The 288,358-nt window shown below is 33.1% G+C and overlaps 13 protein-coding genes, 1 long non-coding RNA gene and 1 other non-coding gene across 24 annotated transcripts; 3 read left to right on the top strand and 12 right to left on the bottom strand.

Annotated features, from left to right (window-relative positions):
* The first annotated feature begins 58,058 nt into the window (after nucleotides 1-58,058).
* LOC145314644 (uncharacterized) lies at nucleotides 58,059-65,791 on the top strand. 3 transcript variants are annotated; one of them, XM_080154642.1, is made up of 5 exons: nucleotides 58,275-58,378; nucleotides 64,264-64,369; nucleotides 64,772-64,876; nucleotides 65,169-65,213; nucleotides 65,477-65,791. In XM_080154642.1, exons 1-4 carry the CDS (start codon nucleotides 58,324-58,326, stop codon nucleotides 65,203-65,205), a joined length of 303 nt encoding a protein of 100 aa, XP_080010768.1. In that variant the 5' UTR covers nucleotides 58,275-58,323; the 3' UTR covers nucleotides 65,206-65,213; nucleotides 65,477-65,791. The 3 variants fall into 3 exon arrangements, with proteins under 3 accessions (XP_080010765.1, XP_080010766.1, XP_080010768.1); XM_080154639.1 differs by lacking the exon at nucleotides 65,169-65,213 and having other exon boundaries at nucleotides 58,059-58,378; XM_080154640.1 differs by lacking the exon at nucleotides 65,169-65,213 and having other exon boundaries at nucleotides 58,062-58,378; nucleotides 64,790-64,876.
* A 25,668-nt stretch (nucleotides 65,792-91,459) lies between these two features.
* Nucleotides 91,460-95,326, bottom strand: LOC145314627 (uncharacterized). Its single transcript, XM_080154616.1, has 5 exons — nucleotides 95,224-95,326; nucleotides 94,142-94,178; nucleotides 93,486-93,564; nucleotides 93,154-93,220; nucleotides 91,460-92,691 (listed from the first exon to the last, which is right to left on the bottom strand). The coding sequence occupies exons 1-5, from the start codon at nucleotides 95,308-95,310 to the stop codon at nucleotides 92,593-92,595; spliced, it is 369 nt and encodes a 122-aa protein (XP_080010742.1). The 5' UTR covers nucleotides 95,311-95,326; the 3' UTR covers nucleotides 91,460-92,592.
* Nucleotides 95,321-123,632, bottom strand: l(2)k01209 (uridine-cytidine kinase-like lethal (2) k01209). The gene is made up of 20 exons (XM_080154615.1): nucleotides 123,489-123,632; nucleotides 123,128-123,184; nucleotides 122,021-122,220; nucleotides 117,999-118,140; nucleotides 117,263-117,344; nucleotides 113,405-113,448; nucleotides 110,762-110,862; nucleotides 110,365-110,418; nucleotides 109,754-109,835; nucleotides 109,325-109,374; nucleotides 108,278-108,402; nucleotides 107,996-108,095; nucleotides 106,582-106,666; nucleotides 106,042-106,106; nucleotides 105,750-105,822; nucleotides 104,871-104,979; nucleotides 104,258-104,352; nucleotides 103,581-103,704; nucleotides 100,375-100,489; nucleotides 95,321-97,995 (listed from the first exon to the last, which is right to left on the bottom strand). Exons 1-20 carry the CDS (start codon nucleotides 123,525-123,527, stop codon nucleotides 97,878-97,880), a joined length of 1,860 nt encoding a protein of 619 aa, XP_080010741.1. The 5' UTR covers nucleotides 123,528-123,632; the 3' UTR covers nucleotides 95,321-97,877.
* Nucleotides 123,633-130,628: 6,996 nt separating this feature from the next.
* Nucleotides 130,629-136,548, top strand: Galt (Galactose-1-phosphate uridylyltransferase). The gene is made up of 10 exons (XM_080155329.1): nucleotides 130,629-130,737; nucleotides 131,172-131,241; nucleotides 131,507-131,646; nucleotides 132,084-132,227; nucleotides 132,291-132,461; nucleotides 132,759-132,881; nucleotides 133,029-133,156; nucleotides 133,244-133,338; nucleotides 133,543-133,610; nucleotides 136,116-136,548. Exons 1-10 carry the CDS (start codon nucleotides 130,658-130,660, stop codon nucleotides 136,150-136,152), a joined length of 1,056 nt encoding a protein of 351 aa, XP_080011455.1. The 5' UTR covers nucleotides 130,629-130,657; the 3' UTR covers nucleotides 136,153-136,548.
* A 5,999-nt stretch (nucleotides 136,549-142,547) lies between these two features.
* Nucleotides 142,548-172,598, bottom strand: waw (Translation factor waclaw). The gene is made up of 22 exons (XM_080154631.1): nucleotides 172,524-172,598; nucleotides 172,020-172,150; nucleotides 171,488-171,578; nucleotides 170,713-170,833; nucleotides 169,675-169,714; nucleotides 168,757-168,909; nucleotides 168,362-168,462; nucleotides 167,698-167,796; nucleotides 166,921-166,982; nucleotides 159,099-159,170; nucleotides 157,944-158,012; nucleotides 157,093-157,190; nucleotides 155,675-155,722; nucleotides 153,917-154,022; nucleotides 153,327-153,410; nucleotides 152,185-152,293; nucleotides 150,966-151,023; nucleotides 149,070-149,197; nucleotides 144,833-144,912; nucleotides 144,056-144,152; nucleotides 143,342-143,426; nucleotides 142,548-142,751 (listed from the first exon to the last, which is right to left on the bottom strand). Exons 1-22 carry the CDS (start codon nucleotides 172,566-172,568, stop codon nucleotides 142,655-142,657), a joined length of 1,974 nt encoding a protein of 657 aa, XP_080010757.1. The 5' UTR covers nucleotides 172,569-172,598; the 3' UTR covers nucleotides 142,548-142,654.
* On the bottom strand, nucleotides 154,396-154,587 carry LOC145315355 (U2 spliceosomal RNA). Its single transcript, XR_013878061.1, has one exon. It is a non-coding gene; the product is annotated as a U2 spliceosomal RNA (small nuclear RNA).
* On the bottom strand, nucleotides 172,589-179,125 carry LOC145314643 (uncharacterized). Of its 5 annotated transcripts, XR_013877831.1 has the most exons (7): nucleotides 179,006-179,125; nucleotides 178,431-178,537; nucleotides 176,796-176,996; nucleotides 176,315-176,377; nucleotides 175,381-175,457; nucleotides 173,982-175,000; nucleotides 172,589-173,857 (listed from the first exon to the last, which is right to left on the bottom strand). XR_013877831.1 is itself a non-coding variant. In XM_080154635.1 (6 exons), exons 1-6 carry the CDS (start codon nucleotides 179,064-179,066, stop codon nucleotides 174,394-174,396), a joined length of 1,116 nt encoding a protein of 371 aa, XP_080010761.1. In that variant the 5' UTR covers nucleotides 179,067-179,125; the 3' UTR covers nucleotides 172,589-174,393. The 5 variants fall into 5 exon arrangements, 4 of the variants coding, with proteins under 4 accessions (XP_080010761.1, XP_080010764.1, XP_080010763.1 ...); XM_080154635.1 differs by having other exon boundaries at nucleotides 172,589-175,000; XM_080154638.1 differs by lacking the exons at nucleotides 178,431-178,537; nucleotides 179,006-179,125 and adding an exon at nucleotides 178,155-178,245 and having other exon boundaries at nucleotides 172,589-175,000.
* On the bottom strand, nucleotides 179,115-217,754 carry Vps8 (vacuolar protein sorting 8). Its single transcript, XM_080154630.1, has 39 exons — nucleotides 217,628-217,754; nucleotides 217,129-217,200; nucleotides 215,693-215,840; nucleotides 215,197-215,315; nucleotides 214,585-214,725; nucleotides 214,408-214,448; nucleotides 214,090-214,160; nucleotides 213,304-213,410; nucleotides 212,797-212,907; nucleotides 212,403-212,502; nucleotides 211,770-211,836; nucleotides 210,300-210,371; nucleotides 209,985-210,059; nucleotides 209,170-209,264; nucleotides 208,075-208,162; nucleotides 207,712-207,787; nucleotides 207,364-207,410; nucleotides 207,084-207,162; nucleotides 206,760-206,874; nucleotides 206,212-206,371; nucleotides 205,172-205,284; nucleotides 204,640-204,730; nucleotides 203,459-203,608; nucleotides 202,822-202,902; nucleotides 202,303-202,434; nucleotides 201,678-201,776; nucleotides 201,416-201,497; nucleotides 199,829-200,024; nucleotides 198,520-198,565; nucleotides 189,276-189,521; nucleotides 188,708-188,864; nucleotides 185,474-185,561; nucleotides 184,447-184,667; nucleotides 183,711-183,862; nucleotides 182,876-182,973; nucleotides 182,218-182,453; nucleotides 181,945-182,055; nucleotides 181,457-181,552; nucleotides 179,115-180,852 (listed from the first exon to the last, which is right to left on the bottom strand). The coding sequence occupies exons 1-39, from the start codon at nucleotides 217,740-217,742 to the stop codon at nucleotides 180,755-180,757; spliced, it is 4,392 nt and encodes a 1,463-aa protein (XP_080010756.1). The 5' UTR covers nucleotides 217,743-217,754; the 3' UTR covers nucleotides 179,115-180,754.
* Nucleotides 217,755-217,757: 3 nt separating this feature from the next.
* LOC145314642 (pre-mRNA-splicing factor RBM22) lies at nucleotides 217,758-243,822 on the bottom strand. Of its 2 annotated transcripts, none has more exons than XM_080154633.1 (9): nucleotides 243,194-243,822; nucleotides 242,528-242,590; nucleotides 242,016-242,133; nucleotides 241,659-241,785; nucleotides 220,820-220,920; nucleotides 220,369-220,455; nucleotides 219,745-219,859; nucleotides 218,772-218,860; nucleotides 217,758-218,451 (listed from the first exon to the last, which is right to left on the bottom strand). In XM_080154633.1, the coding sequence occupies exons 1-9, from the start codon at nucleotides 243,331-243,333 to the stop codon at nucleotides 218,056-218,058; spliced, it is 1,236 nt and encodes a 411-aa protein (XP_080010759.1). In that variant the 5' UTR covers nucleotides 243,334-243,822; the 3' UTR covers nucleotides 217,758-218,055. The 2 variants fall into 2 exon arrangements, with proteins under 2 accessions (XP_080010759.1, XP_080010760.1); XM_080154634.1 differs by lacking the exon at nucleotides 243,194-243,822 and adding an exon at nucleotides 243,053-243,119.
* A 282-nt stretch (nucleotides 243,823-244,104) lies between these two features.
* LOC145314639 (uncharacterized) lies at nucleotides 244,105-247,487 on the bottom strand. The gene is made up of 7 exons (XM_080154629.1): nucleotides 247,397-247,487; nucleotides 246,865-246,960; nucleotides 246,493-246,594; nucleotides 245,782-245,858; nucleotides 245,454-245,519; nucleotides 245,026-245,099; nucleotides 244,105-244,776 (listed from the first exon to the last, which is right to left on the bottom strand). The coding sequence occupies exons 1-7, from the start codon at nucleotides 247,410-247,412 to the stop codon at nucleotides 244,713-244,715; spliced, it is 495 nt and encodes a 164-aa protein (XP_080010755.1). The 5' UTR covers nucleotides 247,413-247,487; the 3' UTR covers nucleotides 244,105-244,712.
* Nucleotides 247,488-247,919: 432 nt separating this feature from the next.
* Nucleotides 247,920-252,411, bottom strand: LOC145314958 (uncharacterized). Its single transcript, XR_013877893.1, has 4 exons — nucleotides 252,302-252,411; nucleotides 252,028-252,105; nucleotides 248,643-248,712; nucleotides 247,920-248,058 (listed from the first exon to the last, which is right to left on the bottom strand). It is a non-coding gene; the product is annotated as an uncharacterized LOC145314958 (long non-coding RNA).
* A 28-nt stretch (nucleotides 252,412-252,439) lies between these two features.
* LOC145314957 (uncharacterized) lies at nucleotides 252,440-254,788 on the bottom strand. The gene is made up of 4 exons (XM_080155032.1): nucleotides 253,608-254,788; nucleotides 253,145-253,357; nucleotides 252,688-252,794; nucleotides 252,440-252,444 (listed from the first exon to the last, which is right to left on the bottom strand). The coding sequence occupies exons 1-4, from the start codon at nucleotides 254,636-254,638 to the stop codon at nucleotides 252,440-252,442; spliced, it is 1,356 nt and encodes a 451-aa protein (XP_080011158.1). The 5' UTR covers nucleotides 254,639-254,788.
* A 540-nt stretch (nucleotides 254,789-255,328) lies between these two features.
* On the bottom strand, nucleotides 255,329-256,211 carry LOC145314956 (uncharacterized). The gene is made up of 3 exons (XM_080155031.1): nucleotides 255,914-256,211; nucleotides 255,561-255,666; nucleotides 255,329-255,392 (listed from the first exon to the last, which is right to left on the bottom strand). Exons 1-3 carry the CDS (start codon nucleotides 256,155-256,157, stop codon nucleotides 255,329-255,331), a joined length of 414 nt encoding a protein of 137 aa, XP_080011157.1. The 5' UTR covers nucleotides 256,158-256,211.
* Nucleotides 256,212-258,021: 1,810 nt separating this feature from the next.
* LOC145314636 (uncharacterized) lies at nucleotides 258,022-272,248 on the top strand. The gene is made up of 8 exons (XM_080154628.1): nucleotides 258,022-258,160; nucleotides 262,383-262,457; nucleotides 263,405-263,507; nucleotides 263,989-264,054; nucleotides 269,375-269,424; nucleotides 269,663-269,719; nucleotides 270,283-270,351; nucleotides 271,715-272,248. The coding sequence occupies exons 1-8, from the start codon at nucleotides 258,024-258,026 to the stop codon at nucleotides 271,779-271,781; spliced, it is 624 nt and encodes a 207-aa protein (XP_080010754.1). The 5' UTR covers nucleotides 258,022-258,023; the 3' UTR covers nucleotides 271,782-272,248.
* A 1,410-nt stretch (nucleotides 272,249-273,658) lies between these two features.
* Nucleotides 273,659-287,199, bottom strand: wds (WD repeat-containing protein wds). 3 transcript variants are annotated; one of them, XR_013877830.1, is made up of 11 exons: nucleotides 287,035-287,199; nucleotides 285,073-285,173; nucleotides 283,010-283,081; nucleotides 279,618-279,757; nucleotides 278,722-278,852; nucleotides 277,563-277,665; nucleotides 277,028-277,119; nucleotides 276,284-276,415; nucleotides 275,663-275,877; nucleotides 274,606-274,668; nucleotides 273,659-273,837 (listed from the first exon to the last, which is right to left on the bottom strand). XR_013877830.1 is itself a non-coding variant. In XM_080154627.1 (10 exons), the coding sequence occupies exons 1-9, from the start codon at nucleotides 287,048-287,050 to the stop codon at nucleotides 275,681-275,683; spliced, it is 984 nt and encodes a 327-aa protein (XP_080010753.1). In that variant the 5' UTR covers nucleotides 287,051-287,199; the 3' UTR covers nucleotides 273,659-274,668; nucleotides 275,663-275,680. The 3 variants fall into 3 exon arrangements, 2 of the variants coding, with proteins under 2 accessions (XP_080010753.1, XP_080010752.1); XM_080154627.1 differs by having other exon boundaries at nucleotides 273,659-274,668; XM_080154626.1 differs by lacking the exons at nucleotides 273,659-273,837; nucleotides 274,606-274,668 and having other exon boundaries at nucleotides 275,185-275,877.
* Nucleotides 287,200-288,358: the final 1,159 nt, after the last annotated feature.

Genomic DNA, 288,358 nt, shown 5'->3' with positions numbered 1-288,358 from the left:
TTTTAACCCTATTTTATTTTGCATTATGATATCAAATATTTATAGATTTTTAATAGCAGATATTCTCTACATTATGAAAATTACAGTGGCGTGTAAAAGGGTGGTCTACACACCCCCATAAAGAAAATAGTTGGGGAGGTGAATAGCCCCACTAGGTCTTAAACCCTTGATGACACCCCTTTTGGAGTTTTAATTACACCCAACTTACAACTTACTCGTTTATTTTTAAGAAGAATGAAGGGTGTATCAAAAAGAGGGACACACCCTCTGACAAAAACCTGTCCAAGCTACTTAAAATGGAATAGACTGCCCTCAAGGTGTAACGGGTATGGATGTTGAAATTGTTCTATCGACCTCAAACCTTGTAAGTCTACATAATAATGTCTAATTTACTAAGAATTTAACTGATGTGTTTTAAAGGCAGAGGAACTGTAAATTAGTTGATTAAGTCTGTATTAACTATCTATTAACTATTTGGAAGAATATAAAAAATATAAACTACTTCTAATTACTATTTTCTGCTTAATGTAGCTACGATCCTTATGGATATAATCATCGTTGTTAAGTATATTTTGCATTTAAAAATACATTATTTAAATATAAATATATAAATTATATATGTAAGGAGATACATATATTTTAAAATAAACAGAAAGTAAGCGAAGCGTGCATATGAAGCTTGGAATTCGGGTTCTATCCTTTAAAATATTGTGGGTCAGGTAACCCCATAATTATTTAGGTTAGGTAGTGATGTAATTATCCGATTGATCTGATTTTTGGAATACTGATTCCTAGGACACTAAAGTACAATGTTATAAGCGAAGCATCTCTATAATTCAGTCCTAAAAATGTCAGTGTGTCCTCAGATGTTATCCTGTATTTATGCAGTTTTCAAAAAAATATACCTAAAATTTTGTTTCGACTTTTATACATTTATATTCTGATCATTTAGTTTATACAACAAGATATATAACTAACCAACTAATGAAATATCTATCTATCTTTCTCACTATCTATATAACTATATAACTAACTATTTATCTAAATATTAATCTATTTTTCTTATAATTTAAAACCCCTCAAATTAGAAGATATATATTTCCTTTTTTCTATCTATTTATCTATTTTCTCTATCTTTTTCTTATTTTAAAGTATATAAACAGGGGTGTGGGTGTGAACATTCAAAATTGAAAAAAGGGGACAATTCCTACAAAGCAAAAATTCCACCTCTCCACCCCCCCCCCCCCTCCCCCTCCAACACATCAATAAATCATAAAAAATGCAGGAGACTTACCAAAAATTGGACATTAATTTTATACCAAAAAATCTAATAATAGGATAAGTTTTCTCAATAATAAAAGAGAATGTTTTCATATGGTTATTATTAGAATAGTGTTATTTGGTAGATATTGAGCTGTAAATTGTATTGGTACCCAAAATATTATTAACACGACCTTACATTTTTGGCTTAAAAACTTTGGGTACCAAATTCTTAATTGGGTTGTGAATGAGTGTCTAATGTTTTCCACCAACAATTATAATCTACAGAAGTGGTTATTAAGGTTATACATCAATTTATTGTCCATTGTATTATCTCCTAAAATTCTAAATTATCTACCTAAGCAATTATTTTCTATTTATCAGAATATCTATATCTATCTTTTAATAAATCGGTGAAATATTTGTATATATCAAAAATATATATATGAAGCCAATTTAGTAGATTGTCGTGTTTTTCAGCTACCTTCTAAGTACCAATTATCATCGATGGGTGTCCGTACAATAGCGTTGATATTTTTTTGTAGCGCAACCACTCTATTGCTTACTGCCTTTCCGTCACAATGGTCGCTAATAAACGCAATATATTGGACTTTAAACTTTCCCGAAGTTTTATTAATACGATCTCTCATTAGCTGGCTTAAATTATCTAGACGTTTATTAAATCATGATTGGTTGGTTCAAACTTGTAGCGTCCAAACTTTTCAACCAAAACTTTTAACCTGAATAAAGGCTAATTTTTTTATAGGACCAGTAGCTATATACACTGATTAGTAGAGCCCAATAGGTTCAGCGGTTACCAAGATCTTAAGCTTCAGACGGACAGACACCGTTATACTTTGTACTATATATATCAATATGTTCTGGCTAAAAAAAAAATATTAAATTTTTACATTTTTTAAATAAACATAACAATCATAATTTCAAATAAAGAAGTGGGGGGGGGGGGGTAGTTAATTTTAGTAAATAAAATATTAATATAGATAATCAAAACACAAATTATTAACACAAAAACACACATACACAAACATATACTTTACAATTCAGGAATAAAGTAAATGGTAATAAAATCATTTTGTCCTATGTGGCTTTTTTATCTATCGTAAATTATAGAAATAAAAAAATGTCAAAAAATAGCATCATACTTTTTACACAATTTACATATACATTTATTTAAGTATTTGTAAAAAAATAGCTATATTTACAATTACAATATAATTAGCCATCAAAAATATGACAGAAAAATTTCATATAGAAAATTTCTTTTTAATTATACAAGGGGGGCGAAATATATTTATTTTTGGTAGCAAAGATACTCAGTTTTAAACCTTCTAGTACTTCCATTATATCGACATAAAAACTATATTGTATGGCGTCAAACTTCTTCAAAATTAAGCTATCCTTAGTTTAAAATTATAATAATCAAATAAATCATAAATAAATCCGTATTTTCTCTAACTTTTCGACCCCTTTGAGCCTAAAAGGCAGAAATGAATTCTATGATATTTTATTATAATATCCGCGGAAAACTGAAATTAAGGTGTTGCGATAATATTTATTTATCGCATCGTTTTATAGACAGCATTCCGTGGATATTAAAATGAAAATATATAAGATTAAAACAAATTTTGTACTAATATTTTTTGAAAATTGTCTGTAATACGATGCTATACAATATTTTCGGGTATGGCTGAGAACCAGAGGATATTAATTGGTTTTAAATGACTATACTATGGCTGTATTAGCTTTAGTTGGCTGCTATACTATAGATGTTGTTATTCTTGTAGATTTTCAATATTTCTTCTATATTATTAAATGTATCAATTATAGTATTGATACAATTAGTTTAATAAACAATTATTTCTAATAGTGATATTTTAGGCTTTAAAAAGTATTTCGAAAAATAAATGAAAGTATAAGGGCAGCCAAAATTGGTGTAAAATAGTTTTCCTTAAGGTTCCTTTGGGGACTGCCATTTACACATCCGGCAAAAGTACAATAGATGTATTTTCGCCAATGCAAGTTTTAAAAGTACATGGATATATTTATGACAAATTGAATTTTAGCTTTATAAATGACACAAATATTGAAACTCTTGGCAAACTTACATCTAAAATATTATTTGTAAAGTTTTTTTTTATATACATATGGGGTCGGCCTGTCTTCAATACAACGGATAGCTCTGATTATCTATTCAGACATGTTAGAATTGTCCTATCGACTTTAAATTTTGGTTGGCGATGTATGAAAAAGTTAGGTATAATTTAAATTTTATAATCTTTACTACAAAGTTCATATTTTCGAAATAATATTAAATCATCACTCTACGTTTGTCAATGTTAGATTGTCTGTTTGATTTGTTGAGCTTCGTTTTTATGGATATTGTCATCCTTGTTTATAATTTTGTTTCAATTATAAAAATGTATATATGATATATTTGGATATATTGACAGGGGAAAATCAATCAGGTTAATATGGACCTCATTTATTGGTTAGTTCGATCATCCAGTAGAAGTGGATTGGTTAAAGAGGTGGATTGAAGATGTCATTATTTTAGCCAGCTGTTAGCAACACTTTATCAGAGTACATGAAAATCTGGTGCAACATCCAAGTATTAATATATAGATTATTATAAAATTATTGACAGTTTGGTGAAGATATTTAATTAAAACACCCAAATTCAATTAACTGTAAGGTATTATTATTGTAAATCAATTTATAAATATGAATTTTAGAGCGAAGATTCTCTATAATTAGGGTTTTTACGTCGATACAACAAAGCTAATTTACAATTTAATAAAAGAAGAATATTACATTCTTATACTAAGTTTATAAATCACAAATTAAATTTACAAAAGGAGAGGCAAAAATTTTTTTATAGGCGTAAGTTTATTTGTATTTTATAATTCATTTTCCAGTATGGCTTCAAAACCGATTAATATCCTCTGGATTATAACCTCAGCCATACTGAAAAACCATGCATATCATCGTATTACAGACAATTTTCCACGAATATAAAAACTAAAATCATTAGTTAAATTACAGTTTTGTTAGCACAAGCCTTCGGCCCCTCGGGGATAACAAAACTGGTATCAATCTTATAATTTTTTATTTCATGGCCGCGGAAAGCTGTCTTTATTACGAAGTGATAAATAACCTTTTTTACTAAATCAATATTAATACTCAGGAATAAGGTATAACCAACAAGCAAAATAAATCTAAAATAATATTTGGGGGGCAAATGGAGAGGTCGTCAATTTTACGATGTGTTGCCCCCCAACGACAGCTGAAAAACACGTATAGGTTTCGTGATTTTCTTCCGAATTAATTTCGTTATTGGTATGAGCTGATTAATACTAATTTCTTATACTTTTCTTTAACTTTTCACTTGTAGACACTACTTAAATATATAGACTAAATTACATATTATAGTAAAGAATTTAGAAAGAACTCTGTAAAATAGACCTATACTCTACAGTTTCTTTGTGTACATCCCCCATGATGATAAACAGAATTACTTCTGCAGATTACGATCTTTGGTTAGAATGTATGAACTCAACTAGTTTGGAACCAACCAATCAAAACTCAACAAAGACACACAAAGCTTTTGAGCCAACGAATACGATAACGAGTTTAAAAGCTTTGGGTACTAGTGTAATTTATAGTCCAATGTCCCCTCTTTCCCGATTATATCACTGTCTTGTTCTTATTCTAAACTAATTTTAGTTATCCCTTCTGTAGATTACAATTAGTGGTTGAAACGTTTGGAAACACAACTTTATGAACAAACCATTCAAAATTCGATAAAAGTCCCCAAAGTTGTTGATCCTACGATAAGAAAACGTTAAAATATTGGGGACTAGAATAATAAAAAGCTCCATATCCCCTCACTCACTGCTCTCAACTACACTGTAATAATTTCAAATTCTTCACTACACATATAAAGAAAGAGTAATAAAAATCATATGTTAATGCTACATATAATACAACATATTTCTACTACAACTAAAATGTAAAAATATGTGTAGGTAGAGGGTAAAAAACATATTTTCTTTTAAACAGGTGCAGACAAAAAATCATCTGTAATAAACGAAAAAGTATATTGTGTATAAAAATGGATAATATTTATTATATGACGTTGTAATAATTATTTCATCGCATCGTATTATAGACAGCTTTCCGTGGGTATAAAAATAAAAACAGTGTTGTTATTTATAAACTGGTATTATTTTTTTTATTATTTGTGAAAAATTTTCTGTAAAACGATGCTATACATGATTTTTCAGAATGGCTGAGAAACGGTTCTAATCCACCGCATATTAATTGGTTTCGAACCCATACTTGAATAAATATTCAAATAGAAATATCTATTTAAGGTACATACAAGAAAAATTTACAAAAACATTTAAAAGAAGATGCCTAAATATTCCTTGCTCTAAACATCTTAAAGAAGGTTAATTTTGTACTTGAAGAAGCAAAGCTCTTCTTTTATTAGTTACATCCTTATAATACACTAGCATGTGCAGAAAATAGCCTAAAACCAAAATCCCCAAAAAGGAGAAGTCAATCAGATCAGACAGAAACCTACTATTGTATATACTTAAATTAAATTCATAACACAACTTATTTTTTTTCTCATTTTATTTATGAAATGCAATAATTTCCCTAATATAATGGGTTGTATTAATGGAAGAACTTGATTAATAAAACTTTTGGGACCAGTATAATTTACAATAAAACGTCTCCTCTAATCCCGAGTGTAATCAAACGGATATAAGAACTATTAGAGTAGCTTTGCTACAATCATGGATGTAGAAAATACGTGGATATATTAAGACAGGAGAAAAATTGTCGTCAAATTATGCTGCAATATCCCCTCGCTTTTATTGGGCCATTTATCCAGTAGGAGGGGAGAAGATGGGCTAAAGGAGAAGGATTGGGGAGATCGTTATTATAGCCCGCTCCAGAGTTCACTTTATTACAGAACATAAAAAAAAATTTGGTGTAAGATCCAAGTAATAATAAATCTATTGCTATAATTAATATGATTGTAATTAATATACTATTCAGGGATCTAAAGGGATAAGACAATGGCCTATAAATTTATGTACATCCCTAATGATGATACACAAAAATACCCCTTTTGAATATTACAATTAGTAGTTGAAACACTCAACTTAATAAACAAACCAAACAAAATTCACTAAAAGTCCCCAAAGTTGTTGGGCCAATGAATAAGAAAACGTTACAAAATAGGAACTAGTGAAATAAAACAACCCAATGTCCCCTCACTCCTTGAGATATAACTAATTATCTATATTAATAATTGTAAAACAGATTTTTGTTCCAGTTTTCAAAATAATGTATTTTTTGTTTTATATTCATTTATGTAAAATTTAAAAGTTAGCAGTCTTGTATAATAGTTTTTTTTTATCGCATCGTATTATAGACAGCTTTCCGCGGATATTAATACGAAAAATATAAGATTAAAACCAGTTTTTTTTACCATGAGAGGCCGTGGGCCCGGGCTAACAAAACTGGTATATATTTTATAATTCTTCATCTAAATAATGTTTATGGAGTATTATCTGTAATACGATATACATTAGTTTTCAGTATGTATGCGAACCAGCGGAAATTAATCAGTTTCGAAGCCATACTTGAATAATATTTTTTTTTACTTTAAAAACTCTAAATAAGTCTTTTAATCTGAAAAAAAACACTTTTATTGTTTATTTAAAAGATTTTTTTATATCAACCACGAAAAAATAAAAATCTACGGCGTTCAAATTCCTACATATAAGCAATTATAATGTAATTTAAAGCCATATTAATAAATCACTATGTAAAAAAACATTCATAAAATACAGGAAAGCGATTTTTAATTATTTAAGGAAGGAAACGTGTTCTCTTTTAATATTTTGACGGATTGCAGCGTAGCTACTCTTTAACGATCTATAGTATGTCCGTCCGTGGTCATATTCAGTGATTTATTGACATCCTACACTTCAACGCTATTCTCATAATTTTACAATTTTTATTTTAATTACATTGCTTTAAGGATGCAGCTTATATTGCCTATTAATAAATATAGACGTCATACAATACAAATAACCAATGATAGGCCAGTATACATTTCACCATTGGTCTATTACAATGTATAATGGCCTATCATTGGTCATTTGTATTGTATGACGTCATTTTTTATTAGGCATTATAAGCAACTTCTGCTTTGAGCTTTGAATATTTAAAGTCCCCTTTGGGGATATATTTGCAAATATGGGTAGGGGAAATCCCTCTGCATATAGAGATGGGGGGGGGGGGTAAATCCCCGAAAATGTTGACCAATAAAGAAGCAGAACACACACACATGAGCTTATCTCTACAAACAAATATTTCAGGGTGTTTTTACATTGTACACAAGAATTTTTAGTTTTAGTTAATAAACTTCAAATAGATGGGAAATAGTTTTATAGATAGATAGAAAGACTGTTGTTAATATGCATATAATGAAAGATTAACATAAATAACATTGATTTGAGCTGTGGATGTTAAAAGTCCCCTTGGATATTTATTTCAGGGATCTAAAGGTATAATACAATGGCCGATAAATTGATTACCATCCCCAATGACCATACACAAAATTAACCTTTCTCTAAGTTCAAATTATAGAAACGTTTGTACACTCAACTTAATGAAACAACAAATCAAAATTCACTAAAGTCCCCAAAGTCGTTAAGCCAACAAATAAGAAATGAATAAAACTTTGGGGACTAGTATAATAGACAGCATATTTTCCGATTTATTTGCAAATATGGGTAGGAGGAAACCTCTCCTCAAATAGGGCTAGAAGACAAAAAGAAGAATAAACTTTGTAGGTGGAGGGGGGGGGGGTAAATCCCCGAAAATGTTGACCAATTAAAAAGCAGAACACACATGAGCTTATCTCTACTACAAACAAATATTTAGGGTGTTTTTACATTGTACACAATACATTTTAGTTCAGATTTTATGTTTGATTTTAGAGATAGATTGATTGGTGGGTAGATGATTATCAGTTAGCGAGGAGGGGAACACATTATTTTGTTCGTAGACTTAAAAACTTTGGGTACTTTTATTAAATCTTGATTTATTTGTTTAAACCAGCATCATCCAAATATTTTAGTTTTAATATACAGAAGAGTAATAGATAGATGGACATATGTATAGACAGATAGATGGACACAGTGACAGAAAGATGGATAGATAAGTATATAGATGGACGGATACAAAAATTTATAGATAGACTGTCATTAATATGGATAGATAGAAATATTAACATATGGATAAAAGATAGAAAAAAAGAAACTTTTTGCCGTTTTGTAAGGACATTAGACTTAAAGATTATTTTAGAGGCGTGGCTATGCAAAGTTAATTTTAGAGAGAGAGAGATAGAGAGATAGAGAGAGAGATAGATAGATAGATAGATAGAGAGAGAGAGAGAGAGAGAGAGAGAGATAAAAAAGAGAAAGAAATGAGGTGGAAATGGAGGGGATGGAGGGGATGGAGGGGGGGTAATCCGAGCCATATATGTAAATATTTGAAATGGTGGGCTATGATTGGTTAGGTTCTTATATAGTTCCCCGCGGGGGTTCTCCTCGAAAATTGAATTTTATTTACATTATATTAGAGAGGGAAAGGCCATGTAAAGATAAATTGAACAGAACTCAAATATTTTATCTATATTTACAAGCTACAAAATCAGAATTTAACTTATGGTGATTGGAGAGGTGAGAAGATTAGATCTATCATTGGCAAGCTTTAAGGATTGCTTCTTAGTTGGTAGTATTTGATCTTAATAAAACAATTTTTCCTCCTACTTTTGCATCTAATTTTGAGTCAAAATGTTTTGTTTTTTTTGGATTAAAATTTACAATTTTAAGCTGTATTTGTTATGATGAAATAAATCTATTAAAATTGTTTCAGCAATTTTATAAATCTTATTTTTACTCAATCTACCTATTACCGTGTATATCTATCGATCTATCTATACATCTTCTAATTCAGGAACTTAAAGGGATAAAACAATGATGATACATTAGATTACAATTAGTGGTTGAATCGTTTGGACACTTTACTAGATAAACCATCCAATCAAAATTCAATGAAAAGCCCCCAAGGTTGTTGAGACAACTAATAAGAAAACGTTATTATAAGACTTTGGGGACTGGTGTTGTATAAAAAACAGCCCAATGTCCCCTCCCTCCCGGCTACTAATTACTCTTAAGACATATAAAATGATTTGAAAATTTAAAATTTGAAAAGTTAGAGAAGGCATGAAACAAAATTATATTCTACGCCTGGTTGATTCTTAACCACAGTGGGTTAAAATCGGACAAATCAGGTCAAAAATGTTATTCACAGTGGGTTAAAAATCCAAAAAAGTTGAAAAATAAATTTCCCAGTGGGTTAAAATTTAACAAAATTATTATTTTAACTTTTTGAACAAAATTATATTCTACGCCTGGTTGATTCTTAACCACAATGGGTTAAAATAGGACAAAATATAATATAATACAGGTTCACAGTGGGTTAACATAGGACAGAACAGAAGATAAAACAGGTTCACAGTGAACAAAAACCTGACAAAAAAAAATGCTTCTTAACCCAAGTGGGTTGTAACAGGACAAAATAAGCAAATAATGTCATTCATATCGGGTTATTTTAACACCATTAGCGTCTTTGAAATAGAAAGATACTTGTATTTTTTCGTGTAGATTCTCCTATACAAGGAACATATTAGCAGTGAAATTAGGGTCGGTCCGTCCGTCACGGATAGCTTTTTTCGTTAATTTAGGCATGTTAGAATTGTTCTATCGATTTCAAATATTGCATGGTGATTCCTTTAGTAGTTAAGTACGATGTAGAAAGCGTAGCAACTCTATAATCATTACTAAAATGTCCGTACGTCCATTTTAAACATGTTGATTTTTTTACTTTTTTAACAACAAATTTTTATGTGATCTAATCATCCAATTGATCTGATTTTTGGTATAGTGATTCCTGGGACAACAAAGTATAATGTTTTAAGCGAAGCAACTCTATAATCAAGTCCTAAAAATGTAAGTATGTCCATAAACATTATTCTGTATAAAGCAGTTTTTCAACAAATTTACTTACAATTTTGCTTCGCCTCTTATACATTTATATTCTGATTATTCAGTTCTGACACTATATAGGTGTTAATGTCCGTTTGTCCTACCGTTTCAGTGCTTCGCTTTTATGAATGTTGTCATCCTTGTTAAGGTACGTCTGTATGTAAAGGGACATTTGGCTCTTTCACATACTCTTACATATTATATGTGTTAGAATTGTTTTGTACACTTGTAATCTAAGATTTTATTTATTTATTCTCCTTAACTAACTGCCTTCTTAATCTATCCATCTATCTTTCTCCTTAACAAACTACCTTCTTAATCTATCCATCTATCTTTCTCCTTAACAAACTACCTTCTTAATCTATCCATCTATCTTTCTCCTTAACTAACTGCCTTCTTAAGCCTTCTTAATCTATCCATCTATCTATCTTCATCCATTCATTTACAATAAAGATTACAATTTGCTCACAGAAATTGCACATATACACACACACACACATAAACACTACCAAAAAAATGGACTTAATATTCAGTGAGGGAGGGGTCGTTTGGCTGTTTATTACACTAGTCCCCAAAGTTTTATAATGACATTTTCTTATTCATTCCCTTAACAACTTTGGGGACTTTTATAACATTTTGAATGGTTGGTACATTAAGTGAGTGTCTTAACGTTTCAACCACTAAATGTAATCTACAGAAGGGGAAATATTGTATATGATAATTAGGGATGTATCTCATCATTATATCGGCAATTGTCTTATCCCTTTATATTCCTACATAATATTACTGAATATTTAAAAAAAACTTATAAATTTAATTGAATATATAAAAGACTTTTTTAAAAGTTTGCGAGTTTTATAGATTCGATTCTTTTAATGTTTGTTTTAATAAAGATCTTGTAACCGGTCGTATTAATCAGTTTTTTAAAGACTTTTTGGTGGGGAATTTAGAACACTTTTCCATAAACATTAAATCCAAGCAAAAAGCAAAGAAAAAAAATGAATTTTGTTCATCTGAGTGGAACTTTAAAAAGTTTGAAAAAATTGTGAAAAATTACATTTTTTTCATCACAATTTACAAATAAATCATGTACAAAGTTTCACAAGTTGTGCGCCTGACAGCGCAGCTGCTTCGTAATTAACATTGTCCGGCTGTCTGTACGTCTCTTTTTTATTCATCTCTACTTAAGGTGCATAAGACATTGTGTAGCTGTGTTTTAATTGCCCTTGGAAAATGGGGATAAATGTTACAGCTTTTGGCCTATCTATTCTATTGATGTCATAGTAGAGGGAAAGATAATGGGGTGAAAACCCCTCTAGAAAAGAGATAGAGTATAGGGTATTTCCTGGCTCCAATTGAATAGGTAGGCCAAAAGCAGTGACATTTGTCCCCATTTTGCTAGGGCATTATAGACAGCTACAACTTTTTCTTGAAAGATTTTATTTGAAGTTCATAATTTAAAAGAAATCTGTCTGCTTAAATATTTTTGGAACAATTCTAATAATAAAGTAACCGGATGTATATCTGTTTGTCTGTATGTTTGTACCTAAGGATCACGCTAACCTCTGAACCGATTGGGTTCTCCTTAACAGGGTAGCTTCTCATAGATCCTGGGAAGGTTTATAATTATTTTTGGGGAGGAAACCAGCAACCTCCGAAGAGAAATCGCCCCTAGAAAAAAATTACCCCTTTAAAAAAAAGTTTTTAACTAAAATAAAAAATGTGATTTGGAGGGAAAGTGTGTCGTCCCCCCTGCCAAAAAAGATGTAGTTTAAAGATATATTGCGAGGGGTAATGTAAACCCCACAAACTGGTAGTCCATCGTGACAAAAGTCAACCACCCTCATTTTAGAACATTTTCTTTATACCTTTTCATCAAAAAAAAACATCTTAAATGATACTTATTTTCTGCATTAAGTTTTAAAAAAGTTTTTCAAATGTCTTGTTTTTTTTTGTCTATTAGGTGTCTTATAAATGTGATTTTAATATTTAATGTCATGGCTCCGCCACATTGGTCATATGTAGATATAATTGTTCTTGTTGATATATAGAAATTACTATTTTGGCTTGTAACAAGTTTATATACCAGAAAATAAACTAATAAAATAAACAAGGATGACAATATTAATAATATCAAAGCTTAAGAATTAAAATGGCTCGGGTTAACAAAACTGGTATTAGTTTTATGATTTATATTTTAATCTTCGTGGAAAATTTCTGTAAAAGGATGCTATACATGATTTTTTAGTATAGCTGAGAATCAGTTCTAATCCAGCGGATGTTATTGGTAATCGGTTTCGAAGACAATAACATTTTATCGACATTCTCATCAGTAATTTGAGCCAATGTGATCTTTAGGTCCCCATAAAGTGCAACATTACTATTAGAAACCTACATCTACAATGTAATTTCATGAAATGGCTATGGCCTTATGTTTATGTAACAGATAAATTTTAATGTGAAGCTTCAAATCAATAGGACAATTCTATATTTCATATGACACACTATTCTAATATAAGAAAAGCCGTGCATCCAATGAAATTATAAAATTAATTGTGTTAGGTTTTTTTTCATTAGAGCAGAAAATACAAGTAGTTTTTTTTTAAATTGGTGATTTTGCAAAAATAAGTTTTTATTGGTTTTGAAGTATATAATTTTAATAGTTTTCCCTATAATTTATATAACTTTACTTTAGTATGAAATACGCAACTTGGCTTAACAATTTTGGGGACTTTTAACCAATAAATCTATAGTATAGATGTATATACAGATAACTACCTCCCTTCCTTTGTCAATGACCATATTCGTCTGCTACCAAATTGCTTTCTGCTACTTGGCTAAGTTAATACACACCACACCATTAGTTAATTTTCAATGACCCAATAGAGATTCGACACACAAGGACAGTGCGATGGGGAGAAACAGTTATTAAACCCTTTCCCCCTCTAGTGTTTTACACTAATTTTTAACCTATGATTCTAATTTAAACAAGGGTTAATTTGTTTATCATCATTGAAGACATACATCATTTCTAATCCATTAAGATTCCTGGATTATTCCAAACTGTTTATGGTAATGGATTGCGCCTGTTTATCAGACAAGACATATCCATTCTTACTATTAACCACACACGATGGATATTGTTTAAAAGGTCGTGATACTTGATTAAAAACATACCTAAAATATAAAAACAGAATAAACATTCAGTTTATTAAATTTAACAAAATCAAAACATCACGAAACCTAACTACATTAGTACCAATTTTGTATTATTCTCAACTAAAGTTCAAAAGCTCTGCCTATTAATTTTAGTATTTAAATACAGTTGAAATGTTAGGAATACAGAAATAGGACATTGATTGAACATCTAATAATCTAATTCTTTGAAGATGGAAATTTAGACATATGAAACTTATGAAACAGTTGCTTTGCTTAATAATAATATTAGATAAATGTGCAAAAAATTGTGGACATACATACATATGAAATATATAGGGTAGCTTCGCTAATTGATAATAATAATATTATATAAATGTGCAAAAAAGTGTAAAGAAATGTAGACTTCTTTGCTATAACTGATGCAAAATTTGGACATACATATATATGAAACTTATACAGTAGCTTTGCTAAATAAAAATATTAGATAAATGTGCAAAAAAAGTGTTTAGATGTATAGAATTGTCTAGTGTATCTGTGGGAAATAATGGACATACATACATATGAAACTTATAGAGTAGCCTTGCTAAATAATAATATTAGATAAATGTGCAAAAAATGTTTTAAAGTGTAGATTTTCTACTGTATCTGTGGGAAAATGTGGACATACATACATATGAAACATATAGGGTAGCTTCGCTAATTAATAATAATAATATTATATAAATGTGCAAAAAAGTGTAAAGAAATGTAGACTTCTTTGCTATAACTGAAGCAAAATTTGGACATACATATTACATACATATGAAACTTATACAGTAGCTTTGCTAAATAATAATATTAGATAATGTGAAAAAAAGGTGTTTAGAAAATGTGTAGACTTTTCTACTTTATCTGAAGGAAATTTAGGACATACATACATATGAAACTTATAAAGTAGCTTTGCTAAATAATAATAATATTATTATATAAATGTGCAAAAAAGTGTAAAGAAATGTAGACTTTTCTGCTGTTTGGAGGAAATCATGGACAAACATACATATGAAACTTATAGAGTAGCTTTGCTAAATAATGATATTAGATAAATGTGCAAAAAAGGTGTTTAGATGTGTAGACGTTTTTAGTGTTTCTGTGGGCAATTATGGACATACATACATATTAAACTTGTAGAGTAGCTTTGCTAAATAAAAATATTAGATAAATGTGCAAAAAAGGTGTTTAGATGTGTAGACTTTTCTACTGTATCAGTGGGCAACATTAAAAACTAATTTATTTTCCACACTTGGTTACATTCTAACCACTGCTCCGTGGAACACGATTTTCAAAATTATAAAAGACTCTGGAATACACGGGCGTAACATAGGGGTGTCAACATCCCTCTTGGATAAAAATTAGAAAAACTATGCATATTATTGACTGAGTAAGTATTGTTAAAAATAAATATTTTTCAACAAAAAAAATACATTAATAAAGTTTAATTCTTTAATAAACATCTAACCTCCCAAAAAACACTCAAACTTCTCAGAGACCTCTATATCTATTTTTGAAAGTGGGTTATTATGGCCTAACCTACAGGGTCATTCAAGAGAAATGATTTTTTTAAAAACATAATCATGCATAGAAAATAAAACAATTATGTAAAATCCTTTATATATTTGGAAAACCTATTATGAGACATTTATGTTTCAAATATTTGAAAATGATTATTTCAACAAATTATGTCCTAAAAACCGGTTTTTCCAAAGGCCTTTATTTCGAAGATTTATTGATTTAAAGGTTGGAAAAAAATGTGCACCTTTTTGAAATTCAAATTGCGAAGCTTGTGTTAATAGTAGAAAAATGTTATGCATATCGTTAGAATCGTCATAAGCTCTATTTTTTTAACATATGAAAACCTTTCCAGTGCTACGCATGGTATATGAGCTACGAGGTAAAATGTTCCAATTTCTTAAAACTTTTTAACCCTTTTCTCAAATTTTTCAACGTAGCTCCTAAACTATAGAAAGCACAAAAACGGGTCTTATATTTTCAAAAATTACAGCTTATGACGATTCCAACGATATGCGCAACATTTTTCTACTATTAACACAAGCCAAGCAATTTGAATTTTAAAAATTTGTGTACTTTTTGCACACCCTTTAAATTAATAAATCTTCAAAAAAAAGGCCTTTGGAAAAACCAGTTTTTAGGACATAATTTGTTGAAATAATCATTTTCAAATATTTGAAACATAAATGTCTCATAATGGGTTTTCCAAATATATAAAGGATTTTACATAATTGTTTTATTTTCTATGCATAAATAAGTTTTTAAAAAAATCATTTCTCTTGAATGACCCTGTATATTATAACCAAATTCAATAATTTTTGGAAATTTGTTAGAATAAATCAAATTTAAAAGTAAAAATAGTGATATCTAATAAAAACTTACACAACAAGATAACTTGATAAGTTTTAGTAATCAAATTTTTATTTGCTCTGGGTTTTCTTCTAGATTTCAAACTCTTGTTTCAAGAAGACGTGAATCTGATTAGTGAGAGAGAGATAGAGAGAGGGAGTGAGGCAAACAGGGTATGTGCGAGGGAGATGAAAAGAGAGGAAGTCAATAAGAGAAATCGAGAGAGATATAGTTATGAAAAAGAAAGAAAGAAAGAAAGAGAAAGAGAGAGAGAGAGAGAGAGAGATGACTTCCTGTCCTAATCAGTTTTTACAAACCTTTTTCCCCTTCCCTCTTTCTGTCTCTCTCTCACATTTTTATTCTCTCCCCACTATTTCGGTTTTGGTCTAAATTGCAAATTGCAAATTAATTGGTTAAGACCCCCTACCCCTTCCAACTGTACGTCTTTCTGAGTGAATTATGCTTTTTAAGGGTGAAATTGTTATTGGAAGCGCAGCTTTTTATTAATTAGATTCTTCTTTTGCTTTTATATGATTATATAGCTGTTAGAACTTCTACATAAAGTTTGTGCAATAAAAATAAGAAAAAGATGCCTAAGGAATGCAGGGATGGGTCAACGGAGAACAGATTATTCTTAATCATGTTTATGGATACTGTCATCCTTGTTTTGAAATAGTTGTTACTAATACTATGTACTTATGATGTATGAGAAATTGCATGTGTGTTTGTGATTGTATGTTTATTTTTAAAGGCAAAGCTTTTCTATAATTAGTGTCGGTCCGTCAGTCCGTACGTCCGTCCGTAACGGATAGCTTTTTTTATTAATTTAGGCATGTTAGAATTGTCCTATCGATTTCAAACTTTGCATGGTGATTTCTGTAGTAGTTAGATACGATTTAGAAAGCGTAGCAACTCTATAATCATTACCAGAATGTCCATACGTCCATTTTAAACATGTTGATTTTTAAATTTTTTTAACAACTAATTTTTATATGATCTAATAATCCGATTGATCTGATTTTTGGTATACTGATTCCTGGGACAACAAAGTACAATATTATAAGCGAAGCAACTCTATAATCAAGTCCTAAAAATGTAAGTATGTCATACATACATTTATATTCTGATTATTCAGTTCTGACACTATACAAGTGTTAGTGTCCGTTTGTCCTACCGTTTCAGTGCTTCGCTTTTATGGATGTTGTCATCCTTGTTTGTATATGTTTTGTATTTAAGTTGACCAATTTATCTACCAATGACATTTCCCTCATGATCCCTTTTAATTTTGTATTGTCCGTGTGTTTATCATTAAACGAAACAATTCTAAATTTGTCTCTCTTGTTAAAAGCGAAGCTTTTCTATAATTAGGGTCGGTCCGTCCGTACGTCCGTCCTAGACAGATAGCTTTTATTCGTTAATTTAGGCATGTTAGAAATGTCCTATCGATTTCAAACTTTGCATGGTGATTCCTGTAGTGGTTTGGTATGATTTAGAAAGCGTAGCAACTCTATAATCATTACCAAAATTTCCGTATATCCATTTTAAACATGTTGATTTTTTACTTTTTTGACAACAAATTTTTGTATGTTAAAATAATCCGATTCTTCTGATTTTTTGAAAACTGATTCATATAACAACAAGGTACAATGTTATAAGCGAAGCATCTCTATAAACAAGTCCGAAAAATGTAAGTATGTCCTTAAACAGTATCATCTATTTATGCAGTTTTACTTACAATGTTGTTTGTACTGATGCATTAATATTCTGCTAATTCTAAAGTGTTCATGTCCGTTTGTCCTACCGTTTCAGTGCTTCGCTTTTATGGATGCTGTCATCCTTGTTAATCTAAATCTACATATATAGAAAATTAGGTAAAAAATAACATTGGCATTTGTCAGTATGTAGATTAAATTATTCTACCAAAGCTACAGCTTCCAAAGGCATAATTTCACAACTAATCGTCAATTATCCTATCCCTGTACTAGAGTTTGAATTTATTGTGCTTATTTTGTACAAAAGATTCACGATATAAAGCAACCATGTAAATTACTTTTTTCCGTTCACTGGAAAAAAAGTTTTACTTTGGAAATCCGCTTTTAAATAATAAATCTAAATAATATTAAATGGTATACTTGTTCGGACGTATAGATCGCTGTATATATGGATGGGTTAGTGATAAAAGTTTACATAGTATGTCATAAAAAAAATAAAAAGTAATTTAGCCTTTTTTAGAGTGAATTGTTTTAAAATTCACTTTTTATGATATGTAGTTTTTTAGTAGGTTAAAATTTACAGAAAGGAATAACAACTCTCTAAATCTTCTTGGGCCATGATTTTGAATATTCGAATGGGGAGAGAAAATAGCTTTAAACTCTTTCTAAGACTAACCTAAAGCCTTAGGTTCAGTGATTAGGGAGATATTAGCCAACTAAAAACTTTTTTATTTTGTATAATATGACTTTTTCCAAATCTTTTTTTTCTAAATACATATCCTTTTTAACTTTTTTAAATAACAGAAAATCAATAAAAAATTCAAACTTATTTCATACAAAATTTAGCTTAAAACTTCCATATATGTTTTAAAATTGCATATTTAGGTAGATCATGTTTGTCCGAACTTCATAGTAAAATTGAAATTGCGCGGCTTGTGTTAATAGTAGAAAAATACTACGCATTCCGTTAGAACCGATAAGAAGTCTTTTTTTTAGGAAATATAAAAACGATTCCTGTGCTACGCATAGTTTAGGAGCTACGTGTCAAAATGTCCCAACTGACTTAAAACTTTACTTGCAAGTAAATTTTTGGACATTTTACCATCTGGCTCCTAGATTATTTGTAGCACAGGAACCGTTTTTGTATTTCCAAAAAATACAGTTCATAGCGGTTCTAACGGTATGCGTAACATTTTTTCTACTATTAACATAAGCCGCGCAATTTGAAATTAAAAATGTAGGCACCTTTTTTTGCAAAATATCTTCTCTAATTTTTAGTTCTATTTTAATTTTACTCCCAAGTCAAGTTTTACATCAGTTGGGACATTTTAACACGTAGCTCCTTAACTATACTTAGCAGAGGAATCGTTCTTATATTTCCAAAAAATAGACTTCTTAGCGGTTCTAACGGTATGCGTAACATTTTTCTACTATTAGCACAAGCCGCGCAATTTCAATTTTAAAAATGTCCCCATTTTTTTGCACACCCTTTATATTACGTAAACATAAAAATTGGCGGATGAAAAATGTAGCATGGAATCAATGTTAATTGGTGTTTGCCTTACTTACTACCTATGGTTATAATTGTTTTTGTTTTGTATTTTACAGGGAGGGATAAGACTATTGATGATAATATAATATACATCCCCAATGATGAGAAACAAAATTAGATTAAATTCTTTGGTTAAAAAGTTTTGACACTAAGACACTAACCTATTTACATATTTATAATTAACAACATTTCTCGTATTCATTCGAATCCGGTGGATAGGAACCGGTTCTCGTCCATACGAAAAAACTATGTCTAGCATCGTATTATATCCAGCTTTCTACGAATATAAAAATGTACAATCATAAGATTAAAACCAGTTTTTTAGCCCGTGCCTTCGACACCTCGGGGCTAAAAAAACAGTGTTTAATCTTATATTGTACATTCTATATCCGCGGAAACCTGTTTATAATACGATGCGAAAGTTAAAATTTGTATATACTCAGCTAAAAAGTAGTTTGTCTGCCTAAAGGTCTGACATTGACAGGGCCGGGGGAGAGAGGGGAAAATGCATTGCATTGATGTTGAAAAAAGTATCCCTTCTGTAGAGTTAAATTATTGGTTCAATGCTAGTTTCAACCAAACAATGAACCCTTTTATAAAAGTACTCAAAGTTTTAAGTCAAGAAAAAATAAAGTATGTGTATATAAAACTTTAGGTACCATACCAATGAACATACGGACCTGCAAATTATAGAGTAGCTGCGCTACTAAAAAAAATTCAAAAGCAGATGCTTTTGATAATTCCTTTTTTTTTGGTTAAAAGCTTTTAAAAATATAATAATTAAAAACGGGGCTATAGCACTTACACATCCAGCAAATTTACAGTTGATGTATTTTTGGCAAAATGTTTTCTTCTTTTTTCTCATGCCATAAATACATCCAACACTGGCAAAAATACATCCAATATTTTTATACATATGTCAAAAATACATCTGACACCGGCATTTACACATCCATACTTTTTTTTATTATATGTCATAAATACATCCAACACTGGCAAATGTACAGTTTACTTTATAAGAAAATTTATTGACAATTAATTAGATTTTGTACAGTATGTATAGGTTTTTAATTTTATGCCAAATTTTAGTTACTCTCCCCCTATTTACTTCCCTCTTTCTCAAGATGCTCCCTACAAAACATCAATACTTCTTTCCTTTTCAGTTATAACAACTTCGAATATATTGAATTATTGTTCTTTATTAGGTTTAGCTTTAAGCATTTTAAGTTTAAACATATCAAGTTATGCTTTACTACATTATAAGTTCTTAGTTTCATTAAATTACAATTCAGTTAAATAAGACAAAAATCTTTGAGTATAGAAATAACTAAAGATAAAATAACAGGTTTAATTGTTTCAATAAATAAAATACAAACATTCGATAAAATAAATCTTAATTAAAATGTAGTAGATATGACTAAGTCTTGTATATTTTCTAGAAAAAATTATAAAATAGGGTTGTAAGATTTAGGTAAGGTAAGGTGTAAGAAAGGGATAAATAGTTTGGAAAACAAAAGTTTCTATTATGTTCAGAGGAATATATAATAAATTAAAATATAACTATGCAGTATATTTTAAACAAAAGGATTGATATTCATTGAATGTACATTATGCTTTTAAATAATCAGACCTACATAGCTGTTGCTTAAATTTAGTTTAGATTATTTAAGTAATTTAATATTTAATATAGTTTATGGATCTTGGACTTTTGGGAAAGATTTGGGTAAAATTAATGTACTTGTCTTATTCCTATATCCCTGCTTATTTAGATTAGATTAAAAATGATGTGCTTTTTGAATGAGCATTAATACACCCTTTCCCCTATTACTCCCTCTAATATTTTCTCCCATCCCCAAATTTTCTATAAATTTAAACTATCTTAATTCTCTTAATTTAGAATTTACTCTTTAGTTTACAACTTTATCCATCTTTGTACATATTTTATTTACTGGTTGATTTATAAACTGTTCATTTGTATTTAAAAAAAAGGATATATTATAGTTTAAATCTTTATAATGCTTTTTATTTTAACCTGAGAAATATATTATAACTCAAATAATATACAAGTGTGTAGTTTTCTTATTATGTATATTAAATTTCTATGGATGTATAAATGCCAGTGTTGGATGTATTTATGACATATAATTGAAAAGTATGGATGTGTAAATGCCAGTGTCGGATGTATTTTTGACATATGTATAAAAACATTGGATGTATTTTTGCCAGTGTTGGATGTATTTATGGCATGAGAATCGATTTTACTGTCATTTATACAGTAAAAATTCAGTTTGTCATAAATACATCCAGTGCACTGGCGAAAACACATCCACTGTAAATTTGCTGGATGTGTAAATGGCAGTCCCCCATTAAAAACTCATCTACTATGTACTTAGGTTTTTAGTAAATTAGCAATTAGCAAAGTCTAGGGCAGGGATAGATACTCTTAAAAACCATGGAGGATCATTTTGATTGGTTGGTTCATTAAGTTGAGTGTCCACAAGTTGAATTAATATTTGGTTTTCAAGAAATCTATGTTTCGTTCAATTTAGTAAATAGAAACATTTGTATAATTCTTGAAAACTTATTTAAACTCATATGTGCATAAACTATGCTGTACAAGATTGGACCATGAATTAGCCTATGATCCTTTATATGCAGCCGTTAGTAGCGTAGCTACTCTATACCTCTCTTGTACCTTCTGATGTATGTCTTATAATCCTTATACTAAAGTAACAGGATGTTTGTGTGTCTGTCTGTGTGTTTGTTTGTACCGAAGGATCTCGCTAACCGCGATGTCATGGCAGGGGGGTATACGCCCCACATCTACGCCCACCCCCGTGGGATCAGCGCCTGCCGAACCAAAGCTCCAGAAGGAGCAGATGAATTACAGTTCAATGCCAGAGTTCTGCCATCTTTTTAATACACTCGACAAGGAAGTATGCTAGCTGGAAGCTGCTTCTGCTATTGCTTTTCATCGCCGGAACCGAGCAGAACCCTGGACCCTGGACCCCCCCCCCTCCTTCTCCTACCCCACCTCCTCAAACACAACAGCAACAACACACCAACAACGAACTTAAACTGAACCTATGTCAAATCAACATCAATGGCATCAAGAGCAAGAACACAGAACTGATGCACCTAATGACAACTGAAAACATTCATGTTGCCATGGTGCAAGAGACCAAATTGACAGATAAATCGAAAGATTTTTCAACACCTGGATACACTCTGGTAAGAGAAGATAGGAAGAGAGACAAGGGCGGAGGCCTAGCCTTCCTTGTCAAAGACACCATCCCCATCCACACCAACAACATCCCCAACAACATCAAAACTCATCAAGATGTTGAACTCCAGAGTATATCCATAGTAGGGATCAAAGAAAACATCACTTTAAACAACGTTTACATCCCTCCAGTATCTAGCTGTCAAAATGGTCCCAATCTTCCACTCCAGGATATCCTCTCCTTTACTGCTGGCAACAAACACACCATCACAGGCGGCGACTTCAACGCCCACCATGCCAACTGGTTCTCCAAAGGAGAGGAGGATGCCAGAAGAAGAAAACTGGCTGACGAGATCTCTGACTCAGACCTAGGTATTCTGAATGAAGATCTAGACACGAGAGTCACCAGCCAGAATCTAAGCTCCCCTGACATCACATTGGCAACACCATCAATACTGCCATATACATCCTGGACAGTGAAATCCAGTCTAAATTCTGACCATCTACCGTTAATAATCAAGCTAAAGGCAGACATAAACACCTCCAAGTCTGCCGACAAAGTTTACATTAACTTTGCCAAAGCTGATTGGACTGGTTTCACCTCTTTTGCTGAGAAAAAGTTTTCCAGACTCCCAACCCCCACCTCATCCATCAGGGGAGAGAAGGCATTCAGGAAAATCATGAATGCTGCGGCCAAAAAGTTCATTCCTAAAGGTCGTATTGTTAATGTTCACCACAACATCCCCTCAAGCACCGTCAATAAAATCAATGAACGAGACAGGCTCCGGGTGCAACAACCTGATAGTGAACGTTACCAACTTCTCAACAAGGAAATAAGAAATGAGATCAACGAACACCGAAAATCACAATGGCAAGAACATCTTGAAAAATGTGAAGCAGGATCTCAGAAGTACTGGAAAACAATAAAAGGCATCTGTCAACCTCAAAAAACGCCTACCAACACTGCCATCAAATTCAATGGTAGGATCATCTCAGCAAATGGGAAGATTGTAAACCTCCTCAATCGACAATACACACCATCAGCCCCCAAAAGACCATCAAAACAATTCCGTCAGACCATCAGACACATAAAACGGAAGAAGGCTGACAAGGTGTACAACTATACCCCCCAACAGGTCAAAGAGGCAATTAAAACCTCTAAGAACTCCAAGGCAAGTGGACCTGATGGTATTTCTCCCATCATGCTCAAACACCTTGGAGACAAGGGTATAGAATATCTTGCCACACTCATTAACATCGCCATCAACACATCCATCATTCCATCCATCTGGAAAGTAGGCAAGATCATCCCGCTTCTCAAGCCGGGAAAGTCGATTGATGAAGGTAAATCCTATCGGCCGATCTCTCTCCTGTCTCCAGCTGCTAAAATTCTGGAAAAACTCATCCTCCCAGAAGTCTCAGCAGCTGTAGACCTGCAGGATCATCAACATGGCTTCAGAAAGCACAGATCAACAGTGAGCGCTCTTCAGGAAGTTAACCACCACATCGCAAGCAACCTCAACAGGAAGAAACCCTGTCACCGCACCATCCTTGTTGCCATTGACCTCTCCAAAGCATTTGACACTGTTGACCACGAGCTTCTTCTGAAAGATATCCTGCACCTCGAGTTGTCCGACACCCTCATCAAGTTTCTCTGCAGCTACCTCCGAGGCAGACAGCAATATACTGTCTTCCGCAACTGCAAGAGTAAATACAGGGTTGTCAGACAAGGAGTACCTCAGGGAGGAGTACTGTCACCACTCCTTTTCAACCTCTACATGAGAACCCTACCAGCACCACCCGGTAACATCAAACTAATATCCTATGCTGATGACTGCCAGGTACTCAACTCGGGGCTGACTATTGACAAAATTTGTCATGAAATCAACCCCTACCTTGACCAACTAGTCAACTGGTTCAAGGAACGCAGTCTGGAAATCTCTCCAGAGAAATCCACGGCAACCATCTTCACAACCTTTAGCAATGAAGTAAGCACGACCCTACCCATCATCATCAAGGGCAAAGATGTGCCGACTGTCAAGCACCCTAAGATCCTTGGAGTCACCTTCGACCCGATGCTCAACTTCGGGCAGCACGCCATCGCCACCAAGAAGAACGTGACCCAGCGCAACAACGTGCTGAAGTGCTTGTCAGGGACTGACTGGGGTAAGTCAAAGGAGACGATTGTAAACACTTACAAGGCCATAGGAAGATCAGTTCTAAACTATGGGGCACCGGTTTGGACACCATCTCTGAGCGCAACGAATTGGAGCGAGTTGCAAAGAGCACAGAACAACGCTCTGAGAGTAGCAACTGGTTGCATCAAGCTGACTCAGGTCAGCCACCTTCACCAAGAAACTAATCTTCTCCCGGTGAAGGAACACAACGAAATGCTTACCAACCAGTACCTACTCTCCATGCACCGCCCAATTCATCCTAATCACCACCTGCTGCATAAACCATCCATGCCCAGGAACATGAGGAACACCATCATCAACCACCTCCCTCATGTGGAACCCTACCTCAGAGATGGTCCACCGGTCGAACAGAACTACAAGAAGAGACTAAAGAAGATCCATGACGATGCTCACAGAGACTGCAGAAATAAGTATCCTGTAAATAAAGTTTTAAATACACGACCCCCTGCAATTAATATTCAGGAAGAAAAAACACTTTCAAGACAGACGAGGAGCACACTAGCCCAATTAAGATCAGGATACAGCTATTTTCTGCAGTCAACAATTTCAAGATTTGACACTTCAAAGAGCATACGATGCCCAGATTGTAACATAGCGGACCACACAACTGAGCATCTTTTTAACTGTACTTTCAAACCCACTATTTTATCACCAACTGACCTCTGGACGCAGCCCAAAAAGAGCGCAGAATTTCTTGGACTATTGTAACTAAATTTATCTGCTTCCTGACCTGGCTACAAACAAAAACAACCGCTGAACCGATCGGATTCTCCTTAACAGGGTAGCTTCTCATAGGTCCCGGGAAGGTTTATAACTATTTTCTTGGGGGGTTGGACACCCCCAACCCGCCCAAAAACTGAAACCCCCCCCCCCCCGAAATTTTTTTTTAACTTTTTCTTTTAAAATCTAAAATAAGAAATTGGGTTATTAAATTCGACTCTCTCCGGCTCAAGTGCCCCTAGAGGCCTCTAGGGGGCGTAGTCGCTAGTACTATATAAGGAAAAAGAAGGTCACGTAATTGATTTGATTTGGTTTTGATTTTAAAAAGTCAATTTTTCAGCGAAGCTTATGAATGATCCATAAATGTTTTTTTTGTGAATGAGGGTGGGGGGTGGATAATTTACTTACCCTCCCCTTACGATATACTTGAATATGATCTTGTTATAATTATGGGAACTAAAGACCTTGTGATCTCAGGGAAACAGATAAAAAATATTAAAACCAAGAACGATTTTGTAAACAAGTAGCGAAGCAAGAAGAAATAATTAAATTCCATTAGTTTTTTTCCTATTTATCTAAAGATCTTGAATTTTTGGTGGTTTTAGACTATTTTTCTGACCTACAACTAACAGGGGTTCATATGATAGGTTAGAAAAATCGACCAAAACTTTATAATAACGTTGTCTTGTTCGTTGGTTTTACAACTTGGGAGACTTTTATTGAATTTTGATTGGCTGATTCATTCAGTTGAGTATCCAAACTTTTAAACCACTCCTTGTAAATTACAGAAGGGGTAATTTTGTGTATCGTCATTGAAGATGTACACCATTGTTTTATTCCTGGTTTTAATATATTTTTCCATGAAAATCCTCCCTGTCCAAACTAAAATATTAAAATATCAACCAAATAAGTTAATGTTATTTTAATAATGACAAATTAGGGGGAAATTTTCCTTAATTTTTATTAAAAATGCATGTGTATGATATTATTATAATTGGCGTTTATTTTTAAAATTGATGTTTATGATATGTTAAACAAGAACATTTATGTCCATTGATAACGCAGAAATAACACCCCATGTGGTGTTTGTCATGGTAGACCTTTTTTTGGTATGGGGGGGGGGGGCATTTTTAAGTATCTTGTCCCAAGAAAATAGCTTAAAACCATGGTATGACTAAGTAGAATATTATCTGATAAGTAGTTGCTGAGATCTTAAGTTTGGATAGATAGACAACTAAACAAAAACTGAAAGACAGAAAGACGGATTGACGTACAGAAGGACAGAAAGACATACAGAAAGACAGACAGACAGACATACAGATAAACAGACTGACAGATGGACAGACTTTTAGATGGACAGACTGACAGATGGACAGACTTTTAGATGGACAGACTTTTAGATGGACAGACTGACAGATGGACAGACTGACAGATGGACAGACTTTTAGATGGACAGACTGACAGATGAACAGACTGACAGATAAACAGACTGACAGATAGACAGATGGACAGACTGACAGATAGACAGATAGACAGATAGACAGATAGACAGACTGACAGATAGAAAGACAGACAAAAAGACTGAAAAACTGACAGACAGATGGACAGAGAGAGACAGACAAACTCTGCATTATATATTGTTTAGATAAATAAGTAATTGAAATATTGTAATTTTTGCAAGTATTGTAAATAAATCTCTAAATATGACTTATTCGTTAAATATTTAATCAAATATCAAGCAATATAATTTATAGTTTCTTAAATTAGTTAATACACAAGGAACAAAATCTATAGTATTGTGACATTTTGACGTAAAGACATTAGACATTAGCTGCGCTCCTGACTAAGAAATCTTCATTTTACGTTCGGTCAGTCAAAGTAAATTATAGAGTAGTTGCGATATTCTCAGGGATCTAAAGGGATAAGATAATGTCCGATAGATTAATATGCATCCCCAATGAGGATTTACAAAATTACCCCTTCTGTAGATTACAATTAGTGGTTGAAACGACTGGACACTCAACATAATTAACCAATTAATAAAATTCAATAAAAGTCCCAAAGTTGCTATATAATTCAACGTGTAAGAAAACGTAATTGTAAAACTTTGGGGACTAGTGCAACAAACAACCCAATGTCTCCTCCCTCCCTGGATATTCTTTAGTCAAAATGAATTAACCTAACAACTAAGGAAGTTAGCTTGAAATATTTTGTTTCTAATCTTTTTATCATTTCACATCTAGTCCCTTAATTAGCATTTTTTCAAACTTATTTTTTAGCTCTTATGTCCTTTTTTTTAGTACCCTTATATTATTTCTAGCTTAATTTTATTTTTATTTCTCTTCTATTTATATCAATGAATCTAGAATACGTAGATATTAGACATTAAAAATTGTCGTCAATTTATGTTGCTAACATGGAAACTCATTTATTTGTCAGTTCGTTCATCCATTTTCTTTCTCTCTTTTACTATGACTGATATATTCTTGATTAAAATATCCCTGTATATAAATCTTTTATTTTTCCCTTTTCCCTTTTGCTTCTTATTTTTGTATACATAAAAAGCAACAAACAAACAAAAATGACTGGTAGAAAAAAGGTTATTTTTATCCATATATGAGAAATAACAACATAGTTAAAAAAGTAACAATGGTAACTTTGTACATAGGAAGCGCAGCAAAAACAAAAAAGAAGAAAATTTATTTTAAACTGGTTTTAATCCAGCGGATACTAATTGGTTTCGAACCAATTCTGGAATAGTTATTTCTCGTATCGTATTATAAACGGCTTTCCGCGGATATAGAATGTACAATTATGAGATTAAAACTAGTTTTTTTAGCCCCGGGGTGCCGATGGCACGGGCTAAAAAAACTGGTTTTAATCTTATTATTGTGCATTTTTATATTCGTAGAAAGCTGGATATAATACGATGCTAGACATAGTTTTTTCGTATGGATGAGAACCGGTTCCTATCCACCGGATTCGAATGAATACGAGAAAAAATATTCCTATACCTAATCAACCCCTTAATCACCCCGGAAAAACATCCCCTAATTTCCCTATATATCTGTTGTTAGGGTGTTCTCTATATTCCTAAATTTCAAACTTTGAAAGAAATTCTTATGGTTTTTCCCAATTCTATTTATATTGTTTTATAATTTTAGTAAAACTTATTATTCAGAGGGAGTGTAGTTTTTATTCAGGGGCGATGATGGAGGTACCCTTCCCTAAAAAAGTTATATACCTTTCCAAGGGCAATATAAAGGTCTAATTTAAATTAGAACCATAATAATCCAGCGGTTACCGAGATTTTAAGGTACACACTCAGAGGCAAACATATTATTTTTAGGTTTTTTTTAACTTTCTGCTGAAATGTTTGAATACCTTCTATGACGGGCTAAATATCATGGACACCCTGACAGATAATACACATAATTATGCCCAACCAATATACTTAACAGACACACAGGAAAGGTACAGACGGACAGACTGACAGACGGGCAAATATTAAAATTGAAATGTGCTTCCGTTTATATAAATTTCTCATTGATTTTCTCTCTCTAGGCAGGGATAGTTCATCTGAATAATAATTATTTTGCTTAAAACATAAGGGATCTTTAGGGATAAGACAATTGACGATAAATTTGATTTATATTTCAACAATGATGATAAACAAAATTAACCCCTTTAATATATTATTTAAATAGTTAAAATTTAATTATATATGATGCTTTTTTGTTTAAGGAATCTCCATACACCAAAAACAGCCATCTATCTTAATTAGGGACCAAGAAAATCATGTTTTTCCTTGTATATTTCAGACAGTGGGACATACAGACTAACAAATAAGATAGTAGGTTAGCTAAAAAAAAGTATTTATCAATCGCATCGTATAATAGACATTTTTCCGTGGATATTAAAATGAAAAATTTAAAGATTAAAATAAGTTTTTCCCCGAGGGGCCGGAAACCCGTGCTAACAAAACTGTTACTAATATTATGATTTTATTTTACAATTCGTTTAAAATTGTCTGTAATATGATGCTGTACATGATTTTTCAGTATGACATAAAACCTGTTCTAATCCAGTGGTTTCGAAGCCATACTGGAAAAGACATTACTAAAATGAAAATGTTGAAAAAGTTGTTTGTAAGTAATAAAAAGCAAAATTAGACAGGGTGTAAGGGGAGGGAGGGGACATTGAGCTGTTTATTACACTAGTCCCCAAAGTTAATAATAACGTTTTCAACTACTTTAGGGACTATTATTGAATTTGATTGGTTAGTCCATTAGAATGAGTGTCCAAACGTTTCAACCACTAATTGTAATCTACAGAAGGGCTAATTTTGTGTATCATCATTAGGGATATTCATCAATTTATCGGCCATTGTCTTATCCCTTTAGATCCCTGAAAATTAGACCATTCTTGGAGGTCAAAAATATAATGCTTGACTTTTTAGTAATTGCAGAGTTGATGCAGGACAATTATGACCATATGTAGCGCAGCAATAACAAGATAATAATGGGTATGACGTACAACTTTAGGATGTCTGTCTGAATATCTGTAGCGATTGATCTCGCAAACTAATGAAATTATTTGTGTTTCGTTCACAATGAAGTTTCTAATAGTCTCAAGGATGGTTTTTAACTATTTTGGAGAGTGGGTCCACCAAAAAATCCCCTATCCATATTTTTTTTAACTAAAAAAGTAGAAGGTCGCCCCCCCCCCCCCATTCCTCAAATGCTTTTAGATGTTAGTATAATTTATAAATATTAAATTTTACTTCTTACCAGATAAGGGTTATGACATCAAATGGTCTAGAAGATGAAATTAAACATACCTAAAACAAAAAAGAAAGTTTAATTTATCATTAAAATTTAAAATATATCATTTAAAGTAGTAAGGATTTTTTTCTTAAATAAAAAGATGTTCTTCTATAAGAAAGCTTCATTCAGGCAATGCGATGGTTTTAGGCTATTTTCATTTTTCTTTATGAAATCACGCGACGTTTGAGTAATCAGACCATCAGAAACTTGAAGAGTTTATTCGCTTCGAAATATTACAGTACAAGTTACAGAAAAATAGATAGATAGATAATTAGACAGATATTTAGGTAGAAAGATAGATATAAACAGAAAAATAGATAGACAGATAGATAGATAAAGAGGTAAATAGATAGATAGAAAGGTAGATAGATAGATAGAAAGGTAGATAGATAGATAGATAGGTAGATAAATAGATAGAGAGGTAGATAAATAGATAGAAAGAAAGATAGATCGATAGATAGATAGTTAAATAGATAGATAGATAGATAATTAGACAGATAGATATATAGATAGACAGATAGAGAGATAGATAGATAGATAGATATAGCTGTAGAAGAAAATAAAAGGAAGTGAAAAGAGCATTTACATATATACTCCATGAATACAGGGATAGGCTATTCGTCTTGGCTCCTAAATTCCAGGGGTCTAAGGGGAAAAGACAATAGCTGATTAATTGATGTACATTCCAAATGATTATCCCAAAATTGCCCCTCTGTAGATTGGAAACTTCACTTAAAGAACCAACCAATCAAAATTCAATAAAATCCCCAAAGTTGTTAAGCCAACGAATAAGAAAACATTATTATAAAACTTTTGGAACTAGTGTAATAAACTGCCCAATGCCCCCTTCCACCCTCCTAAAATTAAAAAGAATACAGTAACAGCAAATATGACCTATTTAATTAGTATTGAAGCTCTTCTAAAGTTCCAAATCTTCATCCGTCCGTAATGATAACTTAACTTTCTCGGCTTCTATATGAGCTAGGCGTCTAAAATCTAATGTAAAATTTCCCCTGGATCTACTTTTTTGCTCTTCAGTTAATTAGTCATTGTTTTTCAAACAAACAAAATTTGGGGGGATGTTAATTTTTATTCCATTTACTTATCTCTCTATTCTTATTTACAAACACATATTATAAACCTCTCACAAATTATCTATATGGGGGGGGGGAGGGGGATGTCTGGTTAGGGACATATAATTGCATCCTATACCCCCCTTACCCCCCTGTATATAAACATCCCTGAAAATAAAATTTCCCATACTTTTGTTTATTCCCATACATACTTAATATGGGAGAAAATTTATTTAACCACCAAAAACAATGATAGGGCTTCTGAAGATAATATAACTCACTCCCATCTTAACCATTAATTTCTTTTAGATTACTATTACAGCATGACATTTACAATTAGATACTTTTTTCATTAATAAATAATTGAGAAACAATTTCTGGTAGTATTTTATTAGTTTAAGGTTTCCAACCGATAGGTCGATTATAACATGCATAATTTTACTTTTAAAACCATGGGAAAAATTGTGACCCTTAAAGATATAATTTACTAGATGCTTCGCCCCTAGAGGCCTCCATGAGGCCCTCCCCCAATAAAGTTATAAACCTTCCAAAGACCTAAGAGAAGCTATATTGTAAGGGAGTCCCATATCGGTTCAGCGGTTAGCGAGATCCTACGGTACACACAGTTAGACATCCTGATAGTTTTATACAAGGATAATGGTTTATATATGCATTGGAATGAAGATAAACTTTTATTTTCGTATCTATGGACAATATTCACAAAACTAAGGAAAAAATCTCTCTTTGTGGTTGTTTAGAACCAGTTTTGTTCCGCAAAAAAATTCTGGCCTCATATAAAAATTTCATTTTATTTTGATCTAAATTTTAAGTTTAGTTTATAAAATGAATGCTTTTTATTAAAAACCTTAGCGTTATAAAATAGTAATTAAATTTTAACCAATTTTGTAATTTTATTTCCTTTGCTCGGGTTAATAATTAAAACACGATTTTTAAAAAATTATATAAAAAAATATTTTTTAGGAATTTTATAAGCGAAATAACCTTTTTCTTGGTTTTTAAGATACTAGCTTAAGACCTAAGACCTAAATCTAAAAGTAAAATAGCCTTAAACCATCTTTGGACCTACATGAAGCTTCCCTAAAATGAAAAATCGAATTGGTTCAAAATTTATTGAAAATTTAAGCTTTAGAAAGGAAACCTTACAGCTTTATACAATAGGAAACCTATTCTCTCTCTCTCTCACCTCTAATTCTTTTTTTATCTATTTCTTTAAAAATAGGCATGGATTTTATGGTGCAATTATGGCTATTATTTATTACGAAGCAAGGGTGATTTACAAAGAAAATCTAGAGAAAATTTGTTTCTTTATAAAAACAACTAGCGGCTTCGCCCCTAGCCTCTAGGGGCTTTGCCCCAAGAGGTGATAAGAAAAAAAATTATGGCAAAAATCGTAAAGGACCATGGAAATCTCCTTCAAAAAAAAAAAAAAAAAAAAAAATGGGGGGGGGATTTTTTGGTTTTTGGGGGGGTTGGGGGTGTCCCACCCCCCAAGAAAATAGCTTAAAACCACCACAGGACCAATAGGTAGATACCCTGAAGAGTAGAATCCGATCGGTTCAGTGGTTACCGAGATCTTAAGGGACAGACAGACAGACAGACAGACGGACAGACGGACAGACGGACAGACGGACAGACGGACAGACAGACATCGTTCTACTTTGTATTATAGATAGATATAATAAATCTAACTGGTCCTTAAAAAGGGATTCCTAGTAGACAAACACCTCTGTTTATTTGCATTCAAGTAATACAAGCGATTAAATTTTTCGAGGATATAATTTATAGAAAGCTAACTTTATTCTAAGGAATTTAAACTTATGTTAGGTTTTGTGATGTGCTTCTCATTATACAAGGAAATAAATTTGTACACGATTTAATTTACCCAAGAGAAGCTTTATCTTAAGAAATGTGACTTTTAATATAGCTGACTTATTAAGCCCTTCTTCCAAAATCTGTACACAATTTCAACCAATACCATGGCCGGCCTGTTCTGATACTGTTATTCTATTGGCTGATAAAGAGAGTACATCTCTAATTTTAATTACAAAAACAACAGATCTATTGTATAGATGTATATACAGTACATACAGACAACTGTCTCCCTTCCTTTTTCAAAGACCTCTTTCTGCTACTTGGCTGTGTTAATATTTGCGACACCATTGGTTGATTTTCAATGACCCAATAGAAAGGTTGCACAAGGTGGTTGCGATGGGGAGATACAGTTATTTAACCCATTCTCCCTCTAGTGTTTAACTCTAATATAAAAACGAATTGAAATAATATGAAGCAAATTATTAAAAACATTTCTGTTTGAAAAGAAATAATAATTAATATTTCAAAATCAAAACATTTTCATTTTTGTTATTTAAAATAATTGCAGAAGTTAAACAGAAAAAAAAACTCTTTTGTACTCATTTTAAATTTGTATGTTTTTGATTTGTAATAGTTATTTATCGCATCGTATTATAGACAGCTTTCCACGGATAATAAAATTAAAGTTATAATATTAAAACCAGTTTTATTAGCCTTGAGGGGCCGAAGACCCAAGCTAACATAAATGCTATTAATCTTAGGATTTATTTTAATGTTCGTGGAAAATTGTTTGTAATACTATGCTGTACATGATTTTTTAGTCTGGCTGAGAACCAGTTCTAATCCAGCGGATATTAATCTGTTTACTGGGGAAAAAATAATGAATAAGTCTTCTAAATTTTAAATTCTATTCCTTAGAATATTTCGAAAAATGTACTGTCTTTTTAATACAAAAATAATCGTACAGTCCTTTTAAGTCATGTGAACCTTTATGCCTAGTAGCTTCATTTTGTCGAGTAGATTTTACAAAAAGTGGCAAAATTATTGATTTAGCTGTTAAGTACAGAATTGGTTTAAATAACAACAAAATATTCTGTATCAAGTTGTGAAGTATAATAATATTTTGTTATAAAATAAATTAGAAATAAGCTGTAATTTGTATGCTTTTTTTCTTCTTTTGTAGTCTTGGTTATTGTTAGGTTAATTTATATTAGGTTATAGGGTTAGGGTACTGCAGGGTTAATACCATCAGGGTCTGGGTCCCCCCAGGAAAAAATGACCACCCTTATTTTTATTTAAAAGTTAGAGGGGGTTTCTGTACTTGATAGGCACATAAAATTTATTTTTATAAATGCAAAGCTACTCTACAACTAAGTTTTCAACCTTAACAAACACACCTTGATTTTACTCTTCTCTAACCACAGGTTGCTCCCCCCCCCCCTTAACGAGAAAATACCCCTCCTCCTAATATAAAATAACATTTAACCCCCCCCCCCCCCCTCCCCCAATACACACACCTCCGTTGTTTCTACTTTATTTCAACCACATTAACTGCTGCTACCGTACCATAGGTAAATTCAGCGCGTTTAGGACAAAGGATCAACTTTGTATCACCGATACCCTAGAAAAAGAATTTACACATAGCAAAAAAACACAACTAAAATCAAAATTGAGTGTCGACACCCTCTATCCTATAATATAAAGTAGTAAGGTGTTTTTTTTGTCTGAAGCAAATTATTTAGCTAACCGCTGAACCGACACAGTTCTCCTTTACAGTATAGATGTCCTGAGAATGTTTATAGCTATTTTATGGGAGGCTAACACCAACCCCAAATCTTTTTTTACTTTTTCTTTTTGAAACTTAAACAAAAAATGAAGGGGGGTAGGGTCGATTCAAGCCCTCATAACCTCAAGAGGCCACTATAGGCATAGTCGCTAGTAGGCACATAAAGTATGTTATAAAACAAGGATGACAACATCCATAAAAGCGAAGCACTGAAACGGTAGGACAAACGGACATTAACACTTCTATAGTGTCAGAACTGAATAATCAGAATATAAATGTATAAGATGTCGAAGCAAAATTACAAGCAAATTAGTTGAAAAACTGCTTGATACAGGATAATGTTTATGAACATACTTACATTTTTAGGACTTCATTATAGAGTTGCTTCACTTATGATATTGTTCTTTGTTGTCCCAGGAATCAATATACAAAAAATCAGATCAAACGGATAATTAGATCACATAATAATTTGTTGTTAAAAAAGTAGAAAAATCAACATGTTTAAAATGAACGTACGGACATTCTGGTAATGATTATAGATTTGCTACGCTTTCTAAATCGTACCTAACTACTACAGGAATCACCATGCAAAGTTTGGAATCGATAGGACAATTCTAACCTATTTAAATTAACGAAAAAAGCTATCTCTTTGTGACGGACGGAGGGACGTACGGACGGACCGACCCTAATTATAGAAAAGCTTCGCTTTAAAAAAAATATGTGGCAATGAATTTCTGTATTTATCGAAAAGTCTGTCGGTCTGTTTATCTGTAGCTATCCTAATGTCTCCGCTCCAGGTGCATGTCCGTTGTTGTCCATTATAGACAGGAAACAACGGATAGAACATTACCCCTCCCCAACACCCTCACCCCGTCAGGGGGGTGAACAATCCCCCCCCCCCCACCCCACCTTCCACACCTATAAACCAGCAGCGCCCCTTTATCACGCCCCCTTACTATAACAACCAACTTCCCTTCAAATTTTGACTACTGAAAGTCAACCACCTCCCCCCCCCCTCCCACCAACACCACAAATTTTTCGGGGGGGGGGGGGAGGTGGAGAAAATATTGATGGGAACCATATTAGACAAGCAAGCTCCCCCCCCCCCTTAATGAAAGTGCCCCTCTTAAATCAGACATATACTTTTCATTCTAATATGAGAGAAAAATGAAAAATTAGAGAAAAGTTTAGAAATACAATTTAAGAAATTTAAATTTTTCTCTTCTCCTATCTTTTTATTTATTTCTTATAAAATTAGAGTTTAATATTGATAACGTAAGAAAGAATTTGAACGATAGAGAGAAAGACAGTGATAGAAAATGGATAGTATATATATATAGTAAATAGAAAGATGAACATATTTGATAAATAGATCGATAGATATTAGATAAATAAAAAGATAGGTAGATATATTATCGACAGATAGATAGAAAAAGAAAACATTTCCATGTTGATTGATAGATAGTAATCAAATGTATTATATTGGTTGGTATGATGGTTAGACAGATAAAAAAAAATATTGCTTTCTTGTATAGATAGATAAAAAGATATCTAATATAAAAAAGATAGCTAGAAAGATAGATTTAAAATCTACAATATTGGCTAGTGTGTTGGATAGATAATACAGACAGATAATTTACAAGACATTAATAAATAGAAAAATATCTAATGTAAAATATTGATCGGTACAGATAGATAGATAATAGATATCTAATATAAAAAAATTGTTGATAAATATCTGACCTAGATAGACAGTAGGAAATCTAATATAAAAAATTGATCGGTATACAGATAGATGGATAGAGATATGGACAACCTAATAGTTAGATATTTATATAGATAGAAAGATATATAATATAAAATATTGGTTGGTGTGTTAGATAGATAGATATGGCCATATACATTGATAGATAGCTAGATATAAATATTGTTTGGTATCTTATATAGATAGATAGAAAGATAGATAGCTAGATAGAAAGATATCTCTTTAAAAATATTGGTTGGTGTGTTGGTTTCTCGGCTCTTCTCTCATAGATATAGATAGAGTGCTAGATAGCTAGATAGATATATAGCTAGATAGATAGATAGAAAGATATCTGGTATAAAATATTGGTTGGTGTGTTGGTTTCTCAGCTCTACTCTCATAGATATAGATAGAGTGCTAGATAGATAGATAGGTAGCTAGATAGCTAGATAGATAGTTAGATAGAAAGATATCTCCTATAAAATATTTTTTGGTGTGTTACATAGATATGGCCATATATGTACATAGATAGATAGCTAGAGATATCTAGATAGAAAGATATCTGGTATAAAATATTGGTTGGTGTGTTGGTTTCTCGGCTCGTCTCTTATAAATATAGATAGAGTGCTAGATAGATAGATAGATAGATAGATAGATAGATAGATAGATAGATAGATAGATAGATAGATAGAGATAGATAGATATTTAGATAGATAGATAGATAGATAGCAAGATAGAAAGATATCTCGTATAAAATATTGGTTGGTGTGTTGGTTTCTCAGTTGTCTCTCATAGATATAGATAGAGTGCTAGATAGATAGAGATAGATAGATAGATAGATAGATAGCTTGATAGATAGCTAGATAGCAAGATAGCTAGATAGATAGATAGATAGATAGACAGATAGCTAGATAGAAAGATATCTCGTATAAAATATTGGTTAATGTTTTGGTTTCTCGGCTCGTCTCTCATAGATATAGATAGATAGATAGAGATAGATAGATATTTAAATAGATAGAAAGATATCTCGTATAAAATATTGGTTGGTGTGTTGGTTTCGGCTCTTCTCTCATAAATATAGATAGAGTGCTAGATAGATAGATAGATAGATAGATAGATAGATAGATAGATAGATAGATAGATAGATAGATAGATAGATAGATAGATAGATAGATAGATAGATAGATAGATAGATAGATAGATAGATAGATAGATAGATAGATAGATAGATAGATAGATAGATAGATAGATAGATAGATAGATAGATAGATAGATAGATAGATAGATAGATAGATAGATAGATAGATAGATAGATAGATAGATAGATAGATAGATAGATAGATAGATAGATAGATAGATAGATAGATAGATAGATAGATAGATAGATAGATAGATAGATAGATAGATAGATAGATAGATAGATAGATAGATAGATAGATAGATAGATAGATAGATAGATAGAGATAGATAGATAGAGATAGATAGGCAGATAGCTAGATATCTAGATAGAAAGATATCTCGTATAAAATATTGGTTGGTGTGTTGGTTTCTCGGCTCTTCTCTCATAGATATAGATAGAGTGCTAGATAGATAGATAGCTAGATATGTAGATAGCTAGATAGATAGATAGAATGATATTTCGTATAAAATATTGGTTGGTGTGTTGGTTTCTCGGCTCGTCTCTCATGAACGCACACCAAGCGGAACAGAAACAAAAAGTGTTCCCACACATTCGCATAAATTATATTTTAGCAAAAATTAGATTACATGGTGAGACAAGTGAAATAATGTTCATAACTCTAAAAAGCTTACAATATTATACAATAGCGTCTACACCTAAATTGTCAATTTTAGTTTATAGAAAGAAAATTAATTGGGTTGGGGGGGAGGGTAATTTTTTTTTCTTTCTAGGGGCAATTTCTCTAGAAAGAGTGGTGGTACCCTCTCCCAAAATAGTTTTTAAAAACTTCCTAGGACCTATGAGAAGCTACACTGTAAAGGTGAATTATATCAGTTTAGCAGTTGGCGAGATCCTTTGTAACAAACAGATAGACAGAAACACATCCTGCTATTTTATGAGAGGATTAAAAACATTAACATTTTAGTCGGTTTTGTCAATAAATAAACTAAAGGACAGTCTTTAATCATATGAAATCTTTCCTACCGAAAAGGTTTAAGCCTGAAATACAGAGAAATCTCAATGGCATGATGCTAATCTTTAAACTATTGGAAGTAAAATAAGAATTTATCCGTAGTTAGATGTCTTCTGTTTTGTGTTATATATGATCTATGAAACAAACTTCATCGCCAAGTCATTGCTTTTCAGGTAAATTTGTATTGGTCCTGAAAAAGTTTTAGGCTATTTTCTGAACTCTCCTTTTTTTTGTAAAAACACCCATCTCATGCTATACTCTCTTATTTCTTCTTTTTTCTGTATTTCCTTTTTCTTCACCCCCGCCCCCCCCCCCTTTCCAACTTACATTAGCACTCAAATAAGCTTCTAGCCATGGTTTTTTTTTTGCCAAATTTAATTTTAAGAACAATTTTAGCCCAAGTTAATAATAGTAAAGTTCAAATCTTTCCTAATCAATTAAATCCCAATCTATATTTCATTAAAGGTAGTTCTAATTATCCTGTACAATATTTATATTTGTCATTTAAATCAAGGAAAATGAGTATTTTTTTTTTACTTATTTTAGGTTAGGTTGATTAAGGGTTACGAAAGCCTTAATGGGATATGAGTAACCCCGCAGGCTAAGAGTTAAAGCTATTAACGATAACATACAAAGAAGCGAAAATTTCAAAATAAGCTATAGAATTGTGAACTTTTTGAAGTAAATATTTTTAGATTTTTTGTTAACTTTGGCTGATTTAACAATAAATAGACATAATAAATAAATAAAGAAGAAAAAACTTTAATTATAATGTATAAACACCAAACTATCTATCTATCCAAGTCCAACAACTGAAGATTTTTGAACTCTATAAAATTTTGAGAGAAAAAAGTGCAATGCAGTTTGTCAAAAAAATTTCAAAATTTCTCTTTGAATGATTTATCATTGAAAAAGTGTGTTCAGTTGTTTTTGTCAGGGGGGTGGGGACAAGGGATTATACATTATACTGGTATCCAAAGTCTCATTCGTCGGCTAAAAACTTTGAGGACTTTTATTAAATGACGATTGGTTGGATCAAACCTGTAGTGTTCAAAATCTACAGAAGTGGTAATTTTGTATATCATCATTTGGGGTATACAACGTTTTTTTGTACATTTTTCCCTGCTATTTACGTCGATAAAATTTCCACTATTAAGGCCTATTACTAAAAATCTACATTCCATGTAATTATATTGTAAAGTAGTAAGGATTTTGCTTTGTACGTTAAGATCTCGCCAACATTTGAACAGATTGAGTTCTCCATTTTAGAGAAGCTTTATATAGATCCCGGGTTGATTTAAGAGTAGTTTTATTAGGACCAGACATGGTTTTACGCTATTTTTCTTCATTCCCTCTTTCAATACCGAGCCCCTAGATTCTAATGGTGCAGCTGCTAGCCATATCTACAAAGGTGGGATGTTTGATCTGAAAAAAATCTTTTTTTCCTTAAATTTTGACATATCCTAACAATGTCTTTCTTATTTCTTTATAGTTACAATCAAAGCATAAAAATGCACATTTATTTGAAGTAAAATAATCCCGTTTGTGTAAATAATAACGATTTCAACTTACAGAACTTTTTTCTGATTTTCTTTAATAATCCCATAATCGCTGGTGCATGCTAAAAGTACGTTTGAATTTTAAAGTAAACGTAAAATGACATGTTAATTTACCTAAAGTTAAGCATTAAGTACGAGCACATAGGGAGGGAGGGGACATTGGACTGTTTATTACACTAGTCCTCAAACTTTTATAAAAACGTTTTCATATTCGTTGGCTCAACAACGTTTTCAATTTATTTTGATTGGTTGGCTAAATAAGTTGGGTTTCCAAAGTTTCGCCACATATTGTTATCTACAGAAGGGGTAATTTTGTGTATTATCATTGGGGATTGAGAAAATAAAACTAGCTCATATTTAGCGGCCCTTGAGCGAGGAGTGGGAGGGTTTGTGAGTGGCACCCCCTCAGATTTCTATGTGATTCAACACATTATTGCAAAAATTGTAGAACGCAAATAATGATCAACCAAATAAATGATTTATTAGTTGGAAAAGGTTTAAATTATGTACTAGTTAAATTGCAGGGAAGAAGGGTTGAGTAGACAGAAAATAAAATTATCTTCTTTCTAAGACATTTGGTGTACTATAGCCCCAATTATAATAAACAAAGTAACCCTTCTTTTAAATATAATTATTGGAAAAAAAGTTTTGACACTTCTATATTTATTAACCAATTCAGATTTAATTATAGTTTTAAATATAATTTTAATTATTTGGGTACCATTATAATTTACAGTCCAATGTCCCCTCCCTCCCTGTATTTTCAAGTAAAAATTTGCTAAATAATTTACTGCTTAAGTTGGTATAAATTGCATTGAAATAAATCAAATTTCCATACTATTGATTTAATTTCAATTTATATAGCATTTCATTTTTGTCTATAAGTATTAAGTAAGCTATTAATAAAATAAAATTTTGAAAACTCGAATGGAACTTTTAGTAAAACTACACCCCTCTTACTGTCTTAAATAAACCCATCTACACCCCCTTCGATTGTTTATAAATCTTTTTATTTAGGTTCCATATTGTCATCCATTACTTTTTTTCTGATTTTTTAACTTAATGACTAATCATATCATGATATTTAAAAACTTTAGAATTGTAAAAAATCTAATATAAATCATAAATCTACATTATATTTGTAATAAATGCAGTAATGGGAAAATTAATCAATAAATTCCTCAATATTTTCAAGCTACAAGTATATTTATAAAATCATCCTGTTTTGGCCTTATTTATAACCCTATTCTCAAAATGACATTTTGATTAAATTGTTAATATGTTGATATATTAACAGAATATAACTACCAAGGATCGGGATATTAATTATTACCCAATAAATGAATAAGTAAAGATGTAATTTTTCGTCTGCTAGCAAATTGATTTTTTGCTATTTTGTAGCAACTTGGCTGTGTTAATATTTCCGACGCAATTGGCTGATATTCAAAAACCAAATTGAAAGCCGGTACAGGGTCCCCATAAAGCTTGTGCCCCCTTTATTATTTTACTTAAATTCCTATCCCAATATTCCTGATTTAAAATATGATTTACAAGTCAAAAATAATGTGTAAATCATTGCAACAAAAAAATATTGAAACCATTAAAACCAAATATTTAAACAAATATAAACCAAACAAGGAAGATCTTACATAAGAGGGTAGTAGACTTTTATTTATTTATTTCGTTTATTGCTACTGTTTCGATGATAATTTCTTTTTTTTAATTATTGGTTGAAAAGTTTGGACACATTAGTTTGGAACCAACCAATCAAACCTCAGTAAAAGTATCATAGTCATTGAGCCAAAGAGTAAAATTACGTGAGTGTAATTTACAGTCGAATGACCCCTTCCATTATTACAATAGAAAATATCTAATAACCAATTTGAGTTCAATGCTTTTGAGTGATTAAAAAAATGCACGGTTACCCCTCTTTATAGGACTTCTCTATGGAAAAGAAACAAATAAAAGTAGACTATAAATCATTTAGTTTTTGATTAATACTGTTTTGACATAAATTTAATCTACTTCGTGAAAAGCGAAGCTTTTCTACAGTTATGTCGTTGCTTATTATTGGCATGATGATTCCTGTAACATTATGGCACAATTTAGAAAGCCAGTACGTCAATTTTGACCTTTTTGCTTTTGAGATCAAATTTCATGTGATATATTTATCTAATTCCATTAACCTGTGGAAAATTGATTCCTAGGACAATTAGACAAAAATACGTTGTTACAAAATGGATATAAGATATCAGTGGATATATTGACAGGGGAAAATTTGTCGTCTATTTAGCTTGCTAATGTGGAACTCATTTAATGGTTAGTTCGTTCATCCATTAGAAGAGGAGGGAATATTGGGGATATTGTTATTTAAGCCAGCTGCGAGCATCACTTTATCAAAGTACATGAAAATCTGGTGCAACATCCAAATAATAATATATCGAATGTTGTTAATCAATATTTGTTGATGTTAGTTTGTCTAATCATCGCTTCGCTTTTATGGATTTTGTCATCCTTGTTTTTAAAAGCGAAGCTTTTCTTTAGTTAGTGATTGTCCGTCCGTAATGGTTAGCACTTTTCGTTAATTTATGCATGTTAGAAGTGTCCTATTGCATGATGACAAAAATTAGGTGCGATTTAGGAAGCGTAGTAACTCTATAAGCGATTGTCCTTCCTTCTGATTTTAGAGCTTTACTTTTTTGGATATTTTCATCCTTATTTTCTCTATAAAGTAATTAGTTGTACATCTAATATTCATACTTCCAGATAATTATATGTCAAGCAAATAAAACGGGAAAAAACTGATTTATTGTTTGCTTTGTCGAGAAAATAAGAGAAAAAAAGAATTTATATATTTTATTTCGGTGTACTTTAAAAGTTTTTAATTTTCAGGATGTTTTAGGCTATTTTTCTGCCCATCCCTTACCCTTTGGTCCTGGATACAGACCCCTAGATGCTATATGAGCAGCCGCTAGTATCTCATATTAAGATTGAAGATTATGTCCTTAGCATTAACCCTTGATGTTTTCTATTCTAACCAAACCAAAAAATGCTTCAAGAACTCTATGTACATTAAAAACCATATCTTAATATATGAAGTAATAAGATTTTTTTGTCTTAAGCTTTGAATACCGGAAAATGATGGTCTGTATTGGTTGCAATTTTTTAGAGAAGATTAATAAATTGTCTTAGTCTATATTCCTAACATCCCCCACCCTGCATTAGAGAGGTTAGAGGCGAAGAATGTAGCATGAAATTTTTGTGTCCTTATATTATAGATTTCTTAGTTTTATATTACAGTTTTAAAAAATATTTTCAGTAATCTTAATCAGTTTATAAACAGACAAATATATTTTCTAGTAGCAACGCTGCTAAAACATAAACCTTTGACATGCCATGACCCAATTAAAGCCACACTGTAAGCAGGGATTAAGAGATAGGACAATGGTCAATTTATAAGTGGTTGATAATTGTATTGACATAACTTTATTAAAGCAGGTAAGTTACCGCATCGGACATACTAGATTTGAAACAGTCTAGTTTTTAAATTTTTATTAGATATTTCTCGTATTCATTCGAATCCGGTATATAGGAACCGGTTCTCATCCATACGAAAAAACTATGTCTAGCATCGTATTATATCCAGCTTTCTACGAATATAATAATGTACAATCATAAGATTAAAACCAGTTTTTTTTAGCCGGTGCCCTCGGCACCTCGGGTTTAAAAAAACTGGTTTTAATCTTATAATTGTACATTCTATATCCGCGGAAAGCTGTTTATAATACGATGCGAGAAATAACTATTATCGCATCATATTATAGACAGCTTTCCGCGGATGTTAAAATAAAAAATTATGATATTAAAGTACAAAATATTTGTAAAACTAAACCATATTTTCATGTTCTCTAGTACAGTGAAACTTGCAGCAGGCTATAATAACGATTTTCCATTTCCTCTCCCCTTACTCAAACCCTCCCCAACAAACTGACCAATAAATGATGTACATGTTAGCAACTAAAATTGTCGACAATTTTTTTCCCTGTCATAATATCCACGTATTTTCTACATTTATTGTTATCTACTGCAATAATATTCAAGTTATCTCTTCCAGCCCCAATAGTCAAATTGATAAATTTATTTTATTAAATCCACAAACTTATCCCTGTATATCCCTGAACTATAAGTATATATTAAATACATATCTGACCATTCTAAAATCCATTATCATTAAATATTAAAAACAATATAAGTTATTAGCAACAAAAAAGGAACAAAAATTCTAAAACAAAATTTAAAGGTGTTATAACATATATATTTCCTGTATATTTTTAATAGACAGTTGTCCGCAAATATGTTAATAAAATTAGATGTCCATTTTAAGGATTTATGAATACTATTGACCTAACTGAGGTTAATTTCCATAAAACCATGAAAAATATGACTATAGAACCGGTTTGATTCCGCCAGAAAATAAATGTATTCTGAGCTGTTAACAAAATAAAACTTTTAAAAAAGTATCAAGGGCTGATTTAAAAATTAGGTAGACCGCTATTAAGTTGAAATTTTCACAATAATTTGATAGCTTGAAAAATACATGGTAAAAACAAACTTTGTTTAAGATTATCAGAGTTCTTAAAATTTTCCTTTTGTCATTTTTTTTGAAAAAAAAATATTAATATCCAAAATAAAATCAATGAAAAGTACATTAAGCAATTTTCTCTACTTCATACATATGAGTTTTATACATTTTGATCAGTAAAACTAAATAGGTTTTTGAAAAAAAAGATAATTTTATTTTGATTTGTAAACAAACATAACAATTTGAAATAGTACTTCTATATATAAATTTTCATAATCTTTTGGAATAATAGTATAATAAAAAAAATACAATAAAGCAGGGGTCTTAAGGGATAAGACACTGGCCGATAAACTGATGTACAATTACATCCCCAATGTTGATACACAAATTTACCCCTGCTGTAGAATACAATAAGTGGTTGAACCAAACAATCAAATTGATTCAATTCCCCAAAGTTGTTAATTGTTATAAAACTTTGGGGACCAGTGTAATAAACAGTCCATTGTCCCCTCTCTCTTTGACAATGATTAAGATTTATAAATAAAAATTCAATTATCTTCTCTTCTTCTTCTGTTTTTGACTCTCTAGCATGATGAAGGTTCCAAAAAGAATCTATTGTTTTAGCTTTTATTAGGTTATGTTTAAGTTTTCAATTGATTCTTTTTAGACATAAATTGTTTTCAGTGCTCAAAGACCATTAATGACCTTTTAATAGTACACACTAATGGCTTTAGCTTAAATATGAACTACAAATTCATATTTCATACAACAAAACATTTTTTGCGCCAGTTTTATGGCCAAGGCATTTCCCGTTTCCCCCTCTTCTAAGGCTTATAGCCAATAATCACTAAAATGTTAATTGATTGATTGAAGATAAGGATTTGACTTAGTGAATGGGACGGGGAATCCACGGTGTTTAAATTATTTAGCCCGTGAATTCTTCCAGTGCCATCAACCAAACCAAACATTCGTAATTCAGGTCGTCATCCTTCTTTTCCCGCCATTTTATTTGGCGCCATTTTTTTCCCGCTTGCAAATATTCGCCATTTTGTTTTTGCTAGCATATGTTCTGTCACTAACAATTCACTTTTAATCACTTAAATCACTTTTTCAAATATATATTATAGTTATTATTTTAATAAAAATAAAATGGTGTGTTTGAAATGCTGAGATGAACTGGAAACAACAACATAATGGTTACAACATCCTTCCTGTGCCACCACCACAGCTCAAATTCCAACAGCCACATCAAATCTACCACACTTTCTACCCACAGGGATAGGACAATGTACGGAAAATTAATTTTCTATAATTATGCTTGACAAAATTTACAAAGCTAGAGCAATTTTCCTCCAAAATTATTTTCAGCTACCAAAGGCATAACTTTAGTTATACTTATAAGGGGATATTATTTATAGTACATTGTCCTATCCCTGTATTCCTTGCTGTCCTATCTTATCTATCTATCCAACGTATAGATAAGAGAAAGAAAAGTAAATACAATATTGAACCAAATTAAATTGTCAAGAAGTGACATTAATTTTCTTCATTTGATACTATACTAGGCTTTTTATAAACATTAATTTTAAAATTGGGTTTATTTTGTATTGAATATAATTAAAATGTATGAAGCTTTGTTTTAAAATGCATAATTTCCAGAAAAAAATAAGATTTTAATGATAAATTTCTATAATCAATTGATAATGCAATGAAAATTTAAATGATATAAACTGAACAGGGCTAAAAGAACATGGACAAAAAAATTCTCCTTTTTCTTTTCTATGAAAAATCTTTTTAGTTATTGTTAAATAATTGGGGAATAAATGGGGTTAAGATTGATTTTATTGCCATTGTCATTTACCTCCCTGCGCTAAAGAAGAGTTAAAAACTTGTTCCATTAGCGGATGAATCTGAGATCTATGTTTCTAATCTTATTTAATCTCCCGTTGAGCCACAGATAATCCATTTTTTTCAATAGGATTATAGTAAAACAAGGTTATCAAAACAAATATTACATTAAAAATCAATAAAAATAATTAGTTGTCAACTCCGCATTAAAAATTAAAGAAAAAAAATCAAAGTCGGTAACTCTTTAATTAAAAATTTTCCCGCCTTTTTTTCTGAATATGTATGATCAACTGTTAAAACAAATATGGCGGACAAATAATTTGAATTGCACACCGTGAATTGGATTGTAATTTGGGGGTAATCAAACTTATATTACAGATCAATAGACAGGCTACATACACATTATATTGATATACAAACTATATATTATAAAGATATATAGATATACAGATGGGGAAATAAACATCAAATTATATCACAATAAATATTTACAATGCATGTGGCTTTTACAATAATAACGGATAGAATGGTCAGAACTTTTTAAAACTTAGAAATAATCAACATTTTAGTTAATTTTTTTTAAATTGGACAAAAGAAAACGTAAATATTAAGCGAACTAACACTTATAGCAAACTCTTAAAATATTACTCTATGTTTAAAACATCTTAAAAGTTGTTCTCTTTAAACTATTACTCTATGCTTAAAAGCAGATGCTATATGTAAAAGTAGTAATATGGTCTCGAGTAATAACTCTTACTATATAATTACTCTCAAACATAGGCGTTATATTTTCAACATATACACCCCCCCCCCCCCCCCCTTAAAACAATATATAATGTATCTATCTATCTATTTTGCCCCTCTCAAATATAAGAGCAAGGTCAATTCATGAAATGAAATGTTTGGCTTTAATGTTCTACCATTACTAATGCTGTTTCTAGGTAAAAATTTTTAACAGTTTTTCAAATTTTAAATGTTTAAGCTAAGCCATTCTTTTAAAACCAATTTTTGCATTGAGAGTCATAAAAGTAAAAAATGAAACGGCATATAGTGTCAAATAAAAAATGACGTTATACTATACAAATGACCAATGAGAGGCCTGTTTACAATTTACCATTGACCAATTACAATGTATACTGGCCTATCATTGGTCATTTGTATTTATGACGTCATCTTTTATTGGACACTATACACTGTTTCATAAAAAAAAAGTTTAAAAACTAAATTAAAATGCTGAGCTTAAATGTTTATTTTTTGATGAAGCTTAATTCTGAATGTCTCTTTTATTAAATAAAGGACAAATGATGTTTAGACTGTTTTTTTTAGAAAGTTGTATTTTATGCTCTAGAAAGAAGTAGATTGATCATAAAGTTTGGTTTTAGGTAGGCATACTTTGTTGAGATATAAGTACTACAACTTGAAGATATTATAAATACCTAAGTACTTTACTTATAGTTCTTATAAAAAATGAAAACTAAAAGCATGTAAACCCTCTTCTACCTAACCTCTATTGGCATTGTGTCCCTGCATGGTTCTCTCCACATGAACAGAGAGGGAGAGGACAATTGTGCTTAAATTAATTTGCACCCCATTCTTCCCCCAAAAACTATAAGCTTGCACTTGCACAATTTTACAAAACTTGGGAGGAAGATTATTTAATTGTCCTTTCCCTGTATCCCTGCCATGTATAGCAGTGCGGGGATGATGATTTGCTAGTTTTATATTGCAACTTTTCAAAAGGTACAAGATCAATCCTTAAATTTGTTTAATTTTATTGTAAATTGCTTCTAAACATAATTCAAATATTTATCTCTTTTGTCCTTATAAGCTAATATTTAACAACTAAATCTGCTTTTTGCTTTTTAATTTTCTATAGCCTAATTGTTAACACTGTAAACAAACGAGATACAAATGCAAAACTTTTAAGTATCGAGCTGAACATGAGAGATAAGATTGTGGAGACGTGAAACTGAGGTTTTTCACTACTGGACAAAAAAGCTTTGCTTTTCATACTGCGAAAGAGAGAGAGAAAATAGAGAAAGAATCATCCTGCCTAATTTAAACAGGGCCTCTTAAAATTAATTTTATATATATTTTTTTGCTTTTATATATCTCTTAGATATTGTGTCTTTTGGATATCTTTTAAGGATGGAATGGATATTGCACATTACACTAGTCCCCAAAGTTTTATAATAAATTTTACTTAATCGTTTGCTGAACAACTTTGGAGACCCGTACTAAATTTTGATTGGTTGTTTCATTAAGTTGAGTGTCTAAACGTTTTAACTTCTAATTGTATCTACAAAAGGGTAATTGTGTGTATCATCATTGAGAATGTACATCACTTTATCTGCCATTGTCTTATTCCTTTAGATTCCTGCTATCTTTGCACCATAGAAATTTTGGCTTTAATTTTTCAACAATTATTTTTTTTCTTATTCCAAAAAATTAAAGCATAATACTGTAGAATAATTTTCAGTAAATAATAAATTTTGTCTCAATGATAATTTTTAAAGAAAATACTGTCCTTTTGATTCCTTATTAACCCGTAAACATCATGGGTTTCTAAAAAGCTTTTCAATCAACACTTTAAATGAATTCAAAGGGCTTTTTGAGGTCCAAAAAGCTATAGAGTTTGTTTTTAAAGAAAGGATAGACAAAAATAAATAAAAGTGTTTAGGATAGGTCCGTGAAAGATAAAAGTAGAAATTATGTTTCTTGAAAACATCATTCAATTTAAAGAATTGATGGGGCTTCAGCTATATGTACCCTTGCCCACTTGGCGGAGACCCTGTCCCGATTTTATATTAGGTCTTTGAAATCAGCTAATAGCGTCGGAAATATAAACACAGCTGAACAGAATAGAACAGAAAACAATTTGCAAGGAGACGAAAAGGGTCTCCACCACATGGGCCAGGTAGTTGTCTGGATTATACATCTATACTTAGAGGAAAATCAATAAAACTTTTATTTATATATCCTTATACACCTAATCTATTGAGCATTAAGCCTTAAATTGTACAATAATGTGCAGGCAGCCTAACTTATGATAAATGATTTTTATTATTAAAGATTATTATTGTACAAGTAATAATTACTCTCAAAAAGTAAGATCCCTTTAGAAGGCTTTAGATTAACATAACCACCCCACCACCCCCCCCCCTAAATTTAAAGTTCAAACTGTTTTCTAGACTTTGGGGACCTTTGTGCAGCCTAAACAAACAAACAAACTTTGGGGCCCTAAACTACAGTTACTAGTACTAAACGGTTTTGCTAAAATGAAAAAATTAAGGGGGGGGGGTGATTTTGCACCACTTTGCATATTAAGGGATACTACCAATACTTTATTGTCTTTAAGTAATAATTAGGCTAGCAATTACCAGGGAGGGAGGGAACAATAGCAGATAAATTAATCTGTACTTTTATAGTAAAAATGGAAGAAATTAAAACATAAGAGTTTGGGGGAAATATTGATTTATTTTCCAATGTCCTATCTTAATTTCCATGATATTAATTAAATATTGGCATTGTAATTATGATTTTTATGTTATTATTCGTGGAAAATTGTCTTTAATACGATGCTTAACTTTCATTCCAGCTATATTATAAAGTTTAAATTTCTTTAAGATATAATTTTTTGAGCTATATAAATTATTTTAAAAAATATAGATTCAAAATTAGTACATGGGTTTGATTGAAATAGAACGATTTCATCAAAAATTTTAATTAAAAAGGACAATTATATCCATATGTAGCGAAGTACAATATACTGAAAATAATAGCAAACTGTTATACAGTGTAATCTAACAATATAATATAAGTGTTAAGAATTCCTTAATGTACAACTACTTAGAAACAAAACCTAATTATAAAGTAGCTGCGAACATTTGAAATAAAAATAATTTATACCTCACTTATGAAGAAATAAATCCATTGATCTGTAGAAGGTGGGTTGTCTGATGGTTGTTAATAGTTGTTATAACAACACAATAATCGTACAACATCACATTGTAAATATTATTTGGACATGGTGCTAGGAGAAAAGTTTTTGTAAAACTGCTTTACTCGCCGCTGGTTCAAATTTTACTATGAATTCCAACAGGTGGTGTCCGTAACGCCACCAACCATAAAAATAAAAGTAGATGGGGGTGAGGGGGGGGCGAGGTGGTAATGGGGGGTGAAAATTACATATGTTGCGCGAACAACTATACAGATAATGTCTGTCTGTGTGTCGGCACTGCACACACACACACGCGCACGCACGCACGCACGTCCGTGCCCTGGGACGGTTAACACTGTTGTGAGCATGGTTTAATAAACTTTCCATATTGACTTCGGGAGATATCAACTCCTCACTCCCATCATATATACCGCTAAGTGGACCAGTAAAACAACTAAATATTAATAATTTTTATAACAACAAACTATAATACAGTAAATTTAGTGCATTAACAAGGAAAAATTAACCACAACAAGCGCAGCAACAACAAAAACTGGCTATTTTAAAGATAAAAAGTAGAAAATTCAAGCAAAAAAGCGAGTTAAAGAAGAAAATTAGACTACAATACAGTAATAAGATTAAAATCTTAGACAAAATTTAGTTATTTTGGTACACAAATTAGAATTTTAGCTTATATTATACGAATTTTTTTGTGGGTTTTGTGTAAACACTGAACTAGAGTAAAGTAGTAGCTACGACTGATAAACCACTTCCCTCCCCTCCCCATCTCTTCTCAACTTCTTCCCATCCCCTGCCCTCAATAACATAGGTGTCTACTCACTCCTTTTCTACCCTTCCCCTCTCAACCACTCCTTTTGAATTTCTCCGTTCTTGCTATCCCCTAGCTATCTATCTATCTATTTATTTATGTATCTGTCTATCTGTGCGGCTACCGCCTTCTTCCTCTATAATTCTCATGAGTGGGACCAACTGTTTCCTTTTTACCCCACCCCCTCCTTTTTCTTATATCTCCCCCCCCCCCTTCCTCTTTTTTCCCACAACCATTGGTTAAGAGTGCAGGTGGTCCGTCCGTCAGTCTGTCCGTCGGTTTGTCGGTCGGTGTGCGTTTGTCCGGGCCGGTACGGCACTGCATAGGCAGTGGTTAGCGGCTGTTACCGAGCCGCGTCAAATGTTACAATACTAATTATCTTAAAAACGTGGTTTTCTTTCCATAAACTAAGTAAAAATATCAAAAACAATATTTTTTAAAGTTTTATAAAGTAACTTTCCTCTAAAATTAAGTCAATAAAAAATTGATTTTTTAATTTTAATAAAAAAAAACTTTGGGGACTGCAACCACCCTGTGAAGCACTTCCGCTGTTTCAGTTGTTTTGGCAAAAATTTGAAATATTATTATGACTACGGAGCGTCTAAACCAGGAAGGGAGGGAGCATTGCAGGCTGTTTATCATACTAGTACCCAAAGTTTTTAAATAACGTTTTCTTATCGTTCACTTAACAACTTTGGGCTTTTTTATTTTTAATGGTTGGTTCATTAGGTTGAGTGTCCAAACGTATCAACCAATAACTGTAATTTTGTTTATCATCATTGGGGATGTATGCCAATTTATCGGCCATTGTCTTATCCCTTCAGATTCCTGGTTTGTCTAACCACCTTACACACACACAGAAATTTTGGTCTAAACATTTTAACTATAAAACACCATATTTTACTATTTTCCGTCGTTTTTCCCATCATGAAATAAATAAAATTTATATTCATAATAGCTGGAATCACAAATAACAGGATGTCTGTCTGTCTGTACCGAAGGATATCCCTAACCGCTGGACCGATATGGTTCTCCTTTTTCTCATTATAAAAACTAATGAAATTCCTTTTGCATAATATCTGGAATCACAGAAAAAAACGATATGTTTACCTAAATCCTTATGTAAAACTGACAGGATCTTTGTGTGTGTGTCTGTCTGTACTGAAGGATCTTGCTGACCCGATATGGTTTTCCTTTTTCTCATTATGAAACTAATGAAATAATTCATTTTCATAATATCTGGAATCACAGAAAAAACGATATGTTTACCTAAATTCTTATGTAAAACTAACAGGATCTTTGTGTGTGTGTGTCTGTCTGCACCGAAGAATCTTGCAGACCCGATATGGTTCTCCTTTAAAATGTAGCTTCTCATAGGTCCTAGAAAGGTTTATAACTAAATTTAGGGGGAGGGTACTACAACTTTAAGAAGAGAAATCGCACCCTAGAAAAATATAACCCCCCAAATAACTAAAATTGAAAATGGAGGGGGTAGTAACTTTCAATTCACACCTAAAGTGCCTATAGAGGACCTAGGGGCGTATTTATATCCTTATAATAAAGTAAAAGGATGTTTGTCTGTCTCTGTGTCTGTTTGTACCGAATGATCTCGCTAACCGCTGAACCGATCGTGTTCTCCTTTACAGGGTAGGTTCTCATAGGTCCTGGGAAGGTTTATAACTATTTTCTTTGGGGGTGGGACACCCCTAACCCACCCAAAAAATGAAAATCCCCCCCCCCCCGAAAAAAAACTTTTTTTACTTTTTTTTTTATTTCTAAAATAAGAAATTGGGTTATTAAATTCGACTCTCTCCTCCTCAAGTGCCCCTAGAGGCCTCTTGGGGGCGTAGCCACTAGTAAGAAAATATAATAGATTAAAATCCAAAGTAAAAAAAATCTAAACATTTTTTTTTGTTAAAATTTATTAACTTTGACCGAGTACTCCTTTTTTTCTCACAAAAAAATGTGAATTCATATAAACACGATTATAATTCTTTGAAATTTATGACTTTCATTATTTTAATGTTTTTTGCTTTAATAAAAAAGCGTCGAAATTAATTGTATAGCAGAATTTTTCCCCCCTATAACATAAAGTATTAAGGTTTTACTTTTTTAGTCTAAAGCTTAATATCTCGGAAATTACTTGTCTGCAGGGGTTGGACTTTTTGGGAAGTGTTATAAATGTCTTAAGCTGGTTTTATGCTACTTTCCTGACACTCCTCACCTGGAGAATCTAGCAGTTTTTGAGATTTTTATGGACATAGAAAATGTAAAATGTTGTCGTTTATGAGATATTAATGGTCTACATCCACCGAATGAACAAGAACATCTTATTAAATATTTAACTGACATAGTATGGGAAATTATCTTATCATAATGAATATAGTATATATGTGGATGTATTACTATTGACAGAGGAAAATTAGTCGTCAATTTAGGTTGCCAATTTATTGGTCAGTTCGTTTATCCAGTAGTAGAGGAGAGGATGGGGTAAAGGGGGGGGGATTGGGGTATCATTTTTCTAGCCAGCTGCAAGTATCACTATATTAGAGTACATGAAAATCTGGTGCAACATCCAAGTAATAATATATGGATTGTTATCATAATTGAGTTACTTAGCCTAATCTTTTAGTTAATCTTGTATCTTTTGGTTCACAAGTATATCACAATACAGGGTGCCCCAAATAAATTATTAAATATACAAGTTTAGATGTATAATCCAAACTACTTACCCCAAGTGATGGAGACACTTCTTGTCTGCAGTAAAAGACATTAATAATGACACTTTGCCTTCTATTATTGCTAATTTTTAGCTATCTATAACTCATTTTGTAGATTGTGTCATATTAAAGATACTAAAATTCAAGCTCCTGAATCTGTTACAACAAAGAAAAATAAAGAGGGAGTGCCTTGAATTGTTAAAAGGCATATTTTATTACAAAGTTCCAAACTAAGATATTGAAATCAAAGGTTTGACTATTTATTTGATGAATGCAAATTTCAAAACATCTAGACATAATCTGAGATTTTATAGTATCGCCCTGTAAAGGAAATACTTATGAGTCAGATATTAGAATCTTATTTTTCAATAAAAATTTTATCTAGATCGACCCTGACCTTTTTCATTGGGATGCTACTCTATAAATTTAGTGTATATGTAGGTGTGTCGGTAGTGCAATTTTAAATTAAATGTTATCTGCTTGTTTATAAAAAAAATCCGATTGGCCCTACAACAATTTATTTCTAGCATGGTATTATAGTCGCCGCAAATAGGAAAATCCTTAAAATAACGTAACAGAAGGTGTGTTTGTATGTTTGTAACGAAGGATCTCGCTAACCGCTAAACTGATCGGGTTCTCCTTATCATAGCTCATCATAGGTCCCGGGAAGGTTAATAACTATTTTGGTTGGAGGGTACACCCACGCTCCCAAGAGAAACCACAAAAAAATCGAAAATCGTAGAGACTTGAACATAGACAAATTATTTCTCAAATTAGATATTTGCAATAAAAAAACATTTAAAGTGCCACCAGAGCCCTCTAGGGGCGTAGCCGCTAATTATAAATCATAGAATAAATACCTGTTCTGTTAGCCACTTTTATCGTGGACAATTGTCAAAAATACCTTGCAATAAATATATATGCAAATTATTTTTGGCAGCTGCAGAAATGCTCTATAACCTCGCCCGCTACTATTTGTACTTAGGGAGGGAGGGGATATTGGACTGTAAATTAAACTGGTACCCAAAGTTTTATTAAAAAAGGTCTCTTATTATTTGTCTTAATAAAATTTATGGGGGGATACAAACCACTTTTCTCCCGATAATTTTAATCTACAGAAGGGGCAATTTTGTTTATCATTTTTAAGGATGTACACCAATTGATCATCAATTGTCTTATCCCCTAAGATCCATGGAAGAAATGCATCTTAGTGGTCACTTATACTATACTGGATATAGGATATAATTATACGTGGATATATTGACAAGGGAAAATTTAACGTGAACATAGATTGCTAATATGGACCTCATTTATTGGTCAGATCGTTCATCCAGAATTAGTGGAGGGGATAGGGTAAAGGGAGTGGATTTGGGTATATTATCTAGCTGCGAGCATCACTTTATCAGAGTACATGAAAATCTGGTGCAACATCCAAGTAATAATATATTGCATCTTAGCAGTGACTGTTGATGACTGATACTCAATGGATATAAAATATACCGTGGATATATTGACAAGGGAAAATTTGTCGGCAATTTAGATTGCTAATATACACCTCATTTATTGGTCAGATCGTTCATCCAGTAGTAGTTTATGTGGGGTGTCGTTATTTCAGCTAGCTGCGAGTATCAATTTATCAGAGTACATGAAAATCTGGTGCAACATCCAAGTAATAATATATTGCATCTTAGCAGTGACTGTTGGTGACTTATACTCAATGGATATAGGATATACGTGGATATATTGACAGGGCAAAATTTGTCGGCAATTTAGATTGTAATATGGATATCATTTAAAGGTCAGATCGTTCAACCAGTAGTAGTGGATGTGAGGTATCGTTATTTCAGCAAGCTGCGAGTATCAATTTATGAAAGTACATGAAAATCTGGTGCAACATCCAAGTAATAATATATCCAATAATGCATCTAAGTTGTAGTGACTGTTGGTGACTTATACTCAAATTTTCCCAGGCCAGTCGGCAAATTAAAATGTGTTTAGGGGTGCAGGGATGAGGAGTCTTAAGGGATAAGACAATGGACAATGAATCAATATATTATTCCAATTATGATAAACAAAATTACCCCTTTTGTAGTTTAAACTCATTGGTACCAAAAAAAACAATATATAGTTAAAAAAAAATACGAGTTAAAGATAACATGTTCTAATAAAACTTTGGGTACCAGTATAATTTACAGTCCAATATCCCCTTCCTCTCAGGATAGGGATAAAATATAGTAATATTTTTCATCCTTGAAGATTTTAAATGATAATTAAAAATGTTCCAAAGATGTCATTCATAGAATTTTTGTCTTTTCTGTTCCACCATTACTATTTTTAGAAAATTAATTCCTTTCTTAGATATTAAGGAGGGTGGGGGATAATTGTGAGAGGGGCAGGAAATCGGTAACCACGCCCTTTTTCTGGTGACCAACACCTAGTAGACCGAGAATGTGCACAAGTTTAAAAAGTACAAATGCAAATTTTGCTTCTAAAAGTTTAATTAATGTTTGGTTTTAAGACTATGTATATTTATAATGTGTATATTATGCTATTATATTAAGTAGTAAGGTTTTTTTGTCTGAAGCTTAAGATTTCAATAACTACAAAATTAATTTTGTTTTCGTATTTTGTATGAGCTTTACATTGTTCCTGTTAAGAATTTAGACTTTTTCATTTTCAGATTCAAGTCTTTAGATGGTTTAAAGCTATTTTTCTGGTCTATCTCTGCCACTTCAAAGCTAACAGATATTATAGGGTCTATTCGCTAGTACAATTTAGAAATATTTATAAAACTCGAGAATAACTTATTAAAAAGTATGGAATGTACAAATTCTAACCCTACATTACCCCTCATTTTCTTTCTATCAATTTTCTTGTATTCTATAACCTTAATTGTAATGATATAGGTAAAGGGAAGAATAATGTAACTGAGTAGAAAAAGTTTTCCATGTGTTTCTCATCTTGTAAATTGATCATAAAAAATGTAATAAAGAAGAAAAACAGGGAAAAATAGTTTTTTTTTAAATGAAGCAATATCCCTATTAATGAATACTTTTCTTGGCAGCCTTTCATCTTAATAATTAACTTACACCTTGCAGGCGCAGCTGCGTTTTACCCGCTTCTGAAATAGTTCAAGAATTAGTGGCTGCGCCTCAGCATCTAGGGAAGAAAACATAACAATTCTAATCTAAAATAAAAAAAAAAATTATGTATATTTGAAGATTCTCTAGAATAGAGCTCTCTATAGGATCAATGGCTAGTAAGAACTTAACAAACTTAACTTTACTTCTTTTTATTTTTCTTAATTTCTAATTCTTTTATTTTCATCATGGTTTAAACATCTGACAAAAGTTATCCAGATACACCAAAGTAAGACCTAAATGTGTACCCTTACTAACGGATATACAGGAAAAGGTACAAAAAAAACTTTTTAAAAATTATTATTATCCAGAGTAGCTGGACAAAGTGTCTCAAAAAATCAGCCTTTTGACGTCATAAAAATAAGGGAGATGAGAGGAGAAGTGGGAAAGGAAAACCCATAAAAAAGAGATGGATAATCACTCATTTTTATGACGTCACGTGGCTGATTTTTGAGACACTTTGTCCTCTACAAGGTACATTTTAAAAAACCTTAAGATATATGAACCCATCCTCTGTAGAATATGTCCTCTCGTATCACTAGATAATCTCCGTCAACGGTGAAAATTAAATCTTTCGGAGATTTTTAAGGAGAGAAACAGAGAGAGGTACGAATCTAAGAGTATATAAAGAGAAGTTTTGAAAATAAGAATTCACTTTGTGTTAGATTTTCTTTAAATTTTTTACATAATTATAAAATTTAGAGGTCTTGAGAATAAATCATCAGCAGAATCTAAGAAAATAATGTAATAAAACGAAATTTTATGGAATTTTTTCATCAGTTAATAAGGGGACTTGTCTTGTTCCTCCACCCCAATAGTTTAAAACCTGCCTAGGACATTTATTTAGACGTTCATTAGGTCTTATTGGACATACATTATTTACTAAATTAAATTCAGAATACTAAATAAAAACTAGAATGCGTGTCTTAGCTTTAGCATTGGTCAACTTCATCGCCTTGTCAGCTGCTTACGGTAAGTTTTCTGTTTTTTTTTGTTATCAAATAAAAATTGATATCGCTGTCATTATGGGCTCTATTCATCTAGGGCTCTATATTTGAATAGATATGGAAGGGCAGAAAAATTGCCTATAACCATACCCAGACTTTTTCTATAAAGATGAAATAGACTATAACCAGGACCTATAGGAATCGTCACTGTAAAGGTGGACCATATCGGTTCTGCAGTAACCGAGATCCTTCGCTACAGACAAAAAAGCTTACTTCTTTATATAAAAGGATATCAACATACTTTTTCCAAACAATCTTTTTTACATTAATTAATAATTATGTCAACTATGTGGTTTATTTCTTAAACTGGCAGTTGATGACATTAAACATAACGGTCATCCTCATAATACTATGTCTACATACCTTAATGCAAAATAGTACAATTGTATGTTAATACAAAGATTCTAAGTTTAGCATGTATTGTCAAATAATATTTACAAAGAATTGGTAAGTTTTGTTAACAGGATCTAAAGTGATAAGAAAATGGCCGATAAATTGATGTACATTCCCAATGATGATACACAAAATTACCCCTTCTTTAGATTTAAATCAGAGTGGGTGAAACGTTAGAAAACTCGACTTAATGAATCAACCAATCAAATTTAGGGGCGTCGTAGCTCAGTGGTAACGCACTGAGTTACGGTGATGAGAGTTCGAGTTCAAGTCCCCATGGGGCAACTCGAATTCTCAGTTGAACATATTCACACAACTTCCCCTGGTTGTGTAAGAAGGGGATTATTGAGTAAGTTTGGATACTCAATAGTCAAGTACATAATATCAGTACTACCCTTATCCCAAGCTCCTCTGCGGAGAGCGTCATTCATTACGGTGACTTAATTTGGGACACCTGCCATACTCGGCGAGGGTGAGGTAATAAAGAGTAGCTCCCTTGAGACAGCGGGTCAAGTCATAATGTACTTGGGCGTGGAGCTTGATAGCCCCAGTGGCTATACAAAAGTGTCTCGTCCTTCTCCATGACTACTTAGGTCCAAACACTAAGAAACTATGGCTACACACACACACACCAATCAAATTTCACCGAAGTCAACAAAGTTATTAAGCTAATGAATAAGAAAGCGTTATTGTAAAACTTTGGGGACTAGTGTAATAAACAGCCCTTTGTCCCCTACCTCTCTCTGATAATATTTACAAATACTTGGAAAGTCTAGTTGATCTATTAAAAACACATTATAATATGTTTATCAAACTAACAATTTTCAAACAATTAAATTAGTATCAAAAATGTATAATAGTCAGGAGAATAAAATCATTTCTCTTTACGTTGAAGATAACTTAATATTAAACTTTATTACTGTTTAAAGGCCTGATGAATAACTGGAAAACCTGCAATTTCACGACCTTTGTCTTAAAGTTAAAAATATAAACATCAAGCTCTTGACATAACAGCCGGATACAAATAGTTATTATTATTATAGATAGCTTTCCGCGGATATTATAATAAAAAAGAATAAGATTAAAAACCAGTTTTGTTAGACGAGATGTCAAAGGCCCGGGCTAACAAATCTGGTATTAATTTTACGTTTTTTTATTTTAATATTTGTGGAAAATTGTCTGTATTACGATGCTATAAATAGTTTTTCAGAATGGCCTAGAACCGGTTTTAATCCAGCGGATATTAATCGGTTTCGAAGCCATACTGGAAAAAAACACTAATAGATTTATATTCTTTATATTCACCTGCCCAACTGTTTTAGATGAATCAATCAAACATAAAAACGTCCGTTTATTTTGACTTTTTATGTCCGCCAACTTGGCAGATCACGCACCTGATATGCACAGGCGGCAGGCAGGGAGGGGACATTGGGCTGTTTATTACACTTGTCCACAAAGTTTTATATTAAAGTTTTCTCATTCGTTGGCTTAACAACTTCAAGGGGACTTTTATCGGATTTTGATTGGATGATTAATTAAGTTGAGTGTCCGTATGTTTCAACCTATAATTGTAATCTACAGAAGAGGTAATTTGTGTAGCCTTATAGAGGATTTATATCAATTTATCTACCATTGTCTTATACCTGATGTGCAGAGGAGGCAGGCACAATAATAATTTCTATGTCACATTTCATTTCACTCAGAAAATGGTGAAAATTATTTCATGGCTGTCAAACTTGAGATTATGCTTTTGATATAGAATATATGTGGGAATTATGACAGGGGAGAAATTGTCGCCAATTTAGTATTCTATCATGTACATCATTTATTGGTCAATTCGTTCATCCAGTGGAACGGAAAGGATGGGGGAATCGTTATTTTAGTCAGCTACAAGTTTCACTTTATTAGAGTAAATAATAATCTTGTTGAAGATCCAAGTGATAAAAAATTCATTGCTTTTTGATTCAACAATTACCCCACTAGATTCAAGGGACCTTTTACCCCAAAAAGATGGGGGAAACTACTCTCCTTCAAATATATAATTTTTTGATGGTAGGGAAGGGGCATTCATTTCTCATAAAAAGATATCACTCCCCAAATGGTTAAAAATCTTAAAAAGTTCCAAAGTAAAGGATGAGATTTATGTAATAGAATAAAGTTTTCTTTGTCAAAACAAATCTAGTAATAAACTATGCATTACCCACCTTAAAATAAATGAAAAAAATCCGCTTTGATATAAATATTAGAAATATTTATAAAGACAAGGGTAAAAAGTGCATAATAACAATAAACTTTGACTTACCCTTAATTGAAGAGGAAAATCAATGTTTAATTTAAATTATTGGCAACCTGTACCTCCATATTTGCCAAAATGCTGCCAAAACAGATGATTACCAAAATAGAGAAACTTAATAATTTTAGACTGGTAGATTTTTTTCAATAAAAACTTACAGTATAATATTAAATGATCCAGAAAATAATTGAAATTAAAAGAGATACTTCAATAGTTAGACTTATCTACAAAAATAATCATTTTTTAAATAGTCATTAAGAAAGAAAAAAACTTGCATCCTTTGCGAGGCAATATTTCTTTTTTAGTAGTTTCTTTCTCATTAAAAGTTTAATCACTTAAAGACAACTAGCTGATTTGACCCTAGCCTCTAGGGGAGGGCGGTGTAGTCCAGGAAAAAAACATAAAACCACCTCATAAGTAAACCCATTCAGATCAGCAATTTTCGAGATCTTTTGCTTCAGACAAAAAAAACCTTTCTACTTTATATTATAGAATACCTTAAGACACTCATTCTAAAAAAAGCTTACATTTAAAAAATTAAGGAACAGAGAATCCTATTAATAAATGTTCTGGATTTGTTAGAAAAATAATTGTATTTTCATTGCAAAACAATCATAATTTATAAACTAACATAAACATTAAGAATTATTTTACAATTAATGAATAAATTGATGTTTTGAAAGATAAAAGTAAATTAGGACAAAATAATTTTATATCTTTGAAGTGTTTTAGGATTATTTGAAAAGATTTTACGATTTCTAAGTATATTAACATTAGATAAAACATCTAAGATTATATGATAAAAGTAAAACAAGAAGTTTGAATGGAAGCAAAATATTAAAGGAAGCCTGCAAGGAATACCACGCTTTAACTGCTGAAAGACTGCCACAAGTAGACCAAATACCCAAAATTTGAAGCCTTCAGCTTCTATAACAAAAAAGTTCTAGGCATTTTAAACTGACATTTTATGCACAATGAAAATTTTGAAAGAATTTGAATGCTAATGTTAGAAATTTTGAAATTAAACTACGTGGCCTAGAAACAAAATTATAAGCTTATTTTTGTCATAAATTTAGATTGCCAGTAACTAATCATATATTTACAATAAAAATACCCATTTTTATAGTCAAAATCATTAAAAAAAATTAAGTTTAACTTGCGTTCTACCGAGTGTACTGTAGCCAATCAGAAGGCTGAATCAGCTTAGCAACGAATCACAGCTGAGCTTGCAGAAGTTTCCCCCTTTGTTTCCGCTATGATTTTTGTTTAAAATGCAATTTAAATTGAATTTTTTTCATAGATTTTGACTATAAAATGTGGTGTTTTTATTGTAAAAATGTAATCAGTTACAGGCAATCTAAATTTCTGACAAAGATAAGGTTATAATTTTGTGTCTAGGCGACGTGATTTAATATTGTTTTTTTCTTTTATGAGCATCGGAAATCTTTCAAAATTTCCATTGTATATAAAATGCTTTTTTGAAATGCCTAGAACTTTTTTGTTATTAAAGCTGAAGGCTTTAAATTTGGGGTATTGGGTCTACTTGTGGCAGTCTTTCAGCAGTTTAAGCGTGGTATTTCTTGCAGGCGTCCTTTAAGTAGCTTTGAGCATCTGAAAAGTATTCATAACAGGATGGCCACATTGTAACATGTCTTTTTGTTAATCCTGAACTTTTTATATGATAGCATGATAGCCGTTTAAGGGTGGGGGTAAAGGGGCGTTTACCCCCCCCCCCCCCTCCATCAAACTATAAAACCTTTCATTTTACTCTTTAAAAATACATTAGATTACTCCCTTAAACCTTTGAAACCTCTCATTTTACCCCCCTCAAAATATGAAAACTTAAACATTCCTGATTTCTATCAAATTGTGGTGCTGCATATTTTCTAACAGATTCTTAAAACCCATATATTACAGGGTGCACCACATATCCTCGGACTTTTTCTAAATTGTAAACAAATGAACATAAAATCGTCAATTTTAAAGATTTTATTAAATTTTAAAAACTGGGAAGCAAACTAGGTATATGACTATTAGATCATTGATTAAAATCGCCGCCAGCATCAATCACCGCCTTTACCCGCCTCCTCAACCGCCGGCAGGCCCAGGTCAAAATGTACCTGTCCAAGATGGCGAAGTTCTCCTTGATAGTGGCAATGGGGGAGGTCTTTGTGGCATGGGCACGTCTATTGGTGCATGCTTCAAAGTAGCCCTAGGCCCAAAAGTCCATTGAATTAAGATCGGGCTGCTGGAAGGCCCCATTTCCTTAGGAATGTGAGTAACCGCAGGATCCTAATTCACCCAACTTTCAAGCTACCATTTGACACGGAGGCCTTTATTTAGACCACAGTTGCGCTAGAACGACGTTCTATGCCTTTTTAGAAATGGTGTGAAGATTCAAATAGGTTTATCAGTGCAATCCATAGTCTAAAATGAGTTATTAAGTTCCATATGGGTCTCTAAAGTCGAGATATTTACACGATTTTTGACGTTTTTGACAACTCTAAATCTGTCACGTTTCACTTTGCCGGAGTACTACAGCCAAGCCATTTTAGATAGAGAGCTCTAGTCTTTTCTAGTGTCTTACTTATGTATCTAACAGTATCCCCAGCAAGTTACATAACTCTACCTCATCTACAGATGGGCTGAGGTCCGATTTATTTGGCCCTAGTCGAGAATCCAGATTATACCACCGGCGCAACTCAAATCTGCCTTGTTGAACATAAGCGAGGCCAGCTCGGAGTACGAGCCCATCTTCATCCAAAGATATTTTGTGCTTAAAGGTCATTACCTAAGCTTTTTATAGTGGGGTCAAACGTCCTGATTGATCAAGTAGTTTTGAAGCTATGGCCATTTAAAGTCCGAGGATATGTGGCGCACCCTGTATACTGTAACAGATCAAATAATAAATGTATGAGTATTAAGAAAAAATCTATAACCCAGACAACATCCTGGCCTAAGTGGTCGGGACTTTTTTAGCAAATTGCTTTTTGCTCTTCTATAGCAACTTGGCTGTGTAAATATTTATGATGCTAGTGGCTGATATTCAATGACCCAATTGCAAGTTTGCACAGGGTCTTTGGTGGGTAGTTACAGTTAGCTAATGTCCCCTTTATTTTTTTACTTTAATAATTAAATGGCAATGGTTTTCATATGTTTTTCAGGGGACCAGGTAGATGGTTCTGGCAAGCTGGAGGATCCTCTGGGCTTCCTGTTCCAGAAGAGAGGCATGCCCTCTATGGCTGATCTAGAGGCTGCTGAAAATTCCATGTAAGATTTAGCGATTACCTTGCTACATTATCCTTGTTTGCTACTATCTAGATTTACTTTTAAAGGATTTAGAAAGAATTTAGCTTATAATATTCTAGATTTTTCTATAAATATTAGTGATTATTTGCAATATTTAATGAGAAAAACAGACAATACTTTTTTAGAGAATTTGTAAATAATTTATCCGGTCATGAGAAGCATTTAACATATTTTAAAGTATTTTTTTATGAAAATATAAATTAAGTTGTTAAACATCATCATACTATAAATTGCAGTTTTCTGGATCTGTTCAGAAACAGTTAAAATTGATATTTGACCAAGCTTTAAAAAGTGCAGGAGAGTTTTAAGCCAAATTTGAAGATCTTGTGATTTTTATGACCTGAGCCATCCTATACTATTTAGGTCCCTCTCTCTGTACAGCTGTGAGGTCCAGAAGAGTGTTCTTGCGAGGCTCAGAGATCTTGTCATCATGTCCATCTCACAAGTCAAGACCTGCATGGCACAAAGGTAATATTGCATGATTTGATCGTATAATAGAAATATTAATCATAACCTACCTTCCTAATAATTAAGCAATTTTTCATCGAATACTACTTTATCACATTCTTTAAGCCTACAATTCTTAAATCATATTCTATTTCTGTTCCTGTTGAAAGAGCTTGGTGTAGAAAATTTTCTCTGATTACTTTTCTGTGGCATAAAGTCAGTGCAATTTTTAAACTGTGCTTAATCCAGAAAAAAAACTTTAAAACATTAATCGTAAACAAAATATTCATATCATTATCATGCAATTATAAAGGAGTGAACTACTTCAACTTCTTGCAATGAACTTCTAATCTGATAAGTAGGTCTTTATTTAGTAGCGGGTTTCATCGTATTATCACAGTAGCTTTTCTCCTATTTCTAGCGAGGGGGCTCTAACCCAGCGGGGCCAATTTGCTGACCCTGTGGGGCAATCATTAACATTTACCTAACCTAACCTAAAACTGTTTATCAAAAGCTACTGTGAAATATGATGAAACCAGTTAATAGTTTACTTTCCATGATTCAATTTCTTTACTAATCACTCGATGCATTTAATCCTTCAATAATTGTTTAATTTTTCAGAGATGCTGAGAAGAAGAGCAACAAATATGCATACTTTGTCAAATCATCTGACACCCCTGTCAAGTCAATTAGAGAGTTTGATAACAGGCTCCTTACCATCTAAATATCATTTATATAAAATTGGGAATGTGGCATGATCTATATCATGAAACATCCCCCTAAATATAAAGTTAGGAATGTGGCATGATCTATATCATGAAACATCCCTCTAAACATAAAGTTGGGAATGTGGCATGATCTATATCATGAAACATCCCCCTAAACATAAAGTTGGGAATGTGCCAAGATCTACATCATGAAACATCCCCCTAAACATAAAGTTGGGAATGTGGCATGATCTATATCATGAAACATCCCCCTAAATATAAAGTTAAGAATGTGGCATGATCTATATCATGAAACATCCCTCTAAACATAAAGTTGGGAATGTGGCATGATCTACATGATGAAACATCCCCCTAAACAACAAAAAAGTGAAGTTTATATTATTTTAAACATCAGATTGAATGGCTGTTTTTAAATCTTTATTGTTATATCAGAAATTGAATATAATTTTAAACATATTTATATCTATTTTGTAGAAAGAAAAACTTGAATATTATTTTTTAATTTAGAAATGAATATTTTGAATATCTAATCACCCTAATTGGTCATGGCTTTTGTATCATCTACTGTTGCAATTTTAATAAATTTTTGATTTTGCTGATTTTCTGTATTTACATATTTTTATATAATAAATGCTCAATGTATTATTCATTTATTATAACTACGAATCTTTTCTAAATTAGGGGTTGTCTCAAATTGCAGGATGATTCTTTGATTCTTTAGGTACAATCTTGAGAGCATTGCAACTCTATAAACATTATCTGAATGTTACTACATATCTGTTTTGAAATTTCACATCGGATTTTAACATAGTATAACTATTAATATGAATTTTGCTCACTAGAGGAATGGGACTGGAATTCTATTTCCCCTGACATTTATCGATCAGTTCGTTCATCCAGTAGGAGGGGAGGGGATGGGGGAAATGTTATTTTAGCCCACTGCAAGTTTTATTTTTTAGAGTACATGATAGTCTGGTGTAAGATCAAAGTAACAATAAATCCATTTTTCCAGATTCAAACACTAACATTCTGAATGGCGGAAAAGATGAAGGCAAATAATTAAGTTAAAACTAAAAATTATGAATTATCTCAATTACTAAAAACATGAAGTAAAAAGATGAACTCAAGCATTAAACATAATTAATTCTTAAATTTTATCATATTTAGAAAAACAGACATGTTTAATAAATAATCGGACCAATATTAAAGTAATAGAGGGGACACGAGATATATTTAACTCTACCCACGGGGTGGGGACCCTGTGTCGACTTTCAATTTGGTCTTATATCAGCCAATAACGTCGGGTATATAAACATGGCTAAGTTGCCAAAAAAAAGAGCAGAAAGCAATTTGCTAGCAGACGAAAAAGGTCCACACCACTTGGGCCAGGTAGTTGTCTGGGTTACACATCTATACTTATATATTTATTGGACTAAATAAAAGCTAAGATATGTATTGGCAGGGAAGTTTTGTGGTAGTTTTGTTAGCTTAACAAATTTTCTATTGCCTACGCGGTAATAGGAAGACTAGGGGAATGCCATCGTCCATTAACAGGCGCAAATCAAAATAATTTACATTTATAACTTAAGTTTATATTTATCTACCATATTTCAAGGTATAACAAACAGACAAACATCCAAATTTAGTAATCAGATAATCTATCCCTACTCCTATTATTTCTAAAATTTTAAAATATTAGAAAACCAATTTTTGTTTATGTTGGTTTCCTTTACACATTATAATAAAAATATTCAGGGAAAGAGGGATAGGATAATGTTTATATTGGTTTCCTTTACACATTATAATAAAAATATGCAGGGAAAGAGGGATAGGATAATGTTTATATTGGTTTCCTTTACACATTATAATAAAAATATGCATGGAAAGAGGGATAGGATAATGTTTATATTGGTTTCCTTTACACATTATAATAAAAATATGCAGGGAAAGAGGGATAGGATAATGTTTATATTGGTTTCCTTTACACATTATAATAAAAATATGCAGGGAAAGAGGGATAGGATAATGTTTATATTGGTTTCCTTTACACATTATAATAAAAATATGCATGGAAAGAGGGATAGGATAATGTTTATATTGGTTTCCTTTACACATTATAATAAAAATATGCAGGGAGAGAGGGATAGGATAATGTTTATATTGGTTTCCTTTACACATTATAATAAAAATATGCAGGGATAGAGGGATAGGATAATGTTTATATTGGTTTCCTTTACACATTATAATAAAAATATGCAGGGATAGAGGGATAGGATAATGTTTATATTGGTTTCCTTTACACATTATAATAAAAATATGCAGGGATAGAGGGATAGGATAATGTTTATATTGGTTTCCTTTACATATTATAATAAAAATATGCAGGGATAGAAGGATAGGATAATGTTGGTTTCCTTTACATATTATAATAAAAATATGCAGGGATAGATCGATAGGATAATGTTTATATTGGTTTCCTTTACATATTATAATAAAAATATGCAGGGATAGAGGGATAGGATAATGTTTATATTGGTTTCCTTTACACATTATAATAAAAATATGCAGGGATAGAGGGGGATAAGATAATGGACTATAATCAAACATCAGGGGGTAAAGGGGGTGGATGGGGTGTATCGTTATTGTAGCCAGTTACGAGTTTTACTTTATTACAGTAAATGAAAATCTGGTGTAAGATCCAAGTAATAATATATCTTTTTCCTAAATGTTAATATAGCTAATAGCTTGTAAATATTTGGGAAAGAAAGGGTTGAAGATTAATTTCATATCCATTATCCTTTCCCGCCCTGAAAAAATACATTTCTTCTACACATAATTGAAGAAGAAGCTTAAAGTGTTTCAACAAAAAAAAGCTGAAAATAATATAGCCAAAAATACATGAACTATTGATTGCTTATTTTTCTATCATTTTTACAATAATCTAATATTCTACATTAGTCTTTTAAAATTTTCATTTAAACATGTTTTCCCCTCTTTCTTGTGCTCGTTACTTATTTACTTATACTAGCGTTTGCGGCTCTTGCATAGAGGTAGGAAGGGGACAGAAAAATACTCTAAAAATAAATAGCCTAAAGCCGTTGTGAAGCTTCCCCCATAATGAGCACTCCACCAGCTCAATTGAATAGTGACTTATCCCCTTATATCTAGGGAATACTGTTTCAAATTGTTGGTGAATGGATAGAAAATAGCCAAAAACCGTGTAAGACTCTAAATAGAATTGTATAGCATCTAACCATCTTCGAAATTTTGAGAAGCTTTCCTAAACTCGATCGGTTCAGTGGTTAACAAGGACAATTCTACTAGCAGCTGCGCTATATAAGAGCTTTGAATCTAAAGGGTAAGAATGGGACAAAAAAGTAAAATAAAACCTTCTAAGCCTTAAAAACAAAATAAAACAGTCTAAAGCCTTCCAAGGACCTATGTGAAGCTTCCCTAAGAAAAGAACTCAATTTGTGAAGTAGTTATAGAAATCTTAATCCTCAGACATAAAAAAACTGGAGCATAGAAAGAAAACGAAGTAGTGGGTTTTGTCGTAATTTCAAAGTAGCTTTTCTCCTATTTCTAGCCTCTGTAGAGGGCTCTAACCCCTTTGAGGCAATCATTAACATTAACATTTAGCTAACCTATAATAACCTACCCAAAACTATTGTTTAAATACGACGAAAGTCGCTGGTTCGATTTCTTTCCATGATCCAAAAAATCTTTTTATAAAACATTACTAATTTATCTATTACTAATTTATCTACATAATTGTAAAAACACTATGTTTACCCCTTATAACAACTTTTAAAAAGCCGTGTCCAAATTTCTACCACCTTTCTTCCGGTTTCCGCAGGCCCCGGCCCCGCAAAGCCGGAACAATGGATATATAATACGTGAATAAATTTGTCGTCAATTTAGGATGCTAATATGAATCATATTTATTGGTAAGTTCGTTCATCCAGTAGGAGGGTAGGTTTGAGATATTGTTATTTTAGTCAGCTTTATTAGAGTACATGAAAATCTGGTGCAACATCCCAGTAATAATATATCTCTTGCCTGAACGAACACTGCACATGCCAATTTGGTTTCTAAAATTAATTACTATGTATGTCCGCTATCCCTGTAGAACTAGGCAGTTTTACATTGACATTTAATTCTAAAGTTACACGTCGACTTCTCACCGGTTCTCAACTTAAAAATCATGTATAGCATCGTATTATAGACAATTTTCCACGAATATTAAGATAAAAATCATAAGATTATTACCTGTTCTGTTGACCCGGGCCTTCGGGGCCAACACAACTGGTTTTAATCCTAGTTTTTTTCTAAATGTCCACGTAAAGCTGTCAATAATACGACGCGATAAATAACTATAATAAACCAGTCGATTTTAAATGGTCGATATGCAGCTTTAATGATTTATGTTGACATACTTTTTTTGACATAATAACTAAAAGAATTCTTGTGTTGATATAATGACAGCACTAAAGTTTAACAGAGACATCTTAAATTTGATCATAACCAGAAAGTTTCCTGTCTTCAATAATTATTAGTTTCAACCTTTGAAAACATTTATTCTTGCTAAAATATCTCTTTGAGTAGCAAGGCTACTCTAAAATTAACATTGTGGGTCCGTCCGTTATAGGAAAATGTGAGTTTTTTTGGCTGCTATTCAAGATAGCCAGCTGAAATTTTAGGTGAAGATACCTTGTACCCAACTTTACATGAAAGGATTTGTCAGATTTTTTCAAATGCAAGTAATTTTGAATTTATCCCCAGTATGGCTGCAAATCCGATTTATATCCACTGGATTAAAACCGGTTATCAGCCACACTGAAAAATATATATAGCCTTGTATTACAGACAATTTTCTACGAAAATTAAAATAAAAATCATAATATGATAACAAAACTGGTTTTTATCTTATAATTTTTAATTTTAATGTCCACGGAAAGCTGTCTATAATACGATGAGATAAATAACTATCCCATAACCTATTAAAAAACCTCTGTCAAAACAATTTTTATAAATTTTATTTTTTTATTTGTGTCCACTTAAGTCGCACCTGGCTTTACTGTGGCAAATTTTAAATTACTGTCCAATTTTGTTTCATATTTTTCCAGGGAGGGAGGGAACATTGGAATGAAAATAACTCTGGGAACTTTTATCAAATCTTATTTGCTTGGTTTTGACTAAGTTTGTCCAAACTTTTAGACTCATAATTTTTTCTTACATAGGGGGTAATTTCGTAATTCAAAATTGGGAGTGTAAAAAGTTATATCATCCATTGTCTTATCCTTAAGATCCCTGATTTCTTTCTTTACATAGGACAGGTTCTGCAAATACATATAATTATTAGCAAACAATTTGCTACTTTTTTTGCCCATTTTATCTTTTTACGAGAAATTAAACAGTCCACCCCCCCCCCCCCTATTCTATTCCAGTTGTGTGTCTTAAAATATCTCGAATATTAGATATTTATTTATTTATTTTTATGACACACATAACAAATAATAATAATAACAGAATTTTAATACAGGTATTAAATATTCATTTACAAACAATAAAATTGAATATGAATAAAAATTAAGGACAGATCAATTAGATAATAATTATGTACAGTGTCAAAGGACTAAACAATCTCGTGAATTCATAATGGTCCAGAGAAGATTTAAACCTATTTTACAATTCGGGGAGGGTTGGAACATTACCCCCCTCAACGAGAATAAAATACACCCCCACCCCTCCAAAAAAAAGCTAGGGGAAATACCTCTACTTTTTTTTAATAGAAAGAAAATTTTGGCGTTTTTTTTCTTAAAGGAAATGAAAATGCTAATTTCAGTTGATGAAGGTATATATAGTATATACATATAATCAGGGATCTAAAGAGATAAGACAATGGCCTATAAGTTTATGTATATCCCCAATGATGATACACAAAATTACCCCTTCTTTAGATTACAATAAGTGATTGAAACGTTTAAAAAAAACAATCAAAACTAAATAAAAGTCTCCAGAGTTGGTAAGCCAACGAATAAGAAAGCGTTATTATAAAACTTTGGGGACTATTGTAATAAACAGTCTAATACCCTTTCCCTCCCTGCATATAATACATGTTGATAATATTCATACATTAACTGAAAATTATAATTGATAATAATTACTTCCTTCCTCGGTTTCTCCAGTGGTTTTCTCAACTTTTTGATTGGTCATATAAACAGGGACGTCCAAGCTTTTCATTTTGAGGGGGGAATATTAGGGGTTTCAAATACTTCATGGGGGTAATCTAATGTATTTTTTAAAAATTTAGGGTGGTAACCTTGGCTAATTTGCATAATAAAACATACATTCAGCTACTTTAAAATGTAAGGTCCAAATTATAAAATTATTTTTTAATAGTCAAGCCACTCTATAATTTACTTTGTCCATGACACTCTGGTGGAAATGTAATTTTCTAGGCTGCTATTTGAGGTAGACAACTGATTCTTTTATGTGAATATACCCCTTACCAAAAAGCATTCATTATAAAACTTATTCGGTTCGTTAGTATATCAGTCATGCTGCGAAAGACATTTATATAAATGATATAAAGGTCCCGTGATTTTCTATTATTATTTTATTTATTGAAGAAATGACCCAAATTTATCAAAAAAATCAAGGTAATACTAAAAGCACTACCCAAAAAAAGCTCGAAGAGGTTGTAAAAAAGCTCTAAAAGTAATTTCCTTCTTATCAAAGGTCAATAAACTGATTTTTTTTGTTTTTTATTTACAGGGTGCATGAAAATTTCTAAAGTCATTTTTAATGGTTTCAGAAATTAGAAAGAAAAAACTTTTTCAAATTAAAACTATAAATAAATGCAATAAGATAATTTAATAGTCATATTTTTTAACCAAAAAGATGATCTTTGCCAAGTTATTTATAGGCACTGTTTTGATTAATTTTGAATTTAAAAGGTTTTAAAAGTTACTTTTCACTCACCCAGTATTAAAATGGTACATATTAACAATCGTTGAATTTAACCAAATCAAGAAATTAAATTCTAAATTGGGATCATGGAAAGAAAACGAAGTAGCGGGTTTCGTCGTATTTTCACAGTAGCTTTTCTCCTATTTCTAGCCCCTGCGGTGGGCTTTAACCCTGCGGAGCCAATTTTTTTACTCTTATGACAATCATTAACATTTGCCTAACCTATCAAAAGTTATTGTGAAAATATGACGAAACCCGCTACTTCGTTTTCTTTTCATGATCCAAATTCCAATATTTAAATCTAAGTTTTCTAATTTCAATAATCAAATATTGATCTAAGCGTGAAAGTTACTTTTTAAACACCCTGTATTGAAATGGCATAAGACACATTATTGAAATAATTGTTTTATTCAACCAAATCAACTAGTTTTATGCCAAATTGTTATATCTAATTATTCTCATTTCGATAACAGACATCAAAATTAGAGTACCCTGTCCCGATTTTGTATTGGGTCTTTAATAGCTATTTCTCGTATCGTATTATAAACGGCTTTCCGCGGATATAGAATGTACAATTATAAGATTAAAACTAGTTTTTTTAGCCGGTGCCTTCGGCACATTGTACATTTCTATATTCGTAGAAAACTGGATATAATACGATGCTAGACATAGTTTTTTTGTATGTATGAGAACCGGTTACTATCCACCGGATTCGAATGAATACGAGAAAATAAATTAATAGAGTCGGAGATATAAGCAAAGCCGAGTCCCTACAGAAGAACAGAATGCAATTTGCAATTTATCATAATATACACCGTGTATATTCCTCTACATTCATTACTCTATTGTTAAAACAATTGAAATATATCTATGGCATTATAATCATGGTAATAATAACTATTTAAGCTGGTTTTAAGGGTTGTTTAATACATTAAGATAACAGTATGTTTTCATCCTTACCAAGGCCTTTATTGTAGTGTAATATCTCTAAAACAGAATGTCCCTAAAACCCCCTGATTCCAATAATTGACAACTGTCCAAATTTTACATTCATTTAACAATCACAAAGTTTTCTCAGGGATCTGAAGGGATAAGACAATGTCAGATAAATTTATGTACATCCTCATTGATGATTTTAAATTATTTTAAAGTTAGTATGTTTTTCAACCTATTTTAAAAAAATTACACTATTCTAAGACATGAAGATATATTTCGATTTTAGCAATCATTTTCAATTCATTTTAAATTCATTAAAAAAATTACACTATTCTAAGACATGAAGATATATTTCGATTTTAGCAATCATTTTCAATTCATATTAAATTACCCCCTTCTGTAGATTACAATTAGTAGTTGAAACGTTTGAAAAACTCAACAAACTAATCAAAATTTGATTAAAGTTCCTAAAGTTGTTAAGCAAACGAATAGGAAAACGTTATAATAAAACTTTGGGGACTAGTGTAATAAACAGCCCAATGTCCTCTTCCTCTGTGAAGTTTCATTTGTTTGTGTGTTTATCATTTCAGGAAATTAGGGACTGCACGTTCTCTCATTCGCTGGCTTAAAAACTTTGGGTACTTTTATTAAATCTTGATTTGTTTTTTTCAAACTAGCAGTGCCAAAATTTTTCAACCAATTATTAAATTCAACAGATGGGCAGTTTTGTTTATCACCATTGGTTTGTACATCAATTTATACTCCATTGTCTTATCCCTTAAGATCCCTGAGTTAAAGATATGAGGACAAGTACTAAGCTTCCCTGTATTCCCTGAGTGTAAATTCAAATAATTGGTTGTCAATATGCTAGCATGTAACCACTGTGTGTCTCCAGGGATTTGAAACCCCTAGAAATTTTTTTGTTCTAAAAATTATTTTCCAAAGCAAAGCAACTTTACAAGTCAACTAAGTACTGTATTTTTTCTATTTTCGCCCTTCCGCTTTATTATGTTTAATGTCACATTTTTTCAGTAATAATATTTTCCCTTTACTTTTCTTTCATTCCCTATCTTCTTTTATTTGTAAGGTTTTAAACCCCATACCTTAGGGTACACAATTTAGTTTTCGACTACTTGCTCTTTAGAGTATACAAAACACATTTTAAAACAATTTCCATGCAATATGGTTTGAAACAGATTCGCTATACTGAAATAATTTATAACATTGTATTACAGACAATTTTCCACGTGTAAAATTAGATGAAAGTCATAAATTAATGCTAGTTTTGTTAGGGTCCTCGGGGCTAACGAAATTGGTTTGAATCTTATAATTCAAGCTTCCTATAATACGATGCTTTAAATATTTTTCTCATACCATATCCCTGGCAGTGCAATGTAACAGTGTGGAAAAGAAAGCACATATTAACCACAAAAAAAAATGTTGTACTTGCCAAACCATGGCAGGTGGTGGGGTTCACTTCTCTCTCTGTTCATACCACCGGTCTTTATACCAGGGATCTAGGGATAGATATATATTTAAAAATACATAAATAGTTACATAAATGTAAGAAATTATGAATTTCATATATTTATTCAGGCATTAGAAATTGTATCAGTATATTTGCCCATTAAATGGATGATAGATAGACAGATATCGCTATAAAAATGAAAGTTTAAAAAAATAGATTTAAAGGATTATTTCTAATATTTTGGAAGATTTTTTGTTCATAATAATTTTTGTAAAAAAATTTTAGATAAAAAATGAATAGTTAGATAGATAAATGGTTAGATAAATTGATAGATAGATATTAAAACAAAGATTTTGGGTAGATGGTAGATAGATAGATAAGTTAGAGTACTGCCATTTCGACATCTTAAAAAGCACAGTGGATGTATTTTCGCCAATGCAATTGAAAACATATGGATGCATTTATGGCAAACTGAATTTGGATAGTTTTTTATTTGACAAAAATAATAAAATCCTAGATATATAATAGATAGATAGATGAATCTGAGAAATTCTTACCTACTCTTTAACCCTAAATTTTAAAAACAAATAATCCGAAGTAGGAGGAGTAATTTACTCCAGTCTATATCTAAATTAATAAGTGGGTGGAGTTGTAAAGGTGCTAATTTTCATAGTTCTAAATAAACAAGGATGACAACATCCATAAGTAGCGAAGCACAAAAATCATAGATGAGAATACGTACAAGTAGATTTAAAGGGTATTTAATAAAACCAAGAATAGATTTATTGGATAAAATAAACACGAAACCTTGTTTTATTTTGTATGATGACGATGGTCAAAGTAAATTACATTAAAGATGCACATAACAATGGGGAAAATTATTTTGATCCTGATATCCCAAAAAAGTTGGATAAAAAAACAAAGATATGAGGAAATATGTAAAACATAAAAAATAGCCAAAAACCTGATAAAAGGCAATCTGGCCGCTATGGTCGTTTTCTTAAAACGACAGAAAATAAAATTTTTATATCCTTAACTTAAAAAATTTGGAAAATCGGACCATATACACTGAAGATATGGAGAAAAATGTGAAAAATATAAAACTAGCCTAAAACCTGATAAAAAGGCAGTCTGGCCTTCATCGTTGTTTTCTTTAAACGACGGGAAATTTAATTTTGATATCTATAACTAAAAAAATTTTGAAAATCGGACCATAAACACTGAAGATATGGAGAAAAATGTGAAAAATATAAAAATAGCCTAAAACCTGCTAAAAAGCGGTCCGACCGCCAATGATGTTTTATAGTCAATTGTGCTCCTTAATGATGGGAATGTTGTCAAAAAATTTCAGCATTCTATCTTTTATAGGAGCTGAGTAAATCCCATTTCCCCCATAGCGTTACGGACTGACGGACTGACGGACGGACATAGTGAATTATAGAGTAGCTTCGCTACTAAAAATAATTAGTAGAGGGTCTTAATCCTTAATATTTGATTCGCTTTAACAAATTCAGCTGAATTCATTTTAAGAAATCGATAAATCTTAAAATACTTTCTTGTAATAAAAGTAGAAATTTATTAAATACATCTTTCTCATGATTTTAATAGAGATGCTATTCTATAATTAGGGCCCCTCCGTCGGTACATCCATAACGGATAGCTCTTTCTGTTTATTTAGGCAAGTATCCTATTGATTTCAAATATTTTTTTTAAATAAAATTCTGCTTATTGTTGTTCTATAAATAAGTGTTAATTTTCATCAAAACTTATAAGGGTATACACAAATATATATTTTTCATATGGTTTTATGGACAACAACCAAAATTAAAAAAAACAAGGAGTTAGGAAAATGGGTGAAAAATTATTCTCTCCTCTATTTTCCTATCTCTGTATCCCCAAGACTGCAGGAAAATGTCTTTTTTAATGACCCAATAAAATGGAAGCGCATTGTAATCATGGATTGGATCAAGGAGTATGGAGAATTGTGATTTCTTCAATTTTGTAGCTGTCTATAGTGCCCTAACAAAATGGGGATAGATGTCACCGCATTTGGCTTACGTGTTCTATTGACGTCATAGTAGAGGGAAAGAGAAAGTGAAGGGGGAAAGAACCCCCCTAGAAAAGAGATGGGGTATAGGGTATTTTATGACGTCAATAGAATAGGAAGTGGTGACATTTATCCCTATTTTGCTAGGGCACTATAGACAGCTACTCAATTTCTTATGTTAATGGATATAATATACACGTGGATAATGTGAGTGATTCTCGCATACCCTGATAAAATGTTTTTCCCTGCGAGTTTGTACCTCTATGTAGTAATATCTCTCCCTGCGGGGAAACATCTAACTTTTACTTTGCCTGACATAACCTAAAATTTTAGCTATAGCAATAGCTGATGAAATAAATCTTTTTTTGTACCGAAGCTGCCTTATACATATATGTATATTCCCCTTCAAGCAGCTTCGAAACTAAAGGACGTAATTGTCCTTGTTCAGAATAGACCTCTCTATCTTTAGCTGTACAATAAAACTAAAATTAAGATTACTCAAACATAAACAAGTATGACAACAGCCATAATTACCGAAGCACAAAAAATTAATGGATGGAAATACAGACAAGGAGATTTTTAAGAGCATTTGCTAACATCAAGAATCGTGAAACATTTCTCACAAAATCTATATATATTTTGTAGCATGATTAACAGACCGACGGACAAGGTAAATTACATATTGTTTGCTCACTGGTATAGGGAATCTTCACACAAAAAAGCAACCGACTATCATGAATAACAGCTGTGAAATCACATTTCTCCCATAGCATTATGGACTGACAGACTGACGGACAGGCAAAGTTAATTATAGAGTAGCTTCGCTACTAAAAAATCACAGGAAGACAAATCTATTTCCATAAAAATTTCCGCTTTTCAAGGGCGTACTAATGGAAACTGTAAGGTGGGGGGTTTGGGCGCTAACAGGGGAGGGGGGGGGACTGTACATCAAGAAAAATTTAGTTCATAATGAAAGCAGGCCAGAATTTATATTTCTTAAAGATACATTTTATCTGTATAATATGTACTATGAAGATTTTTCAACCAATGAGTATATTCAATTATCACACCTTATATTAGCTGCTAAAGATAGATCAATGAAAATCAGTAAAGAAGAAAAATTTTTAAATTGGAATGAAAATAATTTGTTTGCACACTCTCTGTTAGTAACTCAATTTACCTTTAAACTTCTTGAGAAAGCAGGCCTAGAAAACGATCTCATATCCAATTTCTCAAAATTCCTAACTGCATAAGTCATAATAGTATATTATTAAAATTACCATTTGTAAAACTATCTTGTTAACTTAACCCAAAATCTATAACCTTACTATTAATTTTTTCTTGTATATTGTTTCAAAATGAAATAAATATTTTAAATGTAAATGTAAAAAAGTAGCTCCGCAATGTATGAAAAAACTGCAATAAGTAAAACTAACAAAATAAATATAATGTTATAATTATTAAGATACAAGGACAAAATAAGTATAAGCAAGATTTTTAGTTTGTAGGTTATAATTTCGGTAACTACTAAACCGATGGAGTTCTCCATGTTAGGAGCTAAACAATAACATAGATCCTGTTTAAGCTGATTTATCTATAAATTTATTAATGGCTTTAAGTTATTTTTTTCAGAAACAGAGCTCTAGTTTCTTAATATTATCCTAGTATGTTTTTATACAAAATGAATGAGACCCTTATTTGCACCCTAAATTGACAACAAATTTTCCCCAGTCATTAAGTCCTTTAAATATCCATTTATTTAACTTATTTTCTGTTAGGAAAGAGAAATAATACTAAAATACAAAACTAAAATTTTTTTTTTTTGTTCTTAACTTTATTTTATTTCATATCATGTTTCTATAGAATGCTGACTGCCAATGTTACAAACCGACTAACCACTGTGTATAAGAAGGCTGCGATTATATTTTTAAAAACTCAGTGACCTTAAGGGATAAGACAATGTACAGCCCCAATTTTAATAAACAAAATTATCCCATTTGTAATTTAATTGGTGTTAAAGTTTGGACACTGCAAGAACCTGCCAACCAATCAGTATCAAGCATCCAAAGTTTTTAAGTAAATGTGTTTATAAATCTTTGGGGAACAGAGTATAATTTACAGTCTAATGTCCCCTCCCTGCCTGAGAAATTATAATACTCAGGGAGGGAGGGATAATACTCAGGGAGGTAGGGGACATTGGGCTCTTTATTACACTTGTCCCAAAAAGTTTTATGATAACGTTTTCTTGTTTGTTGGCTCAACAATTTTGGTGTCCAATCGTTTCAACCACTAATTGTAATCTACAGAAGGGGTAATTTTGTGTAACATTATTGGGAATATACATAAGTTTAACAGCGATTGTCGTATCCCTTTATGTCCCTGATAATACTACATGTTGTTGTTGAAACGAGGGAATAATCATAGTAAAATGTTAAAAATATTGCGGCAAAATTAATTGAAAATCAATGAATAAAAATCAGCATTGCAGGCTTTAATAATACTAATTTATTATTTACAATTATTCCCCCCCTCCCCCCTCACACACCTCTTTTTAATCAAAAGTGGGTTATTACTTAAAGTTTTACACAAGAATATAAGACAATAGACAATTGTACAACCTCAATGATGATAAACAAATTAACACTTTTTCAAAATAAAATTATTGGTTAAACAGTTTGAACACTGGTAGTTAAAACCAACAAAGTACTCAAAGTTTTTAAGCCAACAAATGATAGAACATGGCCTAATATCCCTTCTCAGTTTATATTTTTATATGATATTAGGATAATGGATAGAAACGAAGAAGCAGGTTTCGTCGTAGTTTCACAGTAGCTTTTCACCTGTTTTTAGCCCCTGCGGGGCTTGTTTCCTAGCCCTACGGAACACTCATTATCATTTATCTAATCTAACTTAAAATAACCTAACAAAAGCTACTGTGAAAATACGACAAAACCCCCTACTTCGTTTTCTTTCCATGATCCTAATCATAAAATATATTAATCCTTTATTCTTGATATATTATTATCAGCAGAGGTTTTATTGACTTTTAGATTTTAGATTTGAAAATATTTATCTCTTATCCCTGCTCTATTATGCAAGGAGGGAGGGGACATTGGGCTGTTTATTATAATAGTCCCCAAAGTTTTATAAAATCGTTTTCTAATTCTTTTCATAGGCTCAAGGACTTTTATTCATTGGTTCATGAAGTTGAGTGTCCTAACGTATCAATCACTAGTAGTAATATACAGATGGGATAATATTGTGTATAATCATTGGGGATGTACATCAATTTATCGGCCATTGTCTTATCCCTTTAGATCCCTGTCTATATTATGGTATAAACTATATAATTATTGACATCATAAAAACTTTAGTAAAAAAAGTTTCTCCACAGGAAATGAATCGATTAGAACTCAGTTTACCCTAATAAACTTTAGGAGATAGATAGATAGATAAGTAGACAGATAGATAGATAGGTAGGTAGATAAAGAGACAGATAGATAGATCGAAATATAGTTAAAGAGGTATGTAGATAAGGAGATAAATAGATAGGTATAAAGTAGGTAGATAAAGAGACAAAAAGATAGATACAGGGTGCACCACATAAATCCGGACTTTTTCTTATTTTTAAACAAATAAACATAAAATCGTCAATTTTAAAGATTTTTTTGAATTTTAAAAACTGGGAAGCAACCTAGGTATACGACTATTATATTGTTTAATAAAATCGCCGCCAGCCTCAATCACCGCCTCTACCCGCCCCCTGAACCGCCCGCCGACCTTGGTCACCATGTCCCTGTTCAAGCAGGCGAAGTTCTCCATGATAGGAGCAATGAGAAAGGTCTTTTTGGTATGGGCGCGTCTATTGGTTCATGTTTTAATGGCGCTCCAGGCCCAAAAGTCCATTGGATTAAGATCGGGGCTGCTTGGAGGCCACATCTCCATCAGGAGCGAGTAACAGCAGGATCCAAATTAACCTATCTTTAAAGCTACCCTTTGACACGGCGGCTCTCATTTGGGCCACAGTTAAGCTAGAACAACGTTTTATACCTTTTTAAAAATGGCACGAAGATTAAGATAGGGTTATCAGCGCAATACATAGTCTAAAACGAGTTTCAAGGTTCCATATGGGCCCCTGAAGTCAAGAACCGAGAAATTTTCAAGATTTTTGACGTTTTTGACATCTTAAAATCTACCACGATCCACTTTGTCGGAGTACTACAGCCAAGTCAGCTGGGATAGAGAGCTCTAGTCTTTTCTAGTGTTTTCACTAGGTATCTGATAGTATCTCCAGCAAGTTTCATTAGTCCATCTCACCTACAGATGGGCTGAGGTCAGATTTAGTAGGCCCAAGTCATAAATCCACGGTAATTTATCTGCACAATTCGAATCTGCCTTGTTGAACATATGCGCGGCCAGCTCGGCGTACACGTCCTCCATCGTCCAAAGATTTTTATGGGCAAAAAGGTCCTTACCTAAGCTTTTTATAGTGGGGTCAAACGTCCTGATTGGTCAAGTAGTTTTGGCGCTATGGCCGTTTAAAAAAAGTCCGGATTTATGTGGCGCACCCTGTACATCTTTAAAGATGTATGTAGATAAGTAGATAAATAGATAGAAAAATAGGTATATTGTCGGTAAAAAAAATATAGACAGATAGATAGATGATAGATAGATTCTTAGATAAAAATGTAAGTTTATAAATAGGTAGATAGATGCATAGATATAAAGAATGTTATGTAAGTAAATATATAGAAAGATAGGTATGTATAGATAGATAGATATAGACTGATAATAGATATTTAATGAAAGAAATATTCTTAGAAAGATAGATAGATGAAAAGATAGTTTAATAGTTAGGTTAATATATATAGAGATAGATAAAACAAAATATAGATTCTTCTCTTTAAAAAGTTTGCATAAAATTTTATTAAAAAATATGGATAAGTTGGATGATTATTTTTCATTTCATAAGTACATTTATGTACTTTAGTCTAAGTATTTATAAATATCTATATATTCACAAAAGTGTTGGCTAAAACTGCTTTGCAGTTGTACGGCTATGAATCAGAATTAAAGTATGAAGATAGAGGATAGGATTCAAACTTTAAAATAGATAACGTACAACATCCGCTCTAATGTTGTACGAAAAAAGGATGTATTGTTTGGCCGTATTGATCTATTAATTTATCCAAATACATTTCAGGTGACAGACAACCAGAACATATACGCAAATATGTACTCTATGAACAGATTCAACATTTCATTTACACTGCAAAACCATATATATCCATATACATAATATCTGTATAGGTAATCGATGCATTATTACTTGGATGTTGCACCAGATTTTTATTCACACATATAAAGAGATTCTCGCAGCTGGCTAAATTAACGATACACCCTCCCCTCCACCCCTTTTACTCTATCACCTCCGCTCCTACTGGATGATCGAACTGACCAATAAATGAAGCCCATATTGGAAAGCTAAATTGACGAAAAATTTTCTCCTGCCAATATATCCACGTATATCCTATATCCATTGTATGTATAGGTATTATATATCAGAAATTAGAATTGTTATTCATTCAAAAGCTGTGGAAATTGCTCTAGGGCACGAGAGATAGAAAGAGGGGGGGAAATACACACTAGGCATGTGATTTACTGGCATGGAAACAATTGCTCCAAACACAAATGCCAATTAATACAATAAACCAAAAACCAAACAACATTTTTGTAAAAATTTGATAGAAAAGATACATTTGTTATGTTGGCAAAAATTAGAATTCAGAGGTGGGTCTTAAAAAATTAGTTATTGCCAACCAGCGACCATACCTGGTGAGCTAAAAAAAAGTTTTTTTTAAAACCCACCTCAGGTTAGAATGACATTAAACCAAAAATGAAAGCTACATTATGCATAAGATTTACTAGCTTAAAAACAATTAGTCTATTAACAAAAATTGGAAAAAATACTCATATCCTTATGTAAAAGTAACAGGATGTCTTCAGTTTGTGTGTCTGTTTGCACTGAAGGATCTTTGTCTTGACACACAAACGGGTCTAAATTGCAACAGATTCATGCTGCATTATTCGTTGAGTTATTTCTGATACATAAAAATATTTAACATATGTATGTAGCATAAAGAATAGTAAGGATTAAGAAGTAACATTCGTGGGAATGAATTTTACCTGTAATCTACACCTGGCTTTGTAATATTACCGCTAGGCTAGAAAAACCCACCCCATTTTTCCCCCTCCGAGACTTCAATTTGCGGCAGATAACCTAACTATGCTGCCTTCCCCTTTTTGGAGGTAAATGATTCCCCATGGCTTGATTTCATGTATGATTAACATGTATTTGGAATTTTCCAGAAGTAGAATTTAATATTGATACCTTTGTCTCAATTGCCCAGTAAAAAATGAAAACAATTACTATTCTGATCTTGAGAGGACAACATTAATCAAAATTTGTAACTAGTGTGTGATAAAAAACAAGGTAATTTTTTTTCCAAATATTTATACTTTAAAGAATAATCTAGAACAAACCTACTTTGAACCAAAGTTTCTTTTGATTAAAGGGCACAATTTTTATAATTTTGAGATATAATTTGATTCATTGCTAAATAAAATTAAATTGCACGGATATATTCAGAGAATATACCTGTGATGCTTTGTATAAACTCATGCTTGTTTTATATATATAATATGAATTTATCATGTGAGTTGCTAGCTTATTAAAATTATGGACCAATGTGACTCTACAACTAAGATATGTAGGCAATCATAACTTAATTAATGTATTATAATGATTTATCAAATAATTATATTCTGATTGCAGTATTTCAGTTTAAAGGCTATTGCATTAATAAATTATGTATTACCTTAGAAATCATTTCCTTGTTTTTTGATTGATTAGATATTATCAGTTCAGTAAGTCACCTGAGCTATCAGAGCTCTGGATCCGACAATCTTACTCAACCTTGAAACGATTCTTCTTTACAGTGTAGCTTTTCATGTAATAGATAATTTCATTATTTTAGATTTTTAAATGTAATTCTGACAGTTATGACGGGGATAATGTAACAACTTCCTGGAATAGAAAATTGGAACAAAAGGGGGGGGGTTTTTAATGCAACCATCTCGTAATCAGTGAGCAAATGGCACTTAGAATTCGAATTTCGATCTAAACTTTTGCATGAGTAATCCTTGGTAGGTCTATTTTCCCTAAATCGAACAAAAAGTTGGAAAAGTAACGGCTGGCGGCTCAGCCGTTTAGCCATTTTTGCCTATTTTCAGGGTAAATTCATCATCAATTACGTAAGAATCATTTATTTAAAACATATTTTTGGTTTAATTCATGTTAAATAATAGCAATAAGCATTTTTGAAACTCCTAGTACCAACAGATACTGTCTAGAACCGTTTAATAGCGTTTTGGAGTGGCAACGAGAATAAGGTGGAGATAGGTTTCGTGAATAATTTGTACTATAGATATTCAAAAAATGGCAAAACTGCTGAGCCGCCAGCCGTTAGCCGTTACTTTTCCAACTTTTTGTTCAATTTAGGGAAAATAGACCTACCAAGGATTACTCATGCAAAATTTCAGATTTAAATTCAAATTCTAAGTGCCATTTGCTCACTGATTACGAGATGGTTGCATTAAACCCCCCCCCCCCCCCTTATTTAAATTGGGACAAATGTAGGAGAGCTAATGTAAAAACTCCCTAGGAGCATTAAACTATGATAAGGTATTGTAATTCAGTCAATTGTCATGCCACTAAAGTAACAGCCCAAAAATGAAAATTGGAATAAGATTAATGTAATTTGGACATTTGTAAGAGGACTAATGTAACAACTCCCTTGGAGAATTTAACTATAAGAAAGTGAGAATTTAGAGGGGGTGTGTTCCATTCATGGGGTGTGGGACAGGAAAACAATTATTTTTTTTCAAACTAGCTTCAATCTATATCTATATGTATTATATATGTGTGTGTACCCAGTTAAACTTGGAATCTTTGTGCTGACATATATATTAAGTATGTTTTTTATGAGTAGCTGGAAAAAGTGTCTAAAAAATCAACCATGTGACGTCATAAAAATAAGAGGGAGAAGTGGGAAAGAAAACCCCTAAAAAAGAGATGGATAATCCCTTATTTTTGTGACGTCACAAGGCTGATTTTTGAGACACTTTGTCCAGCTACTTTTTGTGATATACTTATACTGTCGATATCATGTCACCTACAACCACTTTTTATACATATAACTGTTAAAGTCGACAAAAACCCTTGAATTTGTATGTAGTCAATAGAACAATTTTGACGACACTAACTAACGATAAAAACTTCAATAATTCAACGTTCTTCTATATTGTGTTGATATAATAACAGCCGGAAAGTTTAATAGGGAAAATCTATCTGTTAGTATTGGAAGGAAGTTGGTTTATTTAAAGCAAATTTTAATCAAAATATGTCAATTTGTGGCGTTAGCATTTTTGATATTTTTGATTATTTTTCATAAAAAAAAGCTAAAAGTAGGTAAGCCTTTTAATACTTAAAGTCTCGGTCCATTCGTCCGTCCGTCCCTAATAAATGATTATGCTAAAATTCTCTATTTCAATCTATAATGATAATTCCAGCAACAGTTTAGTCAAAGCAAAGCAACTCTATAACTATTACCATAGAGTCCGTAGGTATATTTAAAACGTGTTAATTACGTTGAACCCTCAACTTATTGAGTAACCAAACCTTTTAACCAGTAATTATAATCTACAGAAGGGGAAATTTTATGTATCAGCAATTGTACATGTACATCAATTTATCGGCCACTGTCTTATCTATTTAGATCTCTGAGTGGCGTATGCATAACATTTAATTTCTATTGGCATAACAATGAAATATTTTAGTAATTATTAATCTGTTTATGCAATAATATACAAATTACTCTCAATATCATGTTATTATTACAAATCGCAGGGATGAAGGGTACATGGACTATTTATTACACTTTCCCAAGTCCCCAAAGTTTTATAAAAACGTTTTCCTTTTTGTTGGCTCAAAAACTTTGGAGACTTTTATTGAATTTTGAATGGTTGGTTCATTAAGCTGAGTGTCCAAATGTTTGAACCTTTAATTTTAATCTACATAAAGGAATTATGCACATCATCATTTGGGAAGTAAATTAATTTATTGGCCATTGTCTTTTCCCTTTCCCTGAGAAATATTCATGTTGTAAACGTATCCTATTATATAAAGTAGTAAGGTTTTTTGTATGAAAATTAAGATTTTAATAATAAAAAAAGCGATTGAGATTTGCATTTTAGGGAAGCTTCATATACGTCCTATCATGGCTATTGATTTAACGAAAACCAATTCTTGAGTTGTTTACATATGTTATATTTCTTTTTTATTGAAGCTAGTAGCTTTATATTTTAACAAGGACGACATCTAGAAAAGCGAAGATCTAAAATGGAAGGACAAACCAACATTAACACTTGTGAATAAGCAGAATATTGAAATCTTAACAAAATTGTAAATAAATTTGTTGCAAAACTGTTTAATTATATGATTCTGTTTGAGGACATACTTACATTTTTTGGACTTGATTATAAAGATGCTTCGCTTGTTTCATTGTACCTTGTTTTAATAGGAATCAGTATTCCAAAAATCAGATGAATCGGATAATTCTAACAGACAAAATAGTAAAAAAAAAATGTTTTAAATGGTTTTGGTAAAGATTATACAAGAATAGGTATAACCAACAAGCGAAAATAATCTGAAATAATATTTGGGGGGCGAATGGACAGGTCGTCAATTTTACGAAGTGTTGTCCCCCAATGACAGCTGAAAAAAACGTATAGGTTTCGTGATTTTTTTCCGAATTAATTTCATTGTTGATATAAGCTGAAGATTATAGAGTTTCTGCGCTTTCTAAGTCGTGCTTAACTGTTATAGGAATCATTATGCAAAGTTTAAAATCAATAGGACAATTTTGAATTGTTTAAATTAACGAAAATAACTAACAGTTACGCTACTAAAGGGACAATAGAAGTGAGTTATAGAGCACCCCAGCTTCTGATTATCAGTTGAAAATTCAAAAATATGGACTTAAATATTTTTTATAAAAATATTTTCACTATATTAGATTTCGTGATTTCTTTTACGTTTTTCGGTTACAAAAGTTGTTCGTTAGCATCTAGAATTCTAAGAATGAAGTATTTCTTAGTTCCCAAAGTTTTAAAGCAAACAAATAAAAACGTTATTATAAAACTTTGGGGACTAGTGTAATAAACAGCCCAATGTCCCCTCCCTCCCTTTATAATTTTAATCAAAAACTAACACGTTTGTCCTTGTTTTGCATAGCTTTCTATTTTGAGTGATTTATTCCATGTATTTTGTTTCATATAATTTAGACCTTAGCTACAAATTGATGTTTTTCTATGCTAGAATTTGTACCTTTCTGCGAATTTTTAGGGATAGCAAAAATTCTTACTATGTCTGTCTCAGCGTTTTGGAGCCGGAGCCGGGAGCAGCAACATTTTTTGCGGAGCCGGAGCCGTATTTTTGTTGAAAATGGCTCCGGCTCCAAATTAGCAAAAAATGATTTTTTAAAGTAATATTATAATTTGGCAACGGTCTATTTCAATATAATAAACTGAAAAACTAATGTTACTTAACAAATAGACACACATCCTTCTACTTTTATATAGCTTTAATCAAATAAAAGCAACATATTTTATATTATTTATTTTATTTTATCAAATTCAATAATGAACAAAAATTTATATATTAATTTTAAGTTAAGCGCCTGAGCCGCATCAAAATTAAACGGCTCCGACACGCTGGTCTGTCTGGAGGTAGATCCCATTAATTGCTAGATCTTTATAGGGGGGAGTATGTAATCCTTCCAAGATAATTGGCCTCTTTAAAAAGTATTAATCAATTCTCTTCGCCCTTAGTATCTACGGGCTTCTTACCAAGAAAAGGTTGGAGTTTGGTGCCCTCATCACCCCTTGACATTAGTACATTACAAAAGATTTTTTGGGAATAGTCCCTTTCGTAATATCGCCCTATAAGGGGCGATTCGTCGTATTTTAAAATTGGCTTTTTAAAGGTTATTTTAGGTTAGGTTAGGGGTTAGGTAATTGGCCCCGCAGGGTTAGAGCCCCCCACAGGGGCTAGAAATAGAAGAAAAGCTACTGTGAAAAATACGAAGAATCGCCCTATAAGGTGCGATGTTACAAAAGGGACTATAACCGATTTTTTTTTATTTGGAGGGAATTTATCTCATTTCTAAGGAGGTATGTCGTATCCCCTTTCAAAATGGCATAAATTAAGAAACAGACTAATATCTAGTTATTATAACTACACGGTGTTTCAAAAAAAACTGCGTTTTCCGGTTTTGAGAACCAACCAGAAGGAATATGAAAAAAAGGATAATAGGTCCATATTCTATGTAAAAATGTACATCAGATTTACTTAAGGTGTTTTTTGATATCTCTAAAAATGCGGCTGTACTGATTGGTACATGTAGGGGAAAAATGCTTGATGTTGAATATGAGATATCAATTAGATTGAAATAACTTGTATATTTTGCAACATATTGTTTCAAAAGTACAATATCAAAGTAGTAAAAGCTTAAATCAATGTCCCCATATGAATTTTTTTTACATATTTTCTTTTTTGGCTCCATGCAAAGACCTTTTTAGGTTCTTCAGAATTTAGTTTTTTCTATTTCTCTATGACAAAGTCATTTTTAGAAAAAAAATCTCTATTAATACTGTGTGCATTGACAAATAAAACAAGTCACTTTTTATTTCATTTCAATATCTTTAAAAATAAGCAAGTTATCATGGTTTGAAATTGTTCGTAAAAAGTGCGTTTTCATTAATTACTCATGTTTTATAAGATGATCTCTTATAATATTATAATCTGTCAATCAAATTAAGAGATTAAGAGATTAAGGGGGGAGGGGCGAGGAACGAATATGAACAATTTTAATACTAAGAATTAAAATCCAAGCAAAAAGAATATTGATTTTTTATTTAAAAAAAGGCATTTTAAATTAAGTTTTAAATGTAATTATTAGATTATTTTGAAGTTTATGTTATAATGTTGTTTTCAAGTAAAAAAAAGGATTAAATTCAACGTTATAGCATAAAATTGTTAAGAATACAATAATACACACACATTTCGAATTCTTTGGGCTCTAAAATGCGCTGTTGTTTTAAGAGATATTAAAAAACGCCTGTAACAAATTCGATGCATATTTTTATAGAGAATATGGACATGTAATTATTTTTTTGTACTCCTAATGGTTGTTTCCCAAATCTGGAAAACGCAGTTTTTTTTTAAACGCCCTGTATATCCTTAAATTTGCTATTTATTCCTTATTTATTGCAGTATCAAAGAAAAGTAAATTTTTGTGGCTATGGCCTAGTAGTGAATTATTAATAACATATATAAAAATTTTACTAGTTTCATATTTTTTTTAAAAACAATGACAATTTGAAGAATTTAATAAGGGTGGTTTAGGTGCTTGATTGGAACGGATATATAAAGAATTGGAACTTACAAATGATTTTTATGTTCTCTAATGAAGTGAAACTCGTAGCGGGCTAAAAAAAAACATTTCCTAGTCCCGTCCTACTGGATGGAGGAGCTGACCAATAAATGAGTCCCATGTTACCAAGCTCAAATGACATTTTATCCCCTGGCATAATATTCACGTATATTCCACATATATTTATTATAATCTAAGTGTCGCTACTCTGATAATGAAAATGCAACGGCATAAAAACGTACTATTTATAATTTTTTAAAATACAATTATACAATAAATACCCTTATAATCATAATTCTAATCAATTTTAAAAATTTTAGATAAATTCTTTAAAAATTGAAAACTTTAAAAGATGAGAAATGAAAAGTTTCCTAAAGTATAACTCCATGCATTTATTCAAATAAATAACAATATTTCCAGAATGGCTTAGAAACCAATTAATATCCACTGCACTGGGTTAGAATAGAACTGATTATCGGCCATACTGAAAAATCATGTGGAGCATCGTATTACAGACAATTTTCCACGAATATAAAAACAAAATCATAACATTAATATTCGTGAAAAAGTGTTTGTTATACAATGCTATACATGATTTTTAAGCTGATAACGGTTCAAATCCAGAAAATATTAATCGGTTTCGAACCCACACTGGAATTTATAATAACTGCAAGGATGACCAACATCCATAAAAGCGAAGCTCTGAAACGGTAGGACAAACTAACATTTATACTTGTAGTGTGTCAGAACTGAAAAATCAGAACATAAATGTATAAATGTCGAATCAAAATTTTAATTAAATTTGTTGAAACTGCAGAAATACAGGATAATGTTTAAGGACATACTTACGTTTTCAGGACTTAATTATGGAGATGCTTTGCTTATAACATTGTACTTTGTTGGCCTAGGAATCAGTATTCCAAAAATCAAAACAATCGGATGATTTTATCACATACAAATTTGTTGTTAAAAAAGTTAAAAAATCAATATATTTAAAATAGACATATGGACATTCTAGTAACGATTAAAGAGTTGCTACGATTTCTTAATCGTACCTAAATACTACAGGAATCATCATGCAAAGTTTGAAATCAATAGGTCAATTTTAACATGCCTAAATTAACGAAAAAAGCTATCCGTTACAGACGTACGGACGGACCCTAATTATAGAAAAGCTTCGCTTTTAAAAATCACCACCATTGCATTTTAATAAAGAAATAACAAAGATAAAAGGACATCCAAATGAGGAAACCTAATCATATATAGAAACAACGTTGACGAAGCCCGCTACTTCGTTTTCTTTCCATAATCCAATATCTTTACCCTTTGATTTGGAGGGGGGGGGGGGGGGGGGGGCTAGCATTCACGCAAAGATTTTAAAACTTTAATGAAACTCTACTTTTTTTTTACTACCTAATAGAAATATCCCTTTTCATAATTCCATAAAATGATATTAAAAGATTAAAAGTTTCAAGAAAGGATTGATAAGGAAAATATTTCATATTTTCTTTAAATTAAAGTTTGGAAAAATTATAAAAAGATTATTTGACGAAGACTAAACTAACTTACAAAATAAAATGGATATAGAACATACGTGGATATATTGACAGGGGAAAATTAGTTTTCAATTTTGCTTGCTAATATGGACCTTATTTGTTGGTCACTTCATTCATACAGTAAGAGGGGAGGGGATGGGGTTAAGGGGGTGGACGGGGTTATTGTTATTTTAGCCAACTGCGATCATCACTTTATCAGAATACATAAAAATCTGGTGCAACATCCAAGTAATAATATATCCATTCAAAATAACAAGGATGACAACATTCATCAAAGCAAAGTTCAACAAACAGACGGACAAACGAACATTAGCAAGCATTAAAATAAACAATAAAAAAAATTAATTTCTAAATGTACTTTATTTTACAAAAATAGTTGGATAATATTTTGTTATATTTATATCACATTACATTTAAATAATACATATTTTACAACACATTTAAGGAATTTAATACTTTTTAATTTTAAGTTTAATTTAATGGAATCACCGCTTTAAATGTTCTTACGTCGCGTCGTCTGTCTGATAATAGTCACATATGTAAACCTCCCCAAATGATGATATACTAAGTTTTCCCTTCTGTTGTTACAAATTATTGGTTTAAAATGTTTGGACACTGCTAGTATAGAACCAATATTTTTAATAGAGAGGAACCCAAAGTTTTCAAGTCAACAAATAAAATATCATGATTTTAGTAATTTAGTGTAATTTATAGTCCAATGTCCCCTCCCTCCCAACACATTTGGCAAAAGCACAGCTCTAGAGCTTGTCAGGATGGTCTTTAATTTGTTGCATGAGCGCTGACAATAAGGCAGGAGTAGTCAGTATGATGTCAGCTGTGCACAGCTCTAGAACTTGTCAGGATGGTCTTTGATTTGCTGCATGAGGGCTGACAGTATGGCAGGAGTGGTCAGCATGTAATCAGCTGTGCACCGCTCTAGAACTTGTCAGGATGGTCGTTAATTTGTTGCATGAGGGCTGACAATATGGCAGGAGTAGTCAGTATGATGTCAGCTGTGCACAGCTCTAGAACTTGTCAGGATGGTCTTTGATTTGCTGCATGAGGGCTGACAGTATGGCAGGAGTGGTCAGCATGTAATCAGCTGTGCACCGCTCTAGAACTTGTCAGGATGGTCTTTAATTTGTTGTATGAGGGCTGACAGTATGGCAGGAGTTGTCAGTATGTTATCAGCTGTGCACAGCTCTAGAACTTGTCAGGATGGTCTTTAATTTGCTGCATGAGGGCTGACAGTATGGCAGGAGTGGTCAGCATGTCGTCAGCTGTGCACAGCTCTAGAACTTGTCAGGGTGGTCTTTAATTTGTTGCATGAGGGCTGACAGTATGGCAGGAGGAGTTGTCAGCATGATGTCAGCTGTGCACAGCTCTAGAACTTGTCAGGGTGGTCTTTAATTTGTTGCATGAGGGCTGACAGTATGGCAGGAGGAGTTGTCAGCATGATGTCAGCTGTGCACAGCACTAGAACTTGTCAGGATGGTCTTTAATTTGCTGCATGAGGGCTGACAGTATGGCAGGAGTGGTCAGCATGTCGTCAGCTGTGCTGAAACTTACCCATACCTATAAAATTAAAAGATACATATATAAATAGATGCATGGATAGATAGATTAGAATAAAGAAAAAATAGTCCAGTATTATTTGAATTTTAGAGCTTTATTATTGAGACTACCTAATCAACATAGGAATCTCTTCTTTAAATATAAAATCTAGTTGTAACCAACAAATGAATTAATTCAAAAAAAATATTTGTAAAGATTTCGTGATTTTGTGAGGAAACACACTATAGTAAAGACGACCTATTTATCTGCCCTCCAAATACTATTTTAGATTTATTTCTCTTGTTGGCTATAACTTATTTCTGTATCAAATCAATTGGATCAAAGTTCGGTCGCTGCCAGTTTTACCAACAAATTTAGATTTAATAGAAGACTAAACAATCTTTTCTGTCCAGAAGTCCACAATGTTTTAAACTGATAGATCAACTCTAATACGCCCAAACAAATAACAAACTGATATCATACCTGTTTCTTTAGCCTGTGAGATAGTTTTTCAGAAAGATCTCTGGATTGATCTCCCCCTCCAAATATACTAAAACATAAAATATTTGATGTGGGACACCGGTCATATTCAAAATTAAGACACTTACATGAGACAAAGACAATTATTATTTAGATACCGAATTATAAATAAAACGCTGCCGAATGTAAATTGAGTCTGTATTTGAAAAATATGTTATCTTTAAGCTTACAAACCGCAGCCGTTTTAAAATCACATAGTTGAAATAATTCGCATCCTAAAAATATTCGGTTGCCAAACCGCTATTTGCTAAAATGTATAGCTAAAAAAAAATTACCAAGTGGCGGCTGCGCTACTGTTTCCAGACAGGCCAGGAATACCTACAGACAGGTTGTCCAACCTTCCATCAGCTTCGCCTGAAGGTTAGATTAGTCAATTAATATTAGGTGTTAATAGGAGTTAAATGGATTATGTTTGGCTGCTGGCTAACAGTCATGTGGGTAGATGGTTCGAGTCTATCAATATGCTGTGATGCTTTAAATCCCCTTTTGCCATATGATTCATTAAGGTATATTAAAGAAGGACACCTGACCTATTTAGGCAATGGTTAGGTAATAATGAGACAATAATACGACTCTAAAGAGGAATTATCCAAAATTACACTAGTAACTAAAGCTTTATAACCAAGTTGTCTTATACAATGGCTCAACAACTTTTATTGAATTTGATTGGTAGATTGAAAGCTAGAAGTGTCCAAACTTTTCAACTAATAGTTTAATCTATAGAAGGGATGTATATAAATTTATCGTCCAGTTTCTTAGCCCTTAAGGTCACCAAAGTCAACACAACAATTGATAGATAAATAGTAAAACACAATTTTTTTGTATTTATTTTCAAAATTACGAGAGAAGAAAAGAGATAATCTGTACGTAGGTACTTATTTCTAGATTAAAAGAAATTCAATAAAATTAAGAAGACTGATTTTAAGCTTACCTATCCAAATGTAGACTTGTCCACTTAATTGTAGAACCTAAACATACAATAAAAATATATTTAAACTTCGATTATTCCTCAATTTGGATTTATTTGTAGCAGGTAGTAATGTGTTTAATTTAAATAATTTTCAAAGTATTTTCTCGTATTCATTCGCATCCGGTGGATAGGAACCGGTTCTCATCCATAAAAATGTACAATCATAAGATTAAAACCAGTTTTTTTAGCCGGTGCCTTCGGCACCTCGGGGCTAAAAAAACTAGTTTTAATCTTATATTTGTACATTCTATATCCGCGGAAAGCTGTTTATAATACGATGCCAGAAATAACTATTCTTTTATTTCACATTTATCCTAAACAAAATTACCCCTATATTGTGGATTAAAATTAGTGGACACTCGACTCTAAAAACAAACGAATCAAAATTCCAAAAAGAAGTACCTAAGTATGTTAAGATGACGTTTAAGAAAACTTTATTATTATATTTGGCTAACACCGGATATCCGGCCCAACCCTAGTTATTATAAAACTTTGTGTTCGCTCCTTCCCTGGATAATATCCCTGCCTCCTATTATAGTAGTTATGGGCCCGTTACATTTGAATGATTGATTGATTAGCCATAGTTTCTTAGGGTTTGGGACTAAGTAGTCATGGAATAGGTTGAGACACTTTTGTCTAACCATTAGGGCTATCAAACTCCACGTTCAAGCACATTACGACTTGACCCGCTGTCTCATGAGAGCTACTCATTATTACCTCACCCTCGCCGGGTATGGCAGGTGTCCCAAATTAAGTCACCGTAATAAATGACGCTCTCCGCAGAGGAGCTTGGGATAAGGGTAGTTCTGATATCATGTACGTGACTATTGAGTATCCAAACTTATTCAATAGTCCCCTTCTAACAAAACCAGGGCCGGGGAAGTTGCATGATTATTATTGCGAATGAGAAATTCGAGTCAACACACGGAGAATTGAACTCGAACTCTCACCACCGTAGCTCAGTGTGTTACCACTGAGCCACGGCGCCCCTTGCCCGTTATCTTCATAATGAGCTGCTACCCCCTCAAAACACTTTTTCCTACCTGAAAGAGAATATTCTTATCAATAATCTGGGTGGTGAAAGAATAGTTTCCCAGGGAACATGGAACATCCTCCGTAGGCACAGGCATTGTCAATAAATCTGAAAAGAAACATTTTTCAACCATAAAATCGATATATTATTACTTGGAGGTTGCGTCAGATTTTCATGTACTCTTATAGTCGAGGGTCGCAGTTGCAAATAAAAATAAAGTTACCCCCCATCCACCGCCTTTACCCAATCCCCTTCTACTAGCTGAACAAACTGACCAATAAATGAGGTTCATAATATCAAGCTAACTGACGACAAGTTATCCCCTGTCAATATATCCACATATATCCTAAATCCATTAAAAATAAATACATCTTTTAACCAAAAACTACTTTTTTCATGAAAAAAATGTATTTACGTAAAAAAAAACAAGATATTTAACAATTAATTTACATAGGTAGTATATGAGATTTACTAAATTAGGTTAATAGCAGTTTTTTTATTATTTTGAAAAAGTGGACGTTTCATGAGATATTTCATACGAATATACAAACACAAACCAAGTATAATACAACATTTAATAAGTCACCACTCATGAAAGATCTACTTTTACCTTTTTTTAGCACAAATTATCAGTTTTAGATTTTATATCTATTCTTTCAATTAATATACGAAATAATTTTAAATATAAAAATGTTTTTTTTGATGATTTACAGAATGAATTTTTACTTAGATAATTTCTTTTTAATATTAATTAATATGAAATATGAAGTTGATTTTATAAAAAAAAGTAATTTTGTAATAGGGTTAATTATAATATTTTCAAATTATAAAATAATAACAAGAATAATAATGTCTGACGGCAGCTCAGCGATAACAAGCTAATAACATATATTGGATGATTAGACATTAAAGTAAAAGAATAGAGGGGTCATGAGCTTTATGTAACTCACCCCACGGGGCAGGGGCCTTGTCCCGATTTTGCATTGGGTCTAAAATATCAGCCAATAGCGTGAGAGATATAAACAAACACAAAAAAAACAATTTGCTAGCAGACGAATAGGGTCTCTGCCACTTGGGGCAGGTAGTTGTCTGGATTCTACATTCATTGAATATACAAATTTGGCTTATTTAATATAATTGAAATTTTTAAAATCCGTACACAAACAAGATGCAGTCATTTTACTTAACTGCTTGCTGACGGTCAGCTAACATGGGTCAGAATTGCACTTAAACGTACGTATAATTGATAATTAATAGAGTAGCTTCACTACAAAAAAAAACATTTCAAAGATAATTACGAAAATTCAGAACATAATTGAATAGAAGCATTTAATTTCTAAAATGCAAAAACGTAAAATATTATTTTATACATTTTTATAATATTTGACCAGCAACATAAATATAAAAAATATTTTTCATAGATTTTTTCATCCAGATTCGAACATTAGGAACTTTATTTGTATGATGCTAGAATTTTTAACTTTTTTGTCTTGAAAAAACTATTGATGAAAAGCTGAAGTCTTTTTTCGCTTCTTAATGATTATTCTATTTTATTAATTTTTTAAATGTTTCTTAATTCATATATTTACACTATACACACAATATTAAACATTTTTTTAATGTTTTAAATGGCACAACATATTTTAGTAAAAAGCATATTTTGAGAATAATATAATTAAAGAATTAGTTAATTATTACGAACATTTTGATTTTTCTTGATCTTAATATGTAGGCAACTTAAAAAACAACCAATTTTTTGTATTTTTTCCAGGGCTCGGCATCCGAGCGTAATCCTCAGTGAAATTGTTATTAAAAAAAATTCAACTGGATGCACAAACCTGTTCCTAACCAGACAATCCATCTTTTCGAAAAGTTTTATTTTTCACACAAGCGGATTTAAATTTAAGGCTTATGAATATGCACGACTGAGGCGCGGCTGCCGAGCCCCGATTCTTTCTAAGAGCAAACATAAATGTTTAAAAATGAGCTACTATACATTAGTAAATGCCCTCTCTTATAGAAATATTCATATTGTTATGGCAATTAAGTAAAAAATACAACTTTAGTAACATAATGTAAATGTCAAAGTTTGAAAAAAGATCAAATACATTTTCAAATAAAGATTTTTGTAAAATTCATTAATTAAACTTTTAATAAACCAAAATTGTTATAAAAAACTTTTTCAAATCAGAAGATAAAAGGAAACAAGAATTTGGAGGTTAAAAATATTGGTATGATCTCAAAAACTGCAAGCAATCACCACATTAAAAGTAGACTTAATAGTTAAGAAAACTAGAGAACTATATCAAAAAGTTTAGTTTTATCTATAGACGGAGAAAAAGAAAATTAATTGCACATCTATATACTCAAATCCTGGATTTAGTAAAAATCAGCGGAAAAAGCCATTTTTTTGCCCTATCTTTGAGATTATATGAATGAGATGTTAAGGTTTGATAATCTGATGAGAAATTTTTTCATTAACAGTCCCTTTAAGATACCAAAGAGAGATATTTAATGGGCGAATTATTTATTGTCCATTGTCGTCTACCTCGCTTTTGAATGGGATGTAATATGTGTTTCACTTGACGTTTAAGAGATTTTACCAACCAAAAAAAACAGAAATTAAACTCTAGAATAATTGTAACCAAGAGGGGTCTTCTCGCGTCATCCACTGAGCTTGGAGTTTGATGAAGACTTGCTGGATTTGCTGCTATCCTCTCCCCCGTTGCCAGCCCTGTTCTGCTTGAACCTGTTCGCTAGCTTAGGCTCCGTTCCAAAATATCTGAAATAATAATAGATTATAAATATGTGATATTCAGGGATTTAAAGGGATAAGACAATGAAGTATATTTTGATTGTAAACCCATAACAAACTGGCAATTTCTTAATTAGAATTATTCGTGGATAAATTTGGGCTTTGCTAGTATGTACAAGCCAATCATTTTAAGGCAGAAGTGGATTTTGCCATACTGGTTTTAATTTCATTAACGAGACAAAAGCTTCAAACAATTTTACTTGTTATAAAATCAAATATTTAATAATCTTACGGAACAATTTTACACAAAAATTATTATAACTAAACTAATTTATATTTAATTAAAAAGAATGATTGGTTTAATAATAGAACAAGGATAAGTTAATTCATAAGCAGTAAGAAGCAACAAGCTAGTAAAAATAAATTAAATTGTAAACAAAAGAAATTACTTGGTTATAACTGGTTAAAAGTAGGGTTGGGCCGGATATCCGGCCATTTTCAATATCCGGCCGGATACCGGATATTGAAACTATCCGGCCGGGTATCCGGCTCTATAATTTTTATACTTTACACCAAAAATCTCTGCTTTTTAAAATTTTAAATGGCTATAATTTTCTTATTATTGAAGCTAGAAGAACATTTTTCCTGAACAAGTTTAACTTTATGTAAATTTATATAAGATTTCTGAAGAAATTTTTTTTTGCTACATTAGTATCTGGTAATTTGGCCGGTTATCCGGCCGTATATCCGGTAATTTGGCCGGATAACCGGATATTTGCCGGATATCCGGCGTTAGCCGGATATCCGGCCGGTTACCGGATATCCGGCGTTTGAAATCAGCCGGATATCCGGTATCCGGCCAAAAAAGTATCCGGCCCAACCCTAGTTAAAAGTAATAACCAGGGATCTTAAGGAATAAGACAATGGATGATAATTTGATATACATCCCCAATAATGAAAACAAAATAAACCTCTGCTGCAAATTAAAACTATAAGTTGAAATGTTTGGAAAACTATGGAAGTTGGAACCAACCAATCAAAATTCAATAAAGTACCAAAAATTCGAGCCAACGAATAAGATAACGTGTCTATAAAACTTTGGGTACCAGTATAATTTACAGTCAAGTAAGTGTCCCCATCCTTCGATTTCTAAGTAATGGCCAATTATTGAACTTGTTTGAATATATTGTTGAGTTTGTTATCTTTAAGTGACTTTAGAATGCTAAAAACTGTACCTACTTTACGACCTTTCTAGGTCGTACAGACGAACATACGACCACTCCTTATTTCGAGAGTAGCTACGCTACTCGTCATGTAGGTTCCTGGTAACAATAAAATAAAAGGATATGAAATAATATCTTCTTTTGCTCTTACTAGAAAAAATCGTCATTGTTGTTTTTGAATGGATATAGAATATATGGGACGGTATGACTGGGAAAATTGTCGTCAATTCGTTCATCCAGTAGTAGGTGAGGGGATGGAGTAAAGGGGGTGAATAGGGGGAGGGGGATCGTTATTGTAGCCAACAACAAGTTTCACTGTATCAGAGTACATGATAATCTGGTGTAAGATCCATTTATAATAAATTCATTTGTTTGATGACTAGGGGTTATCTAATTTTTTGTTTAATGTATTTTTAGTTTTGTTAATATAAAACGAGATATTGAATCGACCTCAGATTCAATATCTGAATATATTAGGTTATATTAATAGGATGATTAATAAACATTAGAAGAAAAAAACTGATTGTATTGAATTGTAAATTAGCTGTGCAACTTAAGAACATAATTACATAATGTACTTTATTTGATTTATTAACAAAATGTTACTTTTTGATATCACAAACATTTTAAAGTGGAAAATTTTCGTCTACATGTAATAAAGTATTAATTTATGAGACTTTCAATATTTAGAGGTTCCAATTAATGTATTTTAGACTTAAACAAAGTGTTTGGTAATATGCAAACGGCACTTACTTATCAGAATTATCTATCGATCTCGGAGGTTATAAGATCAAAAGATACATTTTTTCCAGCGATTTCTTTTGGGAGGGTGTTGTTAACTTCCCCAAAATAGTTATAAACCTTGCCGGGACCTATATCCTTTCACTTAAGGATAGGATTATTTTTTAGTATGGCTCAGAACTGGTTTTATTCTAGCGGAAATCAATCGGATGAATATCATTACTTGGATCTTAAACCAGATTTTCATGTTCTCTTATAAAGTGAAACTTGCAGCGGGCTAAAAAAACGACTTCCTCCTTCCACCCCATTTACATAATTCCCTCCCTTCCTTCTTGATGAACGAACTGACCAATAATATTATCAAGCTTAATTTACAACAATTTTTCCCCTGTCATAATATCCACGTATATTCTACATCCATTCATACTTGAATAATGCCTACCTGTCACCGAAGTTTCCAATGCCTGGCAGGACGTGGAACCTCTCATTGATCTCGGCATCTATGGCGCTGGTCACAATCTTTACGTTGGGGAACGCGTAGGCGATCGTGTGTACACCTGAACAGAAAGAAAATGTCATATTCAGTGATTTATTGAAAAAATTCAAATTATGTCATATGGTTTTAGGACAAACGCAGAAGTGACAAACGTCGAAGTGAACAAACTATTATATTATTAGGTTAAATAAGTATTTCGGGTATTGTCCCTTTCGTGGCAACGCCTCTTAAGGGGCGTTTCGTCGTATTTTCACATTAGTTTTTGTAGGTTATTTTAGGTTAGGTTAGGTTGGGTTAGGTGATTGCCCCGCAGGGTCAGACAATTGGATCTGCAGGGTTAGAGCCCCCCTCATGTGCTAGAAATAAGGGTAAAGCTACTGTAAAAATACGACGAAACGCCCCTTAAGAAACGTTGCCACAAAAAGGACTATACCATGTATTTCTATTAAGGTTAGGATAGGTTAAGATATGAATATAGAAATAAAGCATTTGAAAATCCTTTATAAGATGGTTTAAAATAAGTTAGATTAAGTTAAGTTTCCACTCCGACGTTTATCGTAAGACCTGTTTAAAAGTTTCTTTAGTCAAAAACAACAAAAAATTTCCAGTTTGGTATACTCGATTATTAGATTACTATATAAATCTCCCAAAATAAATTATTCCGTAAGGAAAATAATTAAATTCTAAGTTAAGAATCCTTGCAATCAACAAGAAAGCTAAAAATATTCCTTTTATGATAAAAAAGTCAATAATCCTTTATTCTTTATAAAAATAGAATATAATAGGCATTTTTTAAATATTTTAAATAAAAAAAGGACAAAATGGTTGTCAAAAGAGTTTTATTGAATAATGAATTTCTATTTTTGACTAAACAAGAATAGATTTTCCATTCAACAAGCTGATAAAAAGAACAGTCAACTGTAATACAGTTGAAACATGGAAATCATAGAATAATTTCCATTAAAAAATTAAGACAATGGATGTAGAATAAACGTGGATATTATTACAGGGGAAAATTGTCGTCAATTTTGGTTGTTATTTCCTGCGTCACTTAGGGGTCAGTTTTTTCATTCAGAAAGAGGGGGGAAGGGGATAAAGGGATCATTATTTTAGCCCGCTACAAGTTTCACTTTAATAAAGTACATGATAGTCTGGTGTAAGATCCAAGTAATGATAAATACATTATTAAGACTAAAACACAAGTCTTTTTGAAAACAGCTAGGTAAATAGACTGTAATTATCAAACTGAAAAGACGATCATTTGAACGGACAGACGTACGTACATATCAAGGCTAAAGAGTAGCTGCGCCTCCTAAACTGCTTTGTTGACCACTGCTGAGTGTTGAATTGAATTAATAAAATTGATGATAGAGCTTTCACAGTAATCCTAGTTTAATAACAAGGACAATAATGATGCAAATGGAGTAGAGCTATGACAGGTTGAGCTGACCCTGGTGCTAGCATACAAAAGTGTCTCGTCCTACTCCATGATCACTTAGGTCCAAACACTAAGAAACTATTGCTACACACACACACAAAGCTTTGACAGGTAAAATAAAAGGAAAATTAGGTAATTTTAAGGGAAAGGACAATGTAAGTAACACTATTTTATTTGGCTAATGAACGATGGAATATGTTTATAAAACTTTAAATGCTAGTATAATTTACAGTTCAATGTCATCTTTTTCCCTTAGAGATAAACAGTCAGCTGAGAATAGAAAAGAGAAGAAAAAAAATAAATCTTGGTTTAAATGTATAGAGATACCTAAAAGATGAATTATTGAGAGAAAAAAAGATAGAAAGAAGAAAAGAGAATAAAAAAGAATTAAGAAATAGAAAATGTGAAAGAAGAAAAAGTGAATTAAAAGAAGGAGAGAGAACATTTGAGATGAAACAGAAAATGAGAGGCAGTATAACTTATAAAGATACCACGCATCAAAAATAGCTGACTCAAACTAAATTTAATTTTAAAATTTTATTATTTATAAAATAAAATATTAGAACACAAGATCTTTTTTCAATGTGAAAGAGATCAGGAAAATGTTATATAAGAATATTGTCACCTACTGAGGGACTCCTTTGGGTTTAACAAAACTGGTTTTAATCCTATAATTTTTTATTCTAATATCCGCGGAAAGCTGTTTATAATACGATGCGATAAACAACTAATTTGAATCTTAGGCCTGAACACATCGAAAAAGTACATAATTAAAGTCCCTTTTCCCACCATACAACCCCCCCCCCCCCCCTCATTTACTATACACTGCACTAATGTGATAATAATTTCTTAATTACTACCGTCTTTTATCTAAGTAGTTGTAAAAATGTTATTGCTGCGCTACCTATGAACAAACTTGTCCTTTGTTAAAGTCTAAAATATATGATTTTTTTTGTACAATATGATTTCTTTTTAATATTTTCACCATTTTATAAGATTTAAAATATTCTCCTTTGTTAAATCCAAAAATATTTTTACTTTAAAAAAAAACTATTCATAGTAGCTAAAGTACTAGGTATATCAGTGTTTGTGACTGTCTGTCCATATGTCTGTACAATAACTTCCAATCACTGCACTTCCCTTAACTTCCCATCACTGAACTTACCTTAACTTCCCATCACTGAACTTTTCTTAACTTCCCATCACTGCACTAACCTTAACTTCCAATTACTGCACATATCTTAATTTCCCCATCACTGCACTTTTCTTAACTTCCTATCGCTGCACTTCCCATCACTGTACTTCCCTTTATTGTCCATCACTGCACTTTTCATAACTTCCAATCACTACACTTTTCTTAACTTCCCATCACTGAACTTTTCTTAACTTCCCATCACTGAACTTTTCTTAACTTTCCATCACTGAACTTTTCTTAACTTCCCATCACTGCATATCTCTTAACTTCCTATCACTGCACTTTCCTTAATTTTCAATCACTGCACTTTCCTAGACTACCTATCGCTGCAATTTCCTAAACTTACCATCAAGGCACTTCCCTTAACTTCCCATCACTGCACTTCCCTTAACTAATTCCTGCCCCTATATAACCCCTCCCTATCACCTACCCCTCAATATATTTGATTGTCCGAGTGTGTCCTATAAAATCTCTGTAACAGTATAAAAAACATTTTTAGATCAAATTCCAAATTCTCACCTGATTCTGCCATGAGAAGAGAGACCAGAATGATGTCCTCTTCCTTGACCTCGTGGTCCAACAGGACACGGATGGCCATCATGGCGGCTGCTCCGGTAGCCACGGTCGCATCCATCAGGATTACCTAAACAATCATACCATGTGTCATAACGAAGAAATTAAAAATATACCTAATTGATCTCCGAACTTTACAAATAAAATGAACAAATCAACAGGGGTGACACATGTCTTTGGTTGTAGTTTACTAATATTTCAACTACTGCCTATATCTAAGCATTGGTTGACAGATATTAGGCTGTTTGTTTTATACCCAGCCGTCACCCCCCCCCCCCCCCCCTCTCACGTCCTCAAGGATTTTCTAGCTTGTAATATAATCCAATATATATTCTACAGAATCTTTAGACTAGGGCAAAGAAGTTTGGAGTTTAAGCTTCCATGAGTCCTAATTTACTGAAGATAATCGCCCCCCCCCCCCCCTCCCTAAAATGGGGTTTTGACCGCTTACCTTATAATCCTTGATTTCCTTGGGTAACCTAAGGTAATGCAGCTCAGGTTCTCCAGAATCCCAGTTGGTTTGAATCAAGATCTTACTTTATAATCCTTGATTTCCTTGGGTAACCTAAGGTGATGCAGCTCAGGCTCTTCAGAATCCCAGTTGGTTTGAATCAAGATCTTACCTTATAATCCTTGATTTCCTTGGGTAACCTAAGGTAATGCAGCTCAGGCTCTCCAGAATCCCAGTTAGTTTGAATCAAGATCTTGCCAATTCTGAATTCATGGTTACCATTTTATTTTTTTAAAGACTTTTGAAGAAAAACATCAACTCAAGATTGTCAAATTGTGATATCCTAAATATATACGATTTTTTTTGTCCAAAGATCAATATCTCAATAATTTAAAAACTATTCTGGTTCTCTATTTTAGATAAGCTTCACATAGATCTCGTGTTGGTTTTAGGCTATTTTATTTTCAGATCTAAGTCTTGGAATAGTTTTAAGCTATTTTTCTAGCCTCTAGATGCCAGAGAGCGAGAGAACCATCAACTGAAGGAAAACTATTTTGTCTCAAGCTTTTTCACCAGTAAAAACTAAATATGTTTTTTAGATGATCAAATTTGACTGGCAGTAAAATAAGAAACAAAATTGTTCTTAATAAACTATAGAGCACAAAATTATTTCAGTGGTTACCGAGATCTTAAGGGACAGACAGACGGACAGACATCAAGCTACTTTGTATTATAGATAAATTATAGAGTACATAAACTTTGAAATAAATTGGAGCCATTCCTGATATCTTTACAGACATCTGATAGTGCCTGTTCCATAGTTTCCCCAGCACGGAGGATGCTCACCCCACATATACGCTGCACTGAACATTTCTTTCCTTCATATTTAATACCCTAAATAGAATAAACAATTCAAATATTTTATTACTAGGGTTGGCAATCCGTATCCGAATCCGGGATCCGCCCAATTTTTATTCGATTTTGGAATCCGAATCCGGAATCCGTTTTTAATAGCGGTTTCGGATTCTTAATTGGTAGGCTAAAATTAGCGTCTTGAGTGTTTTCTTTCAACTTCCGCTTTTTGAAGGCAAAGATTATCATAATTATATATAAAATTTGGTTCAATTCTCGGAAGTGAATTATAGAGAACACCAAGAACATTAATTATTAGGACATATGTAGCACTTAATTTTTTTTTAAAATCTTTTAAAATATTGCTAGAATTCGGAATCCGAATCCGGAATCCGCTTTTTTTGGCGGATTCTTGTAAGAATCCGAATCCGGTCCAAATATTTGACGGAATGCCATCCCTATTTATTATACAAGTAGGTAAAGTCTAACAAAAGATAAATCAATGTTTATCACAATCAGTCTCTCTTATTTTTTCAATGACAATGTCAATTGATTTTTCTTTTATTGTTATGTGAGAAGTATGGAAAAAACTGTACTCTTTGCAATATAATACAAAGAGTACCTACATATAAATATTCATTTGTATTGCATTTTATTCATAAAAAGGATAAACCTTACTCTTTGTAATAACATACAAAGAGTGCAAATAAATACTTCCTCTGTAGTGTATCTTATGTGTATGTCTCATACCGGGGTAAACATTAACTAAACTCTTTCCAAAATTATACAAAGAGTGCAAAACAGTATTTCACCTGTGGTGTATCTACTGTGTACGTCTCGTACGGGAGTAAGGATAAACTGTACTCTATCACAATTCGGATCAACCTAAAAAGTAAATTTAGGGGTTTATAACTTTTACAAAAATATTTTTCTTGATACTCCGCCCCCCTTTAACAAAATCTTAAATTTCTAGCTTCTGCGAGCCCTCTAAAAGTGAGTTACTTAACCAAATCTTACCATAATAGCAAAATAAAACTTCTACCTTTTAGCATAGAAAATGAACTTAAACCAGATTTTGCTATAATAGTAAAATAGTTATCCTACCTTTTAGCATAGAAAATGAACTCATCTCTTGGTGTGTCCTTATTTCTTACATAGGTGTGTAAGCCCTGCAAAATAAATATTTTATGTATTAAACTGAGAGGTTTTGTTTGCCTACGATTTTAATAAAAAGATATGAAAGCCTCGATTTTGATTATTAAGAGCTTATTACTGTTCGCTATTTATTCAACATCTGATGGCTAAATTAGATTTAGTGGGACTCTATTTGTGTATTTTAGACTACACCAAAGTGTTTGTTTGATTGCTAAAAATGTTTTCAAAAGCGGCAAAATTAAAACAGATTCTTATATAAAAGGCATTTAAAACAATTAATCTTTGGCTATCTTATTATATAAACTAACAAGGTTTTTTTTTAATGTCTTTATCTTAAAATTTCGAAAATAACCGAACCGATTGAGTTCTCTATTTTAGGAAAACTTTAAATAGATCCCTGGCTAGTTTAGGGCTTTTAAATTTTTAGATTTATGTCACGGAAAAGTTTTATGCTATTTTCATGGTCATGAAAAGGTGATTAATTGTTACCTGTATTTGTGGCGTTGTTGGCAACACTTTCAGAGTTCCTGGCAACGCATTTCCGTTTCCGTTGCCAACCTCGGCAAGCTTAGACCTTTACAGATAAAACATGTAAAAGGGAGGGATGTTTTGACACATTTGCGTAAACAGTGAGTATAGGCTTTGTCTTTGGACTGAGAGGATAGGTTATTAGGGAAAAAATCATTCTTATATGATAAATTTTCCCAAGTTTTAAGATTTTTTGGATAGGCCTCAAGGTTCAGGAGCTGCAGGCCTCAAGGTGGTCTCTGGTCAGGTAAAAACCCAAATCAAACTTTTTTTTCGAAGAGTTAAAGGTCAATTTAAATAACAAAATATGCATATTTTAAAATATTATTTACATATTTAAACAAAAAAGATGCATATTTTGTTTAATAAGTTGACATCTATCTCTTTTTAAAAAAAATATTTTTATTTTTACCCGTCCAGAGAGCAACTGGAGGCCTACAGCTCCTGAACCTGGAGGCAAGCTGCTCCTGAACCTGGAGTCCTATCCAAAAAATCTTAAAACTTGGGAAAATTTATCATATAAGAATGATTTTATCAAAAACCCATCCTCTCAATCAAAAGATAAAGCCTATACTCACTGTTTACGCAAATGTGTCAAAACTTCCCCCCCTCTTATTTTCCCGTATTGCTTTGAAACCGATCAATATCCGGTGAAATAGAACCTGTTCTCAGCCATACGGAAAAATTAAGTCTTACATCGTATTATATCCAATTTATTACGAATATATAAATGTTCATTCATAAGATTAAATCTAGTTTTTTTTAGCTCGTGCCTTCGGCATCTCAGAGCTGAAAAACTGGTTTTAATCTTATAATTGTACATTTTAAATCTGCGGAAAACTGTTTACAATACGATGCAATGAATTACTTTTATAAAACTAATAAGATTTTATAAATAATTTAATATATAGAATAGTTGTACTTTTTATCTGATCTTTAATATCTCAGAGTCAAATTACTTTAAAATTGAATGCTAAGTGTACTCAGTAAATTGATCTTATTTTAAAAATTACGCAGTACGTGTTCTGAAATTTGTTCTGTACTCTTATGTTAAGTAATTTTGGTGCGTTCCCTTAAAGTGATTGTTGAGCACTGAAACCCAACCACCCTATTTTGGAATTTAATTAAAAATAAGGAGGGCTTCCGTAGTTTTTATTCCCTTTACCTAACCCCTTCATAGGACCCTAACCCTGCAAGGCCTTTTCCTGCTGTAATCTAACCATGCGAGGCTACCCAGTATCCAGTACAACCTAACCTTCTCTAAGTAATAAGGAAATACTATCACCCCCCCCCCCTTTTTTTAAATAAGGATGATTGGGGGGGGGGGGGTGATTCAATGCACAACTTTGAAGGAAAAAAGAAAAAGTGAAAATACCTGAGTTTGAAACCCCTGGAGGCCAGCTGAGTTTGTACATGTTGGACGATCAAATTAATAGCAACCTCATTCTCACCTCCCCTTGGCACAATAATATCTGTAGACATCAGACATTTATGAATTTTCATCTTTAAAGTTTGAAAACTACATGGTTTAAAAAAATGATTTGTTCATATTATTTACCTAACCAAAAGCAAAACTGATTGATAAGCAGAAAAAAAAATTTGGCTTATCATTTTACATAACTATATGTGTTGAAAACCATAAACAATGTCTTTCCTGCATGTTGCATTGTTGGGGCAATGTACCGGTCGTACGCAGGTTTCACGTGGTTATTGTATTGTGCCATTACTCCGCCAATATCTCTGCCACGCTGTGTTATATCCCTTTTCAGCCGACGTGCTAACCTAAAATATAGTTTAAATTAATAGGTACTGCCAATAAATATTGCAATGTACCGGTCGTACGCAGGTTTCAAGTGGTTATTCTATTGGGCCAGTACACCGCTAATATATCTAACACGATGTGTTATATCCCTCTTCAGCCGACGTGCTAACCTATAATATATTTATTAGTAGGTAGTTACTGTCAGTACAAAGAATGTGGTAATGTACTGGTCGTACGCATGTTTCACATGGTTATTGTATTGTGCCATAACTCCACCAATATCTCTGGCACGTTGTGTTATATCCCTTTTCAGCCGACGTGCTAACCTATATTGTTATTTGAAATAATTTGTACGGTCAGTAAAAAGAATGGGGCAATGTACTGGTCGTGTACGCAGGTTTCACGTGGTTATTGTATTTTGCCATTACTCCGCCAATATCTCTGCCACGTTGTGTTATATCCCTTTTCAGCCGACGTGCTAACCTATAATATATTTTTTAGTAGTTACTGTCAGACTCAGTACAACGAATGTGGCAATGTACTGGTCGTACGCATGTTTTACGTGGTTATTTAATGTGCCCAATATCTCGTCCACATTATGTTACATCACGTGCTAACCTAAAATATAATTTAAGTACAAAGTATACAGGTACAGCAATGTACTAATCGTACACAGGTTTGCCAAGTTTAATCTACTTTGCTCTCTCCACGTTGTGTTATATCCCTTTTCAGAAGATGTGCTAGCCTATAATATTTTAATTTAAGGGTACTGTTTGTACAAATAATACAGCAACGTACAGATTACTCCGTTTTTCGCCATCACACTGTCAATGTTCCTGCAAACTTTTGGATTACTTTTTTCGTCTACATGAAGTTTTTATAATGTACTGTCCAAAAAAATGGACAGTGTGTACTAGCAGTACACAATTTAAAACAATTTACCTGACATCCGAGTCTGTTTCAACAAAGATCTTCATATCCAGCATATCCCTGGCAATTTGTCATGTGGTCATACAATTTAAAACAACCAATTCAAGACAATTATGACTAGAAATTTTAAAAGCAAAGATAAAAATCTTACTATTTACAACTGATTTATTACATGTATGTATGAAATAAAAAACAACTTTGAAAAGCATAATGTGAACATTTCAAACCAATAATATGGTCGAATTGTTCCTACACTGTGTTACAGTTGGTCCAATAAAGTTATTTTCTAAATTTTTTGTTCATTCTTATGTATTTTTTAACTTGTATACCTAGTAGGTCTAGATCAATATGATCTGAATTAAATTTTATAGGTAATACTTTAAGCATAGAGCTTTAATTGAAAGGAATATGATTTTAAGAAAATTCTATAATCACATTCCTAATTTTCTCGTCATGGAAGGCCAGGATACCCTCGAATACAATGACGTTGGCTCCATACATAGACACTGTCTTCATCTCGCGTCTAGAATTAAAATGTGAATCATACCAGTCTCCAAAGTTTTATATTCACTTTATTTCATTAGTCGGCAAAAAAATCTTTTATTAAAAATCAATAGGTAGGTTGGTTCCAAACTAGTAGTGTCCCAACTTTTCAACCAATAATTTGAACTACAAAAGGAGTAATTTTGTTTATCATCAATGGGCATGTATATCAATTTTTCGTTCATTGTCTTATCTTTTTAATATGATTCCCGGTAAAGCTTAACCTTTTCGGAGAAAGTTTCTAATGTTCACTAAAAACCAAGAAGGGAGGCGAAATGGGGCTTTTTATTATATACTAGTCCCCAAAGTCTTACATTAACATTTTCTAATTTGTTGGCTTAACAAACTTTGGGACTTTCTTTGAATTTTGATTGGTTGGTTCATTTAGTTGAGTGTCCAACCAAACGTTTAAATACTAATTGTAATTTAAATAAGGGGTAAAATCATCATTGGGGAAGTTCATGAAATTATCGGCCATTGTCTTATCCCCAACTTAAATTCTTACTAACCTGTGTGTAACAAAGTTGTAAATTGGCACTTCAACTTTCTTCATTTCTTTCAACCTAAAGATAAAGGAAGTGTCATTAAAGGGCCATACAAATAAAATTATAAATCATCAATTCTCATAAATTTCAAAAGAATTTGGGTTTTTCAAAATAGTAAAAAAATCAATAGGTATTGTGCTAGGTTTCGAACATTTAGCTAAGGAATTTTGTTTAAGATAAATGCAAGAATTCTTACTGTATAAATTCCAAAATTAGAAATTTCATGATAATTATACAATCATAAGACATTTTGTTTTTTATAGCTGGGGCTGTGCTAACATGAATTTATTGTCTATTGTCTTATCCCTTAAAATCCCTGATAAATATAGAACATGCACTCATTACGTGAATAAAAACTTACTTGTTAAGTGTTTGTACGAGTAGATCAAAGTCGAAGGCGTCAGGATGGTCAAAATTATATTCATTGATAGCAGCTTGTTCATGCTGCTTCTCATTTAGCACCTAGATACATAGATAGATAGATACATACATACATACATAGATAGTTTGTTGGATAGTAAGATAGACAGATAGATAGATATCATTATCATTGAAAACAGCTTGTTCATGCTGCTTCTCATTTAGCACCTAGATAGATAGATAGACACATAGATAGATAGTTTGATGGATAGAAAGATAGATATTATATTTATTGACAGCAGCTTGTTCATGCTACTTCTCATTTAGCACCTAGAGAGATAGATAGATATAAAGATTGATGGATAGAAAGATAGATATTATTTTCATTGACAGCAGCTTGTTCATGCTGCTTCTCATTTAGCACAGAAATAGATAGATATATATATATAGATAGTTTGATGGATAGAAAGATAGATAGATAGTTTGATGGATAGAAAGATAGATATTATATTAATTGACAACGGCTTGTTCATGCTGCTTCTCATTTAGCACCTGATAGATAGATAGATAGAAATAGAGTATGATGGATAGAAAGATAGATATTATATTAATTGACAACAGCTTGTTCATGCTGCTTCTCATTTAGCACCTGATAGATAGATAGATAGAAATAGAGTATGATGGATAGAAAGATAGATATTATATTAATTGACAACAGCTTGTTCATGCTGCTTCTCCTTTAGCACCTAGATAGATAGATAGATATTTAGTTTGATTGATAGAAAGATATATATTATATTCATTGACAGCAGCTTGTTCATGCTGTTTCTCACTTAGCACCTAGATAGATACATACACAGATATATTAGATAAGATAGATAGTAAGATAGACAGAAGGACAGACAGATAATATATTTATTCTAATTTAGCACCTAAATAGATAGATATATTAGATACATAGTTTAATGAATACAAATATAGACAAAAATGTAGATAGCTTGTTCATGTTGCTTCTCATTGGAGCACAAACCCTGCGGGGCTACCAAGTGCCCAATATAACCTAGCCAAACGTAATTAACAAGCAAAAGAAAAAATACCCCCCCCCCACCCTTTATCAAAAAATTAGAGGATCTAAAAAAATAATAGGTGTCTATCTCAAATAACAGCCGAGTAAATATAATTTCCACTCAAAAAATTTCCTATGGAAGCCATGTATAAAGAGAAGCTTCGCTACTAAAGAAATCTTTGTATTTATTATAGGTATTAGGAAGCCATTTAAACTAATATTTTGCAACAAAAATGAATATATTTATGAAACAGTGCAGTGCAAAAGCATCAGGCAGAAAGGGAACATTTGGATTTATATTACACTGGTACCCAAAATTTTAAAATAATGTTTTCTTATTCGTTGGCCTAACATCTTTGGGGACTTATTTTTTATTTTGATTGGGTTGATTCATAAGGTTGAGTATACAAACGTTGCGACCAGAACTTGTAATCTACTAAAGTGGAAATTTTGTGTATCATCATTAGGGATGTACATCAATCTTATTGTCTTATCCCTTTAGATCCCTGATAAACAATGAAAGGAACAATTGATCTCGATTAAAAGTTATTGAAACAAAATGTATTTTATGCAAATTAACAACATAATGAAGAAAAGCTATTAGTTTTGACTAGAAGAAAAGTTGAAGGCAAAATATTTTTTCTCGCGATTTCCTTCCTAGCATAAATCTGTTTATAAAATATGATAAAATATTACAGATCTTAATATCATCTTTGATCTTAAACTAATTCAACTTTTGCAAAATTTAACAAAAAAAACATTCCTATATGTAATGATTTTTATTATTATTTAATGAATATTTCTTGGTATTCTTTATCAATTAAGATATTAAGATATGAAAAATGATACCTATTACCCTTAACTGTAATATGATCTAATAATTGCTTTGATTAAGTATTATATTTCTTGCTATAGTACAAAAGTATTTTTTACAGTCAGGGAGGGAGGGGACAATGGGCAATTTATTACACTAGTTCTCAAAGTTTTAGAATAACGTTTTTGAATTCGTTGACTTAACAACTTTATAATTATTTTTCATTGGTCGATTCATTAAGTTGAGTGTCCAAACATTTCAACCAATAATTACTTCTACAGAAGATGGTATTATGTAAATCATCATTGGGGATGTAAATCAATTTATCGGCCATAGTCTTATCCTTTAAGACCTTGATAATTTACAGTATTCTGTTTGATAATTGTATACTTAAATCTCATTAAAACTAAGGAATGAAAGGACAAAAAAACGGTGGTTTCCCTTAAAGAGACTAGTCGAGCATATGACCAACCCTCTACAACCTTATCATGAAAAACTTCAAAATAAGGAGGGTGGTTTGCTTTAGGTCCAGTTAAACTATGTTTCATTTTATCCAGGGTGATCCCGCAGGTAAAGACCCCAAAGGTTTATAGCACCCGCAGGTTTTAGGTAAAGGAGAAAAAACTACCCATTTATTTGAAAATAAGGGGGAGGTGGGGCTTCTGTGCTCGCTCATCACTTTGAGGCAAAGCACCCAAATAAACTACAACTTTTCTAGAGATAATATGGAATCAAAACAAACAATAAAGATCAAAAAAATGTACCTTGTAGAAACTGTCCATTGAAAGAAGTGTAACCCATGGAACTCCTAAAATAAGTAAAAATAATTAGATCAAAAATTTTCTACATGAATGGTGAAAACGATAATTATACAACCCCTTTCTTTCCCATGATTCTTGAAATTAATTTATCTGCAATGTTCTATCTTTGTTCGTATAATGGAGCTTTTCTTCAATTATCGAAGGTTTAGCTGCTAAAATATTTGTCTAAGAACAATTTGTACAAACTCTCACCCCACCCCTCATAAAAGAAAAATTACTAAGATCAATTCAAAGCTTTCTTCAAAAGCACAATCTAATTACTAGGATATTTTATAGCTCTAAAGTAACAAATTCAATTACAATACAAACAGATATCACTAGCGACTAGCATCTAGGAACTATGTATTGAAAAAGTAGATAATTTTCCTAAAACAATTTTAAGGACTAAATATAACCATTAAATAGCCTAAAACCATCCAAGGACCTATGTAGGGCTTCCTTAAAATGTAGAACTCTATTGGTTCTGTAGTTATTGAAATCTTAAACTACAGATAAAAAAAACTTCTACGTTTATAATAGGAAAGATGTAAGATTTTATCAAATAATTTTCATAAAAAAAATTACACAAAATAAACGTGAATGCCTATGTTAAAATTAGAACAAACATTTTATTGCAATATTTTTGTGCAAAATTTTTGCACTTTCCATTTCTTTCGTCATCTATTCAATCTTTTTACCACTGACATTTTATAAAGTTACCAAAAAAAATCTATGTACATTTTTGTTTTAAAATGGTTTAAGGTTTTTTTCTCTCGAATATTCAGCATTAAAATTAATACCACTTTGAACTCTGGTAAGGGGGGGACATTAGGATGTTTATTACACTAGTCCCCAAAGTTTTATACTAGCAGTTTCTTATTAGTTGGCTTAACAACTTTGGGGACTTTTATTGAATTTTGATTTGTTGATTCATTAAGTTGAGTGTCCAAACGTTCAAATCACTAATTGTAATCTACAGAAGGGGAAAGTTTATTCAAAATAATTGGGGATATACATTACATAAATTTATTTGTTTTGTCCCTTTAGATCCTTGTTTAAAACCTGTAATTTTAAACTCTAATTCAATTGTTTTTTCTCCTTTAAGAAACTTACATATATAAAAAGATTAGCAATGAGAAATTTATAAGATGGATCACATTTGATACAGAAATTAAAATAGCTGTTTTTGGCAAACACTTTAGCAAAGCTGAAATGTGCAAAATAGTGCAAATTATTCTTTTTTTTTGTAAATAATAGTGTACAATATGATACCATCAAAAATAACAACAAAAAGACAATTGAATATTATAAACACAGACCATAAGTAGCACAACAACAAAAAAAACAATTAACAGCAATTTAGCTGTAAAAAATACTTTAAAGTAAAATGCAAAATTGTAAATAAAAATTTTTTATTTGTAAAGTGATAAGGTATTTAACTATATTGCAAAGAACAGGTATAATTTAACTGAAAAAAAAGTAAAGTGCATTTCGAATTATGGACAGATATCTGCCGATGGTAAAATAAAATGATTTAGACCAGTTTTGTTAGCTCCGAGGGGCCGAATGCCCAAGCTTGCAAAACTGGTATTATATCATGAATTTTATTTCAATATGCGTGGAAAATTTTCTGTAATACGATGCTATACTTGATTTTTCAGTATGGCTGAGAACTGGTTCTAATCCAGCGGACATTCAACTGTTTCAACTGCATTTATCAATAATTAAAGCAGCCCTTACCTAGTTCTGATATAATTTTGTTTGCGACAGTAGTTTTACCACTAGTGGAGCCATCACAGATACCAATAACAAATCTCCTTACCTAATTCTGATATAATTTTGTTATCTACAGTAGTTTTACCACTAGTGGAGCCATCACAGATACCAATAACAAATCTCCTTACCTAGTTCTGATATAATTTTGTTAGCTACAGTAGTTTTACCACTGGCGGAACCACCACAGATACCAATAACAAATCTCCTTACCTAATTCTGATATAATTTTGTTAGCAACAGTAGTTTTACCACTAGTGGAGCCACCACAGATACCAATAACAAATCTCCTTACCTAATTCTGATATAATTTTGTTAGCTACAGTAGTTTTACCACTAGTGGAGCCACCACAGATACCAATAACAAATATCCTTACCGGGTTCTGATATAATTTTGTTTGCGACAGTAGTTTTACCACTAGCGGAGCCACCACAGATACCAATAACAAATTTCCTTACCTAGTTCTGATATAATTTTGTTAGCTACAGTAGTTTTACCACTAGCAGAGCCACCACAAATACCAATAACAAAACTCCTTACCTAGTTCTGATATAATTTTGTTAGCTACAGTAGTTTTACCACTAGCGGAGCCACCACAGATACCAGTAACAAATCTCCTTACCTAGTTCTGATATAATTTTGTTAGCTACAGTAGTTTTACCACTAGTAGAGCCACCACATATACCAATAACATATCTCCTTACCTAATTCTGATATAATTTTGTTAGCTACAGTAGTTTTACCACTAGTAGAGCTTCCACATATACCAATAACATATCTCCTTACGTAGTTCTGATATAAGGGGGGGGGGGGTTAATGCAACCATCTCGTAATCAATGTATAAATGGCACTTAGAATTTGAATTTTGATCTAAAAATCATGTGAAATGATACAAAAACAACATTTTCAGATTTCTAGTACCAGCAACTACCGGCTAGAACCGTTTGAAAACATTTTCGAGCAGAAAATAGTATTATGTTGAGATAGGTTTCGTGATGATTTGCATTGAAAATAGCCCAAAAAATGGCTAAACTGCTGAGACGCCAGCTGTTAGCCGTTATTTTACCTAGTTCTGATATAATTTTGTTAGCTACAGTAGTTTTACCACTAGCAGAGCCACCACAGATACCAATAACAAATCTCCTTACCTAGTTCTGATATAATTTTGTTAGCTACAGTAGTTTTACCACTAGTGGAACCACCACAGATACAAATAACAAATCTCCTTACCTAATTCTGATATAATTTTGTTAGCTACAGTAGTTTTACCACTAGCGGAGCCACCACAGATACCAGTAACAAATCTCCTTACCTAGTTCTGATATAATTTTGTTAGCTACAGTAGTTTTACCACTAGCAGAGCCACCACAGATACCAATAACAAATCTCCTTACCTAGTTCTGATATAATTTTGTTAGCTACAGTAGTTTTACCACTAGTGGAACCACCACAGATACAAATAACAAATCTCCTTACCTAATTCTGATATAATTTTGTTAGCTACAGTAGTTTTACCACTAGCGTGGCCACCACAGATACCAGTAACAAATCTCCTTACCTAGTTCTGATATAATTTTGTTAGCTACAGTAGTTTTACCACTAGTGGAGCCACCACAGATACCAATAACAAATCTCCTTACCTAGTTCTGATATAATTTTGTTAGCTACAGTAGTTTTACCACTAGTGAAGCCACCACATATACCAGTAACAAATTTCCTTACCGGGTTCTGATATAATTTTGTTTGCGACAGTAGTTTTACCACTAGTGGAGCCACCACAGATACCAATAAAAAGCTCCTTACCCAGTTCTGATATAATTTTGTTAGCTACAGTAGTTTTACCACTAGTGGAGCCACCACAGATACCAATAAAAAGCTCCTTACCCAGTTCTGATATAATTTTGTTAGCTACAGTAGTTTTACCACTAGTGGAGCCACCACAGATACCAGTAACAAATCTCCTTACCTAGTTCTGATATAATTTTGTTAGCTACAGTAGTTTTACCACTAGTGGAGCCACCACAGATACCAATAACAAAGCTTCTTACCTAATTCTGATATAATTTTGTTAGCTACAGTAGTTTTACCACTAGCGGAGCCACCACAGATACCAATAACAAATGGTTCAACCTAAAAATAAGTATAATCGTATTATTTAAAGTTTTAAGTAGTAAGGTTTCTTTTTCTGAAGATTAAGATCTCAATTACTATTGAACTGATTGAGATCTTCTTTATGTGAAAGATTCATTTAGGTCCCAAGATGGTTTTAGGCTTTTTAGGGTAGTTTTATGCCCATCATAAACCCCATTTAATAAATATCACCTAGATACCAGGGGGGCAGCCGCTAGTAGATAATAAGTCAATAGATTTATAGACAGATAGAAACCTTTCTTTCATATATTATTTTCCCAGTGTAAGACCCAAGAAAGGTGAGAACCTTGGACTTTAAATTACACCGATATCCAAAGTTTTGAAGCTAAGTAATATTTTCTTCATTGGCTCAAAAACTTTGGGTACTTTGAATTGGGATTGGAGTTTAGTTGATAAGTTAGGTTAATGAAAATTAGATGGGTGTATAATAAACGACGTGCACAAAATTAGAAAAAAAATATTATAATAAGGTATAACCAACAAGCAAAATATATCTAAAATAATATTTTGTTGTTAGATAAAAGGTAGTCATTAATACCAAAACAAACCCACCACTAAAACAACTGAATCACGTAATGTTTTTTTAAAAATCAATTCAGATGTTGGTTACAGCTGGAGTAACCGGCCATTTACCTGCTGTCCTTCGCTGTTGTACCAAGGCGGCCTGCCGGCTGTGTAGATTGTTCGGCGGCTGGCCCGAATAATCGGCTCTCGCTCCGTACTGATGTCGGCGGACGTAGAGAAGGTTCGCTGCCGCTGTCGGGCCCCTGATACTCTAAACAGAAGAAATATATGGTTTCTTGTAAAATAAATAGCATCAACCCTGCCAGAGACTAGTATATTCGATTTTTTTTAGAATATTTGTTAGGTATATTTTTTTTATTATACACTTAAAACACTTAAAAATGATAACATACAGACAGACAAAAATGATTGTTTAGTTCACTATCAGCTAACATTAACTTTATCAGGAATCTAAAGGGATAAGACCATGGCTGTAACGTTGATGTATATCCTCAATGATTACCCCTTCTGTAGATTAAAATTAGTGGTTGAAACGTAAGAACACTCAAGTTAATGAATCAACCAATCAAAATTCACTAAGGTCCCCAAAGTTGTTGAGCCAATGTATAATAAAACTTTATTATAAAAGTTTTGGGTCTGGTATAAAAAACAACCCATTGTCCACTCTCTCACTGGGCGTTTTCTTAAGTTAACTTCAAATCGAATTTTATTTTCACATAAAGGACATGAGTATTAAAATATTATTTTGTACCTTAAAGGGAAAGTCCCCTCACTATTAAATAATATTCCAACTTCGTAGGACACATAGTCCTGTAAAGATGAGGACTGCATCCTAAAAGGGACACTAGACGCTTTTGTTTCATAAGAAAACTGATAAAAAGTATTTGGGCCTTTTCTAATAATCTAAATTTGTAACTAATATATTAAATTTTTTGATGATAAAACAATCTTTCTCCCAATAAGAGAACAAATATCTCTTGTTGAAATATTAGGAAGAAAGCAAATAAAAAAAATTCTGACATTAGAAATATGAATTAATATCATTATGGGGGGGGAGGCAGACTTTATCAACTAGAATTACAATAGCCTAAAACCACCATAGGACCTATATGCAGTCTCTCTTAAATGGAGAACAATATCGGTTCAGTAGTTATGCAAATCTTAAGCTACAGACAATAAAAAAAAACCTTACTTATAGCAATCCCATCCTATTATTCCTAAGCAATACAAAGGGAGGAGTAGGTTGCGCTAAAAATCCGTAAAAGTGTGAGTTTTAAGGCTTAAAAATAGTAGTAGAACGGTAATATTCACTAAATATGTGTTTTTTTTATTGAAAAGAACTATAGACAAATTTTTTTTTAAAGGTCAACATAAATTTTATCGTCCTAATACTATTTTTAACTTAAAACTCACAACCTTTATCTTTCATTGGTCATCCCCGAATTAGCAACTGCTCTTGTATTAATTTAATTATGAACCAAAGTGTGTCTAGTATCCCTTTATATAACTACTATCTTCACAAAAAGGAGTCAAACTATAACTAAAACTAGAGAGCATACTTTTTTTTGTTTATTCAATGATTTATGGAGTTATAAAATCCATTCTAATCAATATTAAACCTCTTTTCAATTTATTCAAGATTGTTTAAAAGAAAACAAATATTTTATGAAACAATCACAAATTGAAAATAATTTGAAGATTTTAAAACTTTTTAAGTATTATAAAGATGAAAAACAAAAATAACAATATCCATAAGTATCAAAAAATATATTAGCAGCCTATCTTAAATAACAGCCAAGAAAAAGTGGGGGGGAAGTTTTGACACATTTGCGTAAACAATGAGTATAGGCTTTATCTTTGGACTGAGAGGATAGGTTATCAGGGATAAAATCATTCTTATATGATAAATTTTCACAAGTTTTAAGATTTTTTGGATAGGACTCCAGGTTCAGGAGATTCAGGCTTCCAGGTGGTCATTGGACAGGTAAATATCAAAATCAGAATTTTTTTAGAGGTCATTTTATATAACTAAATATGCATATTTTTATAAATGTTATTTACATATTAGAAGAAAAAAGATTTATATTTTGCTTAATAAGTTGACCTCTATCCCTTAAAAAAATTAGATTTTTATTTTTACCTGTTAAGAGACCAACTGGGGGCCTGCAGCTCCAGGACCTGAAGGCCTGCAGCTCCTGAACCTGGAGGCCTATCCAAAAAATCTTAAAACTTGGGAAAATTCATCATATAAGAATGAATTTTTCTTTTATTACCCATCCTCTCAGTTCAAAGATAAAGCCTACACTCACTGTTTACGCAAATGTGTCAAAACTTCCCCCCTCTTACATTCTGATCCCATAGCTTTACGGATGAACAACCAGACGAAGTGAATCATAGGATAGCTTTTCCACTATAGATAAATTTAAAAATTGCTGGGTTTCCTGATTTTTCTTTCATGGTACTATCCCTTTCAGATTAAAGTGGTCCAGATTGACCTGAAAGAATTTTGAACCCTATGTTTGCTGACAATTAGAATTTATATAAATTAATTAAGCGTGTAAAGATTTAATTTCAGCAAAGTTCAATAAATCATGAATGTTAATTCAGCATTTATTGCATATATTATACCTATTTTTAAGGCAAAGTTTTTCTATGTTTAGGTTATGTTTGTCTGTCTGTCCGTAAGTTAGTAACGGTTAGCAACTCTTATCAAAATGTTGGGTAATGTTTGATTATTTTCTTGTTTGATTTATTAAGTTTAGCTTTTTTGAATATCGAAACTCTTGTTTTAAGTAATGCTTTAAAAAATTTACATTCTACAATTAGGAAAGATATAGGGATGGGTAATTGTAAACTATTCTAGAAACCAGGGTTGGCAATCCGTATCCGAATCCGGGATCCGGAATCCGCCCAATTTTTAGCCAATTTTGGAATCCGAATCCGAAATCCGTTTTATAATAGCGGATTTGGATTCTTAATTGGTGGGCTTAAATTAGCGTCTTGAGTTTTTTCTTTGAACTTCGCCTTTTTGAGGGCAAAGATTATCATCATTATATATAAAATCTTTTAAAATTTGGTTATATTCTCGGTAGTTAATTATAGAGAACACCAAGAACATTAATTTTTAGGACATATATAGCACATAAATTTTTTTAATTAAAAAAAAGCCTTTAAAAATATTGCTAGAATCCGGAATCCGCCAGAAATAAGAATCCGGAATCCGCGGGAATCCGTCTTTTTTTTTGGACGGATTCTTGTAAGAATCCGAATCCGGTCCAAAAATTTGACGGATTGCCATCCCTACTAGAAACCAAAGTTTTATTAACATGTTCTCTCATTCGTTGAATTAAATTTTTGTACTTTTAAATATCTTGATTGGTTGGTTCAAGCTTGTATTGTGCAAGCTTAAAGTAAAAGTTTGTTTTAAAGTGTTTATCTATTTAGAGTTCATAGTTTAATCCCTTAAATCCTTGTAAACACTAAAAAAAGTCTTATTACAAGTTATTACTTCATCAAGTGAATGAATATATGGCAAGATCTTTTGATTTTGTGACCTTTATCTTGAAGCAATTAGAGTGATTTGAACCGGTTTATAATCACTTGCTAATAAATAATGAGAGCCTGACATAGCTGCAGTAGAAAAAACTGTTAAAGGCCTCTTATGAAGTAGTGTTGTAGTAGTAAATTTTGAAAAATCTATCTATTTATAATTTTTATTTATAAAATGAATTAAAGCTTGTAGTATAAGGTTACTAATATAATCCCAAGCGTTATGAAATAGAATATTTACTTTCTTATATCATTTCATACAACTTCTTATAAGTAGATATTTTTAGATTTTATAATTATATTACGTTAAAATTCAAGCATTTTTATACGACCTTTTAAGAGGAGGAAGGCATTTGCTCGATGCCTGCAACCCCCCCCCCCCCCTCTAAATCACAAATATTTGAGGAGGGGATAGTTTAGAAGATGATTTTAGGCTTACGTGAACAGGGATGAGATACACCCTTATCTATGTTAAATATGCTTGAATGGGGCCTTACAACCCTTACAGAATCTAGTCTTGAAATGGCAAAGGTAAAGTAGATAGCTAGATATGGTTTAACGGGATGAGATTCGAGCCTTACCTATTATAAATATCTGGGGGTATAAGCCCTATGCTTGAATGGGGCCGCCCACCCCCGCATATTCTAGCCTTGTGGAGGGGCGAGGTGAGGCAGGCCGTTGGAGCACAGACGATGACGTCATCAACACAGTCCTCGTCTAACAGGGAGTCCATGGAGTCGGAGCACAGAGAGGCTGTCGACACGGAGTGACCGTTCTCCAACTTAATAAAAGACAAGGATGACAACATCCATAATAAGCGGAGCACAAACTTATCATGGTTGGGAATACAGACAAAGTGAGAGCAGATATTCAGTTCTCATAACACATAATATGCAAAAACCACGAAAACTTAAAAAAAAAAACGTTTACATCTTTTAAAGCATGACAAACTATGAGTATGTATAGATTAGATGCGCGGGTGGTCATAGGAATTATTCTTCACGGGCAGATAAATTTTAATTATAGAGTAACTATCCTAATAATAAGAAATCAAATTCAGCTCATTTACTTGAAAAAAAAATATGGATGAAACTTTTAATATGTTCCTGAACCCTACAGAGATAGTGCCATGATAGGGTTAGTTAGACTCCCCCAGGGAAACGGTTTATGAGTATACTAGCGGCTACGCCCTAGAGACCTCTAGGGGCACTTAAGGAGGGGAGAGTCGAATTTGATAATACAATTTATTATTTTTGATTTAAAAGAAAAAGTAGATAATTTTTTTGGGGGGGGGAAGAGGTATCCCCCCCCCTCATTTTTAATTTTAGATAAAAAATAATTTTTAAAAAATTTTATGGGGGGGGGGTAATTTTTTTCCATGGTTGATTTCTCTTGGGAGGGTTATGGTACCCTCCCCCAAAATAGTTATAAACCTTCCCGGGACCTATGAGAAGCTACCCTATTAAGGAGAACCCGATCGGTTCAGCGGTTACCAAGATTCTTTGGTACAAACAGACAAACAAACAGACAAAGATCCTTTTACTTTATTATAAGGACTACTGTTTCCTAATTGTCATTTTAAGAACATTAGAATGGCAGGTGTTCCCCTTTCAAGAAGATCGCCGTTTACCACCGAAATTGGGATCTAGCTCCCCCCTCTTTCTTATGATTTAATGAAGAAAACTTACTGTTTGTTTTTCAAGCTTATTGATGTTCGCATTATTGGCTTCTTCAACCCTCTGCTTCTGAAACAATTTTTTTCCATAAAATCTGATAAGCTCTTAAATTAGTGGTTAAAATGTTTGGACACTGAACTTAAAGAACCCAAAATTCAATAAAAGACCCCAACGTTATTAAGCCAACGAATACGACAACGTTATTATAAAACTAGAATAATAAACTGCCCAATGTACTCTACCTCAATGTATTAAAACTGAATAATATTACAACATTATCTACAATCATGAAACAACCACTTTATCTTAAATATAACTTTTTAAAGTCTTAAATCTAAAACCACCCTAAAGTTAAGACAGCAAAAAAGCTTACCAAATCCGAATTATCAGCTGAAGAGGGTTGGCCGCTCATTGGTGCTTTCTGTCAGAAAGCTAGCGCCAAAATCTCGTTGAACAGTTGTACTGCAGAATGTAGGGACACTCAATGACATAATTTTTTTCACCAGTCAAAAATATCATTAATGTTTTCTCATATTGAGAAACTATGGTACAATTCAAAGTCACAGTTCTCGCCAGGCTACAATTAAATCAAGATAAAAGTAAATGCTGAGCTCTGGGACTTATGTATGGTGAAATTAGACATAAAACCATAATGATTCCAGTTAAAACCAAAATATTTCAGCGGGATCTTTTTGAGAAAATTAGATTTGAAAATTTCAAGTTCAATTTTCACCCCCTAGGAGTTGCCGCATAATCATGACAAGAAAAGCAAAGATTATTTCTTTAAAATTTTGAACAAGTTTGCTTTTATAAAGTTCTTCATAAAACCACTCCTGAAGGGAGTTAATTAATGGTCATTTTTATCAGTTGCTTTGCTAAGGTCACGGAAATTCAGCCTTAAATAGAAGCAAATTTGTTCAAAATTTTAAATAAGCAATCTTTGCTTTTCTTGTCATGATTATACGGCAACTCCTAGGGGGTGAAAATTAAACCTGAAATTTTCAAATCTAATTTTTTTAAAAAGATCCCGCTGAAATATTTTGGTTTTACCTGGAATCATCATAGTTTTATGTCTAATTTCACCATACATAGGTCCCAGAGCTCGGCACTTGCTTTTGTCTTGATTCAATTGTAGCCTGGCGTGAGTTAGTTCTCACTGACATAAAAATGGAAGCATAATAAGTTTTCTTCAGGTACTATATCCCCACAAAAAAAACTGTAAAATGAAAGTCATAATAATAAGAAAACACATTAATAGCAGAAAAAAAACTGCAAAATTTGTACTTCATTCAAACTAAAAAAATCTTTAGTGATTTAAATAGTTATATTTATGTTCTACTAGGTACTTTTTCTTGTTTATTGGCGTTTTTTTGGTAAATATATAAGTCTATGAGTGTCCTTTTCCTTTCAGTTATAACTCAAGAAGCTAGCTTAAAAAACTTTGGGAATTCACCAGCCTTGTCTTCAGTTTCTTCAATAGATTTTAAATCACTGTTTAAGTTTGAACTTTGTTTATATTTGTTATCTGAAATAAGAATTGTAAATTACTAAATAGAATATATTTTATATATACTTATTTAACTTCTTTGCGTCACTATGCATTTTATGATCTAATAATTACTAGAAATCATATGTTTTTGTGGTTATACAACTGTTGTAGAATTAAAAGAAACATCATAGAATCAAAATATATATAAAAAAATATATTTTGCTTAGTAACATTATTGTTCTAAATACACAAGAGAACGCATCATTGTATCTATCTATCTCCCACGTGTTTTACCCAGAAAAATGGCGCGCAATTTTCGCGCGACGTGATTTTTATCCACTTCAAATAGTCTCCACAAAAAATACGCAATTTCTGTTTAAAAATAACTAGGTAAATCATATTAAATAGTATGTATTATTGTGTACACAAAATAAAACATGTATAAAAACGAGAATATTGTCTGTAAATAAAAAGTATAAGAGAAAGAGGGATAGATAGATAGATTGTATAACAGAGGCTGAGACAGTACATGGATAGAGGGAAGATAGATAGATAGCTGGCTGCCGGCAAGGGCCAGGTATTGTAACTGCAGTCACCTCTGGATCTAGAACTGTACTGTACACTAAAAACACCACACTGACACACACACACATACACCGGCTGAATATAGGATGTATATTAGTGAATAATTTTGCTTTCTATCCTACTTACTTTCTTCTCTTTATATCATTTTATATTAGATTATTCTTATTATTTGATTGTAATAAATGTTTTGTTATTGTAAAAACTGCTTTACAAGAAGGTTAGATATAAAATTTTAACATTTTTGTTGCTTAAGTATCTTAAAATGGTCATTTTAATACCTGAAAATTTAAGTATTACGTGAGTCATACAAATTGATAAATTATTCATATTTCTATTGAAATATTTTTAGGACAAAATTCATATTTCACCAGTAAGTAATAAAATTATATTATTTATTAAATAATCATATCTTTAAAAACTTTTCAATGAATATATTTGTTTTTAATTAGAGGATTTTCAGGGAGAGGGGAACATTGATTTGGTTATTTATTTCAATTAGTCCCCAAAGTTTTATAATTACGTTTTCTCGTATTCATTCGAATCCGGTAGATAGGAACCGGTTCTCATCCATACGAAAAAACTATGTCTAGCATCGTATTATATCCAGCTTTCTACGAATATAAAAATGTACAATCATAAGATTAAAACTAGTTTTTTTAGCCCCGAGGTGCCGAAGGCACCGGCTAAAAAATATTATAATGTATATATTATAATTGTACATTCTATATCCGCGGAAAGCCGTTTATAATACGATGCGAGAAATAACTATTCTTATTCGTTAGTTTAACAACTTTGGGGACTTTTATTGAATTTTGATTAGTTGGTTCAGTGTCCACACGTTTCAATTCCTTATTGTAATCTATCATTCAAATTTTACCAGCTTCCAAAGCCAGAGTTTTATTAATAGGCATTTAGATAAAAATTAAATTCTTGCCCTTTGTCCTTTACCCGTATCCCTGTATGTAAGATTTTTAGTATTTGCATGTCATGTTGAAATTCATCTAAAATTGCAGGGATTGGGCAATAGAACATAAATATCTATTCATAAAATAAAACAAGCATGAGTTAATAGGTAGATAACCCACAATAACAGTGAACTGCAATACAGTGTTAATATAGAAAATACTAGGGTTGGGCCGGATACTTTTTTGGCCGTATACCGGATATCCGGCTGATTTCAAATGCCGGATATCCGGCAAACACCGGATATCCGGCAAATATCCGGCCAAATTACCGGATATCCGGCCGGATAACCGGCCAAATTACCAGATATTAAAGTAGTAAAAAAAATTTCTTCAGAAATCTTATATAAATTTACATAAAGTTTAACTTATTCAGAAAAAATGTTCTTCTAGCTTCAATAATAAGAAAATTATAGCCATTTAAGATTTTAAAAAGCAGAGATTTTTGGTGTAAAGTATAAAAAATTATAGAGCCGGATATCCGGCCGGATAGTTTCAATATCCGGTATCCGGCCGGATATTGAAAATGGCCGGATATCCGGCCCAACCCTAGAAAATACCAATGTAATTTACAGTCTAATGGCATATCCCTCCTTGTGTAGGGTCCAGATCAACATTAATCTTAGACTGCGTAAATACTGTAGAGACTACATATACCCCAATTATAGAATAGCAAGTTATTATTGAATGCTTAAACCTAATTAATTTGTAGCTTTAAAAATCTTCTAAAACTTAATAGAAAATCCTCCAAAATTCCTGAAATAAGAAGCATTTTAGGTCAGTTACACGAATCTTTATTCAACGCGGCCTAAAAAAAGCTGAAGCCGGCTTGCAGCTCATTATTTGCTATCCAGTCTTTGTACATATGTACTTTCATTGATATTTAAGTAGCGAAGCTACTCTCTAATTAGTCTGTTCATTTGTAATTCAAGCATTTTTGTTAGAAAGTGAAATGGTTACTGTAGAAAACCTTTTTACATCTAGCTTTCATCAGTTAAAGTAAAAGTTTCTTACATGATTTTAAAAAGTCATTATGATTTAACTGGCAAAAAGTTAGTAGGGAATATATTGCCATGATTGAAAATTGCCATCCTTGTTTTAAGTATTTTTTCAGATATTTTTCTGTATATTGAAACTTCCTTTACATATTTTTGTAGTACATTGTTCAGTATCTTATGTACTTTTTAAAAAGGTTAATAATTTTAATTTAACAAGATGGCAATTTCCACACTCATTCGCTAGTTCTAAATATAAACTAATATAATTTTATTTTTTCTTTCATAATTCTTGAGATTTTAATATCATTAAATTTTGACAATATTTATTTCTTTAACTCAAGGTATGCAGCAAAGCATTTATGATTTAGATAAGTGAAAAATTTGCGTCAGAGCAAACAGAAAAAATGGAAATATTTAGTAATATTTAGTTTGCAAACATTATGGCGTCATTTTAGACCTTGAATTATTTTAAACAAGCATGAGAAATCTCTTCGTTGCTCAGCTTTGACAATTAAACAAATTGACTACTAGGAAGAATATAAAGAAAAAAGGGGGGGGAAAGCAAGGATCTAAAGGGATAATACACCAAAATTACCCCTTCTGTAGATTACAATTAGTGGTTGAAACGTTTAGAAACTAACTTCATGAACCAACCAATCAAAATACATTTAAGTTCCCGAAATTGTTATGACAAAACGTTATTATAAAATTATGGGGACTAGTGTAATAAAAAGCCAAATAACCCCTCCCTCCATTGAAAATAAGACCTAAATTGTTGTCCTGTATAACATCATTGATTCATAGAGATGTCAATCTTCTTAATTATCCAATGACTATATGACATTTTTTCTTTTTCGTATATAAAACTATAGAGATGCTATGCTCCTAAAAATATTCAATGACTAATACCCATAGCAAGAGTTCCTGGCTATTCAACTGCAAAAATTCCCCATAATATAATAATAGAAAGAACGGGGATGTGATATCACAACCGCTTAAAGTGTTTTGTATCAGGGATCTAAAGGGATAAGACAATGGCTGATAAATTAATGTACTCCCCCAATGATGATACACAAAATTACACCTTCTGGAGATTATACTTAGTGGTTGAAAAATTTGGACAATCATATAAGTGAAACAACAAATCTAAATTCAATTAAAGTCCCCAAAGTTGTCAAGCCAACGAATAAGTTATAAATAAACAGTCCAATGTCTCTCCCTGCCTGGGTTTATGTACTTAAATGACACAATAGCCTGTTCAATAATTGAACAGGCTAAGGGAACAAAGGTAAGGGGCAGATTGTGCTGTAATAATAATTGACATTTTGTGTGATGAATTTTGCAGAAGTGATGAAACACCTATAGAGTGATTCATTCATTCTCAATTTCATGCATTTGACCTGACTAATTGTAAGGACAAACTTTTAGAGATTTTACACCATTTGCATCTTCTCATTTTAATTAATTCTTTACATCATATATGCTTTTGGTATAAATCTTATAAATAAGCTTAATTAAATTCATACAAACATTGAAAAAGGGAAAAGTAGGTTGCGGGTAAAATCCGTAAAGGTTGTGAGTTTTAAGTTAAAAACAGTAGTAGAACGATAAAAATTTAGGTTAACTTTAAAAAAAACTTTGTTGTCTATAGTTCTTTTCAATAAGAAATACACATATTTAGTGAATAATATCGTTCTACTAATATTTCTAAGCCTTAAAATACACACTTTTACGGATTTTACCCGCAACCTACTTTTCCCTTTAAACTGATTAAAATCACTGAATATATGTCAATGTTCCCTACTTCTAATTTTAGATAGAAAGATTGAACTCTTTTTTATCTGTCCTTCTGTCTGTCAAGAAATGGATATATTGATATAGTAGCAATGCTGCTCTATGAATGAATCATGTCCGTTCCTACGTGTTTATCAAATGGATAAATTGACTCTCTTATTTATCAAAGGAGTTTGAAAGCTATCAATACTTTTGACTAAGTTATTTACAAAAAAAATATCATATTCAGCAAATGATTGACAACACCTGCCAAAATCTTTATCATCTTTTGTCATTTTCTTTACCCTTAAAATTTGTGATCCTATTATTGCTGCGCTTCTTGAGGTTTTAACTTTCCTTGGTTTTGAAACTAATGATTCACCAATCTTGAATTTTATGCATTCTTACCTAATTTGGAGGGTAAAAATATTATACAATAAATCAATCTTCCCCTATTAAAGTATTTAAAATTCTGCTATAAAAAAATTTGAAGTTTTTGGGGGAATGAAAGAGTTGTAGATTAATTGAACTGTCATCAGTTCATCCCTCCCTGAAAAACTATCCTAGATTTTTTGTCTGTTTTATTTAAAGTTCATTTTAGTGCATAAAAATTCACCTAACTCAAAAGAATAGATAAATTAAATTTGCCAAGATTATTTTTTCATACTTACAAAGCAACTTATCATAGTACATTAACAGCAAGAAAAAACATTTCATAAAATTAAGAACTTAAATCATAATCATTGAATAGACAAAGAGAGGGATAATATACACACATCAAAACTATTTTTTATCAACAAAGAATTGCATACATATTACAAAAATACTATTTTTAATCTCACAGAAAAGTTGGAGGCATAATAGTTTATCTCCAGTTACCCTATCCCTGTCCTTGAAATGATATGAAAGCTGTCCTTACTGTATACAAAGACAGAGAGAAATGCTTTCTCAATGTTTTGATTTATAAACTGGCTTTCTCAATGTTTTGATATTGTAAACAGCTGACTACATGGTTTTACTAGCAGACAGCTTCTCTGTTAGGGTGTGCATAAAAATCCACGAAAAAATACTTTAAAACCTTTAAAAAGAGTTTGCAATCATGCCTACACTAATAATCATATTCAGAACATTCAAACATAAAAACAATCTCTTTACAAATAAAAATTACTGCCCTCCTTAAAATAGATTGTTATACAAGACTATATTTTAAAAATCTATTATTGTCTGCATTGTATCAACACTTAATAAGTCCAGACAAGCGTCTAACTTTTAAAAAAAGTACTTTTATAATAGTATTACTTCTGTTGATAGTGAATAACATAACTTTTTATTATGTGTTAAGTTGTAGTTTTGTGGTTAAAGTTAAATGTTAAACATGTTTAAAAATTTTCATTATGATTTGTTGTTATAAAACAGAACAAACTATAATAATATTCAACTGATTCTTTTATGAAAAATGGGAACCTATCAGCCTTTAAAATTAATAATAACAGATTCTTTTAAATTTTGTATTATGTTCTTTACTGGGCACATTTAGACATTAAAAATAAGAAACTAAAAAAAACTATTTGCATTAATGATTTTAAGTAATATTTTAGCAGCAGAAAACTTTATGATAAAAATATTCTCTAAAGGCTATATTATTTACTAGAATAACGACTCCCAACAATCAAAACTATAGGTAGTCTCTGTAAAACATTAAGACAGTCATGTTCTGAATTTCAGATTTTTAAAGATGAGTTTTAACCCGGTTGATCATCAGCATGTTAGATGGAACCCTTTGAAAGGAGAATGGATTCTTGTCTCACCACATAGGTATATAATTGTAGTTAATTGAAATGCAATCCTTAAAAATGTGAGGTTTCTGTACAAAAATGCACATAGAATATATGAATACATTGACAGTGGAAAATTTGTTGTCAATTAAGGTTGCTAATGGGGACCCCATTTATTGGTCAGTTCGTTCATCCAAGGGTAGGGCATGGGGTATAGGAGGTGCGAGGGGTTTTTGTTATTTTAGCCAGCTGCAAGTATCACAAGTAGAATACATGAAAACATAATGCAACATCCAAGTTATAAAATATTGATTTTTACAAATCCGATTTGTCGTTATGACATTTCACCTTCAATTTTACAAATCTGGAAGTTATAATTTAAACTGTTAAACAGGGGACTATCACCAATTACAAACAGACAGTCAAACATGCATAAGATTCTGAGAATGGAGCTTGATCTTCAATATATTATAGAATGAAGAGACCTTGGTCAGGTCAAGTGGAAAAGTCAAACGAAGAGGAAAGACCTGAATTTGACCCTACGGTTAGTAACTATTTTTTTTACATCATCAATAACAAAACTTTCTTTATCTATCAATAAATTAATGACATTTACTTAGAACCTATTTAATTAATGAACCAACCAATCACATTTCATTAAAAGTCCCCAAAGTGTTCAACAAACGAATAGAAATAATTATTATAAAACTTTGGGGAATAGTGTAATAAACATTCTAATGTCCCCTCCCTCACTGCCAACTAACACTATGATATGTAATAGAGATTGCAAATGGTTTAATCATTTTCAGAATCCACTCTGTCCTGGAGTGACAAGACCTAGTGGCCAAACCAATCCTCAATATACCTCAACATTTATCTTTGACAATGATTTTCCAGCACTCCTGGAGGATGTACCTGAACCACCTGCCAGTGACAACCCACTTTTCAGGTATGTTTAATGGAATAGTTCTATGAAATGAAGTTTAGAAAAATGATTTCGAGCATAAGTTACAAGTATACCATCAAACATAAATTATTTTATATTACAAATAACAAACAAATAGACATCAATAAATTAGTAATCATGCTGTTTTTGTGAGAAAAAAAACCAGCTGTATAAGTTGCAAATATCACAAGAAAAAGATATTTAAGTCTTGATATTTTTAAAACTCCATGGTAGAAAATTGAAATTCTCTCAAATATATGCCCTATAAATCAGTTCAAGCCATTGAACAAGAAAAAATACGCAGTTCACTAAATTCAAGTTGAAATGCATTTCATGAAACTATCCCTCTGACATTACAAGAATTATGTATTATGTTCCAGTAACATTCTTTTCTTGTTTTTTTTTTTACAGACAATAAATGATGAATAACTTTGTTAAAGGTGTGGACAAGCCAAAGGAACCTGCAGAGTGATGTGCTTCAGCCCCAAATCTAATGTAACAGTACCCATCATGTCCATTGAGGAAATAAGACATGTCATTGATGCATGGGTGCAGGAACTTAATGATCTTGGACAAAAATACAAGTAAGAAATTGTTTTGTAACCTTTAAATATTTCAAAGAACTTTTCCAATACGTCAATTTTCAGGTGGGTGCAAATATTTGAGAACAAGGGTGCAGTAATGGGATGTTCCAACCCACACCCCCACTGCCAAATCTGGGCCTCCTCATTCATGCCCAATGAAGCAGCTGCCAAAGACAAGAACATGAAGGAATACTTTAACAAGATGGGTTCTAATCTTCTGATGGATTATGCCAAGTAAGAATTCATAAATTAAAATTGATTATAAGAATTCAATTTCTCATATTCATTCGAAACTGATAAATATCCCATGGATTAGAACCAGTTCTCATCTATACGTATTATATCCAGTTTTCTAGGAATATAAAAATTTACAATCATAAGATTAAAACCAGTTTTTTTAGCCTGTGCCTTCTGCATCTCAGGGCTAAAAAAACTGGTTTCAATATTATAATTGTACATTTTAAATCAGCGGAAAGCTTTTTATAATACAATACGAGAAATAACTATTATACCATTTATTTTAACTTTAAGACAGGAGGTAGAGAAGAATGAAAGAATAGTGGTACAAAATGGAGACTGGCTTGGACTTGTTCCCTACTGGGCAGTATGGCCTTATGAGACTATGATTATTCCAAAGTCAAGACATATCAAAAGGTAAAATCCAAATTATAGAATTATGGTAACTGTCAGCTACAATATAAACTCTATTTAAAAGATTTTTTTGATCTTTGTGTAAGTAAGATTGTTAATTTTTTCTTCCTTTTGAAAAGATTGATATTAAATTAATCAATATCCATTTAGAATGAGTGATCTGACAGATGAAGAAAAAACAAGTCTAGCAGACATAATGAAACAACTGACAACGAAATATGACAACCTCTTTGAATGCAGCTTTCCTTACTCTATGGGATTTCATGGAGCTCCTACAGGTTTTAAAATTAAAGATTACTTAATTTTGATACAATATTGATATTAATCACCTTCTCCCCATCTATGATACAATCAAAATACTCTAGGTCCTGGTCATGAGTCAGAGAACTGTGATCATTGGCAGTTTCATGCACTCTACTACCCTCCTCTACTTAGATCTGCTATGGTCAAAAAGTTTATGGTAAGAAAAATTAAATCAACTTGAACGACTAGGAAACATGTCATGTAATAATGTTATATTAAATATGTCATGTCTATTAAAAATTTGAGTCTTAAAGAAGAATTACTTTTAAAAAAGCTATTTAAGGTGGGTCAGACCATTTGCTCAATAAAAGTACATGATCAAATAATAATGATGATCTTAACAAAACTTGTTTCCTTTAAGGTTGGATATGAAATGCTGGCTAACTGTCAGAGAGATCTAACTGCTGAACAGGCGGCTGATAAGCTTAGGTATTAAATATTATAATGTGTAGCAACTTTATAAAATTAACTACCCTTTAGTACCTTTATTTAATTCAATTCCATTATATATGCATTCATTTAAAATATTTCTTTATAATAAAAATCATTACTTTTATGCCAGTAATCTCAATGAATCATTAAAAAATATTACTATTTTTAATCAATTTATTGTTGAATTTAGTTTCTTTAAGAAAAAAAATATTTAATTAAGGCAAATTTCTAGGAAATGATCTGAAAGGATCTATAGATATTTTCTTAATTAATGAACAATTAAAATATAAAGAAAATTATATCCTTTGACAATACTTTAGTGAAGAAGCTTCTCTACTATGTGTTCTGTCTGTCTAATTAAAATAAGTAGTAGGATATTTATGTGCTGTCATTGTGTTAATTACAGGGAGTAAGGGAGGGGACAATGGATTGAATATTCAATTTTTAAGAGTCTTAGACTTTGGTACTGGCTTAAAGGGAATGTGCAAGAATTCAGTAGTTTCTGACTGACTTTGGGTACTAGCGCATGAATGCCCTGTTAACTAGCTGAGTTAGTTTTGAATAAAGCAGACAGAAAAATTTGTCCTAAGATGACTGGTTTTAACAAATATTTTTCCCAAGAAAATGTCATTTCATGTATACAGGGGCGTCCAAGCTTTTTATTTTGGGGGGGGGTAAAATGGCGCACGAAGCTCGCCGCAAATTTTTTTTTACCCCCCCCAAACTTTTTACCCTGGGGGTAAAATTTGCTTGGGGGGTGTAATTACCCCCCCTGAAATCTGTTGGCAGGGGTAAATTTAGTTTACCCCCTCCAAAATTTACCCCTGGGGTAAAATTTTTGGGGGGGGTAATTTAAATTTTATTAAATATACAGTATCAAAAATGCGCGCGAAGCGCGCAAAATTTTTTTTTATTAGAGATTTTTTATTTTGGGGGCATAGAATAAGGAGGAATAGAAGTGAAAACCCTAAAAATTTCTGGGAAACTTGAAGGAATCTTTGACTTGCGCAGTAAAGACAATAATGCTTAAGTACAAATCACAATGACTAGTTGGACAAAATTTAAAAAATTTAATTTGTATCAAAGTCTAATAGATACTGTTAAATATTTGATTTAAGCCTTTGAAATTTAATTTCATATTGAGTTTTATATGATTTATCTTTGAATATATTGCTATCGTTTACAGTGGGTACTCTTTAGCCCTTTAAAATATTAGAATCATAGAATGAAAACTGACGCTGTAATACACACCTCACATGGAGGTGGTTCCAGCATTAGATGCTTGGTCGTTTTAGATAAAGATGAAAAGTTACTTTTAATGTTCACCTTGTTTTGATAAGTATGATTGACCACGTTTATAATTTTTAAGGGTCAGCTAAATGGGTACAACCCCTCCCCTCCCCTCCCCTACCTCAAGTTCATGTATGGATGTAGTTGCTAGTATGTATAATCAGCTGTTTGAAAACAGCATAGGAGCGAAACCTATCATATAAAGGCTGAGACCAATAATTTTGGTACATTTTTGAAAAGTAAGTTGCTTACTTTAATTAAAATTTTTAAGGCTTTGCACATAAAATTCGATTTTAATCCATTGTGAATAGGGAAGAGAAAGGTCGAGGCTTGGCTACAAGGCTTTTAGTAAATTATTGCAAAAGGAATTTATTTTGAATATTTTTTCAGAATAATTACTTAAATCATGTGATTTACTAACAGCCTTGTAGCCGTTTTAGTCTTTCAAATGTTCCAATTTAGATTCAGGCTAGCCAGGCAGAATCTTCTACCTGGATTCTATTCTATACTTTATCTTCTTTGTTTGGGGGGGGGTATTTACCCCCCCAAAATTGTTTGGGGGGGGTAAATACCCCGTCCTAAATGGTTGGGGGGTGCCTACGGCACCCCCAGGGTAGGGGTAAATTTTAAATAGGGGGGGGTAATCGCCCCATTACCCCCCCCCTTGGACGTCTATGCATGTATAGAAACTCTACTGTGATATTTATGTATTAAACGATCTAAGAACCCCTTGAATTTAGGTAGCAGTTAAAAATATATGAGAAGGGTTGACGAAGTTATAAGGATGATTTTCTAGTGATTAATTACAGAATGTTTACTACATTGTGATGTATTGGTAATCTAATTTTCAAATAAATGATTTTTTTCTTAGAACTAATTTTGTTCTCAATTATATTACCATGATCCCTAATATTATAATTTTGGTCAAATGTTTTGGATAAATCTGGTTTTCGTTGCTTTTCAGTGAAAACTCTTAAATTGAATTAATTGCCCATTGTCCGCTCTCTTACTCCCTGGTTAATTAAGATCTTTGAAATTGCTATTGAAATGTACGAAGTTTTAATTCTTAAAAGTAGCTTCATATTGAAAAGTATCAAATAATGATAAAAAGCAATAGTGATGTGATGTAAACTAGTGTAGCATAATAAAATATTTTTGGGAAAATTTTTTTCTTAACTATATCTGTATCATTCTTGTTTTAATTTATTTCAGGAATCTTCCAGATATCCATTACAAGCTCAAACAATAAAGAAATCTTCAGAGGAGTAAAATACTGAGATATTTTATCAAAAGAAAACTATATTGCCTACATCTATTCAATTAGGCATTAAGACAAATATATTCAGTTTAACATGTTTTTAAGTATTTTGAAATTGTTTTCAATATAACATGAATTGATCCTCTAATATTGTTAAACTATTAAAATAGTAATCAAATCATTTCTGATAAAATAATAGGACCAGGTAGTTTCATTTCTGAAATATATTACCTATTTCTGAACAATTTTTATAAGCAATAAATGAATACCTCCTAATTAATGTAAAGTCTATTGAATACTTAGTAAATTGTAAGTATATCTTATATTAACAGTGTTTAAAATGTATTTTTAAATGTTAAGTTTAAATGAATATATATTTTATAAAAACCTTTATTTTTTATTTTTAAAGAATCTAGCTGTGCTACAAATACCTACCTAACATATTAAAAAAAACTAAAAATTTCATGCAGGGGTGTAAATTTCTCAAACAAGTTAAATTGTTTTTCCTAATCTATACTACAAAAATAGTTCAATATATCCTTGTTCTTATTTTTTCAAGAAAATATATGCACCACTGAATTTGTGTAATAAATGTAATCTTACCAAAATTTTCTTGGATTCTATAAATCTCTTTTAAACAAAGTCTCTTTTCCTATATACTATCCAAAATAAAGGAGTAAATATTTCTTAACTAAAAAATCCTTTACTTAAAGATTTAAGTAAGCTATAACAATAAAATATTTTCATTATATAGTTGGACAATAAAAGTTCTAATAAAATTATTTCTAACTTTTGTAAGAATTTTCATTACAAACACTATTATCAAGATATTAGAAAATAAAGGAAATTTTAATGAAAAATAAGACAATTGTTCTAAAAACAATAAGATTTTTTTGTTTTCATAATAAATATAAAAGGTCTAGATCCCAAATCACTTAACTGGACCAATAGGAAAATAGTGTAGGATTAATCAGACCACATTATTGGTTAGGAAGTAAACACATTTTTGTATGAAAGGGGCAGGATTTTCAATTCATTCAAATAATAAGTCAGCTTTAAATAGTCAAATTTTTATCATAAAAATTTGTTTGGGAAATTTTATCATCCAAAAATTTCGCCGCTCCTATAATGTGATTGAACCATATAATGTAGTTAGATATTAACAAAAATATTCGTAGGTTACCTAGAAATTGAGTCTGATTGGCCATCTAGGGTTATAAAACTACCTATTAATTTCATAAAGGGTTTAAATATTGAAAAAGCAATGGTTGGTCAGCTGCTGGCTGAGGTCTGAAAAAAAAACTTTTCAAACTAAAGAAATTCATTTGTATGCTTTTGTTAACTACATAGCAGGTACTGAGAGGAAAAAAAGGTTGTAGTTTCACTGAACAAGGACAGTAGTCTTGCATAGTAACAGTGAGATCAATGTTTAACAATAATATCCAAGGGTTAAGGGAAAATAACCTAAAATCATTCCAAGACTCAAAATTATAAATAGTCTAAATCCATTCTAAGACCTATGTTCACTGAAAGAAGAACTTTACTACTTTATATAATAAAATAAGGATATCTGCAAAATTTTTCTAAAAAATTCTTTCTTTGGGTGCTTGTTGGTTTGATGGGTGAAGAGTTAATTTGCTCTCCCTTCTTGGATTTTACCATGTGAAACTATCCCCCCCCCCTTACACACATCTTTCATAGCCAATAGTAAAATAGTTTTGTAGGTCAAATAAAACTCAATTCATCTTGACAACCAAGTTTGTTACTATGCATGGTTAGCATATAAAATAACTAACAAAATAATCAGGTCAATAGCAAATTATTATGACAAGTTAAATCCTATATTAGGAAGGTTTTTCATTTTAAGATTTCATTAACCACTTAATAGATTAAATCCTAAATTTAGAGAAGCTTCATGTACTTCCTCAGATGGTCTAAGGCTATTTTTCTGCCCCCATTCCCCGGATACTACAGGTACAGCCATTAGTTAATTGTAAAACTTAAGCTAAATAACTCTAAAAGGTACTATTTAATTATGAAATGCTTTTCAGGTAAGCTTAACCCTTACAGATCGGGGGGGGGGGCTCAAAGAGCCCCCCCTCTAGTTTTTTCAATCTCATTTTTTTTGTAGGTAAGATGGAGAGCTGTAACTTCATGACTTTTTAAGTTTAGTAATTATACGTCGGCAAGAGTTGATTTTATTAGGATATCTGGTCTGTGTCGGTCGTAGTGTCCGGTCAAAGTCGGTTGGGTAGCAAAAAAAATTAGAAAAAATTCTAAATAAATCTTAATTTCTACATTATGACCTTTGTGTATAAGGTAGAAACCTAAAATTTTTTGGTGAATACTTAGATATCAATGACCATCTGAGAAAAGTGGTGTTATGACCGTTTGACCGCTCCCTGACCGACTTTATGACCGATTTTTGTCCGGCTTTTACAACAGACATATATCATGAATATCGTGGCTTCTATTACAGCTAGAGACCTATAATTTTTTTTGGTAAATCCTTGAGCAATAATAAACAGATAAAAATATTAATTTGAGCCGCCAATCGCCGTTTTACCGCCGTAACCGCCGAAAATGGCGGTTTCCGTTATTTGCCGTTTTTCGGTGATGATCAGAAAAAGTAATTTTTTTGTTATGAAAAATAAAAGTTCGTCCTAAAATTTGGTCATCCTAGCTGCAAAATTGGCCGCTCTACAGCTGTTTTAAAATTTAGCGGCTGGCCGCTAAAAAGCGGCTAAGGAGCGGTCTGACTGCTATGACTAGAAAACGTAATTTTCTCTAAAAATACACATGAACCACCAGAAAAAAATGTTACGTCTTTATCTGTACCAGGAGCCGAGATAGAGGGGGGGGCTCAAAGAGCCCCCCCCCCGATCTATTAAGGTGGGAATTGGGGCCCGATCTGTAAGGGTTAAGAATTGAATTATCAGATATTTTATTTATCAAAAAATCAAAAGTTTATTTTACACTACCAAGGGTTTGCTTTTTTACTTGATTGTATGGACAGTAAATAACATGCATTGATAAAAAGAAGAATTCTATCAACAACCTTTTCTTTCTCCCAAAACTTGATAACTCCCAAATGCAGATTTTTTCACATCTATAATACAAAGTAGAACGATGTTTGTTTGTCTGTCTGTCTGTTTGTTTGTAGCAAAGGATCTCGCTAACCGCTGAACCGATCGGGTTCTCCTTTACAGGGTAGCTTCTCATAGGTCCCGGGAAGGTTTATAACTTGTTTTTTGGGGGGTGGGACACCCCCAACCCCCCCTAAAAAATGAAAAATACCCCCCCAAAAAAAAAAAAATTTCTCCCCCCCCCCCCCAAAGAAAATTTTTCTTTTAAATCTAAAATACGAAAAATTGGTTTGATCAAACCTCTTGGGGCACAGCCCCTAGAGGCTAGGGGCGAAGCCGCTAGTAAGTATTAAAGGAAACATTATTTTTCTATTTCACTGTCCCATCCCTCTATCCCAGGGCAAAGTACATGAAAGCCCATAACGTACCATAACCTTAATGCGCAGTTTTAACATTTGAGAATGAGTCAGGATGTATAAATAGAAGATTTAATGGTTTTTAAAAGCAAAGCTTCTCTATAATTACGGTCAGTAGTCTGTCCGTCCGTAACGGTTAGCTCTTGTCGTTAATTCAGGCATGTTAGATTGTCCTAACGATTTCAAAAAACAAAAAGTGTTACAAGCAAAGCATCTCTACAATCAAATCCTAAAAACGTAAGATATCCTTAAACAGAATCCATATTCGCAGCAAATTTACTTACAATTTTTTCATATTTTACTTATTCAGTTCTGACACTCTCTACAAGTGTTAATGATCGAATCTTCGCGTTTTATGGATATTGTCATCCTTATTCCAAATAAGATAATCATAGTTTTTAAACGTTTGCGGTTGTATTACTTATGGACAAAATTGTATTTGTTACAGGTATCTTTCTATCCTCTCTTAATAAATGATATTAATTGCTAATTTAGAAGAGAAAATATGATTGAAATAAATGAATATGTATAAATTATAAAGAATCAAGGCCTTTTTAAAAACTAATTAAAATTCTTCCATTGATGCATGTATTATTTCCTTTCTTTAATTCAATAAGTTCTATGAAATCTTAATGAGCCTTCTTTAAATATTTAAACAATGATAACTTCTTGAAGAATTATCTATTACTAAAATTAACTTAATATAGTTTTTGGAAGATTGTCTGATTAAAATTGAAAGAATTTTTAACAAGTAAAATGACTAATTTACCCAAAACTACTGATAAATATGTTGAAATGGATGAATTGTCCACTCCCTCCCTGCAAGGCCCTAACATAATATTTTGGGGAGTGAAAGCAGATTTTCTTTTATCACTCTAATAAGTTATTGACCCCTTGAGGTACTAGACTATTGATATGTAGATTGCTCAAAAGTGTAATTTCGTCTACTTGTTGTAGAAGATCAAGTCTAGTGCCAAAATACATTAAAAATTGTGTCTACTGCTGCTTTGTCAGGCGCTTGGCGATAAAAAAAGAATATTGGTAGGAATGTTGGTCCCCAAAAAAGGTGTAACTTATTGCACAGTGAAGAAAAGAAAGATTCTACGTTAATCTATAACTGTATCAATTAAAGAAATTCTTGAACCATCACTGACTAAATCAAAGGGAGGGAGGGGACATTGGACTTCAAATCACACTGGTACCCAAAGTTTTATAACCGCGTTAGCTTATTTGTTTTGTGCTTTTATTTAATTTTAAACTAGTAGTGTCCAACAAATAGTTTTAATCTACAGAAGGGATAATTTTGCTTATCACAATTGGGGATGGATGTCAATTGTTACTGGTTAAGCTCAATTCTATATCAATAAAATTCAAAGGGGCATAAACTCTAGAATCACTCTAAAATGTTCACTGTTTAACCAAGGAGGGTTAAGTTTACTGCAGCAAAATTTACCAACAACTAACATTTTCACTTGCAACAACACTACGAAAAGCACTCTTTAATATAATGAAAATTGGGGGAAGATTATTTTATCTATTATTGTCTAATCCCTGTATCCTTGGCGTTACGAGAGTACACATGTTATCGGCACTAGCGACCTTGAGTGACTGAATGGTTCCACTAAGAAAAAAAATCAAGAAAATCTTCTAATGGTGTTCCTAAATACGCGCCAAATTATAAGCAAGTTTTTTGTTCTTTAAGGTCTAATGAACAGCCAGATTGGACTGTACAGTACACAGGTACCTAAAGTTTAATAAAAAACCAACTTATCTTATTAGCTGGCCCAAAATGTTTGATGGAATTTTGGGTCCAAACTTTTCAATCAATAATTGTAATATACAGAAGGGTATTTTGTTTATCATCATTGGGGTTGTAAATTAATTTATCGTCCATCGACCGTAGTTTACACAATCTTTGTCTAAAAGTCTAAAATAAAGAGTTGCTTCTGTATGTAAGAAATTGCAATAAAGTAGTCATTTTTGGTCTAAAGCTGGAGATCTAGGAAAATTTTCGTATTGATTGTAATTTTCATGGAATGTCTTGGAGTGGTTTAAAGCTATTTATTTTCCCTCCCCTTCAGGCTAGAGGAAAGTTACTATTAGGATTTGAAAGAAATACAAATAAAAGGCTATACAAAAATCTGATTTGTATGATATTGTTTTATCTTGAACGTATTCACACAAAAGTGTTAAAACTTCCCCAGTTGAATAAAGGGCCAAATATATTCATAAAAAATACAACTTCTACCTATGCAAAATAAAAAAATTTAAAAAGAAAGAAGAACTTTGAGAAATGATTACTAGACTAGGGTGAGGCAATTTGAAAGTAAAGGAGATATGCTCATGATAGAAGCTCAATAATAGAAAGATTTTCGAAATCTGCCAATAAAAATGTTGTAATATTAACCCCTGAAATTTTGAAAACATACCATTTATAATAAAAGCTAAACTTGTATATCTTAACTAATACTTGATAATATTATAAGGAAGTTAAGCCATTTATAAAAAAAATAATACAACTTATAAATAAATACGATAATTTCAGAGATCCTCAACGCTAAGACAATGGACAATAAAATCATTCACAAGTCCTCAATGATAAATAACAAAATTACCCCTTCTGTAGATAAAAATAACGGATTGAAAAGTTTGGAATGAGCCAATCAAAATTCAATTGAAGTACCAAAAGTTTTTGAGCCAATGAATTCGATAACGTGATAACAATCTTTGGGTACCAGTGTAATTTACAGTCCAAAGTCAACGGTTAAGCTGCCCTGTAAAGAAGCACCAAATTGTAACTGCTATATTTTACTCAAGGACATAAACAGACAGACACCCTAATACTTTTACGCCAGATAACATTTTTCATTTTTAAAACATCTTATTTATCTGAAAATAGCACCAAGAAAAAAATATTTTAATTCAAACTAAATTAATAACAAATATACAATAATTGAACTAAATAATACATAAATTAACTAAAAACAACTTTCATCTTTTTTTATTAGATAAAATATTAACAAAAGTATCTTTAGATATTTGAATATTTCCAAAACTTTTCATACGTTTCTTTCCCTCGGCCTGGAACCTGTTTTAAATACCTGTATAGTTTAATGGATTTATTATTACTTGGATCTTACACAAGTTATCATGTACTCTAATAAAGTGAAACTTGTAGCTAGCTAAAATAACGATCCCCCTATCAACCCCCTTTACCCCCATCCCAACCCCTCCTTCTGGATAAACGAACTGACCAATAAATCTTGTCTATGTAAGCAACCTAAATTGACGACAATTTTTCCCCTGTCATAATATCCACGTAAATTCTATATCCATTTATAGTTTGGTGTAATGTTGTCGGGTTCGAGTCATTCAAATGTGTCCCAAATCAATTACAGCGATCTTAAGAGATAAGATAATAGACGGTTTATTGTGTACCCACCCGATTATGATAACAAAATTACCCCTTTTTTAAATTGTACTTATTGCTTCAAAAGTTTGGACAATGTTAGTTTGAACCAACCAATTTAATATATGTTTGTTTTAGCTTGACATAAACATAATAGTCCTTAGCTGAATCTTTAAATCATTTTGATGGCGCGCCCCGATTTAGCGCACCATCAAAATAATTTAAAGATTCAGCTCTTGTTTTTACATTTAAACTATACGGATATTGACCTAAGAAGTTTCATTTTTCTGCTAATATCTCCACCGTAACACTTGGCTGTCACGTCCTTGCGTAGGGCAGCAAGGTTTTCACGGGCTAAAATAAATTAAGTGTTATATCTAGAATACTTAGAATACATATCTATAACAAAAATTCCAATGTTTTATGAAATCTATCTTCAAAATTGGGTGTATTACATATAGGTTTGTTTTAAGAGTTGCATTAATCTTGTAATTGCCCCCCCCACCCCTCGCCCCCGTCCTAGGAAGCTAAGCAGTAAGCATGGCTGTTTTAAAAATTCCTCAAATACCAATAGTAAACTATTGCCTTTGAAAATCTTAATTGTCTGTTATAATATTTGGCAAAAAAAAATATCTTCAAGAAACTAAATGGCAAACAATGGCGAGTTGTTACCTTTGCAATCCTATTATATATTTTTTGTCTATATTTCTTGTCGAAGGATCTTGCTAAAAGCTCAACCGATATGGTTCTCCTTTACAGTAAAGCTTCATAATGGTTCAGGGAAGGTTTTTAACTATTTTTGGGGAGGGTATTTCCACGCTTCGAATAAAAAAAATGAGCCCCATTTTTATTTCTACTTTTAAAAAAAACTAAAATTGAATATGAGGAGGGGTCAACTTTCCTCCTAGCACCTTGAGTGACATTCTAGGGGGCGAATCCGCCAGTAACAATGATAAAACTTAATTGCCAAATATGCAACTTACCTAAAATCTTAGAAGTACTGCCAACAGCTGCCTGAATGGCAATAGCAAACTGTTGTCTTGGCAATTCTTCTTTTAATCTGCTCACCAAATGCCTTCCCTAAAAGATATTTTGGCTATGAATTAAAATTCATTTAATTTTTAGGTTTTAATACAAAGGACATTTATGGACCTTAAGTCAAATAAATCAATTTATAGAATCATATTATTTGATCTTCCAATAAAGTGAAAGAATAGAGGGGGTATGATCAATATGAACTCTGCCCACAGGACGGGGAACCGTTCCCGAAGTATTGGGTCTTTGAAATCAGCTAATAGAATCGGAAATATAAACACAGCCTAGTTTCTACAAAAGAACAAGTAATTTGCTAGCAAATAAAAAAGGTCCCCACAACTGGAACCAGGTAGTTATTTTCTTTTACATCTATTATTTTATCTTCCGTTGCACTGTGGGCAAATAAACGAAAACAGGAATAAATCATTTTCAAGTATAGTTAAGTGTTTAATAAAGCAAAAATCCATTATTTTGGTCAAGGATCTCATTTTCACAGTTTTAAGAAACCTAAAAGGATTTTGAAGACTTGAAAAGTTACATTGTTTTTAGAAACATTGAAAGTTTTAAATTGAAATCGAATTTTTAGCATTTATTTCAATTTTTTTGCTTATTCAAAAATTGGTTCAAAATCACCAAAAAGGTCACGATAAGATTATTTTTTTTACCTCATTTGTATTTTTAAAGAAAGTAGGTAGTCTCATAGTATAAAAAAAAACATAACATACCTTTTGCTGTGCTTTACTAGCATGACATATACAGCTTAATTCTTCCATCGGTTTTCCATTTAACAGGATACTAATTTTAACTGAAAATAAATATAACATTAGTATGACTTTACGCCGATTCCTGTTACATTCAGGTACAATCTAGTCAAGTCAGAACTTAGTTTTTTTATACAAATTAAAACATAATAGAATCAATCTAGTAATAAAATTTTTAAAATAGTGATTCATAGATCAATTAAACATATTCAGTGTGGCCACAACCAAAAAAATACTGATACTGAAGAAAAAAAAAGAAATACTGAAAATACTGAATCCTAAAATAAGAAAAAAATACTGAAATACTGAACAAAAAAATACAAATACTGAATAAGTATTTTTCTATATGATTCCTCATTTCAAAATTTCATATATCATAGCTTTATTATTCGGGGGATATTTTGCCTCTTAGATTTTCTTGCACCAATTAAGCAGAAAATGACTGATAAATATTTAAATGATTACAAAACTTAAATACTTTTTAGTTGAGTTAAGAGCATGCTAAAAAACTTTACCTTCAATAAGGGGGGGGGGGGGGTTTAAGGTTGTCGAATTGGGCACTTTTTTTGATATTGGGCGGCCCAATTGCCCAAAAGGGTTTTAGGCGGGTTTTGGGCGCCCAAAAGTGGTTTTGGGCACCCTTTTTGGGCAAATGTCGTAAAAAGCATATAAAAAGGATATAAAATAGCCTAAAACCATACCTAGACTTATTATTAGAAATAAAATAGCCTAAAAACATCTCAGGACCTATAAAGGCTCCACTGGAAAGGAGAACCATATCGGTTCAGCAGTTAGCGAAATCCTTCTCTAGATACAAAAAAGCTTACTAATTTATATAGTTAACTAGCGGCTACGGCCCTAGAGGCCTCTAGGGGCACTTGAGGAGGGCAGAGTCAAATTTGATAATCTGATTTTATTATTATATTAGATTTAAAAAGAAAAAGTAAAAAAAAATTGGTGGGGGAAGGGAAACATTTTTTTTTTTTTGGGGGGGGGGGTTTCCTCCCTCCATTTTTATTTTTAATTTAAAAAAAAAATTTTTAAAGTTTTGGGGGGAGTGTAATTTTTTTCTAGGGGCTATTTCTCTTAGGAGGGTGGTGGTACCCTCCCCCAAAATAATTATAAACCTTCCCAGAATCTATGAGAATCTACCCTGTTAAGGAGAACCCGATCGGTTCAGCGGTTTGCGAGATCCTTCGGTACAAACACACAGACACACATCCTGTTACTTTAGTATAAGGATTTCACCCAAAAAATAGGCCCGCCCCCCCTCTTTTTAAACCCCATCCCCTTTTTCTCTCCCCCTAAAAGGGGGGTGCCCAAAACTGCCCAAAAGGACCTTATATTGGGCGGCTCAAAACCGCCCGCCCAAAACTGCCCGCCCAAAAGCGCCCGCCCAAAATGACAACCCTGGGTTTAATGCAACCATCTCGTAATGATCATCAGTGATTAAATGGCACTTAGAATTCGAATTTCTATCTAAAATTTTTCATGAGTAATCCTTGGTAGGTCTATTTTCCCTAAATCGAACAAAAAGTTGGAAATGTAACGGCTGGCGGCTCAGCCGTTTTTTGCCTATTTTCAGGGCAAATTCATCATTAATTACGTATGAATCAACTTTTTAAAACATATTTTTGGTTTAATTCATGTTAAATGATAGCAATAACCAATTTTTAAATTTCTAGTACCAACAGCTACCGGCTAGAACCGTTTGATAAGGTTTTTGAGTGAGAAAAAGTATTATGTGAAGATAGGTTTCATGACTTTTTTGCTCTTAAGATAGTAATAAAATGGCAAAACAGCTGAGCCGCCAGCCGTTAGCCGTTACTTTTCCAACTTTTTGTTCGATTTAGGGAAAATAGACCTACCAAGGATTATTCATGCAAAATTTCTGATCGAAATTCGAATTCTAAGTGCCATTTAATAATTGATTACGAGATGGTTGCATTAACCCCCCCCCCCCCCCTCATACAAAGTACTCACCTTAGATTATTCATTCTATTAATAGACAAAAAAAAATATCTGAAAAAAATACTGTATAAAAGCATCTCAAATATCTAAAATATTTATATTTAAGATGAAATTGAAAAAAAAATGTATATTACCATCATAGACGTCCAAGCTTTTTATTTTGGGGGGGGTAAAATTTTTTTTAAGGGGGGGGGGGGGGGGTATTTCGCTTTTGGGGGGTAAAATGGCCGCCAATTTTTTTACCCCCCACAAAATTGTTACCCCGGAGTAAAATTTGCTTGGGGGGGGGGGGGGGTAATTACCCCCCTGAAATCTGTTGGCAGGGGTAAATTTTGTTTACTCCCCCTAAAATTTTTTTTTTGGGGGGGGTATTCACCCCCCCAAAATCTGACATCAACTACTAGAAAAAACATCTTATTTATGCAAAAATTTTTGGAAAGAAGTTGTATCAACTTTTTTGCTTTTTATTTAAGATAGCTAGCCGGTTCTTTCAGTAAGTAGTAGATGTAAAATTTTTCATAGAATTCAGATATGCAATCGGTTTTTTTGTAGACCTCTTATTTTTTAAGTAATTTAAGTTTTAAAAAAAAATAATTAAGTCGGTTTTAAGGTACTAAAACGCAACAAAATAAAAGAAGAAAATAGCCAGTATGAACAAAAATAGTAAGATCTTTAATTTGACACCTTACTTTTAAAATTCTGTTGAGTAATTGTTGAAAAAATCAATTTTTTTAACCTCGGTTTAATCAAAACATTAAACCTAAATATTTTCTCATACAGACATAAAAATATGGGTTCATATATACCATTAGAATGAGAAAAATAATATGAATCCATTCTAAGCGAAATTGAAAAAGTTTTAAAAAATTGTAATAAAAAATAGAAAAAATAAAAAGTTTATTTTAAGAATTGTAACTACTAAACTAGCCAATCACAAATCGCAAAAATTGACGAATCGGGAAGCTTAATCTATAAAATTAACCTATAGAATTGCCAGAAAAAAAGGAGAACGTTCATACAATATATACAATAGATACTACAATAAATATAGTGATATTAAAGAACATGTAAAGAATGAAAAATTATGAACAAATATGCATCAGTCTGTTTATAAACTTCAAAACAATGCAGTTAAAAATACATTATTGTTTCTTGTGTTTAAAAAATATCTGCTACATTGCATTGTCTTTTGTTTAGGTTTTGTTCAGGTTTGGTTCAAGCTAACCCTTTAAAGCCGAAAATTATGATTCTTAAAATAAACTTATTTTTTTTATAATAGTTTTATAAAACTTTTTCAATTTTGCTTAGAATAGATTCGTAATATTTTTCTGATTCTAAAGGTATATATGAACCCATGTTTTTTATGTCTGTTTGAGAAAATATTTAGGTCTAAAGTTTTTATTAAACCGAGGTTAAAAAAATAGATTTTTTCAATAATTACTCAACAGAATTTTAAAAGTAAGGTGTCAAATTAAAGATCTTACTATTTTTGTTCATACTGGCCATTTTCTTCTTTTATTTTGTTGCGTTTTAGTACCTTAAAACCGACTTAATTATTTTTTTTAAAAACTTAAATTACTTAAAAAATAAGAGGTCTACAAAAAAACCGATTGCATATCTGAATTCTATGAAAAATTTTACATCTACTACTTCCTGAAAGAACCGGCTAGCTATCTTAAATAAAAAGCAAAAAAGTTGATACAACTTCTTTAAGAAATAATGAAAATACTGAATCATGAAAATTTCCAAAAACTGAAAAATACTGAATAAAATTTTCAAATACTGAATATTCAGTATTTACTGAAAATACTGAACCCCCAATTTCCAAATACTGAAGAATACTGAATATTTTCAGTATACTGAAAAATGTGGCCACGCTGCATAATTCATGCCCATAAAGAAAAGAGAGGATTAGTGACATTTTTTAACAACTTTGATTACAGAATATAAACAGAAAGCTGTCTATTTGTTCATTAGGAATTTGAAAAGCTTTCATTTGCCGTATTAACTAACTTAATTAGGTACTTAAATAGTAAGGAAAAGGTAAAAATCAGGGAATCGATCTAGCACCCCAACAAATAAGAAACTCTTGAAAATCCCGTTTCCCCCAAACGTTACGGATTGACTGACTGACGGACGGACGGACAAAGTGAATTATAGAGTAGCTTCGCTACTAAAAAATTTCAGAATCACCCCAAATGAGCTACTAAAATTAGGATTATTGTTTTACCTAAATCACTTTGAACATAGCCGGCATCCTCGTAATCAAAGGAGGCGTAGCCAGACGATACTGACTTCAACTCGTCGAAAAACTCGGTGGCAACTTCGTTCAGCGGAAATTTATATTGCATATTTAACCTACGACAAAAATCATATTGAATCATTAAAGTATAAGTAAAGAGAGGGAACAAGTTATATGTAATTTTACCAGATTAGGGACCATATGATATCCCGACCTTCAATTGGGTCTTTTAATATCTACCAATAGCGTCAGAACAGCTAAAACAGCCAAGTCGCCACAAAAAAAAAAAAAAAACAATTTGCTAGCAGACGAAAAAAGGTCCCCACCACTTGGGCCAGGTAGTTATCTGGGCTATAAATAATACATCTATAGTTGTTGAATCAGTATATTTGTCCTAGGAGAATGGTTAGGACACTAGTTTATAATTCTGTGTGTGTGTGTAGCCATAGTTTCTTAGTGTTTAGACCTAAGTAGTCATGGAGAAGGACGAGACACTTTTGTATAGCCACTTGAGCTAGCAAGCTCCACGCCCAAGTACATTATGCCTTGACCCGCTGTCTCAAGGGAGCTACTCTTTATTACCTCACCCTCGCCGAGTATGGCAAGAGTCCCAAATTAAGTCACCGTAATGAATGACGCCCTCCGCAGAGGAGCTTGGGATAAAGGTTGTACAGATATTATGTACGTGACTATTAAGTATCCAAACCACTTAATAATCTCCCTTCTTACACAACCAGGGGAAGTTGTGTGAATATGTTCAACTGAGAATTCGAGTTGCCACATGGGGACTTGAACTCGAACTCTCATCACCGTAACTCAGTGCGTTACCACTGAGCTACGACGCCCCTCTAGTTTATAATTCTGAGGGTATATGGTTGAAGTCAGGGATCTTAGGGGATAAGACATTAGACGATAAATTTATATATATTGTATGACCTTATAATTATGATGAAAAAAAATATTCTTCTGTAGACAAGTATTGGTGGAAAAGTTTAGACACTGCTAGTTTGTACCATCCAATCAATATTTAATAAAAGTACGCAAGAACAACGGATTTTGTATTCGCTAGGCAATTGGAGGGAAAGCACCTATATAATTCTGTATTATTAAGTGATGCTTTGGTTTCAATGCTAACTTGTATATGCTATATTTTCTTTTTAAATATTAATGAAATCAAATGCAAATGCAATTAGTTGATTAAAACAAAAACAATAGATAGGAAAACAAAAAACAACCTTTTGTTTTAAATGTATAGAATTCATGAAAAGAAAACAAAAACCATAGGAATAATTGATGATAAATAATAAATTCATTATATTAATTCTGTAATACGTAGTTTTCTTTTTGAGAAAGAAAAAGTAAATAAAAGATTGAAAAGGGTTGGTTTTCTGTTATGCCGTCGGTAAGGTTTCAATGGACCATTTAGCGTCTGATCAACCCGCTAATTATAATCATTTTCCAAGACGAATAAATTACAGATAGAGAGAGGATATGGGGCTGTTTATTAAACTAGTCCCCAAAGTTTTATAAAGTGTTATAAGGTAAAGAGGAAGAGCCAGTATGAGGTGCATCTACCTGGAGCAACACACCACCACCTGTCCCAGCAAAGTCTTCTACCTTACTCATCTCAGAGGATCTCAAGTCAGTCATTTATAATAAAGTTTTCTTATACGTTGGCTTAACAACTTTGGGGATTTTAATAAAATGTGATTGGTTGGTTCATTTAGTTGAGTGTTCAAAAGTTTTAACCTCTAATTCTAATCTACAGAAGTAATTTTGTTTATCACAATTGGGGATGTACATCAATTTATCGGCCATTATCTTATCCCTTTGGATCCCTGAATACATTGCGTGGTAGTATAGCTACCATAAAATCTAACATACCTAGTTTGATCAATATTAACAATAGAGATTTGTTCTCCTCTTTTCTCATTACACAACTCTAAAAAGTAATATGATGTTAATAACTCAAGTGTGTGTTTGTTTGTAGTTTCCTAGTGCTTGGAAATAAGTAGATATTGATAAGGACGAGACACTTTTGTATTGCCCATAGGGCCAGCTCAAGCACCGTGTTCAAGTAAATTATGACTTGACACGCTGTCTCATGTAGCTAGTCTTTATTACCGCACCTGCATTGCTGAGTATGGCAGGTGTCCCAAATAAAGTAACCGCAATGAATTACAAATTCCTTAGCCTAAAACCATATTAACACTAAAATCTAAAAAATAAATAGCCTTAAAGCATCCCAGGACATATGTGAAGCTCCCATTAAATGAAGAAATTTCGATTTTTTTGTGATTTCTCTTGGGAGGCCAGGGTGGTGGTACCCTCCCCCAAAATAGTTATAAACCCTCCTGGGACCTATGAGAAGCTACCCTATTAAGGAGAGCCCGATCGGTTCAGCGGTTAGCAAGATCCTTTGGTACAAACAAACAGACATACAAACACACATCCTGTTACTTTATTATAAGGATAATACCTACCCATAATAGAATAAAGATACTTAACAGGGGTGATTATAGTCCCAATAACAGTTAGTTCTCTGTACTACTACACAAAATATAATACCTACCCATAATAGAAGAAAGATACTCTACAGGGGTGATTATAGTCCCAATAACAGTTGGTTCTCTGTACTCCTCCACAAAATATAATACCTACCCATAATAGAAGAAAGATACTCTACAGGGATGATTATAGTCCCAATAACAGTTGGTTCCCTATACTCCTCCACAAAATATAATACCTACCCATAATAGAAGAAAGATACTCTACAGGGGTGATTATAGTCCCAATAACAATTAGTTCTCTGTACTACTATACAAAATATAATACCTACCCATAATAGAAGAAAGATACTCTACAGGGGTGATTATAGTCCAAACAACAGTTGGTTCTCTGTACTACACAAAATATAATACCTACCCATAATAGAAGAAAGATACTCTACAGGGGTGATTATAGTCCCAATAACAGTTGGTTCCCTGTACTACTACACAAAATATAATACCTACCCATAATAGATGAAAGATACTCTACAGGGGTGATTATAGTCCCAATAACAGTTGGTTCTCTGTACTACTACACAAAATATAATACCTACCCATAATAGAAGAAAGATACTCTACAGGGGTAATTATAGTCCCAATAACAGTTGGTTCCCTATACTCCTCCACAAAGTTCTTTTCCAACCATTCTCCGGGATTTGAAACCTAAAATTATTATAGGATATTTCATTAAAGTACCGGTTGAACACTGATAGCTCCCCCTCCCCACAACCTTTTTTATAATATTGAAAAAATTAGGAAGGGGATAGTTTTCTTTTCCTTTGCAATTGAATGGGGCAATTAACCTTACGGTGCAAAAATAACTACTAACTAAGAGGCAGATAGCTTGTTGTCTAATCATTTTTGAGACCTGTCTTACAATCAGCAACTTGAACCACTTGAAACACATGGTCAGACATAGCTATATAAATCAGGGAGTAAGGGAGGGGACAATGGGCAATTAATTCAATTTAAGAGTTATCACTGAAAGACTATGAAATCCAGATTAATCCAGACAATATGAAGGAAATTATAAAGGGAAAGTTAATACAATACAGAAAACTATAAAATAAGAAAAGAGTTCCAAGAAAAAAACATTCATTTGAAAATTAGATTACAAGCACATCAGACTGACATAATCATTCTGTAATTAATAACTATAAAAATCTCCCTGGAACCCATTCAACCCATAGCCCCATCACCCAAAATTTATTTGGGTTCTTCGAATAGTTATTAAACAAATATCACAATAAAGTTTTTATCTATGAAATTAAATTTTCTAGAGAGAAAAAAATTTTTAAAAGTCACATCATAACAAATTAAGTTTATTGATACTTGTCTGCAATGTTCAAAACTAACACACGAGTTGCGGCATTTGTTGCGCTAGTACCCAAAGTCAGTCAGAAACTGCTAAATTCTTGTACATTCCCTTTAAGCCAGTTTCAAAAGTCTGAGACTCCTAAAAATTGAATACTCGATCCATTGTCCCTCCCTTACTCCCTGTATATAAATGCAACAGAAAAAAACTTAAAGAAACAATGTTACATATAGACGGTCAGAATAAGTAAATAAATGCTAAAGATTCTAATAAATATATCATTTCGTATGTTTATTTAACTAGCCTCATTGTACATGACATTGTGTGTACATACAGACAAAGTAAAACTTATAGAGAAGCTACTCTACTGCTAAGACTTACCGTTTTAATTTTTCCAAGTTGTTTAATCATTTTGTCGCCTTTAATAACAAGTTGATACGGCACAGAGGGGGCAGTTACAACCGTCTAAAAAGAATTTAGTTTATTAAAAGTCCGCAAGATGACTCTTCATAATATAATATAGTTCATCCTGACTCCTTTAAAAACAAGTTGATAGGGAACAGAGGGGGCAGTTACAACTGTCTAAAAGAATTTAGTTGATAAAAAGTCCACAAGATGTCTCTACACAGTCATCTAATTCTAATTAAATGAAAAATTTCAGTAGACAAAAGATCCACAAGATGACTCTGCATCATATTTTACTTCTAGCCTCTGTCAGAAAACATTTTAGTTTATACAAAAAACCGCATGACGGCTCTGTATCATAATCTAGTTGTAGCCCTAGTGGGAGGACAAATTTTAGTTGATAAAAATCCGCGAGATGCCTTTGCACAATATTCTAGTTCTAGCCTCTGTCATCTCTGTCATAGGCAATTTTAGTAAATAAAAAGCCTACAAGATACCTCTGCATTATAATCTAGTTCTAGTCTCTGTCAGAAGTAATTTTAGTTGATAAAAAATCCGCAAGATACCTCTGCATCATATTCTTGCTCCAGCCTCTGTGAGAAAACTTCCATGTGTAGAAATCCAAGGAAGCCTAACCGCCATCCATGGCCCAACGCAGGGCTTGACTCCTCACTAAAATATAGATAACTTTTATTACAATATTTGGCAATATGGATAGGTTTTATCCTATTATATAACCTAGTAAAGTGTTGTATGTTTGTTCATTAAGATCTTAATGAGTTCTTCATATTATTGATAGTTTCAAGCCATTTAACTGTCTGCCCCCTGCCCTCCCCCTCGAATTCAGAGTACTTTAAGATAAGGTCGCAGCCGCTTGTTCGAAATAATGTATCAAGATTCATGTCTAGTACAATTAGAATCTCTTCCAGTATTATAATTGTGATATTTATAATGATTGATTAAGAACAATGATCTATGCTTCACAATAGTTATAATATCATCTGACTAGTGCTACTACATTTAAAATTTTCCATGAAGTTTAGTGGGGAAGTGGGCCGATCCTGGCGGTACTGCAATACCAGGCCAACCCGTGACAAGGCTGGAGCAAGCTCCAAGTCCTCATCCCCTGACAAAAATGAGTTTAATATCGAAGGGGACACATGGTCCCCGTATCAGATATTAAGCTGATAAGAACAGATACTACACTTTGATCTTAGCCAAAAGGCCGAGAAGCGATACCCTAAATGGTACGATTTTGCGTACACTTAGAAACTTTAACAAAAATGTAACTACTTGTCCAAAAATATTCGTTATTTGCACTTATAACTTTAAATATTAGAATATAACATAAAATTATGTAAAATAATTATGAACCCTTAAAGATTTAATACTATATTACTCTATAATCTAAAGAACTTAGTAATTATTGAGCCTCCTAACGGAATATTATAAAACTAAATTGTCCAAAAAGTGGAAATTGTGACAGCCAATCACAATGGACTTGGGAACAAAATCCGCCAATAGGGGAGAAGATTAAACTAGTCTATAAACACCCACACACAGAGTGTAGTCTGTGTGTGGATTTTTATTAGAGTAACAAAGAGCGCTCAGAAAACTACTTATCTATGATATTTAAGTATAAGATTTTTTATATAATAAAAAATGATAAATAGAGTAAAAATTGTACATTTAAGATTATAATTTGAAGCTTATCAATAAAATTTACAAAATTCCAACTATATTTTTGTAGATTAGGTCCAAACAATGATTAAATTGATTACTCTAGTTAAGTTTGTCTAATATAGAGAGACTTCTAAATCTATAGTGTAGAGGGGAATCTACCGCATAGGGAAATAAGGGAGTGGGGTATAATAGTATAAAATGGGGAAAGAAAGGAAAGGGGAAGATAGAGAGAGTCGGACAAAATCGTTTACTAACACAAACTAACACGCACACACACACACACCCAGCCAATGCCATTCAATCAAAGTAAAATACACAGAAAATAACATGCGGACGTTAATTTTATTTACTTTGCTTTAAAGTTTAAACACAAAAAACGGTCTTTTATATTTAAAAAAAACTTTTAATACAGGAATGATAAACGCATAATTTTAACTAGTGCAGATACATATAAATACTTAACAGAGATATTGAAATAAAAAACTGCAGTTTTACAGTAAAAAATACTAAAATATGTTAAATTGTTAAAAGATGGATAAAAAGTAGTATAAAATGATCGGACCAAACCACAAAACATTAGTTTCAGAGTAGGCTTTGTAACATAAATGGAAAAAATAAGGCCATAAAAATGTTTATTTTACCTTACAGAGACACTATTATCGTTTAAACACAGTTTTTCTATAGCAGATCTAAAAATATAACAAAAAATGCATTATAAACGAGTAATAATAGAATTAACACAATTTTTGGATCATGTTACTTGTCGATGCAGCGCTGCACTTACAAGTAACATGTTTAACTTTGCTGCACTTACAAGTAACATGTTAAAGGGAGATAAAAAAGGAGATAGGCAGACAATGCTAGTTATATTTTTTTATTTAAAATAAGCTTTTTAGTCATTTCTAAAGAACTTCAAAACCCCAAACAACTTCCTTCATCTTGAACCAAATTATGCAAGGAAAACTCCTCCCACTCTTTTTCTCCTGAGAAATTTCCACCAATTTCTAAATTAAACCTTTGATTTAAAAAATCTCCACCATCTGGAAAACATAACTCAGGGCAATTTCATGTACAACCCCCTCCCTCCCTTCTATTCCAACCAAATTATCATGTGTAATTATTTAATAATATTTTTGCATATATTCAAAACCATTACTAATAAATGTTTAGCTAACGAATTAATCTTAATTGTTTCTATTTATAAGGGGGGGGTTTTTAATGCAGTAATCTCGTAATCAATGATTAAATGGCACTTGGAATTCGAATTTCAATCTGAAATTTTTCATGAGTAATCCTTGGTAGGTCTATTTTCCCTAAATCGAACAAAACGATGGAAAAGAAACAGCTGGCGGCTCAGCCGTTTAGCCGTTTTTTGCCTATTTTCAGGGCAAATTCATCATTAATTACGTAGGAATCAACTTTTTAAAACATATTTTTGGTTTAATTCATGTTAAATGATAGCAATAACCATTTTTTAAATTTCTAGTACCAACAGCTACCGGCTAGAACCGTTTGAAAAGGTTTTTGGGCGACAAAAAAATTATGTGGAGAGAGGTTTCGTGACTAATATGCTCTTAAGATTGACAAAAATTAGTAAAACGGCTGAGCCGCCAGCCGTTAACCATTATTTTTCCAACTTTTTGTTCGATTTAGGGAAAATAGACCTACCAAGGATTATTCATGCAAAATTTCAGATCGAAATTCGAATTCTAAGTGCCATTTAATCACTGATTACGAGATGGTTGCATTAACCCCCCCCCCCCCCTTATATTAGTATCTCTATAGGGATATTGCTGCATCTACAAGTAACATGTATGAGTTTGCTGCATCTACAAGTAACATGTGATAAGCGCTGCATCGACAAGTAACATGATCCCAATTTTTAAAACCAAGAGATTTTGTACTTTTAATAGCAGAAAAAAAGAGATTTCTAATGCCACAGGGTTTTTAGAGAGAAATGTCTTTTAAAACTTAATTGTGCCCAATTTATGTATAAGCATAATTAAGATTTTTAAAAAGACGATTCTCTTAAAACACCCTGTGGTATATTGATACTAACCTTAAATCTTTATGATCCGCAGGGTTTAGCGGATAAATGCCAGCAAATAACATCGGCTTACAGGGCTCTATCTCTAATAGAGGTGGCATGGGATTATCCTAAAATATCAATGTTAATTGGGTAAATAACATTTCTTTACAGGGCTTTATTTCTAAAAGAGGTGATAAAGGATGGTCCTAAAAATCAATATTAAGTGGGCAAATAACATTACTTTACAGGTCTCTATCTCTAATAGAGGTGGCATGGGATTATCCTAAAATATTAATGTTAAGTGGGTAAATTAATAACATTACTTTACAGGTCTCTATCTCTAATAGAGGTAGTAGGGGATTATCCTAAAATATCAATGTTAAGTGGGTAAATAACATTACTCTACAGGGCTCTATCTCTAATAGAGGTGTCATGGGATTGTCCTAAAATATCAAGGTTAAGTGGGTAAATAACATTACTTTACATGTCTCTATCTCTAATAGAGGTGGAATGGGATTATCCTAAAATTTCAAGGTTAAGGGGTCAATATACGCAAATTACATTGGTTTACAGGGCTCTATTTCAATAGAGGTGGTAATAGATGGTCCTGAAATATCAATGTTAGATGGGTAAATAACATTACTTTACAGGGCTCTATTTCTAACAGGGATATCAAAAATTTTATTCTAAAATATCAAGGTTAAGTAGGTCTTACTTTTTTAATATTTACACCCTCTTGTTTGTTTTAGGGAGGGGAGGGGTAGAGGGTGGTAAACCTAGAAAAGTGTATCCACTTTCCTTAATTTTTCCAGGGGGGTGAATACAGCCTCATTCTGTGCGAATATGATGAATACTATTTATAAAGTTCTAAAATGACTGACCTTTAAATAAAAAGTGTCTCCAATAACTGCTTCTTTAGCCGTTTTCATATTACATGTTATATAACCAACCTAAAATAAAATATAATCAAATAAGACATATTTTACGTGAAATAAACAATTTAGTTACAAAACAAGGATAGAATTATCCTTAAGGTTTATTCACAAGAAAATTCAAGATTCTATCTTATACAGCAGCAGAGTACATCACATTTCCCACATATTAATTACACGTAACCCGAGTCATTACAGACGGACCGACGGACCGAAGTTTGTTGTAAAGTAGATGCATTTTGGTAAATAGAATCTTTAAAATTTTCAACTTGCTATCTCAAAGAGAAGTCAATTATATACCACTATACTAGCGGCTACGCCCCTAGAGGCCTCTAGGGGCACTTGAGAAAGAGAGAGTCGAATTTGATAACCTAATTTATAATTTTAGATTTGGAAATAATAAGTAAAAAAAAATTTTTGGGGGGGGGGCGGGAAATTTTTTTTTTTCACCCTATTTTTATCTTTACTTGAAAGAAATTTTTTTTAAAATTGGGGGGAGGAGTAATTTTTTTCTAAGCGATTTCTCTCGGGAGGGTGGTGGTATCCTCCCCCAAAATAGTTATAAACCTTCCCAGGACCTATGAGAAGCTACCCTGTTAAAGAGAACCCGATCGGTTCAGCGGTTAGCGAGATCCTTCGGTACAAACACACAGACACACAAACACAGAGACAAACAGACATCCTGTTACTTTAGTATAAGGATTTTTCTCGTAAAAATTCCATGATAAAAAAGCATTACCGACAAACTTACAGACTAAGTGATATATATATTAGATGCTCAATGGAAAAAGTATCTTGAAAAGCAGCCAAGCAATTTCTCCAAAACATTCCAAACAGACGTACCAGGGAGGGGACATTAGGCCGTTTGTTACACTAGTCCCCAAAGTTTATCATAACATTTTCTTATTTGTTGACTCAACATTTTTGGGGACTTTAATTGAATTTTGATTCTTTGGTTCATTAAATTAAGTGTCCAAAGGTTTCAACAACTAATTTTAATATACAGAGGGGTTAATTTAGTGTATAATCATTGGGGATGTACAGTGTCTTATCTCTTTAGATCCCCGCAGACGTATATAGTGGACATTTACAAATGAAGCTTACCTGACCAGGATAAAGTGCAGGCACCTCTATTTGTTCTGGAGATAAGATACCCATATTTTTAATATTATATTCCTAAAATAAGAATATATTATTAGCTTAGATAAAAAAAATTAAAAAATAAAAAATATAAAAAGTATTTTACAATGAAACAAACAATTAAGCTAAAATTACGGTAACTATTTATCTGAAAATGGCAGGTGTTGCCAATACATCACTGTTTCATAACATAAAGCATATTTAATTTTTATGAAAGGGGGATGTGGAAAATAACCATTTGGGCAGGGGGGGGGGGTTTACTCGAGAACCCTTAGAGCTAGAGGGAGCTAATTTTGGATATAAGCTTCTATGGGGCCAAAGTTACTTTTAAAATTATCGTCGACCCCCCACCCCCCCCCAAATTTTTTTTTTTTGGGGGGGGGCGGGTGGATTATACTATGGGATGTTTCTCATAAACGACTTGAGATAAATGGAGCAAACCTTGGGATACAAGTTTTGTAGGCCTATATTTGATATTAGAATTATCGTTGACCACCCACCCACCCCAAAACCCCTAATTTGGGGGGGGGGGGGGGAGGGGCGGGTGAATTATACTATAGGGTGTTTCTCATAAACGACTTGAGATAAATGGAGCAAACCTTAGGATACAAGTTTTGTAGGCCTATATTTGATTTTAGAATTATCGTTGACCACCCACCCACCCCAAAACCCCTAATTTGGGGGGGGGGGGGGGGCGGGTGAATTATACTATAGGGTGTTTCTCATAAACGACTTGAGATAAATGGAGCAAACCTTAGGATACAAGTTTTGTAGGCCTATATTTGATTTTATAATTATCGTTGACCACCCACTCACCCCCAAACCCCTAATTTTTTTTTTTTTGGGGGGGGGGGGCGGGTGGATTATACTATAGGGTGTTTCTCATAAACGACTTGCAGCAATTTTATTTTGGGTGCTACTCCCTTAGTTTTAGAGATAATTGGATGAAATCTTTTGGGCTGGGTCACTAATTACCCCAACTATTGGTATCTTTAAAAAAAACGGCTGCGAGACCGCCGCTCCCGCCGCCCGCCAAGATTTAAAAAAAAAATTTTTATTGCATTTCTCGCCGAATTAGGCAATTTGGAATCATTTGAGACCATGTTATTTTTTTCAAAAATTTTTCACCTTACAAGCAACCCTGCGGGGGATTTAGTCATTTTTTTCAAATTCTCAAAAAAAATAACATGGTCTCAAATGATTCCAAATTGCCTAATTCGGCGAGAAATGCAATAAAATTTTTTTTTTTGATGGCAGCTGTAAACGGCGGCGGGCGGCGGGAGCGGCGGTCCCGCCGCCGTTTTTTTAAAAAGATACCAATAGTTGGGGTAATTAGTGACCCAGCCCAAAAGATTTCATCCAATTATCTCTAAAACTAAGGGAGTAGCACCCAAAATAAAATTGCTGGTATGTCGTGTGATAAGTCACCACATTCCCCCCCCCCCTTTACTTACAATTTTGTTTCGACTTTTATTTTGGGTGCCACTCCCTTAGTTTTAGAGATAATTGGATGAAATCTTTTGGGCTGGGTCACTAATTACCCCAACTATTGGTATCTTTTAAAAAAAAACGGCAGCAGGACCGCCGCTCCCGCCGCCCGTCGCCATTTACCGCCGCCACCAAAAAATTTTTTTTATTGCATTTCTCGCCGAATTAGGCAATTTGGAATCATTTGAGACCATGTTATTTTTGTCAAAAATTTTTCGCCTTACAAGCAACCCTGCGGGGGATTTAGTCATTTTTTTCAAATTCTCAAAAAAAAAACATGGTCTCAAATGATTCCAAATTGCCTAATTCGGCGAGAAATGCAATAACAAAAATTTTTTTGATGGCGGCTGTAAACGGCGGCGGGCGGCGGGAGCGGCGGTCCCGCCGCCGTTTTTTTTAAAGATACCAATAGTTGGGGTAATTAGTGACCCAGCCCAAAAGATTTCATCCAATTATCTCTAAAACTAAGGGAGCAGCACCCAAAATAAAAGTCGAAACAAAATTGTAAGTAAATTGGGGGGGGGGGAAATGTGGTGACTCGTCACACAACATACCAGCAATTTTATTTTGGGTGCTACTCCCTTAGTTTTAGAGATAATTGGATGAAATCTTTTGGGCTGGGTCACTAATTACCCCAACTATTGGTATCTTTAAAAAAAACGGCAGCAGGACCGCCGCTCCCGCCGCCCGCCGCCATTTACCGCCGCCACCAAAAAAAAATTTTTTTTATTGCATTTCTCGCCGAATTAGGCAATTTGGAATCATTTGAGACCATGTTATTTTTTAAAAAAATTTTTCACCTTACAAGCAACCCTGCGGTCCCGCCGCCGTTTTTTTTAAAAGATACCAATAGTTGGGGTAATTGGTGACCCAGCCCAAAAGATTTCATCCAATTATCTCAAGGGGGGGCCTAATTCGGCGAGAAATGCAATAAAAAAATTTTTTTTGATGGCGGCTGTAAACGGCGGCGGGCGGCGGGAGCGGCGGTCCCGCCGCCGTTTTTTTAAAAAGATACCAATAGTTGGGGTAATTAGTGACCCAGCCCAAAAGATTTCATCCAATTATCTCTAAAACTAAGGGAGTAGCACCCAAAATAAAAGTCGAAACAAAATTGTAAGTAAATTGGGGGGGGAAATGTGGTGACTCGTCACACGACACACCAGCAATTTTATTTTGGGTGCTACTCCCTTAGTTTTAGAGATAATTGGATGAAATCTTTTGGGCTGGGTCACTAATTACCCCAACTATTGGTATCTTTAAAAAAAACGGCAGCAGGACCGCCGCCCGCCGCCATTTACCGCCGCCACCAAAAAAAAAAAAATTTTATTGCATTTCTCGCCGAATTAGGCAATTTGGAATCATTTGAGACCATGTTATTTTTTTCAAAATTTTTCACATTACAAGCAACCCTGCGGTCCCGCCGCCGTTTTTTTTTAAGAGATACCAATAGTTGGGGTAATTAGTGACCCAGCCCAAAAGATTTCATCCAATTATCTCTAAAACTAAGGGAGTGGCACCCAAAATAAAAGTCGAAACAAAATTGTAAGTAAATTGGGGGGGGAAATGTGGTGACTCATCACACGACATACCAGCAATTTTATTTTGGGTGCTACTCCCTTAGTTTTAGAGATAATTGGATGAAATCTTTTGGGCTGGGTCACTAATTACCCCAACTATTGGTATCTTTAAAAAAACGGCTGCGAGACCGCCGCTCCCGCTGCCCGCCGCCATTTACCGCCGCCACCAAAAAATTTTTTTTATTGCATTTCTCGCCGAATTAGGCAATTTGGAATCATTTGAGACCATGTTTTTTTTTTGAGAATTTGAAAAAAATGACTAAATCCCCCGCAGGGTTGCTTGTAAGGCGAAAAATTTTTGAAAAAAATAACATGGTCTCAAATGATTCCAAATTGCCTAATTCGGCGAGAAATGCAATAAAAAAAATTTTTTGGTGGCGGCGGTAAATGGCGACGGGCGGCGGGAGCGGCGGTCCTGCTGCCGTTTTTTTTAAAGATACCAATAGTTGGGGTAATTAGTGACCCAGCCCAAAAGATTTCATCCAATTATCTCTAAAACTAAGGGAGTGGCACCCAAAATAAAAGTCGAAACAAAATTGTAAGACCATGTTATTGTTTTCAAAAATTTTTCACCTTACAAGCAACCCTGCGGAAATTTAGTCATTTTTTTCAAATTCTCAAAAAAAATAACATGGTCTCAAATGATTCCAAATTGCCTAATTCGGCGAGAAATGCAATAAAATTTTTTTTTTTTATGGCGGCTGTAAACGGCGGCGGGCGGCAGGAGCGGCGGTCCAGCCGCCGTTTTTTTTTAAAGATACCAATAGTTGGGGTAATTAGTGACCCAGCCCAAAAGATTTCATCTAATTATCTCTAAAACTAAGGGAGTGGCACCCAAAATAAAAGTCGAAACAAAATTGTAAGTAAATTGGGGGGGGAAATGTGGTGACTCATCACACGACATACCAGCAATTTTATTTTGGGTGCTACTCCCTTAGTTTTAGAGATAATTGGATGAAATCTTTTGGGCTGGGTCACTAATTACCCCAACTATTGGTATCTTTAAAAAAAACGGCGGCGGGACCGCCGCTCCCGCCGCCCGTCGCCGTTTACCGCCGCCACCAAAAAAATTTTTTTATGGCATTTCTCGCTGAATTAGGCAATTTGGAATCATTTGAGACCATGTTATTTTTTTCAAAAATTTTTCGCCTTACAAGCAACCCTGCAGGGGACCACCGCTCCCGCCGCCCGCCGCCGTTAACGGCCGCCATCAAAAAAAATTTTTTTTATTGCATTTCTCGCTGAATTAGGCCCCCCCTTGAGATAATTGGATGAAATCTTTTGGGCTGGGTCACTAATTACCCCAACTATTGGTATCTTTTAAAAAAAACGGCGGCGGGACCGCAGGGTTGCTTGTAAGGTGAAAAATTTTGAAAAAAATAACATGGTCTCAAATGATTCCAAATTGCCTAATTCGGCGAGAAATGCAATAAAAAAAATTTTTTTTTGGTGGCGGAGGTAAATGGCGGCGGGCGGCGGGAGCGGCGGTCCTGCTGCCGTTTTTTTTAAAGATACCAATAGTTGGGGTAATTAGTGACCCAGCCCAAAAGATTTCATCCAATTATCTCTAAAACTAAGGGAGTAGCACCCAAAATAAAATTGCTGGTATGTCGTGTGACGAGTCACCACATTTCCCCCCCCAATTTACTTACAATTTTGTTTCGACTTTTATTTTGGGTGCTACTCCCTTAGTTTTAGAGATAATTGGATGAAATCTTTTGGGCTGGGTCACTAATTACCCCAACTATTGGTATCTTTTAAAAAAAACGGCGGCGGGACCGCCGCTCCCGCCGCCCGCCGCCGTTTACAGCCGCCATCAAAAAAAAAAATTTTTATTGCATTTCTCGCCGAATTAGGCCCCCCCTTGAGATAATTGGATGAAATCTTTTGGGCTGGGTCACTAATTACCCCAACTATTGGTATCTTTTAAAAAAAACGGCGGCGGGACCGCAGGGTTGCTTGTAAGGTGAAAAATTTTTTAAAAAAATAACATGGTCTCAAATGATTCCAAATTGCTTAATTCGGCGAGAAATGCAATAAAAAAAAAATTTTTTTGGTGGCGGCGGTAAATGGCGGCGGGCGGCTGGAGCGGCGGTTCTGCTGCCGTTTTTTTTAAAGATACCAATAGTTGGGGTAATTAGTGACCCAGCCCAAAAGATTTCATCCAATTATCTCTAAAACTAAGGGAGTAGCACCCAAAATAAAATTGCTGGTATGTTGAGTGACGAGTCACCACATTTCCCCCCCCCCCCCAATTTACTTACAATTTTGTTTCGACTTTTATTTTGGGTGCTGCTCCCTTAGTTTTAGAGATAATTGGATGAAATCTTTTGGGCTGGGTCACTAATTACCCCAACTATTGGTATCTTTAAAAGAAAACGGCGGTGGGACCGCCGCTCCCGCCGCCCGCCGCCGTTTACAGCCGCCATCAAAAAAATTTTGTTATTGCATTTCTCGCCGAATTAGGCAATTTGGAATCATTTGAGACCATGTTTTTTTTTTGAGAATTTGAAAAAAATGACTAAATCCCCCGCAGGGTTGCTTGTAAGGCGAAAAATTTTTGAAAAAAATAACATGGTCTCAAATGATTCCAAATTGCCTAATTCGGCGAGAAATGCAATAAAAAAATTTTTTTGGTGGCGGCGGTAAATGGCGACGGGCGGCGGGAGCGGCGGTCCTGCTGCCGTTTTTTTTAAAGATACCAATAGTTGGGGTGATTAGTGACCCAGCCCAAAAGATTTCATCCAATTATCTCTAAAACTAAGGGAGTGGCACCCAAAATAAAAGTCGAAACAAAATTGTAAGTAAAGGGGGGGGGGGGAAATGTGGTGACTTATCACACGACATACCAGCAATTTTATTTTGGGTGCTACTCCCTTAGTTTTAGAGATAATTGGATGAAATCTTTTGGGCTGGGTCACTAATTACCCCAACTATTGGTATCTTTTAAAAAAAAACGGCGGCGGGACCGCCGCTCCCGCTTCCCGCCGCCGTTTACTGCCGCCATCAAAAAAAAATTTTTTATTGCATTTCTCGCCGAATTAGGCAATTTGGAATCATTTGAGACCATGTTTTTTTTTGAGAATTTGAAAAAAATGACTAAATCCCCCGCAGGGTTGCTTGGAAGGCGAAAAATTTTTGAAAAAAATAACATGGTCTCAAATGATTCCAAATTGCCTAATTCGGCGAGAAATGCAATAAAAAAAATTTTTTGGTGGCGGCGGTAAATGGCGACGGGCGGCGGGAGCGGCGGTCCTGCTGCCGTTTTTTTTAAAGATACCAATAGTTGGGGTAATTAGTGACCCAGCCCAAAAGATTTCATCCAATTATCTCTAAAACTAAGGGAGTGGCACCCAAAATAAAAGTCGAAACAAAATTGTAAGTAAAGGGGGGGGGGGGGAAATGTGGTGACTTATCACACGACATACCAGCAATTTTATTTTGGGTGCTACTCCCTTAGTTTTAGAGATAATTGGATGAAATCTTTTGGGCTGGGTCACTAATTACCCCAACTATTGGTATCTTTTTAAAAAAACGGCGGCGGGACCGCCGCTCCCGCCGCCCGCCGCCGTTTACAGCCGCCATCAAAAAAAAAATTTTTATTGCATTTCTCGCCGAATTAGGCAATTTGGAATCATTTGAGACCATGTTATTTTTTTTTGAGAATTTGAAAAAAATGACTAAATCCCCCGCAGGGTTGCTTGTAAGGTGAAAAATTTTTGAAAAAAATAACATGGTCTCAAATGATTCCAAATTGCCTAATTCGGCGAGAAATGCAATAAAAATTTTTTTTTTAGTGGCGGCGGTAAATGGCGGCGGGCGGCGGGAGCGGCGGTCTCGCAGCCGTTTTTTTAAAGATACCAATAGTTGGGGTAATTAGTGACCCAGCCCAAAAGATTTCATCCAATTATCTCTAAAACTAAGGGAGTAGCACCCAAAATAAAATTGCTGCAAGTCGTTTATGAGAAACACCCTATAGTATAATCCACCCGCCCCCCCTCCAAAAAAAAATTAGGGGTTTGGGGGTGAGTGGGTGGTCATCGATAATTATAAAATCAAATATAGGCCTACAAAACTTGTATCCTAAGGTTTGCTCCATTTATCTCAAGTCATTTATGAGAAACACCCTATAGTATATTTCACCCCCCCCCCCCCAAATTAGGGGTTTTGGGGTGGGTGGGTGGTCAACGATAATTCTAAAATCAAATATAGGCCTACAAAACTTGTATCCTAAGGTTTGCTCCATATATCTCAAGTCGTTTATGAGAAACACCCTATAGTATAATTCACCCGCCCCTCCCCCCCCCCCCAAATTAGGGGTTTTGGGGTGGGTGGGTGGTCAACGATAATTCTAATATCAAATATAGGCCTACAAAACTTGTATCCCAAGGTTTGCTCCATTTATCTCAAGTCGTTTATGAGAAACATCCCATAGTATAATCCACCCGCCCCCCCCCCAAAAAAAAAAAAATTGGGGGGGGGGGTGGGGGGTCGACGATAATTTTAAAAGTAACTTTGGCCCCATAGAAGCTTATATCCAAAATTAGCTCCCTCTAGCTCTAAGGGTTCTCGAGTAAACCCCCCCCCCCCTGCCCAAATGATTATTTTCCACATCCCCCTTTATCTTATAATATTGTAAATTTTAAAATAACCACATGCAGGCAATACCAAAAAAAGAGTCGCTGCGCTTCTTAAAGTATAGGTAATTAATTTACAATTACCTTATTTGTTTTACAAGAAACAATTTGACTTTTCTGTGTTAGAACTCCTTGGTGGACTTGAACTAAAAATATCAAAGTTACAAGATTTCATAGCTCGATAACTGTAGTGTAGATAAAATCCTATTATAAAGTAGTAAGGTTTTTGTGTGAAGGTTAAAATTTCAATAGATACTGAACCGATCAGATTCCTCTTTAGATAGGTCCCGGGATGATTTAGGCTGTTTCAGTTTTCGATTTATGCCTTGGAATGGTTTTAGGCTATTTTTGCCAAAAAATATAGCCAAAAATTCTGCTTAAAACGAAATTGACAAAAACTCCCAATTTTTGTCAAAAACACAGTGGCTGACTTTTGCTAGTGGTAAAAGTGGCAGCACCCCAATAAAAAGGTAATAACACAAATTTATCTTCCATTAAATTTCCCACCTTCTATTGTAACCATTTCAAGCGACAATAGTTTTATTTTATCTTTTTAGGACCAATAGTCATTAATTGCTGTTTAATAAATGGACGGACAACAATCAATTACAAAAGTTGCTACGCATTAAATATTATGACAAAACTTACCCATATTGACAGCACCCTTGTATCTATCAAATTTTTCTATCTATCTATCCACCTATCTATCTATCTATCTATCCATCCATCTATCTATCTATCCATCCATCTATCTATCTATCCATCCACCTATCTATCTATCTATCCACCTATATATCTATCTATCAACCTATCCATCTATCTATCTATCCACCTATCCATCTATCTATCTATCCATCTTACCCATATTGACAGCCCCCTTGTATCTATCAAACCAGCTGTCAAATAAAAACAATTGTAATGTTTCTTCGCGAGATTTGGTGGGGGGCGGAGGTATTTCCTGGTAGTTTTATCCAATTAAAAATTATTATATTGAGGTTTAGGTTAGGATAGGTTGAGTGAAGGTTAGGAGAGCCCCGCAGGTGGAATTATGATTTCTCTTTCAATTTAGGAGGCGCGGCGTTTCGTCGTATTTTCACAGTAGTTTTCCCCTATTTGTAGCACCTGCGTAAGGCTCTAACCCTGAGAGGCCAATTTACCAACCTTGCGGGGCAATCACTTAATCTAACTTAACCTAAAATAACATATAAAAACTAATGTGAAAATACGACGAAACGCACCTTAAAAGGCGTTGTCTCGTAATGAACTTCCCTTCGAAAAGGTAAATTTTAGGATTTATTACTGTTTTGTTAGTCCTGATACAAAGGGGTCTTTAAAGTATACCTAGCTCTAGAACTAGTTTTAATCCATCGGAAATGAATCTGTTCGGAGTCATACTGGAAAATAGAATCCGATTCTTGTACTGCAAGAAACGTTTAAATTATAGATCCATTTTAGCTTTTACTAAACTAAGGTTTTATATCACCCCTATTCTACACAACAAAACAACTAATTGGATAAAATTCCTTGACTACAGTATCCAGAAGGCTAGAAACCCCAGTCCCGAGTTTGGCTGATATAGATTGTACTTTCTCTGGGTCTATCTCAAATAGGGAGTACAGCTGCTCTCTAAATGTATAATAATTATATTAAAAAGAGACACAAAGGAAGATAAATAAATTAAAATTAAAACTTTCATAATACAAGGTATTGTGCTATTTCTATTTACTAGAAACCTAATTTACCTTCCATAATGCATAGTAGCTGGAAAATTATTGGTGTACCAAATGCTTAAGATTTTAAAAGGTAACTAAATTTTTAAGCCAATTTAAGAGAAATCAAGTTTATAAAACTTTGGGTACCATTATAATTTATGGTCCAATGTACCCTCCCTGCCCGTTTTAAATATTAACAAACACTTACTTTACTCGCTCAGGATCTGCGTTGGGTAGATCAATCTTATTAATGACAGGTATAATCTCTAAATTGTTAGCAAATGCCAGGTAAAAGTTGGAAACAGTTTGTGCCTGCACGCCCTGGTTTGCATCCACTAGTAGTAGCACTCCTTGGCAAGCTCTGAAATACGATTATGTTCAGAACTTATAATCCTTATAATAAAGTAACAGGATCTGTCTGTGTCTGTTAGTACCAAAGGATCTCATTAACCGCTGAACCGATATGGTTCTACTTAACCATGTAGCTCCTGGAAAAGTTTATAACTATTTTATTTTGGGGTAGGGTACCTGTATGGCTTACTGGACTTCAAGGGTGCCGAAGCTTTTTGTTTTCAAAACTTCAACTACCTCAAAGGCTTCTAGAGGCCTCTAGGGGCGTAGCAGCAAGTTTTAAATAAAACAAAACAGTAAACTTAAATACGTAAGAAATCTATAATTAAAATTGAGCTTATGAATCTTTCTATATTTATAACCAGTGGCCTATACAAGGGGGTATCAGCACTCCCTTCAAAATCAAAAAAAAAAATCAAAATATTTATTTCAGTCAACATATTAAAACACAATTATATGATACGAATATTTACATAGGTATATTGTTTATATAGTTTTATTTTATTTATTTTAAAACTAGATTTAAAACTAGATTTAAGGAAAAAATAACTACCCTTTTTTTAATCCTCTAAAAGTTAAAAAAAAAACTGTTGGATCACTGTGCACGCCATTGTTAAAATCAAATATCAACTAATTGGAAAATAGAAAAAGAAAAAGGGGAATATATTCATATAAACCTAAATAACTTTCATATAAATAGAAAATAAATTGAAGATAATGGACTAAAGTTAAAATGAGTTAGTGGTTTAAATAACAAATCGATGAAAAATTTTACCTTAATGAACGAGTAACTTCATAACTAAAATCTACATGTCCTAAAGAAATTAATTTTATATTAGAATAAGTTAAATATGATTAGAGAACATTTTTTAAGTGGCAGTTTCCCTCATATTGAATCTGGACCACAAACGAATCATTTATGCTTATTTAGGTTAGTTAAGTAAGGATTAAAAAAGCCTCGCAGGTATAGTACCCTGAAGGGATGGGGCTAGTAATATTTACTTCCAAAATTTTTAAAGGAGAGGGGGGGGGGGCGTTCGTAAAGAAAAAAATATAATACAAACAGACCTATACAAAACAAATTGAAACAGTAGGCACAAAAATTTGAAAGGGGGGAGGCGGATGTGCCACTTTTTGAAACCAAAAGTAAAACGTGCATGATTTCAGTCCATAAAAGAGTTACAGCTCTAAAATTCTGCACAGCAGTTGCTTTTGTGGTGAACAATATTGAATCCCCCCAAAAACTGCCGTTTCCCGCCGAATTTTTTTGCCTTTTCTCGCCATAATAGACAATTTTCAATCATCTGAGATAAACTTTTTTTTTCACAAAAATTTCGCTTATATTTTCACTTGACACTTGTAAGATTTTACACTTGCAATTTTTTTTAGATGATTGAGAACTGTCTAATTTGGCGAAAAAAGACAAAAAAATTCGGCGGGAGCGGCGGTTCCCCCGCCGTTTCTTCACAGTTCCATATTCTTCTCAACAAAAGCAATTGCTGTGCCGAAGTTTTGAGTTATAACTCTTTTAAGGGCTGAGATCATGCACGTTTTACTTTTTGTTTCAAAAAGTGGCACATCCGCCTCCCCCCTTTTGCTTCTACTTTTAGCGGCTGGACCCTTAACAACTAGATACTTCTGTAATAATAGATAGAAACCATCCAAAGACTTAAATCTGAAAAGGAAATATCCTAAAACCATCATGGGACCTATGTGAAGCTTACCTGAAATAGAAAAAAAACAATAAGTTAATGAGATCTTAAGCTTCAGACAAAAAAAACTTACTAAATACTTTATATAATAGGATAATTACCTGGAGTGTCTATAAGATTAAGAATATATTGTTCCCCCTGATAAGTATACAGCACTGAAACTGTTTGCGCTTTCACGGTTATACCTCGTTCTCGTTCCACTTGTAGCTTATCCAGTACTTGCTGAAATAATATTCACTAATAACTATTATTCATGCCTATATTTCTTGAGAAAAAAAATATTTTTTCAGTAGCAAAGCTATTCTATCGTTCACGTTGTCCATCAGTCCGTAACGGAAATGGAGGAAATGTGAGTTTCTCGGCTGCTATTTAAGGTAGATTGCCGATTTTTTTTTGTAAAGATACCTATTATATAAAGGTTTCATGATTACCTTTTATTTAATAATAACTTTTATGGCCGCTTTACATCTGCTCTATAACTTACTTTGTCCGGCCGTTTGTCAATAAATGATTCTTTTGTTCTTCGCTACTTATATATGTTTTCATTCTTCTTTTTTATCAAATATTGGACAATATATATGTCTTTTCTATATGCTAAATATTCATTTTATTGTTTTGCAAGAAAACTGTCTTAAAAGAGCTTCATACACATTTATCTTGGTGGCAATTATGGTAGCTTAAATACTGCTTATCAGGTAATAAGCCGAAATTTATATTTTAGTTGTCTTTTTATCTATTTCCAGTAAGAAAATAAATTGATTTAATTTCTATTGGACCTGGGGTGTTTTTAAACAATTAATTGCCTAGGATCTTTAATATCCGCTCGTTTCCTTAGACTACTTTGTTTTAAAATAGGTAAAAACCTGCCATACTTACTTTATTAAGCATAGATTTATCTATAGCTCCTGATAATTCTAGAATTCTGTCGGCTAGAGTAGATTTCCCGTGGTCAACGTGGGCAACAATACTGTCAGTATATGAACGTGTAAAAAATGAGGTTTTACCTAGTTTTACTTTATAAATTGGAGGGGAAAAGATGAGTTTGTAAGAGTGAAAAATTCAACTTGGTAGGGAAATAGGTACCTATCCAATACATATTAAAACACTCCTGAATAAACGGGGAAAATATTACAATCAGAGATGAAATCAATGTTTTCATGTATGTTATAAGAATGGATTTATAATACGTGGATATATATTTACAGGGGAAAAAATTGTCGTCAAGTTAAGGTTGCTAATATAGACCTTATTTATCGGTCATTTCGTTCATCCAGTAGAAGAGGAGGGGACAGAGTAAAGAGGGTGGGTGGGGTGTTTTATTTTAGCCAGTTGGGATTATCTCTTTATTATAGTGCATGCAAATGAAATCTGGTGCAACATTTTTAAACCTTATAATACGTTCTCCTGCCTAAAATTTCTTATCTTCTCAGGTGGAAAAGTTTGCAAGTCTACATCCCTAATTGGGGCACCACCACCACCTCCAGCTCCTGCTGCTTTGTCAGACAGCTGACGTATGCTTAATCTGTAGCATTTTGGTGCCTAGAATTGGACTAAGATAGTTTTTGTTTTGTCAATCGAGAATTTTAATGAGAGGATTTAGGTCAACCCCTTCCCTAACCCTCTTTTCAATCTAAAATCTTGCTAAAACTAGGAATTTTTGTTAGAGGTGATAGTTGATTATTTCTAGGTTCCCTCCTCTAGAATAACCATAACGGTTCAGATATTAGAGAGATCTTTCGATACATACATAAGCCAGACAGAGAAACATTTTGGTAATTTCACATAAGGATAGATGTAAGTCAGTAAATAAATATTAATAAAAATTAAGTTTGGAAATTGGAAAATTGAATAAGTCCTCTATTTTTTATTTTTTTATGTTTAATGTGTACAGTGTACAGTACATTATACAAACCTGCAAAGCAGAGCTTTGAAGCAATCTTTTTATTGATATTAACATTATGATTTCATATTCATTAATCTGAAAATATTATTTAAATCATTAAATAAGAAAAATTACAATTAAGGGTTTCTAATTTATTTATTATATATTTCTAAAGATTTAATATATTTTTAAAAGACACTCTATAATTGTCTATTACAACCATGTAAATTTACAAAAAGGTTTTCTAATAAGAAAATGTACTATTCGCTATCCTTATTATTTAATAAGAATCTTTTGGTTGTTCGATCAAGTTACTTATTCATAAAAATGATCAATATTAACTAGGTAGGTACTTAACATTAAATGTTCACATAACTAAATTCTTATACTTGCTGATGTGGGTAAAGTAATATTACACTAAACCTATTATATAAAGTAGTAAGGCATTTTTGTCTAAAGCTTAAGATATCAATAACTACTGAACTGATTGAGTTGTCTTTTTAGGGAATCTTCCTATAGGTCCCGTGATGGTTTTTAGGCTATTCTACTTTTAAATTCAAGCTTAGGGGTGGTTTTAAGCCACCTGGATACTAGGGGCGCAGCTGCTAAAATATAACATTACATGGGCATAATTTAGATGTAATAAAGAAAATATCTCGCTACCCTAATACGATTTTTATACAATTCAAACTATTTCTATTTCTATAGTACTTAAAATTTTCACGCTTCTCGAAGATGTTGTCATCCTTGTTTAGCTAAAAAAAAACTATGACTTATAAATAATTCTAGTCTACTGTAAATAAATTAAAAACTATCACAATAAATAAATAAAGACTAAAATCTATCTATCTAACAAATAATATATCACAAAATAAAAGTTATTTTTTTACAATTTGGTACTAAATTTGAGCTTATTTTAATTTTTATAATAGTTATTTATCAAATCGTTTTATAGACAGCTTTCCGTAGAAATTAAAATAAAAAAAAATAAGATCAAAACCAGTTTTGTTAGACCCAAGAGGAACAACGGCTCGGGCTAACAAAACTGGTATTAATCTTATGAATTTTATTTTAATATTAGTGAAAAATTGTCTGTAATTCGATGCTATATATGATTTTCAGTATGGCTGAGAACCGGTTCCAATCCACCGGGTAATAATCGGTTTCGAAGCCATACTGGAAATATCAATGTTAAATCTATTTCTATGATTTAAACTTTATAGTATTCTAAAAGATTACTTTCCTTTTATCTAAAAGCGTTTTTAGGTAGATATAACGTCGAAGATAAAAATCGAAATACAACTTTTGGGCACATTAAAAATTACAATTTTTATACATAATGTCCTAAAAGTCCTGAGCTGGATCTTTAAATCATTTTAGTGGTGAGCAAGATCGGGGTGAGCCGAATTTCAGCCAATCACAGCGCGGCATTTCATAAAATGCTGTGCTCTCATTGGTTGAAAGTTGGCTCACCCCGTTCTGGCTCACCACTAAAATGATTTAAAGATCCAGCTCTGAATGTATCTATCTATAGGTAAGAGTATTTAAAGATCATAAATTGAAAATTTTTTAAAATTTCTACCATTCAAGTCAGGTAAAGTTTTTAAAACATGTTTTCTACAAAAAGAATAGACTAGGAATGCTATATTTGAACTACGGAAAGGTGGAGGCAAAACAGTATTTCTTTATGTTACATATCTGCGTTAAAATAATAATGTTTATGAAAATTTCTATATAGCTATGGGATGAAATGAAAAATACAAAAATAATGTACCTAGAGTAATTTATCTAATATTTAAACTTTAAAAGCTACCAATTACATATGAAGTATTCTAAATGTGTGGTGAAAGGGTGGTAAATTAACCCTTCATTATCCTATCATTCTATCCTAGCTTGTAATTCAATAATTTTCATCTTCGCTGTCAGTCCCTTCATTCACCTCTCCCTCATCAAGTTCAAGGTTTATCAGATCATTGACAACAGATCTCAGCTGATCACTGACAGTCCTAATCTGACTTGTTAGTGACCCACGGGCATCTTGATCACTTTCCCGTCCGTTGATTGGTTGATTTTCACCTGAGGAAATTTCCTGGTTTCTTATTGGTTGGTTTTGTGCGCGGGAACTTTCCTGGCCTCTTATTGGTTGATTTTGGCTTGTTGCTCCGACTCGCAGACGGTCAGATTGAGATCTTCTAGGTGAATCTGCTGAGATCTGGGAAAAATCAGCTATTCTGTGAATAATATCAGCTGATCGTATCGTGGTATCAGCTGTACTAGGTGATAAATCAGCTGATCTTTGTGATAAATCAGCTGTTCTAGGTGTGGAATCCTCTGTTGTAACACTGGAATCAGCTGACAGATTAGAATCTCTTGTAATATCACTATTGTCATCATCATTTGTATTCTCATTATCACAGTTTCCTCCAATTCTAAGTCCTGCCACACCTTTCTTTGGTTGGGTGGCTTTGTCACGTTTCACCTGGCGCCGCCGACTTGGGTCATTACGCCTGAAAATTAAAAAATGTAGAAGACAGTAAGAGGTTCGAGTCTCTGTCAAATCAGATTTCCTTTTTTATCACTAGTAAAATTGATTGTAAGAGTAGAAATAATCTTGGTCTATAATAAAATGATACTCCTTTATATTCAGCAGATAGGACTTTCAGTAAAAGGTAATACAATCAAACGAGTGGTTGTATATAATTTAGTTATGGATACAAAATCTTCCTTTAAATTCTGGCTTTATGTTTAAATTTCAGTAAAGTCTATTTTACATACAATGTTATTTTTAGACTGTATTTCAAAAGAAAGAGATCTCTGCAATTGTTTGACCTATTAGGCTCTTCTGCTTGCTTTTCTGAGAAGCTTCCACTAGTCAGGATTAATTTACCTGTATTGAAGCATGTATTCAAAGTCTATGACGTAAAGATATCCAGCTATCAACATTTCACATCTTCTATCCCCATTCTAAAAAAAAAGTAATAGAAGATTTAGAATATACATGGATATTATGACAGGGAAAAAACATCGTCATTTTAGGTTGCTAGCATGGACATCATTTATTGGCAGGGTTTCGGATCCGGATCCGCAAGGATCCGCATATTTTTGAGTCCAAGGATCCGGATCCGTATCCGCAAAAAAATGCGGATCCGGATCCTTGGACTCAAAAAAATGCGGAAAAAATGGAAAAATCTACCTAAATTTATATAAAATCCCAGACATTCTCTTGATGAGAGCCAATCTTTAAGGTTTAGGTTGAGACTTGAAAATTAAAAGTATTTTTGACTTCGAATTAAAGAATAAAATTTTTCTGAAAAATTTGGTGATTTTATTTTTATTGTCAAGGATCCGGAACCGGATCCGGATCCGTACTGATCAAATTTTGAGGATCCGGATCCGCATACAATGCGGATCCGAAACCCTGCTTATTGGTCAGTTCCTTTACCCAGTAGGAGGAGGTGGGATTGGGTACATGGGGTGGAATCATTATTTTAGCCAGCTACGAGTTTTTCATTATTAGAGAAAATAAAAATCTGGTGTAACATCCAAGTAATAATATATCCATCAACAGTTAAAACTGTCTTAATCTTTCTATTTGTTTTGATGTATATAGTTAACAAAAACTTTGGGAAATTTAATACAATTTAATTGGTTGGTTCTAAATTAGTAGTAGGTAGAATCCAAAGGTTTTCAACCAATAACTTTCTTCTTCTGAAATATTTTATCATATTTAGGAATGTGTTCTTATGTATTTATTGTCCATTGTCTTATCCAATAAATATTACTTTAGTCAACAAAACAAAAACAAACTTATAAAATGTCACCTTGTGATGATTTTCAATTTCTTTGCTAGTTCTGAGATCATACTGCCACCAGCCGTTGCGACCCTGCAGGGATAATAGTCATACAATACTTATATATATGTAAAAGAATATGCCATTTTTTAAAATTTAATCTTAAAAACAGAAAAACTTCGTCAAAAAAATACTGAGATGAATTCTTAAAAAACTTTTGCCCCACTAAAATCAGTGAGGCAAACTAAAAATTTAGAGGGGATAATTTTGCCTCACTAAAATTTTAGTGGGGCAAACTGATTTAATGGGGCAAAAGAATTCACCTCAGAATTATGCTTTAGCTTTAATAATGTACTGTATAAAAGTAAGTGAAAGGGCAAGGCCAATATACCCAACTTTCTTAAGATCTTATCACTAAACCGATTGAGTTCTCTATTATAGGGAAACTTCACGTTTTTTTGCCGCTTGTAACTTGTTACAATAAATATAATGTACTGTACTGTATGACTACCTTATAGAACCACATAAACTCCTCCACCTCCCCTCCCTCCACACCACCCCCACCCTCAGCCCCTGTGCCGCCCTCCATGAGTCCCTCCAAGGCCTTGCCCTCCCCCTCCTTCAGGGGGTTCACTAGGACAGGGTTGAATATGTAATCATCTGGTATTTCTTGTCGACACATGGCACATCGTTTAGACTGTAATGTAATACCCTAAAATAAGATTTAATTCAAAATTACCTATTAAAGTAATTAAAAGACCGAAAACTGAGATTAAAATGATCGATAAAATAGCCTTTTATTTACACAATATTTAAAACCTTAAAATGTCAAAAGTGAAATTTTTTTTTTTTGGGGGGGGGGGGTGTCCCATTCCCCAAGAAATAGTTATATGCTGGGAACTATGAGAAACTATCTTGTTAAGGAGAACCCGTTCGGTTCAGCGGTTAGCGAGATCCTTCGGTACAGACACACCACACAGATACACAAACACACAGACATCCTGTTACTTTAATATAAAGATTAAAAAACAAATACCTTAACACAAAGATTCAAAAGATATGAGTACAAGAAAGCTTAACAGGGAAGAGGGATTGTTAAAGACAAATGGCACAAATCTTACTTAACACAAAGACACACATACATCCAACTACTTTAATATAATAAAGATTATTACCTTAACACATAGAAAACAACAGATATGAGAACAAGGAAGCTTGAAAGGGAATAGGGATTGTTAAAGACAAAAATAGCACAAATCTTACTTAACACACAGACACACATACATCCAACTACTTTAATATATAAGATTGTTACCTTAACACATAGAAAGCAGAAGATATGAGTACAAGGAAGCTTGACAGGGAATAGGAATGGTTAAATACAAATAGCACAAATCTTACTAAACACATAGACACACATACATCCAACTACTTTATCATATATTATTGTTACCTTAACACATAGAAAACAGAAGATATGAATAGAAGAAAGCTTGACAGGGAAGAGGGATGGTTGAAGACAAATAGCACAAATCTTACTTTAACACACAGACACACATACATCAAACTACTTTAATATATAAGATTGTTACCTTAACACATAGAAAGCAGAAGATATGAGTACAAGGAAGCTTCACTGGGAAGAGGGATTGTTAAAGACAAATAGCACAAATCTTACTTAACACACAGACATTCATACATCCAACTACTTTATAATATATAATATTGTTACCTTAACACATAGAAAGCAGAAGATATGAGTACAAGGAAGCTTCACAGGGAATAGGGATTGTTAAAGACAAATAGCACAAATCTTACAGAACACACAGACACACATACATCCAACTACTATAATATATAAGATTGTTACCTTAACACATAGAAAGCAGAAGATATGAGTACAAGGAAGCTTGACAGGGAAGAGGGATTGTTAAAGACAAATAGCACAAATCTTACTGAACATACAGACACACATACATCCAACTACTTTAATATATAATATTGTTACCTTAACACATAGAAAGCAGAAGATATGAGTACAAGGAAGCTTGACAGGGAAGAGGGATTGTTAAAGACAAATAGCACAAATCTTACTGAACATACAGACACACATACATCCAACTACTTTAATATATAATATTGTTACCTTAACACATAGAAAACAGAAGATATGAGTACAAGGAAGCTTCACTGGGAAGAGGGATGGTTGAAGACATATGGCACATTCAATGGTAGAACTATCTTTGCTTTCATCTAAAAATAAAGTTAATTAAAAATATTTTCCGTGGAAATTACAATTACAATCAAACAGTGATTTGGGGTAACTATAATACCAGTTGAAAGGTCTCTAAAAAACTGACAATACTTGGTACAGCCTTTTCAAAGAATTATTATTCTATACAATCATCTTTATAACAATGTAAAAATCCCTAGAGGCTTCGACCCTTTCATATAAGGCTCTGCAAGCAATCCCAATCAATCTTTAAATACAGTTGTCTAGACCAGACCCAGAATCTTTGTGAACCTTCCATAAAGGAGAGAACTTAATCGGTCTTAAGCTCCAGATAAGATAAACTACTTTAAATCATAAGAGACCTACATAAAGCTTCCCTAAATTGAAGAACTCAATCGGTTCTGTAATTATTGAAATTTTAAACTAGAAAATAAATGACTTTACAACTTTAATATTTATATATAATAATAATAGGAGGATAACCTTACCGTCTTCTGTCTGGAAATCTGAGTGTTCCACATGTGGCTGCGTCCCGCTTGACCCCGCCATTCTTGTTATAAATTTATTTCTAAGAAGTATATTACTGGTTCACCTCTCTCTGGAAATACAATCACAGGATTACTTTGATCATAATTATTAAATTAATATAAATACAATTTCTAATAATTTAAACAAGGATTGGAAAATATTTTTCTAAACAGAGCTTTGAATTGCCAACATTGGCTTTTAACTGTCTGTAAAATCATTGCAGGATATACAAATCATGTAAGGGGTTCAATACAAGTTTTTTTTAACTTTAAATAAAAAATCATTGGCTGAACACTATTTCAATTTTTTAATGTTTTCTTTATAAAACAATAATTTTTATCTACAACTTTCATTTTTTATACGCTTTGAACATATTTTCCAATCCTGAATATTACTTATTATTAAAATACATGAAAATGAACTGGTTACGTTTATAAGGAATGCAATTTAACAGTAGTTGAAAGTAAGGAAACAGAGATGGGACATTGGGAGACATATAATCTGGAGCTTTAAATATGTAAAAATTGTATTGTAAATGTCATATTAATTTATCTTCTATTGGCCCATCCCTGTTTACCTGATTAAGAGACACTCATAAACATAAGATTAAGAGCAAGAATTTTCATAACCTATAAAATGTCTGTAGATTACAATTAGTGGTTGAAACGTTTTGACCTTCAACTTAATGAACCAACCAATAAAAGGGATCCAAAGGGACAATGCAATTGCCGATCATTGATGTACATCCCCAAAGATGAAACATAAAAATAACCCTTCTGTAGAGTACAATTAGTGGTTGAAACGTTTGGACACTCAAACAAAAGACCCCAAAGTTGTTATAACAACGAAAAAAGAAAACTTATTCCAAAACTTTGGGGACTATTGTTATAAACAGCCCAATGTCTCATCCCTACCTGAGCTTCACTTCTAATCTAATAAAGGTATCTATGAACATCTCTTAAAAAGTCAGGCTACAAAGAAATAACCTGAACCAAAAATAAATCTAGGAATAAATAAAATCACAGACGTGTATCACAAAATAATTCAAACTAAATAATTAAGGACAGAGATATTGCACCTAAAGAAAACTTTTCCACTTGTCTAATAGTTTATTATCTAAAAAAATTTATAAAAAAAAGAACAATTTTAACCGAAGACCCCCAAGGCGGGGCAGTTAAAGGAGTTTTTATCCCCCTCAAACTTTGGAACCAAACAATTTACCCCCCTCAAAATTTTAAAAATATATTAGTTTACTCCCTCAAACCGTTGAAACCCTTTAACTTACCCACTTCTAAAAAAAGCCTAGGCGTCCTTGATATGATCTAACAGTTGGCCCCATTCTAAACAGATTGATACTTGTTTTTTAAGGTGCAATATCCATCCCTAAACATAATAAATAAATCAATTTAAACTAAAAGAAAAAAGAATAATTGCAAATTTTTAAAGCAGCTTTAATTATAAGAGTATTTGATTTTTAAAACATTTTCAGTATAAGTATAAAATACTAATGTTTGATTGTAAAATATCAACATAATATGGAGGTGCGCAAAAAAGTGCTTTGAAGAACACTTTTTATATATACCACTTTATTACGCTTACATAAAATTGTCAGGAAGACAATATTAAGCTTCAGTTTCCTAAAATTTCAACCTTATATTACATACACATAACTAAAAAGTCTAGTTGACCCACTTAACATTGGTAATAATCTAGCTGTCTGTACAATTTGGAGGTCTTAGCTTGAGTTTAAAGCCGTCAGAATCTAAAAGTCCTCTGCCTTCGAAACCTTCTTCTTTTTCAAATTCCTAATTCAAGATATTTTGTTTACATGCATGATTAAGATCACTAAGTATAAATAGCCCCTGAAAGCTTCTGGGAATATTTCCCAAAAAAATAAATCCCAAAAAATCCATAAACAAATTCTTTTGAATAGTCTGCTTAGAACTTTGGGTACTTTTCAATGATCCTGAGCTGGATCTTTAAATCGTTTAGTGGTGCGCTGAATCGGGTTGATCCAGTTCACCCCGGTTTGGCGCGGCAATGTCACTCGCTGAGTGCCATTGCCGCGCCAGTACCGCGCCACTGGGCGCGCTGATTCGCCCATTCCATTTTGATTTAAAGATTGAAATCTAATAGTATCTAGGTGCGCTGAACTGGATCGCCCCGATTCAGTGCACCACTAAACGATTTAAAGATCCAGCTCTGATTTGTTGTACAAACTAATGTCAAAACTTCAGATGGTATTTTAGTCAATCTTAGTTTAGAAGTATATCAATGTATCATCCATTGTCTTATCCCTTAATATCCCTGCTGATAAGAGACATAGAGTAGTAGTGATCCTCATATGCCAAAATACAAACATTATACCTAATAATTTAAGGTTGAAAATATTAAGCATGTAAAAATTTCCTGCAATTGTGAATAATCCACGGTTTGATTCGCCAGCTTCCAAGTGGCCAGGGACTGGCGGAGACTTTCAGTCAGCTCCTGAGTATTGGCTTCTTTGCCTGTACATACACAGGGGTAAAGGGATAAGTAACTTGCCGTGGAATAAATTCCTTGAATTTTAAGATGAAAATCTACAAACATTTTTAGGGACCAAAAAATCCTTATAATAAGGTAACAGGATGTCTGTCTTTACCAAAGGACCTCGCTAACCGCCAAACCGATAAGGTTCTCCATGACAGTGTAGTTTCTCATAGGTCCTGGGAAGGTTTATAGCTATTTTGGGGGAGGGTACCACTAACCTCCCAAGAGAAATCGTCAAAAAAAAAAACTAACCCCATCTAGCGGCAACTAAATATTTTTGGTAAACAGCTGATCTTAACAGATCCAAAACAAATGTTATATTCACATTCTCTTATTTTTTACTCCTATTTATATATCTCTTTAACCTTGCCTGTTACGGTAACTCTGGTAGCTCCTCGCTGCTGCAGGTTCAGGTTGGAGTCTTGTTGGACCTGTGACACCATAACAGGATGGCATAAAGTACATGACCATACCTCGGTTCCTAGAAACAAGGATGATTACGTCAATTTAAAGCAAATCTTTTTGAGATGATAACATAGCATAACAGTTATGAAATGTGAAGAGTAACTTTTTTTATATATTATGGATGTTTTCTCTGTCTGTTCTAATATAATCTAGTTACAAAAATTATTCTTTTTCTTACCTGTATTATCAAGCGTAACCCCACCGCAGCGATCCGCACAATCCACATGCGCGGCATGCGCGCACGTGTACACAACACTGCGTACACGTGTGCTCAGCGGCAACGCGCATATACTGCAGCGTCGTCTTCCATTAGTGTGCAGCGCGCGCTTTTTGGTGAGTAGTAGTTCCCGCATTAATATGATTCGTTCCTTTTCTTGAACTTGGATGCTTGATTCTAATACTCGTTCCTCATACCTTAACAATTAAAACTGGTTCATTTGTAATTAAGGCTCTTCTAACAAGACCAAAGAAATGGTTGTAACGAAATATCATATCTCAAAAGTGAAAATAATGATTAAACAAAGCATTGCAGAAATCCCCTGGTTGAAAATTGTTTTATAATTTAGCTGAAATAACTATGCTAGTGTGTAAGAATGAATATTAAGAGACCTAAAGGAATAAATAATACAATAACCGATAATTTGTTGTACACTGTACATTCCCAATAATAATAAAATAAGTGGTTGAAACGTTTGGACACTCAACTGAATCCAACCAATCAAAATTTAATACAAGTCACTAAAGTTGTTAATAGGAAATAAGAAAACGTTATTCTAAAACTTTGGGAACTAGTGTAATAAACAGCCCAATGTCTCCTCCCTCACAGGAAATATTACCTAAAAGACTGTATAAGTTCTCCGAGCATATGTTTAAGGTGTGCCCAGGTATCTACTCCAGAGGAACAACTTGGATTAGACAGGACTAGAGATACAACCTGGAAAAAAATGGTTACTGATATAGATATCAAGTTACATTTGTTACATTGAAGGAAATGAAAATTACTTAAATATTCTATGAGAGAATTTAAAGATTTTGACTTAGGGAATAGTAGCTTTCGCAATATTCCGTAAAATTGTGAGCAAGCTTCCATTCAAATGCGCAAATTAAGTCTAACTGTTCTTAATGTTGACCAAACGCATAGTATAATTTAATGCATATTTAAAAACAGTTTTACCCAATAAGCGCATTTGACTGGAATCTTACTCACAACTTTACGGAATTTTGCAAAAGCTACTTTCAATTTTTTGCTTAGCATATAAATACATTTTAATAAACAGTAGCTTGAAAAAAAAGAGAAATGACAAAAAATTTAGAAATGATTAATATATCAATAGACATACTGTTTTAGTCAATAATGAGAAAAAATTAAACTTTTATTTTAGATCTAAGTACTACCTAGGTATGAACTTACAATCCTAGAAAAAATGATACTAAAAGTAATGTAGCTATAATCATCCTAAGGTTTAATTTGTCTATTGCAATAGATTTCAGTGTTCATTGAACTAATTGAGTTCTTCTTGTTACGAAAGCTTCATTTAGGTCCTAGAATGGTTTTGGGCCATTTTTTAGCCCCTTTCTTACCCCTTTTGAATAGATGCAAGGTATTCAGCCGCTAGTAATACAAAAAAGTACTAAAACATTTTATTGAATCCTCCAAATTAAATTGTTTACCTTTTTATGTCCAACATGTCCGAGCATAGTTGACACAATATGCCTGACCATTGACCTCCAGGGCTCTGGGTTGTGGACAATTTTGATGGGGGCCGACACTTTGTCCAGCAGGCTGCACCACAACTCCTCCCTGCTCTCTTCTGCGAGTTTGTCTAAATACAAAAGTTTTAGATAATTCTTTTTTTTCTAGGAAGCTTTACAAAGTGTCTCAAAAATCAGCCATGTGACGTCATAAAAAAGAGGGATTATCTATTTCTATTTTACGGGTTTTCTTTTCCACTTCTCCTCTGATCCCTCAATTTTATGACGTCACATGGCTGGTTTTTTTAGACACTTTGTAAAGTTTCTTTTTTTAGTAGCGAAGCTACTCTATAATTCCCTTTGTCTGTAACGCTATGGAGGAAATGTGATTTTTTAATGGCTGCTTTTGTGAAAATAGAGAGATAACATTTTTAGTGAAGATTTCTATGACATATGCGCATCTAATCTATACAATATACATTGTTTTGACCTTCTGTCTGTCGGTCATGCTTAAAAAGATGTAAATATTATTTTTTTAATGTTTTTTTGATTTCGTTGCAGTTTTTAAATATTCTCTCTCTTTTCTCATCTTTATAAGAAGTGAACAATATCAGCTAACTCACATTTCTCTCAGCAAATATAGCATATAATTGAACAATAAAAATAAAAATAAAAACAACACATTTTGTCTACATAAATATTGAACCAAAATCACCTGAACATCTTTGAAGGAACTGTGTGACCACCAGCAGCTGCGTATTGACCTCAGCTATCCGCAAATCCATGACAGCGGTCAAATTATTGTTCATCCCGCCAATATTTTCATTTTCCCCGCCGTTTTCTACAATGTTTCCGTTGTTCTCCGCCTCCAAAGCCATGCATTGGGCTACTTTGTCCGCCAATAAATCCGCCAAGATAGTAAAAGCGTCGGTATATCTGTAATTTAAAATAAAACTTGATGAAATAGGAAATTCGAAAATTTAATCTCTCTCCATTTAACAATTTGCAACAACAGTAACAATTTGCGATTTTTGCAACTTAGTCATTTGATTTTTGTATATACATAATATATCTAGAGGTTCCATTTGAACTCAAAAATCGTCAAACTTAAAAAGGAATTTCTAGCAGACAAACACCTTAGTTTAAGTTTGTTATACACGATTCTTTCTAATAATACCAGTGACGAAATTTCGAAGATATAATTTCCCAAAAGCTAGCTCTATCCTAAGAAATTAAACTACTCATAGCTGAATTATGAAACATCATGTTTTGTCATAAGCTTCACATTATCTATACCTAGCCTAAATAACCGCCCTTTCTCCCTAAAATCTGTACACTCTCTGGCCAATAGTATTATCGATTTGTTCCTCCACTGTTAACCTATTAGCCGATTTAAAGTGTGTCTCTAGATTATCTCTATTACTGATTAACAAAAAATGTTATCAGCTGAAAATGGATTTCCTATTCGAGCCCTAGTTTCCTAAAATGTACAGCAGATAATCCAATTATTGCAGACCCTTTTTTCAGCGACTCCAGTCAAATGGAAAAGCGATTTAATGTATAAACGATTTATACATTATACAGTCAAAAATTTAAATTTTAAAAATATTTATTTTTTTTTATTTTAAAGCTTTTTTAGCTAGTAGCAAATATTGAGATAGGACGCGGAAGCTACGCACACTTTCGGAAATTAAAATTCAGTTCATCAAAAATGTGTAATAATGTCAAAACAAGAACAAAACCTGTCCAAAGTTTCCAACAAGTAAATTCTGGCATCTGTAATATTGTATTTCTTACACAGCTCTAACACTGAATCAACTCTGTATGTTTCTAAAAGCATAAAAATATTGTATAACATAAATATTAATTAACACCCATTTGACACAGGGATAAAAGACAATGGCCGATAAATTGATGTACATTCCAAATGATGATGCACAAAATTACCCCTTCTTTAGATTAAAATTAGTAGTTAAACCTTTTGTACACTCAACTTAAGGGGGGGAAGTTTGTACAGTTATAGGAAATGAAATTCAGTATAAAAGTTTGGGAGGGCCGTGTGGGCTTGTTTTTATAGTTATCAACCTAATTCTTTTTGTAGGCTCTCTTATATGACTGGATGTACACATAAAACTTTGAAAATTGAATTTCGGCACTTTCCTTCTTGGGGCTTGTGGAGCACAAAAACCCCCCAAACGCTAAAAATATGAGTTCTGAGCTTATTTTTAAAGATATCAACCTGATTTTTTTTTAAATAATACTTTTTTAACATAACTGAATCAACGAACCATTACAGATTTCATTTTGGGACTTTCCTTCTAGGAGCTTGTGGAGCAAAAGACCCCCAAAAACTAAAAATATGCATTCTGAGCTTATTTTTTAAGATATCAACCTGATTTTTTTTAAATAATACTTTTTTAACATAACTGAATCAACGAACCATTACAGATTTCATTTTGGGACTTTCCTTCTTAGGGCTTGTGGAGCACAAAAAAAACCCAAACACTAAAAATATGAGTTCTGATCTTATTTTTAAAGATATCAACCTGATTTTTTTTATGGAAACTTTTTTAACATAACCGAACTAAGGAACCATTACAGATTTAATTTTAGGACTTTCCTTCTAAGGGCTTGTGAAGCAAAAGACCCCCAAAAACACTAAAAATATGAGTTCTGAGCTTATTTTTAAAGATATCAACCTGATTTTTTTAAGGAATCTTTTTGAACATAACCAAACTAGAGAACCATTACAGATTTCATTTTGGGACTTTCCTTCTAGGGGCTTTTGGAGCAAAAGAACCACAAAACACTAAAAATATGAGTTCTGAGCTTATTTTAAAGATGTCAACCTGATTTTTTTTAAAGAAAACTTTCTTAACATAACTGAATTAAGGAACCATTACAGATTTCATTTTGGACTTTCCTTTTAGGGTCTAGTGGAGCAAAAGAACCACAAAACACTAAAATTATTAGTTCTGACCTTATTTTTTTAAGAACACTTTTTTAACATAACCGAACTTGGTAACTTTTACAGATTTCATTTAGGGACTATCCTTCTAGAAGCTAGTGGGGCAAAAGACCCCCAAAAAGTATTATTTTAAAAAAATCAGGTTGATATATTTAAAAATAAGCTCAGAACTCATACTTTTAGTGTTTTTGGGGGTCTTTTGCTCCACAAATCACAAGAATGAAAGTCCCAAAATGAAATCTGTAATGGTTCGTTGATTCGGATATGTTAAAAAAGTATTATTTAAAAAAAATCAGGTTGATATCTTTAAAAATAAGCTCAGAACTCATATTTTTAGTGTTTTCGGGGGTCTTTTGCTCCACTAGACCCTAAAAGGAAAGTCCAAAATGAAATCTGTAATGGTTCCTTAATTCAGTTGTGTTAAGAAAGTTTTCTTTAAAAAAAATCAGGTTGACATCCTTAAAATAAGCTCAGAACTCATATTTTTAGTGGTTTTGGGATATTTTGCTCCACAAGCCCCTAGAAGGAAAGTCCCAAAATGAAATCTGTAATGGTTTGTTGATTCAGTTATGTTAAAAAAGTATTATTAAAAAAATCAGGTTGATATCTTTAAAAATAAGCTTAAAACTCTTATTTTTAGTGTTTTGGGGGTCTTTTGCTCCACAAGCCCCTAGAAGGAAAGTCCCAAAATGAAATCTGTAATGGTTCGTTGATTAGGTTATGTTAAAAAAGTATTATTTAAAAAATTCAGGTTGATATATTTTAAAATAAGCTTAGAACTCATATTTTTAGTTTTTTTGGGAAATCTTTTGCTCCACAAGCCCCTAGAAGGAAAGTCCCAATATGAAATCTGTAATGGTTCGTTGATTCGGTTATGTTAAAAAAGTATTATTTAAAAAAAATCAGGTTGATATCTTTAAAAATAAGCTCAGAACTCATATTTTTAGTGTTTGGTTTTTTTTTGTGCTCCACAAGCCCCAAGAAGGAAAGTCCCAAAATTAAATCTGTAATGGTTCGTTGATTTAGTTATGTTAAAAAAGTATTATTTAAAAAAAATCAGGTTGGTATCTTTAAAAATAAGCTCAGAACTCATATTTTTAGTGTTTGGGGGGGTTTTGTGCTCCACAAGCCCCAATAAGGAAAGTCCCAAAATGAAATCTGTAATGGTTCGTTGATTCAGTTATGTTAAAAGAGTATTATTTTTTAAAAATCAGGTTGATATCTTTAAAAATATGCTCAGAACTCATATTTGTCAGCGTTTGGGGGGTTTTTGTGCTCCACAAGCCCCAAGAAGGAAAGTGCCGAATTCAATTTTCAAAGTTTTATGTGTACATCCAGTCATATAAGATAGCCTACAAAAAGAATTAGGTTGATAACTATAAAACCAAGCCCACACGGCCCTCCCAAACTTTTACACTGAATTTCATTTCCTATAACTGTACAAACTTCCCCCCCCCCCCTTAATAAACCAATCAAAATTCAATAAAAGTCCTAAGGTAGTTATGCCAACGAATAAGAAATAGTAATCATAAAACTTTGGGGACTAGTGTAATAAACAGCCCAATGTCCACTCTCACCTTGTATTTGACAACATTTCCCATATTCCATTATCATATTAAAAACTTAGATTTAGAAATAAAATACCTAGCATAAAACTATCCAGGGAAGTGTGTAAAGCTTCCAAAAAAGGAAGGACTCAATCGATTCAGCGGTTAATTAGGTGTTAATAGACAAGCAATAATTAAAATCTTCATACTTTACATAATATAGAGTGATCAACACAGTTTAATTAAACATGTTATTTTTATTTGATAAGTCCAATACACAGTGTTTCATGTAAAGAACAATCTTCAGTTAGACAAATAAAAATACATGATGCTTTAATGAGCATAAATTCTATACTTTACATAATAGGATAGCAATTTAGATTCATATGAAATTTTATTAGCTTTAAAATACTGCCTAGTTCAGGAATTATTGTCCTTGTTAAAAAAAAAGAAGAAAATACCTTTAGTTTTAACATACTCCAGTACAGCTGTCGGATCTTTGGTGCACATGAGCTCAATGTACTGCTCGTACAAATCAGCTGTAAACACTTTTCTAACGTTCATTTGATGAGTTGGGGACCCTAATCCTTCGCTTGCTCCCCGCTGCTCTAAAAGCTCCTGAAGATAGAATTGTTTTATCAATTCAAAACTTAAAAGAAATATTTTAAATATGATCATAGCGAAAGGCTTCAAAAATATTATAGTCAACCAAGGCAGGGATCTAAAGGGATAAGACCATGGCCGATAAATTGATAAATGTATATTCCCAATGATGATACACAAAATTACCCCTTTTTAGATTACAGTTAGTAGTTAAAAACTTTGGACACTCCACTTAATGAACCATCCAATCAAATTTAATCCATGTCCCCAAAATTGTTAAGCTAAGGAATAAAATACAATTAACAGTCCAATGTCCCCTACCTCCCTGCAACCAAAGTCTTACATAAAGTTTAAAGTTTGATTCGAAAGATAGAAAATTAAACTTAATTTCATGATATCACTCAATACAAAGATTAATTTTTTTACCTGTAAAAATTCATAATAAACCGGCTGACTACTGAGATTACTCAAAATATCCGGAATTCTCGCCGCCAAATATTGATACACAACTGCCGCCGTTTTTCGCACATCAATCGCCGCCAAATCGTCGATGTTCGCAACCATCTCCTCGCCGATCAATCGCCGTACATCGCCGGTATATTTATCGTCGGAAGAGAATATTGTTTGTATGAAATGGAATGTTTGTTGGTTACGCCGTTGGTCCTTGATGTATGGATATATTATTACTTGGATGTTGCATTAGATTTTCATTTTCTCTAATAAAGTGAAGCTTGCAGCGGGCAAAAATAATGATACGCCCCATCCACCCCCTTTACCCCATTCCCTATCCTCCTACTTAACGAACTGACCGATAATTGACGACAATTTTTCCCCTGTCATAATATCCATTGTGATGATTTGTAGAAATACATATTTTGTTATTATTTAGACCATCCTGTGATGTGGCCATTAAAAGATCATATACCTACCTATGGAAGGAGTTCTACATGTTGAAGAGGCCGACGTTCTTGTCCAATATGAAGGAGGACTCTTCAATATAGTTTTATGTTTGTTTAAAAGATCAAATATTTAATACTGTGTTTTATATGTCTTAATTCAATATATCATGTTGCTAATATCTTTATCATTTATATACATTTGGTTTATTATTCTATACCCATTACAGAGTGAGTATTTCTGGGGTTTTAATTATGTTTAACTGAAGATCTCATGTGTATTTTAGAGTGGGTAAAATGGCATTGATCCTGTCTACCTGATCTGTTGATTACACTGTTGTTTGGGTGAGTTTTAGCTACTTAATTGAACATTTCAATGGTAGCAGCAAGAAGCAAGAGACGATCTACGGCACGGTGTAATTAAAAGTTCAGCTTAGGCATATCAATCACTCTAAAAATTAAAAGATTTGTCCAAGTCCAAAAGCAGAGGGGTATTGGCCAAGATCAAAGTCAGAGGTGTGGCTAAGGTTATGTTAAATTAAAAGAATAAAAAACCCCAGAAATAAAAATGGATGCTAATAATTTTGAAAAATCCGGCGCGGTTGGCGGAACCGGGGAAAACGACGGCGAAAAACGTACTGATAATGTTCTTGAGGGAGGATTACAGTCAAAAAGTAGCGATACAATGGATAAAGATCAAACCGGCCATGTTGACGGCGGCTTGACAGATGACGGTGAAAACAATAATAATAATGGAAGAGTAGAGGGCGGAGGCATCGGTGGGGGTGCAAGGCCTAAAATTTATAATACAGCTCCTTATACGGATAACCCAAATACTTATGAATTTGATGAATTTCGCATGCAAAGATTTCTTGAATTTGAAAGATTTTGCAGACAAAGACCAATTGAGCAGGATCGTTATGACAGACAAAGACCAACTAACTTTAATGACCAAAGAACAAATGAGCAGGATAATTATAACAGACAAAGACCAACTAACTTTAATGACCAAAGACCAAATGAACAGGATAATTATAACAGACAAAAACCATCTAATTATAATGATCAAAGACCAATTAATCATTATGAACCTATTGGACAAAGACCAAATAACTATCAAGACTTTCAAGGACAACAACAACGTTCCTATGATGATTATACAAGACAGAGACAGGACGTAGGTAACGAAAGACAGAGTTACAGACAACCTACAGAAAACGACAATTTCAGACAAAGACCATATGATTATTACGACAGTCCTAGAAACAGATATTATGACAGCTACGACAAGAAAGGTAGAAACACTGTCCCTGTGCCGCTTCTAAATGAGTTCAGTGATTTTAACACTTGGGTATCTTGTGTTAGGGCATGGTCCAACGCAACGGAACTTGCCAAAGACCAACAGGGTTACCTTCTTGCGTCTGAACTGCCGAGAGAATCAGAAAAATATGGTAAAACTCTAAAAGATGATTTTTTTAAAAGCTGTCCTGCAACGGAACTAATAAACAATGAAGCCGGTATCGAACGTGTAATAAATTTTCTAAAAACGCGCGTATTTATAGATGAGGAAAAAGAACTATTTGAAACAAAGCGACAAATGACCAATATTAAGCGCCGTAAAAACCAAGATATAAATCAGTTTCTCATCGAATTTGAGAACATTAATGAAAAGGCCAAACAGTTAGATATTAACATAAAGAATGACAAACTTTTAGCATTAACTTTGTTTGAATGTGCAAATCTAGATAATACAGAAGAAACCGTAATACGTGGCGTATGCAATTTTTTGGCGCAAGATGGCAAACGGTACGAAACCGTTAAACGAAAATTACGTGAAGTCTGTTCGAAATTAAATGATAAAAATGACAGAATTAATGAGGAAATAAACCTTACTCAAAATTCTAACGGAGAAGACGACATTTCGAATCGTATCGAGGAAGTCTACATATCCAGAGGTTGGAAACCACCAACCCATTATCAACGATACCAAAACTCCTCATATAAGAATTCACGAGACCAAAATAGGAAAACATGGAACAAAAACAGCGGAAATAACACAAAATCCGGCAATTTCTCTCAATTAAGAACGAAAAAGAGAAATCCCTTGGGCCCAGATGGAAAACCAATGAGATGTAAACTCTGTGATTCAACCACACACTTTATGGCAGATTGTCCTGATTCCGTTGAAAACACAAAAAAGAATGACAATAAAGGGAATAGGCAAGGAAAATATGAGAAAGTGTACTTAACCAGAGTAAATGAACAAGGTATAGAGGAAGAAAAAGAGCTGCTCATGGAAAGAACAGATGAAGAAAGTGGAGAAGAAAGTGTAAATTGTACTGTGCTTTGTTCTGACAACAAAGAAGAATTGAACAATTTTACAGCTGAGGCCATAAACATGGCTGCCCTGGACACCTGCTGCACTGCAAGTGTGACAGGAGAGAAATGGATGAGAGTATATCTACAAACATTACCAGAAGATTTGAAGCAGAATGTACAAGGACCTATTGAATCAAAGAGAACCTTTATCTTCGGAAACCAAGGACGACTAAAGTCAAAGGCCAAATACACTATTCCAGTAAAGATTGGAGGGGAATACAATGAAATCACTATTGATGTCATTAGCTCTGATATTCCTTTACTTCTCTCTAAAGCTGAAATGAAAAGGTTAGGAATAACCTTGGACATGAGAAATGATAAAGGATCCATTAATGGCAAACCACTTGATCTGCACACAACAACAGCTGGTCATTACATAGTTGACCTTCTGCAAAAGAATGAAGCTCTAGATGAAGTCAATATCACCGAATTAGAAACAGATGATGAAAAAGAACAAATTAAGAGATTGGATAAGATCCATAAACAATTTGGGCATAGACCAAAGAAAGTGCTTGTCCAAATTATCAAAGATGCAGGGAAATGGAACGAAAAGTTTGACCCTATGATAAATAAGATCATGGAAAAATGTGAAGGATGTCTATTGCGCAAGAGAGTACCAGATAAGCCAGCAGTTGCAGCACCATTATCCAGTGACTTTGGACAAGTGTTGACCATTGATCTAAAGGTATGGAATTTTCACAAGGGCATCTACATTCTGTACATGATTGATCATTTCACGAGATTCCAAGTAGCAACAGTTGTCAGAAACAAAGAACCAGAGACAATCATAAAGGCCATCACCACAAAATGGCTACCTATCTTTGGTAAAGTTGACAAGATTCTGAGTGATAATGGAACAGAGTTCTCAAATGAAAACATGCGTGAGGTGGCAAGCGCGTTAAACATCCAGCTTCTGACTACAGGGGCACACAGCCCCTGGCAGAACGGATTAAATGAGAGAAATCATCATATCACAGATAACATAGTTAGGTCAAATATGAAAGAATATCCTAATATGTCACTGGAGGTCGCTCTAGCATGGGCCATAACAGCTATAAACTCCTTGTCAAATGTGAGAGGATTTTCTCCTTATCAGCTTGTGTTTGGGAGGCAAATCAAGCTTCCAAACATTCTGGATGATCCTCCGCCAGCCTGGGAAGAGCCAGAAAAGAGCAAATCACTCTTAGAAACACTTGAAGCCTTGCATGCTGCAAGGAAAAGCTTCATAGAATCTGAAAGAAGTGAGAGGATAAGAAAAGCACTAAAGGCAAAGATAAGGATTGCAGACACAGTCTATGAAAATGGAGACATTGTGTACTTTCACAAGGAGGGAGAAGACAAATGGAGAGGACCAGCCAAAGTGGTCTTCCAAGACAGCAAGGTGATATTTATCAGATTAGGAGCCTCATACTACAGAGTTAGTGCTAATAGACTGCTTAAAGCAGGACCTGAGCTGGCCAAACAGATCAAAGCCAAGGAGGTCATAGAATCACCTGTCTCAGAGAGTGAAGGAAATGATAGAACTGAGAGCATTGACAAAGATGATACTCAAAGAGACAACAATGAGGAGAAAAGCAGACAATCTCAACTTGATGAAACTCTAAATGAGCATGAACAATGGATACAACAAAGAATGGATGAGCTACAGATTGACAGGCTGAATCGAATTGACAAAGAACAAACAGGAGACAACTTTCCAAATGAACAGCCAGAAGAACCAATGACAGCTGACAATGACACAAATAAAGATCATGTTGTTGAATCACAACAAAACTTACATGAACAGCCAGAAGAACCAACAACAGCTAACAGTGATACAAACAAAGGTAATGTTGTTGAATCACAACAAAGTTTAGACAACAGCAAGAACAAGACTATTGAGAATGCAGCAAAAACTCGAAAAGACAGCATAAGCAAAGGCAAGAAAAGAAAGAAAGTCAATCAAAGACCAGCACCAGCTTTCAATGAAGATGGTACGATTCAGAATGCGAATCAAGTGCTCAAGAGGAAAGACAGAATTGAAATTTTTGAAAATGGAAAGTGGGAAAAAGGATCCATATTGAGTCATGGTGGAAAAGTTGGAGGTAGAAATGCTGGCTGGTTCAACATAGAACTAGACAATGGAGACGTATTCCATGACGAAGTATCCAAACGCCAGATAAGATATGAAGAAAAAGAAGTGCAAGAAGAAGACGAAGTACTTTTCATCATCAAGTTAGACTCTGGAAAGAAGATGGAGGTAAACAGAATAAATGACAGAAAAATAAGACTTGAGGATGAGGAAGAAGCAGTTTTCTTGACTTTACCTGAAGAAATTCTGGCAGTAATGATTCCCAAAGAACAAAGGAACACACCAGAGGTGATGCAGGCAAAGTTTGATGAACTCAACAAGTTGAAAGCTTTTGACACCTTTGAAGAAGTAGATGATGTAGGTCAAGAAAGGATAACTACAGTATGGGTTCTAACTGAAAAAGGTGATCAAAAAAGAGCAAGATTAACAGCTAGAGGTTTTCAGGAAACTGGAGAATTCCCAACTGACAGCCCTACTGTGCAAAAAGGATCAGTTAGGTTGATTCTGGCCCTTGCAGCAACCAACAGTTGGACTCTAAAGACGGTTGATATTTCAAGTGCCTTTTTACAGGGTGACAAAATGGACAGAGAAGTGTTTGTCAAACCTCCAAAGGAGGCAAATGCTTTAGATAAGCTGTGGAGGCTAAACAGATGCCTATACGGACTGAAAGATGCCAGCCGTAAATGGTATTTCAAAGTACTAAACAAGCTCAAAGACAAAGGCTTTCAAAAGTCTTGCATGGATAAAGGTCTGTTCTTTTTGATAAAAGATGGTGTTCTGATTGGAATCGTAGGCATACACGTCGATGACTTTCTCCAAGCTGGAACTCCTGAATTCGAGAGGATTATGGAGGAAGTGATTAAAGAGTTCAAAGTGGGCAAGATGGAGTCTGGAGAATTCATGTATACAGGTTATTACATGAAACAAGCAGCTGATGGTATAACTTTTCACCAAAACAAGTACGTGAAAGAAGCAAAGATTCCGCAACTTGATGTAAAAAGCATGAAAGACAAACAAAGAGATATGACACAGGATGAGCTGACTCAGTTGAGGCAGATTACAGGTATGATCAACTGGGCAGCCAGAGCAACCAGGCCAGACATTGCTTTTGATGCCCTAGAACTCTCCACAAAGTTCAAAGGAGGGAAAGTAGAGGATCTGGCAAGAGCTCAAAGTGTAGCTCTAAAGATGAAGAAAGCTGAAGTGACAGTAAAAGTGTCAAACCTACTAAGTTGGGAAGACTGTCAAATCTGGGTATTCACAGACGCAGCTTTCAGAAATCTGAACCAGAAAGTTGATAGCGCTGGTGGTTATATTGTTTTCTTAGTCAACATCAACACTGGACATAGTGCTGTTATTGAATGGAAGACAAACAAGCTCAAGCGCAAAGTTCACAGCACCCTAGGGGCAGAGACCCAGATTCTCTATAATGGAATAGATGCTGCGCTAGGCTTCAAAACACAGATCAAAGAAATGACAAAAGGAGTAGTGGATCTGAAAGTGAGGGCAATTACTGACAACATGTCAGCAAAAATTGCTGTATACTCCGAATCAGATGTTTCAGAAAGAATGCTTAGAGCTGACATAGCGATTATCAAAGACATGATTGATGATGGAAGAATACTAGAGGTTTGTTGGGTGGCTGGAAAGGAGATGTTGGCTGACATACTAACCAAACGGGGTGTCATCAAGGTTCCTTTACTAGAAGCCTTAGAAACTGGAAAACTGAGTGAAAATACTCTGAATGCGGTCTTAAATAGAAACTAAAGACCAAACACAATCCTTGTAAATATGTATATAACACAAGCACCCAAAAATTAACAAAAGAACAAACACTATGGTTATTGATTTATTTAACGCGCATTCCCTTGAAGCTTTGTTGTGGTAAAGAAAAGTTACGATGATTTGGCAGATTCGTAGAATAAGAATCAAATGCAACACAAAAAACGGAACGCGGCATTTTGTGCGCATTTCACAGCGATCCCGCGATCCCGGTAAAGAAATAAAGTGACAAAAATCAATTTTTGTAGCGGACGTGGCTTATTTAGTGCAATCCATAACAAATTTTCAATTAAAAATCATACGTAAGAATAGGATTTCAACAGTTAAAAAAAAGGTCAAAGTTCATTTTTACTCATCAGTCTATATAAAAATTGCAAAAACAATCCATTTAAAAATATTACCTCCATCCCAAAAATCACAATTTCAAACAAGTTTCCTCTTTATTGTAAGAAGTTATAGAAAAATTTTTTTGTGCTGATGACCAATATTTCATTTCAGATAAACGATTTTTCTTTGACCGCAATGGCGAGCAATGCCCAAGATATTGTGTTCGCGTATCACGCAATGCCACAACGCATTTTTGACGAGGAAAAGACCAGGATTAAATGGTTCTCACTATGGAATTATGATCTCCAAACCACAACCAAGACAATCAAACAAGCAGTAGCAGATCAAACGCAAGCTAAGAACATTGTTGTGTCTGCGTACCAAAAGTATGCAGCCACCATCGACAACGAGGTCATTTTGGACCACATTTTTCAAATCCTGGAAGTCTGGAGAGGTCAGAAAAAGAACAAAGTTCTGTTCGGCACATGCCTGTTTGAGCCTGAATTCTCACATGCATGGGAAAAAGTGGCCAAACTCAATGATGGAATCAGACTCTACAACCTGTGCATGGGCATGTCGCCACTAAATCTACATAAAATGGCCATGACCACAATTTCTGAGACTGATTTTTCTCTGAGAACAAAACCAGGATGCTACGCGGATTTCCAGCTGGGGTTGGGTGTAGGAAAGTATCCATCCCCAGAGATGTTGATCAGACTCAAAGGCCATCTGATAACAGTATTTGATAATGCCTTTACGGGCAAGAAGGATCCAGATGGTGCAATGGCCAAAACCGTCAGAATTAAAATTCCCCCCCCCCTAGCTGCCACTCCAGGGTACATGATAAACCCTTTTTTTAAGCAATGTCTTCAAGACAGAAACCTGGTCAGCAGAAATGAGGAGGAAGCCTTGGCTGAAAGACTGACATTTAGTCAATGGAAACCCACTGGTTGGAAATATTGGTATTTATACAGGTATGGTCATATGGAAACCAAGGAGGATAGAGAAGCTGCGCTGCAATATCACCTGGAAGAAATTCTGCAGTCTTCTCCAAGACCAACCTGGGGACAAGAGGAAATACCGATGGAAAATCTGGTCATTGAAGTTGACAACGATGCCTGTGTGCCAAAGAAATCAACCTTGGAGGATGAAGAAAGAGTTATCCGGGCTGTAAACGAATCCAGTGATAGCGAGTCCAGCAGTGACTCCAGTGATTCCTCTGATGAGGATTCTGAGGACAGCTCTGATGAGGATGAAAGCTCCAAAGGAGAAAAAGAAAAAAGAAAGTGTAATGAGAATCAATTGTTGGCAGAATATAAACGTGCGGCTGAGGTTAATGAAGAATTGGCTGACCAATACAAACAGGAATTAAATATTGTCAAAGTACAAGTCCAAGAACAAAAGGCAGCAGCTAGAGAATGGCGTAAGCAGGCAGAACAGGCTGAGCATGCCAGGAAAGAAGTGTTTGCGAGTAACAAGGCCATGGAAAGGCAAATTTCGGTTCTGGAAGAACAAGTGAATAGGATGAGGAAGGAATATAAGTTTTTGCGTAGTTTGTATGAGGATGGCTCTAGTAGACGCATCACCGGCCGCCGCTATGCCAAGGAGGAGGATTGGGCAATGGATGATAAATAGGCTATTCATAGTTTTAACACTGTCTATGCGGTCAGATAAGTTTAGTGATAAAAAGTCCAAATGATTTTCACAAGTCTAAAGTGCAATGATAAAAAGAACAAAAGAAAAAACAATTTGTAATTAGTGTGATGATTTGTAGAAATACATATTTTGTTATTATTTAGACCATCCTGTGATGTGGCCATTAAAAGATCATATACCTACCTATGGAAGGAGTTCTACATGTTGAAGAGGCCGACGTTCTTGTCCAATATGAAGGAGGACTCTTCAATATAGTTTTATGTTTGTTTAAAAGATCAAATATTTAATACTGTGTTTTATATGTCTTAATTCAATATATCATGTTGCTAATATCTTTATCATTTATATACATTTGGTTTATTATTCTATACCCATTACAGAGTGAGTATTTCTGGGGTTTTAATTATGTTTAACTGAAGATCTCATGTGTATTTTAGAGTGGGTAAAATGGCATTGATCCTGTCTACCTGATCTGTTGATTACACTGTTGTTTGGGTGAGTTTTAGCTACTTAATTGAACATTTCATCCATATATATATTATATCCATTCCTTGATGTAACAATGGAAAAGCTTCACGTACTCTTGCCGGCTTGAATATACCATCCTAGAATATAAAAAAAAAATTACACAGACAATTTGGAAAAAAAAACAGTAAAATAATGTAATGTAAATAAAAACAAGGATGAAAACATCCATAAGTAGCGAAGCTCAAAAAATATGAATAGACATCTGGGAAAAATGATTTATTGAGTAGGTCATAAAAAAGGATTCAAAAAAATCACGAAACCTTTTAAAATGTATTATAATAGTCTTTTGAAGCATTAAGCTAATAAGAAAAACGTTAAAATCTAAAATTAGATTTAGCACCACAACCAATAGCAAGTCATTATTAAAATTGGTCAAAATATGTAGAATGTTGACTATTCTTATCACTAAAAATTTCACCTGTTTATCTTGAACAGGAGTTGAGAAAACCACAAAAAACTTTTAAAATCTAGGAATTGATCTAGCACCCCAACCAATAAGGGTATCGTAATAAAACTTTATGGAAATATGTAGAGTACATATTCAATGAAAATTTCAGCTGTCTATCTTGTATAGGGATCGAAAAAATCATGAAAACTTAAAAATCTAGAAATCGATCTAGCACCCCAACCAATAAAGGTATCTTAATAAAACTTGATGGAAATATGTAGAGTTTGAATTTTCTTTAATCCCTGAAATTCCAGCCTTTCATCTTGAACAAGAATTGAGATAATTACAAAAACGTAAAAATCTAGGAATCGATCTAGCACCCTAATTAATAGACAGACGGACAAAACAATGTGTAGAGTAGATGAGCATATGCCATAGTAATCTTCACTAAAAATTTCAGCCGTCCATCTCTCATAGGGTCCGAGAAAATCATGTTTCACCCATAGCGTTACTGACTTACTGACTGACTGACGGACGGACAAAGTGAATTATAGAGTAGCTTTACTAATAATAAAATAGGCAAAGTTTTCTATGTATAATTTCCCGTCCGCAACACAAAGATTGTTAAAAGTCAGGGATCTTAAAGAATGGACTATAAATAGATGTACATTGCATTTCCAATGTGAAAAATTATCCTTATGTAAACTAAAACTATGTGATGAAAAGTTTGGATGCTGTCATTTCCAACAATCAGGATGTGGTAAAGTACCCAAAGTTTATTCGCAAACTAATGAGAGACCATGTTAATAAAACTTTGGGTACCAGTGTAATTTACTGTCCAACATACCCTCCCTCATCTATCTACTATTCTGTATATTGCAACTTTTTGCTGCTGCGCTACCAATGAAAGTTATTGATCTTGATAATCAGTGTTCATAGCTATCATTCATACCTTAAAACTCTATAGAAGCCAATACCAATGCTGGCGTCCTCCAGGTGCTGCGGGTCAAACAGGTGCCAGCCGCCGTACTCGAGCATGTCCAGCAGCGAGTCCTCCCGCTCCTCCCGGGAGCCAGGCTGCTCAGGGTCGGTCAGCACGCTCAAAACGCGGGAAAACAGGTCACGTGATATGCTAACACTGCGGTCACCTAGAGTGATCAGTTTTAGTAACATGTAGCTAAGATATTATTAGGGTTTATCTGTCCGTCATCGACGTCAAATGGTCGGGGTAAAGGGGTGTTTACTCCCCTTTTAACCCCTAATTTTACAAAATTAAAACAATACATTATATTATCCCCCATAAACCTCAGAAAAAAACCTTCATTTTAACCCCCTCAAAATTAAAAGCTTGGATGTCCCTATCTAAAGTACGTCAGTTTGAAACGCTCAGTTTAATTTGTTTATTAATATGGAATAACTTACGTCCTAAATACAGAATCAAACAAACAACAACATACACCCCAGGCCCAAGCAAATAAAACCATTAAATACTTATATTTGCGGGAACTTTTGTTTAATGAAATCTTCCAATTTTTAACATTTACTAAACAGCCTGCTTTATAGCATCAAGATCCATGACAGATCTATATAGGAAATAAATGTCTATATATGAGCTCAAGTTTTCTTAGCGATAAATGTTTAAAACTCCTAGTGCTCCAATAATCCGTAATAAACTCTCATTGACCAGAACGATAAGACCCGTTATTTTACTGTATGAAGAATAAATTCATTTTTTTATTTCATGTTGCTATTTGAATTATAATGAAGTATTAAATTTCTATCCATAAAACAGAAAATTTAAATTAACAATATAGTAAATAAAAGAAAACTTTGTTTTAAAATAATTTGATACTAGCGATACGTGCGTAATGTGGTCAGATATTGAGCTAAAATTTAACAGTTAACTGAACATTTTAACCCTTTCAGGACGATAATTTGAAATAAAAATTATTAAGATACTAAAATAGTTTAACGAAAGAAATCGTCAGGGAGAAGATAATGGAAGAATAGGGTTAATAGTCAGAATTCAGATAACCAAAAGAAAGTAAATAAAACATTGAATAAACCTAGCCAACAGCGAGATAATTCTATCGAGCCCAACTCTAGTTCTTAATATTTTTCACATTGCCCAATTATTTGTTTACAAAAGTTTCCTTTTTATGGACGTAGTGGCCCTTTTCAATGTTAACAACATAAAATACCTAAAATTACCTAAATTACCTAACTATCCTATTATATAAAGTACTAAGCTTTTTTTTGTCTGTAGCGAAGGATCTTGCTAACCACTGAACCGATATGGTTTCCCTCAAGAGGGAAGTTTCGTATAGGCCCTGAGATGGTTTTAGGCTATTTTTTATTCTTATAACTAAGTCTTTGTATGGTTTTAAGCTATTTTTCTTCCCTTCCATATCCCTTCGAATTTAGAGCTCCTAGATGCTAGGGGCGAAGCCGCTAGTCTTTGATATTTGAATAAACTTGATAAGAATTCAAAATTCCAACATATCTACATAAAATATAAGTTTTTTAATAATCTTCTTACCTTTAGCAATTTGTCTGGCTAGGAAAGTGAAGAGATACCCAACTTGTGCAGGACTAAAGGAAGAATCTTCTTTTAACATCACCTAAGGACATAATGTCATTATTAGAATAGCATTATCAAGTTGATTGGACACTTGTGCTTAATTTTGTTGAATAACTTAAAATACAAAGAAAATCGGCTTTTATTACGTCAATGTAAAAACATAATTCAGACAAATAAAGAATACAACAATAACATTATCTTAGACAAAAAAAATACCAACCTGTAATAACAAATCTACCAGTCTTTGTTTCTGACTATTTCCAATTTCAGTCTGATATTCTTTTTCTTCAAATGCAATGGATAATACATTTAGGAAACCCTGAAAATAGTAATATTAACTACCATTTTTTATCATGCATGAAAGACAGACGGAAATAAATTACATACTTCACATTTTCATTATCGCGTTATATGGACTGACGGACAGGCAGGAAAATTGAATAATAATGTAGCTTCGCTACTAAAAAGAAAATACAAAAAATTGTTAATTTTGGAGTTAAAAAGAAGGGGATTTTCATAATTCTAAGTCTTGAAAGAGAGGTTCATGTTCAAACTTCTAAAGTTTTATTATAATTATCTATCTACTGAATACTATCTATCTAATAACCTGGGTATTAAATGAAAGCAGAGTATTAAGATGTGGACAGGGGGGTTCATGTTCAAACTTCTGAAGTTTTATTCTATTTATCTATCTATTAAACTATCCAACTATCTATCTATCTAATAACCTGGGTATCAAATGCAAGAAGAGTATTAAGATGTGGATAAGGAGGTTCATGTTCAAACTTCTGAAGTTTTCTTCTATCTATCTAATGAACTAATATACTATCTATCTATCTAATAACCTGGGTATCAAATGCAAGTAGAGTATTAAGATGTGGATAGGGGGGTTCATGCTCCGACTCTGGAGTAATCTGTCTCGAGTGAATGAGGGTGATTGTACTGTAGATGTCGTACTTCACTTGCTTTACACGATCCTAATAAAACAGAACTTAGAAATAGCATAGGATGTCATCCATAAAATTTTATTATAAAGATGTCTCGCTTATAATATTGTACCTTATTGTCATAGGAATCATGATTCCAAAAATCAAATGAAAAGAATTATTTTATCATAGAAAAAGTTGTTGTCAAAAAAATATAAACCAGCATGTTTTAATTAGACGAATGGATTTTATGGTAACGATTACAGATTTGCTAGGCCTCTTATATCGTACCTAACTATTACAGGAATCCCCAAGTAAAAGAGTTAAACATAACCAAGAACAAAATTAAGCTTCAAATAAAAATAGAAGAACATACATTTCAGCCGTTTTCGAGATCACACTGAAAACATTATAAAGTAAACTAATTTTTAACAATACCTGCGGCACATCACCATAAGGATAAGCTCTGCCGGCCAAACACCCGGACACATAAACCAACAACTTATTTCCGATGTCTATCTATACACAAACATAATATAACAAACACCCGGACACATATACCAACAACTTATTTATTTCCAATGTCAATCTATAAACAAACATAATATAACAAACACCCGGACACATATACCAACAGCTTATTTCCGATGTCAATCTAAAAACAACAGTCATGAGTCAAGATTAAACCTTGAAGGAATTTGGGTGCTTTCCCTCCTAGTGCCTTATCGAGGACATAAACCTCTCCCCCCTTATTTGAGACAAAATGAAAGTAAGAAGGAGTAGTTTCTCCCTTGTTTATTAATTTGGGTTAGGGTATATTGGATATTGGAAAGAAATGCAGGGCTACCGCCCAGAAGGAAAAAACTACCGTCTTGAAAATAAGGGGAGGAGGGGAGGGGGCTGTGCCCATTACACAATTAAGGAGAATGGACTATTTCATGTACATACATTTGGTTATAATCAAGAACACGTTGACTAAATATGAGCATTAGACTACAACCCAAAACCCATCTTCACCAAATTACGCGAAAAAAGGACCCTCTATAATACCAATTCTATGTATGTATAAACTAACCTGCTCCTGGGTGAAAGGCTTGTCCGAGGCCAAGGCATTCTTCACTTCTGTCAATAGCTTTTCAGCTGGCGAAATATAATCCAACATGGCGTTGTTAAATACGTAGATAATAGCATCATACAGTCTGTGCTTTTCACTTACTACCATTACCTTATAATAAATAAGGATGACAACATCCATAAGAAGCGAAGCAAAAAACGACTAAGGAGGTTTAAAGAACATTTGTTAAAATCAAGAACATAAATTCAAATATATCAAAGAGCAAAAAATTCACCAAGACTTTCTCACGTTTTTTTTATATTTTTAATTAGGATTGGCAATCCGGATCCGGAATCCGCCCAATTTTTGGGCCAATTTAGGAATCCGAATCCGGAATCCGTTTTTTAATAGCGGATTCCAGATTCTTAATTGGTAGGCTAAAATTAGCGTCTTGAGTTTTTTTTCTTTAAAAAAATAACAGTTTTTTTTCAGACAAAACTTATTTAAAATGTGGCAGACATATACCTAAAAAGTATTTTATTGTTACTTCTTAACTACAGGTATAATGGTAGCTAGCATCCAAAGTTGCGTTTTTTTTGTAGGTATTTATTTTCATTTCACAGCTTTTCATGCTTCATTTATTTTTTTTTAAAGCCTTTTAAAATACTGCTAGAATCCGGAATCCGCCAAAAATAAGAATACGGAAACCGAATCCGGCCCAAAAATTCGACGAATTGCCATCACTATTTATAATATTTATATTTTATAGCATGACAGACAGACTGACGGACAAAGTAAAACATGTACTTGATTTAGGGAATCTTCACAAAAAAATCAGACGTTTATCTTGAATGGCAGTTGAGAAAATCACATTTCTTTGATTGCGATGCTGACTGACTGACGGACGGTCAAAGTGAATTATAGATTGGCTTGCTACTAGAAATGAATATACTGACAAAAGATAGATCTAATAGATTAATGAATAAATAATAGTTATTTATCGCATCGTATTATAAACAGATTTCCGCGGATATAGAAATTTACAATCATAAGATTAAAACTAGTTTTGTTAGACCCAAGATGCTGAAGACACAGGCTAACAAAACTGGTATTAATATTATGATGGTACTTTTTTATATTCGTAGAAAACTAAATCCAGCGGATATTAATCGGTTTCGAAGCCATACTGGAAATAAACTAACTTGGTGAATATCTAAACAAATGATGGATAAATGAGTGATACAAGCTTCTAAAGGTTCAAACTTTTCTCTTTTCTCATAATGGTCCACAAATCTGAAAATAAGTTTGTTTAGAGGGTTGTACATCTGAGGTGGATTCTTAAAAAAAAATTTGCCCCACTAATCGCTTCGTGGGGCAAAATTGTTTTTGTGAAAAATCCTCCAAAATCACATAAAAATCTACAAAAAAATAAATAAGATCCTATGTTAATAACCCTTCTATGATTTTGTTTATTTTTTGTAGATTTTTAATGTGATTTTGGTGGATTTATTACGAAACTAAGCGATTAGTGAGGAAAACTTTTTTAAAGAATCCACCTCTGTTGTCAGTTGGATAATCAATGTCGGTTTGTCTCTATGTGTAAATCTTTCTATGTCTATTAATCTATCTGTTTGTCTATATAAGTGTATTTCTATTAATTTGTCTCGTCTATCCATCTATTAATTTATCTATCTGTCTATCTGTCCATCTGTCTATCTATCTATCTATGCATACCTTTGTACAATTTGAGTAGGAATAACTGGTAATTGATCACTAAGTATATAAGGTTCTAAGCTCTCGAGAAATGCAGCACATGAAAAAGGATCTTCGTTGAAAGTGTTCCAAACCTTAAAAAGAAATACATTATCTTAGTTCATTTTCTATATACCAAAGAAATTCCAAATTTCCTAATGTCAATTAGGATCTTTGCACCAGCAGAGCCATGGTCCCCAAAGTTTCATAATAATATCATCTTATTTGTTGCTTTAACAGCTTTGGGGACTTCAGTGAATTTTAATTGGATGATACATAAAGTTAAGTGTTCAAACGTTTCAACCACTAATGATAATCTACAGGAGTAATTTTGTGTACCATCATTGGTGATGTACATCAATTTAACGGCCATTGTCTTTTCCCTTTAGATCCCTGTTTGTTAGTAGCGAAGCTACTCTATAATTCACTTGGTCCGTCCGTAATGCTATGAGGGAAATGGGATTTACTCAGCTCCTATTAAAGATAGAATGCTGAAATTTTTTGACAACATTCCCATCATTAAGGAGCACAATTGACTATAAAACATCATTGGCGGTCAGCCCGCTTTTTAGCAGGTTTAAGGCTATTTTTATATTTTTCACATTTTTATCCATATCTTCAGTGTTTTTGGTCCGATTTTCAAAATTTTTTCAATTATAGATATCAAAATTAAATTTCCTGTTGTTTTAAGAAAACAACCATGGCGGCCATGCCGCCTTTAATCAGGTTTTTGGCTATTAATATATGTTTTACATATTTCCCCATATCTTTGTTTTTTTATCCAATTTTCAAACTTTTCTGGGATATCAGTATCAAAATAAATTTTCACATCGTTATAAGCATCTTTTATGTAATTTTATCCAATAAATCAATTCTTGATTTTAATAAATACCCTTTTATTCTACTTGTACGTATTCCAATCTACGATTTTTTGTGCTTCGCTACTTATGGATGTTGTCATCCTTGTTTTATGATGACTGCGCTAAAAGGAATATTAAAAGCCAAATTGATAACATTTTTACCTTTTCAAAAAGAAAATCAGTTTTGCCTAATCTGACAGAGACATCAATACTGGGGGGTACAATCTCATTGAAATATTTGGTGAGGGTGGCCATGCCCCCCTCCTCGGGGAAGTTCTTGGTCATAGATACGTCCAGGAACTTCTTTAGTATTCCCATCACTCTGAAATAAAATGAAAAAAATGATAGAATGAGATAGCTTTATTAGGATTTGGTAATTTGAAAAGAGCTTCCTAATATGCTATTTAAATCAACTTATAAGATTTATTACCAAATGGCAATCTAAAATTGATAAATATTTAGAACCAAAAAACTTTATTAGTCCAAAATTACACTACATAAATGATAGATTTTTATAAATATTAAATACTATCATTGAAACTGTCTTTTAAAAAAACCACTATACGTAGAGTAAAGCTTATAAATATAATAAAACTCAAACAAAGTTTCAAGTAAATAGGTATATTTTTAATAATAAAAACATTTCTTTGGTGCATAAGCATTTGTCTTTATTGTCACCAAGCGTACAAGAAAAGAGAATGAATACATACCTAAGTGAAATATGGGCACGTTTCCTATCCCTGGGGCCCCGAAGGCCTACCAGGGCTTTGCCAGGATCATCGTACATGTCAAGGCCCAGATTTAAGGCCTCTATAAATCTGTTATCTAAAACAATAATACAAAGTTCTTAACAAATTTTATTACAGATTTTTTATAGAAGCGTATGTATTTTGTCTATAATTTCATTTGCATAGATCAAAAAATTTGAAACCTAGGTATTACTGCTATTTATTTTTGCAAAACTAAATACTTTTTTCATTTTTTCACTTGGGGTAAGATTTATTATTAAACTTTACCTATTTAAGTGTTATTACCTTTTAAAAGATGATCTAATCTTTCCGACCAAGTCCTGATTATCAACGCATGAAACGTCTTCTTTCCAAGAACTAATATCTAAATAGATATAAAAAATATGCCTTTTCGTCCTTTTCATACTTCTACCGTCCCTTCTTACCTATTAAAAATGTATTATCAAATAACGTCACATTGTAATACAGGATTTTGAAGAAAAAAAGAAGAATCCGTTTGATTTGTATACAAAAATTTCAGAAGACAGGAAAAGAATAATTCCAACCTTATAAAGATTTTTTTTACCTGATTTGTAAATGTACATAAGGAACCATAAACAGCCGTTTCACCAGCTACAAATAAAATATTTATAGGAATAAAATATTTTCTTTGTTTAATAAGTACCTATCTATTTGGAATTAATTTTTTTGGTTTGAAAACATTGCATACAGGAAAAAAATCTCAGATTAATATAATGTATATACTTTGAAAATGAGAACCAAATCGGTTTAACGGTTTCCAAGATATTAAGTTTCAGATAGACACACATCTATTTTAATTTTAAATTACAATAAATTAATGCAAATCTATGTTAATTTGTTAATGAATTTTGTTTAACTTTATAAAATAATAAAATTATAAAACTTAGCATACCTAAGGAAAAAGCAGCTGACACGTTGCCACCGTTTGCCAACCCTTTAAAAAACTGGGTCTGATACACAATTTCAACCTGAAATAACAAAATAGGACAACTGCCATACTTACGCTAGGGTATTATAATCAAAGAGGGATAGATTAATAAATGATAATAAAAGTTACAGGCTGTCTATGACTTTTTCTTTACCGAAGGATCTAGATAACCACTTAACCATTATGATTTTGCTGTTCAGCGTAGATTCTAAAAGGCCATGCAAAGGTTCATAACTATTTTAGGGGAGGGTACAACCACCCTCACAAGAGAAATCGCCCTAGAAAAATAATCCCCATCTCCGCCGCTAATACAAGATCTAATATCACCTTTTTAAGATCAACAGTTTCTAGGATATCTTTGGTTCTAGCATCCATGAGATGAAGCTGCTCTGATTGGTCAAGTAAACCCAGATACCTAAAAAAGGGATATGTCAAATGAAGAATATTTTTTCAAGTATGGATACGGAACCTATTAATATCCGCTGGATTAGAACAGGTTCTCAGCTGTACTGAAAAATTATGTATAACATCGTATAACAGAAAATTTTCTACAAATATTTAAATAAAAATCATAGTATTAAAACCTACCAGTTCTGTCACCACGGGCCTTCGGTTGTAATCTTATAATTTATTATTTTAATATCCGCGGAAAGCTGTCTAAAATACGATGTGATAAATAGCTATATCAAATGCCCTAGAATTGCTATTTCTCTTACCCATAGACATAAATTAAAATACTCTCAAATGGTTTAGACATGAAAAAAAAAAAACAATATTGATTTAGGTAATTATTCTACAGCCCTTTCTTCCAAAAATTATTACCAGCAGAATTGATAAGGGGGGGGGAAGTTCTGACACATTTGCGTAAACCTGGTGTATAGGCTTTATCTTTGGACTGAGAGGATAGGTTATTAGGGATAAAATCATTCTTATATGATGAATTTCCCCCAGATTTAAGATTTTTTGGATAGGCCTCCAGGTTCCGGAGCTCCAGGCCTCCAGGTGGTCTCTGTACAGGTAAAAATGAAAAATAAGATTTTTTTTTTTAAGAGTTAGATGTCAGCTTACGAGTTAAAATATGTATATTTTTTCTTCAAATATGTGAATAACAATCAAAAAGAAGCATATTTTGTTTTATAAGTTAACCTCTAACTCTTCAAAAAAAAATCTTATTTTTAATTTTTACCTGTACAGAGACCACCTGGAGGCCTGGAGCTCCGGAACCTAGAGGCCTATCCAAAAAATCTTAAATCTGGGGGTAATTCATCATATAACAATGATTTTATCCCTAATAACCTATCTTCTCAGTCCAAAGATGAAGCCTATACACCAGGTTTACGCAAATGTGTCAGAACTTCCCCCCCCCTTATATACTGGGGAAAATAATAACTTTACTCCCATTGCACTATCCTTGTGACTTACCTATTATTCATCCAAGATAAGAAGGAGAGGGTAAAATTAAGGTCCACACTTTGCAGAGGGATAAATACTATTTTATATGAGAGATTCACTGATACCTAGAAATAATAAATATAGATAGTTAATTATATGTCTATAATATAGAAAGTAGGGTAAATGGATATCTAATACACTATGCAGAGGGATAAACACTATTTTATATGAGAGATTCACTGATACCTAGAAATATAGATAGTTAAATAGATGTCCAGATAGATAGTAGAGTAGATGGATATCTATTACACTTTGCAGAAGGATAAATACTATTTTATATGAGAGATTCACTGATACCTAGAAATATACAAAGTTAAATAGAGTCTAGATAGATAGTAGGGTAGATAGATATCTATTACACTTTGCAGAAGGATAAATACTATTTTATGAGAGATTTAGAGATACCTAGAAATATAGGTAGACAGTTGATTAGATGCCTAGATAGATAGTCAGGTAGGTAAATATATCATGCACTTTGCGGGGTTTACAAACAATCTTATATGAGAGATTCACGGATCTCTAGAAAAAATAGTAAATAGTAAAATAGTAAATAGATGTCTAAATAGATATAAATAAATTGCACTTAGTTTATGTGTCTTAATAAAAGTAACATGATCTCTTTCAGTCTGTCTGTTTGCAGCTAACAGTAGTACCAATATTATTCTCCTTTACATTAAAGCTTCTTTTTTTTTATCTCAGATAAGGTTTATTATGACTATTTTTGGGGAGTGCATTTTAACCCCCCCCCCCCCCCTCCACACACATACACAATTAAATAGATATACCTGATAAAAACTAATGGTAGATCCTCTGGCAAACGTTAAAACTGGATCATTTGTTTTATAAGAAAACTGGTTCTGTTTAAAGAAAAAAATATTTTTAATCCATAAAATAAAGTAGATTGTGTGCCCGTCAGCCTGTCTGGCTACTGCCTTAGATCTCGCTAGCCACTGAACCGATTAGGTTGTACTTTTCCGGGATTATGACCACTGGTCCTGTGGTGGTTTTATGCTATTCTCCTAGTTGGTGAAAGCTTCCCTCCCATAAAAACTGGTCAAAACTGTCCATGAGCAACTTTCTTAATATTATTATCTTCCCTGGATGAGTACAAACTGCCAGCAAAGTAAAGGTAGTGTATGTTGATCTCCTATCAAGGGAGCTGTCATTAATACCTAAATATAACAAAAAAAAGTAATATTTTGCCTACGAAATTTTATTATGTATTGATTAATTTATATTTTTCAGCAAAGCTTTCATAATGTCTTCAGCTGGTTGTTTGAACATTGTATTTGTTGATTGCCTACAGCAGCCGCATAACAATACATTTTGTCTCAATATTAAGTAGACTAACAACAAAAATGGTGAAAAACGACAAAGATACACAAAATTTAATACAGTCAGAAAATCGACACAGATAATCTTTATAAATATATACATATAGTTGAAATGTAATAGATTGAACGCTAAAATTTAATTGTTAAGGACTAATGTTTTAGAGATCCATGGGATCATAAAAAAAGATTAAATATTTTTAAAAGCGAAGCTTTTCTATAATTAGGGTCGGTCCGTCCGTACGTCCGAACGTCCGTACCGGATAGCTTTTTTCGTTAATTTAGGCATGTTAGAATTGTCCTATCGATTTCAAATTTTGCATGGTGATTCCTTTAATAGTTAGGTACGATTTAGAAAGCGTAGCAACTCTATAATCATCACCAAAATGTCCGTACGTCCATTTTAAACATGTTGATTTTTTTACTTTTTTAACAAAGAGGGAGGTCATTTTCTAGTAAATCCCGTAAAGGTGTGTGTTATAAGGCCTAAAAATAGTAGTAGAACGATAAGGTGCTCTATATATTTGTATTCCCTATTGAATAGAACAATAGGGAAATTTTTTTTTTTTTTTTGATAACCGTACCTGGAATATCTTTAAAAAATACGAAATTTCTATCAAACGCTTTGTTTGGCTCAAACTGACAAAAATAAAAAAAAAATATAATTATAATAATAATGTTTTCTATAGGTAAAAGGTAAAGGTTAAGAACAATCTATAACATTAAACAAAGGAAGAAGTCATTCTTTACAGGTTGATTTATTATAATTATATTTTTTTTTATTTGTGTCAGTTTGAGCCAAACAAAGCGTTTGATAGAAATTTCTTATTTTTTAAAGATATTCCAGGAAAGGTTATCAAAAAAAAAAAAAAAAATTTCTTCCCTATTGTTCTATTCAATAGGGAATACAAATATATAGAGCACCTTATCGTTCTACTACTATTTTTAGGCCTTATAACACACACCTTTACGGGATTTACTAGAAAATGACCTCCCTCTTTTTATGTGATCTGATCATCCGATTGATCTGATTTTTGGTGTATTGATTCCTGGAACAACAAAGTATAATGTAATAAGCAAAGCAACTCTATAATCAAGTCCTAGAAATGTAAGTATGTCCAAAAACATTATCCTGAATCAAGCAGTTTTTTTTCAACAAATTTACTTACAATTCGCTTTTATGGATGTTGTCATCCTTGTTTTTAAACAAAACGTGACAAAGCTTCTAAAAAATGTTACCTTTAATCTTGGTTTAACTGTTATGACTATAATACGGGTTATAGTTGCCAAGGCAAGAATTGAATATCTAAAATTAGAATAGTATACTTATAAATGGTAACTATAGGATAATGGTTTGACTGTTATGACAATAATACGGGTTATAGTTGCCAAGGCAAGAATTGAATATCTAAAATTAGAAAAGTATACTCATTAAAGATAACTATGGCTTCTTTGTTAGGCGTGTGACTGACATCATTAGTAAAGAACAGATGCGACTCAAAAGAATGAACTTCCAACGGATACAGGTATAGAATAATCTTCACCCAAAATTACGATAATCCGTTGGTAAATCAATAATTTGAGGGGAAAGTTAGGAGTTCTGTGTTCTATTGTCCTCTTCCAAACTTTACTCCACACCCACTCACCAACAACAATTTTGAGCTTCCAAAGGCAGAAAATAGTTAATCAATTTATCTTTATTTCATTGTTCTTTTACTGGGTTGTCTGGCGGATACTACTTAAATATAACTTAACGTGTAGGTATTCATTAGGTACTTGAAATTAATATCTTGAGGATTTTATCACTTTTAAGTTTTAATTACCTACCTAGGTAAACTATTTTATCTAATACAATATAAAAAAATTACGTACCTAGTTAAAGGATGTTCTGGGATCTTATGGGCCACATACAAAGGTTCCATTGTACATACTTCCCCTCGACTTCCAGAGAAAATACATCTTGTTGTAGCTCCTATCAAAAAATAGAATAGGTCATTGAAATAATCTTTACAGCTTTTCCAAAATCAGAAATTCAAGCCAATGATTCAGTTCTATCAACCTATCTATCTTTCTATTTATCATTCTATCTATCTATCTTTTTACCTGCCCCTCTAATTCCACGGGTCATACTCAGCTTAAACACACTCCCCCAGAATCAGATATATGCTATCTATCTTTTTACCTGCTCCTCTAAATCCACGGGTCATGCTGAGCTTGAACATACTCCCTCCAGAATCAGATATATTCTATCTATCTATCTATTTACCTGCCCCTCTAATTCCACGGGTCATGCTGAGCTTGAACACACTCCCTCCAGAATCAGATATGAAGGCAATGTTTGGATTCTCAGAGTACCGTACATGTGTTATTGACGAACCTAAAATAATTCACAGATTTTTTATTGTTTAAATATTCCTAGATGTAGAACATAAAAAGTGTGTGAGGGGTGGCGGGGTGTAGGGGTTAATTTTTGTTTAACCCATGTGGGTCCTATACATTCACGCAGTTTTTACGTTCACTAAACTTGCGGGGCTACCCTTCACCAAATATAAACTAACCTAACCTGCCCAAAGGTAAAAATACACGAAACACTAAAGTAATACCCATATTTTCAATTCAATTCAAAATAAAGGGGGGGGGGGTATGTTTTCTGTGATCAAATAGTCACTTGGAGGAAAACCGCGTATAAATGACACATTTATTGTGGCTTTGATGTGAAAGTGTGCAATTTTGGGGGCAAATCTCAGTGTAATCAGAAGATATTGAATCTTACCTATGGGGTGAACATCACTCATATCTCTAAGAATTTTGCCAGTAGCCATATCATACTCTACAACCTGGCCCCTGGCAAAACCAACCAATAGCTTTGTCGCATCAAGACTAAAAATATAAAGATTTTTATTAACAATAAGATTAAATAAGAGTAATATTGTCATTATTATAAAAAGTCATATCATACTTTAATACTAAACTAGCGGCTTCGCCCCTAGCCTCTAGGGGCTTTGCCTCAAGAGGTAATTAAAAAGAAATGTAGTACATGTGGTGGATCTTCATCTTCGTCATATGCATTATCAAAAAAATCTACTAAACACTATCCCTTCCCCCTGGTCTATACTATCATCGAGCTAAAAAAAAGAGAAAAAAAGAAGAAGAAAAAAAATGAGGGAGAAATTTTCATTTTTGGGGGTGTTGGGGGTGTCCCACCCCCCAAGAAAATAGCTTAAAACCACCACAGGACCAATAGGTATATTCCCTGAAGAGTAGAATCCGATCGGTTCAGTGGTTACCGAGATCTTAAGCTTCAGACGGACGGACGGACAGACAGACATCAAGCTACTTTGTATTATAGATATTTTTTAAGTAAGTCTTTTTTTCTGAATAGTGTATTTATCTTTTGTTTGTAGTTCATTCGTGTTTTTTTTTAAATAAACAAGATTAAAACAAATACTCCGCGATTAAATCTATAAAGTTCTCTTTATATTTATTTATCACTCTTATAAAATACTTTCAAGTTCAAGAAATCATAAATATAATAGTATTTTTATATCTACATACTTACCAAAAAGCAAGGCAAGAAACAGCTCCATAACTCATAGCAATAGAAGGTCCACCCAAAAACCATTTTATAACCTAAAAATATAAATTTTTATTACATTGTCAAGTGGAATTTTTTCTATAAATTAAGAGGTTAACATTACAAAGATTTATATCTCTTTTTATTTTATAGAGAACTATTTAATTTCACAACAGTAAATGGAAAGCTTTCTATAATAATTTGACTTTTTTTATGATGGTTTACTACGCCCTCACTACTTGAATTACGAGATGTATACTGCAGTACCCCAATTCCCGCCCTATTTTGAAATAAATCCATTACCTGATTTGAATCAAAAACTAATATGTGGGAATTCTGAGTACCTAAAAAATACACAAATAAAACTTATTCTAAATATCTTTCAATTGTAATATTATCAAATTAATTAAACATATTCAAATCGAATTCTTTCTTTGTAGAATTAAAATACTTTAGAAAAATAAAAGAAAAGCTACTTACCAACGGCAATAAAAACGGCTGTACACGAAGCAGTCATACAAGTGGGCGCACCCGCCTTCACCCTGTCCGCCGCGCTGGTCATTTGGGCGGATACGCCTTTCAAGATGAGATGGCGGAATATGCTGCCATAATGTAGTCTTCCTGAGAAGTTAAGTTCGGTTAAAAAAGATTACTCATTTTTCTTTCAGAGTGCTTCGAAAATATTAGATATTTTATTGACTGTTTATTTTAAAAGAAACTTTCTATCTATCTATGATAATTGTATTCGCATCTAATTTTAGAATCAAGAGAACATAAAAAGAAAATATCTATCTATCTTATTCCCAAAAGCACTAGAAATTCTAGTATGATTCCCCTCCGTCACTAGCCCTAGAAGCCCTGGTGCCCCTAGAACCAAAGGAACTGACAGACAAAGTATCTTTCTATGTCTAATAGAATTATAAGTAATCACTCTACTCTATGTCTATACTTGATTCCCCTCTGACACTAGCCCTAAAAGCCCTAGTGCCCCTAGAATAAAAAAGAATTATCTGATTTTCCTTAGCCACTAGTCCTAGAAGCCCTAGAACCTAGGGAATCAACATAAAAAGTAAATCTATCTATTTATAATACCTGATTCCCCTCTGCCACTAGCCCTTGAAGCCCTAGTACCCCTAGAACCAAAGGAACTGACAGACAAAGTATCTCCAATATCAGAATCAATGCCCCCAGCAGGAATAGCATATTGTTTCCTAAATAAATAGTGTTTTACAATAGTTTTCTATAATTAGTGCACTATGCATTACAAAGATAACATTAAGAACTATTACAATTTTGCGAAGGAAAAATAGATAATATTTCAGACTAAGTCACTCTAAACAATACGTAAATATTAATCGCGAATTAAATAACTATAAATATGATTCTGGGACGATTGAGAATGAAAGCCTTATTAATTGAAATATATTTAAATTCTGTTAAAAATATTAGCTTCATAAAGTACCCTAGAGTTAAGAAGTATAAAAACTTATTCAAGCCAATCTTGTTAAAATTTAATAGTTATTTATCGCATCGTATTATAGACATCGGATATTTATCTGTTTCGAAGCTATACTGGAAAAATACTTACTTTGGCGTAGAAATGATGCTGATATCATCTGGGTTACCCCCGCCAGCCCTCCAGGCCGAGGCATCCAGGTTGTCAGTTTCTGACAGGATCTCCTCCAGGGTGGGTGTTTGCATTAATCCAGGATCATTCTGGGTCATGTTCTCAACATCTAAGAAATGTATTATAGTTATCTACAATCTATCAAATTCAAATTCAAATTCAAATATTTATTGGGACAAAACAACATATACATTTAATATTCAACATTCATAAATGGTAATTACATTGCATTAAGAATTTATTAATAAACTATTTTTTATAAATAATGAATACTATAGGTTTAACACAATATAATACAAGGACTGAAAAACGCCTGAGGGCGGTGTTGACATGGATATAAAAAGGGCGTGCACACAGGGTTTGCATATCGGGCGGGCGGTTTTGGGCCGCCCTTTATCGGTCCTTTTGGGCACATTTGGGCAACCCCCGTTTTGGGGGGTGAAAAAAAGGGGAGGTGGTGAAAAAAGAAAGGGGGTTGGGCGGTCCTTTTTTTTGGGTAATATTAACTATTATATAAATTAGTATTTTTTTTTGTATCTAGAGAAGGATTTTGCTAACCGCTGAACCGATATAGTTCTCCTTTACAGTGGAGCTTTTATAGGTTCTGAGATGGTTTTAGGCTATTTTATTTCTAGTAATAAGTCTCGGTATGGTTTTAGGCTATTTTATATCCTTTTTACATGCTTTTTACGACATTTGCCTAAAAGGGTGCCCAAAACCCTTTTGGGCAATCGAGCGGCCCGTTATCTAAAAAAAGTGCCCGATATGCCAACCCAGCGTGCACAAGAGAAGTTATTACACCCAGTGGCAAAATAAAGGGAGTTGATACACACCTCTAAGAGTCTACAACCCCCAATACAGCCAGTGCAGTGCAGGGGTCAATAAAAATCACGTACCCTTTAAATTAATAAGAAGAGAAACTTGTATCTAAACGTCCCTCCATAGTGAGGCGCAACTCATTACCATGCTCAGTTGGGACTTCCAGGCAAAGGTCATGCAATCAAAGGATTGGTTGTCCAAAGGTCGAGTGGCCGAATGCATCATGCACAGCAAGATTTAATTCTAAGGTTGATTCTTAAAAAAAAATTTGCCCCACTAATCGCTTAGTGGGGCAAAATTGTTTTCGTGAAAAATCCTCCAAAATCACATAAAAAATCTACAAAAATTTTAAAAATCATTCTTATGTTAATGACCCTTCTATATGATTTTGTTAAATTTTTGTAGATTTTTAATGTGATTTTGGTGGATTTTTTTACGCAAACAATTTTTAAGAATCCATCTTAGAAATGCACCAAAATAAGATATCATGGTGCATTCCGTCCTCATAGGCTGTACGTACATGTAAAAACTATATATTACCAACACTGGCAACACATCAACATAAATCTACCAACTACCTGCTATAATCTCATCAAGCAAAGGGTCGACCTCTTCATCAAGCTCTATTTCTCCACTACCTTCATCCATAACTTTAATATCATTGTTCATACAAAGCAAGAGGAGTAATAGTTATTTATAGCATCGTATTATAGACAGATTTCCGTGGATATTAAAATAAAAAATTCTAAGATCGAAACCAGGCCCGCGCTATATTTGATTTTTATTTTAATATTCGTGGAAAATGCTATACATGATTTTTCAGTCTATCTGAAAACCGGTTTCAATCCAGCGAATATTAATCTGAATATACTGGAAGTTATTAGTACATTCCCACTGTTTTAGAGATCTTAAATAACACATAATTAAAGTTAAACTACAGCAAGATGACCTACAATTTGGTAAAAATCATTATAAAATATTAATGTTTTGTTATTACTTCTATACCTATATTAGCAAAACTGTCTTCCTTTAATTTTATTTACTTTTTATTTTTTTTTAACTGTTTAGTATGAACACCTTGTTCTCCATTATGATGAATGGCAGTAGTAGCTCCATTGTCTAGAAGGAAGGGAGCCCCATTGGGGTGGGCATTACTCCGCCCCACCCCTCCCCCACCTTCGTCCAGGGACATTCTACTGTAGAAATGTCTGAAAAAATGCGCGGTGAGAATTTAAGTAATTTATTTTTTATACAACAAAAATTACAAATTATTGATCATTATTTTTTAAACATGAAAAAATCGAACGCCAAAGTCTAATATGTGCCTTCGGAAACACTTCTACATGTTAGCTTTGAAAAAAAACATTTGTGAATACAACTAGGTTTTAGTTTGAGGTACATCACAAAAATATTCAGTTTTGTACAAATATTTTAAACATGATTTTATCGTACTTATAAAAAAGAATTGTTTATTTATATTTTAAATCAAACAAGGACGATACAAGCTAATAGTGCTGAGCTCCCATTCTGCTTGGATCCTGACTGGGGTAAGGAATAGCCCCTGCGGGAGCCTGCGGCAGAGACGGGGGCAGGGACATGAATCCCATGGGTGGCGGCGGACCATTGCCGGCCAGTCCAAAGTAATTCTTGCTGCCGCCCGCCGTGTTCATTTCCATCAACGGCGGTGGCAGGCTTGGCGGCAACGACATCTGACCCATACCGCCATCATCGCCGCTAGAGGTAGATGGACCGCTGCCGCCGGGGCCGGTGATAGCCTTGTTGCCCTGGTTTTTGCCCCAGCGGAGGGCCACCTTGCAGCCGCGGATTGTCAGCTTGTTGAAACTTTTCTCTGCCGCCATTTCAGCGTCGCCGCGCTTGGTGAAGGTCACGAATGCAACTCCCTAGAAAAAAATGAGTAGGTAGGTAAGTAAATCTTTTTAAATTAAGAATAATTATAAACTAAATTGAAGATAAAGCCTTAAAATCTTATTCTGTTACTTCCTTTCTGTCTGTCTGTCTATCTACCTGTCTGTTTGTCTATCTGCCAGTCTGTCCATCTACCAATTTTTTCTACCTGTTTAGGAACATGGTGGAGACTCCTAATTTCTCAATAGAATAAAATCGTATTCTTTATCTCCTTCACTGTCTATCTACCTGTCTGTCTATCTGTCTACCAGTCTATCTCTCTGTTTGTCCATCTATCTATCTATTATTTTTCTACCTGTTTAGGAACATGGTGAAGACTCCTAATTTCTCCATAAGAATAAAATGCGTTCTTGACATCCTGTTCTGTTACACCCTCATCCAAACCTTAATAAAAATATTGTTTTCATTTTAGTTTTTACACTTTATTTGATTGCTTTGCACAGCTTTTCTATCAAATAATTTAGATCGATTTCTTGAATTTTTTTCTAGTTAAGATGGGTGGCTTGTTTTTAAGATTTTCCTTCCATTTTGGCTTCAATATATTTTAGTATTTATCTGTTTGTTAAAATATATATCTGTCTTCTAGCAAATATCTATTTCTAGTGACAATCTAACTATACTAGTAACCCCTATTTCCTAATGTAATCTATCTTTCTATCCAGTTAACTAGATACTTTTTATTTACCCATATATCTGTTTATCTAGTAATATCTATCTATCTATATCTCTATCCCAACTCCGATAAAGTTGTGATAAGACTCAGATGGTTTTAAAATTGGCTTATTCTAGCTAAACTACCTTCTATTTATATAGTTAAATATCTGTCTGTCCATCTATTTAAATGCCTATAAAATCTATCTATCTATCCTACCTCCAACAAACAAAGTTGTAATAGCTTTGTCTTTTGGTGGTTCGATACTCGGCATATTCTAACTTAACTACATTCTATCTATCTGTCTGTTGTCCATCTATCTATAAGCCTATATAATCTATCTATCTATCCTACCTCCAACAAACAAAGTTGTGATAGCCTTGTCCTATGGAGGTTAGATACTCGGCATATTCTAGCTTAACTACATTCTATCTATCTATCTAACTATCTATAAGCCTGTATAATATGTCTATCTATCCTACCTCCTACAAACAAATTAGTGATAGCCTTGTCCTATGAAGGTTAGATACTCGGCATATTTTAACTTAACTACATTCTATCTATCTGTTTGTCTATCTATCTAAAAGACTGTATAATCTATATCTATTTATCTTACCTCCAACAAACAAAGTTGTGATAGCCTTGTCTTCTGGTGGTTCGATGCTCGGCATATTTTTTGCTCTGTCCAGAAGTTTCTTAGCCACTGGATCGTTGACACCGTAGTAACGGTCCTAAAAATGAAAATATTAAATGAACTTCTAAGTTAAAGTTCAAGAGGCGACTAAATTCTGTAGGTTATTTTTGTTTGTTCGTCCGTCCGCCCGTTAATAAAAGTTACAAAAAGAAAGTTCTTTAAGACTTCTGCGGTCAATTACGCAAATTAAATTCAACAAGTCCGAGATGAAAAAAAACTTTAATAAAAACTGCTGATTTGTTTGTGTTAAAGTTAATCTACTTATGAACACAACTGTACTTGTTATAACAAAAATATTGGGAAAATGAATACAATAATTATTAAATACTCTTAATCTTTCCATATATTATGTGCAAATTATCTGTTATAGCAGCAGTAGGTACCAATTTTAGCGTCTCTCGTATAACGCTGTGTGGACCAGACTAGAACCCTAATGCTCCACGACAGCAAGGAGGCATGTTACCAAATACGCTAATACCACGGCTTAAACTTGACATACTATATTTAAAATTTATCTATCCATTTTCTATCTATCTATATACCTACCTTGATATTTTGGTCAGCCAATGGATCATCTGGGTCTGTTGGTTTCTCGTGTCTGTATGGACATTCTTCTCCTCTCTTGCACTCTCCCTGAAATTAAATCATGTTAATATAGAAATTTTCGAGTAGGCATAAATAGATGTTAGACATTGTATCTCTAAATAATCGAAGATTTTTGGGGATAATATAATAACCAAAACAATGATGTATATTATCATCATTTTATACCTAGATCAAAATTATTGCTAGTTTGTACATCCCAATCACGATTTAAGAAAATGTCCCGGAAGATTTAATTCGAGAAATGAGAGAAAGGGTTTCTTTATAAGTATAATTTAAGGACTAAGTCAATTCCCTATTTGGAAAACCCCCAAAAAATTCACAATTAAAAACCCTATCTACATGATGTTCTACAGATATCACCCCAGCAGGGTTAAAAATAAAAATAACCTACCTTAACCCAGAAGCTACAAATATGAGGTCTGTTTCTCTTGTAATACGGGGTGGTTCGGGCCAGCTTTGTCAACAACTCATGCTTCTGAGAGGTCATTTTTCCTAAAAACAAAAATCTTATTATGTCTTTGTATTGATAAAACCTAGAGAGAGAGGGTGCATTGGCAGTATACAATGATACATTGTACTGGTAGTCAAATTTGCATAAAAACGTTGGCTTAAAAACTTTAAGTACTTTAAATTAATCTCGATTGTTAGGCTAAAAGTTTAAATCCAGCAGTGTCCAAAGCTCAGTTTTGTTTGCCATTACCTAGACTTAATATTAATATGAATCAATTTATGTACATTGTCTTTTCCCTTAAACTTGGCGATATAACGAAAATAGGCCACGATTATTAAAATATAACATAGAAAAAACATGCATGATATATCTACGTTTATTTTGAATTGGACGAGTAAGATAATTTTGGAGATGCGATCCTCAATTTTCAAATTCTTTGAACGTACATATGAGACTTTTACAGAAATGCTTCGCATCCACAACTATCTATCTATGCTTGATATAAAGTCAACACTTTATAGATCATATTATGAACCTTTGATTGACACGTGCCCTGCAATTAACTAGTAGCACTCAGGGGCAAGACACAATTACTTTAGCTAGGCCCAAGGCATTATTTGTATCAATTTATGCATTCATAGGCCTATCCTTACCTATATGACACCATATATGGGTAACGCTAGCCTATTCATGGTAATCTGTATGTGATTTGCTAATAGTATATGTTTATTAAAGATATTATGTTTATAGTTAATGTAATCATATAAACAAACAGTTCAAATATGTATGCCTACAACCATGCCTGATTTACGTCACATATTAACACACAGATATTTAATTGCACAGACAAACACTAAAATCCTGGTCCAGAGCTAATGTTATAGCATGTACCTCTTGAATTTATTCAGTTATTTACTAACTCTCCTACCATCAACTTCTCTTTCTGGCTTTAAAAGGTAATGACTTAGTTGTTTGGCATGCATTGTAGTTTAAATTTAGGCCCCTTAGTACTTAGCATGAATTGAGCTCAGGCCTTATGTTAGAACTCTAACACTTAGCACAATTCACTGCTTGGGACTTAGGGCACATTTCTGTCCTACTCTACTTATAATTTTAACACTTATCCTGTAAATATTTTCATACTTAACTTATGCACTTGTGATATAAATACACTTTATAAAAACATTTTCCTTCCTTAATACTTAATATACTTATACAATTCTGATCGAATATCAAAACCAACCATTTATTCTTAGGTTAAAGCAACATAATACTTCGCGTGGGTCTTTTGTTGAGCTTCCACCAGCTCAACCAAATTCGTATTATACTTGTGGGAATAGAGGGTTAAGCATTCTAAACAAACGAACCGACGATGAGAATGTCTATGTGTATTGCATTAAAATTAGGTTTTAGTAGTACTCATAGAAAAGCGGTCTCCATACCTAACTATGGACAAACGCCCCATTCGCACACACAATGGTGCAACTTACCGGTTGTATCTTGGAAAAATTTTACTTCATAAATTTTTTCTTTTTCCTTACCGTACCCGAACCGCCTAAGGCAGGTATTTTTACCAAAATCGAATAATTGTAGTTATGGCAAAATCGGATTTACCAAAACCTGTGAAACTATTTGAGAGCAAGGTTAGGACTATGAGGCGTTTGAAGAGATAGGGACTGAAAGGCACGACACAAATGCAATTGAGAGCCTCGTGTACGAGCAGTTGCACTAGCTGACACTCTAGAGGCCCTAGAGAATGCTAGCATATTTGTGGCCATTGGTCGCCGCCCTATAAGGACACTCGCACTGGTTGACACTCTAGAGGCCCTAGAGAATACCAGCACACCGGCACCTCCATGTCCGCCTCTCTTTAGTAAAACACTTGATTTGGAATAATCTATGATTGAGCTATGTGCAAAATTTTGATTTCTGGACTTAGTCAGAATTTTGAAATTTAGGAGTTGTGCTAGGTGGCGGAGTATATATATAAATCTTCGGACTTAGTATGATTTTTACTTATTCGGAAATTCTCTAAGTGTTGAAATACTTGAATCTTTGATACTTAAACCAGAACTTATTAAGAATCAAGCATGGAGTAACTTTTCATTTATAAGCTATCAAAATACTATTTGTAAAGGACCATTTTGAACTGTCTTATTAAATGAAAACTTAGGAGCAAATCCTATAGAACACGGGAAACGCTGTTAGTTGGGATACATATTGTCTTTGGAGCCATGTTTCTGAAACAATATGCCGAAAGCAGTTAGTACTCTTGAGTCGTAGTAAAGGGCCAAAAGATTATTACAAACTTGTAGCATTTATACTCAAGTTAAACTGTACTAATACTTTGGTGCCGTTAGAACCGATTTTCTGAGATTTGCATTTACTTATACATGCCTAGGACTTATATTCTTAATGCAATTCTGATTTATATGCGGATGTATCAAAATAACTATCGCCTCTAAAATTTTGAGTTAAACAAAGTATTTCAAAGTCGCAAAGATATTCTCAACATCGATCGGTTGGAATGATATAAGTGTAGACAAATTGCTGTATGCAATCAGAGAAATAACTCCAGAGACTTCCTGAGACTCTGAGCAAAATATTCCACTTTTGGACTTAGCACCGTTTCTATTTCTTTTGTTACAGAGAGAATCTCGAATTTCTGGACTTATAGTAATTTTTATGAAATTGTGAACTTGGTTGGAAATTTACCAAAATTCGGACTTGTAATAATTACGATTTTTCCAACTAGATTAACAAATTTCATTTTCCACACTTAAAAGAAAATTTTGTCTTAGAGTATTTTTGTCTTAGCCAAAATATTCCAATTATGGACTTAGAGAGATTCTATTTCTTTTGGTGAAGGATAATTCTAACACTCTAATACTTTATAATTTTAAAATCCTTAACTTAGCGAGATTTGCATTTAGTCAAAATATTCCAATAGTGGACTTAGAGTGATTCTATTTCTTTTGACTTATAGGCAATCTCTAAAGTAGCTTTGTGAATGAACTGTTAGGAAATTTCATCTCGGACAAAATATTCCACGTCTGGACTTAGAGTAATTCTATTTCTTTTGTCTCAAGAAAAATTCACTATTTTTGTACTTTTGTAGCATAATTTCATTGAAAGGTTTTGGACTTAGTCAAAATTCACTAATTTTGTACTTAGCATAATTTCATTGAAAGGTTTTGGACTTAGTCAAAATTCACTAATTTTGTACTTAGCATAATTTCATTGAAAGATTTTGGACTTAGTCAAAATTCACTAATTTTGTACTTAGTATAATTTCAATAAGAAAATTTTTTTTTGACTTAGTCAAAATTTGCTAACTTTTTGTACTTAAGATATTTTTAGATTTTTTTTTCCTAAGCCAAAATTTATTGATTTTGTACTTAGAATAATTTCATTAGAAACTTTTTGGACTTAGTCAAAATTTTCCAACTTTGGACTTAGAGTGATTCTATTTTATTTTGACTTAGAAAGTTTTTAATTCAATCTTAACTTAGAAAATCTTTTTTTGTTTGTATGTTCCTTACAAACACATACATAAATACAATAAACAGTTCACTCAACAATAAGTAGGACATGAAAACTAAATTTTTACTTGCTTTGCTAATGCTAAAATTTCTATTTCATGTGCCGCCAGAATTCAACAGACAACTTGAGAAGAGTTATAAACCATCAATCATTAGTGATAGTGAATATTAGTGATTTAAAAGTATAGTCAACAACCTAAGCCCTATATGTAATTTAAAAGCACACTTATAAGAGACAAAGTTCTAGTAACCAAACGCAGCAAAAGGTTGCAGCAGCCTATCTTGGGAGTCTTGGGACGTCTCTAAAAGAAGTAGCAAGTAATATTGGAAGTACTCTACTGTCTTTATAAACATCCGGATCAAAACTAAGAAAGAACATTTTCTTTTTATACCATTGAGAAAATTTAATTTTACTTAGGATTATTAGCATAAAGTCTATAACCAAGTAAAATAAAGTGTGTACATATAGTTCATAATCTTTATAATCTAAAATTGTTACCTTTTTTTAGAAAAAAAAGTGCACTAATTCAGCTAATTTGATTTTCAATAATATTTGACCAAGCAATAACACCAACCTTGTAGTCTACTTTAAAGAGTTTGATTGACAACTTCCAGCGTATAGATTGATCACCTTGCGTAGGATATCACACTTCAGTAAGACACATAGAATATTGTGTTCTCACTAATTAAGTGGAGCACATCCGGTCTATAATAACCTTGAAAACAAACTGATTATATTCATATATATATAGGACAATCTAAATTGAGTCTCAATAATATAGTTATAAGGATTGAAATCACAAGTGAAGCCCCATAATAATTCGCGAATAATACTTAGTAGGATTGGTAGGCATACCCTAATACAACTATAAGTATTGGGTGCGAGATCTTTGATATTCAGGCAAAACCATTGCAATACTATTAGAATATAGACGATCCTTTGGGAGTGAACCTTAGTAAGTTATATTCATAAAGCCTTACAGGAATAAGCAGATTGTAAGCTACATATCCTTAGAGTGGAGTAAGAATTCAACAAGGATTATAAATTGCTGTTTTTTTTCTCAACAATAACATTTGCTAGGAAAAGTCGACGCCTAAGCAAATAACAGTTAATTTGTGATAGTATATTAGCATACCCAAATTAACTTCGCTGCAAACCTTAACATTCTATTTAACTTTATAGCTAATTTGTATAGCTAAACAACCCACATTAGCTTTATAGGCAAATATAGAATAAGTCTAAGTAAAAGTGTTTCTACAGTTGAGCTTAATTAAGGATAAGAGTGCATTAGCGCACACTCCAGAATAAGATTCAAAGCTCACACGCAAGCATTCACGACGTAGAAACAACTGTAGGTGAAGTAGACAATACATACTCATCTATATTTAACAACTTTAAAAGAAAAAATTTGCTATTGTAAACAATTTTTGATTGTTTTAACGTTAAGCGCATTAGTCAGTTTCTTCTTGTACCTCTGCTATTTAAATCCTAAAATAGTACAACATCTCATAAGCTTCTTTAAAGAACTCATAGAAAGTTTAAAAGCTTTAAGCTAGCTGTAATGCCATTATTTAATAAAAGTAAGAAAGATGACAACGCTGAAAAGGCGAACACTCCACGTCGAGGACGCTCGACGACGCCTGGAAGAAGAACTCCGTCAGCTGATGCAGCTTCTGCAGGAGATGATACACGAAGAGAGGAACCAATGCCCAACCAGGAGGAACCAGAACAGAATGGTGAGAGAACCAAGACGCCAGAACCAGACACGGAATCTGTAAGATCCATACCCATGCGCGAGGACTCACCAGATGCACTGATCAGAGATCGATATGTTAGAGCAACACTATCAGATCCTCTGGGAAATTTCCTGTTCCCACAATTCCTGGATACAATAAGACTTTGTAACCCCAACCTACGTGTGGACTCAGAAATGATGAGGAACTTCTGTACCAACTACACACAGAGTATGAGGGAATACAAAGAGGAACAAAGACGTGAAGTTGAGTTAGAGGCCCAGCGTATTGTACAGGAGGAGAATGACAAACGCACTCAACGACACTTCAGTAACTTCACCAACCAAACTGGAATTAAACCACCAAGCAGCTATGCAAGCAAGAGCACCCTAAGCAACGATCAAAAGCTTAAGTTAGCCAATGGAACCTTCCCTCTCAAGCATTGCTTCAAAGGAGACGGCAAACCACCCTACATTACTGATTACCTATCAGAGATGAACACTGCTCAGGAGTTATGTAACCTCTCAAGATCAGAATTTGAAACCTTTATGCTTAGAACCACAACTGGCGAAGCATATACTACTATCCAGCAGAGTTTCAATCTTGGACTATCTATTGAAAGTGTCTACAATAGCTTACTGCTACAGTATGATATACTCATCAGCCCACAGGAAGCTCAAGCTAAGCTGATAGCCTTTAAGGGAACCAAAGCCATGTCATTCCCTAAGCTTGTCAGTACAATTCAGAATCTTGCCAGCAGAGCCGCTGTTCATTATACAGACAAGAAGGAAAGACAGAATGTATTCAACATAACTGCAGTGGAGGCACTCAAACGTAGCTTGCCAACAAATAGCCGCAATATAGCATCTGAGAACCATCACAATCTCACACATGATCTTGGACGATCCCCTACATATCATGAGTTGACCGCTTCCATGTATCCTAGAACTGAAGACCTAGATCTGGACCTACAGCAGAATGGTGTATCAGCCAGTTACAATGGAGATTTATCGCTTCATAAAAAGACAAACAACACCAACTACTCACATGACAGGGATACAAGAATGAATAGAGACAAACAGCCTGCTAAAGTTGCCGCTACGACGAGCTATTATAAAAGGCCAACAGTTAGAGAAGTTACTGCTAAACCAGCCTATCCTAAAACCTACAACAGAGAAAACAGGGATAATAGAGATAGACAACCACAAAAGAACACCAAACAAGATTATCATATCTCCTATGGAACATCCAATAAGCGCTACTGCGGTGCATGTGGTCAAAATTCACACAAAATATCAGATGGATGCAGACTACTGTGCGATGACCAAGGACGACAATATCAAACAGCACTAACATCCGGATACTGCCCGAGCTGTCACAAGAAGTATGGCAAAGACCTATACCACGCTCAACACCTATGCCCTGGACGACCAGCGATGATGGAACTGTACCATAGTGGTAAAGTGAGACCTGGTGGTGTGTTTAAACAGGCATATGAAGAATGGGTTGACGCCAAAGCCAATGGACAATCCAAAGAGCGTGGCAGAACAAGTAGGGTTAACGCTATCACCGTTCGAATGGATCCTAATGACCCCAAGATTTTAGCGGTAGATAGTTCTGCAGCTATCATGGATGAAAATAGGAAAATGTACCTGAACTGTTCCGGCTGTATGTCAAATGGAAACTACGATGTATACATGACAGCTTTATTTGACTCAGCAGCAGACAGAAATATCATGTCAACCAGCTATTTTGGTATGTTATTTGGAGTACAACAAAATGAGGTTAAGAACCATCTGGAAAAGAGTGACATGGTTCTTGTCAGCTATTCTGGACACAAAATCCCAGTAGCTGGAGAAATAACTCTCATGATTCGTCTCACACAATTCTCAGGCATCTATAGACCAGTACCATTTATGATTGTACCTGAGGAACACAAGAATGTCACACCTATGATCATCGGAATGAATGGCATTAGAGATCTCCAATTAGGGTTGACTTTCGTTGCGGACAACCACCCGCCAGCACCATATCTATACTCTATGTTCCATCCTGGGAGAGTACTAGATAGCCTGTTCTGTTCTGATTATGAGTTACAACTCTGCACAGGGACAATAGACAAAATTGATCCTAATGAAACTCAGACTATAGAAATGAACATCAACCATTTCTTCAACTTAGCTCCTGGAACAAAAGTCATTCTCAGCGATGACCACATTGCCAACGATAGAAATGGAGGAATTAAAATTCAACCTAGACAAACGCAACTGACTGTCAACAACCGAGGACAACTTAGTGGAAGAGCAATGATAACAAATGTCACTGAACATGCAATCACTAACACTGTTATCACTGGATACTTGGAACCAAGCAACCAATTTGTAGTCAAGGAGATCACCACAGACTTTGATTTTACGCAATCATTCCTACACAATGTATCTGTGACAACTGAGCTAGATGAGATTGTACAAGTCCTGGAGCGACACGCAGAAAAAGCTACGGCTCCAGCCATCAATCAGATCTCACTAGACACCAGAAACCACTCAGTTCAACTCTTATAGCTACCAAAATACAGCGCCATCAATCTGGTAGAACGATCTTTTCCTTTAGCTGATGGATATATACCGAATCCTACAGCTATAAACAATGACACTCCAGTACCAGGAGTAGCCTTATCTGACTATCGTTCTAATATTGATGAAATTCTAACTACACCAGATCCTGAAAAGAATAAACTCTTTGAGAATAGTGATGACGTTATTGAACTTGGCTTAAAACATATAGCTGAATCTGATAACCTTATGGACTATGTAACAGAACCTACTGGCTATAGTGTGCCAAAGGACCAGTTTGTTAAACCAGAGGATCTTGTGGTGCTGTCAGACTATCCACCAGAGGTAAGACATTATATAGAAGACATATTCCTAAAATCTTACCCTGATATCATATCTACACATTCTACTGATAGAGGTAACATGAGTAAATATCTGGGCAATTATACAATTAGACTAAAACCTGGTCAAACTTTACCCCAGCATAAGAAATTATATTATTTATCACCCGTAGAGAAAATGCAAATGCATTCTATCTTAGAGTTTTTGTTAAAGAACGGGACCATTGAAAGAGCTAATTTGGATGGGGATTCCTATAACAACTATGCAAGCCCAGCTTATCTGATTCCAAAGTCGGATCAGGGGAGCTGTCCTCGTTTAATTGTAAATTTTCAACAATTGAATCCTTGTCTGCAGTCTGAACCTGCACTGCTACCCACAGCAGAAAATTTGATTCAGTCACTAAGGGATAAATTTGTGCATAGTAGTAGTGACATGGCTAACGCCTTTCATAGTATAACGCTAGAACCTTCTTGCAGAGACCTAACATTGTTTGCAACCCCATTAGGAGCTTTTAGACACGCATCCTTACCAACCGGCATTAAGACTTCACCTGAAAGTCTATCACGCTTTATGGAAAAGATATTACACTGGGAATTGGTTTATGATGATAATGGTAATGTTGTAATGGACGGTGATTTAGCCAAAATGGTATACTCACCTATCCCAGAAGTCCAACACATTTACGATGATTTCATTGTCTCAACTGAACTAGCTAAAACTAGATCAGAATCATTGAATATACATTTTAAGATTTTGAAGAAAGTTATGGGGAGAATACACACGCATAAAGGAAAGATTAGTTTAAAGAAATCACAACTTTTTAAAAGTAGGGTAAATTTCTTCGGGTTCTTCATTTCACATAATTATTGCTGTGTAGATCAAAGGCGAGTACAAAAACTTCTAAATATTCCCATGCCTACTGATATTACTATAATGAGATCTTTTATGGGAGTACTACAAAGTATGCATAAACATTTAAGATTTGATATTATGGCTCCTACACATATTCTAACTTCACTTACATCTACTAGAATAGGTAAAACTTTTGTCCCAACTCCAGAACAAAGACAAGCATTCGAAGACATTAAGAAAGCTTTAGCTTCAGGACCAATTTTTAGCAAATTAGTTAACTTATCGGCACCTAAGATTATCTTATCAGACGCAGCCGGCACCTCAACTGGCTCATATTCGGCAGTCTTAGCGCAAATAGTGACACCAGAATTACAGGCTAAAACCCTACCCCCTGGGCTAAACTTCAATGATCCTGTACACCATGTTATTTATGATAATAGGTTACCAATTTTACCCCTACCTTTGCAGAACGAAGGTGAAAACATTAAGGATTATGCTAAGCGTATGTCTGAAGATGGACCACCCGAATTTGAATATTTGGCTAGTAAAACTTTGGGCTATCCTGAAGACACTGTACACAATAGTCTCGGGATATCTTTACAATTGCTTCTAGAACTAAATAAAGTTCAAACACCTTTGACCACCATCCTGCAAAGAGCATCAAAAATTATACGTTCTACGATGTTGAGACAAAAGTATATTCAATTTGTATTTAATAATGATAGGGATAAATTCTTAGAATTTATTCGCAAACTAGAGCATGGATATGTATATCTAGATCCGCAACAACTCATATTTGAAGCTCTTAGTGTAGCTATGTACCGTCCTGTGATAGTTATCACAAATATAGAGGGTGCCAAACCTGTCACTCAACACTGTTCAGACAAAACAAAACCCCCTTTTGTATTTTTACTATATGGACACAAAGAGCAACACATAGTAAGACCCGCAATGGTTTCATCAACCAATAGCTTTAATTTAAAATCTTTAGCATCTATGTTTGAAATTATCGCATATACCTCAAAGAAAATTACCGTTGCTGAGTCAAGATTACATATCATAGACATTGAAATCCTAGGAATTATTTATGCAGCAAACTCGTTTAGAACTCTAATAGGTCCAAGCTGTGAATGTACTTTGTTAACAGACGCAAAGTGTGCCTATTATCTCTTCAATCCTAAAGCATTAACAGCCGTTAATAAGTTGAAAAGGTGGAATACCACTCTGTTAACTCTAATACCGAAGCTAACAATGTCTTTCTTGAGAGGAGAAGACAATTTGGCAGATTTCTTAACAAGGGCATATAAGGCTACTTTACCAAGCATTAAAAAGGTAGCCCTACCTAAATTTGTTAAATCTGGGTTTGAAGATAACTTACCCCAATATAAAGTTTGGACTATTGAAGAATGGACACAGTTCATTATGGATAACCCCGACTATTTGGGTTATGATGAACAACCCCCACAGCCAAAGCAACAAAAACCCAAAATCACCATAAATTCACTTGCCGCAGAACATAGAGTTATAGGCAAAGTACTAAGACCTTTGGAAATCCTAAAAGAAAGGATTAGCATAGAAAATATAATTGCAAACCAAAAAGAGGAATACTCTAACATTTACACACGTTGTCTAACCTCTAAATCAAACACCTACACTTATAAAAGACAGAACTACGAACTTAAAGACACGATTCTGTTTACAAAAATAAAAGGAGATTTAAAGGTTTATCTCCCAACCAAACTATTACCAGTATTAGTATGCTATACTCATCTTTTGTTAGTACATAGTGGAGAAATTAAAATGCTTTTGAATATGCAAAATTTCTTCCACCCTAACCTTAAGAAATATGTTAGAAATTACACTAGATCTTGTTTAAATTGTCAACTTCAAAATTCATCTACAAAACTAGAACAAGTAGGAACTTATAGTACAATTTCAAGACCTTTTGAATGTGTAAGTATTGACTATATACAATCCTTGCCCCCATATCGTAGTTATAATCATATCCTCACTATAGTCTGCCAACTAACAGGAATGATTCTTGCATATCCCATGAAATCACTCACATCCCGTGAATTTATAAACAAATTCATGTTTATTTCTATCCTAATTTCTCCCCCAGACAAATATTGTGCGACAATGCAAAATCATTTTTAGAAAAGCAAAATTTGATATTCTTTGCTTCTATTGGCATCCGAGTTTTGTATTCTACTGCGTACTTCTCACCCTCTAAAGGATTGGTGGAAGCTAGCAACAAAGTAATAAAATGGCCAATCATTAAAATTTTGGCGCAAGACTCAAAAACCTCATGGGTATATCTACTACCGTTAATAGTCCGACAATATAATTGCACTAAAATACCAAAAACTGGATTTTCACCCATGGAATTATTATTCGGGACACGTAGCTCCCTGTCTAAATTGTTCTTTGGAGCAATAAAACCGGATGAATATCACCCTGATATAGCTCGCACAGAAGGCTATGTGCAAGACCTCTCGGACGGTATACAAGAAAACTTGGACATTTCAGCAAAAGCTATTGAAAAGGGAAGGGAGGCAAGACTAAAGTATATTAACAAAACCCGCATACACAAACAATTTGATATAGGAGATCTTGTCTTGGTTAGAAATAACACTATTACACCTGGTGTTAACCCCAATCTTAGACCTATCTATCATATTTCACCCTATAGAGTTTTGGATGTAAGCCCTAACAGTTGCAAGCTTGAAAGAATTTCAGACAAAAGAACTGAAATATTTAAATACTCTTTCAACGAAATCAAAAAGTTCAAGCCTATGGACGAACATTTTGACACCCTCCCAGAGGAAATAAGGGATATTATTACAAAGCCTTATAATAAACTCACAAATCAAGAGATAGCCACATTAGTTAAAAATGACACACTTCCGCTTATATTCCCGGTTAATTCAAAGGATCCACAACCAGGAATACGCGCACACTCACCCTTAGAAACACGAAAAGAAGCGTCACAAAATAAGAAACCATTAGACTCTGATTCGGACATAGAGGACTCAAGTGCCGATGAGGACATGACACTCGATTCCGTATTTATTACCGGAGGTCGACGACTTAGGAAAATAAATGATAGACATGTCAGATTTCGGAATGGCACAAGTTCACAACCATAATTTACATTTCCATTTACCCTGTAAACTTGTGAACAATATGATAATATGTTATTCTAATCTGATAACTAAGTTATCATATTCATGTAAATTTTCCCACTCAAGGTTATATATCCAGTGGTAAAATATACATCTTTTCTCTTCAGCAGGGGAGACCAACTATATGCAATATATGTCGACTAAAGAGTCGATCCCTTCAAAAACACTTCCATAAAAAAAAAAAAAATTGCATATAGAGAGTTTTGATTCTGTATAGGCAAACAGAGTCAAACAATTGATACAGATTGTACAAAAATACGAATGTTACGAATGTCAAATACGCACCCTGACATATACACAAAAACTATTTAAAACATTTAATACAAATTGTACAAAGTGTACAAACATAACAGTACTAATAGGCAACCTATATATATACGCCTTGAATTGTGATGAGTTGATTAGTTATTAGAAACTATAACCACTCTACATACAAAAAATATGTCAAAAACTTTAATTATAACTTCGGACAGGAAACGCCCACTCAGAATTTTAGTAGTAGTAGTAAACAATAACGATAACTTAAATTTTATCCTGAAATTGAGTCAGTTTACTATAACATATCCACAAGTGAGGAAATCACCAACCTTGTGAAGTACTACAGTTATCACATAACACGTAAGTCTTAACAGAATATTTTACAAAAGCTATAAAATGCAACCTAGATTCCGAAAGCCTATGCCTAGATCACAACGAATTCTACATGAGACCTTCGCGAACCTAGTAGAATATTGTTATAACTTGCTTACGATGATTAAAGAAATGTTATCGTTTAAAATTAGTTGTGGAATCAGCCAACCTAGTCGTATTGTACGATACTTGCATTGTCGAATACTTAGAAACACTTATAGAGACGCATACAACCGTTTGGTTATACGGTATAGACAGCAAGAGTATAGAAGCCGACAGACTATAACAGACGAATTACGGGCAGTAGCACGCCAAATAGAGAATCTGAGAGACACAGTCCTCCTCATTTCTGGACATTGTACTCTCCCCACTATCCACGAAGAGTAAACTAGATTAAAACTGATTCTTATAATCTGATTTCTAACAATGATGTACGGACGTATCCTAACGATATAAAAGTTTTGCATATGATAAAACCTCTTGTACATATGTGTATTGATGTAAAATACTTATATTCTCATATATCTCTATGTAATTATTGAAAACGATAGGAAATTAATCGCATAAATCATAGTTGAGATATCAAAAAGAACATAGCAAGAAATTTTGTTATTTATAAAAGTTATCATAAACCAAGTGAATGTAAGCTAGACTAAGCACCTTGTAACAATAAACTTTAATTATGTATCTAACTAAATTAAGGAACAGACAATAATACTTATAGAGTAGCTACGTAAACGGGAGTTGTACACAACAAATACTAAATCAGTAAATAACAGTGTATATGCTACTTAAAATTGCTATATTTATTTTAACAAAAGTAAATAATCTTTAGAAAGGTATAAAATTTTTTTGACAAATATTTTTCTTTGGTGAAAACTTAAAATTAAATCAATGTTGAAAACAGAACATAAACTTTTATTTTTACAGTAGTTGAAAAACATTATGATAGTAAGAAGTTTTCTGACAATTTAACATCTTAGTTAATATAATTTGGACATAAGCTGTATAATGGCACATAATAAAACTTCGAGATTGCTAATACGATTAATTGAACGCTAAATGTTGAATTTGTACATATAAAAAGCACATAGCCTAATAACAAGCCAACGGGAGCCAAAAATTTAACTCTACTTGTTGGAAATAAGACTTAGTTTTAAATCTAAAGGGACATAAGAACATTTTACCTTGAGACTTTAAACTTTATGACTATTGTATTGAAATTTAAAAGGGAAACGCTATTTACTCTAAGCCTTACTAATTAAATAAAACTTCCTTAATGAGATCATCCAATCAATGATATTACTTTAATTACTTGAATCACAAACAGTCTTTACATGAGTTTTCTTAAAAATACTTGAATAAGCGTATGTAAATAACTTTGTCTAACGTCAGTCTTTCGGTCTACTTAGATATTGGTTACAAAAAAAAAATATATATGCTATTTACAAGTCCTCTCTATATCACAGCACAATTAAAATTCACGATTAATGCACAGGGATGGATATAAATGAAATTTAGAGAAAAGGTACTGAGGTGCGAGTTCGATTAAATATCTATATATACATGACCCTTACAAGCTAACAAGAATGAATAAACTGCGACATAAGGCTGTAATTACAGTTGTTAATATACTATTGAGAAAAGAAAAGGATTAATTCGCTTACGAAGAAAGTAATTAAGAATTGAATGAAGTTTTAACTTATGGGCATAAAGAAAATACAACCTTATGATCATTTCCTTACATACTAAATATCCTTACAGACTAAACAAGTATATACATAACATAATGGCAGAAGTGTAAATTAATGTTTGGCTTTGTACAGTATAAAAAGTCATAATGTCTAATAACAAAAGTCTACTTCATAGTGATTACTATTTTGACTAGTTACATAAAAATTAGAAAATCTGTAAATTTAGTCACATGTTGTCTAAAACTGGTCATTGTCTTAAAATTTGTATGTCATATTTCAACCAAGCTAACAGCGCCACTTTACGGCGTACGTCTAGGGAACGTGGGACCCCGACGTCGAGGGACTCCCTCAATGCCGGAATCCTCTGTTCTATTATTATCTGAGGAACGCGTAGCTGAATTGAAGCTACTCTCCGCTGATGTTATCTCTTCCAAGATGGCAGGAGTTGGAGTACGCATGGAACGGCGCAGACGTTCTAAACTGAGAACCCGCAGTGGTGTGGGGTACTCGATCTCATCAGTCACCGCATTAAATCTAATGGGCGGGAGATCGGCGTCCTCGATATCGTCAACCAGTGGGACTAAACTAGCCGCATCCTAAAATTAAGAAAAGGGACATTATTAGACAATCATTTTAATAAATGTTCACAAGAGAATGTATCAACGCTTATCCATATATGTTTGTGAGACATTTTTTTTTATACATCACTAATACTTTATCCAGAATCTTGATATTAACTATTAGGAAGGAGTTACACCATAGTTAAAGTAAAGTTATTGTCTAAACGCATAGCTATCTGAGCTAAACAGCCTAGTCTAAGTTACGTAATTTTTGCAACGGAGAAAAATTATAAGAGCTTATCAAACTTACCACAGACAAATCAGCTGCAGATGGAGATTCAATGCGACTAAGGCACATAATAGAGCTCAAGGAAGAGTTGTCGCTGGATCCCTCAGCTGTCCTCTCAGAACTAACCCGATTACACCTCCCCATATTGGTGTAGAACTGCGTCAGGGGGATGGAGTTGGTCGCCTAAAATATAATAGATCTTATTAGTTTAATCGCAACGCCAACAAAGAATCTAGGAAAATCAGGAAATAAGAATGCCTAAAATCCTGAAAAGCTATATGATTAGGTAGCAATTCAACCCACTTTATACCAGAATTAAAATCTTAGATCGGTTCAAAAATGCTTATGCAACCATACATTTTAAGATTAATATTCTACCAATAAAAGAATTTTAGTTGCAAATACCTCTAGATACGTGTAGAAATATACAGCCTCTTTCTGAAAATTAATAGAAAAACTAAAGCATGGATACTTACATGTAAACGCTCTGTTTGATCAAAGATCAACGGACGGAAGCCAGGACTTCCCGTCGAGGTGTCCAATCCCGCAGGCACATTACTTCCAGTAACTCGATCCTCAGTGGCAGACAGACGGTGTACGGCAAACAGCCCAACTCTGGACCTTACTTCTGCTGGAGTCGATGGACTAGCAGAGGGAGCCTAAAACAAAAAGAAAACATTAAAGTCTTGATCTAACATTTAAACCCCCAATGAGAAACGTGCGGCACGAGCAAACTCTTAACCTTCCCAGAGGGAAATAATATTAGGTTGCTAATTAAGATTTTAGTAAAAGGTTAACTGGTATCTTAATTTAATTGCGGTAACCGAGCGGATTTCTCTGGCGACATAAAACGACGACAAACGGTGAGCGATATATATGGAAGAGCCGAAAGTCAACGTTGAGGAAGTGAGAATAGGACAGAACAACCCTGCAACAACATGATGCTTTATTAGACAAAACGGGTGGCTAGAAAAAAAATTATACAAAACAGAAAAGAAATATACAACAGAAGAAAACTCACCTGTGTATCTGACAGAATATCATCAATCTCAGAGGACGCGGCTTCATACATGGTGTCCGACGGCTCCGCAGTTGGCGACATAGCCCCAGATCTAGTCCTGTTGGTCCTGTTACCGCAGTGAAGAAGCTCAATGGTCCTGACGCCTATGTTTCGGAGGCGCGTACATACATCTCTTATCCAGCGAGCCAGCGACCTGTCTGAGGTGTTGTCTAATCTTGTTAGAGTCTCAAGCCCTACAGCACCGAAGAAGACCACTATGAGAGCACATGAAAACAAGCCTAAACCCAACAACATGTTAATTAAGCCATCCATGTTGAATGTGTCCAGACTCGTCTTCTGGTCTCTCCTCGACTCGGCAGACCCAGAATCACCTCCGGCAACATCGTCACCAATGTCACCGCAGGAGTTCTGCATCACCGAATTGAGGAGAGACCAGATGATTTGTATCGTTCTACTAAGCATCAGTGAGAGATGCTCGTTGCCAAACATCTCCCCTTGATCCCTTTCGGACTCTACAGAATCAAATGTACTTGTACTCCCATAGTCATCGACATCAGCAAGGCTTGGCATCCCAGACTGGTCGCTGTACACTGAACTCGAGTCGTCTAAGGAGTTTTCAAGAAACGAGGAATTGGCAAGAGTGGCCGCAGCCGCTCTCATTGATTCCTCGAATCTTTCCTTAATATTCTGATGCGCGTCCAGGCTGTCAGGTATATACATTATGAGCGAATGTAAATTTAAAATAGAGGACTAGAGATTCTGAAAGGCAATATAGTAAAGTTAATTTTATGAAAAAGACTGTACACACGAATATTTTTTTGTATTCTAAGCAACTATGGTTGAACCTCCTAACCATTAAAACTTTGATTTATCATCCAAAAGTAAAATTCTTTAAGTTAAAGAATATGTAATTAATCTTACATGATTCAACGCTTAAAAATAGCTATCGTTAAGCTATTTAAACGTTAAAACTTTGTTTTATTAGATTCAATTAAGTTAAAGAATATGTAATTAATTTTACATGATTCAACGCTTAAAAATAGCTATCGCTGAGCTATCAAAAACATATTCATTATGATGTATCAAGCAATTAAAAACTTATGTACTAGCTAAATCTGAATATCTTCAATGATGTTTTAAAAACACTTTCGATAAAGCTAGCTAAATATAATTTTTGTAAGCGACCATTTTTAAATATGGTTGAGCTACTCGTAACGTAAATAACCTATCACTTAGCGTCATTATAATTGAATTAAGTAAAAAGAAAATCTTATTTTAAAACCTATAGTAAAATTGTTTTAGAAGATTTGAATCAAGACTCAATAAGTTTTGATTATAAAAAGGGGAACGCTGTAATCAAAAGTTAAAACGAATAGAATGATGGAACATATCTGTGTCAATATAAGTTTTGTTTACGATGAACGAATTTAACTTTTGCAGACGGAAAACGTAAACAAAACAAGGTACGTCAATTTACCTGATGACTCAGATATGTCCTATCAAAACTACAAATATTATATAAAACAAAATTGTCATATATTGAAGATGTACCCATATTGCTTCTAACCCACTTTCATTTAAAAATACAGTGATAAAGGCCTTATCGACGAAGAAAATAAGATTCTTGAGTCTTAAATAGCGGCTAACGAATGCAATAATGGGCATATCAACAATCTATAACATAAAAACATTCATATAAAACAAACGGGTTACTATATTTTATCACTTTATATATAAATTCTCTTGGAATTTAGCGGTAAAATTAAACACTCGAACGCAAGCTCCGCTCGCAAAGACAATTATTATATAAATGAGCATAATTACTGGGCCGCCAGCTTTTTATAACCTCGCTCAAATCCAACCCCTATCACTTTTGACCGCCCAAACATAAACAAAGGGTTGACAACTTATTGTTACGTAAAATTTAATTACGGACGTCGAACAATATACTTTGTAGATATTAAGTCTAAAAGGTACACTTGACAGCGACGTAATGTAAAATATTAGTCTTTAAAATGATTAAAATTTATTCATGTTAAAAATAACATAAATACAGCTAATGCCAACAATGGTATAAACCATATGTACATATACAAAATATACAAACAAAGGGTTACCAACTATTGTTAGTAAAATCTTATATTTTTACATACATACGAGTAATGTAACCAAAGAAAATAATACGATATGTAAATACTAATTGTACTTATACATTTTTATATAAAATATTGTTTATATTCAGGAAACAGTTATATTTAACAGAAATAGAGATAACTAACCAATCCATTATAGGTCTATCTGTAACGAAAGAATTTCTAGAATATCCCAGGGATAAAAGGATTAATAAAAGATTATTAAAACTTCTTTTGTTTAGATTACCATAGCCAGGATACCCCAAGGAACCGGTTGGAGCACGCGCACTAACTCTTTTTAGGATCTACCATGGACCAGCCTGGAGATAACCTAGATGATCATGGAGTATTGGAGCCCTACCACCACCCTACCTTGGACGGATTGCGGTTGTGTTCCTGTCAACACCCTGACACTATAGACGAGAACAACAACATTATCACCACACCAGAGTACGATGGATTCTCAGAGAACCTGTCCATCACCATCAGGAACTTCTTGTTAAATACAGCCCTGAATACCACAGAAGATAGTAGAGTGGAGACCGATAGTGACATTAGCTCCAGCAGCACACTATCCCTCTCTACAAATGACCTCAACCAACTCTACTATGACCTGGAAAATCACTCAATCACCTTGGATGAGAATGGTAACGAGGTAGCACAAGTGGACGCCCTTGGCTACATATCTACCTCACCCCCAACTTCAACCTACACTTCGAACGAGAGCACTTCACCACCTAGTTCATCATCAGAAGAAGCTGAACTATCCAGAACAACCAACGCAAAAACATTTATTGATGTGACAATGTTAGATAAAACTAAACCCCTTAAGAAAAGAATGTATTCTATTTGGGAGGTTTATCATCTTGTATACCCAGCTATGAGAATACGCAAAGCATACTTTCTTAATGGAAAGCGTATTTAACTTAGCTTGGAATACATTTTATATAGTTTATTATATATGCCTATATACTGGGACTACTAAACTTTTTCTTTTTCTCTTTTTTCTTTTTTAACAACTTACCCCCATTGGAGATGCGATCCTCAATTTTCAAATTCTTTGAACGTACATATGAGACTTTTACAGAAATGCTTCGCATCCACAACTATCTATCTATGCTTGATATAAAGTCAACACTTTATAGATCATATTATGAACCTTTGATTGACACGTGCCCTGCAATTAACTAGTAGCACTCAGGGGCAAGACACAATTACTTTAGCTAGGCCCAAGGCATTATTTGTATCAATTTATGCATTCATAGGCCTATCCTTACCTATATGACACCATATATGGGTAACGCTAGCCTATTCATGGTAATCTGTATGTGATTTGCTAATAGTATATGTTTATTAAAGATATTATGTTTATAGTTAATGTAATCATATAAACAAACAGTTCAAATATGTATGCCTACAACCATGCCTGATTTACGTCACATATTAACACACAGATATTTAATTGCACAGACAAACACTAAAATCCTGGTCCAGAGCTAATGTTATAGCATGTACCTCTTGAATTTATTCAGTTATTTACTAACTCTCCTACCATCAACTTCTCTTTCTGGCTTTAAAAGGTAATGACTTAGTTGTTTGGCATGCATTGTAGTTTAAATTTAGGCCCCTTAGTACTTAGCATGAATTGAGCTCAGGCCTTATGTTAGAACTCTAACACTTAGCACAATTCACTGCTTGGGACTTAGGGCACATTTCTGTCCTACTCTACTTATAATTTTAACACTTATCCTGTAAATATTTTCATACTTAACTTATGCACTTGTGATATAAATACACTTTATAAAAACATTTTCCTTCCTTAATACTTAATATACTTATACAATTCTGATCGAATATCAAAACCAACCATTTATTCTTAGGTTAAAGCAACATAATACTTCGCGTGGGTCTTTTGTTGAGCTTCCACCAGCTCAACCAAATTCGTATTATACTTGTGGGAATAGAGGGTTAAGCATTCTAAACAAACGAACCGACGATGAGAATGTCTATGTGTATTGCATTAAAATTAGGTTTTAGTAGTACTCATAGAAGAGCGGTCTCCATACCTAACTATGGACAAACGCCCCATTCGCACACACAATTTCACCTCATAAATCTATGAGAATACGATTAAATAATAAAGATTAAATAATTAAGCTAACTTTGAGGAATTTATCCCTTCTGCGTATAAATGTATCTAAGTACAAAAGAAAAAAAACATGTGAAAAAAGAAAACAATAATTTACCTAGAGCACCACCTGGACCATTATCGTCCCTCTTGGCCAGTTCAGCGTCCTGGTTCTGCAGGAAGTACTCACGGTTCACCGCTGAAGTTGGCATCTGCTCCGCCAGCTTCAAAGCATGGTCTCGAACCTGTTAAACAAAAATAGGTAGGTTATTGGTTTTTATTCCAGTTATATGGTTGTTTGAAGTTATATTCTAATGACGTTCTCACCACAAGTTATATTCTAATACTTTATCAAATGCATCTTTGATTGCAATACCTTTCTCTATGAGTTACTAAATAAAAATGAGTTGCAACTGTCTTGGAGCTATGGCATTCACAAAATTCTTATAAAAAATCAACGAAAAAGTGTTCTCACCTGTACGGGAAGACCATACTCCAAGTCTAACATACAAGTCTGGCAGACATTCTTCATCTTTGCACAGGTCTGACACACCTCGGTCTTCTTGAACCTCATCTTTGCTCCAGGGCACCATCTAAACATTTATTTTTAGTAACTCATGGCTGCGCTCCCAGCTTCTATGGATATGTATTTCTAGGGGTAAGAATGGGTCAGAAAAATAGCCAAAGACATTCCAAGGCTTGAATATAAATATAAAAATAGCATAAAACTGTTTCGTGGACTATGTGAAGCTTCCCTTAAATCAATCAATAAATCAGTTTAATAGTAACGGGACTCCTAAGCATCACAACTAAGGTACTACTTCACTTAATCGAATAGACTAATCACTTGGGCGTTTCTGAAGTTCATCATTATAAAGTAGTTAGATGTAAATATGTTACTTAAGATATTTCTGGGAGATTTGAATTAATATTCAGATTAATGATTTAAGATAATACATGCAGAATAAAATGAAAATGTAAACTGACCTGAATATTGTGAAGGGTCTGGTGCAAATTTTACACTCCTTTCCAAACTTCTCCTTTGTCATCCTAAGTTAAAATATAACATTTTTATTTTTATGTCAAATGCAAAATAAAATATAGGAAGATTCAATTTAAAAAGTAAAAAACAGGCAGTTGCAAATTAAATTAATGTTGTTTACTTAAGTTAGAGAACTAAGTAAACATATGTTTCTGTTCATCTTCTTAACTACAAAGGGAATGCTGCATAATAAGATTGCCAAAGAATCCTCTTTTTAAGTTTATTTTTCTACATAATTATACCTATTGTAAATTACACGCCCTAACGTTCATATTTTCTAGCAAATGTATATCTATAAATATACCTCAACTATTAAATTGATTTACATCATATCTATACTTATGCTATCAAAATATCTATCTATAACAAGGATTATCACTCAAACATGTTTGAATCCTCCCAATTTTACTTAAATGCCCTTTCTTTCATATTTTCTATCCTCTAGCTATCAAAATATCTATCTAACATACCTAATATAGGGATTATCACCCAAACATGTTTGACATAGGATAAGGAAATCTGAATCCTACCAATTTTATGATAATGTCCTAGCTATTGGTTTGTTTCTATCTTATCACTCATCTTGCTATCTAACCATCTATCTATCTTACCTAATATAGGGATTATCACCCAAACATGTTTGACATAAGATGGGGAAATCTGAATCCTCCCAATTTTGCCGATTATACGTGTTCGTTCCTTTACTCGCCGCCATTTCAAAATCTAAACTTTTTATCTGAAAGAAAATCATGGAAAATTTAATGTGTCATTTCAAATATACGTAACAGCAAAACTTTTATACGGTAATTGAAAAAATCATTTTATGTTTAATTAAATGCTGATATATCAGGCATTTCTTAGAAGTTCATGAGAAAAGATTAAAAAAAAACACAAACAGCTGTGAAAAAGATCTATCTTCCTATAGGCCTATCTTCTTTTACGAATTCTCATCTATTGAAGTATTAAAAATAACATTTCTTCATGCTATAAAAAATAATTCGTATAGAAGGAATAGTTAGTGTCTTTTCATACAGTCCGCATATCATATTTTAATTTAAAGTTAAAATTAATTTATTTCATTTTTAACATTAACAATATGTACATAATAATACAACATTTTTACAATTTAGATATACCAAAAATTCAGAATAGTTTAGATAAAACAAATACATTCGTAACATATATATAATTACAATTAATTTAGCTTAAATTCAATCACAAATCAATTTCGTTTCGTTTTGTTAAAATGTTCGTCTGTTTAACCATTGCATTATGTTGATATTTTTCTTATGGACACATTATCCTTTGACAAAATTTCCCGACAAAAATTCTCATTCCAAATGTTGATTAAGAAATAATTGTACCAAAGAGTTTAAAAACAACGAACAAGGGATCATATTTTTTAAAACTTTGGGTATTAATTGTATTTTCCTCACCCCGTAAGGTAAATCAATTGGTTACAAAAAAGGGGAATTTTAATAGAGAAAATATGTCTTCAAGTTTCCACTAATCAAAAGTGTACACTAAACAAAACATTAAGGTTGCGTGATTTTTCAATGTCGTATTATTTATTTTGAATAAGGAAAAGGGAATTAATGTATACAATTTTAAGTAAATGTTTTGACAACATTTAACAATTTATTAAGACAAATCAAAAATATTCAATATACATACAGAAATTAAAGAAGGATCTAGTACAATTCACGGTAAAATGTTGCAAGAACCGAGTAAGTCTTTTTCGCGCATTAATGTACGCTGCGAGATAGCTACGCAGTATTGACTATTGGCTATTTCAGATTATTTGCGATCTTACCATGTAGGCTCAAGCAGCCTTTAGGAATTATGTATTTTTTAAAGTAATCAATTCCTATAACATTTTACCATGAAGTGTAACAGTAACTACATTTTTTTAGTAATTATCACATAAAAACATACTACAATTTTTAAAGGCAGTTCAAAAAACGAAGAGAAGTTATATTCACACGAGATATTCCCAATTTTACATAATAGTCCGGTGGTTTGTTGCAATTAATTGGTGCAATTTAGATTAGACCAAATAAAAACACATTAATTTGATAGATTTTTTCTCTCAAAGCTTTGAAGATTTTTTCATAATTCACATACATGATTTTAATCTTCCTCCATTTGTGATGAGAAATCGATGGATAAGTCGGATAAATCCACGTCATATTCACTAAAACATTAAAGTATTATCTTTTAAAATAAAAGTAACAGGATGTCTGTCTAGACCAAAATGGTTCTCCTTTTCAATGTAGCTTTTATAGGTTCTTAGGGTTTTATATAAGGTTTATAACTATTTGAGGGGAGGGTACCACCACCCTCCCTAGAGAACTATTGACTTGAGTAGAACCAATAAATGTATGTCGAATCCATCACCTTCCCGACATATAGCGGTCGCGTTAACACGCTACTTTTAGCTTACCTTGAATATCTGCCCATAGCCGTGTTGATTCTATCCTGCATATCTTTCTCCCGCATTCGCAACTCATTTCTCTCCTAACATACAAAATGAACATATATAAAAGCTTCCTATTAGTCTTGAATTAACTTTGAATACAAGGAAAATTAAGTCGTTGAGTAGCATAGCAGTAACAAAATTTTAGATGTAGGGATCTAAAGGATAAGACAATGAATGTTAAATTGATATACAACATCCCAAATGATAAACGAAACTTCCCCTTATGTAGATTTAAATCTTTGTTTGAAAAGTTTTAAAACAACCATTCAAAATTCATTAAAAGTACCCAAGGTTTCAAAAGTTTCAAAAAATTGTGTAACGATCAAATGTCTCTTTCCTCTTTAATGATTGGGATACCTAACACAAAGCTTTTTAAATAAAATGTTTTTTACCTGTTCCATGCTCTCGACCAAGGATTTGATATCTTCAATCAGCTTACTCACAATATCGATATCTTCCTAGATATATAAGATAATGTATATAGGATATACGTGGACATATTGCCAGGGGAAAATTTGTTGTCAATCTAACTTGCTAATATTGACCTCATTTATTGGTCAGTCTGTTCATCCAGTAGAAGGGGAGGCGAAGGGGAAATGTGGGGGGGGGGGGGATTCGTTATTTTAGAATACTACTTTATTAGAGTACATGGAAATCTGGTGTAAGATCCAAGTAATAATAAATCCGTTACCAGTTTCACTACATATGAAGGTTTGTTACCTGAATGTCCCTTTTCCTAGTGTCAAGAACAGCCCACTTGGTCCAAACTTTCTCAAAATCTTTGCTTAGAGCATCTCCTTGAGTTAGAAAAATATAGATAAAATCTATGAGAGCTACTTTTAAAATTTCCGAAAATACAGTTACTTTTTACCAGTTGCTTCGCCCCTAGCCTCTATGGAAGGGTGGGGGAGATCATAAAATAGCCTAAAACCACCAAAATACACTTATAAAGCTTCCCTGAAAAATATAACCAATTCGGAACTGCATTTTTCGAGATCTTTGGCATCAGACAAAAAAAACTTTTTACTTTATAAAAAAGGGATTACAGCAGGAATAATGTATATCCAACAAGCGAAATAAATCTAAGAAAATATATGGGAGGCAGATGTAGAGGTCGGCAATTCTACGATGTGTTGACCACCAACGAGAGCTGAAATTACGTATGGGTTTTGCGATTTTTTCCAATTAATTTCGTTCTTGGCATAAGCTGGGATTACAGTAATAGAGTTTTTTTTAAGTTAAAAAAACAATCACAGTTAAAATGCCTTCAACTGAATTATTATTTGTGTAATTAGGAATACAAGGATTGGAAAATGGAATATAAAGTTACCCCCCAATATTTCATAAATCGTCAAATCATTTGCCCATTTTCTGAGGGGAGGAACTAAATTTATTTTCCATTCACCTATTCTTGTAAACCAATCTACTTACTTGCTGGATAATCCTCAACTTCACAATTGAGATGTTGAATGGTAGCTACAGCATTTGCTATTAGGGGATCATAGCCATACATAGCTTCTGCATTTTCCCATTCTAGATTAAAAATATTTAGCTAGATAGATGTATTCTATGTATCTTGGGCTGGTTTTCTATTTTTCTGTCATTTTCCTTCCCCTTTAAAAACATAGCATCATCCGATTGTATGATTGAAATGCAATTCAGTATCATAATCAAACAATCCCTCTTAAATTTTTGGTTCTATAGATAGCTCAAAGATTTAGAGATGGATACATTAGGTAAAATAAAGTAAGAAACTATTGGCTAATTTGGTTAGATATAGAGTAGCATTGTTATTGTACAAACCTTCAGCAAAAGATTGCATAGCTTTTGAACATCTGTCCTCAAGTCTTGTAATCATGAAGTTAAACACATCTATCTTTGACTCAGAAGCATCAAACACTAAAATTTATTTAATATTATTGACCAAGCAAAAAATCAAAGTGCTGAGATCATAAAAAAAACTTCCATTTTAAAGAAAATTTTTCTTATAGCTACTCCTTAAATACCTAAATTCTTACCAATCCAAAAAATTTAATTAAAAATTATAAGAATTAAGTTTCAGTGAGGTGCCCCTCTCCCCCCAATTCTCAATTTCAGTTATCAAAAGAAAAAGTTTTTAAAAATTTTTGAGGAGGGGATCATTTTTTTTCTATGGGTCGTTTCTCTTGCGAGGGTGGTGGTACCCACCCCCAAAATAGTTATAATCCTTCCCAGGACCTATAAGAAGTTACATTGTAAAAGGAGAACGATACCGGTTTAGTAAGATATCCATAGTTAGAGACAGACATACAGACCTCTTGTTTTGAATAAGGATAAAGAAAATATTTTGGCTTACTTTTGATAAATTGCATAATGAAGTCTGTGCTGAATTCTTCACTAGTAGAATCTCCACTTTACCAATTAAACATAAGCTATTCAATATGATATTTTCTATAATGCTTTTGTTGTTGTTTTATTTATAGACTAGCGGCTACGCCCTAGGGGCTTTAGTCTACAAACCCCCCCCCCCCCCATTGTAGTTTTTAAAAGAAAGTTTTATATTTTTAGGGTGGAGAGGGTAATTTATTTTCTAGAGTCAATTTCTCTTTGGTTGGTGGTGGTACCCTCCCTCCAAAATGGTTATCATCCTTCCTAAGACCCTGTAAAGGAGAACCTTATCAGTTCAGTGGAGAGCGAGATCCTTTTGTACACACTTAAATCCTGTTACTTTATGATAAGGATTTAAATGAGGACAATTACATCAAAGGCAGCTGCATAGTTGTTTAGCTAACTCTTTTTTTTTTCATGCATTACTCCTTGCACACTCAAAGCTGATTTACCAATTACGCAATTAGTGCAGTGCAGTACTTTACTTTTTGTCATTTCTTGTAAACTAAATATTGGAGATAAAGCTTAATTTTCCTAAGTTCCAATTCACCCTCTAGTTCATATTTGGCCTCATCCAGTTCATATCCATTTATTTCCAGCTCCAGCTCTTTCATTTCTTTCTCCAGCAACCTGGTATAATGGATTTATTACTACTTTGATCCAGGGGTGTATATTCTGCAAAATTTTATTAATAATAAAAATAATGTGGCTGGGAGAAAAATGTAAAAGTTAAAAGAACTGAAATCATTTTTTCCGTTTTTCTCCTTCCTTGCTGGAAAAAAACCAGGAGGGGAAAGATGAAAAAAAAATGAATCTTGTGCAGAATATACACCCCTGCTTGGATGTTACACCAGATTATCATGTACTCTAATAAAGTGATAATCGCATTTGGCTAAATTAAAGTTTTCCGCATCTCCATTTTACCCCCATCCCCTACCTTCCTACTAGATAAACGAACTGACCAATAAATGCAATGTTAGGAAGTTAAATTAGGGGATGGAAAGTTTTACGTAAAGTTCATTGTAGTAAGGACAGAGGTGTACGAACTTGTAAAAATTTTATTTACAAAAAAAAATGCAAGAAAAAGGGCCTTTCTAAAAATGCTTTTCAAACGCTTTAGAAAAGTCTAAATGCCATGAAATAAGAAAAAATTAGCTTTAGCAAAAAAAAGGGAAACCATGAAATATTAGCAATGATCAATATCTGAACAATACCTCATTTCTTTTCTTGACTTTTGACATTTGGTCTCTTTTTCTTCCTTTCTTTTCTTAAGATAACGGAGCTCTAAATACAAAAGGTTTTTTTTTTAATGCAACCATCTCGTTATCAATGATTAGATGGCACTTAGACTTCTAATTTCGATCTGAGATTTTGCATGAATAATCCTTGGTAGGTCTATTTTCCCTAAATCGAACAAAAAGTTGGAAAAGTAACGACTAACGGCTTAGCCGCTTTGCCATTTTTCGGCTATCTTAAGAGCAAATTAGTCACGAAACCTATCTCCACATAGTACTTTTTGTCGCTCAAAAACCTTATCAAACGGTTCTAGCCGGTAGCTGTTGGTACTATAAATTTTAAAAATGGTTATTGCTATCATTTAACATGAATTAAACCAAAAATATGTTTTTAAAAGTTGATTCCTAAGTAAATAATGATGAATTTGCCCTGAAAATAGGCAAAAAACGGCTAAACAGCTGAGCCGCCAGCCGTTACTTTTCCAACTTTTTGTTCGATTTAGGGAAAATAGACCTATTAAGGATTACTCATGAAAAATTTCAGATCGAAATTCGAAATCTAAGTGCCATTTAAACATTAATTACGAGATGGTTGCATTAACCCCCCCCCCCCACCCCCTTTTTAGCTTCTAATTATGAAAATGTAATTTTAAGAACAAGGTAGTCAGAATTCCTAGATGCTAGGGGCGCAGTAGCTAATGAATAAAAAAGGTATTTTATAGCCATAATTTTCGTAGCACCAAAATGCTGACATTACTACAGAGATACCCCCTATGTAAATTAAGAGGAAAAGAGAGATACACCTTATATTACTTTCTATATTTCCCCACACCCTTTTGCACGCCTTTGAACTGCGGAAAAATCTAAACAATAATGATCTTCGTTGTGACTAAACACACCCCTCTTTAACCGAACTTTAGATTAAAAAAATTTCCCAAACATTCGGACAATTGGGCGTTCAAATAGGACCTAGTGGTAGTTAGAATCAGTTGAGAACAAAATCCCAGCCGTTCCTTCTTGCCAGATATCGCCATTTTAAAATTTTTAGTAAAATTGCATTAAATATCCAAATACAAACTTAAATCTTCTTTAAATTTTTTAGTATAATTTTAGTGAGACAGTCCCAAAACAGAGTATCTTTGCTCCTGTGGCCAAACTGACTGCCTGGTGTCCCTAACAGAGAGTGCCTTTATGTGTTAACACAAGTAGGGATTCGAACCCATTCCCAAAACTAACTAATGTGGAATAGCTGTGTATTACAGCATTAGGTTAGTATTTTCACCACTAACAGATGGAAGGCAAGGCCAATCCTAACCAGAAAACCGATCATTCACCCACAGGCCCCAGTGAAGCACCTTGGAGGTCTACTTGTTTTCTGGGGTGTTGTTCACCTGCACCTATGGATTGGGCAGGTTGAGACCCAATGGTGCCCTCAGATTCCCATGAACCCTGCCATTTGGGCCAAGCTCAGAGTGATGCCACACACCTGGCTTGTGCCCTGTCCATGAGATGCTTCCTTGCCAATCACAGATCAGCACAGCCGCCATGGAAGAATAGCTGCAGGTGGTGGGCCGCATACCTTTGCTCAAGATGCAAGTTAGCGCTACCCTGATCTTGTTCCTCCAGGAGATCATGGTAGTGTGCATCTTGAACTATGCCCAGAGCCTGGGAGGGTTCTTTCTGAGGGAGTTGGGGACACCATTACTGTTTGACAAACCCGAGCTGATGGTATGGATCAATAGGGAGAGCAGCCATGGTCGCCCCCATTCACATTAAGCAATGCATGAGTTGGGGACACAGTTACTGTTTGAAACTATAGCTGTATATTACATTATTGGGATCAGGCAATGTATGCCCCTTTGGATACCTTCTAGCTGTTGTTGGTGATCAGCAGGTTCAGCTCCTTGTTAAAGTTTTACCTGGGGTCCCCTGCACTGGAAAGTTAGGCCTGGTCTTGACCACCATCTCTCTCCTAGGGGGTTGTTTGATGCAGTCGCACCTCCTGGAGGCACATTGAACACCATGGGGGTGTACAACTAAGAATAGCCCCTGTTCAGTTTTACCTTTTGAGGGGCCCAGGCCCCTATCTTGATGGGAATGGCCAAGAACTTCACGCTACCCATATCCTGGTCATCAGTCAGCTCTGAACAGGTGCTCCTTAACCTCATGAAAGTCGATGGGGACAAGGGCTGTGGCCCCATGAAAGCTGCCCTGGTCAGACAGTTGATTTTACAGCTAGAGGGCTTCTTGTCTTTAGCAGCTGTTTGTTGGAGGGGCCTGGGCCTTCCCCAGGCTTGGCAGGGCTGTGACCACTTGCTTAATGTGAGTGGGGGCGACCATGGCTACTCTCCATACCATCAGCTCAGGTTTGTCAAACAGTAATGGTGTCCCCAACTCCCTCAGAAAGAACCCTCCCAGGCTCTGGGCATAGTTCAAGATGCACACTACCATATCTCCTGGAGGATCAAAATCAGAATAGGGCTAACTTGCATCTTGAGTAAAGGTATGCGGCCCACCACCTGCAGCTATCCTTCCATGGCGGCTGTGCTGATCTATGATTGGCAGGGGAGTAACTCACAGCCCATTTTAGGGGCCAGGTGTGTGACATTATTCTAAGCTTTGCCCAAATGGCAGGGTTAATGGGAGCCTGTGGGCACCATTAGGTCTCAACCTACCCAATCCATGGGTGCAGGTGAACACCCCACTAAACATGTGGTGCTGACCTCCAAGGTGCTCCACTGGGGCCTGTGGGTGAATGATCAGGTTTCTGGTTAGGATAGGCCTTACCTTCCACCTGTCAGTGGTGAAAATACTGAACTAATGCTGTAATACACAGCTATTCCACTTTGGTTAGTTTTGGGAATGGGTTCGAATCCCTACTTGTGTTAACACATAAAGGCACTCTCTGTTAGGGACTCCAGGCAGTAAGTTTAGCCTTAGGAGCAAAGATTCTCTGTTATTGAGCTGTCTCACTAAAATTATACTAAAAAATTAATAGTAGATTTAAGTTTGTATTTGGATATTTAGTGCAATTTTACTAAAAATCTTAAAATGGCGATATCTGGCAAGAAGGAACGGCTGGGATTTTGTTCTCAACTGATTCTAACTACCACTAGGTCCTATTTGAACGCCCAATTGTCCGAATGTTTGGGAAATTTTTTTAATCTAAAGTTTGGTTAAGGAGGGGTGTGTAAATATATTGACTTTTGTACAGGCTAAACTGTACTAATATCAACTACAAAATATTACATTTAAAGAAACTGTATTCTTTGACTGTGGGTAATCTTGGAAGCGAAAAACGTTCACTATACTGTTATATACGAACATATATAAGATATAGAGTAGCAGCACCACTTTGTTTTACCTTGAGTGCTCAGAGTCAATTCTAAATCAATTTTGGATGCTAACATCACAAGATCCATTTCTCGACCAAGAGACATCTTTTTATTTTGTGTTTTTAATTTATCAAGAATCACGAAACCTTTGACAAGTAAATTACTTACTAGATGCTCATTGGTATAGGGAATAATCTATCTTGAATAGCAACAGAGAAATCACATTTCCTTCATATGGTTACGGACTGACGGACAGACAAAATAGTTTATAGAGTAGCTTATTAAAATTAAAAACACAATCCTCTTGTTTTTTAGCAGCTATATTCTCCAAATCAAAATAGGATTCCTTCTTAAATGTCCCTTTGTCTTCTTCTTTGGTGAAAATATTAAACAGTGAGGAGGTGCTATCTGATTCCCCTTTCATTTCAATCAAAGAAAATCTTAAACTGATATGATCAACAAATGAAAAAATATCATAAATTACAAACTGAGAATTTTACAGAAATTGAAAAAAAAAAATTATTGTATGTATATAAGAGTAGATGGAATGATTTGGAATGCTATGTGGTATAGTTAATCAGAGATAGATTTTTTTTGTAAAGTCAAGCACACCAAAAGAACCCTATTTTGTACCCATATTCTAAACTTTATCAAGGATAGGTAATAAATTTTTATTAGATTTTCTTTGCCTAGATTAGAATCAAATATGTTGTTTAGATCAAATCCGTATTCACTGGTATTGCTTGATTTAGTTGGGGAATCGTTCAAAGTGTCTGAAAAGCTTGTCAACTTGGACCTAAAGAGTAGTTTAATTATGGAGGGAGAAGACAATTTCCATTAGGGAAATCTACACCCCTTTCTATCCCGTAATATTTACAATCTAAAAAAAGAATTGTCTTAAATTTCTCTATTGTTTATTTATACATTTTGTCACATATATTACTTCATAAATACATGAGTGTATATTTTCCAGCTTTATTTTCCAAATTATATAGTAAAAATACGGAATATTTCCTTAATTTAAAATAAATACCTCCCCCCACCGGCCCCCTAGTTTGGGGATTTAAAAAAATAAACACACTTGCAAAAATATGGAGGTAAAATGTCTGGGCAGATAAAAAAGTATATAAATAGATGGATAGATACCTAGAATAATCTTCAGTTTGGCTAAGTAGCTGATCTAATTGCAAGCTATAATTTGGTAATCCAATCTCCTCCACTTCTTCCAACAGTGTTCCAGCTGGTTTTGTATTTTCAGATTTTCTGAAAACTTCATGGCGCACTTTTTGTTTTCTCATGGGGCTGGCGCTTCTCTTTTTTCGAGGAATCTTGTCATCTCTTGGCTGCTTAGCTCCCAATCTTTAAAAATGACAATGAGATATTTGATTGTTATTAATATTACCTACTCTAAATAAATGGTTTGTTATCATTTGATTTGCATGTCAAAGTAAGTTACACAATCTACAATGTACATTAGTTTTCATTAAGTCCTAACTAAAGTTACTATTATTTGGGTATTTTTAAGTGTTTTATTTTTTTACATCAAATTGTCAAAATTTCCCTCAGTACTTATACAGTATCATATTTACTATTGTTAATAAACACTTACCTATCAGTGTTCATCAAGCCAAAAGGGGTATTTTCTTTTGCTTGCAGCTTATAGTTATGTGAAGAATTCATTGGAGCTAATGGTTTCTTGAACATATCAAACTCTTTATGTTTGTCTTCATCATAACTTAATCTAGACCTACTGGTATAATCATTGTTAGATGTTTGCCAAGCATTTGACACTTGGCAAACTGTTTCTTCATTCAAACTGGAAGAGCTTTCTGACCTGAAATTCTTGCCTGATATTGGCATGGCTTTTAACATTCTGCTTTCATATTTGAATAGATTATCTATATCAGCTTTAGCTTGTACACTTTTTGACATTTTAAACTGATTATCAGAAAACTGTCTTTCTATCCTTGGTGGAATTTTATAAGATTTTGAACTACCAGCATCTTCAATATAAAATTGATTTTCTGTTTCTGATGTAAATAGTGCATTTGATGGTGTCATGTCCATGATACTGTTTAAATATATTGGGCTTTCTGTTTTCTTTTTAAATCTAAACTTTGGGACAATTTCTTTGCTTTGGTTGTTATCTTTCATAATTAATTTCTCAAAAGATTTGTCTTGGTTTATTCGACCTGTACATTCCACATTTGAAATGCTTGATCCACAGGCACTCGAATTTGTTGGTAATCCAAAATCCATTGGACTAGAATAGGGACCGTAATTGTGAGGATTTATTTGAGTAGGGGCTCCATAGCTTAATGAAGAGGTAGGATTTCCAAAGGCCATAGAAGGAATCGGGGTTCTAAAGGACATAGAAGGTCTAGGTGTTCCATAATTCATGGAAGGACTGGGTGATCTGAAGGTCATGGAGGAAGTAGGTGTTCCATAAATTATTGACGAATTAGGTGATTTATAATTCATAGGAGGTGTTGTAGATGGTGATGTTTCATAAGTCATAGAAGATGTGGGTGATCCATCATTCAGTTTAGGATTAGGCATTCCATAACTGATGCATGAAATAGGTGAGCTATTATTTTGTGACCTTATGGGTTGTGTTGGCATTGGAATAGGTGAAGTCATTGGATTTGATGTCGCATCATAAGAATCATAACCATGTGATGCTTCTGGGGTTTTATATGCCTTAACAATAAATAAAATTCAGCCATCTATAATACAAAGTAGAATGATGTCTGTCTGTTTGCTTGTTTGTACAGAAGGATCTCGATAACCGCTGAACCGATACGACAACCCCAACCCCCCCAAAAAATGAAAAATACCTCCCCCCACAAAAAAAAATTTCTTTTTAAATAAATATCAAAATAGTGGGGTCGATTAAACCCCCCCCCCCAAAAAAAAAGAAATTCCCCCCCCCCCTCCAAAATAAAATAGGCTAAGGGCGAAGCCGCTAGTTATCCTATTACACAAAGTAGTAAGTTTAATGTAATGCTTAATAAATGCTGCCAAGGATGACAGCCTCTAATACTATAGAGATTATAAATTGATCAGAAAGTGTATGGGACTTAAATAGATGTATGAAGTCTTTTGAAGAGAAGGTATTCTACAAATTATTGTAATATAAACAATAATTTTCTAAGTTTTTAACAATCAGACAATACAAAATACAGTATAGATTATTTCAATTCTTACGTATTACATAGCTGTATTATTTTTATTTCCTTTGAATTATTAGATGATTGATAATCAAGTTGAGCACCATTTCTGGAATCATAATTTCTGACAAAATCATCAAAGCTCTCATGAGATTCTACGTCAAGACTGGACAGGGAAGAATTCCTTCTCACTGATGGTTGAAACTCCGGTGAAGTGTAGGTTCCTGCAGAATTACATTGTTAACTGTTAAAAGTATGTGAAAATACCATTGAGAACTAAAAAGCTTTTTGAAAAGCAGCTGCACTGCACTACTCTAATGTGCAAAAGTTTTTTTTAACAAAGGATATGTTATAAATCGGTTTGTTGTCCAAAATTCTTCTTTTCAGTTTACAATATTCCTGCTTGACTGAAGTTTTCCATTCTTTCTGAATCTAAGCTTCTGTTCAACAACTTGACTGACTCAAACTGATGTGGAACATTTTGACCAGAAAATTCACCTTTCAATAATGGCAATGATTAAAATAAAATAGTATACTTAGTTATTAAAACAAACAAAAAACACAAACCAGCATAAGAAAATGTTAAAATAGTATTTTTTTATGAAAAAAATCTTATTTCTGCATTATACTTTTTTCTTGCATTTCTTTACACAATACAACTGGTTTGATTAAGCTAAAAAAGAGCAAAGTTAAACTGCAAAGTAAAATGTTTTTATGTGTTAATTAAATTAAAATCATTGTGTGCCTTTCTGGCTAAGGCTGCTAAAATCTCCCCTGTTATTCATTTCTTGATAACCAGGTGGAGGTGTTTCTAGATGGCGCCCAGGTGATTCAAGATGGCGTCCTTGGTAATCAACATGGCGCCCAGATGATTCAAGATGACGTCCTGGTGATTCAAGATGTTGCCCAGTTGACTGAAAATGGCGTCCATAGTCCTGTTCTGAGCCCGGTGGATTATAATAACTTGTAGAAGTATCTATATTCTGCATTTTAATAGAATTCAATTATTGTAATTGCCATGTATTAAGGAAATCTAAATTTTTGTGTCTGAAATATAAAATTATACATAGAAATAAAACTTCTTTATTTCAGGGGACATAAATAAATTTTTTCCCTCCAAAATTAAATTGTAAGTTTGCCTTTGATAGGTGGTAATTATAGCAGGAATAAAATAGAAGAATAACCAATAGTAGTGAAAAGGGTAATTTTGTTTAAGGTATTATATTGTAAATCATTTTAACGTCCTTTGTTTTAACCCGTAAGATTCAAATAGAGTCTGCAACATTATGTAGTTAGTTTTTTTTCTTCTTCTAAACAATAGATCTCTATAACGGCTTAAACAAATAAATGTTTATTTTCCAATCTTTGGATTGCTATAAAAGATCAATATTTAATTTGATAATAGATTAAGACTGCTGTAATTCCTATTTGCTTATTCCCTTAAATTATATGCACCTTGACTTCGGAGTAACATTTGATAATACAATTTTATATTCACCCAATATTTTAAGGATACCAATATAAATTAGGGGGGGATACACTTGTCCCCAAAGTTTTATAATTAAGTTTTCTTATTCGATGCCTAAAAACTTTGGGGACTTTCATTGAAATTTGGTTGGTTTATTAAGTGTCCAAATATTTCAACCACAAATTGTAATCTAAAGAAGGGGTAATTTTGGGGATTTAGGTCAATTCATCAGCCATTGTCATATCCGTTTAGATTCCTGAAAATAAATACTTCTGACAAATTTGTTGGGTGGAAAATCAATAAATCTTTCAATGTCCTTTCACTGTAAATTTTTCTTGTAATTGTTATCATAGTATGACGACATTCAAAGGAAAACAGAAACCAATAATGGATATAAAAAACATGGATACATTGACAGGGGAAAAATTTGACGTCAATTTACGGTTGCTACAATGGTCCTCATTTATTGTTCAGTTCGTTCATCCATTAGAAGAAGGTAAAGAGGGGTATCATTATTTTAGTCAGCTGTGAGTATAGCTTTATTAGAGTACATGAAAATCTGGTGCAACATCCAAGTAATAATATATCGATTAAACCAATGTTTTATCAATAATAATTTGTATAAGCCTTAGTTACGGTAACTAGAAAATTCTTTAGTTGTTGCTACATCATGTGATTTTATAAAAAAAAGGTCAGTTTGACATTATTTATTGCAAAAAAAAGAACAATATACTGAACTACAATAAAGAAGTGTATAAAGAAAAACTACGCAAAGTTAGATATTTATTTTATGACACACATAACAAGTAAAAATAATAACAGTGTTATAATACAGGTATTAAATATTCATATACAAACAAAAAAATTGAATATGAATAAAATATTAAGGACAGATCAAATAATAATTATGTACAGTGTCAAAGGACTAAACAATCTCGTGAGAGGTAAGTTAAGCTGCGTAGAGACAACATTATGGCGAAATCATAAATAATAAAGCTGCCTTAATCATATAATTTTTAAAAATAACTTTAGATATAATTGTTGATTTTTACTCTAATCATATTCTTAAAGTCATAATTTGTGTGTGTTTCAAAAGATAACGTAAACGGCTGCACCGATCTATTCCAAAGTCAATTAAATGTCGGAGGGGAGTGGGGTCGTTTCTCCCACCCTCCTGGCGCGATTCCCTTGAAAATAATACACGCACCAAATTTTTTTTTTTTGAAAATCAAAATATACGTGGTTGGGGGAGGGGGTGCAAGCTAACACCGCTTTTTATAGAAAAGCCCCTAGTCAAAATAAAAAAAGTATAAAATTAAAGATATTTGTAACCTTTGTAATCCATATACAGTCAGATACTTTAATGATAAAACATTTTCAGAAAAAAATGAAAGCAAAGAAAAGATTGTACCCCGAGCTGACAAAACAAAAGCTTCACGAAAAATTTGGAAACTCAAAGTTTACTTTAGATTCTGATTTGGTTAAAGACACAACCAAAATAAGGAGACAAAAGTCAACTGTAAAGTAAGATTTTTCTTTTTACATTGCCAAGCAAGGACATCCAAGCTTTTTTGAGGGGGTTTAAAACTAAAAACTAGGTTTTCAAAGGTTTGAGGGGATAAAATGAGGGTTTAGAAAAGGTTTGAAGGGGAAAACACCCCTTTACCCCCCTCGCTTGAACGTCTATGCAAAGGGCCATGAGTAGCACAGTAATAACAAACAAAACAAATTTTAATTAATATTTAGCATGTAAGTCAATTTAACACAAAAATTCAATCAATTTTGACCACTTTTGATGATAACAATTCTTTAAAATCAATGTACAATACATACACACGCATGAAATAATAGTTATATTTCGCATCGTATTATAAACAGCTTTCCGCTGGCGCTGATATTAGATGTACAATTATAAGATTAAAACAAGTTTTTTTTAGCAACGAGATGTCGAAGGCACGGGCAAAAAACTGGTTTTAATCTTATGATTGCACATTTTTATTTTCGTAGAAAACTGGATGTTATACGATGCTAGACATAGTTTTTTCGCATGGTTGAGAACCGGTTTTAATCCACCGCACATTGGGGCAAATCAACCAAAAAGGGGATTTAATTATTTACTACCCTTAAAATTCATCTCACAAAAATTTCATTTTATACTTTTTTGTAGGTAATTTAACAACACACAAATTTGCTTTTATGTTTTTTTCTGTCATTTGAAAGGAACATGGAGATAAAGGTCATTTTATGAAGGTAGATAGAGAATTACCAGATTAACCCCTCCCGAAAATAGCCCCCCCCCTTACCCTATCCATCTATCTATCCATCAATCTATCCATCTATCTATCCATATATCTATTCATCTATCTATCCATCTATCTATCCATCTATCTATCCATCTATCCATCTATCCATCTATCTATCTATCCATCTATCTATCCATCTGTCTATCCATCTATATATCGATCCATCTATCTATCCATCAACTATTCATCTCTTTATCCATCAACTATCAATTTATCCATCCATCAATCTATCCCTCTATCTACCCATCCATCTATCTATCTTTCTATCCATTTACTTATCCATCTATCTATCCATATATCTATTCATCTACCTATTATTATGAAGGTAGATAGAAAATTACCAGATTAACCCCTCCCGAAAATAGTCCCCCCTTACCCTATCCATCTATCTTTCCATGTATCTATCCATCTATCTATCCATCAATCTATCCATTTATCTATCCATATATCTATCCATCTCTCTATCCATCTATCTATCCATCTATCTATCCATCTATCTATCCATCTATCTATCCATCTATCTATCCATCTATCTATCCATCTATCTATTTATCTATCTATCCATCTATCTATTTATCTATCTATCCATCTATCTATCCATCTATCTATCCAACTATCTATCCATCTATCTATCCATCTAACTATCCATCTATATATCCATCTCTCTATCCATCTCTCTATCCATCTATATATCGATCCATCTATCTATCCATCAACTATTCATCTCTTTATCCATCAACTATCAATTTATCCATCCATCAATCTATCCCTCTATCTATCCATCCATCTATCCATCTGTCTATCCATTTACTTATCCATCTATCTATCCATATATCTATTCATCTACCTATCCATCTATCTATCCATCTATCTATCCATCAACTATCTTGAATTTCGTGTTCAAATTGTCTAATTAGGGGTTTTGGTTATCAGAGCAATATGAGAATTTTTTAGTAGCGCAGCTACCCTATCACTAGCTTTTTGGGCCCTTTAAAGTGTAACTAGGTTAATTGTAGTCCGATTTTAATGTTCAAAGTGTCTACTTTGGGGTCATGGAATTCATTTCAGTAGGAGGGGAGGGGATGGTGTAAATGGGGGTGGATGGGGATCCTTATTTTAGCAAGCTACAAGTTTCACTTTATTTTTATGTTTATTAAATCCATTATAAATGTGGGCATGATTAACATACATTTTTTTAACTAATATCTATATTTATAATGATATTATGATTCTTGTTTACTGTTTATATGTATACTAGCGGCTTCGCCCCTAGCCTCTAGGGGATTTGCCCCAAGAGGTAATTGAACAAGGATGACAACATCCATGAAAGAAGCGAAGCTCTGAAATGGAAGGACAAACGAACATTAACACTTGTGAAGTGTCAGAACTGAATATTAATGCATGTCTATACAAAATTGTAATTAAAACTGATTAAATACATGTTACTGTTTAAGTACATACTGACATTTTTAGGACTTGATTATAGAGATGCTTCGCTTATAACAATAGGCGTTATTGAAATAGGAATCAGTATTCAAAAAATCAGATGAATAGGATATTTTTAACATTCAAAACCATTATTTGTTGTCAAAAAAGTAAAAATCAGCTTGTTATAAATGGATGTACGGACTTTCTGGTAACGATTATAGAGTTGCTGTGCTTTCTAAGTCGTACCTAACTGTTGTAGAAATCAGCATGAAAAGTTTGAGATCGATAGGACAATTCTAGCCTGTTTAAGTTAAGTAAAAAAGCTAACTGTACCAGACGTACGGACGGACCGACCCTAATTATAGAAATATGAAAAAATTGAGGGGGATTTTTATTTTTGAAAAAGATCTTTAAACAACCACAGGACCAGTAGATATATTCCCTGAAGAGTAGAATTCAATCAGTTTAGTGGTTAGCGAGATCTTAAGGGATGGGCGGACAGACAAACAGACATCAAGCTACTTTGTATTATATATTAACACCTAGGGATCTAAGGAACAAAACAATAACCGATTAATATGTACATCCCCAATATTGATACATATTTAATAAATACATATTTAATAAATTATATTACAAAATTATTTGTCTGTAGATGACAATTAGTGGTTGAAAAGTTTTGACACTCATCAACAACACTTAATGAACCAACCAATAAAAAATCAATTAAATTTCCTGAAGTTCTTATGCTAACGAATATAAAAACGTTATTATAAAACTTTGAAGTTTGGGGACTAGTGTAATTAACAGTCCCCTCCCTTTCTAAATAAAACTGCTGACTTTAAACATGAATACCCTGTAACTACATAATTTAAAAACAAAGCATTACCAATAGACAGACATATAGACTACTTGCTAATTCAAATTTAGAATGATTATAAGAACCTCACGTTATTTGCATATTAACTTTACCTTTTCGCAGTGAGGTAGGGGACATTGGGCTGTTTATAACACTAGTCCCCAAAGTTTTACAGTTTGTGTTCAAACGTTTTAACTACTAACTTTAATCTACAAAAGGGGTAATTTTGTGTAATATCATTGGGGATGTACAACAATTTATTGACCTTTGTCCCCTTTAGATCCCTGATATTTGTAATAATCTATAGAAACGATTATTTAGTTACATTAAAACATCAAACATAAAGAGGTTTAGATTTAGGTTTAGCCCCCCCCCCCCTCTCCTCCCCATCTTTTTGTGCAATAGAACTTGAAAATATTTATTATTAACTTTAATTCTAAGTCAGAATAAATATTTCCCAATATGTCTATGTTTCTGTGTCTTTTATTTATTTGAATTATATCTTAAGTTTTGACTTTAAAAGCGCATTTAAACGCCTTTTCTTACAAGCTTTTCGTGCACCCACGTTCAGAAAACGGGCTAAAAACCCCTACGGGGGCGCGGGGGGGTAAATGAGACCAGTACAGGCGATTATGATATGTCTTTGGGTAATCAAATATCGTATTTTTAGTCGGTGGCAACCAGTGAAAACATGTTTCCTCATACTGTCTTCTTAAATGTTGATTAAAAAACAAACAAATAAAAACTAAAATCTTGACTTCAACTAGAATTATTTAAGACTAATTTCTTCAATTTGTGTTTTTTTCTTTTATACTGTCAAAATATATGTAATGCATGACTCATCAGAAGTTATTTTGTCTAATTACGTTAATTCTAAGAGATTTTATAATACTTTTAAAATAGTTGGTGAAACACAAAAAGTATGGCTTTTTCTGTAAGAAAATTTTTGCATTTCTTGACTTCCATGCATTAGAATGCTTACTTAAAAAGCGTATTTTTACGATTCCTTTGAAATCTGATGTACACTGGGTATGATAATACTCATAGAATGTTTAAAACTTGATTTGGGGGTGGTGAATTGTTGCCCCTTGTTGCCCCTATGTGCACCGGATATTATTCGGTTTCGAATGAATACGAGAAAACCTTTTATGTTTAGTTTGGATGATATCCGGGTGTCTGTGACTCAAGAAACCAAACCAAATATATTTGCAGGCTACAGCTCTTTTGCAAGGTGAGTCAACTCAACTGCCATACTCAATTATCTATTTACTGGTGGTTACGCCACTTTAGGGGTACTTGAGGAGGGAGGAGTTGAATTCGATAACGCAATTTTTCAAAAGCGAAGCTTTTCTATAATTAGGGTCGGTCCTTCCGTCACAAACGGATAGCTTTTTTCGTTAATTTAGGCATGTTAGAATTGTCCTATCGATTTCAAACTTTGCATGGTGATTCCATTAGTAGTTAGGTACGATTTAGAAAGCGTAACAACTCTATAATCATTACCAGAATGTCCGTACGTCCATTTTAAATATGTTTTTTTTTTACTTTTTAACAACAAATTTTTATGTGATCTAATCATCCGATTGATCTGATTTTTGGTATGTTGATTCGTAGAACAACAAAGTATAATGTTATAAGCAAAGCAACTCTATAATCAAGTCCCAAAAATGTAAATATGTCCATAAACATTATCCTGTATCAAGCAGTTTTTCAACAAATTTACTTACAATTTTGCTCCGATTCTTATACATTTATATTCTGATTATTTAGTTCTGACACTATATAAGTGTTAATGTTCGTTTGTCCTACCGTTTCGCTTTTATGGATGTTGTCATCCTTGTTTATTTTAGATTTACATAGAAAAAGAAAATAAAGTTTTTTTTATTTAGAGAGGAGGAATTTTTTTGGGTGGGAATGCCAGCCTCCACCCCCCCCCCCATTCCAAATTTTAGTTAAAAAAAATTAAATATCTACCTGTCTGTCTATCATACTATTTAGAAATGGGGAAAGTTGTTGTTAATTTAGGTAGCTAACATGGACATGATTAATAGTCATTTCGTTCATCCAGTAGGCGGGGAAGGAATTTGTTAAAAGAGGTAGATCGTTATTTTAGCCAGCTACAAATTTCACTCTAGTAGAGTACATGATAATCTGGTGTAAATCCATTTATTTATTCAGTGGTTGCTGTAGCCATGGACCCACTATACTCGAGGAGGCAGAATACATCATACAGGACAAAGACCAGGATCCAGAACTGGATCCTGATTCCATTTATGAACAAGTAATCTATAATACAATGTAGCTTGATGTCTGTCTGTCTGAAGCTTAAGATCTCGTATTTTTATAAAGAATGATAATTATGTCAGCTTAGCATTTCAAGTTTACAATTTGTATCATGTAATATAAAGGAAGGTATGTTGTCTGTACCTAAAGATCTCGGGAAAAAATTGGCCATATTTGTGTATACATAATGGGGAAGCTTTAAACGTGTCTTCGGGTCGTTTATGGCTATTTTGCTGACCTACCCCCCCCCCCCACCCCCTTGAGGCTATGGACGCAGCAACTAGTACTTTAAATTGGTGAAGGAACTGTAGATAAATTAACACTCCAAAGAAAAATCATTAAAAAAATCCTCCCCCCCCCGCCCAATTTTGTTCTCTAACTTTTTCTTCAAAACTTAATTCAAGGTACTGAGTCAACCTCTAATCATCCTCCCCCTCTCTACAGTGCTTCTAGAGGTCTCTTAATTTTAATATTTGTAGATGATAAAAGAAAGGAAGCTGAGTAAAGCCAAAGGAAATATAACTCCTTCACTACATCAATATCAGGTAATATTATGGCTTTAAACCGATTAATATCCGCTGGATTAGAAAAGATTCTCAGCCATACTGTAAAATCATGTATAGCATCGAATTACAGACAATTTCCCACAAATATTTAAAAAAAATCATTATTACAAATTTTACTTGCACGGGCCTTCGGGGGTAACAAAACTAGTTTTAATGTTATAATTTTTTATGTCTATAATGCGATAAATAACTATTCCTTAATGAAATCATAGGCTACCATTAAATTATTTTAGATAGATATTTGGGAAAAAGAGATAGGGCACCTTTTATATTTTTTTTCTTGATTTTATCCTACAGAATGAAAAAATGCAATAATTCCGTTCGTAAGATATAAAGAAGTTGTATCAACTTTTTTGCTTTTTATTTAAGATAGCTAGCCGGTTCTTTTAGTAAGTAGTAGATGTAAAATTTTTCATAGAATTCAGATATGCAATCGGTTTTTTTGTAGACCTCTTATTTTTTAAGTAATTTAAGTTTTTTTTTTAAAATAATTAAGTTGGTTTTAAGGTACTAAAACGCAACAAAATAAAAGAAGAAAATGGCCAGTATGAACAAAAATAGTAAGATCTTTAATTTGACACCTTACTTTTAAAATTCTGTTGAGTAATTATTGAAAAAATCAATTTCTTTAATCTTGGTTTAATAAAAACTTTAAACCTAAATATTTTATCAAACAGAAATAAAAAATATGGGTTCATATATACCTTTAGAATCAGAAAAATATTACGAATCCATTGTAAGCGAAATTGAAAAAGTTTTTAAAAATTGTAATAAAAAATAAAAAAAATAAAAAGTTTATTTTAAGAATTGTAACTACTAAACTAGCCAATCACAAATCGCGAAAATTGACGAATCGCGAAGCTTAACCTATAAAGTTAACCAATAGAATTGCCAAAAAAAAGGAGAACGTTCATACAATATATACAATAGATTAGGGATGGGAATCCGTCGAATTTTTGGGCCGGATTCGGATTCCGGATTCTGAAGGAATCCGTCAAAAAAAGTGACGGATTCTTGCGGATTCCGGATTCTTATTTTTGGCGGATTCCGGATTCGGATTCCGGATTCTAGCAGTATTTTAAAAGGCCGTCCGTCACAGAGGGATAGCTTTTTTCGTTAATTTATCACTATGTTACTTGGTTGAAGCCTTGATTTGTTTAAAGAGTTGACTTCCAGCATAACTAAAACATTTACATCACATTAGTAATTATTAAAATTTGTTATGTAGAAAAAAATTTAAGTGCTACGTATGTCCTAAAAATGTGCTTGGTATTTTCTAACCTAAATTTAGCCTACCAATTAAGAATCCGGAATCCGCTATAAAAAACGGATTCCGGATCCGGATTCGGATTCCAAAATTGGCCGAAAATTGGGCGGATTCCGGATTCCGGATTCGGATTCCGGATCCGGATTCCCATCACTACAATAGATACTACAATAAATATAGTGATATTACAGAACATGTAAAGAATGAAAAATTATGAACAAATATGCATCAGTCTGTTTATAAACTTCAAAACAATGCAGTTAAAAATACATTATTGTTTCTTGTGTTTAAAAAATATCTGCTACATTACATTGTCTTTTGTTTAGGTTTTATTCAGGTTTTATTCAAGCTAACCCTTCAAAGCCGAAAATTATGATTCTTAAAATAAACTTATATTTTTTATTTTAGTTTTATAAAAGTTTTTCAATTTTGTTTAGAATGGATTCGTATTATTTTTCTCATTCTAAAAGTATATATGAACACATACTTTTTATGCCTGTGAGAGGATATTTTTAATTTCAAAGTTTTGATTAATCCGAGGTTAACAAAATAGATTTTTTCAATAATTACTTAACAGAATTTTAAAAGTAAGGTGTCAAATTAAAGATCTTACTATTTTTGTTCATACTGGCCATTTTCTTCTTTTATTTTGTTACGTTTTAGTACCTTAAAACCGACTTAATTATTTTTTTTTAAAACTTAAATTACTTAAAAAATAAGAGGTCTACAAAAAAACCGATTGCATATCTGAATTCTATGAAAAATTTTACATCTACTACTTACTAAAAGAACCGGCTAGCTATCTTAAATAAAAAGCAAAAAAGTTGATACACCTTCTTTAGAAGACCAATAATCATCACCAATAAAATTACTTATTCTTTAAAACTTAGTTATAAGCATAGTTGATTATTTACAATACTAACTAATAAAATTAAAAAATTATGATAAAACTTAAAAAAAAAACAAGTATGACAACATCCATAAAAGCGAAGCTCTGAAACGGTATGACAGACGAACATTATATATTGAATATACAAAATATAAATACATATGTTTCGACAAAATTATACGTAAATTTGTTGCCAAACTTCTTAAATACAGAATTCTGTTTAAAGGACGCCTGCAAGAAATAACACGCTTTAACTGCTGAAAGACTACCACAAGAAGACCCAATACCCCAAATTATAAGCCTTCAGCTTCAATAACAAAAAAGTTCTAGGCATTTCAAAATAGCATTTTATGTACAATGGAATTTTTGAAAGATTTCCAATGCTCATAAAAGAAAAAACAATATTAAATTACGTTGCCTAGACATAAAATTATAACCTTATCTTTGTCAGAAACTCAGATTGCCTGTAACTGATTACATTTTTACAATAAAAACACCACATTTCATAGTCAAAATCTATGAAAAAAATTCGATTTAAATTGCATTTTTAAACGAAAATCATAGCGGAAACAAAGGGGTAAACTAATACAAGCTTAGCTGTGATTGGTTGCTAAGCTGATTCAGCCTTCTGATTGGCTACAGTACATTCGGTACAACGCAAGTAAAACTTATTTTTTTTTAATGATTTTGACTTAAAAATTGGTATTTTTATTGTAAAAATATAATTAGTTACTGGAAACCTAAATTTATGACAAAAATAAGCTTATAATTTTGTTTCTAGGCCATGTAGTTTAATTTTAAAGTTTTCAACATGAGCATTGCAATTCTTTCAAAATTTCCATTGTACATAAAATGTCATTTTAAAATGCCTAGAACTTTTTTGTTATAGAAGCTGAAGGCTTCAAATTTGGGGTATTTGGTCTACTTGTGGCAGTCTTTCAGCAGTTAAAGCGTGGTATTTCTTGCAGGATTCCTTTAAGGACATACTGACATTTTTAGGACTTGATTATAGAGATGCTTCGCTTATAATATTGTACCTTATTGTAATAGGAATCAGTACTCCAAAAATCAAATCAATCGGATGATTATATCCCATAAAACATTGCTGTTAAAAGTTAAAAAATCAACATGTTTAAAATGGACGTTGGTAAAGATTATAGGGTAACGCGGGGTAAATGCGGTAGGGGGGTCTAATTCCGGTCACTCGACTAACTTTTTTAAAACCGTTTTTTAACGGTGTTCTAAACGTTTGCGAGATATCTTCAGAAAAGCAAAGTTGTAGTTTATTGCCTATACTTTCATTTCTTACTTCAGCAAATTTTTGTCAGATCACTCCTTCTATGATTTTTTTGCCCTCAAAAAGTTGCAAAAAATTTGCAAAAAAAAATTTCAAAATAGGCCATGTTCAACCTAAAATTGTGAAAAAATGGTAAGTCCTATTGACCCGCGGGTTTTTGTAAAATGAAAGATATGGCATTGATTTATCGTTTGCAATTGGAGGCGTTGTTCTAACTTGATTTTTTCATAATTTTTTTTTCGTCTCAAAAATATGGTCTATTCCGGTCACTTTTTTTACTTTTGTTTTATTACTGTATTTATAAATTTATAATACCCTAACTTTTTTTTCAGGTGATCTGGAAGCATGAACAACCTCAATGCATGACAAAGGCTTTAACCTTCCCTTGCCTGTTGTTAGATGTACATTATTAGTCATCTTACTGCTTGTATTATGTCATGTTTTGTTGCCTAAGCTTTTCAAATTGTAAAGACATTTAAAATTTTTCAGACACATTTTTATAGTAATGGGAAGAGTATATCACCCAAAGGAACGCCTTAAATATTTGCCTGAAGATGTATCAGCTGCATTGGCTCATGTAAGAAGGGGTATGTCTAATAGAAAGACCGCTAGAAGATTTTAAATTCCATATGAAACTCTTACATCTTTTTCGTATAAGAGGGTGTTCGCGATTTTTGCGCGGTTTGGATTTTTTATGTCAAATCGGCTAGGATTAAGCTAGAAAGGTGTCTATAGAAAGCTCTTTGCATGTCCTAACAAAAACTCCCCAGGATATGGGTTCTATCTCCAAGATTTAGAGTACATATTCAAAATTTTGCATTTTCAAAATTCCTGTTGCATAAAATGTGTTGAAATATTAGAGTTAGACCCCATATCATTTCGAGTTAATTGTCAGGCATGTAATTTTGCATCTTTAGACACCTTAACCACCCTTGTAGGTCAATCCTAGCCAATTTGAGACAAGAAAAATTGTATCAAAAATTGCTGTCAAAACTGGCAGGGTTTTTAAAATTAAAATTTTTTTTGGAAAAAATCACTTTTTTCAAGAAATTCCAAGACCTGCGAATCAGAAATTGCCTCTAATTTATGTATAAAGCTTAAAAAAACCTAATCATATAATAAAAAGTATGATTTTTTTTTAAAAGTTTGCATGAAAAAAATTGATGTTTTTTTTTGCGATTTTACCGACTTTTTTAAAATGGGGAAAATGTTGTCAAAAAATTGTCTGATCTGCATGCGACTAGTACTGTTAGAAAGCTAATGACCTCAGCTTTCTACTCATAGTTTAAAATTAAAAAAAAAAAATACTTTAAGGGGGTGTTCCACCCCCCCAAAGTCAACTGACCGAAATAGCCCCACCGGTGGGGCTATTCCGGTATAGGCCAACCGCCGCCCTTTAAACCGATTTTTGACCGACTTCTAGTTGCGAGATCTTAATGGGACCAAGACAGGCTTCTTCGTTATTGCCATATCGTTCATTTGCACTCTTAAAAACCGGAAAAAGTTTTTGGGAAGTATGTTTTTTTTTTAAGTTGAAGAAAAAAATTGACCGGAATTACCCCGCGTTACCCTAGAGTTGCTACTCTTTCTAAATCGTACCTATCTACTTCAGGAATAATCATGCAAAGTTTAAAATCGACAGGACAATTTTAACATGCCTAAATTAACAAAAAAAAGCTATCCGGTACGCACGGACGGACCAACCCTAATTATAGAAAAGCTTCGCTTTTAAAAATATGTAATTTTTTACTTCTATATACTGAGAACCCCTAATTTGAATGTAGCTTAAGCTAAGCACTAAAAAGTACGCTGTCATTAAATGACCAAAAATGTGTTACTTTTTTAGCATATCATGACAAACAAAGGACTAATGAGCAAGGCATTGAATTACCCCAGGTAATTTTTTTTATTAATAACTACGCCACTAGACCTGAGGCCCTTAATCTGAAAACAGGAAGGCAACCATCAAGGACCTGTGTGAAGATCCTATGAGGGAAAAGATAATCGGTTAAGTAATAATTGAGATCTTAAGCTTCAGACAATAAAAACAATACTAGGTACTTTATTTAATAAGATGATATGATTTGACTGGCTAAAAAAGTATGCGACTGAAATAAACAATGTTATTTTATAGCGAAAAGAAAGAGAAACCAAAAACGTTGAGAGAAAACATGGCTAGATTTATCACAAGGTAACAATTTTATTATTATATTATTAACTAGCGGCTTCGCCCCTAGAGATTTAATCAAACCAATTTTTCATATTTTATAAATTTTTTGGGGGGAGGAAGGGGTAGGTAGTCATTAGTCAACCCCACTATTTTAATTTTTTTTTTGGGGGGTGTCCAACCCCCCAAGAAAATAGTTATAAACCTTCCCGGGACCTATGAGAAGCTACCCTGTAAAGGAGAACCTGATCGGTTCAGCGGTTAGCGAGATCCTTCGCTACAAACAAACAGACACACAGACAGACATCGTTCTACTTTGTATTATAGATAAAATCTCCCCTTAAAATATTCAGAAAAATCAGGGAAATCAACCATTTACAATTTAAAAATTCAGCTGTAATTCTAAACCTGACCAAAATACGGCAATATGCTATTTTTATGACCTCAGCTACAAGCCCTCCCCTAGAGGCTAAAGGCGAAGCAACTAGTCTTAACGCATCGGAGGCCAAGAGTTCGAACTCACTTTCTATCCGGCCACTGGTGAACACGGCAAACCGTTAGACAATCTAATCCTTTTTTTTTTGCAGACTGCCGAATCCAATCGAAGCTATTCTGTATCTGCTGTACTTCCTCCTCTTCGGCTACGCTTTCTACAGGCTTATACATTTTAAATTCTATTCCACACAAAAGCATCAAGAATTGTAAAAGGGCGTGCCACAACATTGAAATGTTGGATCTAGTGCAGTTCACGGTAAAAGGTTCCTGGTAGCGATTATCATTGGCTCTTGGCAATTTCAGAATATTTATATACCTTCTCATGGCGCTTAAAATGGTGCATGGGCATCACATGCATGTTCAGCCGTTTGGCAGCTAGCAGACTTTAAAGTTTATAGATTTTTGGAGATACTCGTTACCGGAAATATTTCACCGTGAACTGCTCTAGATCTGATTAATTTAACAACATTTGACCCATCTGTCCCTTTATTCCAACCACATTGAATACAAAGCAGTTATGAAGATACTAGGGTCCAAGCAGATAGTTATTTCTGTAAAATATGATGACATAATATTGTTCCTTTATATTTGTTCATGGAGTGTATAATGACTCCCCCCTCCCCGTCAACCCCTATAAACGGTCCTACCCCAAACGTAGGAGTCCCAAACGTCGGAGTGGACAAACGCAGGAGTCCCAAACGTCGGAGTGGACATTTCTTAAGTAAAACCTAGGAGTGTCCGCTATTTTAATAATATGACAATTTTGAAGTTTTTTTATACCCCTGTCTACAAGATAATGACTATGGCCGCATCGCTTGGCACCCTAACCTGCCTAGCCGCAGCGCTCGGCCCCCTGGCCTATAACCTAACCTAACCTAACAAAGAAAAATAACGGGACCGAGGATGGGGGGGGGGGGGGGGGGTTGTAAAAAAAAATTTAAAATTGAAAAAAAAAATTCAAATTAAAAAAAAATTAAAAATTGAAAAAAATTAAAAACTAAAAAAAAATCAAAACTCCTGTGTTTGACCACTCCGACGTTTGTCCCAAAACTCCTGCGTTTGTCCACTCCGACGTTTGTCCCACTCCTGCGTTTGTTCCACTCCGACGTTTGGGACTCCTGCGTTTGTCCACTCCGATGTTTTTCCACTACTGCGTTTGGGACTCCTACGTTTGGCGTGGAACCCTATGAACTCCTTTCTGTCACTGTATGCTTTCTTACTTCATAATAATGGATATATTATTACTTGGATCTTACACCAGATTTGCATGTTATCCTGTAAAAAAGTGAAACTCGTAGCAGGCTAAAATAACAATCCCCCCATCCACCACATTTACTACATACCCTCCCCTCCTACTGGGCTAACGTACCAATAAATAAAGACCATGTTAGCAACCTAAATTGACAAAATAATTTCTCCTGTCATAATATCCAATATATTCTATGTCCATTTTCATAATCATTTATGTAAAATTAATAAATCTATGACAATAAATAAATGTGAATTAAAATGATTTTTATTTAGGATTTACATGGAATACAATGATGTAGAAAAAGAACTTGTAGCGCATGAAAAAAGTAATTTCTACTAAAATTAATCAATGTGCATGTGTGTTACCTTCGCCGAATTGCATTTAAATTTTCTAGTTATATTTAATGGTCAAAGTACTAAGTAAACCTATTATAAGAAGTAGTTGTCTGTGGCTTAAGATTTCGATAACTGCCTAACCTATTTAGTTCTCCATTTTTAGTAAGCTACACATTAGTTCCTGGATGATTTTATGCTATTTTTTTACTTTTTAAATCTTGGGATGGTTTAAGGCTATTTTTCTTCCTTTCACTTCGTATTCATGTAAAGGCACTAGATTCTTAAAGTTGTCGCTTGTCAAAATACATTTTAAAGTATCATATTTTTTTGTACAAAATATTTGGGCCAGTTTTTGGGGAGTAAGTAGTTTCCCAATTTGACTAAGTAATCTTAAAATAATTCTAAATATGAATATTTATAATTTATCATCGATTAAAATGTATAAAATAAATCTTTTAAAATCATCCAAAATCTTCTTAAAATTTCAGATATTCTTAAACTTGAGGTATCAATTTAGGGCCCTTAAGGCAAAATATGCCTTGTAAACCTTTATATAAACCATAAGAGGAGATAAGACAATGGAAGATAAATTGATGTTCATTGTTCATCTTCTATTTTGAGTAACAAATTTACCACTTCTGTAGATAAAAACTAATGTAAACTGCCAGTAACCTCATTTAATTTTTTTCTAAAAAACAAATACGAACTTTTAATTCTACCATTATCATGTATAAAGTCTTTGAATATCTGAAAAAAATAAATAAAATTAAATCTTCTTAAAAAGTTCCTCTTGGATCGGTTCGGACCATATATTGAACTTCTTGACAAACTTCCATATGAATAAATGTTCTTGATTACATAACAGGGACCTTCGCTACTTATGCAGGTTATAATCCTTGTTTCTCTCTACAACATCATTTTTAAGGTTTCATTACACATTAAATCAACAAGATACTAATGCTGTAACCCAGAGATTGCATAAAAAAAACCTCGTGGTTTAAATAAAGTGGTTTAAACCAAAAAAACAAAACTTAAAAAAAAAAAACAAGGTGGGATGGTTAAAATGTTTTTTTTTAAATATTTATAAAAAGGTCTATTTTTACAGTTATATCTTTTCAATAACGTAAATAATACAGTAAATAACTGTCAGTCAGGGTTGTCAAATCGGGCGGGCGGTTTTGGGCTGCCCTTTTTCGGGTCCTTTTGGGCAGATTTGGGCACCCCCGTTTCGGGGGTGAGAAAAAGGGGGAGGGAGAAAATAGAGGGGAGGGGCAGGCCTATAATTTGGATATTATTAAAAAACCAAAAAAAACCTGGTTTTAAGCAAAAAAAAAAAAAAAAAACTGGTTTAAACCAAAAAAAGCAAACTGGTTTGTTCTTTAAAAAAAAACATGTTTTTTTCCATCTCTGCTGTAACCATTTAATAATAGTTTCATTGTTGATGATAACTACAACATGAAAAACTGAACGCCGATTAACAGAACAAAAACTATCAATATCGATTAATCTTGACATTAAAGTAAAAGAATAGAGGGGGCACTACTAACTATATGTAACTCTATTCATGGGGCGGGCAACCTGTGCCAAATTTCAATTGGGTTTTTGAATATCATCCAATAACGTCGGAAATATATACACAGCCAAGTCGCTATAAATGAACAGAAAGCAATTTGTTAACAAATGAAAAAGGTCCCCACCACTTGGACCCAGGTAGTTGTTTGGGTTATACATCTATACTTAAACAATTATTATCTTGGCTAAAAATTGGGTTACTTTCACTTTCTTTTTACCAACATTAATAAAATTAAAAATATTTAAATAAACTAAATTCGATTACATGAATATCGTTTGACAAAATAAATAAACTAATAATAAAAACAGTTTGATGGATAGGTATGTATTTGTGAACTTTAGTAATGATACAATTTTATTTAATACTTTTACATTTTACAAAACATTATAAATAAAAATATGAATATTATATTAGGACAAGGGAAATTATGTCCATAAGTAGCGCAGCAATTTCAAGAATGTTTGGTATCGCACGGTATAATTGACAGCTTTCAGGGGATATTAAAATGAAATATTGTAAGAATAAACCTGTTTTGTTATCCATGAGAAAACAAAATTTCGGTTTTTTTTTATACTTTTTTGACATTCGTTCAATATTGTCTATTATATGATGCTATACACGATTTCTCGGTAAAGCTGAAAACCGTTTTTAATCCAGCGGATATTAATCTGTTTCGAAGCCATAAGACCAAACATAATTTAACATTATACCTAATGGTTTTTATATATCGGACTCGGTAGGACAAACTAACCCTAATTATAGAATAATTTCGCTATAAAAAAATCATGACCGAAATTTGTACTAGAGTAATATGTTTTCTCGTATTCATTCGAATCCGGTGGATAGAAACCGGTTTTCATCCATACGAAAAAACTATGTCTAGCATCGTATTATATCCAGCTTTTTACGACTATAGAAATGTACAATCATAAGATTAAACCCAGTTTTATTAGCCCGTGCCTTCGGCATCTCGGGGCTAAAAAACTGGTTTTAATCTTATTATCCGCGGAAAGCTGTTTATAATACGATGCGAGAAATAACTATTCCGGTAAGGCTTCTAAACCGATTAATATCTGCTGGACAAGAACCAGTTCTCAGCCATAAAGAAAAATCATGTATAGCATCGCATTAGAGAGAGTTTTCTACGAATAATAAAAAAAAAAAAAATATACCACTTTGGATAGCGTGTGCCTTCAGACACTCGGGGCTAACAAAACTGGTTTTAATCTTCTATTTTTTTTTCATTTTAATATACAAGGAACGCTGTCTATAATGTGTTGCGATAAATAGATATTATTCTTCTTTCATTGATCTAGCCCTGAAGATAGTTGTACTTTACAAAAACAAATATGGCAGAATCCAAAGGTAGCTCAGCTGTAGAAAATCATTGAAAATTTAAGCAAGGGCTGGTGAAACCGAATATTTGGTAAATATTTCAAGAATAGAATCCTTACGAACTTGAATAGAATGACAATTTACCCATTTAAATTTTAAAAAAAGTTGAGTTAAGTTTTAAGAGGTTTTTAAAGGGTAGTACTAGTCATAGTTAGATAAAGTTATAATAAAACTTGGATTGATACTTTTGTTGGATTTGTTGTTCGAGAAAGAACGGAAATTGCTATGTATACCAAATCATTTAACTCTTGTAATGATGGGTTTGAGATCTTTACAAATAAGAGAATGGTTGATACAATAATCTTTCCAGTAATTAAATTGTGTTAAGTCTGCCTTTGGTAGCTTGTATTGGGATGTAGATTAAAATATTTGCTTCCCTCATTTTCTTAGAAAAACATATGATTTTGTCTAAGGGCTGAATAAAAATCAGCCAAAAATATTTAAAACAATGGTAATGCTTTTAATAATGTTACTGTTTTTTAGATGATTTATGCAATGATTTTTATAATAGGTATTCAAGTTTTTTTGTTGATATTATGCTTATCTTAAAAATTGTTTTGTTAACAGATGATTTTTGGACTTTTAATACAGTTTTATTGCGACTTTTAGTTGATCGGTATATGATATCTATAAAAAAATATTTCATGCATAATGAACTAAATGCCAACACAAGAGGACTAACAAATTTTGAAATATTACAGTTTTGAAACCAGACAACATAATATGAAAGATAATTAATTTAGTACAATTTTAAAGTCCCAGAATTAAGTCCCTAAACCTAGCAAGTTGAATAATTTACACGTATATACACAGGTATAGGACAATGAACGATAAATCAATTCCCCCACCCCTCCCTAATTATTATGTATGGAATTCTACTGTTATATTAATTTACCAGTCATTGTCCTATCCCTTACTTGATTACAAATAATAATTTATGTATCAGATCTCCATAGTTTGATAGTCTTATCACTGTCTAGGCTGGCGGATGCTATAATGTTCTCTGTGGGATGGCAGGCGGTGCACAGGACCACGTCTGTGTGCCCCTGCAGCTTTTGTACAATCTCCTTCGTCTGCAGGTTCCAGATGTACACAAAGTTGTCTTCGCTCCCAGAAACTATCCATTTTCCACCTTATTTTAAATAAAAACTTTAAATCTAAAATGAATAGGTATCTAGAATATATACATATGGATATAATGACAGGGTGATGGTTGACGTCAATTTAAGTTCCTAACATGGACAACATTTATAACGCAATAATCTGTAAAATTGTAAGATTTCAGTCAAATGCGCTTATTTGGTCAAACTGTTTTTAAATATGCTTTAAATCATTCTATGCGTTTGGTTAACATTAAGAACAGTTAGACTTAATGAGCGCATTTGACTGGACTTGACTTGCTCACAATTTTTTGGATTATTGCGTAAGCTACTATTCCCATTCTAAATCTTAATATTTTTAGGTTGGCTTGGGTAAAATCGAACCTTATCAGACAAGGAATCGACGAATATTGCATTGCATAAAACACGTAGTAGTACCTGTAACGCTAAAATTGGCAAAAATGCAGTATTTTTCATTCTTGTGGCCGGTGTACGTCTTCAAACATTTTCCTTTACTGTAGTCCCATAGTTTGAGAGTATTATCCAGGGTGGCCGCCAGGATATATTTACCTTAATAACATGTATATTAGACCGACTCAAAATGCAAACGAATTTGGCGCGCAATTCTAACCAATTTCTTTTTTGATAATATGACTATTGATACCAAAAAAGTGTTCTGGTACCTTTTTTTCAGCAATATGTCAATTCCGATTTTCACAAAAAAAAAGGGGAAGGGTCCCCCATGGGGGAGAAATTTCATTTTCTTTCAAAATATGGCTTTATATGCCTTCCTGAATTCGTCTTAAAGAGTAGATTAAGAATCAAAAAACTATTTTTGAAAATATTGACCCTATCAAAAGTTATCCTCAAATAACCGTCAAAATCAGCTGATACAGAGTAGAATGATGTGTGTATGTCCGTGAGTCAATCTGTAGCTTATGATTTCAGTAACCGATAAACCGAATGGAATATATATATTGCAACTGCGGTAGTTTTAAGCTATTTTCTTGGAAGTGGGGTAACTCCAACCCCCTAAAACAGAAAATATGGCCCTACCAAGAAATCTTTTTAAAATAAAAAACAAATAAGGGGGTGGGGGAACTCCCAACACACAATTGGGTTGTGGAAAATTAGATAGATAAACAAAAAATATAGAATCAGAAACAATAGATGGATACATACCATTGGGTGAGAACTTGACAAAGCTAACTGGTGGATTATCATCGTCTATAAGGGTTTTCAAACACTGACCAGACGCTGTGTCCCATATTCTGTACACATTTTTATAGTTTATACATAGATAAGTTGGTTATAGGAATTTTCACAACAAGTTTAAGAAGCTTATCTCACATATATAAATTTTCTCCCCTGGAGCATTAATAAAAAAATTTATTATGATTCAAGGACAGTAATGTACTAGTTTTATATTTTCCCTCAGTCCCTTTTAACATGCCCAACAATGTAAGAGGAGCAGCCGCTCGTAAAGTGTAAAGAATAAATGAATAACCCAGACAACTAACTGGCCCAAGAGGTGCTACTAGCAAATTGCTTTCTGCTCTTTTCTAGCAACTTGGCTGTTTTTAAACTAATATTTACGACGCATTTGGCTGATATTCTAAGATCCAATCAAAAGTCGGCACAGGGTACCTTCTACCTCGAAGGTAGAGTTACATATAACCCGTCTATTCTTTTGCTTTAATGTATAAACACAATCCTGCAAAGGCCATCATAGCTTCCAGAAACAATGAGACTGCCATCTCTGTTGAAATGAACAGCGCTTACAGGATCAGAGTGCGCAGGCAGCGTTTTCAAACATTTTCCTAGAAAATAAGCAAGGATAATAACACCTATAATAAATTGTCATAAATTGACAATTGTCAATGTGTGTTCGTTTAATATTTCCACTATAATCTTTGAAACGATAAAGTAAGACAATTAAAGTTATAGAATAAATGTTCATTAAATAGAGGAATCTTTTTCTGGTGCCTATCTTTAATAGGAGCTGAGTTCGCTTTAGAAAGTTAATTGTCACCTAGAGCGTTACCGATGGGTCGACAGAAGTTAATAATACCTTATGATGTAGACAAACTTCACAAAAAAAACAGCATTATAACTTTAATAGCAGCTGAGAAAATTAAGTTTCCTTTTAGAAGAGCTTACTGAACGACCGGAATTTCGAATTAAAAAGTGGTTTACTAATGAAAGTAAACGGCAGTGATGTTATGACGTACATGTCTTAATTATAAAAAGCATCGCTATAATAAACAAATAAAGGTACTAAGAAAGAGAGGGAATGTCTGATTGAGCCAATAGGAGAATCGCATCGGAATTTACATTGGATCTCATTGGTTGAAATTATGTACACATTTTCCTACGAAGGCATGTTTTTTTTCATTTCATACATACATAAAAGTCAGCTGTTAACAGTATATTTTCTTAGTAGAAAGCTTTGCGGAATCAGAATTAATTGCCCAAAAATTTCGTTTACAATTTGAAAGCTTGAAACAAAGTTGGATTCTTAAAAAAAAAGTTAGGCTGGCAACTCGCTGGTGAGGCAAAATTATTTTTGTGAAAAATCCTCCAAAATCGAATAAAAAAATTTACAAAAATGAAATAAAATCTTAAGAGGGTTATTAACATATGATTTTGTTTAATTTTTGTAGATTTTTAATGTGCTTTTGGATGATTTTTCACAAAAATAATTTTGCCTCACTATCGAATAGCGAGTCTATCATTTTTTAAGAATCCACATCAGCTTGAGTCGAAAGTAAACAATACTTTTGTCTGCTAGGAATGTTCTCTCTTAGATTTGACGAAAAAAGGGTTCAGAATATTCTTCTACTCTTCTATTTCTATTAATAAACAGAAAGAAGTACCTGTCCTAACATCCCATATTTTGACAGACTCGTCAAAGGACCCAGAAACGACCAGGTTGGATTGAGGGTTGAAGTTGCAACAAAACGCGTAGTTGGAGTGTCCTTTCAATGTCTTCAAACATTTACCAGAACTAGATAAAAAATTATTATGATGTACTTTCCTTTTATAAAAATAAACGAAGACGAAGAAAGTCCCTCAAAAAATCAGCATGTTACGTCATAAAAACGAGGGTTTATCCATCTCTTTTAGGGGTTTTCTTCCCCACTCCCCCTCTCCACAACCCTCATTTTTATGGCGTCATTGAGGGACTTTCTTCGTCTTCTAATAAACAAATTATAATGAAAGACATGTAATTTTTTGCATAGAGGAAAAATAATGATTTGAGCTTGTGTGCAATGATTAAAACATTTCTGTAAGGTAATGATTAAAGGACCTTTGAAAAAAAAAATTGGATTTACCAGTCGTAAATTTCGATCATTGAATTTTTGTTTTTACAAATAACGTATGAATTCGGATTTTCCTAGATGGATTTTACCAAATCAGAACTAAAAATTGTAATTTTTTTAAAATTCTTAATGTTAATGAAAAAAAACCAGAATTATTTATAGAAAAGACGTAGCAACCAAAAACAAGCGATAGGTCAATAAAAGATAAATAAACTCCCTGCAGGGTTTCTGACTTTTAAATAGGTATAAGTTTCTGTATTCCAGGGATCTCAAGAGGTATAACCCCAAATGATAATAAACAAAGTTACCCAATTCTTAAAATTAATATAACTGTTAGAAAACTTTGTGGATGCATCATTCTAGTATGAAACCAAACTATCAAAATTTTAAAAAAAAGTACCCAAAGTTTTATAGCCAGCTAATAAGATAACGTATTAAAGAAAACTGACCTTAGCTCCCATATTTTGAGAGTTTTATCATCACTAGCGGACACAAGGAGCCTGCTGTCACTGGACCAGGCCACATCACTAATACCCAGCTTGTGTCCAGATATGGTCTTCTCAAATTTACCATCATAAGCTCCCCATACCTATAGTAGATAGATAGATATATAGTATATAGTGGACCAGGCCACTTCACTAATACCAAGCTTGTGTCCAGATATGGTCTTCTCAAATTTACCATCATATGCTCCCCATACCTATAGTAGATAGATAGATAGATAGTATATAGTGGACCATGTCACTTCACTAATACCCAGCTTGTGTCCAGATATGGTCTTCTCAAATTTACCATCATAAGCTCCCCATACCTATAGTAGATAGATAGATAGATAGATAGATGATAGTATATAGTGGACCAGGCCACTTCACTGATACCCAGCTTGTGTCCAGATATGGTCTTCTCAAATTTACCATCATAAGCTCCCCATACCTATGGTAGATAGATAGATAGTATATAGTGGACCAGGCCACTTCACTAATACCCAGCTTGTGTCCAGATATTCTCAAATTTACCACCATAAGCTCCCCATACCTATAGTAGATAGATAGATAGATAGTATATAGTGGACCAGGCCACTTCACTGATACCCAGCCTGTGTCCTGATATGGTCTTCTCAAATTTACCATCATAAGCTCCCCATACCTATAGTAGATAGATAGATAGATAGTAAATAGTGGACCATGCCACTTCACTGATACCCAGCTTGTGTCCAGATATGGTCTTCTCAAATTTACCATCATAAGCTCCCCATACCTATAGTAGATAGATAGATAGATAGTAAATAGTGGACCATGCCACTTCACTGATACCCAGCTTGTGTCCAGATATGGTCTTCTCAAATTTACCATCATAAGCTCCCCATACCTAAAGTAGATAGATAGATAGTATATAGTGGACCAGGCCACATCACTTATACCAAGCTTGTGTCCAGATATGGTCTTCTCAAATTTACCATCATAAGCTACCTGTAATGTATACCTAGATAATAAATATTAAATGGTGTTTTCAAGTCATTTCACACAAAGAGACTTTTGAGCACTAATACTTTCAAAGTAAACTGAAAATAGAGGTAGTTTTTTTTTCCTACAACCCCTTTTCCTTTTACATGTTTTTCAAAAATGGTGGCGGCGTTTCAGCAAGGTATTCTGTATGAGAGCACTTGTAATCATGCTATAAATCTATAATACAAAGTAGAATGATGTCTGTCCGTCCGTCCGTCTAAAGCTTAAGATCTCGGTAACCACTGAACCGATTGGATTCTACTTTTCATATTTTTTGTTAATTTTAATGTTTTTTATGTTTTTATATATTTTTATCAATTTTTATATTTTCAATTATTTTTCTTCTTTTTAAATTTTTTTTCTTCTTTTAAACTTTGTTTTATCAAATTCAAAAAGATTGTGAAAACTTCCTTCTCTTGTAGGTTACTCTTATCTAAAAAAATTCTTATAAAAAAAACAGCGAATCACTGAATTTTAATCAAGTGATTACCTTATTTTTCATTAAAATAAAATAAAAACAATATTCTTATATAAATATATTCTCACATTTTGGTATAATAAATAAAATATTGGTCACAATCATTGAATGCGAAAATAATCAGGAATAAAGGGATAGTGCCATCCCCCTCCCCCCAATATAATGGATTTAGTATTACTAATTTTAATGTTCTCTACTAAAGTGTAACACACAGCAGGCTAAAATAAAGATACCCTTCCTCCATCCCATTTAAGCCATCCACTCCACTCCTACTTAAAGAACGAATTGACCAATAGATAACAGAGGAAATAGCAACCTTAATTGACGACAATTTTCCCATTGTCATAAAATCCACGTATATTCTACATCCATTCCCAATATAAACAAGTTAAAACATCATTGATACTTAACCCAACGGGTGACATTCATGGAAAAGAAATGGAGGAATGCCCTGGCCAATACAAAGGCCCAAACAAATACAATTAAATGTCGTGCCAACATATGGTTGGTTGTCTGCTCGGTATTACTTCACTATTGGATTTATTATTACTTGAATCTTATAATGTCCTCTAAAAAAGTGAACCTTGTAGCAGGATGAAATAACGACCCGTCCTCCTTTACTCCATTTCCTATCCTCCTACTGGATAAACAGACTGACCAATAAATGACAGGGGAAATAGCAACCTAAATTGACGAAAAATTTTCCCCTGTCACATTATCCAATGTATAATCTACAACTATTATTTTACCTAATAAGCAGACCGTTAAAACATAATAGAAGACATGCTATCCTTAGCTGTTGAACTTGACACATTAAAAGTAAAAGGTATTGTACTTTTAAAATTAAGAAATTAATGTATCCCTGTGTCCATGAGAAGTAAATCAATGACAAGTGGGCCTCATAAATAAATAGAATCAAAGTACATTGCATAGATCATAGTTCAGGCAAAATCTTTAAAACGTCAATGAACCAGATTTCAGACCTCCCTTAAATTTTTTTTTGGAAGATGGAAATTAAATTTTTATAGATATATTTATTTTTGTATGGTTAACCTCACCCCACCCTCTCCTCGACACTTTGGAAAGAGCACAATCCCAATAATTAAGTTAAAATTATATTTCAACAAAGGTTTTTTTGGTGAAAAAACAATCTAATTTAGCTTTAGGTTGCATCTTGATATTTAAGGCCAATTTCTTACCCTCCTTACTAATTTCTGCGTAGAAAAATCTTTTTTTATGTATTTCATTACAAAAATTGTCGAAACAAGTATTCTTTATTGATAAACACAAAATAAAGTAATGGAAATAGAAATAAGAAGGTAGTTGACTTGTGTTTTATTTATACACGTGATTTAATGCAACTATTTGTACTTTACCAGAGATATATATTGATTATTTTCAATTAAAATCAAAGTTTTGTGGTAATGATTTAGTCTGCTGCCTTTTTCTACAAACTGTCTAATTATAGGTCCTATATAGTGCACTAGTGACTGTGCCCCTAGCATCTAGGGGCCCTATATAAGATTGAAAAATTAGCCTAAATCCGCCCCAAGAATAATATCTTAAAATAAAATAGCCTAAAATCATTAATGGACTTGGTGAAGATTCCCTAGATTGGAGATCTCAATCGGTTCAGCAGTAGTCATCTAAATCTTTAGCTTAAAACAAGAAAATTTCACTTAGGATATCTAATAACTAGTCATCTATCTATGCATCTATGCGCTATTAATCCATATTTTATATACTTGTAAAATAATAGTTCATACTACCTATTGGTCTAGAGTACATTTCTATCCATCTATATATCCATTTATCTATCTATCTTCTATCTATCCACCAATCTACCAGTGTATCTCACCTTTATTAGTTTATCAGCCGAGCTGCTCGCTAACCACTCTCCATTCGGACTGAACTTTATAGAACTCACAGCCTATTTTTTAAAATGAGTGTTCATCCAAAATTGCTAGGTAATTTACAGGAAAATTCAAAATCATATTTTATCACATTAATCTTCTGCAGTAAAATGAAAAATATAAGATAAAACTAGAAGACAATTTTGTCTTTTTTCAATGAGGACTGAAATATATACGAAAAAAAAAGATATGCCAATTTAAAAAGTGTTACACACGGACAGAAAATATGAAGTAAAAAATATATGCATAAAAAGAATCATAAAAGAACTAGATGTCAGTAAAACAAAAGGGATAGTTGTATGCAGTGCATTTCAGAAGAAAAAAATTCAAGCAAAAGTTACAAATCTACCCACAAACTTTTTAATTTTGTATTACAATAAATAACAAGCAATTAGTATAGACATCACTATATTAGTCGTCATGCTATTTGTGAAAATAAGCTAGGGTAAGGGGGGGGAAATTTCGGTTTTTTTTCGGTTTTTTTGAAAAAAAATGGGGTAAATATTAATATTTTCAAATGAAACCAAGACCAGTAGAAAGCTTACGGAAAGGACTATCAGGTCCTAAAAGGACATTATCCTAGGACTTTTAGAAGTTTGCCGAAATTGACCGCAAAAAAGTTACCGATATTTCCCCACCACCGGGGGAAATATCGGTAATTTTTTTCAACCTAAAAAAAATCGATGAAAAACGGCCAAACGGCCAGTCGAACATAAATAATCATAATTAGTATAGGTTATAGGGATTATCCACAAAAAGTTTCATAGTGATCGGACTATTCCTTCTATGTTAAAAATGAATTTTTTTGAAAGACACGAATTTTCGATTTTTTTTTTCGAAAAATTTTTTTTAAAAAACTTAAAATTAATATAAGAAAAAAACGTATTTTATTACTTTTTAGGCCTGATCCTAAAAAAGCTCACATTGAACTATAGATTTAGCCCAAAAAAACATGAAAATTGATTAAAAATTGACCTCAAAAATTGAATTTGAAGCAAAAGTGTCATCTTTGCAAAAAATCTTGACTACATTTTAACCTTAAAAAAATCTATGAAAAAAGGCCAAAAGACCAAACAAGCGTAATAAATCATAATTAGTATAGGTGATTGGGATTAACCACAAAAAAATTCATAAAGATCGGACTATTCCTCCTATGTCAAAAATATTTTTTTTTTCAAAGGACCAGAAATTTTGATTTTTTCCTCGCAAAATTTTGATTCAAAAAATAAAATTAATTTTTTTTTTGTTTTTTATCTGTTCTATTCATTTTTAGGCCTAATTCTTAAAAAGTCCATATGGAATAATAGATTTGACAAAAGAAAACATAAAAACATGACCTTAAAAGTTGAATTTTAATTTCTTTTGAAATTACCGATTTTTCCCCCGGCGCCAACTTTGGTCATTTTTGAAAAAAATATTAACCCGATTTTAAAGCTCTCAACGGATTTGGAAAAAGCGGGCAATTTCTAGTTCAAAAAGTTTTTCAGATCAGCTCTAGGTCTTACCAATTTTTGTGTAGGTCGATCTTTACACACCTACTAAAAAATTTTTGGAAAAAAAAAATTTTTTGTCCGACTTTGAGACCCAATAAGTACCCTTAATATTCATCTCACAAAAAAATCATTTTATACTTTTTTGTAGGCAATTTAATAAGGAACAAATTTGCTTTTATGTTTTTTTTCTGTCATTTGAAAGGAACATGGAGAAAAAGGTCATTTAATGAAGGTAGGTCGAAATTACCGAGAATAGCCCCTTACCGAAACTTCCCCCCCCTTACCCTAGTATTTAATATAAATTGCATTTATCACAAAATGCGATTTTTAAGTCTTAATATTTTAAAAACTACGTGGTAAATATTAAAATTCTTTAAAATATATGCCATATAGTTGTAATTTAAACCATTGACCAGGTAAAAATATGCAGTTCACTAAATTAAGTTCAAATGCATTTCGTGCAACTACCCCTTTTAAAATATTTGATAGTTTTAAATGAACACTCATAGTATAACCTTGTTGTGTCCGGCTAATGTGAACTTGAGTTGATAATTTGGCTTCAGATTTGACTGGGATTTACTGGCGGGAGGGGCTGATGGGTTACCTGACCCCGTACCTATGGTGTCAGAGTTAGCAAGTTGTGTTGCAATCAGGGATATTAGGGGATAAGACAATGGAGGATAAATTGGTTAACATTCCAGATGATGATAAATAAGATTATTCCTAATAGAGATTAAAGTCATTGGTTTGAAAGTTTGAGCCCTAGTAGTTTCTAACCAACAAATCAAAGTTTAATAAAAGTGTTTGGGTACCAGTGTAATTAATAGTCCAATGTCCCCTCCCTCCCTGAAAAGGACGTAAAACAACGATAAAAGGGGAAAAGACTTAACTAACAAAAAAAGAAATAAAACATGTAGGGTAAAGCGGGGCGAACTCGGTCTTTTTTTCGGTTTTTTGAACCTGCAAATCGTAAAAATTATTTTTTTTAAATGGGACCAAGACCAGTAGAAAGATCTCGGAAAAGTCGATCAGGTCCTAAAGGGACGTAAACCTAGGACATTGGGAAGTTTGTCAAAATTGATCTCTAAAATGGCACCGACTTCGCCCCGCCTTGAGGCGAAGTCGGTAGGGCATTTTCAAGCTTCAAAAAATCGATGACGTATTGATTTTATTACAGCATGCCCAAAAGGTAAAAGTTGCTAAATGTAATAAAGAGTATGCACAAAAAAATTTATTAAGATAGGTCAATTTTTTCTACCAAAAAAAATAATTTTTCCGAAGTACGCGAAATTTGACTTTTTTTTTCGAAAATTTTTTTGATAAAAAACATAAAAATACTACTAGAAAAAATAACTTTTTATGACTTTAAAGGCCTGATCCTTAAAATTCAGGCAATTTTGAATAGATTTGGCCAAAAAAAATTAGTTCTATTAGCAAAATTTCCTAAAAAAATCAAGTTGAAAAAAAGAGAAAAGTTTGGCAAAATCTGTGGTCGATTTTCCAGCTTCATAAAACCTATGACATAGTGATTTAATTACAGCATGCCCTAAAGGTTAAAGTTGCTAAATGTAATAAAGAGCATTCCCAAAAAAAATTATGAAGATCAGACAATTTTTTCTACAAAAAAAAATAAATTTTTTCTAAGTACGAGAAATTTGACTTTTTTTCTCGAAAATTTCACTTTTTTATATAAAATTGAAAAAGTTAGTATAAAAAGTGAAAAAACCGAATTCGCCCCGCTTCACTTTTAGTCGATTTAAGAAAAAACTATTCAAGCTTTTTTAAAGTTTTAAACGGAAATGGATAGCCTAATAGATTCTTAATAAGTCCCCTGAAGACGTCTAAGCTCTAGCTCTTACCAGTTTTTGTCCAACTTACCGTTTCTCCGACCGAAGCAAAAAAATCGAAAAAAAAATTTTTTGTCGTCCGACTTTAAGACCCAATAAGTACCCTAAAAATTCATCTCACAAAAATTTCATTTTATACTTTTTTGTAGGCAATTTAATAAGGAACAAATTTGATTTTATGTTTTTTTCTGTCAGTCGATTAGAACATGGAGAAAAATGTCATTTAATGAAGGTGGTCAAAAAAATACCGACTTCACCTCAAAACCGAGATCGCCCCGCTTTACCCTAGGTAATAAATATGTAAATCCATACATTTGTGGAATAAAACAGGAAAATAAATCACAAATATGATAAGCAAAAAAAAACAAGAGGAGAAACAGCATTACAGACAAACAAACCAGCAAGACTTATATGGTAGTTTTGCTACTGGCAAATGTATTTTTATCCTTATAATAAAGTAACAGGATGTTTGTTTGTCTGTCTGTTTGTTTGTACCGAAGGATCTCGCTAACGATTTTTTTACTTTTACGTAGAGTTCAACGCAACATATATTATACATCAACGTAACATAGACATATTTGAAATGCCACTAGAGGCATCTAGACTTGACTATCAACTTGATAACTTTGCCTGGTCCCGAAGCCATTTTGAAAACTGTTTTTAAATAAAATCACAATTAAGTGTTCCGAAGATTTTTGTTTATTTCACTTGGAAGATTTTTAAATCTCACACTACTTGGTTTTTAATTTCTGAGACATCAATTTTAATCACTATTTGAATAGCATTCTTCTCTGAAATATAATAAAACATATTTATAATAGGTAATAATGAATTTAATAGTTATTTTGGGAAATGTCTGTTTCGTGACTTTGCCTCTTAAGGGGCATTTCGGCGTATTTTCACAACTAGAAATAGGAGAAAGGCTACTGTGAAAATCAACGAAACGCCCCTTAAGAGGCGATTAAATGAAACTGGTAATACCCGTAATCATTTTTATAAATGCTTTTAGTTATTACATAAATAATTATAAAAAAAAGTCTTCTAGATTTAGAAGATATTAAGTTGTTTTTAAGCGTATTTGTTAGTTTTTCAGGTACAAAAAATCACAAAATGTTAATGAATTCATAATATTTTACGTTAATGGATAGCAGCATATTGAAATAGCTTATTCTTAAGATGTAAAATATAGTTGGATTCTTAAAAACAAGCATTTTTACTATTAAAAATTTAGAATCTTAAATTCATAAAATATTTCCTTTTTAACAGGACTCTAATACCCTAGGCTTTAAAAACTATATAATATATAATATTTTCTCTAAATAGGATCTATGATGGGGAAAAAACACAATAGCTATTCCAAAACACAACAATTCATTTATATAAATAACTAGATGTTATATTTTCAAGATGTAAAAGGAATAGTATTAATGTTTACATAGCTAGGATGACACTGACAGTTAAAACGCTTACTTAGCTTTGATACTAGACTAATAAGTTATAGACTTAACATATAAACATTAAGTAACTTAAGTGGAAGACAAATTGTTGTATAAATGTACATATTTTTAATTCTTTTTATTCATTCAGGGAGGGGACTATAATTTTAACTAGTACCCAAAGATTAAAAATACATTATTTGTTTTAAAAACTTCGAGTACTTGTATGGTTATTCTGATTGGTTGGTTAAAATCGTGTAGTGTCCGCACTTTTTTCAACTATTAAGGGGGGGGGGGGGGGCGAAAGTGACACTTTTTGAAACCAAAACTAAAAGTCAAAGGAACTCAACTAAAAAAAGAGTTACAGGTCTGACATTTTGCATGGCAGTTGCTTTATAGGGGTACAGTATGGAACTGTGAAGAAACGGTGTCGCAACCGCCGAAAACCGCCGAGAAAAGGCAAAAAAAATTTCGGCGGGAAACGGTGGTTTTCGGCGGTTGCGCCGCCGTTTCTTCAC

The sequence above is a fragment of the Acartia tonsa genome, chromosome 3, assembly GCF_053477335.1.
Source record: "Acartia tonsa isolate MP-2025a chromosome 3, ASM5347733v1, whole genome shotgun sequence".
Taxonomy (NCBI): domain Eukaryota; kingdom Metazoa; phylum Arthropoda; class Copepoda; order Calanoida; family Acartiidae; genus Acartia; species Acartia tonsa.
The sequence above is the reverse complement of the archived record's forward strand: the minus strand, read 5'-3'. Positions and strand labels throughout refer to the sequence as shown.

Excerpts from the sequence above, each read along its gene's own strand:
- LOC145314636 (XM_080154628.1), top strand. The coding sequence starts at position 258,024 with ATGAAAGCAAAGAAAAGATTGTACCCCGAGCTGACAAAACAAAAGCTT. Across the intron at positions 258,161-262,382 it reads AGACAAAAGTCAACTGTAAA|TTTGGATGATATCCGGGTGT; the intron begins GTAAGATTTTTC and ends TTTTATGTTTAG. Across the intron at positions 264,055-269,374 it reads CTTCACTACATCAATATCAG|CATATCATGACAAACAAAGG; the intron begins GTAATATTATGG and ends TTACTTTTTTAG.
- LOC145314956 (XM_080155031.1), bottom strand. The coding sequence starts at position 256,157 with ATGCAGAATATAGATACTTCTACAAGTTATTATAATCCACCGGGCTCA. Across the intron at positions 255,667-255,913 it reads TAGCAGCCTTAGCCAGAAAG|GTGAATTTTCTGGTCAAAAT; the intron begins GCACACAATGAT and ends CATTATTGAAAG. Across the intron at positions 255,393-255,560 it reads TTCAGTCAAGCAGGAATATT|GAACCTACACTTCACCGGAG; the intron begins GTAAACTGAAAA and ends GTAATTCTGCAG.
- Vps8 (XM_080154630.1), bottom strand. The coding sequence starts at position 217,742 with ATGTCCCTGGACGAAGGTGGGGGAGGGGTGGGGCGGAGTAATGCCCAC. Across the intron at positions 214,449-214,584 it reads AGCCGTTTTTATTGCCGTTG|GTACTCAGAATTCCCACATA; the intron begins GTAAGTAGCTTT and ends TGTATTTTTTAG. Across the intron at positions 208,163-209,169 it reads TTATCTTGGATGAATAATAG|GTATCTGGGTTTACTTGACC; the intron begins GTAAGTCACAAG and ends TCCCTTTTTTAG.
- LOC145314627 (XM_080154616.1), bottom strand. The coding sequence starts at position 95,310 with ATGCCTGTGCCTACGGAGGATGTTCCATGTTCCCTGGGAAACTATTCT. Across the intron at positions 94,179-95,223 it reads ATAAGAATATTCTCTTTCAG|GTTCTACAATTAAGTGGACA; the intron begins GTAGGAAAAAGT and ends TTGTATGTTTAG. Across the intron at positions 93,565-94,141 it reads ACAAGTCTACATTTGGATAG|GCGAAGCTGATGGAAGGTTG; the intron begins GTAAGCTTAAAA and ends TCTAACCTTCAG.
- LOC145314957 (XM_080155032.1), bottom strand. The coding sequence starts at position 254,638 with ATGACTTCACCTATTCCAATGCCAACACAACCCATAAGGTCACAAAAT. Across the intron at positions 253,358-253,607 it reads GGCTTGATGAACACTGATAG|ATTGGGAGCTAAGCAGCCAA; the intron begins GTAAGTGTTTAT and ends TCATTTTTAAAG. Across the intron at positions 252,795-253,144 it reads CAAACTGAAGATTATTCTAG|GTCCAAGTTGACAAGCTTTT; the intron begins GTATCTATCCAT and ends ACTACTCTTTAG.
- LOC145314644 (XM_080154639.1), top strand. The coding sequence starts at position 58,324 with ATGCGTGTCTTAGCTTTAGCATTGGTCAACTTCATCGCCTTGTCAGCT. Across the intron at positions 64,370-64,771 it reads GAGGCTGCTGAAAATTCCAT|GTCCCTCTCTCTGTACAGCT; the intron begins GTAAGATTTAGC and ends TATACTATTTAG. Across the intron at positions 64,877-65,476 it reads AAGACCTGCATGGCACAAAG|AGATGCTGAGAAGAAGAGCA; the intron begins GTAATATTGCAT and ends TTAATTTTTCAG.
- Galt (XM_080155329.1), top strand. The coding sequence starts at position 130,658 with ATGAGTTTTAACCCGGTTGATCATCAGCATGTTAGATGGAACCCTTTG. Across the intron at positions 132,228-132,290 it reads GATCTTGGACAAAAATACAA|GTGGGTGCAAATATTTGAGA; the intron begins GTAAGAAATTGT and ends GTCAATTTTCAG. Across the intron at positions 133,339-133,542 it reads CTATGGTCAAAAAGTTTATG|GTTGGATATGAAATGCTGGC; the intron begins GTAAGAAAAATT and ends GTTTCCTTTAAG.
- wds (XM_080154627.1), bottom strand. Across the intron at positions 283,082-285,072 it reads CATTAGCCGGACACAACAAG|GCTGTGAGTTCTATAAAGTT; the intron begins GTTATACTATGA and ends TTTAAAAAATAG. Across the intron at positions 277,120-277,562 it reads GGAAGCTATGATGGCCTTTG|CAGAATATGGGACACAGCGT; the intron begins CAGGATTGTGTT and ends TAAAAATGTGTA.
- LOC145314639 (XM_080154629.1), bottom strand. Across the intron at positions 245,859-246,492 it reads AGTTGAGGATTATCCAGCAA|GAGATGCTCTAAGCAAAGAT; the intron begins GTAAGTAGATTG and ends TTCTAACTCAAG. Across the intron at positions 244,777-245,025 it reads GCTATGGGCAGATATTCAAG|TGAATATGACGTGGATTTAT; the intron begins GTAAGCTAAAAG and ends TTAATGTTTTAG.
- LOC145314642 (XM_080154633.1), bottom strand. The coding sequence starts at position 243,333 with ATGATTTTCTTTCAGATAAAAAGTTTAGATTTTGAAATGGCGGCGAGT. Across the intron at positions 241,786-242,015 it reads AGTATGGTCTTCCCGTACAG|GTTCGAGACCATGCTTTGAA; the intron begins GTGAGAACACTT and ends TTTGTTTAACAG. Across the intron at positions 218,452-218,771 it reads TTCACCATGTTCCTAAACAG|GGAGTTGCATTCGTGACCTT; the intron begins GTAGAAAAATAA and ends ATTTTTTTCTAG.
- waw (XM_080154631.1), bottom strand. The coding sequence starts at position 172,568 with ATGTTAATATCAATAAAAAGATTGCTTCAAAGCTCTGCTTTGCAG. Across the intron at positions 167,797-168,361 it reads CCTTCTGGATACTGTAGTCA|AGGAAATACCTCCGCCCCCC; the intron begins AGGAATTTTATC and ends GATAAAACTACC. Across the intron at positions 159,171-166,920 it reads TTTCTTGTAAAACAAATAAG|GAATATAATATTAAAAATAT; the intron begins GTAATTGTAAAT and ends TTCTTATTTTAG.
- LOC145314643 (XM_080154635.1), bottom strand. The coding sequence starts at position 179,066 with ATGGCGGGGTCAAGCGGGACGCAGCCACATGTGGAACACTCAGATTTC. Across the intron at positions 178,538-179,005 it reads AGATTTCCAGACAGAAGACG|ATGAAAGCAAAGATAGTTCT; the intron begins GTAAGGTTATCC and ends CTTTATTTTTAG. Across the intron at positions 176,997-178,430 it reads TCTGTTTTCTATGTGTTAAG|GGTATTACATTACAGTCTAA; the intron begins GTAACAATATTA and ends ATCTTATTTTAG.